At 43.1% G+C, this 282,582-nt stretch overlaps 1 protein-coding gene, 2 long non-coding RNA genes and 1 other non-coding gene across 6 annotated transcripts; 1 reads left to right on the top strand and 3 right to left on the bottom strand.

The window, feature by feature from the left end:
- Positions 1–30,252: 30,252 nt before the first annotated feature.
- LOC104652175 (uncharacterized) lies at positions 30,253–43,599 on the bottom strand. 2 transcript variants are annotated; one of them, XR_745524.3, is made up of 4 exons: positions 43,472–43,599; positions 40,865–40,985; positions 38,502–38,570; positions 30,253–38,196 (listed from the first exon to the last, which is right to left on the bottom strand). It is a non-coding gene; the product is annotated as an uncharacterized LOC104652175 (long non-coding RNA). The 2 variants fall into 2 exon arrangements; XR_012514167.1 differs by having other exon boundaries at positions 30,253–38,570.
- A 2,397-nt stretch (positions 43,600–45,996) lies between these two features.
- On the bottom strand, positions 45,997–52,607 carry LOC141581488 (uncharacterized). Its single transcript, XR_012514166.1, has 2 exons — positions 52,235–52,607; positions 45,997–52,145 (listed from the first exon to the last, which is right to left on the bottom strand). It is a non-coding gene; the product is annotated as an uncharacterized LOC141581488 (long non-coding RNA).
- Positions 52,608–65,753: 13,146 nt separating this feature from the next.
- DEPTOR (DEP domain containing MTOR interacting protein) lies at positions 65,754–258,838 on the bottom strand. Of its 2 annotated transcripts, none has more exons than XM_003933101.4 (9): positions 258,717–258,838; positions 208,414–208,592; positions 206,946–207,069; positions 170,366–170,544; positions 131,628–131,813; positions 127,351–127,485; positions 122,727–122,797; positions 119,830–119,934; positions 65,754–70,695 (listed from the first exon to the last, which is right to left on the bottom strand). In XM_003933101.4, the coding sequence occupies exons 1-9, from the start codon at positions 258,836–258,838 to the stop codon at positions 70,567–70,569; spliced, it is 1,230 nt and encodes a 409-aa protein (XP_003933150.1). In that variant the 3' UTR covers positions 65,754–70,566. The 2 variants fall into 2 exon arrangements, with proteins under 2 accessions (XP_003933150.1, XP_074243186.1); XM_074387085.1 differs by lacking the exon at positions 258,717–258,838 and adding an exon at positions 212,673–213,777.
- LOC120362445 (small nucleolar RNA U13) lies at positions 230,606–230,709 on the top strand. Its single transcript, XR_005578352.1, has one exon. It is a non-coding gene; the product is annotated as a small nucleolar RNA U13 (small nucleolar RNA).
- Positions 258,839–282,582: the final 23,744 nt, after the last annotated feature.

Here is a 282,582-nt window from a genome sequence, read left to right as displayed (position 1 = left end):
TTCTTTTTAAGAATTCTAACTCATCCTTTGTTCGTCTCCTTAACTTTTGACTTCTTGCATTTCATTTTAAACTTCAATAAGCCTCAGTTAATGATGAATCAGAATGGCCGGTTTCAATCAGTTTTTCTTTTAGTTGCAGTTGTGTGTGAAGTGTCAGCCCTTTCGAGAGCGGTTATTCAACACTGATCTTAAGGCCAGCCCTCAGAGTCTGGTGGAGTACCCGGAACAGAAGCACAGAAACGAGACCAGAAGACCCCACTGAAGTTTCCCTGCTTCGATCTAGGAAAAAACTGCATATGAATTATCTGGGGCCTTTTCAAAGATAACTAAAACTTCCAGCTTCCCACAGTAGTTGATTTCAGGATGAGACAACTGTGACATTAACTGTGATCCTATTTCTCTCTAAAGACTGCACACACACCTCTGCCCCTTTCTTGTCTCACATTAGTGAAGTTATTTTGCCTCCCTGAGCCTAACTCCTCGTATATGAAAAGAGGGTATGGCCAGCGCAGTGGCTCATGTCTGTGATTACACAAAATTGGGAATGGGAGGTTCCCTGATTATTTTAAAATGCGAAATCTGTGTGCAAAAACTCACAAATAAGCATATTTGTTTGATAAAAATCTTACATGATGATTCGTATTGATTTAGACATCATATAAAATGGGTTCCTTTTCAGGAATTCTACCTCATCCTTTCTTCCTCTCCTTAACTTTTGGCTTCTTGCATTTCACTTTAAATGCAGATAAACCTCAGTTAATGTTAAATCAGAATGGCTAGTTTTAATCAGCCATTCTGATTCAATCTGGGAGGCTGAGGCAGGTGGATCACTTGAGCTCAGGAGTTCAAGAGCAGCCTGGGCAACTTGGTGACGCCCTCTCTCTACAAAAAAATACCAAAAAAATTAACCAGGCATAATGGTGCACACCTGTAGTCACCACTACTTGAAGGGCTGAGGCAGGAGGATCACTTGAGTCCAGGAGTTCCAGGTTACAGTGAGCTGAGATGGTGCCACTGCACTCCAGCCTGAGTGACAAACTGAGACCTTATCTCAAAGAAAAAAAAAAGGGGGGGGTAATTAATTACATCTTAGGGGATTGTCATGTGAATTAAATAATAGGTGTGTTTATGGACCTAATCAATAACTAACAATTAACAAATGGCAGCTATGTTACCCAAACTGGTAACATCCCCCTTCTGCCTATTGCACAGGACTGTACTCTCTTCAGCTGCCCCTTCTGGAAGATTCTCTTTTCCATGTTTCTCAACAGAGGTACTATTGACATTCTGGGCAGGACAGCATAACTACCCCTGACTTTGTAGAACATTGATCATTCCTGACCCCATCGACCAAATTCCAATAGCACCTACCATCTCCTAGGCATTGTGATAACCAAAAAATACCACCACACGAGCTGTAGCAAACCCCAGTTTCGGCCGAACAAATTATTTGCAGTTCTACTCCAACCTCTCTGTAACATCCAGCTGTGATTTTTTTCCCCCAATCTGGTGCCCATTCTACCTTGATACTCGGCCAGTAAGTGATCACCAGCTGATAATAATATATGGCATACCTATGAGCAATAACATAACCCAATTCCCTACCCCTCTCCCATGATCCCCCATCCATGCTGACTACCCCATTCCTGCTTCTGGGACTCCCATATTTGTCCCTATCTTACAATAGCATAGCTGGTAACAGAAGGTTGATGGCCAGCACAGCAGGGTGTCTTCCAGACTCTGCCTCATAATCAAGGGCCCATGCCCCTTCTAACGGACTGATGTCTCTGTCATACCAGCTGTTAAGCACTTGGTATCTCGCCCATAATAGCAGAAGTCTAAATTCCTTTAGGAAATTACCTCCAAGGCTGGGCACGGTGGCTCATGCCTATAATCCCAGCACTTTGGGAGGCCAAGGTGGGTAGATCAGGAGGTCAGGAGTTCAAGACCAGCCTGGCCAAGATGGTGAAACCCCATCTCTTACCAAAATTACAAAAATTAGCTGGGCGTGGTGGCAGGCACCTGTAATTCCAGCTACTCGGGAGGCTAAGGCAGGGAACTGCTTGAACCCAGGAGGCAGAGGCTGCAGTGAGCCGAGATCTTGCCACTGCTCTCCAGTCTGGGAAACAGAGTGAGACTCCATCTCAAAAAAAAAAAAAAAAAAAAAAAGGAAATTACCTTCAATCCATTGTATGCATTTGCAGGGCGGTTGTCATTCAGCTTGCCCTTTTTCCCTCTATTCCCCAAGTTAGTGGGCATAGAGTCTAAGCCAAAGAGATACTCTCCCTTCGAATATGAGTATTAAGTCATGGGACATAAGGGCAGGAAAAATGTTTCCTGAACTTTTATCTCAGTTTATCCTAACAATGAGGTCTGAAGGAACACTATCTCCTAATACCCAGATAGTGCTCTCACCTACAGCAGGAGCGCACCATACCAGTTACACCAGTTGTTAAAAATCTTGAAATGCGACCAGGTGCAGTGGCTCATGCCTGTAATCCCAGTACTTTGGGAGGCCAAGGGGGGGCAGATCATTTGAGGTCAGGAGTTCAAGACCGCCTGGCCAATATGGTAAAACCCCATCTCTACTATATATATATACACACACACACACACACACACACACACACACACACACACACACATATATACACACACACACACATATATATATATATATATATATATGTGTGTGTGTGTGTGTGTGTGTGTGTGTGTGTGTGTTGGCCAGGCATGGCGGTGCAAACCTGTAATCCCAGCTACTAGGAAAGATGAGGCAAAAGAATAGCTTGAACCCAGAAGCGGGGGTTGCAGTGAGCCGAGATCACCCATTGCACTCCAGCCTGGGTGACAGAGCAAAACTCCATCTCAAAAAAATATATATTTTTTCATATTGGTTGGTAAATAGCTGCTTCTCCAGCACTTCGAATGTCCTGTTCCCTGCCCCTCCCCAGGATCTACCTCAGAGCTGCCTTTCTATCCCACAATTGAAGAGGTAGCCTTTAGATTTTCTGCAGGCCTCTAGCTCCCTGCTGAAATGTAGCTTCCAGCATTCATTCTGACTGGCCTGTCCCTGTGTCACCCTGGTTGCTCAATCTTTTGAATACCAGCCCTGCTCAGCACTCCAGAACATCTGACTTCTGTTCTTCCTGAACCTTTTGTCTCAATCCATGAACAACCCCATTAGCTCCAGATTTGATTTATTTCCCTGTTAATGGAAGAAACTCAACCAAATCAACCACTATTTCACCAATCCTGAAGCTGGAACAAAAGACACGAGAGAGCTTGTCCAAATGTACCCAGAGTATTAACAGCAAAGTGAACACTAGAATTCAAACGGTTTGACTCCCAGGCCAGAGCTTTCTCCACTGTAGTGTACAGACTTCTTTCCAAACAATACAGCGATACCTCCTATGCTCCTTTAGGGTTTTTGCTTTATGACTGCATTCAAGTCCCTCACCCTATTTAATACATTAGCTCTGCAAGGTTAAGACTTATTCAGAGGTGAAAATCATATTGTCTTCTGTCCTTTATGGTGCTGGAGCCCCCACTTTCTCACAATCGCCTTTCATGTTCTTGAACCAATGATTAAGACATTCCTCATCTTTTCAGTTCCGTGGCCCAGATCAAAGTCATGGCCCTAACAGCAGCCAAGTTTTTCATGTGTGACAGCGCCCTATCAGTGTATGCATGCTGCATCAAAAGTTCTATTCATAGCACAACATTGCTGGATCAGGTCTAAGAGATGATATACACAGTCACGAGTGGCATGACATTTCAGTCAACAAAGAACTGCAAATACAGTGGTTGGTTCCATAAGAATAAATTATAATATCACATTTTTACTGTACCTTTTCTATGTTTAAATGTGCGAATACTTATCATTGTGTTACAGTTGCCTGCAGTATTCAGTACAGTAACATGCTGTACAGGTTTGCAGCCTAAAAGCAATGGCTTATACCATACAGCCTAGGTGTGCGGTAGGCCACCCCATCTAGGTTTGTGTAAGTACATCCTAAGGTGTTCACACAATAGCAAAGTTGCCAAGCGATGCGTTTCTCGGACTGTATCCCTGTCATTGAGCAATGTATGACTATATCTGCCAACTTCCCTTCGCTTTACGAATGAAAAAACTGAGAGCCAATGGATTAAATGCCCCATTTAAATGCCCAAAAAGAGTCAATGTCAGATATTACTAGATTAAACATCATCTGTCAAAAAGCCAAGACTCTTTCCAATAATAACAATATCAAATAAGAAAAAGAACTTTTATCGAGAGGGTTTTGGATTCCAGACATGCTGGGAAAACTAATATGGACTATTACAATTTTTAAACTATTTTATTAAAATAATTTATACATGTAATTTTTAAAGTTATGTAATACTGAGAACTTGTAAAATACAAATAAGACTGTCTTGCTTTCTGGAAATAAGCAATTTTTACTCTTTTAGCAGGTTTTTTCTGAGACTTTCCAAATTTCCATATTTCTAAATAATACATGTATGTGCTGCTATATGTCTCTTAATCAGTTTTACTTTATTTATTTGAGATGGAATCTTGCTCTGTTGCCCAGGCTGGAGTGCAGTGTGGCATGATCTTGGCTCACTGCAACCTCTACCACCCAGGTTTAAGCGATTCTTCTGCCTCAGCCTTCCAAGTAGCTGGGATTACAGGTGCCCACCACAACACTCAGCTACTTGTTTGTATTTTTAGTAGAGACGGGGTTTCACCATGTTGACCAGGCTGGTCTCGAACTCCTGACCTCAGGGGATCCACCTGATTCGGCCTCCCAAAGTGCAGGGATTACAGGCATGAGAGCCATCATGTCCAGCCATATTAATCAATTTTAAACATCATTTATATATTTCCTATTATTGCAAAAAAAAATGGATAGGCTTGCTTATGCTGCCATCTCCCTTTCAATTGTACATGTCTTCCTAGTTCTAATGTTATCCCCTCATGTTGAATAAGGATATTCCCCAGTGGTATCCTAAGAAAGGTACATGGTCAAGGGGAACACATTTTTCAGATCTTATGTTGTACCCTCACATTTTATTACAAGTTTGATGGGCATAAAATTCTAGCTTAGAAATAATATTCCTTCACTGTGGTGAAGACGTTGCTCCCTTCCTTCTTGCCTCCTGTGTGGTTGCTGTGATGAAGAAGCCATTCTGACTTTTGATCCCCTCTGAGTGAACTATCTCCCCAGCAGCCTACTCTCCTACAAGCTTATAAAACCTTTTTGTCTTCTATGTTTTGAAATTTCACAATGGTATGCTTTGATGTGCGTCCAGTTTCATCCATGGTACTAGGTACTCCACAGATTCTTTCAATCTAGCAATTCATATGCTTTTTTTCTAGAAAAATCTCCTTAAGTATCTTATTAATGAAATCCTCACTTGTATTTTTTCATCCTTTTTGTCTGTATTTCCTTTTTCAGACAAGAGACCTCTGAGAATGATTCTGTAATGTTATTACTTTCTCTTTACTGCTTTTCTCTTTGTCCTTTTCTACTACTTCTGGATTTGGTCACTCTGCATTTTAATTTTATTTTGATTTCTTGAATTCCTGGACTTAAGAGATTCACCTGTATTGGCCTCCCAAAGTGCTGGGATTACAGGCATGAGCCAGTGTGCCTAGCCATATATTTTAGTTTCTAATTTCTGCTATTACATTTTTATTTCCAATAAATCTATTTTGTATTTTTAAAGGGTTTTATAATAGTATCCTATTCTTGTTTCATAGGCACAACCTCCCTGAAGATATTAACAAATTTTTAAGCTTTCTTCTCTCTGTATAATCTCTATGTTTTCCAAAAGGCTTCGTCTCTTTGTTTGGAATTCCTTCTCCACATTAGAAACTTTACTTAGACTTCTGCTATTCCTTGGTGATCTGAGTATGAGAAAGTGTCATGTGGTTCCAAAACAAAGTGTCTGTAGAGAAAGAGCAAGAGAAGGTATACAAAATGTTAACAGTTGCTGAATTTATGTAAAGACCATATGGGTACCCTTTGCACTAATCTTTCAACTTTTCTGTAGGCTTTGTTTTGTTTTGTTGAGATGGAGTCTCACTCTGTCTCCCAGGCTGGAGTACAGTGGCATGATCTTGGCTCACTGCAACCTCTGCTTCCCAGGTTCAAGCGATTCTTCTGCCTCAGCCTCCCGAGTAGCTGGGATTACAGGCGCCCACCACCACACTCAGCTAATTTTTGTATTTTGAGTAGAGACGGGGTTTCACCATGTTGGGCAGGCTGGTCTTGAACTCCTGACCTCAAGTAATCCACCCACCTCGGCCTCCCAAAGTGCTGGGATTACAAGCATAAGCCACCTCGCCCAGCCTTTTTTCTGGCTTTTAAGGAAAATTACTTGACTATTCTGAAGAAACCACAATAATAACACACCCCAAAAAACAATAGAAACTGATGACAAGGATAAAGCATTGTTATCTGTTACCTATTGCCTATTGGTCAAGCCAATATGCTGCTGAAGGAAAAGAAAGAAGTGGTGACTGCATTGTGCATTGAGCCTAAAGCTTGTCTCAGATTATTTCCTGCTCTTCCTGCTGTTGCTTCCATACACAGCATAATTCATGGAGTCACCAAGGCTAGTCTCAGGCCTCTGCTGAGCCTTCCTTCAAGAACCTACACCCCCAAAAAAAAATTTTGGATAATGTATAACCACCAAGATATATCCACTAAGACTACAGAGAAATTTAAAATATGAACAGGAGCAAAACTTTAAACCAAAGGAAAGACATCCTAAGGCAACATTTCAAGAATCAGCCTTGGGAATATTGAAGAGGGCCAGAAAGTCTTCATTGAGGACATTTTAGATTTTCCAGAGAAATGAAAAGCACACAAAGCTAGAGCTAAAGGGGGAGGTGGGGAAAAAATTCAAGGGAAAATCACAGAGATTTCTTGTCTCAGAGAATTGAGAGAGCAGAGAGACAGAGAAGGCATGAGATAGAAAGTCTCATATGGGGCTGGGCACGGTGGCTCACGCCTGCAATCCCAGCACTTTGGGAGGTCAAGGCAGGTGGATCATGAGGTCAAGAGATCAAGACCATCCTGGTCAACATGGCGAAACCCTGTCTCTACTAAAAATCAAAAAACTAGCTGTGCATGGTGGCACACGCCTGTAGTCCCAACTACTCAGGAGGCTGAAGAAGGAGAATTGCTTGAACCCAGGAGGTGGAGGTTGGGGTGAGCCGAGATCGTGCCATTTCACTCCAGCCTGGGTAACAAGAGCGAAACTCCATCTAAAAAAAAAAAAAAAAGAAAGTCTCATATGGGTCTTGGTTTTGGAAAATTCTGTTTGTTACACTGTAATGAAGTGTTACGTGAAATTTGTTATTTGCTTTGTTTTGTTTTCAGCTATTATTCATGTAAGTTTTGGTTCAAGTTGGTATCTCTTCTGATCTATACCCTTTGACATGATAATTAACTGATGAAAGTTTCATTCTCAAACTTTTCACTATTTCAAGCCAAAACCTTCAGATTCGTCTGAAAATTCACGATGGGCTACTAGACAAATAATTTCTCTACCCTACAGTAGCCTCAGTGCAGAAGCTCAGAAAAAACCAAGCTGAGTGCTGAAATCAGTTGGTAGTGCCCTGCTCCCTCTGTGACTGTATTCACTTAAAGTTGTCCAGATTATGTTCTCAGGATTAAAGATCATTTTATTTGTGTCCCTAGCACCTAGCACCTGGCTTAGCACATATTATCCATCCAAAACATGTTCTCTGAATGAATGATCAAAAGCAAGAATGAATGAGCAAGCCACCATACTCCAGCAGAGCCCCATGATGGTTTAGAGCTTGTGTTCATCTCCAGGCTTTGCCTTCATGAGTTGGGTAACATTAACTAAGTTATTTAAGATATGCCTTCTCATTAACTTATGCAACAGATATTACTGCTGGGCTCTGAGTATGCAGAGGTGAGAAAAACTGGCCTCAGGGAGTTTAGAGTCCAGCTACACAAACACGCATGAACAAAACATGAGGTGCTCTGATGGTAGAAGGCTGAGGGGTGAGACTGCAGGTATTCAACTTATTCAGGTAGAATGATCAAGAAGTACACAGGTCGCCGGGCGCGGTGGCTCAAGCCTGTAATCCCAGCACTTTGGGAGGCCGAGGCGGGTGGATCACGAGGTCGAGAGATCAAGACCATCCTGGTCAACATGGTGAAACCCCGTCTCTACTAAAAATACAAAAAATTAGCTGGGCATGGTGGCGCGTGCCTGTAATCCCAGCTACTCAGGAGGCTGAGGCAGGAGAATTGCCTGAACCCAGGAGGCGGAGGTTGCGGTGAGCGGAGATCGCGCCATTGCACTCCAGCCTGGGCAACAAGAGCGAAACTCCGTCTCAAAAAAAAAAAAAAAAAAAAAAAAAAAAGAAGTACACAGGTGAGGAGGTGACCTTCAGCCTGAAAAAGGAAAGAGAGCCAGCCTTGAGAAGATAGGAAACAAAAGCATTCTGAAAAGAAAGAAAAGCTTTTACAAAGTCCTTGGATTTTCAACCGAACAATTGAAAAAAAGAAAAAGAAAACAAAGTCATCGAGTGAGAGAGAGCTTGAATAGACCCAAATTATTTTGAATGACCAGAGTTTGGTAGAATCAGAGGAAAGACACTTAAGGCCAGATGGGGTGGATCAGAGCATTTGTATTCCCAAGGCTTTGGGAGGATCACTGGAGCCCAGAAGTTGGAAACCAGCCTGGGCAATAGAGTAAGACTTTATCTCTACCAAAAAAAAATTAAAAATAAAAATTAGCCAGGCATGATGACACGTAGTGCTATCTACTCTGGAGGCTGAGATGGGAGGATCGCTTGAGCCCAGGAGGCACAGGTTGCCGTGAGCCAAGATCATACCACCGCATTCCAGCCTGGGTGACAGAGGAAGGCCTTGTCTCAAAAGAAAGAAAGAGAGAAAGAGAGAGAAAAAGAGAAAGAGAGAGAAAGAAAGAGAGAGAGGAAAGAAAGAAAGAAAAGAAAGAAAAGAAAAGAAAGGAAAGAGAGAGAGAAAGAGAAAGAAGAAAGGAAAGAAAGAAAGAAAGAAAGAAAGAAAGAAAGAAAGAAAGAAAGATAGATAGATAGATAGATAGATAGATAGATAGATAGATAGATGGATGGGTGCTGTGAGACACAAGAGGTGAACCAGGATCAGATCTTGGACAATATTGTATGCCAAGGTAAGTATTTTGACTTTATCTTGGCAATGGAACGTTTTAAGTAAATGAGGGAAATGAGCAACCCAGAGATTCTTATTTAGCTGACCAGGAGCAGGAGCAGACATGGGTATTTTACTAGAAGCTTCCCAGTGATTCTAGCACAAAGCCATGGTTGAGATCAGTAGTCTCTATATTCCTGCAGGAGCAAACCTGCTTTACTCACATCCTTCACTTGCTCTGATCCTTCCAATGGCGGCTCCTTTGTACAGAATAAAGTGTAAATATGTCAAATTCCTTCATCAGTCTGCCTTAACCTAACTTTCCCATCTTATGCTCACTTAACTTCCTAGACAAACTTTATAATGTAGATTAAGGGTATGAGTTCTGAAGTCAGACGGAGCCACACATATTACTTTATCCACATTGTGCCATGGTAGTTATAGTTACCTCTTATCATGTTTAAGATATTTAATTTTATAATATCTGGAAAGCTCTTCGCCTAATACTTAGTAAGCACTTCCAAAAAGTTTGCTGTTAGTAGTATTCCCTGACCCCCAAATAGCATTTTCCTAATTCTGCCTTTTGTCTGATGTTAAACCATATGAACACGTTTCTATTCCCATCCAACTAAACAGAACCTACCCCTCCTTCAAGTTCCTGCTCAATACTACCCCAGGTAGAACTTATCTTTGTCTCCTTTGAGCTCTTAGAGTCATTATTGTCTATTTTGGATACATATATATATATATATATATATATATATATATATATATATATATATATAAATTTGAGAGAGCTGTGATCTCAACTCTGACATTTAGTGTGTTTCTTTCCTATCTGCCCAGATGGAATGCATGCTGCCTTGAAGCATGTTTATTCATAATGCAGTGATTAAAATCATGGATTCTTGTGCAGAATCCTGCCACCACTGCTAACCTTGGACAAGCCACTTGACCTCTTTGTGCCTGTTTCTTAATATGTTAAATGGGAATAGTAAAAGTACCATCATGGTACTCACGGGCATATGGTAACTATCAAATGAATTAATCCATCCAATTTAATTAATCCCTTCAAGTCTTCAGAAGTGTCAGGCACACAGTAAGTCCTTACTGTTAACTAATATGAGCTGTGGCAGATACTGCTCTGTATCTTCCACTATTTTTATTCCAGGCTTTTTGGGTAATGAGGTCCTAATGAGGGAAGGTGTTCTCTTTCCGAGTCTACAAGGGGGCACAGTTTTAAGGGCAAGAACTTCCTAGTGCCATGCCCACTCTCATCTCTCTCCATCCAGGAGCTTTAACGGTTTATGTTTAAATTTCACGGGCACGGGAAGAAACTAAGAGTCAATCACTCTAGCGGAAGTTCTAAGAAACTCCTTTCATTGGCCTGGGGGTCTTAGAGAAGGTGGGGGTTCTTCCCACGTTAAAAGTCCCCTTCTTCCACACCGCGTCAGACTCCATGTTTGGGTCCCCTTCCATAAACACTCTCGTGGAAGCCTGTCTTCCCTCCTAAACTCCATCTCTCTCTCTTCCCTTCAACTCAGTGTGGAAGCTGCTTTCCTCTCCTGGATTCCATCTTTCTGGATTCTCTCACTCAGTGTGAGAGTTGGCTGTTTCTCTCTCTCTCCTTCTCCTGTTTCTCTCTCTTTAAATAAATCACTTTCTACAAACACTTTTGAGTCCGGCATTTACTGCGCACTGTGCCATGGTCCCCTCTCTCATTCTTGAGAGGGCAGGAGACCAAGAACCTGGAGAAATGTCCTCTCAGGGAAGCTGAGGGCACCCTGAACCCCTGAACCCCAATATTACAATAATATATGTGTACATTTAAAATTTGGTCTTGTGAAATTATACAGGTAAATATATCAGAAATAAACTATATTAATATTTGCACAAAAATGAGTCCGAAGTGTTCAGCTAATAATGAGAAAAAGGCCCGGTGTGGCGGCTCATTCCTGTAATCACAACACTTTGGGAGGTTGAGGAGGGCTGATCACCTGAGGTCGGGAGTTCCAGACCAGCCTGGCCAATATGACGAAACCCTGTTTCTACTAAATATACAATATTAGCCGGGTGTGGTGGCAGACACCTGTAATCCTAGCCACTCAGGAGGCTGAGGTGGGAAAATCACTTGAAACAGGGAGGCAGAGGTTGCAGTGAGCCAAGATCATACCACTGCACTCCAGACTGGGCAACAGAGAGAGACTCTGTTGAAGAAGAAGGAGAAGGAGAAGGAGAAGAAGAAGGAAGAGAAAATATCGTTTTCTAATTTGTAATGGCACTTTTAGTCTCATCTCGATCAAAAGTTCACATCAATGAATGGTGTGGATGCATTATCAGAATTAACAGAATTCTAGCTTTGACATTTGTACTTTTAGAAGCACTCGGGTTACCATAGCTCTGCAAAAGCCTATATTCTTATGCTGTATTACTGTACAAATTCTTTTCCCTGAGTATTAGATTGCCATTATTTAAAGCTGAAAGAGTGATGTCCTTGCAAAATGTTTCAGTGGCGATAGTAAGCAGCACAGTGCCTTGCTCACAGTAGGGGTTTTTAAAAGGTTGCCAGCTTTTATTTCAGGAGAAATCAGAAGAAATGGTCTTAGCTGGCTGAGGAAGTCTTTCTGCTTTGATTTTTTCTATATGGAAACCGCCTATCATAAGCCTTTTTTAGAGACACAGATGTGTGAATATCAACTCCAACATAGGATCTTATTTATAATAGGGTCTTGGTAAATGTTTGTTACATTGAATTGAACAGAATTAATCAGTTACACCTCTTTAATCCTTCCCACGTGGCTGTCATCAGTTTTCAGGCATCTACCTATATCCGCATGTACCGCACATGCTGTCTAGCCAAGAGAGCAGGTGGCAGAAGACTCAGGTGCCATTCACTCACTTTCATGTTCATCCATCTCTTTTGACCTGTCAGGTGAAATTCTAGATATCAGGGATACACGGAAGAAAAGTTCCTGCCATCTGGAAATGTCACTGGTTAGTGCTGGAAAGAAGGGTAAGACCAGGGGGCGAAAATGGACACAAGCTGCTCTTTTAGATGAGTGGGTAGGGATGACTGAGGAGGGCATTTGAACAGGCAAGCAGCCATGGAATTAACTGGAGGGAGCCCCAAAAGCAGTCTCTGAGGATGTCAGAAAAGCAAGAAGGTGTGTAAGCAAAAGAGGAAAGAGTAAGAGTGAGATCAGAGTGGGAAGAGGGTCCAGATGCTGTAAGTATTGTAGCTGGGTCCAGATAGCATAGACAGACTTTGGATTTTGTTCTGTGTGAGTAAGGAAGTTTGAATAGGACAATGCTACGGTCAGATTTAATTATCAAGATGCTCACTCAAGGCCAGGGTGGCTCACGCATGTAATTCCAGCACTTTGGGAGGCCAAGGCAGGTGGATCACTTGAGGTCAAGAGTTCCAGACCAGCCTGGCTAACATGGTGAAACCCTGTCTCTACTATATATATATATATATATATATATATATATATATATATATATATATGAAAAATTACCTGGGCCCAGGCACAGTGGCTCACACCTGTAGTCCCAGCACTTTGGGAGGTTGGGGTGGGTGGATCATGAGGTCAAGAGTTTGAAACCAGTTGTGAAACCCTGTCTGTACTAAAAATACCAAAAAATTAGCCAGGCATGGTGGCGGGTGCCTGTAATCACAGCTACTCAGGACCCTGAGGTAGGAGAATCACTTGAACCCAGGAGGTGGAGGTTGCAGTGAGCCGAGATCATGCCACTGAACTCCAGCCTGGGCAACAGAGCAAGATTCGTCTAAAAAAAAAAAAAAAAAACAGGGTGTGGTGGCACTTATCTATAATCCCAGCTATTCAGGAGGCTAAGGCAGGAGAATCACTTGAACCCGGGAGGCAGAGGTTGCATTGAGCCGAGATCATGCCACTGCACTCCTGCCTGGGCAACAGAGCAAGACTAGGTCTCAAAAATCAAAATAAAGATGCTCACTCAAGCATCCAGATCTGACTTTCTCATGAGCTTCTCTTATGAAAATCTTGCTTCTAAAAGTGATACTAAGAATAATTTTATGAAACAACCATTTCACTTTCAAAGCTTCCTGAAATAAACTATCATGCATGATTTTTATCACAAAGCTGTAGGTATAGGAAGAGCATGTAGTATCATCCATTTAGAAAAAGAAATGGAGGCATAAAGAAATTAAATAAGTAAAAGGAGATTTGTGATGGTGTAGCCAGTTCCTAGGAGGCACTACCTCACCAGTATGGGGGCCAACTTGCAGCATAATTAATTGGCTTGATATCTCAAACAACACAAAACATTTCCATTCAGAAACCCAGAGGAGGATCCAGGACCATAAAGGTTTAGATATATCCTTTGCTTAGAGGTGTTCTGCACTGGGACTCAGCCTTAAATTATAGGAGAGATGATGGTGAACCCTCAGCTCATTCCAAACTTTCTATGAAGTGAACCTGCCAAGTCTGATCTGTCAGCACTTGTGGTAATGAAATAATTTATGAGGGTCTGTGATGATAGAATTGAACAAGATTTTAAAATCTTTCCTTACTACATAGAACAAAAATGTACTTTTAACTGAGAGATTTCAAATCAATGATCAAAATAATTCTATCTGACTGATCTTTGGAATGAGTACATGCAGGATAGTTAACTAACTACTGGGGACCAATTAGTATCCATTTGTAACACTGCAAGGACTTTCAGTTATTTTATTGAACACCTAAACACAACTACATGTTGGAGAAGAAAAGAATTCCGTTGATAAGGGTGTGGGATTCTACTAAAACTGAATCGTGTTTCAGAAAAAAGTTATCCTTAAAAATAGTAAGTATAGTGTATATATTGGTACACTTGAACTTCACAATGAAAATGACTGTTGGTCATCAGCAAGTCTGGGGACTAGCTGAATAAAAGAAATTGATTTGAACAATACACAGCCTTTCCTGTTTTAAAAATTCTATGATGTATGCAAGTGGAATTTTCCTAGAGTCTCAAGAGTATTCTTTTTGTTTTTCCAAACTTCTTTATTGTACAACAGCAACCACTTCTACACACAGTTGATCTTATTGATGTGGCATTTTCTTGCAAACTTGCCCAGAAAAGGGGCTGTGGTGATGTCTTCAGCGTTCATAATTTCTTGGCATTCACTAGAAATTTTGTATATATTTTTTACCTGATCAATTCTAGAAAGACCCATTAACAAGATCAACTCTAAAAGAATTGAAGCTGTAAGATTCTTCATCTGGAGTTAGTTAAGTTTTCTATAATGAGGTAGTGGAAAAAATAAGAGCTAATTCCAGCCAGGGGATACTCATACAAAATAATAGAATCATCCTCTGGAAAGCATTTGGGAGATCATCTCTATTTTCTATTTCTAGTCAAGACATCATCTAAGCCATTTCAACTCTTCAAACTACTTGCAAACTTTTGGAAGTCTCTAGTGAAAGAGAACCACATCCTCTGCTCCCTTTCCTTTGACAGCCTTATTACTGGGAAGAGCCTTTCATTTCTGGAAATCAGATGGCTCTACAGAAGACAGATGCCTACACCTGATTGATTTTGCCCAGAAGTTGAAAACAAAACAAAACAAAACAAAAAAACCTTATATATATATAAAATAAGACTTTAAGTCAAAGCTGATGACTTTAAAAAGATATTGAAATAGTACTAAGAAAAACTAACGCTATTCCTGCTTAGTATTGAAATGTTTCATTCAGATTTATATGATTTTTTAAAATAGGTTTTTATATTTTCAGCCAAATAATCCATGTTTTATGGAAAATTATAAAAGGGAAAACAAAAGGAAAAAAAGTTATTTATAATTCAACCTCCCAAGCAGCCACTGTTAAAAATCACTTTTGTATAAAACTATTTCTATATAAGAATCTCTCTGAGTGTTTTCTAATGATGGGCTCTTACTTTTTACAATTTTGTCACTGTTTTTTTACTCACTGGTCATTGCACCACCATCTTTCCGTATTTAAAAATCTACCAGCAACTGTGAAAAGAAGGGAAGAAAATTAAAAAATAATAGATAAAAATAGATATGTATATGATAACTTTAATTAATTTTAAATTAAATGTATTTGATATTTCAGAAATCACTTTAGACTTCCAAGTCTGGTGAAAGCAGGACAGCCTGCGTGCTCGTAGCAACTTCTCCACTAAAACAACCAAAAAGCTATATGACATATTTAAGCAGGCACTTTCTAAATGCATTGTTAACCTAGTGAAAACATTTTGTAAAATCCATAAAGGTCAAAAATTAATAAAAGGCTCCTGGAAATCCAGAGAGGTGTACAAATACTCAGGCATGCTTTTGTCCTGGGGCATCTGCCAAACCCTGGAGACTGAGCTTTGCTGCAACAGCCTCTCAAGCTCAAGGCTCGGACCCCCAAAAGAGAATTTTTCCAGGAGATCCCCACAGAAAGCTGGCAACCTAAATGGCCATACCTTCCATGAAAGTGAGATCCAGATATAAAACTGCTCTCAGAGAGAACAGTAAATAATGTATTTATTTATTTTTAATCTTGGACCTAGATAAATAAGTGAGGAGAGATTTCCCACTGAGATATACAGCCCTAAAACAACCTTCCTCCAGGTTTGTAGCCTGAATTCATATGATCTGTGTGAATTTCAATAGCTTATGTCTAAATATTATTTTAAATTGGTCCCAGGTTGATATTGCTCCTAAACACCCAGCAAAAACAAATTCAGTCCTTTCTAGAGAAGATCACTTTAAAAACAGGCCTTGAACAATTCCACAGATAGTGTTCCAAAGTATACGAATACATGATTTTTTAGAAATCACAAAACCACGTAAGGAAATAAGACACTATAAGCAATAGCCAGCAGAAATAAAACAAGTGGACAATAGACTCATGTCTACAAAGACTTTAAATAAGGATGTTAATAAGCATGCAATAAGTTATATTTAAAATATTTTGAAAAGAGAACTGAAAATATGAGTAAGAATCAAAGATTATAAAAATAACAGTGTATTTGGAAGAAAAAAAGGAGTTTCTAGAAAAGAAAAACCTAGTATTTAAAAAAATTAAAACTTCAGTGGATCTAGAGAATCGATAATAAAATATATGATTTTATAATTCATAAAGAAAGCAAGATATAAAATGAATATACAACAATCAATAGAGTATCCATCATATACACACAAATAATGGAAGAGTGAATCCCATTTGCAATAGCAATTACAATAGAAATAACCTTAAGAATTTTTTAAAATCTACATGATGGGAATGTTAAAACAGTTCCAAAAACTTAACTTGTGAACTTAAACAAATAGGCAGAGAATGACTTAACGTTATCAAAATGTCAGTTCTCCATAAGTTAATTTTCAGGATTTATAAAGCCTCCATAAAAATGCCAAAAAGCAGGCCAGGTGTGGTAGCTCATATCTGTAATCCCAGTACTTTAGGAGGCTGAGGCAGGCAGATCACAAGGTCAGTAGATCAAGACCATCCTGGCTAACATGGTGAAATCCTTCTCTATTAAAAATACAAAAAATTAAAAATTTTTTTTTTAAATACAAAAAAAAAAAAATACAAAAAATAAGCTGGGCATGGTGGTACGTGCCTGTAGTCCCAGCTACTCAGGAAGCTGAGGCAGGATAATTGCTTGAACCCAGGAGGCGGAGGTTGCAGTGAGCCAAGATTGTGCCACTGCACTTCCAGCACAGGCGACAGAGCAAGACTCTATCTCAGAAAAAAAAAAAAAAAAAAAAAAAAAAAAGCTTTTATTATCTTAAAATGAGATAATTTAATACCAAAATTTATATGAAAAAAATAAACATGCATGGATAGTCAGGAAAACGCTGAAAAAAAGAGCCATTGAAGGACAGGTGGAGGCAGAAATCTCTGTCATACTCAAATATACCAGAAAGCCATTATAATTACAAGATGATTGTAATAGTCCATGAATAGATAGATTACTTAGTGGAATAGAGTAGAAAGCACAAGTATATATGGAAATACAATGCATGATAAAGTTGGCGTCTCTAATTATTGGGACCAAGATAGACTTTTTAGTAAATTAGGTTAGGACAATTGAAAAGCCATATAGATGATAATATTGTAGCCTCACAGTCCACACAAGTAAGAAAACCCTAGTGGATAAGAAAGCTAATTATAAAACTGAAGCCATGCAAGTATTAGAGGAAAACATAGACAAATACCTTTGAAATCTGGTGACGAAAGACTTTCAAATTATGTCTAAAAATATAGATACGGCCGGGCGTGGTGGCTCAAGCCTGTAATCCCAGCACTTTGGGAGGCCGAGGCGGGTGGATCACGAGGTCAAGAAATCGAGACCATCCTGGTCAACGTGGTGAAACCCCGTCTCTACTAAAAATACAAAAAATTAGCTGGGCATGATTGCGCATGCCTGTAATCCTAGGTATTCAGGAGGCTGAGGTAGGAGAATTGCCTGAACCCAGGAGGTGGAGGTTGCGGTGAGCCGAGATCGTGCCATTGCACTCCAGCCTGGGTAACGAGTGAAACTCCGTCTTAAAAAAAAAAAAAAAAAAAAATCTAGATACAATAAAAGAAAAGATTCATTAACTCAACTCTACAACAAGTTAAAAATATTTTTAAAAACGTTTGAATGACACAAAACTCTAAACAAAAACAAATACAAATGAACTGGGAGAAAATATTTTCAACACATATTGCAGATAAAGAACTAATATCACTAATATGTAAAGAACTTCTAAACATCAAGATTAAAGAAGGATCAAGACGTTATAGATAAATGGAAAAAATGCATGATGCAAATGATAAGCTCCTAAAAAAACATACAAAGTGTTCCTCACAGTTATGAAAATGTCTTTTATCTCATTCATAATTAAATCCAAATGAAAAATAGAAAAACATTTTACACCTATCAAAGTGGTCAAAATTCTTTAAGTATGATTATATACTCTGTAGGGTAATAAGCACTCATATTCTGCTGATGAGTGTGCAAAATGATGCAATCTCTGTGAATTAAAATTTGGCAATATCTAACAAAACTTGATACACATTTTACACTTTGACCCAGCAACCCAACTTCCAGGAATTTGCCCTGAAGTTTACTTTCAACAATATAAAAATAAATACACGCAATGTTATTTATTAAGACATTATTTGTAATTGCCAAAATATTGGAAACAACTCAAATATTTATATATGGAAAATTGATTGCAAGAATTATAATAAATCCTTGCAATAGAATACTGTCCATCTTTTTTAAAAAAAATAAAGAAAACCTATATGAACCGACATAAAATGATTTACATGATTTATTTTATTTTATTTTATTTTAAGACAGAGTCTTGCTATGCCACCCAGGCTGGAGTACAGTGGCACAATCTCGGCTCACTGCAACCTCTGCCTCCCAGGTTCAAGCAATTCTCCTACCTCAGCCTCCTGAATAGCTGGGATTATAGGCAGGTGCCACCACAGCCTGATAATTTTTGTATTTTTAGTAGAGTTGGGTTTTTACTATGTTGGTCAGGCTGATCTCGAACTCCTGACCTTGTGATCCTCCCAAAGTGCTGGGACTACAGGCATGAGTCACCGTGCCACTGCACGGCCTATTTATTTACTTTGAGATGGAGTCTTCGCTCTGTCGTTCAGGCTGGAGTGTAATGGCGTGATCTCGGCTCACTGCAACATCCTCCTCCCGGGTTCAAGCAATTCTCTTGCCTCAGCCTCTCAAGCAGCTGGGACTACAGGCACCCGCCACCATGCTCAACTAATTTGTGCATTTGTAGTAGAGATGCGGTTTCACCATGTTAGTCAGGTCTCTATCTCCTAACCTCAAGTGATCTGCCCCGCTCAGCCTCCCAAAGCGCTGGAATTATAGGCGTAAGCCACTTGCACCCGGCCCCAACTTATTTTTAAAGAAAATCAGCAGGATACAAAATCCTGAATGGGAAAAAGTGTCATTCTTCAAGATCGAAAATGCCAAGAGTCTAGAATAAGAGGGAAATTAAAAATATTGTTTTGGTTCAGACGTGGTGGCTCATGTGCTGGGGCACTTTGGGAGGCCAAGGCCAGTGGATCACCTGTGGTTAGGAGTTCAAGACCAGCCTGGCCAACATGGTGAAAACACCATCTCTACTAAAAATAAAAAATTAGCCAGACCTGGTGGCACATGCCTGTAAACTCAGCCTCTTGGGAGGCTGAGGGAGGAGAATCGCTTGAACTCGGGAGGTGGAGGTTGCAGTGAACCAAGATCATGCCATTGCATTCCAGCCTGGGCAACAAGAGTGAAACTCTGTCTCAAAATAAAACACAATTGTTTTGAACTAATTAAGCTTCAAATGCCTTTTGAACTCTTAATTTTAATATGATTAAATTTATTGATATTTTACTTTATGGTTTACATTATTTGTATCTTGCACAAGAATTAAAATACACTTTCCCATAATGCCTTCCAAAATTATCATTTTTTGTTTGTCTTTAATCTAATCTGAAACCAATTTCAGTATGATGTGGTAGTTAAATTTTATAACTATTTCTCCAAATTTATTTACTTAATATGTGTACACTATTTTATGTGTGGGGGTACCTTTCTGCATTAAACAAATAGTAACATTTAATTTTCATAAATACATAACATGTTTATCCCTATTTTACAGATGAGGGAACAGAATTTTGAGAGGTTAAGTAACTTACCCAAGGTCACAAAGGAAGTAAGCAGCAGAGCCAAGGATTATTATCCCAGACAATTTGGCTCTGGAATCATTCATTTGGTCTCTAAAGAATAGCCAGTTGTTCCAGCCAGTTGTTCTCCTATTTCTCACTCACTTGCAAGTGTGCCAATATCACAATTTTTACTATGTAATATCTTGTTTCCCATAAAGTTCCACCACCTAATAACTTTAGCATCCAGTAATGATTCTTGCCTAAGTCCATTTTTACTATGTTTGGAATCCTTCTACATTTATTGCTTGGCATTCTACAGTAAGGAAGGCTACACTATTAATATCTATCTAACTTCCTCTAGATCCATGGATTTTTAATTTTTATTCAATGAACTATAATACATTACTATCGCAATTTATTTTGATTCTCAAATTATTTCCTATTTGGCTGGTGGAACTGCTTCAAACTGGCTGTGTGTCCTTTTTGACATGACCTCATCCATTTTTTAGCAGTTCTTTTACTTTCAGAAACGAGATGTCCCAGGCTTATCTTGTATTTTCCTTTACTCAGTCCTGGAATCAGTTATTTTTCCAAAGAACTTCCTGTCACTGGGGGAGGGTACCTAGAAACCAAGCTCTGAACACTGTTGGGACAGCCTTGCCTTCTAGGCTTTTTGTAGCAGGCAGTTCACTACTACAGGGCTTCTTCTATAACATAATTATCTCTCTTTTCTCCACAGTCAGAAATATAACTCCCCAAAACACCAATATATTTCCTCCTTTGCTCAATCGTACAACACACACTAGATAGTTTCAGAATCACCACACTCATACCATTATCAATAATGAACTCACTAAATGCAATTCAAGGTTTCTTAGTAGTTCTTTTCTCTTTAATGATATCTAACCAAAGGATGGGGTAGAGAAGTTATTTGTATTATTCTCATTTTCCTTTAGGGTATGGATAAATTATTCAATAGAAATATGGTAATGTTTGTTTCTGTTTATATTAAAATTTAAGTTCCATGCCCATCCATGTTGCTTTAATTTTGTGTTTTGATTATACAAACACTAGGTAGTTTATGGTAGTCAAAACTGTGTGCTGCCATGCAGACTTCCTCACACTGCCACCGCTGGCACATACATGTGTGCGGATCACGCTGTCACCACCCCAAAGAAGCACTTTTGCTGGCATGCTTCCCCACCCCATTGGAGTGTGGTTGCCAGCAAACAAGGAACACCCCTCGGCCCCTCCAATGCAGCAGGCACTTAATCTCGAGGGGCAAGAGAGCAAGCCTGTGGGGCAGGTCTTAGCCCCTTCAAAGTTAGAGCACACAGTCCAGGAGTGCTGAGCTGAGTCTTGGCCCCCTGAAATCATCCAGAAACAGAGCCAGTCAACTAAACCCAACTTCTATCAGTCAAACTCTCAAGGACATCAAAGAATATATATATATGTAAATCCAAAGCAAAGTAACTTCAAAGATTAAGGGAACATCAGCTCACAGAGATAAGAAAGAACCGGTACAAGAACTATGGCAACTCAAAAAGCCAGAGTATCTTCTTACCTTCAAATGACCATACTAGCCCCCCAGCAAAGGTTCTTAACCAGGCTGAAATGGCTAAAGTGACAGACATAGAATTCAGACACTAGGTATCAACGAAGATCACTGAGATTCAGGAAAAAATCAAAACGCCATCCAAGAAATTTAAGAAATCCGATAAAATGATATAAGAGCTGAAAGATCAAATAGTCATTTTAAGAAATAACCAAACTAGCTGGGTGTGTTCGTGCACGTTTATAATCCCAGCACTTTGGGAGGCCAAGGCAGGTCGATCACTTGAGGTCAGGAGTTTGAGACCAGCCTGGCCAACATGGTGAAACCTTGATTCTACTAAATATACAAAAAGTGGGGTGTGGTGGTACACACCTATAATCTCAGGTACTCAGGAGACTGAGGTAGGAGAATCACTTGAACCAGAAGGTGGAGGTTGCAGTGAGCCAAGATCACACCACTGCACTCCAGTCTGGGCAACAGAGTGAGACCTCATCAGAGAAGGAAGGAAGGAAGGAGAGAAAAGAGGGAAGAATGGAGGGAGGGAGGGAGGGAAGAGAGAAAGAGAAAGAGAGAAAGAAAGAGAGAAAAGGGGAAAAGAAATATCCAAACTGATCTGATAGAACTGAAAAATTTACTACAAGAGTTTAATAATAAAATCAGAAGTATTAACAACATCATGGAGCAAGCTAAGGAAAGAATCTCAGAGCTAGAAGACCAGTGCTTTGAATCAATTTAGAAGGCCAAAAATAAAGAGAAGAAAATTAAAAGAATGAATAAAACCTCTGAGAAATATGAGATTATGTAAAGACTAAACCTGTGACTCATTGGCATCCCTGAAACAGGGAGAATGAGCAAGCAACTTAGAAAACATACTTAAGGATATTGTCCACAAAAATGTCCCCAACATCACTAAAGAGGTTGACATTCAAATTCAGGAAATTCAGTGAGATACTATATAAGACACCCATTCCCAAGATACACAGTCATCAGATTGTCCAAAGTCAATGTAAAGGAAAAAAAAAATCTTAAAGGCAGCCAAAGAGAAAGGGCAGGCCACCTACAAGGAGAAACCCATCAGGCTAACAGCAGACCTTGCAGCAGAAACCCCACAAGGCAGAAGAAATTAGGGGCCTATATTCAGCAGTCTTAAAGAAAATAAATCCCAACCAAAAATTTAATACCCAGCCAAACTAGTTGATAAATAAAGGAGAAATAAAATCCTTTTTAGACAAATAAATGCTAAGGGAAATTGTTACCATCAGACCTGTCTTACAAGAGATCCTTAAGGAAGTACTAAACATGGAAATAAAAAACCATTTCCAGTCACCACAAAAACACACTTAAGTACATAGATCATAGACACTGTAAAGCAGCTACATAATCAAGTCTGCATAACAACCAGCTAACAACATGATGACAGGTTCAAATCCACACATATCAATATTAACCTTGAATGTAAACAGGCTAAACATCTCACTTAAAGGCACAGAGTGGCAAGCTGGATAAAGAAGAAAGACTCAACTCTATGCTATCTTCAAGAGACTCATCTCACATAAAATGACACCCACAGGCTCAAAGCAAAGGGATAAAGAAAAATCTACCAAGTAAATGGAACACAAAAAAGAACAGGGTTACTATTCTAATTTCAGACAAAACAGATTTCAAACCAAGAATAATAAAAAAAGACAAAGAAGCGCTTTATATAATGATAAAGCGTTCAATTCAACAAGAAGGCTTAATTTCCCTAAATATGTATGTACCCAACACTGGAGTTCCCAGTTCATAAAGCAAATTCTTAGAGTCCTACAAAAAGACTTAGAGACCTCTCTTCACAGATGACAGTAAGAGTGGGCCACTTCAACACCCCACTGGCAGTATTAGACCAATCACTGAGGCAGAAAACTAACAAAAAGATATTGAAGACCCAAACTTAACATCTACAGAACACCCCACCCAACAACAGAATATATATTCTTCTTATTCCTATATGGCAAATACCCTAAAACTGACCACATGCTCTCCACAAAACAGTTCTCAACAAATTCCAAAAAACTAAAATCATACAAATCCCACTCTCAGACCATAGCATAATGAAAATAAAAATCAATACTAAGAAAACTTCCCGAAGCCATGAAATTACATGGAAGTTAACCTGCTCCTGAATGACTTATGGGTAAAAAATAAAATCAAAGCAGAAATCAAGAAATACTTTGATAGTCAAAACTATCTTCTGCCATGCACACTCTAGAAGAAATCTAAAAGAAATTAATACATTCCTAGAAACACACAAGTTGCAGAGATTCAACCAGGAGGAAATTGAAACTTTGAACAGACCAATAATGAGTTCCAAAATTTTCAAACTAATGAAAACAAAGATACAACATGCCAGAATCTCTGGAACTCAGCGAAGACAGTGTTAAGAAGAAAGTTTATAGTGCTAAATGCCCACATTGAAAAGTTGAAAAGATCTCTAATTAATAAATTAACATCACACCTAGAGGAGCCAGAGAAACAAAAGCAAACCAACCCCCAAACTAGCAGAAAACAAGAAATGAACAAAATCAGAGCTGAACTGAATGAAATTGAGATGCAAAGAAAACATACAAAAGATAAATGAAACCAAAAATTGGTCCTTTGAAAGAATAGATAAGAGTGATAGACTTCTAGTGAGACTAATAAATAAAAAAGAGAGAAGATCCAAACAGAATCATAAATGATAAAGGGTTATTATCACTGATCCAACGGAAATACAAAAAACCCTCAAAGATTATTACAAACACCTCTATGTACATAGACTAGAAAATCTGGAAGAAATGGATAAATTCCTGGAAACACACGACTTCCCAAGATTGAACCAGGAAGAAATTTGAACTCGGAACAGACCAATAATGAGATCCAAAATTGATTCAGTAATAAAAAGCCTACCAACCAGTAAAAGCCCTGGTCCAGATGAATTCACAGCCAAATTCTACCAGACATATAAGGAAGAGCTGGTACCAATCCTACTGGAAGAATATAGACCAAGGAGTAAATCATAATTTCCTCCGGGTCACGAAGTGATAGATAACTTTTATTCTTTTTTGTGTCTCTTTATTGCTAATGTTCTCTACAATTATTGTGTCTTGCTTTGATCATTTTTAAAGGTAATTTCTATTTTTTAAAAAAAAAATTGTGTTGAGGTCTTTTCTGAGTTTGAAAGCATTTAAAAATGTTTTCTGTTCCAGGAATAGAAGTTAAAATTCCAGAGAGGAAGCAGCTAGTTGCAAAGGATAGAGATGAAGAAACACGGAGGAGAAGTAAGTTTTCCCCATCCCCCACCCCCCCACCATCCTCAGCCTATCTGTTCTGAAATTTAGCCAGGTCTTCTCCAGCCCACACTTTTCCTGCCATGAAATGACTCCCTCTGAGTCACACAGACACCTGCGAGAGGCAGATCGAATTGATGTTTAGGCAGCAAGCCTAGGAAAAAGTGGAGGGACCCTGCCAAAAATGAATTCAAATTTCTTCTGAGTTTAATTATTTTCCATTTCACCATGCCTAGATTTCCTCCTTGTCATCTCCTTCCCAAGAATCTTCCTGAAGCTTAGGTACTTAGTCAGGTCTCAGGTGTGAACAATCTGGAAAGAAATCCTTTTGAGAACAAACATTTTCTGTACCAAAAATGTGTCAGACTCTGAGTCAAGTGTTAGCTCTGAGTCCTCAACAACCTTAAGATTTCCCAGAATGTCAAGAGAATAAGAAAGCCACCATAATGGACGATACATTGAGAACCAGATGGGAAGGTCAATGGGATCCTTCATGGGTAGGAGCATGTTTGGAGCACAGCCTCCAAGAGATGCACTTCAGCAAACATTAAGAGGCATGGGCTTCCTTATGAAAAGAAAATATGGAACCGGGCTCACAGTGGCTCATGCCTGCAATCCCGGAACTTTGGGAGGCCAAGGCAGGCGGATCACTTGAGGCCAGGAGTTCAAGATCAGCCTGGCCAACATGGTGAAACCCATCTCTAATAAGAATACAAAAAAATTGGCCAGCTGTGGTTGGTGCTCCTGTAGTCCCAGGTACTTGGGAGGCAGAGGCGGGAGAATCACTTTAAACCACGAGGCAGAGGTTGCAGTGAGCCAAAATCAGCCCACTGCACTCCAGCCTGGGCAATGGTGCAAAACTCTAAAACTCCGTCTCAAAAAAAAGAAAGAAAGAAAGAAAGAAAAAGAAAAAAGAAAACATTATGGTTGGGTAGGTATTTCAACCTAGATGCTTGTGACTCTGAAATATGTTGTTGCTGTTTAAAAAAAAAAAAAAAAACTTGTGATATTGCCACCAACTATGTAAGTGTTTTTAAAACTCTTTTTTACCACAATAAATAGATTTACATCATAACCTAGCATACAGTAACATATACTCTAAAACACATTTACAAAGAAAATCTTCACCAAACAATACATACCCTTCCTACATGCAGATAGATCATTACTATTCTGTCCTATTTCTAATTTTTATCATGAGGGTTTTAACCCACTCTGGTTTTAGAGTAGGCTGCTTTCAACCTGTGAAATATATTTCACAACCCATTAATAGGTCCAAACCTGCCTACATTATTTATATAAGTTGCTTTAGGAAATTTTTTCTGAAATTAGCTTTTAAATTTATTAGCTTTTAAATAAACTTTAGGATTTATTTTTTTACATAAAATTATATTTTGGGCAGTACTCTCCAGTACTATTATTATCGATACAAATAGGCAAGAGAGGTTGTTCTTCATTTGACCATGTTATTAGTAAATTTCTTATTCAGACAAAACATTCTTAACCTTTTGTCATTAAATATTCTGTCTTTAACTGCTTGTATAGAATCCTTATTGCGTGTCTATTACAGGCATTTCATTTCTGAGTCATTAGTATTTGTGAATGACTCAGAATTTTCATTTCTGAGTCATTAGTAGTTGTCTAAAGAATGCTATATAAGCCGGGCGCGGTGGCTCAAGCCTGTAATCCCAGCACTTTGGGAGGAGGAGGCGGGTGGATCACGAGGTCAAGAGATCGAGACCATCATGGTCAACACGGTGAAACCCCGTCTCTACTAAAAGTACAAAAAATTAGCTGGGCGTGGTGGCGCGTGCCTGTAATCCCAGCTACTCAGGAGGCTGAGGCAGGAGAATTGCCTGAACCCAGGAGGTGGAGGTTGCAGTGAGCCGACATCGCGCCATTGCACTCCAGCCTGGGTAACAAAAGCAGAACTCCGTCTTAGGAAAAAAAAAAGAACGCTATATAACGTGAGTCTGAAAAACAGCATGTTCCTATTTTTTCAAGCATCCAGAAATTGTCATTCTCCCTTGAGTAATATGCATGTTACTAAAAATAAGGCATTTCAGTGATTGTATGATCCTTTTATTATTTTTATTTTTATTTTATTTTATTTTAGATTGAGTGTTGCCTTGTTGCCCAGGCTAGAGTTCAGTGGCACGATCTCAGCTCACTGCAACCTCCGGCTCCCAGGTTCACGCAATTCTCCTGCCTCAGCCTCCTGAGTAGCCAGGACTACAGGTGTATGTCACCACGCCCAACTAATTTCTTGTATTTTAGTAGAGATGGGGTTTCACCATGTTAGCCAGGGTAATCTCGATCTCCTGACATCGTGATCCACCCACCTCGACTCCCAAAGTGCTGGAATTACAGGTGTGAACCACCACACCCGGCCCAATTGTGTGATCTTAAGGACGACTTCTCCGAGTGACTGTTTGCTCATCTGCAAGATAATAGAATCTCATAGGGTTATTGGGAGGTTTATATGAAATAATCCAAGAAAGGGTGTGGCTCAGGATCAGGCACAACATAAGTTCATTTGGAAACATTTACGAAGTATTATTATTATCACTATTAATGAATCCCTTGTGTTAGACTAAGTCCTCTAGAAAACAGAGCTGAAACAAGAATTAAGAGTCTGTTTTGGGAAAGTGAGAGCCTAGAGCAGTGAGAGTGGAAGAAAAGGAGCTAAGGCAAGGAAAGACGTAAAACAACACAAGGAAATGTGTTCTGTGCTCTCTGCTGTTTATTTCACGACACACTGCAAAGAGACAAAGCAAGTTTGCCTTGCACACAAAACCTCTCTGGAAGGGTTCCGAGGAGGAACTGCATCTCTGAGCAGTCTATGGAAGAGAGAACGGTGGGGAAATTTACTCACTCTACTACTCTATCGCTCTCTTTTTTCTCCATTGATGATGTTTCGCTCTGTAAGAATCTGACTCCTCTGTACTTCTGTGTTGTCGTGTCTAACCCCTTGGCAGCTGCTGAGAAAGTCAGATCCCTGCTGGATTAGTCTGTTTGCATTATTATAAAGGAATATCTGAGACTGGATAATTTATAAAGAAAAAAAGGCTTATTTTGGCTTATGATTCTGCAGGCTGTACAGGAAGCATGGTGCTAGCATCTGCTTCTGGTGAGGGTCTCGGGAAGCTAACAATCATGGTGGGAGGTGAACGGGGAGCCGGCATGTCACATGGCAAGAGAGAGAGCAAGAGAGAGGGAAGAGCTGCCAGGCTCTCTCGAATAATCAGATCTCACATGAACTCCCAGAGTGAGCACTCACCTCGTTACTGCGAGGACAGCACCAAGACATGCATGAGGAATCCGCCCCCAAGACCCAAAACCTTCCACCAGGCTCCCCTCCAACACTGGACAGCACATTTCAACATGAGACTTGGAGGGGGCAAAACATCTAAACCACATCACCTGCCCTGACTTGTGGTGTTTCCTCCCAGTCTTAAAATGGAAGGCCAACCTGGCTGACGCGAGGTACGACTAGGAGAGAGAAAATTAGAGGTGACTGAGGATAGTATCTAAGGAAGTGTGAAAGGTCTGGGGCTCAGCACACCTCAAGTTCTCTCACTGGACTCCTCTCAACCCTTAGTTCATGACATACTACTATCATTTTTGTCCTACATGTTCATTTTTCTTTTCTTTTCTTTTTTTCTTTTTTTTTTTTTTCTGAGGCGGAGTCTCACTCTGTCACTTACGCTAAAGTGCCGTGGTGTATGATCTCAGCTCACTGCAACCTCCTCCTCCCGGGTTCAAGCATTCTCCCACCTCAGCCTCCAGAGTAGCTGAGATTACAGGTGTGTGCCACAACATCTGGCTAATTTTGTAGTTTTAGTAGAGATGGGGTTTCACCATGTTGGCCAGGCTGGCCTTGAACTCCTGACCTTAAGTGATCCACCCGCCTCAGCCTCCCAAAGTGTTGGGATTACAGGTCTGAGCCACCGAGGCTGGCCTCATTTTTTTCTTATTATGATATAATATTATAAAATGATATCTGTCAACCTATTACCAAGTTGAGAACTAGAATGATAATAAATTACAAATATGTATCTATACACACATGGATGTGTACATAAATAAATATATATACACATATACATAGATACATATACATGCTGTATATTTAGTTTTTGTTATTTGGAACTTGTTTTTTCATTCAATATTAAAGGATTTATTCCTACTGATACATGTAGTTATAATTGCTTTTCAATGGTACATAGCATTAATTGTAGGACTGAATTGCATCTGTGTTCTCATTGTCTAAGCAATGGGTTTTCAGATTGTTTCCCATTTTTTTCTCTTTTCAAGAGTAACGCCAGTACAGGAATGGGAATGCTGGCTCATAGGAGTTAGGAATAGTCAACCTCACGAGACATTGCCAAACTCCTTTCCAATGCGATTGTGCCAATTTACTCTTCCTCCAGTAAGAGATTTTGGTGATCACATCTTTCTAAAGCTTGGTTTTCCTGGGCTTCTTAATCATTGCCAATTATAATGAAATACTAAATGCAATTAAATAAATGTATTTGGGCTCACATTGGAATGCTACATATTATTAAAACCAAGCATATATGTAATCAAATATATATACACACATATATATATAGACACATATATATTTAATGAATAGTTGTAAAATGATCTCTCGTTAAGACATAGTAAAATGGCCTGATGTGGCCCAGCAGAGATAGAACTCTTGGACTGGGAGTGAATGGACAAGGAAATCCATTTCTTTGTGATAACAGCAACAACAGTAACTAACAGTTACTGGCTGCCTGATACAGCCAGGTATTATAATTTTATATATAAGGTTAAAGTAAGTATGTGAGAAGTAATTCTATTAGACTCATTTTACAAAAGAAAACCCGGAGTTCAGAGAGGTTAAACTGCTTGGGCAAGACCTTAAAGCTACTTCATGTTAGGAATTGGGATTCGAAACTAAGTCAGCCTAGCTCTACAGTCACAATGACAAGAGCAAGTAAGACAGCTTGAATCATGTAAAGGTTTCTTAAGGGCCAGGGAGCTAGATATCTGGGCAAGGCATCTAGAAATCTCCACCAGCCACACAGACACACCACGGGATACTATGCAGCCAGAAAAAACTATGAGTTCATGTCCTTGGTAGGGACATGGATGAATCTGGAAATCGTCATTCCCAGCAAACTGACACAAGAACAGAAAATCAAACACCACATGTTCTCACTCATAGGCGGGTGTTGAACAATGAGAACACATGGACACAGGGAGGGGAGCATCATACTGAGGTCTGTTGGGGACAACTAGTGGAGAGACAGCGGGGATAGGGAGGATGGGGAGGGATAACATGGGAAGAAATGCCAGATATAGGTGACGGCAGGGATGGGGGCAGCAAACCACATTGCCATGTGTGTACCTATGCAACAATCCTGAATGATCTGCACATGTACCCCAGAACCTAAAGTACAATAAAAATATATATATAAACAAAATAAAATAAATAAATCTTCACCAGCCCTATCGGATTTCACTATCGAAGGATAGAGTAAAGGAAAAGAACAAGATATACCACTAGGTCAGAAATATATTTTTTTAAAAAAATGTTTTTATGTTTACATTTTCTTTAACTTCTGTTATCTTCAATTTTAGGACAGTCTTTTTTAAAATTTCAGCCTCTCAATCCTCCAATTTTGGCCAGTAAATTCTGAGTGGAAGTAAACCTGAGTTATTTCTGAGTCAGGACAGAAATATCTGTCCTGAAATATCTGTTAGGACAGAAAATCTGTTCTCAGTGAGAGACCAGATTGGTCAAGTCCACGAAGTGCCTGTGATGACGGGAATGTTCCATAATCCACACGAGAAAATATAGTAGCCAGTGGCCACAAGTGGAAAAAAAAACAAGCACTTGAAATGCAGCTTGTGTGATGAAGAGGCTGAAATTTCCATTTTCTTTAATTACTTTTGAATTAAATCTAAGTAACTGCATGTGGCTACAGGCTGTGTAGAGCCCAGCCCCAGTTCCAGGGTTTCTTTTCGTTACTATGACACGTGTTGCTCCCTCTAGCGGTGGCTCCATCGGCCTGAGAAGGGGCGACCCAGAATAGCGCTTTCCAGGTGACGGTCGATTTGAATTATGTGTTAAAAAGAAATAAACTTCTGTTACACTGTTTTCCTGCGGTATAGTTTAGCCCATCCTTCGAGACAAGAGGAGTGACTAGATGGGAGCTTAACGGAAGGGTTGGAACCGCGTTTCCATTGCCCGCTATGGTGCAGGCATTGGCGACCATGTGTTAACGTGCACAGACACGGCCTTGTTTTTTGTTTTTTTGGTTTTTTTTTTGTATTTTTGTTTGTTTGTTTGTTTGTTTTTTGAGATGGAGTTTCACTCTTGTTGCCTAGGCTGGAGTGCAATGGCACGATCTCGGCTCACAACAATCTCTGCTTCCCAGGTTCAAGCAATTCTCCTGCCTCAGCCTCCCGAGCAGCTGGGATTACAGGCATGCACCACCACGCTCGGCTAATTTTTCACATTTTTAGTAGAGATGGAGTTTGTCCATGTTGGTCAGGCTGGTCTCGAACTCCCAACCTCGGGTGATCTGCCCACCTTGGCCTCCCAAAGTGCTGGGATTATAGGCGTGAGCCACCGCACACGGCAATTTTTTGCTTTTTTTAGTAGAGATGGGGTTTCACCATGTTGGCAGGATGATCTCGATCTGACCTCATGATCCACCCACCTCGGCCTCCCAAAGTGCTGGGATTACAGGTGTGAGCCACTGCACCCAGCCCACAGCCCTTCTAATGCCACCCTCCTGACACCAGCACTGTGGCCTCTCCAGGATGGGACACTACCCGAAAGAGTGAGAATAAAGCATGTAGTGTTGGCTATCACATAACCTAATTTGAATTTCTGCTCCACCACTTAATAACTGTGTATGCTTGGGAAAATTACACGAGCTTTTGGGCTCTAGTTTCAGGGCCTCTTAAAGAGCCATTATGGTAGCCCTTAATTTATAGGGTTGTTATGAAGACTGGTTAAGAGAATGTTTATAAATTGGGTGATGTATAGTAAGTGTTCATAGAAAGATCAGCCACCGCTTCCTATTCTTATATTTATTCTCATTACATTCGTGGAAGTGCAGAGATGCAAGAACACACACATAACGGAGAGTCTGCACACACGTCTTCAATCTCAGATTCTGACACTCATGAGCTGTCTGACCCTAAGCTATCTAGTTTCTCTCAGATTACTCATTTCCAAAATGGATAATAAAATACTAAACTGGAGGCTGGGCACGGTGGCTCACATCTGTAATCCCAGCACTTCGGGAGGTCGAGACAGGCAGATCACCTGAGCTTAGACATTTGAGACCACCCTAGGCAACGTGGTGAAACGTGGTCTCCACTAAAATATGAAAAATTAGCCAGGTGTGGTGGTGTGCTCCTGTAGTCCCAGCTACTCGGGAGGCTGGTACATGAAAATCTCTTAAGCCTGGAAGGTGGAGGTTGCAGTGAGCCAAGATCACACCATCGCACTCGGGCTTGGGTTACAGAGAGAGATTCCTTCTCAAAAGGAAAAAAAAAAAAGTAACTAACGTGGAGTTGCTATGACGGTTAAATGAGAGAGTGTCTTGAGGTGTCTGGCACGTAGTAGGTGTTCAGCATGGACTCCTTTTACATCCAAGTTGTTACCCTCCTCTCTGCATCATACTTATCATTCTCTCTTTCTCCCTTTATTTCTCTCTCTCTCTCTCTCTCACACACACACACACACACACACACACACACACCCCTCTGTATATCCTTCCCATCATCTTATTTAACCTGGCCATAAACAACTGGACAGTTTCTGGCTATAATAATGCTTAAACCATTCCAAATTCACCACATCCTATCATATATCAAAGGAATTGACCACGATAAGCAGTGGTACAGCTGGCAGTGCACCAGGCCACCATTTAGCCAGCCCTGAAGAGACAGTAAAGATGTCTCTTGAATTTTTAAGCTTATGAGATGGAAAAAATGTAACTGACTAATATTCCAGGAAGCAGGAAAGATGTGATACCTTTCCAGATCCATCATAAGGATCAAAGCTGAAACACCATAGCAAAAGACAGGCTAACAAGAGAAAAGCATAACAATTTAATCAAACTTTTCCATGACATAGGAGCTTTCAGGAATAATGATCCAAAGATCCAGAGAAAATGGTTCATTTTTATGCTTAGACTTAGTAAAGAGTAGACAGCCATGTGGAAATGTAATTGGAGAAAACCAGGATGATCTAATGGTAACAGACTTGGGGAGAGTTAACCCAGAAGGACCTGTCTGTTCAGATTCTTTTTGGCCTCTCTATGTAGCACTTCCTCCTCCTGGGCATGGGACAGAAACAGAGCCCCCCGCTCCCCACCAAAGGAGGCTCTTATGACCTACTATCAGACAAAGTAAGTCACAGAATTTCTTTGCGGCCAGCTCCTACACAGAAGGCAGGGGAAGGTTAGAGTAATATTGCTGGTTTCTATGACCAGCCTGGGGAAGAAGAATTCTAATTTCTCTTTTTGTTGATGTTGTTACTTTTTTGAGACAGAGTCTTGCTCTTGTCGCCCAGGCTGGAGTGCAGTGGCACGATCTCAGATCTCAGCTCACTGCAACCTCTGCCTCCTGGGTTCAAGCGATTCTCCTGCCTCAGCCTCCCAAGTAGCTGGGATTACAGGTGTGTACCACCACACCTGACTAATTTTTGTATTTTTAGTAAAGACAGCGTTTCGCCATGTTGGCCAGGCTGGTCTTGAACTCCTGACCTCAGGTGATCCTCCAGCCTCAGCCTCCCAAAGTGCTGGGATTACAGGCGTGAGCCACAGCACCTGGCCTAGAATCCTAATTTCTATGTCTTGCCATTGAGGAGAAAGGAGAGGAGACCTCAGGGCAGGGGAATGTTGGAGAGGGAGACTTTGCTTCTGAGGTCTTTCAATCTCCTTTAGTTCTAAGTATTCAATAAGCCAAAGCATTATATTTTGGGGTGTCATTTTCTGAGCCCCAACAGTGGCATCAGCCTGACCTAGCACCAGCCTGACCTGGCACAGCTACTCCCTGAGAGAAGCAATGAAATCTGGAGACGGGGTCACATTTCCATGATGACAGTGGATTATTATGTGGGGACAAAGTGGCGCTTGAAGAGAAAACCTAGAGAGATAATGAAATCCAGGGTTAATCTCCCAAGAAGCTGCTAAACATCATGAAATTCCAGGCGTGATTGGAGTTCTGTGTCTAAAGCAGACGCGGTGGGAAGATCTGCTCCCAGGTGAAACTGTTAGACTGAAGCAGACTAAAGAAAAAGGACAAGGCCAGGCGCGGTGGCTCACGCCTGTAATTCTAGCATTTTGGGAGGTCGAGGCAGGTGGATCACGAGGTCAAGAAATCGAGACCATTCTGGTCAATATGGTGAAACCCCGTCTCTACTAAAAATACAAAAATTAGCTGGGCATGGTGGCGCGTGCCTGTAATCCCAGCTACTCAGGAGGCTGAGGCAGGAGAATTGCTTGAACCCAGGAGGCGGAGGTTGCGGTGAGCCGAGATCGCGCCATTGCACTCCAGCCTGGGTAACAAGAGCGAAACTCCGTCTCAAAAAAAAAAAGAAAAGAAAAGAAAAAAAAAGGACAACTAATAGTCATATGGAATTCTGAATAGGATCCCAGAACTAAAAAAAGACGATAGTTGAAAAACTAATGAAATTGAAATAGAGTCTACATTTAGTTAGTATAACGCCAATTTTAATTTCCTGGTTTTGGTAATTGTATTATGGTTATATAAGATATTAGCCTAAGAGGAAGGTAATTTGGGACCAACCCTGACATTGAGAATAAATAAATTAAAAAGCTGGAATAAATGATTGAGGCGTAATTTACATGCAGCAAAATGTACAGATTTTACATTAAAATGTTTTGCATCAAAATATTTTTATGTAATACACCCATGTGGCCTCAAACTTACACATCCAACCCAGATCAAGATAAGCACTGCCTCCCTCATCTTGTGTCACAAGTCTATGGTGTTAAAAGTCAATGTCATGATTAACTTTGGGAGAAAACAATGGAGTCGTGATTAGGAAGGGGACTTACAGGGCCCTGGTAATGTGCTTTTTCCTGATCCCCGTATTGGTTATATGATTGAGTTTATCTTTTGATTATTAACTGAGTTGTATACTTATGTTTTGTACATTTTTCCATATTTATATTATACTTCTGTTAAAATACATATTTATCAAGCTGGCGGATCACTTGAGGTCAGGAGTTTGAGACCAGCCCAGCCAACATGGTGAAATGCCATCTCTACTAAAAATACACAAAGTAGCCAGGTATGGTGGTGCACTCCTGTAATCCCAGTTACTTGGGAGGCTGAGGCAGGAGAATTGCTTGAACCCGACAGGCAGATGCTGCAGTGAGTGAGCTGAAATCATGCCACCTGCACTCCAGCCTGGGTGACAGAGCGAGACCCTGACTCAAAAAAGAGGGGGTTGGTATTTAAAAAATATTTTGGTCTTTTTTTTTTTTTTTTTTTTTTTTTTAGGAAGGGATGGAGCATCACACTTAATGTGGCTCAGGAAACCAAGCAATAGAAATCATTTTAAAGTCTTTCAGATCCTAGGCACTAAAATTTGTGCCTGGGCCATGTTTTCCAAAATTCTCCAAGGGACAAGGTATCCCCAAGTGACATCTGGGCTATTACAGGGTAGTTCATCTGGCAACAGCATTCCAGATGAAAGAATGACCACTTTAAGGGAATGAGGTTGGCATTTAGAAGAAGACTTTGCTCTTCTTCAAATGAAACGTCAGGAATGCTTAGTCCAATAGGAGCTGAGCGGGACCAGCAAGTCCACGGTCCAGCTCCAGGAATGACTCTCTTAGGCATGAGAAACAGCAAGAATTGCCTTCCTTTATTATTCAAATGAAATTTATACTCCTCCAAGAATATTCTGAGAGTTTTTAACTTAACGAGGTGTAGTAGTAGCTACTTGTTTGATTTTAGCAGTTAGGAAGAGTGAGCCAAAAAAAGAAATGATCAAAACAAACAAACAAAAAGTTTTAACAGGTCAATACGTTTTAAAGGAAGAATTTGTTTTAAAATCAAAACAGAAACTAAACGAACCCTGCAAAAACACAAGGGGGCAGCATTTCATAACATTACAAATGAAGAATGCTGAGTCAGCTTTTTGGGGTAAAGATACATACAATTAAACAAAGAGGTTATCAAAGTGAGTCGCCCTATGTAACCTTAAGTCACAGAGATCAAGAGTGGCAAAACAAGGACCATCACTAACGTTTCCCACTGTCAACTGAGTATTTTTCTTTTTCTTTTGTTTGAGACAGGGTTTTTGCTCTGTTGCCAAGGCTAGAGAGCAGTGGTGCGATCTCTTCTTACTGCAACCTTCGCCTCGCGGATTCAAGTAATTATCCAGCCTCGGCCTCCCAAATAGCTGGGATTACAGGTGCACACCATCATGTCTGGCTAATTTTTGTGTTTTTAGTAGAGATGAAGTTTCACCGTATTGGCCAGGCTGATCTCGAACTCCTGACCTCAGATGATCCACCTGACTCGGCCTTCCAAGCCGCTAGAATTACAGGCATGAGCCACCATGTCTGGCCTAATTGAGTATCTTTCCACGTTGTCTCATATAGTGTTCCTGGATTAAAGATCCCTGCTTCATGCTGAAAATGACTGACTTCTCTCCAAAAGACCCAGGGATAAGGTTTCCATTTTCTGTGGACACTGATTGGGGCATAGGTGACTGATACCTTGTCACTAAAGATGAATAGTTCAACTGGAGTAAAGCATGAATCAACTTCCAGAACAGACCTATGCTGTCAGTGTAATTATGCGCTAATCTTCAACATCAAGGAGGCCATAAGGGAATGGGTAGGTTGGAGCAGTTTTAAACATGTGTTTTGCAAATGTTAAAAGGGTGCATTTTCATTTCTCTCTTGAATCATGTTTTATTGCATTCTCTTAACCTACTTGCCCGGTTTAGAAAGACAACGAAGTCAGGCTTTCTGAGGAGAGAAAAATGAGGATTTCCGACAGCACTTTGTAGAGCCTGTCTTTAAATCAAGGTCAGGCCTGAGGGATGAATTTGCAGTTTTTTATAACATGGGGAAGCTGCTTTTTCTACCCATGACAGTCAAGCCCTGAGGCTTGTGCTCCATGCGTAAAGGTGACTACCATGTCAGGGAATAGGAAAAAATCTCGCCTCTTCTAACTGAAGGGATTGCGGGAAGAAGGTATATGGAAAGAGGGAGGATGAAGTGGTCGTGTGTTTGTTTCGGTTTTTCCTCTTGGAAATAAAGCCTGAAGCCTGAAGAAAGCCAATGGGAAGAGAGATTTCTAACCTTCTTCCCAGTCAGGACTCTAGAAGTGATGGCCACTTCTTAGCTGCCCAACTTGGCAATGGCCATGCCAAAGTAAACCTGGCTGTCCTTTGTGGTCAGCAGAGGAAGGAAATGACTCTGAGCCTCCCCAGACAGTTTTCTGTAGAGGGTCCATGAGATCCTGAGGCTCCAAGAGAGACCGGAAGGCAGCAGTGTGGAGACCCTGAAGCTGTCCCATGTGCCCACTGCATCATAGGATGGGGCCACCCCAAAGCAGAACCTGGATGTGGGTGGCAGAGCCAGAGGGCCAGGAGGAAGACACAGCGGAACCAGGGTATCTGTAGGGCCAGAAAGAGCCAACGTGACACTGACACAGCCAAAGAGGAACGCAGGCCCTAGCCAGGCAGAGAGAAAACGGATCACAATTTACAACCGCTTCGGCCTTGCTAAAAGCTGAAGACACAGAACTGTCCTCCTACTTAGACCCGACTCCATTAAGTTGAAAGCAGGACAGCATTCCTCCCTCCCTTTCCTAAAGGTGCCTATTAGCCTACTTCTTCTTTTCTGTTTGATTCAGTAATAATCCCCTTATGTCCCTATTTCTCTAGGGACTTTATATCAAGCCCCTAGTACTGAAGCAGAAAACAGCTCGAATGGCATTGAACTGGAAACCTTCTCTCTTTGTTAATTCCCAGATGGTGTTCCAAACTCTTGGGTCCCAAGACGGCTTCGTCCTTCACCGGGAATGCTTTGTGACCTGGCACACTGCCTGGGAATTCAAAAAGAAGCCACTGATTTCCCCAACTCTTCTGGGAATCTTAGGCCTGGGGACCAGCGATCAGCCCAAACTCATCCACCCAGGGCATATCACGCTAATAGGATGCCTGTTAGCCTGACTTGCATAATCTGGGCATTCTCTCAAACGCCCCGTGAGATAAGTAGCCACAGGTATGCAGTGAGGCCTTTACTCTGAGACCCTGACTATTGTTCTGAGGAATGATAACCAGAGATGAATGATGATGTTCCCAGAAGAAACAGAGTCCAGGCAATCACCGAGGACAGAACTCCTGAAGCTCTTCCTGCAAGGCGGTGGGAGTTGGTATGCCTGCAGGTCTAAGGCTCTCAGATAACTCTCTCCACTGGCCTAGGCAAGAATTCAGGAGACTTGGTAAAGGAGTCCTGTGAGAGGATGAGAGATTTTGATATCAATTAGTTACTTAGTTAGTTAGTTAGACTTATGACTGGTAACCTGGCCACATCTCCTGAATTCAAACCCCATCCCTGCCACTTACTGGGTGACTTTGGGAAAGTTGCTTAACCTCTCTGTGCCTTGGCATTCTAATCTGTATAATGAGGATATAACACTACCTGCCTTAGAGGGTTATTGCAAGGATTAAATGAGACAGAACAAAGTATTCCATGTAAAGTATATGGTGTCTGACACAATAGAAAGGTCAATATATGTTATGTGTTCTTATTATTACCTTAATGGGATTAGCTTCCTTAAAGAGACAAAGCTTAAGCAAATTCTAGAAAGCAGCATATCTTCATACCTAGATAGAAGTAATCAACACAAAATTATACTTAATTAAAATTTATGGGCACATATTCTAAACCCTAGCCTACTAAATAGTCAATCCTGTATGTAAATAATATGATTCCCTCTACCTTTATTTCTAGGAAGAATTATTAATGTTCTGTGGTAAATTGTCTAATCAAGACTGTACTTATAACCAAGGTAGAACATTATTAGTAAAACAGCATTCAGGGCAGGCACTGTGGCTCATGCCTGTGATCCCAACACTTTGGGAGGCCGAGGCAGGCAGATCACATGAGGCCAGGAGTTCCAGACCAGCCTGGCCAACATGGCAAAACCTCGTCTCTACTAAAACTACGAAAATGAAGTGGGTGTGGTGGTACATGCCTGTAGTTTCAGCTACTTGGGAGGCTGAGGTAGGAGAATCCCTTGAACTTGGGAGGCAGAGACTGCAGTGAGCTGAGATCACACCACTGCACTCCAGCTCGGGTGACAGAGCAAGACTTTGTCTCAAAAAAGAGAAAAAAAAAAAAAATAGGCCGGGTGTGGTGGTTCATGCTTGTAATCCCAGCACTGTGGGAGGCCAAGGTAGGTGTATCACCTGAGGTTAGGAGTTTGAGACCAGCCTGGCCAACATGGTGAAACCCCGTCTCTACTAAAAATACAATAATTTGCTGGATTTGGTGGCACGCGCCTGTGATCCCAGCTACTCGGGAGGTGGAGTCAAGAGAATCACCTGAACCTGGAAGGCAGAGGTTACAGTAAGCCAAGATCATGCCATTGCACTCCAGCCTGGGTGACAAGAGTGAGACTTCATCACAAAAGAAAAAACAAACAGCACTTTATGGAAGAACTGGGGCCTTCAGAAGATGCAGAGGCACAGCTTTTGCCAGCTTCTGATCCTTTCAGTCTGGGATTACGAAGGCGTGAGCTAAGGGGATCGTTAGGCCTGCAGAAGTGTTTTGTTTCATCAGGGCAGTGATTTGGTTCTATTTCGTTTTAACACAAACACTGCTGTGCGTTTGAATGCTTTAGGAGGAGCGCACCGTCTACAGCTAACCACAGTCTCTTCACTCACGTCGCCTTAGTCCCTGCCTCTGCACACATTTCCATACCCACATGCCAACACAGCATTTGCGTTTAACACTTCTTGGGGGAAAAAAAAACCATCAAATAACAACAACAAAAAATTCCAAGACCACTGGAATTTTTGTAACCAGTCTTCTCATTGCAGAAGGACTATCGTTCATACACAGAATCCACACACAGCAGCAATCCACCAATTCCCAAAGGCCCCCTTCCTTCCCTCTTTCCCTTCTGCACACTTCCTTTCCAGCTCTCCAACCAGTCTGCAGCGTTGGATGCAGCAGAACGGGGGGCGTCCCTGTCCGTCTTTTCCATGTTTCTCCCCATTTAAATAGGCAAGACAAATTACTTGCTTTTTTTCATGGTTCTTGAAAGATGTGACTCTCGGCTCGGGCTTCTCCTGAGTAAACAACATGGCAACAGGGAGATCCAAGCCTTCGAGTATCTTCTGACTTACTAGGCAGCCGTGGGCACAAAAACAATCTCAAGAAGCAGGCTGGATGGCAGAAGCTTCCAGATTTTAGATCTCCTTTTTTTTTTTTTTTTTTTTTTTTTTTTTTGCTTCCATACTTTTCTCTCTCTCTTTTTTTTTAGATGGAGTCTCACTCTGTCACCCAGGCTGGAATGAGGGCAGTGGCGCCATTTCAGCTCATCACAACCTCTGCCTACTGGGTTCAAGAAATTCTCCTGCCTCAGCCTCCTGAGTAGCTGGGATTACAGGCACACACCACCAGGCCTAGCTTATTTTTGTATTTTTAGTAGAGACAGGCTTTCACCATGCTGGCCAGGCTGGTTTCAAACTACTGACCTCATTATCCGCCAGCCTCAGCCTCCCAAAGTGCTGGGATTAAAGGCGTGAGCCACCATGCCTGACCCCTATATTTTTCACATAGAGCCAAAACACTTGGTGACACGATTTTTCATTCTTGTATTCATGTGTCATAGGTCATGGCAAGTTCCCTGTAACTGAATTGTTACATTCGCTGAGAATTTTAACATTTCTTGTCTTTATATACCTATATTCAACTATGTATTCCCCATTTAATGATTGCATTGCCTCAAAGATGGTTGGGTTTTGGTTTGGTTTTGGTTTTGGTTTTTTACTCTTCAACCAGGAGTGAGGTAGGGGAGCAGGTGAAAGAGCACGGTCTAAGTTACAGCGATGTGACTTGGTTATCGTATCTAAGTTATCTTAATGTATACAGGTCAGTGGGGCCAACTTACCAGCTGTGACACTTCGGTGGTGTTCCCCACAACAATTTCACAGAGTGTCATTTCCCCCACATGGACATAGAGTCAACTAATATTTTTGAATCCATCATCTTGTGGTAAGAGCTTTTGTTACCTGGGATAATCAGAAAAAAATAATAAATAATAATAAATAAATAAATAACGCAGTGGCTCATGCCTGTAATCCCAGCACTTTGGGAGGCCGAGGTGGGCAGATCGCCTCAGGTTGGGAGTTGGAGACCAGCCTGACCAACATGGAGAAACCCCGTCTGTACTAAAAATACAAAATTAGCCGGGCGTGGTGGCGCATGCCTGTAATCTCAGCTACTCAGGAGGCTGAGACAGGATAATCCCTTGAACCCAGGAGGCAGAGGTTGCAGTGAGCTGAGATTGCACCATCGGACTCCAGCCCGGGCAACAAGAGCTAAACTCTGTCTAAATAAATAAATAAATAAATAAAAGCCCTGCAAGTCCTATAAGAGAGATTGCTTATCTGGCCAAGACCAACATGGGGCATGACTCCAGAAAGCATCGTTCATCACAGTTTGTGTCAATGTTGTCCCTTACAGCTGTGCAGAATGCAACCAGCATGGCCTGCAAGCACTGGCCATGTAAAATGTGGTATTACCTGCTCCGCATCTAAATGTGTTTTAAATAGGTATGTTGTGCCCATTACGTAAATCTACTTATACTAATTGCTAGGGAGGTTTTTTTTTTTAACACTTGGGGCTTTATGAAACAACAATGGAATGTGTTGAGATGAAGTGAATCTACACCCTAGAATACAAACTATTTATACTTTACTGTGCAATTAATAAAGTATTTATATTGCTCAAATTTCAGTTAATATGCAATGGTATTCTGCCAGAGAATGCCAATGACTTTCCTTAACCAGGAAATGCTGAATATCATTAGTTTATATTAGTAAGAATACTGGCCTTTCCTGCTGTGGTACAGATTCTCTTCTTGGTTTTTCATTTGGGTTTTTCTTTTCTTTTCTTTTCTTTTTTGAGACAGTCTCGCTCTCTGTCACCCAGGAGGCTGGAGTGCAGTGGCAGGATCTCAGCTTGCTGCAATCTCTGCCTCCTGGGTTCAAGCGATTCTCCTGCCTCAGCCTCCCAAGTAGCTGAGATCACAGGCGTGTACCACCATCCTTGACTAATTTTTGTATTTTTTTTTAGTAGAGACAGGGTTTCACCATGTTGGCCAGGCTGGTCTCAAACTCCTGACCTCAAGTGATCTGCTTGCCTCAGCTTCCCAAAGTGCTGGGATTACAGGCATGAGCCACCACACTGGGCCCAGATTCTCTTCTTTGAACTGCCCAGGGTTTGATGAAACTATTCTGTGTGTCCCACAGTGTTCTTGTCCAAGTTTGTCCTTGTTATGAGGATACTAGCCATTGGATCAGAGCCCACCCTAACGACATCACTTTAACTTGATTACCTCTGTAAAGATCCTTTCTCCAAATAATGGTATATTCTGAGGTACAGAGGGTAAGACTTCAACATCTCTTTTTTAGGAGAGACAATTCTACTTATAATATGCCTTATCCTGGAAATAGCGTTTCTCTTTTTTTTTTTTTTTTTTTTTTTTTTTTTTTTTTTTTTTTTTGAGACACAGAGTCCCACTCTATTGCCCAGGCTGGAGTGCAGTGGCACAATCTCAGCTCACTGCAACCTCCACTCCCGGGTTCAAGTGATTCTCTTGCCTCAGCCTCCGTGTAGCTGGAACTACAGGTACCTGCCACCACGCCTGGCTAATTCTTTTTTATTTTTAGTAGAAACAGCATTTCATCATGTTGGCCAGGTTAGTCTCGAACTCTTGACCTGAGGTGATCTGCCCGCCTCGGCCTCCCAAAATGCTGGGATTACAGGTGTGAGGCACTGTGCCCAGCTGGGAATAGCTTTTCTTTGTTTGCTAAATATTGCAGTCTGGCTGTACCCTGAACAGCCCACTTGGCTCAGTCACTTGGGTTTTCCTTCTTTCTGCCAGATCAATCATTTGCTGCTGTTGTATCAATGAGTGTGATTAGAATTACCTCCCTTTGTTGAGAATACAGCCCTGTTAATGGTATAGAGTTCTATTGCCTTTTTTTTCCCTTTAAGCAGAAACATGGGCAGTATGACATTTTCTGTGAAAATCCAGCATAATAATCTTCAACTGGCTAAAGTTAGGGTTTACTATTAACTGTTTCACTTCCACTTAGATTTTGAAGTTTATGACTGTGACCCATAGGAGAATTTTGAAATCAATATATAGGATTCTGAATAGGATTTTCTGGAAGGCAGTATAATTTTTTTAAAAAAATGTTTTAATGTTTTACAAAATTAGGCTCTAAACTTAAACTTGGTAACTTACTAGCTTAAGCTAGGTATTTAAACATTTGAGCTTTATTTCCCTCTAAAAACCTAAAACAGGAATTAATAATAATAATAATAATAGTAACACTGGCCAGGCACGGTAGCTCATATCTGTAATCCCAGCACTTTGGGAGGCCAAGAGGGGTCGATTACCTGAAATCAGAAGTTCAAGACCAGCCTGGCCAATGTGAAGAAACCCCATCTCTACTAAAAGTACAAAAATTAGCCAGGCAGCACATACCTCTATTCCCAACTACTCAGGAGGCTGAAGCAGGAGAATTGCTTAAACCTGGGAGATGGAGGTTGTGGTGAGCTGAGATTGTGCCACTGCACTCTAGCCTGAACAACAGAGTGAGACTATCTCAAAAAATAAAGAAAGGAAAGGAGAGGAGAGGGGAGGAGAGGGGAGGGGAGGGGAGGGGAGGGGAGGGGAGGGGAGGGGAGGAAAGAGGAGGAGAGGGGAGGGGAGGGGAGGGGAGGGGAGGGGAGGAGAGAAGACTAGAACCTAGTGGAATTAAAAAGAAAAGAAAATGGCCGGGTGCGGTGGCTCACGACTGTAATTTCAGCACTTTGGAAGGCCGAGGTGGGCAGATCACAAGGTCAGGAGATTGAGACCATCCTGGCCAATGGTGAAACCTTGTCTCTACCAAAATACAAAAAATTATCTGGGCGTGGTGGCGCACACCTGTAGTCCCAGCTACTCGGGAGGCTGAGGCAGGGGAATCGCTTGAACCCAGGAGGCAGAGGTTGCAGTGAGCCAAGATCGCGCCACTGCACTCCAGCCTGGGTGACAGAGCAAGACTCAGTCCAAAAAAAAAAAAAACAAAAAAAATGGAATGGAATGGAAAGGAAAGGAAAAAAGAAGAGGGAGGGGAGAGGAGAGGAGAGGGGAGGGGAGGGGAGGGGAGGGGGGAGGGGAGGGGAGGAGACAGACTCTATCTACATGGTAAGGATACATGCTTGTGGCAGCCATTCATGCTGTTCATCAGATGTTTTTAGTTTCTTTCCCAGGGTCATGATGAGATGGCGTTTCCCCACTCCTTGAAGTTAGGTGTTGCCAAATGACTGGGCCAATAACATGTGAGGAGAAGTGATGTGTATTGCTCCAGGTGAAGCTTTAGGAGCCACTACAGATTTGCTGTGCTCTTTCTCTCTACTGCGGATGCTGGTGACCTTTAGGATGGAGGCTTCCCCATCTTGAGTCCTGGGATTAAAAAAAAAAAAAAAAAAAAAAGGAGCAGGATCCCCAACCACCTCATGATGCCTAAGACACAAGCCAGAACAAAATTTTTATTGCTTTAAGCCCTTGAGATTTGGGGGTTGTTTATTACTGCAGCATAACTAAGTCGATCTGACTGTTTCAGTATGTTTTGGAAAACTTAAATTTCAATTATATATGTCATCAAACACATCATACAAAATGAATCACTCTCTCTCTCTCTCTCTCTTTTTTTTTTTTTTTTTTTTTTTTTTTTTTTTTTTTGATACAGAGTTTTGCTCTTGCTGCCCAGGCTAGAGGGCAGTGGTGCGATCTCAGCTCACTGCAACTTCCGCCTTCCGGGTTTAAGCAATTCTCCTGCCTTAGCCTCCTGAGTAGCTGGGATTACAGGCACCTTCCACCACACCCAGTTAATTTTTGTATTTTTAGTAGAGATGGGGTTTCACCATGTTGTCCAGGCTGTTTTCGAACTCCTGACCTAAGGTGATCTACCCACCTCGGCCTCCCAAAGTGCTGGGATTACAGGTGTGAGCCACTGAACTTGGCCCAAAATGAATCTCCCACTGTATGTTGTAAGCAAGAAGTTTGATAGCCATTAGTGTAAACTGCATTTTTATCTTATATCATTTATCATTTATCTTATATCATACTTACATCTTTTTAGTTATAAAAAAAGAGATTCATTTTGTATGATGACATATATAACTTAAATATAACTTTTATAGAGCATACTGAAACAGTCATATCGACTAGGTTATGCTTCAGTAATAACTCCCAAATCTGAAAGCGACCTGAGAAATCATTCTAGTTCAGTGCTCTGGTTTCAGAGATAAGACTACTGAGGCTAAAAGATGTCAAATAATTTATCTGAGTCCAGGCCTGATGGCTCACACCTGTAATCCCAGCACTTTGGGAGGCCGAGGCAGGAGGATCATTTGAGGTCAGGAGTTCAAGACCAGCCTGACTAACATGGCAAAACCCTGTCTCTACTAAACATACAAAAAATTAGCTGGGTGTGGTGGCACACACCTGTAGTCTCAGCTACTTGCAAGGCTGAGGCATAAGAATTGCTTGAACCCAGGAGGTGAAGGTTGCAGTAAGCTAAGACTGTGCCACTGCACTACAGCCTGGGTGACAGAGCAAGACTCCATCTGCAATAATAATATTGATGTATCTGAGGTCACAGTATAAAGGAGGACTATACTCAAACAGACATTTGATTTCCAAGCCAGTGCTTTATCATAACTCTGTGCTTTGGAGATAATCATATGAAAATGCCTTGAAAACTACAAAACCTCATAAGAATGCTAGGTAATGCCTGTATCACAAGAGGGGATAGAGAGTAAGGTGGTTAAGAACCTGGCTTTGTCAAACCTGGTTTCAAATCCTAAAGAACATTATTTAATCTCTCTGAACCTCTATTTTCTTATTTGTGAAATGAGGATGCTTTTCTTTATCTCTTACTTTCTCATGAATAAATGAGATGAGGAATGAAAAGTTCTTAGCACAATACCTGGCCCACAATGTGTTAATAAATTATTAGTAGTAAATATAATACCAAAGAATTTTTTTTTTTTTTTTTTTTTTTTTTTTTTTTTTTTCAGAATAAAAGGCAAAAAGCTACTCTGGGACGAGCGTGGTGGCTCACGCCTGTAATCCCAGCACTTTGGGTGGCTGATGTGGGCAGATCACTTGAGGTGAGGAGTTTGAGACCACCCTGACCAACCTGGTGAAACCCCATCTCTAATAAAAAATACAAAAATTAGCCAGGCATGGTGGCACACTGCTGTAATCCCAGGTACATGGGAGGCTGAAGCAGGAGAGTCTCTTGAACCCAGGAGGCGAAGATTGCAGTGAGTGCAGTGAGCCGAGATCACGCCACTGCACTCCAGTCTGGGCAACAGAGTAACAGAGTGAGACTGTCAAAAAAAAAAAAAAAAAAAAAAAAAAAAGCTACTTTGGGGCTTGGAAAGAACCAAGACTTACTGTAGAACCGAGTCTTAACTACAGAACCATTGATACTTGTAGTCGGTCAGATACCTCTTTTGTGGAAGGCTGTCCTATGCACTGTGGAATGTTTCTAAAAAGATTAAAGGGCCAGACACAGTGGCTCACACCTGTAATCCCAGCACTTTGAGAGGCCGAGGTGGATAGATCGAAAGGTCAGGAGTTCGAGACCAGCCTGGTCAACATGCTGAAACCGCATCTCTACAAAATTGAAAAAATTAGCCAGGTGTGGTGGCATGCACCTGTAATCCCAGCTACTCAGAAGGCTGAGCTACGAGAATCTTTTGAAACTGGAAGCTGGAGGTCGCAGTGAGCAAAGATTGTGCCACTGCACTCCAGCCTGGGTGACAGAGTGAGACTCCGCCTCAAAAAAAAAAAAAAAAAAAAGATATTAAAGTATTACCCGTATGATATAGACAGGAGTTGCTCACCCTTGTATTGCTGACATTTTGGGCTGAATTGCTGCTTGTTATAGGGGCTGTCCTATGCATTGTAAAAAGCTTAACTCAACAGATGCTAGCAGCACCCAGTTGTGATGACTGAATACCTTTGGAGACATTGCCAAATGCCCCCTGGGGACAAAATCAGGCCTGCCTGAGAAACTCTTGCACAGAATCTCTGCTTAGAGTTTTTCAATTACTTCTTTTTTTTTCTTTTTACCCAAGTTATTGGTAGAAAAGAGAATTACTGTTTCCTGTTAGACAACAAAAGCAAAAACACAGAACAAGTTTAACCCCTCTGAGAGGAAGGTGTCTGTGCTTCCCTATTGCTACATTTTATGGAAGCCACTTGATTAATGTCTATCTCACCCACTAGTATCAAAGCTTCACAAAGGTACTAAGTCTGCTTCTTTTCTGCTGTGTCTCCAGAGTGCAAATCACCAGACACAGCAGATGCTCAGATGGGCTGGGCGCAGTGGCTCACTCCTGTAATCCTAGCACTTTGGGAGGCTGAGGTGGGTGGATCACCTGAGGTCAGGAGTTCAAGACCAGCCTGGCCAACATGGTGAAATTTCATCTCTACTAAACATAAAAAAAAAAAAAAACCCTGGGTGTGGTGGCAGACACCTATAATTCCAACTACTCGGGAGGCTGAGGCAGGAGAATCACTTGAACCCAGGGGGCAGAGGTTGCAGTGAGCTGGGTTCGCACCACTTTGAAAAGAGTGAAACTCTGCCAAAAAAAAAAAAAAAAAATTACCCAATGAGTAAACGAGAGGGTAACCTTTCTTTGCAGTCCCTCCTAATAGAAAAACATTCCTGCAAGGTCAGTAGGTTAGACTAGGTTTGTGGGAAGTAGCTTCATTCTTGCTCCATCCCTAAAATAAAAAGTTTCTCTCAAGACAGTCTATTCTTGCAAAGCAATAAGGTCTTCCCCAGAGCACAAGGCCTCAGACGGGGATTTGGAAAGGTTAAAGAGAGTCCCAGCAGGGCACGGTGGCTCACGCCTACAATCCCAGCACTTTGGGAGGCTGAGGCAGGCGGACCACAAGGTCAGGGGTTTGAGACCAGCCTGACTAACATGGTGAAACCCCATCCCTACTTAAAAATACAAAAATTAGCTGGGCATGGTGGTGCGCACCTGTAATATCAGCTACTTGGGAGGCTGAGGCAGAAGGATCGCTTGAACCCAGGAGGCAGAGGTTGCAGTGAGCCGAGAGCACGCCATTGCACTCCAGCCTGGGCGACAGAGAGAGACTCTGTCTCAAAAAAAAAAAAAAAAAGAAAAAAGAAAAAAGAGAGAGAGAGAGAGTTTTTATGCTCAGCTATGGGGTCTCAATATGATGACCCTATATGGAACTCCCAATAGTATTCCAACATGAGAAACTCCTTTCAGGTCAAACTGACAGAAAAGCAAGATCCAGAGTATTTTCAAAATTCCCTGTGGCAATAAGGATAGGTCCCATACTGAAGATTCTCCCCTGGGTCAGTCTAAATCACTGGGTTATATCCAAGCGGAAGTGAAACAGTTAATAGTAAACCCTACCTTTAGCCAACTGAAGATTATTATGCTGCATTGTCACAGAAAAACGTCATAATGCCCATGTTTCTGCTCAAAGAAAAAACAAAATAGAACTCTACACCATTGGAGTCTGTCTTCTCAACAAAGGGAGATAATTCGAACTCCATTTGCTGATACAACAGGAGCAGAGGACTGATCTGGCAGAAAGAAGGGAACCCCAAGTGATTGACTGCGCGGATGTTCAAGGACAAGCCAGGCTAAGATACTTAGCAAACAAAGAAAAGCTATTTCCAGGATAAGGCCAGGTCCCATGCTGAAGATGCAGTGTGGGGAGGGCCAATTTTGTAGGAGGCACTGAAAGACTGCAAAGCCACTGTAGATGTGACTGCAGTCCCCTCCTGCTGGTCGTGGTTGTGGGCTACTCCCTGGGAGCAGAGCTGCATGAAAAATCATGGTTTTGTGCTCCAGGTCACTGTGCCCTTGTTATTTCTCCCATGCAGTGGTTGAGTGAGCCTGAAAAAAAACAGGCACCTTCCCTTCTGCGCTAAAGCCACGCTATCTGTTTACTCAGCTCATAACACGGCCTGGATTATATAAGATCTAATAACAGACATTCTGTTTTATTCTAACCTCTTTTTTGGATACCAGCTAGTAGACGCAGCCTTCTCTAACTATTCTTACAATCACAGAATCTCTAGCTGAGTGGATTTTCGTGATTCTTGCTGACACCCACCACTTTGTCTTTCCTGACCAACAGGACTTTTTTTTTTTTTTTTTAATGGAGTCTCACTCTTTTTTTCCAGGCTGAAGTACAGTGGTGCAATCTCAGCTCACTGAAACCTCCCTTTCCTGGGTGTAAGTGATTCTCCTGCCTCAGCCTCCCGAGTAGCTGGGATTACAGGCAGCTGCTATCATGCCCGGCATGTTGCCTATAGCAGTGAGTGCCTATGCCTATTTTTTAAAATGTTCATATTTTTGTAGAGACAGGGTTTCGCCATGTTGGTGAGGCTGGTCTTGAACTCCTGACCTCAGGTGATCTGCCTGCCTCAGCCTCCCAAAGTGCTGGGATTACAGGTGTGAGCCACCACGCTTTTCTGTGGCTTCCTTGACCCCACCTGGATTTACTTTTCCCCATTCGAGTCTATGGCTTTGCCTGTTGTAGATGAATCTCATTTCTTTCCTTATGAAGCAGCTTTGAAGCCCATATTTATTATTTCCTACATGCTTCCCCATACATTTTATTTATCTGTCCCTTACTTTTGTCCTTAAACAAAATATGGCTCCTCTTTTCCTCTCTACCAGAGATGGCCTCTCCCCACAGCCAACGGTAAAGAAAGGACTGTCTTGACAACCCAACAGAAAATGGCCAAAGACTTGTGAGAATGTCCAAACAACCAATAAACATAAAAATATGCTTAGTGTCACTGGCGTCCAGGGAAATGCAAATTAAAACTACCAGGTACTGCCACCACACACTCATCACAGTGGCTGGGATTAAAAGGGTAGAGAGCGCCAGGTATTTGTCTTAATGCTCATACACTGCAAGTGGCAGTTCAGTTGGTACAACCACGTTGGAAAACTGCTTGGCATTATCTACACAAACCAAATACGTGCAGTTCCGTACAGCAGTGAATGCTTATGCCCATCCAAAAACATGTCCTAGCATACTCATTGCAGTGCTCTGTCTGATTGCCTCAAACTGGAACTCCACAATATTCATCAACCTAAGAATAGAAAAATCAATGGTGTTACAGTCTCACATGGAATATTACGTAGAAACTGGAATGAATTACACATAGTCTCATACAACATGAATGAATCTCACCAACAAGATGTTGAGCAATGGAAGCCAGACACAAAAACAATGTACACTACATAATACCAATTAGATAAAGCACTAGAACAGGTAAATCATAGTGTTAGGAGTCATAACGGTGGTTACCCTCAGTTATCAGAAGAGAGCTCGGTGCTGGTTGTACAGGTGTGTTCATTTTGTAAAATTCATCAAGTTCCACCATAATAATCGAGGTACTTTCATTTTTTTTTCTTTTTTGACACAGGGTCTCACCAGAGCACAGTGGTCCTGTCATAGCTCACGGTCACCTCAAACTCCTGAGTTCAAGTGATCCCCCCGACTCAGCCTCCAAGTAGTTAGGGCTACAGTCGCATACCACCACATCTGGACAGGGTCTTGCTATGTTGTCCTGGCCGTTGGCAAACTCCTGGCCTCAAGGGATCTTCCTGCCTCAGCCTCCCAAAGCTCTGGGATTACAGGTGTGAGTCACCACTCCTGGCCACTTTTCAGTGTTTATGTTATATAGCATCATGGGTGAGATTATCTGGAGGCAGACTGAGATTAATATCTGTGGATGAAAATAATTGCCTCAAATATACTGGGGCAGATGCTCTCAGGAACAGCATCTGTGAAAGAAGAAAGGCAACAGTGAGCTCAGCAAGCAGGTTAACTGAGAGACAGTCTAAGGCCTCAGCCAAACTCACTGGGAACTCTGGAGTTGTGACGGCTTTTTCCACCACACACCCTGCCCTCTGGAAGTAGCCAGCAAGAGGCCCTTCAGCATTATCTTAAACTGGGCTTTAAGGGCTGCGCCTGTACATGTCCACATTGATTACATATCAATTTTTTAAGAGTTATCTTCAAATATTTGCAATTTAGTCAGTCCTTTCTTTTAAAATGTGGGCTACCATGGGGAGGGGCACATGACCTTGAAGCAGGCAGCTCTCTTTAGCAGAGGTCCTCTATGGAGAGAGGCTCAGATGAGAGTTACCGACCCCCAGCACTCCTAGCAGCCAGGTAAATGAGTGCCTCAGTCCAGAAGGAGGCCACAGCAACCAGTGCCTATGTGAACACAAAGTTTAAAATCAAAGATTGTGTCTTGGACAATGAATGACAGAAGAACGAATCAAAAAGACAAATGAACACACGGGACACGCAAGATGTACAGTGACCCTATCCCGGCACCACAGTGATGATATCAACCCAGCCATTTGTTTCATTATCCCAGACTCTGGGCCAAAGTGGGCTATTTCATTAGCCACTTGCCATGAACGGGTGCTAATATGTGTGTTTATTCCCATGTTGCTTAATTCCAAGAAGCATTTCCTGTGACTTGCCCAGATACAATCCAGCAAGAGAGACTTTACTAATTAGTAGCCCATTGTGGAATTTCCCATTTACAATGTGGCATTCCAAAGAATGATTGAGCACTTTCAGCCTTGCTGGCTACTTCCAAAAGGCAGGGCTTGTGAGCGACATTCCTGCTGTTCAGTGCTGTGGCAAGGACAGCCTTGTCCACTCCAACAGGGCTTGAGCTGGGCAGGTGGATTATTTATTTGAGTTAAGCCTGCAGTTTTCTGGAAGACACAGATGACTGAGGTTGAAGAGCTCTTTGCAGTAAACATTGTGTTCCCTGTCATGGCAAGGGGCCCATTGCGAAATCACGTTCCACTGGTTCTCGCTCTTCTCCCTGCCACTGGACTGAATCATCTCTTTGAGTAGGATCCCAGTCACTCAATCAACTTTCCATACATTTAGCCACTCCTTTTTCTCCCAGGGAAAGGCTGGGCTGGGGACAAGCAGATTGTTCGTGAGTTTTAGGCACCAAGAATTCTTCTGCAAGGTGGAGAGAATCATACCACAGTGGCAAAAAGTAGCGTCTCTCTTTGTTCCAAGTTTCATCATAAATGGTTGTTGTATTAGTCAGCGTTCTCTAGAGGGACGGAATTAATGGAATGTGTTACACACACACACATAGACACACACACACACATATCTATAAAGGGAAATTTATTAACTCACATGATCTCAAGGTCCCATATAGGCCATCTGCAGGCTGAGGAGCAAAAGAGCCAGTCCGAGTTAGAAAACCGAAGAACTTTGGAGTTTGATATTCGAGGGCAGGAAGCATCCAGCACGGGAGAAAAACGTAGGCTGGGAGGCTGGACCAGTCTAACCTTTTCACATTTTTCTGCCTGCTTTATGTTCGCTGGCAGCTGATTAGATGGTGTCCATCTAGATGAAGGGTGGGTCTGCCTTCCCCCGCCCACTGACTCAAGTGTTAATCTCCTTTGGCAACCCCCCCACAGACACATCTAGGATTAATACTTTACAGCCTTCAGTCCAATCAAGTTGACACTCAGTATTAACTATCAGGGTTGTGCTTTCCAACAACGGAACTGAAACAGGAGCCAGGGGCGGGAGAACTGGGAGCTGGGCCAATATTGGAAGGAAGAAAAGTCTGCCTCTAGCTGTCCTCCTTCTCAGACTCTTTCTCTGGAGTCTTAGCTTTTTTTTCTGTTCCCCATCTCCTCCGTGAAAGCCTAGGGTGCCCAGGGTGCCGTGGCTCTGCCAGTGGCTTTTCAGGGCAAATCCAAATGAGAAGAGCACCACAAAATCAGGTCTATTCCTCCCCCTACATCACTACATTTGAGAGGTGCTAGTGGCTTATAGGAAAACTGAGCCCTGAGGCCTCACATACCCTCTAACGGGCAATTACATACAAGGCTATAAAGGGATAGAGCAGCCTCGTGGCTCTTTGTTAAAGCAGATTGCAAAGGGCTTCCAACGTCACAGGGGTCATGGTTCAATCCTTTCCCGGTAGCTCCAGAGTGTTTTATGTAACACTTAGCAGTTCCCATACTGCAAGTAGACTTGGCAGCAGACACTCTATAAAAGGCTGCCTAAGTGGATATTTACGGTTCTGTCTTCCAGAAAAGCCTTTCTTTCAAGGAAGTGCTGCTCCAAATTATTGGGACTATTGAGTCATAGGACTGCTGCGTCTTCAACACAGTAAACACATACAACCCAGATGAAACCATGGTAGGTTAGGAATCCATCCCTTTATCCTCAGAAACTGGCCCAGGGATAGGATGTGATGTAGGCCAGGCTACTTGGAACACTTGGACAAGATTATTTTATGCTGGAACGAACAAAAAAAGTATCCCTTCCTTTCTGATTGGTAACCTGTAAGAATCTGAGCCCAGAGCTTCTGTCAGCTGCACAGACTCACACATACAGAGAGAGAGAGAGAGAGAGAGAGAGAGAGAGAGAGAGAGAGACAGAGACAGAGAGGAAGATACAGGGAGAGAGATCAATCCCTGGCAGCCTTTCAGCTTTATTCATCATAACTTGCTTACACTAGGATGAGAAGACATCTAAATGGGTATAGGGTCTATTAGTCCCAGTTCATACTTGCTGTCCCCTCTTAATCATTAACTTTCTTTCTCAGAAGTGTAGCTCTTTCATCCTCAGAAGTGCCCCAGGTGGATGATAAGTTATTTAATCATTGTTCCTGTTGCACTGTGGTTAAGTAAAGCAATGTAGCCTTTTTCTTTTCTCTTAAAACTGGTTCAAGCTGGTTTTCTGTCACTTGCAAGCAGGAAACATTATGACTGATCTACCACTCTTTTCTGAATTAATCAAGAAGTCTTTTCCACTGTAGACCTTCTGAATCTGACGGCTTGCATTCTTGCTTGAATTCTTTGGCAGATGCCTGATTCTGTGTCTGGTGCTTGGTCCCCGCTTCCGCTGTGGAATGGATACCGTGGGCTCTTCCAAGCCTATGCAACCACCTCGTCCTAATCATGAGTTTCTTTACTTCCTACCTCACCAAAGGCTACGATAGTCCACAGATTTCATTAGAAGGCTCTGGGACCGTGCTCAGGGAGGAAAGGAACGAAGACAGGCCTGGGAAACCACCTGGGTGAATAAACTTTAACTCTTTTCTATATCTTTATATTCTTCTGCTCAAAATTCAAAGTCCTGGAAGGGACTGTTAATTGGTATGACATGGGTATGGGACTCGTTGTTTTCATTAGGAGAGACTGGGACACCGTGATAGACACCTCACAATGACTACACGAAAATGAAGGAGAGGCGATTTACTCCCAAAATACAGGTGTTAGCAAAAGAATAGAAATACATGCTGGGGATGAAAAACATAATTCAACAGTGTGCATTTAATAATTCAGTAGCATAGCCAGCTATTTGTATGTCTATACCAATGAGATCTGAGTGAACAATTAAAATACATGTGATCAGTGCTCAGAAGAACTGGGGATGGGGTTGTTGATCTTTCTGGAATAACCAAGGATCCCAAAGATGATCACCCCAAGTGATAACTGAGCTAGCCTTTATCTATACATAGTACATTTCCACGTTTTGTAATGCTGGTAAAGACATTTTGGGCTAGTATTTGTAGGAAGTTTTGGTGGTTTGCCTGACATTGCCTCAAACCCACCCTGCTCTGTCCTCTCTATCCTGGCTGCCCTCTTAGCTCACATCACACAAAAGCTGGCTTCTAGCATCCTTCTGTGGTTCAGTGTGGGAAGCAGAAAGTTCCTTTTTAAAGCTTCCTTTCTTGTTAAAGAATAAGTGTGTTAATAACTTTGTTAAGTCCTATCCTATGTAGCTGTTAGACATGCCAGGCTTACAAGCATGTAGTACTTTCTATGTCCTTGTACTTTAACCAAAATATCTGTGCTGGACCTGCTCACAGGCATGTCCCAGCTCTCCATTGCTTTTCCCCGTTTAAAAAAGTTTTAAGTTGTTAGCCAGTCGGGTTTTAGTTTACATTGTGAGGTCTGGTTCCAGCCAACAGAGATCAGACACAGCAGAAGGACGACCCCAAATGCATAGGAAATAAATTTGTGTGTTTTTCATTGTTCTTCGCACTCTTGTGGCAAGATGGCTAGCAAGAGTACCCTTCCTGGAGTCCAGGAGGTTAAAAATTGAGTTGCTAAAAGATCCTTCGTCTCAGTGCTAATTTTTCTTTGTGGCACCAAGCATCTATTTTCAACATCTATTTCCAACATTCAGTCTCCAGCTTGAGTCTGTTTTCTAGCGTGAATCCTATGGCTCTATACTTCTGCCCCATTCTCTTCTTTTGGCTTCTGACCTCATGATTTGTCTTCTTAGTTACGGCACATTTCACCACTCTGATCCTCCAGCACTCCCTCTAGAGCTTCATATTATGGTTCTCTCATTTTTCAACATCCTTAATCTGTAAAAGCCAGAAGTGAATACATAATTCAATCTTGAGTCCTTGTACCTTAGCACTGACCCTTGCAGGAGGCACCTTCAGTGCTTCTCGGATGAAAAATGTAGTGAAGAAAAGTACTGGTCCCGGAATCAGAAACACCTGATTCACGTTCCAGATCTGCTCATCATCGTCACCGCGTAAATCTGGGACCTAGTCTTTCAGCAGAATCATGCCCCGTACCTTTTCAGAAACTCTGCACACAGTTTTGCAGATTTGTTTTATTCGTTGTTTTGTTTTCTTGGTTTTGTTTTTTGAGATGGATGGAGTCTCACTGTGTGGCCCAGGCTGGAGTGCAGTGGTACAATCTCAGCTCACTGCAACCTCTGCCTCCTGGATTCAGGTGTTTCTTCTGCCTCAGCCTCTGGAGTGGCTGGGATTACAAGCAAGCATTACCACACTCGGCTAATTGTTGTATTTTTAGTAGAGACATGGTTTCACCATATGGGCCAGGCTGGTTCAACCTCTAGCCTCAAAGGATCCGCTTGCCTCAGCCTCCCGAAGTGTTGGGATTACAGATGCGAGCCACCACGCCCGCCCCCCCACTCCCATTTTTCATTTTGTTTCCCAGTGCATTTCCTCCAAATGCGTTGCATAGATTACGCTTTTTGTCTCCGTCTCCAATTCAGGTCCAATACCAGCACCTGGACTTGCTTCTTGAGATATCTTTCTGCTGCCTGGGTGCTGACTTATGGCTGTCATCCCACATGAACCCACCAGCAGATACAGCCTCTCCAGATGGGCTCTGCCATGCTGCTTCCGTTGGAGAGTTTTGCATCCACACGCGTATTTCTGCTTGCCCCCACAGCAGCCAGTATCCCAGAGAGAGAGCTCAGCATTCAGTGAGTGCTGAAAGAGGCTGCCAGAAGCTGATAAGGAGACATAACAGATTGCAAGTAAAAATGGGGAAGGAAACAGTAAAACAGAGGCGAAGTCAGTTGGTGGTCACGGAGAACAAACGGCAAGGAGCTCAGAAGGAAATAGGTCTGCACTTTAACCCCTAGTCAGCATGAATTTTTAAACAGGGAAGCTTCACGTGAACTTAATCTCGCGTCTAGACGTTAACCATAAAGAAATGCTTCCACCAAGAAAGCAGAGTATTGAATGAGAACTTGTGTGAGCACTATTCTTATTTTTTGTGGTAGAGTTCTTTTTGGGGTGGCCAGGGTTAGGAGCGGGGGCAAATGACAGGCAGTATCTGTTCATGCAAGGGGTGGTATCAGCCCTTACAGACCCTCTGATTGTCTGAGCTCACCAGAGTTGCCAGAGGAACCAATGCATGCTTTGTTTCTGGACTTAATCTTTTTTCATATTAAGAGGTTTACATCATCCAAAGTCATCCATGATGTAGTTGATGTGAACAGAAGCCATTTCCAACGAATAAGAAGAGAGTACTTCAGCCCCTGGCTGAAATTGGCTAAAGGGTGGTGTGACAACTGGGAAGGGGCCGGAATCAGGAAGCCCCCTAACAATTACATGCATTATATTAAGCAGCCATAAATGTTCACAGCCATTGAGCTGTTCTTGCTCTGGGCACTAATAATCTTGAATTGTTCACAGCCACTTTCTCTCCTGATAAAAGTCTAGGGTAGCCAGTAACTTGTTAAACTGGCTGGATGATATATCACCTAAAGAAAAACTCCAACGCATTCTTCTGGACCTCTCATTGACATAAGGAAGGCCCAACACACCAGCTGGGCGCAGTGGCTCACAACTGTAATTCCAACACTTTGGGAGGCCGCGGTGGGTGAATCATAAGGTTGGGAGTTCAAGACCAGCCTGGCCAATATGGTGAAACCCTATTTCTACTAAAAATACAAAAATTAGCTGGGCATACCACGTGCACCTGTAGTCCCAGCTTCTTGGGAGGCCGAAGCAGGGGAATCACTTGAACCTGGGAAGCAGAGGTTGCAGTAAGCCGAGATCATGCCACTGCACTCCAGCCTGGCGAACAGAATGAGACTCCGTCTCAAAAAAAAAAAAAAAAGTGACTACATGGGACTATGTACACAAAGTAAACAATGTACTTAATAATGTGCTGTGAGCCCAGAACATCTGAGACAGGTCTCAGTTAATTTAGAAAGTTTATTTTGCTGAGGTTGAGGACACGTCCTTGACACAGCCTCAAGAGGTCCTGAGGACGTGTGATCAAGGTGTTCAGGGCACAGCTTAGTTTTATACATTTTAGGGAGACATGACACATCAATCGTCATATGTAAGAAGTCCATTGGTTCGTTCTGGAAAAGTGGGACTACTTGAAGCAAAGGCAGGAAGACTCACAGTGAGGAGGGAGCTTCCAGGTCACAGACAGGTGAGACACAAATGGTTGCAATCTTTTGAGTTTCTGATTAGCCTTTCCACAGGAGGCAAATCAGACATGCATCTATCTCAGTAAGCAGAGGGGTGACTTTGAATAGAAGGGGAGGCAGGTTTGCCCTAAACCGTTTCCAGCTTGAGTTTTCCTGAGTCATTTTGGGGGCCCAGAATATTTTCCTTTCACAGTACATAAAAGACTTAGCATGTGCACGGCACATCATAGACATTCAATAACTATTGCTATTGTCAGTGAGGAACTTGTTAGAGTCTGGAATCCTGAGGATTTGGCTCGATTCATTTTATGGTGGTTCAGTGACCTCAGATCTAAAAAAAAAAGGTCTCTGTCCTCCTCCATCCTTGAGGTCAACCCATACTTTCTTCTCTCTAAACTCTAAGAAAGACACCAAATTAAAGGTCTCCTGTCCTCCACCAGATGTCAGTCTGGCCCTGTTGGTGTCTTAAGAAGGACCTAAGGAAAGAGAAGACACAAGCTCGCTTCCAGGAATTGATGAAAAGGAGAGGAGAATGCCTCTTAGAGGCTATCTGAGGCAAGAAACAGACTTCAGCAAGACTTCAATGCTAGTCTCACTTAGTTTCAGGAAAGACAAGGGATATTTACAAATCTGGAGAAATGTTTACAAACACACACTTTCACTAACAAATGCTCATCAAGAGGCTTTGTGCTGACATTTTTAGGCCTAGGGATATAAGAATTCACTGATGCAGTTCCAATCCCTGCAGAGCTCCGAGACTTGCCAGTTACTTTTGGTTGCCCGCCTGTGGTGTTACAACTTAATATTTACCACAGCAAAGGTGTCCAGCAAATCAAGGCATCAATCATTGTGTTGAATGAAATGAAACAAAATGCATGGATAAAAAGAAAGGGTCTGGGTGTTGGCTTCCAGAATAAAACCTACAAAGGAATCTGAAAAATAAGCTACTACACCTGCAGTATGGGAGCAAGGAAAACTCAGCAATGAACCAAATGATAGGGAGTGATGTGGAGAAGAAAGAGGAAAGCAGGTGAGATCACCAATGCCTGCAGAAGAAAAGCAAGGATGGGACGGCAGCAACCGAGTCAGAGGAACGAGCCCTAGAACCCTTCTGCTCAGGAGGCAGCTGAGCGTGGTCCCCAACAGCAACACCAAGAAAGTGAGGTCCAGGCACAGTGGCTCATGCCTGTAATCCCAACACTTTAGGAGAGTGAGGCAGGGGGATCGCTTGAGGTCAGGAGTTCAAGACCAGCCTGACCAACATAGTGAAACCCCGTCTCCACTAAAAATACAAAAAGTAGCCAGGCATGGTGGCATGTGCCTGTAATCCCAGCTACTCAGGAGGCTGAGGCAGGAGAATCACTTGAACCCAGGAGGCAGAGGTTGCAGTGAGCTGAGATCACGCCACTGCATTCCAGCCTGGGCAACAGAGTGAGACTCCGTCTCCAAAAAAAAAAAAAAAAAAAAAGTCTATGATTTTATATTTTTGTTTCCATTTATGTAGTAAGTTGAGAAGTGACCACCTACTATGTGCAGGGAAATATATAGAAAACAAACAAAAATAAGTTGGGAGGTGTGAAGTACTGATGAGAAGAAGGAAAACAAAGAAGGTGGGTGGGTAAGCAGGGAATTGAATGAGTGGATTATCCTGTGCTTGCAATAAAAAAATAATACATATTTTAATGACACGATATGGGATCCTACCTCCTTTCATTCTACATCAAACATGAAAACACTAGAAAGTTGTTAACATTTTGTGTGGACCAGGATGGCCAAGAGAAAATCTGATAAAACAGGGGTCTTTCTCTAACACAGACAGGCTGGTCTGACATTTGGTGACTCCCATTTTCTTTAGCGCTTCTCATGGTTGTTTCCCTCATTTGCTGCTGCTACATACCAGACCTGGGAGTCCCTCTGCTTAATAATTAACTAGCCTTGATATTCCGTGTCACTTTATCCATGTGTTTTCGGGTCAAGAGCAGGGGCTAGTATTCTACCTCCTTACCTTTCACAGCTGCAGAAATAGTCAAATCTTTTAAAACCTGGGCTCACACTTACCCACACGTTTTCAGAACTGAGGTAACAGACCGGGTGTGGTGTCTGATGCCTGTAATTCCAGCACTTTGGGACGCCAAGGTGAGTAGATCGTTGCAGCCCAGGAGTTTGAGACCAGCCTGGCCAACATGGTGAAACCCTGTCTCTACTAAAAATACAAAAACTAGCTGGGCGTGGTGGCAGGTGCCTGTAATCCCAGCTACTCAGGAGGCTGAGGCAAGAGAATTGCTTGAACCTGGGAGGCGGGGGTGGAGATTTCAGTGAGCTGAGATCACACCACTGCACTCCAGCCTGGGCAACAGAGGGAGACTCGGTCTCAAAACACAAACAAACAAAATTAGTTCAACTATTGTGGAAGACAGTGTGGCGATTCCTCAAGGACCTAGAAGTAGAAATTCCATTTGACCCAGCAATCCCATTACTGGGTATATATCCAAAGGATTATAAATCGTTCTACTATAAGGACACATGCACATGAATGTTCCTTGCAGCACTGTTTACAATAGCAAAGACCTGGAACCAACCCAAATGCCCATCGATGATAGACTGGACAGGGAAAATGTGGTACATATATGCCATGGAATATTATGCAGCCATCAAAAACGATGAGTTCATGTCCTTTGTAGGGACTTGGATGAACCTGGAAACCATCATTCTCAGCAAACTGACACAAGAGCAGAAAATCAAACACCGCATGGTCTCACTCATAGGTGGGTGTTGAACAATGAGAATACATGGACACAGGGAGGGGAGCACTACACACTGGGGTCTTTTGTGGGGAAATAGGGGAGGGACAGCAGGGGGAGGGATAGCATGGGGAGAAATGCCAGATACAGGTGAGGGGAAGGAAGGCAGCAAATCACACTGCCACGTGTGTACCTATGCAACAATCTTGCATGTTCTTCACATGTACCCCAAAATCTAAAATGCCATAAAATAAATTTTTAAAAAATTGAGGTAACAGAGCATACATCTTCCCTTTCTCTTTCTTCCGTCCTCCGGGATTGCATCTCAAGAGGTATCAGTGACCACCTATACTAAGTTTCGATTACGAATTGGCCTCTATGGACCCAGTCATTTCAGGCTTCAAAAAATGTAGTATTTAATCCCAAGGGAGAAAAGCACATTTTAGAATAAGGTAGGGAGTCCCAAGAGGCGAAGAGGAAAAGTCACGTAAGCAGAATGACATGCAAAAGAAGAAGAGTTGTCAAGTCCTGAAGTAAGAAAATAGACACTTGAGCCAAGTTCTTTACAGAGCACGCTTTATTTTGCTCAGCGCCTTCGTCAGATGTACACGGCACGCAGCAGCCTGTGCTTCCTCTCTGACCGCAGAAAGCTTGTGCTGACAGAAGCGCAGAGGGGTGGTGTTGCTTACATAATTCTGGCATGAATCTCCAAAACCTGTAGGCTTAGGAGGTCGCCCTCAAAAGACAAATAAATAATGTCTTAATTAAGGTGTGTTCAGGACAAGAACCTCCTTTGTTATCAAAATGAAATCTCCAAAATACCCTGCAAAAGAGTGTTTGCTGTATAAAACACATAGCATATAAATGTTGATTACTCTGATTGCTTTTCTAACAGGCTATAAAACTGCCTGACAGGGAGTCTGATAGGGTGATAAGTAAATAATATTAAGCAGTGTTTTAAAATTATTCTGTGTGACATTTTAAGCTTTAAAAATTGTTTGGGAAGTTATTTACTTATAATTTTTAGTTTTAAAAGCTAGGTAGCTGAATAAGGATCCAAGGCAAAATCATTTTTGCCTTCTGCCAGTTTATAGCCAGAATTCCACAGCTGCCCAGATGCAGTGGCTCACGCCTATAATCCCAGCACTTTGGGAGGCCAAGGCAGGAGGATAGCCTGAGGTCAGGAGTTCGAGACCAGCCTGAACCACATGGTGACACCCCATCTTTACTAAAAATACAGAAATTAGCTGCGTGTGGTAGTGAGTGCCTGTAACCCCAGCTACATGGAAGGCTGAGGCAGGGGAATTGTTTGAACCAGGGAGGTGGAGGTTGCAGTTAGCCGAGACCGTGCCACTGTGACAGAGCAAGACTCCATCAAAAAAAAAAAAAAAAAAAAAAAAAAAAAAAAAAAAAGAAGAAGAAGAAGAAGAGAAAGAAAGAAAGAAAGAAATCCAGAGCTATATTTTCTACCAAGCCATGAATCCCTTTCTCAGTACCTGAGGAATACAAGGAAAGCAACAGAATGGGTGATTTCTGTTACTGTACTCAATTGAATATAGAGTTTATTATATGTATTTTTCTAATACTTGTAGTATTGTCTTATGACAACGATAACAACTAAAATGTATATTGCCAGTGTATTAGTCTGTTCTCACATGCTATAAAGATACTGCCCAAGACTGGGTAATTTATAATGGAAAGAGATTTAATTGACTCACAGTTCAGCATGACTGGGGAGGCCTCAGGAAACTTAGAATCATGGTGGAAGGGGATGTAATCACCTTCTTCTTAACGCACCAGGAGGGAGAAGAGGCAGCAAAGGGGGAAAAGCCCCTTATAAACCATCAGATCCCATGAGAACTCACTCACTATCCTGAGAACAGCATGGAGAAATCGCTCCCATGAGCCAATCACCTCCCTCTTTTGGATAAGTGGAAATTTCAAATTAAGATGAGATTTGGGTGGGGACAGAGAGACCAACAATATCACACTTGTATTATTGTCTTATGATAAAATGCATATTGCCAGTGAAGATATAAATGTATAGACAATGTAATGTTCTTGTGTATTCGTGTGAACCTGTCAAGATAATGTGTAATTAATATGGTATGGTATTTATAATGATAGCAATACAGTAGTTAATTTTGGAGCACCTACTGTGTGTCAGATACTGTACTAAAGCTTTACATGTATTAATTCATTGGCCTTAATAACAGACTACAATAATATTTCATATGAGATTATTATCCCACTTAAAAATGAGAAAACTAAAGTGCAGAACAATGTGCAGAAAAAAGCATTGGACTGAGAATTTCTGAGCACAAATTTCAGTCCCAGATACACATCAGTTCGTTTGAGTTTTGGGACAAATCACTTCTCCAGAGTACATTTTCTCTTTTGTTTAGTAGGTACAAAAATGAGAAAAACATTCAATTAATTATTGATTAGGTACTACGGGTCAGGCACAGGGATAAACATTTTACATGCGTCATCTAATCTAACCCTCACTGTCAATGGAGTAGGCACTGCTATCCCCCTTTTACAGATAAGGACAAGCTGATGCCTGGAAAGTTTGAGTAACTGGATGTGCTCCTGATTGTTACAGCAGGAATACGAACCTGGACTTTATTTATTCATTTTTGCTTTTAAGATGAAGTCTCTCTCTGTTGCGCAGGCTGGAGTGTAGTGGCATGATCTTAGCCCACTGCAATCTCCACTGGGTTCAAGTGATTCTTCTGCTTCAGTCTCCAGAGTAGCTAGGATTACAGAAGCCTGCCACCACTCCCAGCTAATTTTTCTATTTTTGTTATTTGTTTTTGTTTTTTTTGAGATGGAGTCTCACTCTGTTGCCCAGGCTGGAGAGCAGTGGCACGATCTTGGTTCACTGCAACCTCTGCCTCCCAGGTTCAAGAGATTCTCCTGCCTCAGCTTCCCAAGTAGCTGGGGTTACAGGTGCCCGCCACTACACCCAGCTAATCTTCTGTATTTTTAGTAGAAACAGGGTTTTACCATGTTGGCTAGACTGGTCTCAAACTCCCGACTTCATGATTCACCAGCCTCAGCCTTCCAAAGCACTGGGATTACTGAGTCACCACACCCAGACTAATTTTTGCATTTTTAGTAGAGATGGGGTTTCACCATGTTGGCCAGCTAGTCTCAAATTCCTGACCTCAGGTGATCTGCCCGCCTCAACATCCCAAAGTGCTGGGATTACAGATGTGAACCACCACACCCGGCCTGAACCTGGACTTTATGTCCCCAGAGCCCATGCTCTTAACCACTATGACCTTTACAGTCTTGGTTCCTTTAGACTTCCTGTTTTCTCTGCCTGCAATGCTTTCTTCCAGATTTCTCTAGTGCTGGCTCATTTCCATACTTCAGGCATTAACTCAAAACATCAGGTTTGCAGAGGCTTTTGCTCAGGGCTGCTGCACTTTATAACTCAGAAGCTGCTGTTTTTATAGATTGTAATGGGAATGGTGTCTGTTGGCCAGACATTAAGTGACAGGCCATGATAGACACTTAAGAAATCATTTGTTGCATGCTTCTGAATATGTCTTACCAATTCCCTGCAATCCAGGCCTCACTCAAGTCGCAGAGTTGTAAGATAAAAGTTTCAAGACATCCTGGATATTATAAAGACAATAATGTAGTAAGTTATTGACAAATGACAAAGTACTTCTTAGGGTTTCTGTGCTTTAAAGTTTACTAACTTTGCAGCAACGTAGAATCCTCATTATCACTGACAAAGTAAAGATCCATTTGATTAAAATTAAGAAGTTTCAAACATTGTGTTGGAGAAGATATTGATTACTATACATCACTTTATTTTTTTTAGACAGAGTCTTGCACTGTCTCCCAGGCCGGAGTGCAGTGGTGCAAACTTGGCTCCCTGCAACCTCTGCCTCCTGGGTTCAAGAGATTCTCCTGCCTCAGCCTCCCCAGTAGCTGGGACTACAGGCGCATGCCACCACGCCTGGCTACTTTTTGTATTGTTAGAAAAGATGGGGTTTCATCATGTTGTCCAGGCTTGTCTTGAACCCCTGACCTCAAGTGATCCACTTGCCTTGACCTCCCAAAATTCTGGGATTACAAGCATGAGCCCCTGCGCCCAGCCTAAACATCACTTTTATGGTTTACTTCAACCAATTTGGAGGCTGGTTAGATGTGACTTTGTAATGTTGAGCATTCACATTTCTTATGACTCAGCAATTTTTCTCCTAAGTGGATTCCTAAGGGAAACTCCTTCACTTGGACTCTCAAGAGATGTTATGAGAATGTTCGTAATAACCCCACTTATGACAACAACAGTGGAAACCACCCAAAAGCCCATAGACAAGAAAACAGATAAATAATTGGTGGTCTGGAAATTTATGAAGCTGTGATGAATGAATCACAACTATACACAAACATTTGAAAGAAACTTAATTCTATTAATACTAGATGAAAACAACCAAGTCCTAGAAGATTATATAAAAATTGGTGCTTTTTAAATGAAATTCATTTTTAAAAAACATAAACATCCAAGTCATGGCACCAAAAACAAAACTAAAAAAATTAAAAAACAAGAAAACAAAAATAAATAAAATAAACAACCCTGAAGAACAACAACAAAAAAAAGCAAGAAAATTATAAACTCAGTGTTCAACATTGTGTTTTCCTTGGATAAGGTAAAGTGGCTGGGGGAAAAAAAATACAGTTAAGTATAAAGAATTGTCTGTATTCTGGTGCTTGGGTTGGATGGTGGTTTCTAGCATTAACAGGTGTTAAACCACCTGTTTTAACACCATGATTTTTTATTTCCCCCCGTATGTGGAGACTTCTAGGAGATAGATTCAAAGGTGACTCTTGAAGGATTATTTGGTTCCAGGGGCAGGTATACTCATTTTTGTATTTATAGTACATGTATACAACATCCAGCAAAACCCAAGTCCTTAGTAAGGTTACCTGAATGAAAGAATGAATGAGTGAATAAATTATAGAAAATTCAAAAGTATTTTTGGGTAATTTTGAGTGTAGTCTGAATAACCTCTCACCCCAACACTTTACAGTAACCCATACAACACACATGAAATTATGTAACTGATTTCCTTCCTAATTCATTGGGGAAAAAATTCACATTGTCCCTCAGTAATAAACAAGCACACAGTATTTTTCCATATAGAATATTCTATGACACCCATCAGTACTGATCTAGGTAGGGAGAAAATGATTCTGAATCCAGCAGAGTACCAGAAAAAGCTTTTTAATGCACTATTTGTTTTCCAGGCAAAATAACTTCAGAAAATATCCATCATTAAGTAAACTTACAAATGGCACTTTTGGCTACATAGGAGAATCAGATATGAGACCCATGTGTTTTTTCTGATAAGCTAGTAATAGGTCAGCTTTATAACATAATCCTTTCTTAGGATAAAAAATGGCTAATTTGTTTTAAAAGACAGGAAAAGCTGAAACCCTAAAGTCATTGTTTTAAAAAAGTCACATTTATTTTCATGCTATACACCTGTGTTTTCATACAATAATTTTAAGTATTATGGCATAAATATTCATAAGAGAAGCGAGTAAATTTCAACCTAATTTTAAAATAAAGATATATGTTAAGTATCTTTATTGTTTATTAATGCATTTGACAATACCAGATGCTGTCTTTGATGACAAACTTCATTTTCGTACATGGCAGATTTGTCCTTTTGGTACTGAACCGAAGAAAAACACATCACATCTGAAATTCTGCCTTAATAAGTGAGTAAAACCATGGTCAATTACATCAATAGATTTCAGCCAACTAGCAAAATGGAAGTGTTTTAGTCATTCTTATTATTTATAAAAAATGAAACAAGATTAATAGTCAACAGGAGAGAATAGCTAATATCACCAGTTTAAAACAGGTCTTTGACTTTTTTTGAAACAGTGTCTTGCTCTATTTTCCAAGCTGGAGTGCAGTAGTGTAATCACAGCTCACTGCAGCTTTAACCTCCCAGGCTCAAGCTATCCTCCCTTCTCAGCCTTTAAGTAGCTAGGACTACAGGTGCGTGCCATCACGCCTGGCTAATTTTTTATTTTCTGTAAAGATGGGGGTCTCACTATGTTGCCTAGGCTGGTCTCAAATTCCTGGGCTTCAGTAATCCTACCATCTCAGCCTCCAAAAATGCTAGGATTACAGGTGTGAGCCACTGTGCCCAGACTAAAATAGGACTTAAGCAGATTACTTATACCACATTGAAAGAAAAGAATATTTGGAAATGTAAGATATCAATCTGAACTGAAATCTTTTTTTTTTTTTTTTTGAGACGGAGTTTCGCTCTTGTTACCCAGGCTGGAGTGCAATGGTGCGATCTCGGCTCACCACGACCTCCGTCTCCTGGGTTCAGGCAATTCTCCTGCCTCAGCCTCCTGAGTAGCTGGGATTACAGGCATGCGCCACCATGCCCAGCTAATTTTTTGTATCTTTAGTAGAGACGGGGTTTCACCATGTTGACCAGGATGGTCTCGATCTCTTGACCTCGTGATCCACCCGCCTCAGCCTCCCAAAGTGCTGGGATTACAGGCTTGAGCCACCGCGCCCGGCCTGAAATCATTTTTAATATTAATTCCTGTCTCTCCGATGCAGCCACCTTTTATATGATAGTGTGAAGTTGATCACATCTAATGTATGCCAAGATGGTATCTTCTTCATGTTATCCACCATTTCTCAACTAGTCTCTAGATTAATTTACACAATTATTTAACAGAGATTAATAAAACATCAGACAATAGAATCAACCCAAAAGGCAACAGCATTTTTCTTTCTACAAGGGAACATGGCTTTCAATTTGTGCACCCTATGCTAATATGTTAGAGAATAAACAAAAACTACTTTCATCTCTGTAGCAAAAACATAAACACAAAGGCCTGGAAAATCACCATGCTGGCCAGGCTAGTCTCAAACTCCTGACCTCAAGTGATCCACCTGCCTCGGCCTCCCAAAGTGCTGGAATTACAGGCATGAGCCACTGCACTTGACTGGGTTTTTTTTCTCTTTTAATGTATTTCCCTATTTATTTATTTATTTATTTATTTTGAGTCAGAGTCTCTCTCTGTTGCCCAGGCTGGAGTACTGTGGCTTGATCTCAGCTCACTGCAGCCTCCGTCTCGTTGGTTCAAGTGATTCTCCCACCTCAGCCTCCCAAGTAGCTGGGATTACAGGTGCATGCCACCACACCCAGCTAATTTTTCTGGTTTTTTTTTTATTAGAGATGGGGTTTCGCCATGTTGGACAGGCTGATCTTGAACTCCTGGCCTCAAGTGATCCACCTGCCTTGGCCTCCCAAAGTGCTAGGATTACAGGAGTCAGCCACTGTGCCCCACCCTTGAGGTGGGTTTTTAGACAACAATGGAGAGCTGACACACTGCTCCGTGGCAGGAATTGTGCTAGGTGAAGAGATTACCCTGGATAGTAAGACAGCCCCTGCTCTGAATATGCTTAGAGTCTACTAAGGCAAACAGACAGTAACGGGGAAATTTCAAAGTAAATGTCATCAGTGCTCTAACCGGGCATGGGGAGGACTTCAGGATCCACGGGAATTTAGAAAAGAGGCATCAATCCTAGCACTAGAACTGGGGAGTTGGTGAAGGCTTCCCAGAGGAGATAATTTCTAACGGGAATTTATATGAAGAAAGAATTTTCCAGGCAACAGTAAGACAGAACATTCTTCTTTCCACGAAAAAGAAAGTACATGTGCAAAGGCTGGAGGGAGTGAGATAGGGCCCCCGGGGAAGTAGGGGTAGTCATTTTAATTGCTGAGTAAAGATATCAGGGGTGGGCTGGAGGATTAGCTAAGGGAAATCTCTCATGGCCTTAAGAGATTCCCTGGGATTTGGCCTTTAAACCTAGGGTGATGGGAACCAAAGACGGAAATCCTCCCTTCCTTCTTTCCTTCCTTCCTCACAGGCAAGAGGAGGTTGTGTGCAATCGATACGGAGGGATGCTCCTCTGGTGCTTAGGTTGGCTAAAGGGAAGTTGTGTTATGCCAGGGTCCAAGATAACGGGTAAAGCAGGCAAGAAGAAGATGCCATTTCTGGAAAGGCGTTCCTTCTTCTTTTGTCACTTAATGAATACCTGAGGACAGAAAGCAGTTAAGACTCATCTTTTAAAGATGCTATACAAATTTTTTAAAGCCAGTGGTAAGGTTTCCCACTTTATTAGTTCTGTGGCCTTAGGCATATGACTAACCACTTTACGAGTCAGTTTCCTCATTTGTGGAGATAATGATTGTGTTGACTTCACAGGCCAATAAGGACAAATGGCAGAAAGTCTTAGCACAGAGCCTGGCTCAGAATAAACCCTCAATATAGGGTCCTTAAATGGGGAAAGGCTGAGGGGAGTAACATGGAATTTAGCATTAAACCTGTGTTTGCATTCAGCCTCCATCACTTAGTAGTGCTTGCAACTGTGTGAACTTAGAGACAATTTAAAACTTGCTCAGACTTAGTTTCCACATCTGAAAAAATGTGCATGTTAACACCTACCTTGCAAGGTGGTGATGAGGGTTAAAGAATATCACAGATATTAAATGCACAGAGCCTGCCATATAGTACAAATGCACACCCACACAGAGGTGATAGTGTTTCTCAAATGTATAACAACAATATTACTGTTAGAAATTCTCTGTCACTCCAAAATCCTATTCTCTGACTAAAGCTACAAATCAGAAAAGTTAGATTACCAGAAATATATATATCTATATCTATAACATATTTAGCACAGTAGATCCATTCCACCAGTACCTATACATTTATGATAACCTAATACAAATAAATGGCTATGATATGATATTCATATTTTATTTTGTTAATGCATGATAAAAAAAATTAACCTCTTCATTCAGATCCATTATTTGGAATGAAGAATTTAATATTCCCTAACTCCCTAATTTGGCACTTCGAGGAATTCCCTCTGCACACCAAGCCCCGAAATGTACTATTTTCTAGACCAAAAATGAAAACATGCATATATACAAGTGAGCTAAAAAGTTAAAACACAAGATGGTCATTTTGGTGAAAAATACTTCCCCCAAATAAGCAGCAGGTCATGTCCCTTAGAATATGTTACACTAGAAAGCTAGTAAAAATTCAGGCTAAGGAGGCAATTTAGAGTTCAAGTTTTATCACGTATCAGCAAAGTTTTAGACTTCCCTTAAAAACAGACACCTTCAAAGTGAAATCTTGCCAGAAGGGTTGATTTTTTAATTACCTGTATATACAAACTTCTCTGTTTTAACATTCAACATATTCAAGATTAAATCTAGAAAGCTGCTATACCTGATTTATAAAACAAAATGATTTTAGGCTCAGAGAGAAAATCGGGACAATTTTATGCAGTCTCTCCCTGTCTATACTCGCCCATAGCATCACCAAGTTTTTGCTTTTTTAGTTTTTTGTTTTTGTTTTAGCTAATGCCACAACTGAAACCTGCACTAACTTAAAAGTTGACACTAAAGGCAGGAATTAAGAAATCCCTTTTTATGGCTTTTAAGCACTCGAATGCTTTAGAACCCCCTTCAAAATGCCAATGAACAAGTTTTATTCCTTGGGATGTTGCTTCAATTTGAATCTTGGTGAAATCTAGATTCCCTATTAAATAGATCCATGCTAATTTTGGAGAAAGTACAATTAAAAACCCTTAACGACTAATCTATTGACTCTGAAGAAGGGGACTTCCGCGTGTTGCTGTTTGGACTAGAGAAGCATTTCAATACCTTTCTGCAAACTAAGATAAAAAACAACGAACGAGACCTACAAATAGAAATCTAGTAAGGCAGTTCTACCATGTAGGAAAACTCTGTTTCCCAAATGTTTTCTACACTGACATCTTATTAAAAAGATATGTTACCCGGTTTTTCCACATTCAGTGTATAAAACTCAACTTTAGATGTATATGTGCTGAGATGATCCATAGGACCACAACCATCCATTTGCATGGAAATCTCATCATTGCATTGCTTTGTGTCATTCTGGCTTCGATCACCCGCAGGCCGCTAGAGGGCTGGGAGGCCCAGGAACTCAGCACTCTAACTCCTCCATGACTTCCATGACAATTGTCCGTGGGCCCGTCAGGATCAGATTGCTCACGGTCCGGTAGTCTACGTGCAGGACATTGAGCCCATTGACAGAGACGACAAACTGACAGACCTAAAGGAAAAATGCAAAGAAAGAGCATCTGTTACAGCACCTGGTTTTTCACAGAGCTTTAATAAAGACACTGTGCAGCCCTAACAGGTAACTTCATTCTTAATATACCCAAATGTCCAGCTGATGACTCCGATTCCATAATTTCCAAGGAGCTTCACTTTTTCTGGAATGCAGTATAATTTTTTTTAAAATTGTTTTAGTGTTTTACAAAATTGAGCTTAAATCATAACTCAGAAACTTACTGTCTTAAGCTACGTATTTAAATTTCTGAGCTTTTGTTCCCTCAATCCTAAAATAGGAATTAATAGTAATAATAGTGATAACTATCTTATAAGAGTGTTGTAAGAATCAGTGACATATAGAGAGCTTCTAATTGCAGTAATTCACAGGCACACTTGCTCCCAATTATTAATTATTAGTGTTGAGCCCTCAACTGAAGAATGTAAAAAATACTAAAACACTTTGGAAACCATCATTTCCTTTTATTATTTCCTATGTGGGTAATATCAGTATAAACTTAAACACATTATTAAGTCCAAAAATAGCTATACTTATTACTTAGATGCAACAAAATTAGAGAGTATTGGAAAAAGTATTAGAAAACTGTCTCTGTGAAATCAAACATACAGATTTAAGTTATAGGTCCCTTTGGTGGAATACTTTAATTAAGTAATTTCTCCTCTTCTATGTCTCAATATAAATGTCTCCTTTGTAAAAGAGTTAGGTAAAAATGCCTACTCTCACAGGCTCAAACTAGATAAGGCATTTAAAACCTCTTTGCAAACACCAGGCACTACACCGATGCTGAGTTCTATTAATTGCTTTCCTTTGAAAAAATACTCACTTCCTTCATAGTCACAGGCAAAACAAAATGGAAAGTGGGCAGTGGTACACGGACTGGTTATTTACTCAATAAACACTCGCCGTTGTCGTAAACCTCAATACTCTCCACTCCCCAACCTACATAACTAGCATGTTTTCTCTACATAAGATCACACTATTACTGTTTCTCTTTTCTTGGTTCCACAGATTTGTCCTCATGGATTCAGGGCACATTTTATATAAAATCAGCAGTTTTCTCTTTTTTCAGATGGAGTCTCATTGTGTCACCTAGGCTGGAGTACAGTAGTACCATCTCAGCTCATTGCAACCTCCGCCTCCCTGGTTCAAGCAATTCTGCCTCAGCCTCCTGAGTAGTTGGGATTATAGGCACATGCCACCACGCCTGGCTAAATTTTGTATTTTTAGTACAGATGGGGTTTCACCATGTTGGTCAGGCTGGTCTCGAACTCCTGACCTCGTGATCCTCCCACCTCGGCCTCCCAAAGTGCTGGGATTATAAGAGTGTGCCACTACGCCCAGCCAAAATCAGCAGTTTTCAACTATGGTGGAGGTCATAGTCATAATCAAGGTCACACTAGCAGATCACAGTCTATCCTGAACTAGACCACAGTAATTTGCAAGCCAATTTGGCAGTAATGTGATGTAGGCATCAGCCCAGGCTTTGTTTTTTCTGCTGCAGCAGATTCATGAGCCAAAGAATGAGAGGAATTTCACCTCCTTCCTAAACCAGAGCTTTAGATTCTAGACTTGGGACTTCAAATCCCTTGTCTTTTCCACAGATACAGGGCTTTCCTTCTCCGAAAAGATGAATAGCATTTTTTTTTTAAGACAGAGTCTTGCTCTGCCGCCAGGCACCAGGCTGGAGTTCAGTGGTGTGATCTCAGCTCACTGTAACCTCTGCCTCTCAGTTTCAAGCAATTATCCTGCCTCAGCCTCCTGAGTAGCTGGGACCACAGGCGCATGCCACCACGCCCAGCTAAGTTTTGTATTTTTAGTAGAGACAGGGTTTCACCATGTTGGCCAGGATGGTCTCGATCTCTTGACCTTGTGATCCGCCCACCTCAGCCTCGATGAATAGCCTTTTTGCATTGCCAAATGAGATGGCAGGAGTTGCCAAGTGACTGTCCCTTCCAGCTGACCCTTCACAGGCTCCCTGAGATTAGCCATGTGTCTGCATCACTCAGGGATCATATTCAGCATTTAGCATTTTTTTTTTTTTTTTGAGATGGATTCTTGCTCTGTTGCCCAGGTTGCCTTAAGCAATCCTCCTACCTCAGCCTCCCTAGTAGCTGGGATTATAGATCATGAGTTTGAGACTAGCCTGGCCAACATGGTGAAACCCCATCTCTACTAAAAATACAAAAAAAAAAAAAAAAAAAATAGTTGGGCATGATGGCAGATGCCTGTAATCCCAGCTACTTGGGAGGCTGAGGCAGGAGAATTGCTTGAACCCGGGAGGTGGAGATTGCAGTGGGCCTAGATCATGCCACTGCACTCCAGCCTGGGCAATAGGGCAAGACTCCCACAAAAAAAAAAAAAAAAAAAAAAAAATTCTGGACTCTGGCTTCTCCAGTACAATCATAAGCTCTGATCATATCCAGTCTAGATGGCCATGTGGCCACAGCTGAGTAGAGCCTGCCCGTTCTACACTGGGCACAATCACTCATTTGCCACATCCTTATTACTTCCTGTCTTCCTAATACCTGGCTGACAGGCATGTGAGTTTGCGGTCCGTAATCTGGCGCCACAGAGGGAAAAGAGTTGAAGAGAGGGTGGCTTGAAGCTTCAAGAACTGAAGGACCCCAATGTTCATCAACAGAGGAAAGGAGGCTGGGTGTGGTGGCTCATGCCTGTAATCCTAACACTTTGGGAGGCTGAGGCAGGAGGATCACTTGAGCCCAGGAGTTTGAGACCAGCCTGGACAACATAGTGAGACCCTGTCTCTAAAAAAGAAATACATATATATATTTTTTTAATTTAAAAAGACAGATGAAAGAAGGAATATAATTCAATATATCCATATGGTAGAAGGTTATTCAGTCATAAAATGGAACATATAACATGCTACAACATAGGTGAGCCCTGAAAACATGATGCTAAGTGAAAGAAGCTAGCTAGAATAGACCATAGAATGTAAAAGCCCATTTATATGAAATGTCCAGAGTAGGAAAATCCACAGAGAAAACAAGCAGATTACTGATTACCTAGGGTTGGGAGCAGGGGTGGTGAGGTGGGGCATGGAAGTGATTGGTGATGGGCATGGGGTTTCTCTTAGGGGTGATGAAAATGCTCTAAAATTGTTGTAATAGTGACATAACTCTGTGAATAGACAAAAAAACGACTGAATTCTACAGTTTACATGGATAAATTGTATGGTATGTGAACTATATCTCCATAAAGCTCTTAAATAATGAAACAAAAGAAGAAAACATTAAAGGGAAGAAGGGCCTGATGTTAAAAGTGGGTAGATCCTTGTAGACGGAAGGGAGAGGCTGCGGGTTTGGTTCAGCATAGGGTCCTGTGTACCTCTTGATTGTGGAGCTCTTGGAGGCTACAGAAGCTAGGATGGCCACGGCTGTACGTGTGGGAGTGTGAGCACCCAGTGAACTCTGCTCAGGACCCATACCCAGGTGTTCAGGGGTAGGAACAGGGCAGTCAGCAGGGCTGTCTGGACAAGGGCCAGTGGCACCAGTCACTAATACTGGTCACAGTCCATTTTACTGGGCTGCCTATAAGCCCTGGGATGGGGGCGGTGGTGGGGGTATGGTGCACGGGCAAGGGACACCAAAATCATCTGACATTGAACTTGTCATCATCACCCTTGGTGATGGCCGCTTCAACTGAATTTAATTTTAGAAAAACAGGCCAGGTGTGGTGGCTCATGTCTGCAATCCTAGCACTTTGGGAGGCCAAGGCAGGCAGATCACTTGAGCTCAGGAGTTCGAGACCAGCCTGGGCAACATGGCGAAACTCCATTTCTGCAAAATAAAAAAAATAAATAAAATAAAATTAGCCAGGGTAGTGGCACGTGCCAGTAGTTCCAGCTACTTGGGGGGTGGGGGGAGCCTGAGGCAAGAGTATCACTTAAACCTAGGAGGTCGAAGCTACAGTGAGCCAAGATCATGCCACTGCACTCCAGCCTAAGTAAAAAAAAAAGAAAAAACAGAAAATGGTCATTTCTTGTTTTTGTTTTGTAAGTGAATGTACACACACATTTCTCAAATGCCACAGTTTGTGACTAATTCACTCTTTCTTAAAGAGGCTACCCTAGGCATGAAGACAGTCTCACTCCCTTGCATTCCCATATGCTGACCAGAGCAGCCAGTCAAGAGCGGGGTCACAGCAAGTATGCTGGGAACTGCTCATTTCCCACAAAACTTCTTACTTGTGCGTCCACCTGAGCATGTCCCTAGGGGCATAGATTATCAGGTGAAGACCCTCTATCACAGGTGTTCCAGAGAAAAAGGCCACGACATCTTATACCAAATAGTGCGTGGAGAACCTACAGAAAGATTTATTAGGTAGCTGCAAAAGCCGTTGTGGTTTTGCAATTTTTAATTGCAAAAACTGCAGTTACTTTTGCACCTACCTAATAAATACCAGCATCTTTGCCTTCATGAAGCTTACAATGTAGTTTAGGAGTCACAGTATCACAGGCAGGATCCTTTTCAAAACAGCAGGCAACCTCTCAATCAATTCTATCATATATTGAAAAACCTATTATTTCTCAAACACCAATCCACGTACTTTACACACTTGATAAAAATTGTCCTAAAAGTTATATGGTGACATCTGTTGGTTTTTCGTTATCCAGCTTCATTTCGCTACAATCAACTTGATTTCTTTTTCAGGTATCACCTTTCCTCTGCTGTGGGCAGTACGGATAGGAATGTCAATTACTATGCCCTGCCCTCCCTCTATTCATAGGGTCACCTGACCCCAAGCTTGGCCAATCAGACTGTGTCTCCTGGACCACTGATGTGGAGCTGAGTAACACAGGAAAGTTCATTTGCTCTGGTATTTGGGTTCCCAAATCGCCCTTGGTTCCTGTCCTTTATCGTTCGGTTCTCCAGGCTAGGCACGGTGGCTCACACCTGTGATCCCAGCACTTTGGGAGGCCGTAGTGGGTGAATCACCTGAGGTCAGGAGTTTGAGACCAGCCTGACCAACATGGTTAAACTCCGTCTCCATTAAATACAAAACATTAGCTGGGCGTGGTGGTACATGCCTGTAATCCCAGGTACTTAGGAGGCTGAGGCAGGAGACTTGCTTGAACCCGGGAGGTGGAGGTTGCAACAAGAGCAAAACTCCAACTCAAAAAAAAAAAAAAAAAGCTTTCTTTGGATCTGCCTCTGCCTTTGTTTCTTTTACATACCTGATGTCTTTTCAGTAAATTTCTTGTTTTGTTTTGTTTTTTTTTGATGATTTCTGTCATTGGCAATGCACCATCCCTAATGTAATTTTTTTTTTTTTTTTTTTTTTTTTTTTTTAAGACAGAGTCTCGCTCTGTCTCTCACACAGGAGTGCAGTAGCAGGATCTTGGCTTAGTGCCATCTCCCACACCCAGGTTCAAACAATTCTCTTGCCTCGGTCTTCCAAGTAGGTGGGACTACAAGCACGTGCCACCACACCTGGCTAATATTTTTGTATTTTTAGTAGAGACAGGATTTTACCTTGTTGATCAGGCTGGTCTCAAACTCCTGACCTCAAGTAATCTGCCCTCATTGGCCCCTAAAGTGCTGGGGTTACAGGCATGAGCTACCATGCTTGGCCCCCCATGCAATCTTAATAAACAAACTAAATGTCAGAGAGGTTAAATTGTTTTGCTCAAGGTCACACAACTAAGTGCTTCATCTGGAATCTGACCTCCACAGTACTCTGCAGCCCTACATAAAAACAGATTTATAAAGCACAGTATGTATATGCAAGTTCTCAGGCATGCATAGAATAGTGGACGACAAACGTTTCTTCTCTTTAACTGTTCAACAGTCCCTAGGTCCGCCTAAATATCTTACGGTGTTGCTGTTTAGCTTCTTTCAGCTTCTTAAGGAGGTTTTTATTCAATTAAGGTTGGGTTGTTTTTTGTGTCACTAAAAACTTTCAATATTATGTAAACTTAGATACTTATTTCAAACTTTTTCCTTAAGGCAAAAAACAATGCCTTCGAAACATTTATCATGTTAATATTCAAAGTAGTAATTTTAGATGGAGGCTGTTAGGGCCAGTTGTGGTGGCTTATGCCTGTAAACCCAGCACTTTGAAAGGCCGAGACAGGCGGATCACTTGAGGTAAAAAGTTCGAGGCCACGGGTGTTGGGTGCACCAAAATCTCACAAATCACCACTAAAGAACTTACTCACGTAACCAAACACCACCTGTTCCCCAATAACCTATGGGAAAAAAAAAAAAATTTAAAAAGGAGTTCAAGACCAGTCTGGCCAACATGGTGAAAACCCTGTCTCCACTAACAATACAAAAATTAGCAAGTCATCGTGGTGCACACCTGCAATCCTAACTACTCCGGAGGCTGAGGCAGGAGAATCACTTGGAACCTGGGAGGCAGAGGTTGCAATGAGCCGAGATTGCACCACTGGCACTCCAGCCTGGGCACAGTGAGACTCTGCCTCAATAAAATAAAATAATCAAAAATACACTGAGCCTAGTGGCTCACACCTGTAATCCCAGCACTTTGGGAAGCCGAGGCAGGTGGATCATCTGGGGTCAAGAGTTTAAGACCAGGCTGACCAACATGCTGAAACGCTGTCTTTACCAAAAATGCAAAAATTAGCTAAGTGTGGTGCTGCATGCCTGTAAAACCAGCTACTTGGGAGGCTGAGGTAGCTCGAAGCCAGGCGGCAGAGGCTGCAGTGAGCTGAGATAGCCCCATTGTACTTCAGCTTGGGCAACAAGAATGAAACTTGGTCTCAAAAATAAAATAGAAAATAGGTTTAGGCTGTTAGGAAAGACGTCATCTCTCCCTAAGTGGTCTGAACAACTGCCTTGGTTCCAGCAGTTCCAATGTCCTGTTAGTGAAAATGTACAAAATGTTCTAGCAATGTAGGTATTACTATGTAATATATATTCAGTTATAATGAATTTTCAGTTAACATCTATGGTACACTATGTTTTGCAAATCAACACATATTATGAGTAACCACAGGAAGCACTCAGCCTGGGGGAAATTATTTCCCCTCTGTATTAAAAAGTGCACAGGCATAAACACACAGAACACATGACTACCTCTGAATGGGCCACCTTAGGATCTTACTCCTTCCACTTGAGGTGGGGTGACTTAGATGCCACCCACTGGTGGTAACAAGAGTCCAAGTGAGGTGGCAATATTTTTTTTCCTTATAATTACCTTTATCAGATGTGTTTTCAAAGATGAGATCGCATTTCCCTAGTTCTTGGAAAAGGGATCAATCATGAGCTCATGTAACTGCTCTGTAACTGACCTCCCACAAGGACGTGGTACCTTCACCTTCAAATGAAAGGATAAGGAGCAAATCCTTGAATGAAAAAGAAAAACAAAACTTTCGCAAGTAATATGAAGCCTAGGTAAGTAATGTCTCCAAGCAAGTGGGCAGTGGAGGAAAGTTCTGAGAACCGCTGGGCATGGTGGCTCATGTCTGTAATCCCAGCACTTTGGGAGGCCAAGGCAGGCAGATCACATGAGATCGAGACCATCCTGGCCAACATGGTGAAATCCTGTCTCTACCAAAAATACAACAATCAGCTGGGCATGGTGGTGCATGCCTGTAATCCCAGCTACGCTGAGGCATGAGAATTGCTTGTACCCTAGAAGCAGAGGTTGTAGTGAGCCGACATTGCGCCACTGCACTCCAGCCTGGGCAAAAGAGTGAGACGCTGTCTGAAGAATTTAAAAAAAAAAAAAAAAAAAAAAAAATCTAAGAACCAAAGTTAGCCTTGTAAGAATAAACAGAAAGCAGGAGGCAGGACTCAGCACATTTCAGGGTGTGACCAGGTTAGGATAAATACCTAGGCTGAACTCCAGCCTTTCTCCTGCTAGGAAGCCAAACTCACTAAATAATCTTGCCTCCAATTGCTCTCCCTGCGCCAGTCCTGGCGGATGTACGATAATGCCCTGGACAGATGGAGTGCCTGTGGGATTGTTCAATTGCACATTTGTTCTTATAGGCTGGAGTCCCATCACAATGATTCAATTGTTTCATCCAAAGTGAGAGTTAAGGTGGGGAGAAACACTACACCTATGATTACATAATTGTCTTCTCACTGCTGAGAAGTCTGTATTCACCAACAAACTTGCATCCCAGAAATGGTTGCATTCATGTCAATGCCTTCTTGTTTTCTTTCTGATCCTGAAGGAAAGTGAAGGATTGAAGGGGAAGGCTGCTCTGACTATCCCTGAAAATAACATAAAACATTTAACAAGACAGAGAAAGTCAAACAGAAAAAAAAGATAAGTTACACACAAATAGATGTGGAAAATGACCAGGGAGAGCTGAGACCTGCTTAGTAGAATAGGAAAGTCTTCCCAGTTAAACTATACAGAAAGCAGAACAAGCTGTCGAGTAGCAAGCCATTACTAAAACCTTCACCCAGTGGAGCACTCATTTGTGTTCTAGAGATCATCCTGATCCAACTGCCATAAAAAGTGGAATTCTTTTCTACAAATCCCTACTAGGTATCCAGCCCATCTCTCTAGAATACTTACGTTAGGAAATAACACCACCCAATGAGGAAGACTTTTGGAGTCCAGTTACACATTAGAAGTCTTAGCTATGCATTCAGTTAACATTATTTGAGCCATTTTCACTGCTCAATTGCTCAAGTGAAAAAGCACACCCAAATACAGAAAGGTGACTCTCAAACCGTGTGTAAATATGAGTCACCTTAGGGATCTTGTTCTAAGTATGAAGTGTCAGATCTCACCCAAGACCTACCAAATCAGACCTTCTGGAGGTGTGTCCCAAGATTTACAATTTCATGGAACATGTCAGGTGATTTGGGTACAGAACTACCTTGAGAAACGGTGCTGTTAATTATCTCCTAGGATTTTTTCTACCAAAAGTCAGTTGAAATGCTTACCCCATACCTGTTAGTATTATAATAGAGTATTCTTTGACCATGAGCATTAACTGCCTCATGCAAGAAGAAGGCCGATGTTTTAGTTATTAAAATTATTACTTGCCTAAAGATTAGGGGTGGTGGCTCATGCCTGTAATCCCAAACTTTGGGAGGCTGAAGTAGGCAGATCACTTGGGGTCAGGAGTTTGAGACCAGCCTGACCAACATGGTGAAACCCCATCTCTACTAAAACTACCCAAATTAGCCAAGCAAGGTGGTGGGCGTCTGTAATCCTAGCTACTTGGGAGGCTAAGGCATAAGAATCGCTTAAACCTGGGAGTCAGAGACTCAATCAAGACTGAGCCAAGATTGTGCCACTGCACTCCAGCCTGGACAGCAGAGCAAGACTCCATCTCAAAACATAAACAAACAAACAAAACAATAAAATTAATGCTTGCCTAAAGTCTTACATTTTTAGAGCCAAATTTTGCTATATTTTAAGCTTCAAAACCAATAATAATAATAATAATGGACAAAAATGACTAAGTTTAGGCCGGGTGCAGTGGCTCAAGCCTGTAATCCCAGCACTTTGGAAGGCCGAGGCGGGTGGATCATGAGGTCAAGAGATCGAGACCATCCTGGTCAACATGGTGAAACCCCGTCTCTACTAAAAATACAAAAAATTAGCTGGGCATGGTGGTGCGTGCCTGTAATCCCAGCTACTCAGGAGGCTGAGGCAGGAGAATTGCCTGAACCCAGGAGGCGGAGGTTGTGGTGAGCCGAGATCGCACCATTGCACTCCAGCCTGGGTAACAAGAGCGAAACTCTGTCTCAAAAAAAATAATAATAATTAAATAAATAAAAATGACTAAGTTTAGAACCATTATCAGAGATAATAATCAGACCTCCTGAGAATAAAGACTCAGGCTTTTTGGCAGCTGAAAACCAAAAAGAAAAAGGCTGAGCGTGAAGCAGAGCAACAAAAGTCATGAGTAGCGTAAGAAATATTTGAAAGCTGTTGAAATTCAGATTTTAGAAAAAAACGTTATTCTTTTGATTGTTCCCATTTCCTTAACCTTTGCTCCAAATCATACGTCTGGTTTTTATAACATAATATCAGATTGTGAAAGCAATGTCACACACATTTAGATAAAGCACTATCTTCTTAGAATTTGTTATTTCTCCTCTCTGTTGCCTATACCTGAGAAAGCCTAGCCATTGGATTCATCCATGTCTTCATCTGTCTAGGCTGTTACAGCAAACATTAGATACCATAAACTGAGTGGCTTATAAACAATAAATATTTACTTCTGCCATTTCTGATCTTGGTTAAGTCCAATATCAAGCCGGTGGCAGGTGTCTGGTGAGGCCTGCTTCTTCACAGATGGCACCTTCTATGTCCTCACATGGTAGAAGGGGCAAAGAATCTCTTTCCTGCCACTTTCATAAGGGCACTAATCCCATTCATGGGGACTCTGACCCAATGACTGAATCATTTCCCACAGGCCTGGCTTTCAAATACCTGATCACTTTGAGAGGTAGGATTTTAACATACCAATGTGGAAGAGACGTAAACATTCAGACCATAGCACTTGATGTCCCCAGACTGCCTCTCAGGTCTCAACTTGCCAGTCAGCATGGGCAGGGATATAATAGTTAATAAGAACATCTAATAATTTTCCCAAACCCTTTGCATGTGTAATTTCATTAAAAATTCCCGCCAGGCGCGGTGGCTCAAGCCTGTAATCCCAGCACTTTGGGAGGCCGAGGCGGGTGGATCACGAGGTCGAGAGATCGAGACCATCCTGGTCAACATGGTGAAACCCCGTCTCTACTAAAAATACAAAAATTAGCTGGGCATTGTGGCACGTGCCTGTAATCCCAGCTACTCAGGAGGCTGAGGCGGGAGAATTGCCTGAACCCAGGAGGCGGAGGTTGCGGTGAGCCGAGATCGCGCCATTGCACTCCAGCCTGGGGAACAAGAGCGAAACTCCGTCTCAAAAAAAAAAAAAAAAAAAAAAAGAAATTCCCAATGCAGGTCCATTATTTTTATTTCCATCTCACGATGGAGAATGTAGATTCAGAAAAGTAAAGTAATTGGCCCAAGTTCATGGAGCTAGTAAGTGGTGAAACCAGGATCTGATTCCAAACTTGTACACTTAAGACCTAGGCTGCTCTGCCCCCCGAGCAATGAATAATCAGCTTCCCACAAACTGGCACAGACACCACGTAGATAAGCACCCTGGCCTGGTGTCCAAGCACCTCTCACATTTCCTTCCTTCCTTCCTTCTTTCCTTCCTTCCTTCCTCCATCCCTCCCTTTCTCCTTCCTTCCTTCCTCTCTCCTTTCTCCTTTCTCCTTTCTTCCTTCCTTCCTTTTTTTTCTTTGTCGCACAGGTTGGAGTGCAGAGCTGTGATCTGGGCTCACTGAAACTTCTGCCTTCCAGGTTTAAGCTATATCCTCCCACCTCAGCCTCCTGAGTATCTGGGGCCACAGGCACATGCCATCATGCCCAGATAATTTTTGTAGAGACAGGGTTTTGCCACGTTGCCCAGGCTGCTCTTGAACTCCTAAGCTCAGGCAATCCACCTGCCTTGGCTTCCCAAGTGCTGGGATTACAGGTGTGAGCCATTGTGCCAGTCTATAGTGAATTTCTTCTTTCTCTCTCTATTTCTTTCTTTCTTTCCCTCCTTCCTTCCTTCCTTTCTTTTTCTTTTCCTTCTTTCTTTCTTTCTTTCTTTTTTTTTTTTTTAGACGGAATTTCACTCTTGTTGCCCAGGCTGGAGTGCAATGGCGCGATCTCGGCTCACCTCAACCTCCGCCTCCTGGGTTCAAGCAATTCTCCTGCCTCAGCCTCCTGAGTAACTGGGATTACAGGCACGCGCCACCGTGCCCAGCTAATTTTTTGTATTTTTAGTAGAGACGGGGTTTCACCATGTTGACCAGGATGGTCTCGATCTCTTGACCTCGTGATCCACCCGCCTTGGCCTCCCAAAGTGCTGGGATTACAGGCGTGAGCCACCGTGCCCGGCCCCTTCTTTCTTTCTTTCTTCCCTTCCTTTCTTCCTTCCTTCTCTTTCTCTTTCTCTCTTTCTTTCTTTTAGACAGAGTCTCACTCTGTCACCCAGGCTGGAATGCAGTGGCAGGATCTCGGCTCACTGCAACCTCTGCCTTCTGGGTTCAAGCAATTCTCTTGCCTCAGCCTCCCTAGTAGCTGGGACTACAGGTGCACACCACCATGTCTGGCTAATTGTTTTTGTATTTTAGTAGAGACAGGGTTTCACCATGTTGCCCAGGCTGGTCTCAAATTTCTGGCCTCAAGTGATCCCCCCACTCAGCCTCCCAAAGTCCTAGGATTATAGACATGAGCCACCAGACCCAGCCAAATTTCTTAAGGATATTGTATTTGACTTTTCCTTCCACCATGCCTGAAAATAGAATAATGCTCACATGATCATCATCATCATCAACACCATTGCCAACACCATTGCCATCATCTTTATAGATGGAAGAAAATGATGGAGAATGTGACAGGGGCATTTTCACTCTTTGAACACTAACCTGGCCTAATCTTTACACCTGGGCCATATCTGGCAGGGGCATATAGGGTCTTACCTTCAATCAGAGTTCAAATAACAAATAACCATGTTTATTACAACCTGGAGGAGAAGGAGGAAGGTCCCTCTCCCTGTTGGCAGCCCCATTCTTCTGCTAGAGTGACACTAGGATGTAACAATGAGGTGAAGATTAGTGACTCCTGGATGAAGAATTTAAAGATTCTAGGGGGAAAGATATCACACAAATATCAAGTGTATAATTACCCCTGGTAATAGTGTTTCAGCCAGCAAAATCCCCCGACACACCATTTGTCACAGGGATCGATGGCATCACCTAATCTCTGCCTTTAACTGACATGACTGATTCCACTCACATTCCTTCTTTGTTGCTGTTACAATCTTTGCTTCATAATAGAAACAGGACAGCAGATGATGAAATAATTTACCATCTGTCTTCCGTAGGTGGGTGAGAAATTCAGAAGCAGGTGATCGACACAGCATGAATATTATCATGTTCAGTGTGGGGGGAGCACCCTTCCCTTGCCTAGAAAGTTTGGCATAACCACAGTAAAAATCAATTCCTTAAGAAGTTTGTCTTTAGGGATACTCTCATGGTCTTCCTTCTTCCCGCCCCAGTGATGGTTCCCCCAAGGCTAAAGTTAAGTGTAGGCGAATGAAGAAACCATTGGAGGGGTCTAGAGGTAAGTTCTCTCTGCCCTGGACTTCACTTCATGAGCTGAATTGCTGCGAACATGCAACTTCACTCTTCAGAATGCTCATTCTCCATCTGATAAATTGGGCCAAAAAAAAAAATTATACTTATTAGGAACTTTAAAGTATATTTCAGTTCATGGCTGGGTGCGGTGGCTCACACCTGTAATCCCAGTACTTTGGAAGGCTGAGGCAAGTGGATCACTTGAGGCCAGGAGTTTGAGACCAGTCTGGCCAACATGGTGAAACCCCATTTCTACTAAAAATAAAAAAGTTAGCCAGGCACGGTGGTACGCGCCTATAATCCCTGCTACTCACCAGCTACTCAGGAGGCTGAGACATGAGACTCGCTTAAATCTGGGAGGCGGAGGCTGCAGTGAGCCAGTATCATGCCACTGCACTTCAGCCTGGGCGACCCAGCCTGAGCAACACAGTGAGGCCCTGTCTCAAAAAAATAAAAATAAAAAGTATATTTCTGCTGGGCGCAGTGGCTCATGCCTGTAATCCCAGCACTTTGGGAGGCCGAGGCAGGTGGATCATCACGAGGTCAAGAGATCAAGACCATCCTAGTTAACATGGTGAAACCCCGTCTCTACTAAAAATACAAAAAAAAATTAGCTGGGTGTGGTTGTGCGTGCCAGCTACTCAGGAGGCTGAGACAGGAGAATTGCCTGAACCCAAGAGGCGGAGGTTGCAGTGAGCTGAGATCGCGCCATTGCACTCCAGCCTGGGTAACAAGAGCGAAACTCTGTCTCCAAAAAAAAAAAAAAAAAAAAGTATATTTTTGTCCTTAAATTTTATGTGAAAAAATAACTTCTACTTATTAGTGATTGAAAAATTCACTTACTACTAACAATAACCAACAACTTTGGTTTACTGTTTATAAGAACTAGACCAGCCATTTGCTTATATTTGTTTTTGTTTCTTTTTTTTTTTTTTTTTTTTCTTGTGATGCAGTCTCTCTCGTTGCCCAGGCTGGAGTGCAGTGGTGCAATCTGAGCTCACGACAACCTCCACCTCCCAGGTTCAAGTGATTCTCCTGCCTCAGCCTCCTGAGTAGCTGGGATTACAGGTGCGTGTCACCACACCCAGCTAATTTTTATTTTTTTAGTAGAGGCAGGGTTTCACCATGTTGGTCAGGCTGGTCTCGAACTCCTGATGTCGTGATCCACCCACCTTTGCCTCCCAAAGTGCTGGGATTACAGGTGTGAGCCACTGTGCCTGGCGCTTACATTAAATTTGTAAAGGAAACACTCTTCTTGGATATGTAAACTGAGGTTCAAAACAGTACAAATGAAAGAATACAAGATGGGAGTCTCTCTCATGCCCATATGAGTTTTAGGTATATGAACAAATGAAGAAAAAAGCTAAAAAACATATCATAAACCAATATTCTTTTAGGACAATGTAGCATTGGTATGGACAACTAGACAAATACAACAGAATTGAAAATACAGAAACTAAACACCATACACAGACACTTGACTTATGATAAAGGCAGCTGCAGAAAAGAAATGTTTCATAATGATAAAAGGTCCAATCCATGAGAAGGATATGAAAATTAAAAACATATATGCACCCAACAAAGCCTTAAATTACATGAAACAAAACTCACAGGATCTAAGAGATAAACAGTATTTTGACAATAATAGTTTGGTCCCACTTTCAATAAGGCATAGGACAGCTAAGCAGAAGATCACTCTAGGTATATAATACATATGCATAACATATGACTATAGCATGATTAATTTTTTTTTTTTTTTTTTTTTGAGAGGGAGTTTCGCTCTTGTTACCCAGGCTGGAGTGCAATGGCGCGATCTTGGCTCACCGCAACCTCCGCCCCCTGGGTTCAGGCAATTCTCCTGCCTCAGCCTCCGGAGTAGCTGGGGTTACAGGCACGCGCCACCATGCCCAGCTAATTTTTTGTATTTTTAGTAGAGACGGGGTTTCACCATGTTGACCAGGATGGTCTCGATCTCTTGACCTCGTGATCCACCCTCCTCGGCCTCCCAAAGTGCTGGGATTACAGGCGTGAGCCACTGCGCCCGGCCAGCATGATTAATTTATATAAAGTTCAAGAGTATACAAATAACTATGGCCTTAGAATTTCTTGGTTACAGGCCGGGCGCGGTGGCTCAAGCCTGTAATCCCAGCACTTTGGGAGGCCAAGGCGGGTGGATCACGAGGTCGAGAGATCGAGACCATCCTGGTCAACATGGTGAAACCCCGTCTCTACTAAAAAAAAATACAAAAAATTAGCTGGGCATGGCGGCACGTGCCTGTAATCCCAGCTACTCAGGAGGCTGAGGCAGGAGAATTGCCTGAACCCAGGAGGTGGAGGTTGCGGTGAGCCGAGATCGCGCCATTGCACTCCAGCCTGGGTAACAAGAGCGAAACTCCGTCTCAAAAAAAAAAAAAAAAAAAAAAAAAGAATTTCTTGGTTACAATAGCAGTTCACTTTGTAATAACTGGAGATGTATATAAATAATCTGTACATTTTCTATATAGTTCAATAAAAAATTGCTTTAATTCTTACCTTTACAATTTATTAGTTGTATGACTTTGGGCAAGTTAGACATTCTCTGAGTTATAATTTACTCATCCGTAAAATGGGAATCAAGTGTATTATGAGGATTAACTCTAATGAATTACTAAATTCAGTGTTTATTACCACTGAATGTTAAATAAACATTGGTTTCCTCTTCCATCTTTCCTCATGTACAATCCCTGTTCTCCCAAATGGCCAAAAGAATGTAGATTATTGAAAGGGAGACAAATCACTGCATGGGTCCATACTAAAAAAAGCCAGTTGGGATTCTGTCTTAGAAATGGCAATAGGTGTTAATATGATGTTATTCATTCAGATCAGAAAGGAAAAATTCAAATAAAAACAAAACAAAACAAAAGCCCACAGGTATGAGAGGGAATCTGCTCCAATCTAAGAGAACTCCCCATGGACAGACAATCCAGAAGCCACTATAAACAATCAGCATACTTTTAAGGGAAACAGAGCCATCAAATTCTGTTAAGGAGTCTCCGGTCCCGACCATAAGTCATCCACATTAACGAAGTTGCTTTAGAACTGAAACAGCTGTACGGTGTAACTAGACTCTTGGATGGTCTTTCACCAAAATATTAGACAGAGATATAAACTGAGTCAAGATTTGATGGTATCTAGGAATTCCTTACATGTTTAGAATGTTTCATATTCATAAAACCATTCACATTCAGCAAGGATACTACTTAGGAGTTTTGGATACTGCTGTGGTAAACAAATTATGTGTTTGCGTCTAGTGCACACAGCCCTGACAGCAGAACACCGTTCTTGGAAGAAAAAAAAGTAGAAGAAAAGAAAACTTGCAGCTGTATGTTCAGCCCCATAAATTTCTCCGCCAAGGATGCAACTGCCTGGACAGTGACTGTGTGGGAGGAGGCGGGGATCCAGTTCTTGGACAAACACAGCATCCTCTCCAGAGAACTAGTCTTCCTCTAAGCTTCACTCATTTTAAGCAGGCTAGAGGGCTACGCGGTGCCCCCAGAGGACAGACTGTGTAATTGGCCTTTAAAGAAAGCCAACCGTATGTAAGAATGACTATCTTTCACCATCAAACAACAAGGAAGCGTTAAAGCGTTTTTGTTTCAAATTGAGAAATTCGAAGTGCCTGCTGGTCTCACACAGAATCTGCCCTCGTTCGCCCTAAATCAATCAAAGCTCTGTTTAAGATCTAGGCTTCCTCTTGGTCCGCTCTGCTCAGCAGACTGGGTTAATCACAGGGTGACTATGGTGTATATAAAAGAAGGGAGGTATAGGGAACCCTGGTTCAGTTCATATATCCTGGATTCCCAAAGCTAGGGCAGAAACTTGCCTTCCTAGGAATTCTCTCTAGAGGCATAAGATCAGGCTGTGCAGAGAATTTGTGACTGACACTGACGGCTCATGTCACCTTCCCATCAGCAGCTTGTGACAGCTCTAGGAGGTGTCACAATTCCAAGGGCCGCTTGCATTAAGGCCAGACGGCATTCTATCTGGTGGTTTCTGAATGTTATAAGAAGTGTTCAGTTGCAGGACCAGGTGCGGTGGCTCACGCCCATAATCCCAGCACTTTGGGAAGCCGAGGTGGGCGGACCACCTGAGATCAGGAGTTCAAAACCAGCCAGGCCAACATGGCAAAACACCATCTCTACTAAAAACACAAAAAGTAGCCAGGCACGGTGGAGGGCACCTGTAATCTCAGCTACTTGGAAGCCTGAGGCATGAGAATCGCTTGAACCTGGGAGGCAGAGGTTGCAGTGAACGAAGATCGTGCCACTGCACTCCAGTTGCTGAAAACAAGCAACATTTACAAGCTATAACCACAAAATTCTGTGGACTTCCTCCTCTACTACTGAAGGAAAGGGATCTGACACCTAAGAACAAATTCTCATTCTTACGTTCCTACACCCCTATACAATATTTGCTTTTACTGTGGATACAGGAAGTTCTTTAGATTACCCTCTAATTTCAAATGGGATGGGAGGGAGGGGTTCCAACGGCAAGAGACACATTCTTTTCTTTGTTTGAGGCAGGGTCTCACTCTGTCACACAGGCTAGAGTGGAGTGCAGTAGTGCCATCTCAGCTCACTGTTATCTTCCACCTCCCAGGTTCAAGTGATCCTCCTACCTCAGCCTCGCGAAGAGCTGGGACTACAGGCATGCACTACCATGCCGGGCTAATTTTTTTGTGTATTTTGTAGAGACAGGGTTTTACAATGTTGCCCAGGCTTGTTCTTAAATTCCTGGATTCAAGTGATCTGCCCACCTCAGCCTCCCAAAGTGCTAGAATTCGAGGCATGAGCCACCGCTCCTGCCAAGAGACACAGTCTTAACACATATATCACTCCCACACAAGCTTATAGCAAAGAGGAAAGAGGTTCCGCAAGGAGGAACTTCCTCCCTGATCCCCAATTTTGTCCTCCATAAGAATCTTTTGACCAATTATCTGTTTGGCTTTAATAAATGTTTATTAATAACTACTTAACACCCAGAAATTATTTTTCTTTTTTCTAGATTATGCCAAAAATGCAAAATTAATATAACAACGATTTTAAAAGATCAAATACTAAACAAGATGCAGTATAAAGTTAATAATCATGGTCGGGCACGGTGGCTCACACCTGTATTCATAGCATTTTGGGAGGCTGAGGCGGGCGGATCACTTGAGGTCAGGAGTTCAAAACCAGCCTGGCCAACTTGGTGAAACCCCGTCTCCACTAAAAATACAAAACAATTAGCCAGGCATGTTGGCGAGCACCTGTAATCCCAGCTACTTTGGAGGCTGAGGCAGGAGAACAGCTTGAACCTGGGAATTGGAGGTGGCAATGAGCCAAGATTGTGCCACTGCACTCCAGCTTGGGTGACAGAGCAGACTCTGTCTCAAAACACAAATAAAGTTACTAATTATGCAACTAATCACATTACAGCTTTGTTTTTATAAATGCAATGGATTTTTCATATTTATATTTCATTTGTAGGGGATGATTTAAAATGTGCTGGTGACATTAACCTGTAAGGGTAAGTCAACATATCCCACTTGCCTTATTCTTCCTCCAAGGTGGCACTGCTCTGATCTCAGCTAAGAACACTGTGTGTGTGTATGTGTGTGTGTATACATGCTTTGCAGAAACATACAGTTATACCACCATCTTGTTTGTAGCATTTTGGTGGGAAAAGTAAAAGGATTATAAATAAGACTGAGCATGGAGCAACCTCTTTTTGGGTGTGATGAGATCGGGACTAAGCAACCTTCAACATCCTTTGCTGGATGCCCCCAGGGGAGAGAGCCAAGTAGCTGGTTTCTGCTCCAGAGCCCCTTCCTCTCCCTCTGTCTCAGCTGGAGTGCGACGGCACAATCTCTGCTCACTGCAGCCTCTGCCTCCCAGGTTCAAGCAATTCTGCCTCAGCCCCCCGAGGAACTGGGATTACAGACGTGAGCTACCAACCCCTTTCTTTTTCTGCCAGTACATGGTTATATTCGGGACCAAGCAAGCTGTGGGCCAGGGACTGGAGTTGCCAATCAAGCTACTCCCGACTGACGCGGTTCAAGAAGTCATGCTAAAGGCTCAAAAGAGTGCTCCATATTGACTTGGCTAAAGATTGGGAGTAAATCCTTGCCTAGCAATTAAAAAGTGGATGTGGGCCAGTGAGTCATCTGTGTCATGTCATCTTTAGGAGCCTAGCATACCAGTCAGAGAAATCTGTGGATCTGGAGATTGAGATCCCTCCAAATCTTCATTCCTAGGAAACATCTAACCTCTGGCAGAGTGAATACCATTTTGCCAACATTGGCTAGATGGAAAACTGAGGATCAGAAAAGTCAGATAATTTCAGGCAGTTGAAGGGCGCTGTGGCGTAATGGAAAGACCAAGGGCTCTGGAACCAGACAGACCAGGGCTAGCTTGGCTTCTGGCTCTGCCATGTAGTTACACAAGAAGAGGCTGTGACTCAAACTCTTTCAGCCTCAACTATAAAATAGGGCTCACAGCTTCTACTCCGGGAAAACACCAAATGGCGGATGATGCCGGTGCGAGGGCCTGGTGGGGGGCAGATGCCCTGGGGGCCCTGGGACGGGGGAACTGCGGTGGCTTCCTCAGAGATTTCTGTAGTGGCATCCAGAGCCAGGGTCACGGCCATGGACGCGGCTGGAGCTGAGGCCATGGAGCTCATAGAGGCAAGGCCAACGATAAGGAGTGGATGCCCGTCACTATGTTGGGCTGTCTGGTCAAAGACATGAAGATCAGGTCCCTGGAAAAGATCAATCTCTTCTCCTTGCGCACCAAGGAATCTGAGATCATTGACTTCTTCCTGGGGGCCTCTCTCAAGGACAAAGTTTTGAAGATTATGCCGGTGCAGAAGCTGACCCACGCTGGCCAGCACACCAGGTTCAAGGCGTTTGTTGTTATTGGGGACTACAATGGCAACAGTGGTGTAGGTGTTAAGTGCTTCAAGGACATGGCCACTGCTATCCACGGGGCCATCATCCTGGCTAAGCTCTTCATTGTCCCCATGCATAGAAGCTACCGGGGGAACAAGATCGGCAAGCCCCACACCATCCCTTGCAAGGTGGCAGGCCCTGCAGCCCTGTGCTGGTGTGCCTCTGTGCCGGACCCAAGGGCACTGGCATCATCTTGGTGCCTATGGCCAAGAAGCTGCTCCTGATGGCTGGTATCGATGACTGCTACACCTCAGCCAGAGGCTGCACTGCCACCCTGGGTAACTTCACCAAGGCCACCTTTGATGCCATCTCTAAGACCTATAGCTACCTTACCCCCAAATTCACTTACCACCTTGTCAGGACTCATACCAGAGTCTCTGTGCAGAGGACCCAGGCTCCAGCTATAACTACGACATGGGGTTTTTATACAAGAAAAAAAAGTGAATTAACCCTGAAAAAAAAAATATGTATATATATATATATATATATATATATATATATATATATATATATCGCTCACAGCCAGGCACAGTAGCACACACCTGTAATCCCAGGACTTTGAGAGGCCAAGGCAGGTAGATCACTTGAGGCCAGGAGTTTGAGGCCAGCCTAGGCAACATGGTGAAACCCCGTCTCTACTAAAAATGCAAAAATTAGTCAGGCATGTTGTCAGGCACAGGTAATCCCAGCTACTCAGGAGGCTGAGGCATGAGAATCGTTTGAACCTGGAAGGCAGGGGCTGCAGTGATCCGATCACACCATTGCACTCCAGCCTGGGCAACAGTGAGACTTCATCTCAAAAAGTAAAATAAAACACGAAAATATAGCTCATATCCAGCTTATAAAGCTGTGACAAACGTCAGAGGAGATCCCACATATTAATCAACTAGCACAGTGCGCAGCCTAATGCACAACAAAACTGGTTCCTTTCTCCCTCTACCCCTAGAGAATACACCAGACATTAAGTTGCATTAAGCAGTCTACCTTCTAGGTTAGGCTATACCCATGCCTGTGAACGTTTACTTTAAATGCTAAACCACTAGATTCTTCACCAGAACCAAACTCCTTTCAAAAGACGTTATGCCTGAAAAAGTGATTAATTTATAGGCTAACGCTGGAAAACAGACTTCCACTCTGAACATTCAAAAATGCTTCCAGGGGCCAGACACCGACTCACACGTGTAATCCCAGCACTTTGGGAGGCCAAGGCGGGTGGATCGCATGAGATCAGGAGTGCAAGACCAGCCTCACCAATATGGTGAAGCCCCATCTCTACTAAAAATACAAAAATTAGCTGGGCATGGTGTCACATATCTGTAATCCCAGCTACCAGGGAGGCTGAGGCACGAGAATCACTTGAACCCAAGAGGTGGAGGTTGTGGTGAGCCGAGACTACACCAGTGCTTTCCAGCCTGGGCAACGCAGTGAGACTGTCTCAAGAGAGGAAAAAAAAAAAGTTCTCCAGACAGCCAGATTCAGCTTGGTCATATCTCTTTTGTCTTTTTATAAAGTAGCTTAAATAAGCCATATTGTGTGCACAGCTAGGGTACGTCATAATCAGTTCTTTCTAGAGATTTAGAGAAAAAAAATCCTGAACAGAGGACTCTTATCTCAAATACTTCATGCATTTTGGGTATCTGCCCCAAGGAGCCAGAGGAAGCAAAATAGAGATGGTTTCTGCTTACAGAGAACAGTAGAAATAACCTTAACTCCAGATGTATATTATAAAATTCCAGGCCGGACACGGTGACTCAAGCCTGTAATCCCAGCACTTTGGGAGGCCGAGGCGGGTGGATCACGAGGTCAAGAGATCGAGACCATCCTGGTCAACATGGTGAAACCCCATCCCTACTAAAAATACAAAAAATTAGCTGGGCATGGTGGTGCGTGCCTGTAATTCCAGCTACTCAGGAGGCTGAGGCAGGAGAATTGCCTGAACCCAGGAGGCGGAGGTTGCGGTGAGCCGAGATGGTGCCATTGCACTCCAGCCTGGGTAACAAGAGCGAAACTCCGTCTCAAAAAAAATAATAATAAAATAAAAAATAAAATTCTATATCCAGGCCAGGCTGGTGGCTCCTGTAATTCCAGCGCTTTGGGAGGCCGAGGTGGGTAGATCACCTGAGGTCAAGAGTTTAAGGCCAGCCTGACCAACATGGTGAAACACTGTCTCCAGTAAAAATACAAAAATTAGCCAAGTGTGGTGGTGTGTGTCTGTAATCCCAGCTACTCAGGAGGCTGAGGCAAGAGAATTGCTTGAACCCGGGAGGTGGAGGCGGAGTTTTCGGAGGTAAAGACGGAAGTGCTGTTAGTTTCCAACTTGTTCTCAGTCTCCCACATTCTTTGTCCAGCTCTTCATCCCAACCACCAGCCCTGCTAACAGGGAGAAGCCTCAGCTCACAATCAGACCCTTTCCTTTTCCCAGACTGGTAAAAAAAGGACGCATTCCCCAAGCTTGAAACAGAGGATGAAAGAGCCAGAACTCAAGTCACAGCACTGGAAATTCAGAGGAGACGTAAAAATGGAAGCTCCCCAGGTTTGAGCAGGAAGGCTGAGGAGACAAGAGAGCTCCCGGTATCAAGGCTGTCTAATTTGAAGAAAAATGTTGGCAATGACAGAAATGGGGGAGGGGATTAACAGGAGAAGTAAGTTTAAGGCAAAGACGAGTAGAGACTTAGAGGCATCACTGTGTTGATGAGATGTGCTGGCACTGGTGTCCGGGATGGAATATGGGCAGGAGCTCTGAAGAGGCATGGGATACAGTCAGCTTTGGGAAGTAATGGATAAAATGGGAGACATGGGCCTAAAATCTTTATGGCAGGATGGTGCACGAAAGTAAATGCAAACATGCATTAAATTTTTTTTTTTTTTTTAATGAGACGGGGTTTCACCACGTTAGTCAGGCTAGTCTCGAACTCCCAACCTCAGGTGATTCACCCGGCTCAGCCTCCCAAAGTGCTGGGATTACAAGCATGAGCCACCACACCTGGCCAAAAAAAAAAATTTTTTTTTTTTTTGAGATGGAGTCTCGCTGTGTTGCCCAGGTTGGAGTACAGTGGTGTAATCTCTGCTCACTGCAACCTCTGCTTCCCAGGTTCAAGCGATTCTTCTGCCTCAGCTTCCTGAGTAGCTGTTACAGATTAACACCACCACACCTGGCTAATTTTTGTATTTTTAGTAGAGACGGGTTTTTACCATATTGCCTAGCCTGGCCTTGAACTCCTGGCCTCAGGTGATCTATCCGCCTTGGCTTCCCAAAGTGCTGGGATTACAGGCGTAAGCCACCATGTCCGACCTTTAAAAATAGTTTTCTGTAGAGATGGGGGTCTCACTATGTTGTCCAGGTTGGTCTCAAACTCCTGAGGCTCAAGTGATCCTCCCTTGTTGGCCCCCCCAAAGTCCTGGGATCATAGACATGAGTCACCATGCCTCACCAGTATTTTTTAAATAAACTTTATTTTTAAAGATAGTTTTAGGTTCATAGCAAAATTGAGAGGAAGCTATAGGACTTCCCATATGCCCCCTGCCCCACATGGGCATAGCGTCCCCCATTATCAACAACCCCCACCTGAGTGGTACATTTGTTACCATTGATGAACGGAGGTTGCAGCGAGCCTAGATCAAGCTACCGCACTCTAGCCTGTGTGACAGAGTGAGACCCTGACTCAACAACAAAAAAATCGCTGAGGTTGGGTATAGCGGCTTACCCCTGTAATCTCAGCACTTTTCGAGGCCAAGGTGGGCGCATCACTTGAGGTCAGGAGTTCGAGATCATCCTGGATTACATGGTAAAACCTCATCTCTACTAAAAATACAAAAATTAGCCGGGCGTGGTGGTGCACCTGTTATCCTAGCTATTGGGGAGGCTGAGACATGAGAATCGCTTGAAACCGGGAGGCAGAGTTTGCAGTGAGCTGAGATCATACCACTGCACTCCAGCCTGGGCAACAGAGTGAGATCCCACCCCCCCCAAAAAAATTGATGAACTTGCTCAATACATCATTATCACCCAAAGTCTACGGTTTACACTGGGGTCACTCTTGGTGTTGCACATACTATGGCTCTAGGCAAATGTATAATGATTTGCACCCTCCATTATAGTATCAGACAGAGTAGTGTCCCTGCCCTAAACATTCACACATGTACTTCTAGTAATTTCTTTCCATTCATATCCTATTTCCACAATATCAGAAACAATTGAAAAGAAAGGGTATTTGCTCCACAGATACATCACAGCCCAGCATTCCAGCTTAGGCAGACAAGGGTCCAAGATGGTGTTTGGCCTCCCCTGGCTTGGCCAAGGCAGGGGACACCCATGTACCTCCGGGCTTACGAGGATATGGTTTGTGCCTGGTCCTGATCACTCTGGTTCTAGAAAGTGAAACTTGATCTCATTAGCCCAGCGGTGGGTAGATGCAGGTGGTCACTCTGCCCAGAACACAGAGCAGTTAAGGCCCTAGTGATTAAACAGCTGGCCACATGTGGCCATGATAAAGACAGCCTTCTCCTTGGAGATGCAGAGGGGTCTCTGGGCCTCCCTATGCAGATGGCTGGCATTCTGCACTCTCTCCATCGCAATAGTAAAGCCCATTTAACATCCTGCTCTGTGAACTTTTCATCAGTCAGCACAAACTCCTGCCAAAACGGAGTGGATATGGGTCTAGGTATTATGAGGAGGGGCAGGGAGAAGTAAATGTTTTCTTTTCAGCAGAAAACAAATCCATATTTTAAAACTCCACTGGGCGCGGTGGCTCTCGCCTGTGAATCACCTGAGGTCAGAAGTCCGAGACCAATCTGACCAACATGATGAAAATCCATTTCTACTAAAAATACAAAAATTAGCCGGGTGTGGGGGTGTGCGCCTGTAATCCCAGCTACTGGAGAGGCTGAGACAGGAGAATCGCTTGAACCCAGGAGGTAGAGGTTGCAGTGAGCAGAGATCATGCCCTCTGCACTCCAGCCTGGGTAACAGAGTGAGACTCCATCTCAAACAATAAATAAATAAATAATAAAATAAAACTCAAAACTCAAAGCATATTTGAATTAATAAGATATTGCCCTCCTTGAACTTTCCTCGGGACAGGATGAAGGATATTTTCCTGTTCTTTAAAAAAGTCTCCATTGCTCAAAGAGAACAGTAGAGCCTTGCTAGGGCACAAGATCAAAGCTGTTCATGGGTACCCTCACTAGGTATGGTACATGCAACAAGAGCTGTGTTTCACATCGGCAGTTACGCCAGGTATCTGTGCGTCACATGGCACAGATATAATGATTCAAAATAACCAAGATGAGTTATTCTGCATGAGCAATATTTGATTTCTTTTTTTTTTTTTAAGACAGAGTTTCACTCTTGTTGCCCAGGCTGGAGTACAATGGCACAATCTCCGCTCGCTGCAACCTCCGCCTCCTGAGCGCAAGTGATTCTCCTGTCTCAACCTGCCAAGTAGCTGGATTACAGGCGCATGCTACCACTCCTGGCTCAAGTGATTGTCCTGTCTCAACCTGCCAAGTAGCTGGGATTGCAGGTGCATGCTACCACTCCTGGTTAATTTTTGTGTTTTTAGTAGAGACAGGGTTCCATCATATTGGTCAGGCTGGTCTTGAATTCCTGATCTCAGGTGATCCGCCTGCCTCAGCCTCTCAAAGTGCTGGGATTACCAGCATGAACCACCACACCTGGCTGCAATATATTATTTTTAAAAAATGTTTTTAAGATATGGGGGGGCTGGGTGAGGTGGCTCATGTCTGTAATCCCAGCATTTTGGGAGGCCAAGGTGGGTGGATCACTTAAGGTCAGGAGTTTGAAACCAGGCTGGCCAACATGATAAAACCCCATCTCTATTAAAAATACAAAAAGCAAAATGAGATGGGCATGATGGCGGGTACCTGTAATCCCAGCTACTTGGGAGGCAGAGGCAAGAAAATCTCTTGAACCTGGAAGGTGGAGGAGGTTGCAGTGAGCCAAGATCGTGCCATTGCACTCCAGCCTGGGTGACAGAGACTCTGTCCCCTCCCTCAAAAAAAAATTGGAGCTGTTTCTTTGTTTGGTTTGCTCCATTGGAATTGCAAATTTTCACATCAAGTGGAGCTCATAAATTCCCAAATGTGTGTGTAACTGATATTGTGCAAGGAAGTACTGGAATGTCAAAAGTACATCATTTAGGCCGGGCACATTGGTTCACGCCTGTAATCTCAGTACTTTGGGAGGCTGAGGTGGTCAGAAGTTCAAGACCAGCCTGGTCAACATGGCGAAACCTCGTCTCTACTAAAAGTACAAAAAAAAAAAAACGTAGCTGGCTGTGGTGGCACACGCCTGTGATTCCAGCTACTAGGGAAGCTGAGGCAGGAGAATTGCTTGAACTTGGGAGATGGAGGTTGCAGTGAGCCCAGATCATCCCATTGCACTCCAGCTTGGGTGACAGAGCAAGACTCCGTCTCCAGGAAAAAAAAGAAAAAAAAAAAAAGTACATCATCTAAATGCCTTCACAGTGTATTTCAAAAACCAACTGTGGAACACTGCCTTCCATTTGAATCTGAGGTAGGAAAATCAATGCAGCCCTTTATCCAACAACCTGACCGGATAATACAATATCATGTCCATCTTTAAGAGATCTGGGCCAGTAGTCCTCCCTCTAAGCTCCACATTAAAATCGCCTGGGAGTTTCCAAACAGTGCTGATGTCTGGGCCTCACCCAGGAACAACTGAGTCTGTATTTTTGTGTATTTCCTAGGAGTTTCCCAAGTGATTCTGATGCACAGTAAAAGTTGAGAAAATCTAGTCTGGGCATTCAGGCAAGGATCTCTGTGTTCTTGTTTATACTTGTTTTAAATAAGAGGATAATATTTCAACCCAGTACCTGAAAATGGAATTCATGGCATGAGAAAGCTAAAATTTAGTCTTAACTTGGTCCTTAACAATCTCTTTGGGTCTTCATCTTCTTACGTGTGAAACTGAGTTAGCAGTACTTACTTACCTCTATTTCAGAAAGTTTGAAAATACAAGGACACATGTGACATCCTCTGACAAATGTTTTACAGAGGAAAGGCATTATTATTATTAGAACAGTTGAATATAATGTAAACTTAAAACAGTCTAGATCATTTTAGTCTCTGAAAAAACTATGATAGTAAAAGTGGAAGACAGGATAACAGAGGGATGGAAATACTATAGATTGAGTGCCCAACGGGCCAGGCCCTGAAGTTGGTCTATTTCACACAACTCATTTAATAGCATGGTCAAGAGTGATTACATTCCACTTCTGGTTATCTCAGTTGACACTGGATAGTCATTTCCATTCTGGGCCTTACTTTTCTAAGCTATAAAATTAGGATGCTAGGCCAGGCACCGTGGCTCATGCCTGTAATTCCAGCACTTTGGGAGGCTGAGGTGGGTGGATCTCTTGAGGTCAGGAGTTTGAGGCCAGCCTGTCCAACATAGTGAAACCCCGTCTCTACTAAAAATACAAAAATTAGCGGGGTGTGTTGGCGGATGCCTGTAATTACAGCTACTTGGGAGGCTGAGGCAGGAGAATCACTTGAACCCAGGAGGTGAAGGTTGCAGTGAGCCAAGATCACGCCATTGCACTCCAGCCTGGGCAACAAGAGCAAAACTCCATCTCAAAAAATAATAATAATAATAATAATTAGGATGCTAGGTTTGGGGGATTTTTATCCTGGGATTCTGGGTAAGTTTCAGACAATCCATTAACAACATGAAATTGTGCAAATGCGGCTGGGTGCAGTGGCTCATGCTGTAATCCCAGCATTTGGGAGACCAAGGCACGTGGATCACCTGAGCTCAGTTGTTCAAGACCAGGCTGGTCAACATGGTGAAACCCCATCTTTACCAAAAATTAGCCAGGTACAGTGGTGGGCACCTGCAGTCCCAGCTACTTGGGAGGCTGAGGCAGGAGAATCGCTTGAACCTGGGAGGCAGAAGTTGCAGTGAGCTAAGATCACACCACTGTACTTCAGTCTGGGCAACAGAGCAAGACTCTGTCTCAAAAAAAAAAAAAAAAAAAAAAAAAAAAAAAAAAAAAGTGCTAATGTGGTACACACATGTGCACACCTTTTTCCTGAGAATAAAGTGTAGAGTCCTTAGCTGTTACTGGATTCCCAAGAAAGCATATGACTTCCAAATAATGTTAAGAGCCAGAAGAATCTTTCCAGTTCTAAGTTTCTGATTATTGGTACAGAACTGAAACAAACAACACTTTGGGAACTCAACAAATATTTATTTATGGGTGGATTTCAAACACATTTTTGACAAAACTATCTTTACCCCAATATATTTTCACGTGTAAAGCAACCCAATGTAAAAATCTTAGATAAGAGCCAAGAATAAAAGCTAACCCAATGCCACTAAGCAATGTCAATGGCTTCCTTCATTTCCTCAAAGTTAGTTTGAAGGTGATCTCAGAAGACCAGCAAATTCACATCACCCCAGACTGGGCCCACTGGATTCAAGACATCCTTGGTCCCTGCCAGTCTGGAGGCCTTTTGCAGATTCTGATCTCTCATTCCACAGTGGTACTGGTGGAAGAGAATATTTACGCATAGGGACTGGAGGACGGATGGGGAAGAAAATGAACTCTTAGGGCAAAGGGAGACAAGTCTAACTATGGAACTCGGTCACAGTAACAACTTGAACCAGTGTCAAACAAAACACAGAATAAAGAAAAACCAGATACTAAAGCCCAGAGTGGAACAAGGTGTCTGATGAGGCTCAGGACAGACTTGGCTGAAGGCTGACTCCAACTACATCATCAGGATCTGCACTTGGTAACACGAGACACTAGAGATCATGCTTTTGGACTTCATGCCAACAGGAAATACTCATTCAGGAGACAGGCTAAAATTCTGAATATCATATACATCCTAAAGGTCAACACATTTGGGCTGCTCAAATCCTTGAGATACAGAAATTTCGAGGACAGGGACAGATTCTTTCTAGTTTCTAGAGCTCAGTCCTTTAAGTTTTAAAAATGTTTTAAAAAAATGAACTCCAGGCACAGTGGCTCACGCCTGTAATCCCAGCACTTTGGGAGGCTGAGGCAGGCAGATTACCTGAGATCAGCCTGGCCAACATGGTGAAACCCCGTCTCTTTAAAATAAATAAATAAATAACAAAAACAAAAACAAACAAAAAAAATGCTATTGACTGGAATTTATCACTCCCTCAAAACACCATCTAGCAGCATCATGTTATCGAGGATATACCTATACAGCGAGAGCCAGTGCAGAATGAACCCAAATGTGATATGCTTGTCACCACAAGATCAACTAAAGATCAGCTAAATTTCTATAATAGGAAAGGTATTTTTGGCCAATACCTTCTCTCAAGAAAATCAGTTCCACATGTGTATCATAACAATTCCAAAGCATAAGATCAAGGTCTAGGCATATCTGAATTCATATATAATAGGAAGATTTCTGAACTTTGTTTATCTGTAAAAATGGAGCTAATACATACATCCCAGGATTGTTATAAACAATAAAACAGAGATAATCTACCATGGTACCTAGCACACGAGATCACTCAATAGATATTGCTTTAATATATCTTACAACTATTTTCACCAGTTATCCATAAAACCTACTAAAAGAGGAAGAAGGGCCCAAAAAGCATCCCACGAGAAAACTACCTTTTTTTTTTTTTTTTTTTTTGAGACGGAGTTTCACTCTTTTTACCCAGGCTGGAGTGCAATGGCGTGATCTCGGCTCACCGCAACCTCCGCCTTCCGGGTTCAGGCAATTCTCCTGCCTCAGCCTCCTGAGTAGCTGGGATTACAGGCACGTGACACCATGCCCAGCTAATTTTTTGTATTTTTAGTAGAGACGGGGTTTCACCATGTTGACCAGGATGGTCTCGATCTCTTGACCTTGTGATCCACCAGCCTCGGCCTCCCAAAGTGCTGGGATTACAGGCTTGAGCCACCGCGCCCGGCCTGAAAACTACCTTTTTAATAATACAAATAAGCTCAGTGCTGTCTGCTTCTGTATCTGACTGAAATAATATATTGCGTGGACATTCACTGACATGCTCAAATTCTTTTAGAACATAAAAATGAGTACCAACTTAGTACCAGGTAAAATGGTAGGAATTTTCATATAATTACCTTATTATTGCTCAGCTACAGTACATTTTATATTTGTCTTAGATTATAATGATAGTGCTTTGAGGATCAACTTTTAAGAATTTAATTCATATATTAGAAATAGTAAAACATGAATAACTCGACTCGATTAACTGATTTTTTAAAAAGTTTCAGCACCTCTTAAATGTCATGTAGTGTTATAGGTGCTTATAGTGTTGGAATGAAATTCCAACAGCTATCTGCTATCTTAACAGCCTTTTTATTCTAGTAACGCAGAGAGTGTCTACACTGTTCCTAGTCACAGAAGTATTAATTTAGTCACGCAACACACATTTATTGGACATATAGTGAAAAGCCAAGTAGATACTATTTCTACACATATACAGAATATACTCTAGAGAGGTTAAATGCTGGGCATGATAGCATGCACCTGTAATCCCAGTGACTTGGGAGGCTGAGATAGGAGAATCCCTTGAGCCCAGGAATTTAAGGCTGCAGTGAGCTGTGATTGTGCCACTGTAGTCCACCCTGGACGAGAGAGCAAGACCCTATCTCTTAAAAAAAAAAAAAAAAAAAAAAAAAAAAAAAAAAAAAAAAAAAAAAAGCGAGATGAGAAATATGTATTTGGGAAGAAAAATATCCAAGGATACTCTAGGTGGCATTCGCCTTACCCCATCTCAATCTCTGTTTCTTTTGTCATATAAAATGAAAATTGAAATACTCAAGTTCCCTGCCCGCCTTAAGGTGACCATGAAACGCAGTTCTAACCAATGAGAGCTGTGAGCAGAAATGCTGTGAAAGTTTTCCATCTGTCTCAGACTGCTGTAACAAAATACCATAGACTGGGGGGCTTATAAACAACAGAAATTTATTTCTCATAGTTCCAGAGGCTGCAAAGTCCAAGATCAAGTCACCAGCACATTTGGAGTCTAGTGAAGGCCCACTTTCTGTTTCATAGATGGCGCATTCTAGCTGTGATCTCACATAGAGGAGGGGGCCAGGGAGTTCTGTGGGGCTTCCATATAAGAACACAATCTCATTCATGAGGGCTCCACCCACCAAACCTAAGCACTTTCCAAAGACCCCATTCTAATACCTCACATTGGGGACTGGGTTGCAATATAAAAATTTGGGTGGTCGGGAGCGAACACAAACATTCAGACCATAGCACCATCTACCAAAAAAGGAGGAGACATTTAAGGTAAAAAATATAAACCCAGTGAAAAGCCGTGAAACGAGATTTCCAGGAGAAAGACACAGCAAGTAGAAAAGCCCTAAGAGAGGCCAGTCATGGTGGCTCACGCATATAATCCCAGCAGTTTGGGAGGCCGAGACAGGTGGATCACCTGAGCTCAGGAGTTCGAGACCAGCCTGACCAACACAGTAAAACCCATCTCTACTAAAAATACAAAAAATTAGCTGGGCATGGTTGTACATGCCTGTAATCCCAGCTACTTGGGAGGCTGAGGCAGGAAAATCACTTGAACCCAGGAGGCAGGGTTGCAGTGAGCCAAGATCGTGACATTGCACTCCAGCTTGGGCAACAAGAGCGAAACTCAGTCTCAAAAAAATAAAGCAAAGGCTGGGAGCAGTGGCTCACACCTATAATCCCAGCACTTTGGGAGACCAAGGCAGGCGGATCACGAGGTCAAGAGATCAAGACCATCCTGGCCAACATGGTGAAATCCCATCTCTATTAAATAAATAAATAAATAAATAAAAATTTAAAAATAAAACAAAATTCAAAGGCCCTAGGAGAGAAAGCTACCCCTAGTTTCAGGAGCTAAAAGGCTATAACAGAGGTGAGGAAGGAGGAGGGCAGGTCAGGCAGGACTGCTTGGGCCAAGGCAAGGAGGCAGTGGGAAACCAATGAAGGATCTCAAGCAGGAGTGTGGGCTCATTTCCTGATTTCTTTTGGTGGCTTGGTGGGAAATGGATAAGAAGGGTGCAAGAGTAGACGTAAGGGGACCAGTTAGAGCCACAGTCGTACTAGTAAGAGATGACTGTGGTTTGCATTGTGGGAAATGAAGAAAGATTCGGACAGATGAAGTGCCTCTTGTCTATAATCCCAGCACTTTGGGAGGCCAAGGCAGGTGGATCACCTGAGGTCAGGAGTTCAAGAGCAGCTGGCCAACATGGTGAAACCCTGTCTCTACTAAAAATAATAAAAAAAAAATAGACAGATATGGTGGCATATGCCTGTAATCCCAGCTACTCGGGAGGCTGAAGCAGGAGAATTGCTTGAACCTGGGGGTTGGAGGTTGCAGAGATCTGAGATTGTGCCATTGCACTCCAGCCTGGGCAACAAGAGCGAAACAAGGAAGGAAAGAAGGAAGGGAGGGAGGGAGGGAGGGAAGGGGAGGGAGGGAAGAAGAAGGAGAGGGAGGGAGGGAAAGAAGGGGAGGGAGGGAGGGACGGGAAGGAGAAAGGGGAGAGGGAGAGAGGAGAGACAGGGGAAAGGGGGGGAGGGGGGAGGAGGATGGAAGAAGGGAGGAGCATTTAAAAAGTATCTATAAAAAGAGAAAAGGAAGCATGACTTCTAGGTTTCTGGCCCCAGTAACTGGGTGGATGGTGATGATATTTACTGAGCTGGAAGAGACTGGAGGAGGAACAGGAATGTGCAAAACAAAGCATTCAATCAACTGAAGCTCCACCAGTCCCGTTCCAGTAATCTGACCCTCTGCCAAACAAATGTTTTCCCATTTTGGCTTTTCATCATTTCTCTCTCTCACACAGGCTCTCCTTAGAGAACTATAGCTGTAATTAGAATGCCAACAGTATTTGATTTCATCTGGCAGAAAAAAAAATGGTGGGTGGAATTAAGAGACTCCAAAGCTAAAGGCAAAATGACAGACCCAACACTTGCCTTTATACTCTTCATCACGAAATTCTGAAAATGACTGAAATGTCCAAATATACAAAAATACATATTTGAGAATCTGTCTTTTACACAGTAACATTCCTGCCAAATGCACATATCACAGTCTGTAATTAAACATTACATTTAATTAAAATCTGTGTGTATTAACATAGCTTGTAATTAAACATTTTCAAGTCATTAAAATCTGTTTTGTCAGGCTGGGTGCGGTGGCTCACGCCTGTAATCCCAGCACTTTGGGAAGCCAAGTCAGTCAGATCATAAGGTCAAGAGATTGAAGGAGACCATCCTGGCTAACATGATGAAACCCAGTCTCTACTACAAATACAAAAATTAGCTGGGCATGGTAGCAGACACCTATAATCCCAGCTACTCAGGAGGATGGGCCAGGAGAATCACTTAAACCAGGGAGGCAGAGGCTGCAGTGAGCCGAGATTACGCCACTGCACTCCAGCCTGGTGACAGAGTGAGACTCCATTAAAAAAAAAAAAAAAAAAATCTGTCTTGTCACTAGATCTGAAGCCCACTGAGGGAAGGGACCTCACTGGCTTTGCTCACCAACTGGGTCCTGAGTACCTGCCTCAGTGTACTATATGTGGTAGGTACTCAGTAAATACATGTTGAAGGATATCTGTACACTTTTTTCTGATCAATGACAGAAACTATTAATTTCTCTCCCATATCCAATGCCCTGCCCCTTTTCTAACAGAACCCCCATCATTCTTCTGGACACATGGCCACTGTGTCCATTTCCTAGGACTATAATAACGAAGTACCAAAAACTGGATGGTTTAAAAAACAGACGATTTCCTTTGTCTCACATTCGGGATGCTAGAAGTGTGAAATCAAAGGTTCAGCAGGGCCATGCCCGCCTGACGGCTCTAAGGGAGCATCCTTTCTTGGGTCTTCCAGCTTTTGGAGTTTGCCTGCAATCCTTGGCATCCCTTGGCTTCTGGACGCACCACTCCAGTCACACGGACAATTCCCCTTTGTGTCTTTACATGATCTTTCTTCTGTGTAGGTCTGTCCCTGTGTCCAATTTCCCCTTCTTAGGACATCAGTCATATTGGATTAGACCCTGCCCCCCATGACTTCATCTTAACCCAACTCCCTCTGTAAGGCCCCTCTTACCAAAGAGAGTCAGATTTTGAGGTACTGGAGGTTAGGACTTCAACATAACTTTTTGGAGGGACCCAATCCAACCCCTAACAGCCATCCAGAATAAATTCTACATTTCGCAGATTCTCTCACACCTAAGTGCAGCCACGTGTGGTTATGTCCTAGCTAATGGGATATAAAAGAAGTCAATCTGTGCCACTTCCAGGGATGTCTTTTATTTTTATTTATTTATTCATTTTTGAGTTGGAGTTTTGCTCTGTCGCCCAGGCAAGAGTGCTGTGGCGCAATCTCAGCTCACCACAACCTCTGCCTCCCAGGTTTAAGTGATTCTCCTGCTTCAGCCTCTCAAGTAGCTGGGAATGCAGGTGCATGCCACCATGCCTGGCTATTTTTTTGTATTTTTAGTACAGATGGGGTTTCACCATGTTGGTCAGGCTGGTCTCAAACTCCTGACCCCTGAGCTGCCCGCCTCCACCTCCCAAAGTGCTGGGATCACAGGTGTGAGCAACCACGCCCAGTGAGATGTGTCTTTTAAAAAAGGATAGTGTCCTCTGCTTCCCCTCTTCCCTCTTGGATGGCTAGAATGCAAACCTAATCACTACAGTTCCAGCAGCTGTCTTAGACCTTGAAGTAACCTTGGGAATGGAAGCCAAGCAAAGTGAAAACACAAAATAGGTGATTGAAACCATGGAGACCCATCTCAGCCCTGACTGGCTTCCTTCTGGCTTTGACATGAAAAAAAAAAAAAACAAACAAAAAACAAACAACAAACAAACAAACAAAACCCCAAAACCCAAATACTAATCTTAATCATTGTTTTGGAGGATTTTATGACTCTCATAAGTGAAGCTAACTGTAACTGTATCTATTGCCAAAATATATAGAATCTTCTCTAGGTGACATTCCAGCAGATATAGATAGTCAAGGCACTCTCATGTCTAATCTTTACTTCCAAAGATACTTGGATTGGTTACTGCTATGGACTGAATTGTACCCTCCCACCCCAAACACAGATGTTGAAGTCTTAATGCCCATTGTGACTCTATGTGGAATAAGAAAGTAATTTGGCTGGGTGCAGTGGCTCACGCCTATAATCCCAGTATTTTGGGGGGCTGAGGCAGGCAGATCACCTGAGGTGAAGAGTTAGAGAAACAGCCTGGCCAGGATGGCGAAATCCCATCTCTACTAAAAATGGCAAAAATTAGCTGGTGTGGTAGCAGGTGCCTATAATCCCAGCTACTTGGAAGGCTGAGGCAGGGGAATCACTTGAACCTGGGAAGCAGAGGTTGCAGTGAGCCAAGATTGTGCCACTGCATTCCAGCCTGGGCCACAGAGCGAGACTCTGTCTCCAAAAAAAAAAGGAAGTAATGAAAGTTAATCAGGTATAAAGGTGGGTCCCTATAGGATTAGTGGCCTAATGAGAAGCCACTCCAAAGAGCTCACTGTCTCTATCTTCCTGTGGGCACACAGTGAGAAATCGGCCCTCTGTGAGTCAGTAAAAAGCCCCTCACTCAGGCCCTTGCCTCACCATGCTGGCTCCTGACTTCAGATTTCCATTCTCCTGAACTGTGAGCAAATGAATCTTTTGATTAAGCCATCCAGCCTGCGGTTTATTACAGCATTCCTAACTGACTGATACTGTCATAGAGAAATTCAAGAGTACATCTTTGAAAAAAGATGTCTAGCTTGGGTTGGGTCAGCTTTGAATCTCTTCCAGGTACAGGTCAGTCAAGTAGGTGCAGTTTTGGGCTGAGTGCAGAGACTCTCGCCTGGAATCCCAGCACTTTGGAAGGTCAAGGCAGGAGGATTGCTTGACTCTAGAAGTTCAAGAGGAGCCTGGGCAACACAGGGAGACTCCATCTCCAGAAAAAAAAATAAAATAAAATAGATTAAATAAATTAAAAAACAACAAGTCAGGGCACTTTAAGGGTTTATCTGGCTTTGAGGAGTCCTCCAAAGGGGTGACAGACTTGGCCTCACACGAGTTATTTGGGTGTGTCACCTGGAAAAACACCATATAGCTGCCTAAGCTTCTGTTGAGGCTTTAGGGGCCTCAAGACTAACCCTTTCTTAGAAGTGGCCCTTCTTCCTGTCTCTAAGGATTCAGCACAAAGAGTTAAAAGCCAGAGTTAAAACCCACTGCAGATCAATTTAGGAGCAGCACAGGCTTGTACCAAGATGTTAAAAAAAAAAAAAACTTTCCATTTATTTGACTTGGAAAGAGAACTTTTCCTACTGGTGTGCATAAAAATGTTTAGTTCAAGAAAACATTGAACAAACTTTGCAATTAGCAAAATGAATCCACTGATATGAATGTAGTAGTCAGTGGGGCTTGAAATTGTAATACCAGCATTTGCCGATTTTGAGATGCACATTTTAGCAACTCTGAAATTAGGCCATATCTTACAATCCATGCATCTTTTTTTTTTTTTAGGCGTAGTCTCATTCTGTCATCCAGGCTGGAGTGTGGTGGCGCAATGTCTGCTCACTGCAAGCAACCTCCACCTCCTGGGTTCAAGCGATTCTTTTGTCTCAGCCTCCTGAGTAGCTGGGATTACAGATGCATGCCACCACACCCAGCTAATTTTTTGTATTTTTCCTAGAGACGGGGTTTCACTGTGTTAACCAGGATGGTCGCGATTTCCTGACCTCGTGATCCACCCACCTCGGCCTCCCAAAGTGCTGGGATTACAGGGGTGAGCCATCCCGCCCAGCTATCTTTTTTTAATTTGAGATGGAGTCTCATTCCGTCACCCAGGCAGGAATGCAGTAGCAGGATCACAGTTCACCGTAAGGTTGAACTCCTGTGCTCAAGTGATCCTCCCACTTCAGCCTCCCAAGTAGCTGGGACTACTACATGCCAGTAGTGGCTGACTTCGTGCCACTGAGCCTGTCTAACTGTTTTTGTAGAGATGATGTCTTGCTAGGTTGCCCAGGTTGGTGGTCAAACTCCTGGCTTCAGGTGATCCTCCCACCTGAGCCACCACATCAGGCCACAATCCATGCCTTGTATTTGATGAACTATAGTAAACGGTGTTCAGTGAATATCCACCGCATGATGGGCACGGGTTTGACAGCTCATACACACTTTTTTATTTATCCTCATGAGTATGTCATGAAGCAATTATTATTGCTATTTAAAAATGGGAAACCTTGGCCGGGCATGGTGGCTCATGCTGGTAATCCAAGCACTTTCGAGGCCAAGGCAGGCAGATCACCTGAGGTCGGGAGGTCAAGACCAGCCTGACCAACACGGTGAAACCCCGTCTTTAAAAAAAACAAAAAAGGGAAACCTAGACTCAGCTTTTCTAAGACTAGAAAGAATTGGAATAGTATACTGCAACATTTCGGAAACGTGATTACATAGACCCTCTCCCTCTGTTATACTCTTTCAGCAACTGTTTTGTTACTTTGTGTTTTGTTTGTAAATATAAACGTATTTAAGCAACAATCAGCCAGAAGACTCTGAGTAATGCAATTATAAGTAATATAATAAATAACACCCAGAAATACTTATTGTTGATTACAAACCAGCTAGCAGGCTAGGACACATATTCCATTTAATCATGACTATTATCAGCCTATTTATTTTATTTACAACAGAATCTTACTCTGTCACCCAGGCTGGATTGCAGTAGTGTGATCTCAGCTCACTGCAACCTCTGCCTCCCAGGTTCAAGTGATTCTCCTGCCTCAGCCTCCAGAGTAGCCGGGATTACAGGCACCTGCCACCACGCCCAGCTAATTTTTGTATTTTTAGTAGAGACGGGGTTTTGCTACGTTGGCGAGGCTGGTCTCAAACTCCTGACCTCCAGTAATCTGCCCACCTTGGCCTCCCAAAATGTGAGATTACAGGTGGGGAGCCACCATGCCCAGGGAGCACACTTTAAAGGTGAATAATGTGAGGCTTAGATTGGTTTAAGTAATTATTTTTGGTCCTATAGAAGTGGTGAAGCTAAGACTCAACCCCCCCATGTCTGACACTTAAAGCCAGGGCTCTTTGTCAGGGGCCCTCCTGCCAGTCACAAACTAGAAATTCAAGCCCTAGGTGAACATAAACATGGGCCATAAGACAAAGGGAATGTGATGGATCAGATGAAAAGAATGAGAAGGAGGCTGGGTGTGATGGCTCACACCTGTAGTCCCAGCTACCTGGGAGGCTGAGGTGCGAGGATTGCTTGAGCCCAGAAGGTGGAGGCTGCAATGAACCATGTTTGCACCGCTGCACTCCAGTCTGAGTGACAAAGTGAGACCCTGTCTCAAAAAACAAAACAAGCTGGGTGCGGTGACTCATGCCTGTAACCCAGCACTTTGGGAGGCTGAGGCGAGCGGATCATTTGAGGTCAGGAGTTCGAGAGCAGCCTGACCAATATGGTAAAACCCCATCTCTACTAAAAATGCAAAGATTAGTGGGGCATGGTGGCATGCACCTGTAGTCCCAGCTACTTGGGGGGCTGAGGAAGGAGGATCGCTTAAACCTGGGAGGTGGAGGTTGTAGTGAGCTAAGATCATGCCACTGCACTCCAGCCTGGGTGACAAAGTGAGATTCTGTTTCAAAAATAATAACAATAACAATAATAATAAAGTTAAAAAAATGAGGACTGGCAGGGGAGGTAAGAGATGCTTCTGGAGATTTCTGAAAGTGGGGGAACACGCAGGGCTGGTGATGGAGGATACCGGGGTGAAGGTGAAATCCAATGAAATCAGTCAGAAAGGACCTTGGTCCTCAGTAACGAGCAGCGTGGCAGTGACTGAGATGAGGTTAGGAACAGGAAAGGAACATGGAGGACATGGGAGGAGTGAGCAGGATTCTAGGGTGACAGGGTAGAGGGCAACTCGATCTGGGAAAGCTGAACCTCAGAGAACTCAAGACATATTTCCAAGTCTGAAGAATTATTCAGCTTACCTGCCTGCCTGCCTGCCTGCCTGCCTGCCTTTCTTCCTTCCTTCCTTCCTTCCTCTTACTCTCTTTCTCTTCTTTTTCCCTTTCTCTCTTTCTTTCTTTCTGATGGAGTCTCGCTCTGTCGCCCAGACTGGAGGTCAGTGGCATGATCTCAGCTCAGTGCAACCTCTGCCTCCTGGGTAAAGTGATTCTCCTGCCTCAGCCTCCTGAGTAGCTGTGATTATAAGCACGTGCCACCACTCAGCTAATTTTTGTATTTTTCGTAGAGAAGGGTTTTCACCATGTTGGTCAGGCTGGTCTTGAACGCCTGACTTTGTGATCTGAGGTCTGCCTCGGCCTCCCAAAGTGCTGGAATCACAGGTGTGAGCCACCGAGCCTGGCCAGATTTATTTCACAAGCTAGATGTGCCCATGTATCCAGACTGCGGCGAAGGCGGGAGGAACTCCTTATGGCTGAGCTGCCTGAGGGGCCCTGTATGCATTAGGTCCTTGAATCCCTCACAACCCCATGAGGAAGACACCACGCAGATCCCTAGTTAACAGATGAGAAGGAAACTCAGAGAAATAAGACAATTTGCCAAAAGTTACATGGGCATGAGGCGTGGAGCCAAGACTCTGTCTGACTCTAAGAGCCTAAACTAACTGCTAGTGACAGGATCACATCAGTGGTTGCCTCTGGTGAAAGAGGCTGACTTGAAAGAGGCACAAGGGGGTCTCTGGAGGGACAGATGTGTTCTGTGCTCTGATTGAGAGTGACAACAGTGTACACATCTGACAAACTTACCGATCCATACACTTAAAAGGTATGCATTTTATTTTATTTTATTATTTTATTTTTAGAGAAGGGGTTTCACCATGTTGGCCAGACTGGTGTCAAACTCCTGACCTCAGGTGATCCGCCCTCCTCGGTCTCCCAAAGTGCTGAAATTACAGGTGTGAGCCACCACAACTGGCCAAAAGCTGATTATTTTTAAAAAGTCTTTCTTCCTGTCTAGGCTATAAATCTCATTATGTTAATAATGCCTAGCTCATGGTAGTGGTCAGTGAACAGGGACCGAACAAGGAGCCGTGCACTGTTACCGCTGTATTACTGAGGCCGTCAGAACCCAGCACAGAAGAATCCCTGCAAAGGAAGGACACAGAGCTGAAAAGCGCTCTGTGCCAAGGCCCTGAGAATCGGCCCTCTCAGGCCACCGCTTCGCAGCAAAGTGGTCATCTTTCTCCTTCCAGTCACGCCCAATGGTGAGCAGTTGTACACTGACCCTTTCACTTTTTGTTAACTGAGAAGCTACACTCTGCAAAAGTGAGACATAGCACTGCATACAACACAATGCTCTCTATCCCATATGACTCTCCTGAACTCCACTGGAAAGGAGCTATGTATTTTTTTTTTTTTTTTTTTGAGACAGAGTTTCGGCTGTGTTGCCCAAGCTAGAGTGCAGTGGCACAATCTTGGCTTGCTTCAACCTCTGCCTCCCGGGTTCGGGCAATTCTCCTGCCTCAGCATCCTGAGTAGCTGGAACTACAGGTGCCTACCACCATGCCCAGCTAATCTTTTGTATTTTTAATACAGACGGGGTTTCACCTTCTTGGTCAGGCTGGTCTCGAACTCCTGACCTCAGGTGATCCAGCCGCCTCGGCCTCCCAAAGTGTTGGGATTACAGGCATGAACCACCATGTCTGGCTGTAACTACATATTTTTAAAACATCACCTCAAGATCTGTGTCCTAGGAAGAGAAAAAAAAAATCACAGAAGGCATTTTCTCAATTTTGTGGATAATAATTCCACAATTTGCTTCTTCAGAGCCCCAACTATCTTGGCCAAATTAATTAGGAACCTGGCGTCTCTTGGTTCAGGGGAAAATTCCATGAAATAGACAGTTACGTTGCCATCAGAAAGAAAGACCAACACAGGATTTTGACATTTTTTTCCTTGCTATGAAAAATAAGAATATTTGAAAGAGGAAAAAAAAGGACATCGTGACCACTAGTTCTTTATTCTGACTCAGATGGTTCTGTTTCTATGAAAATATGCAAAGAAACAGATAAACAGAGAGGAAAAAAAGGCCCCGTTAAGTCCACATCCATCAATTCATCACGGCAGGAAACAAGAAAAGAAGCCGGGAGGCTGGAAATCCCTCTGAGACTTGGCACAGGGAAGCATGAAAACTTGAACACTGTTTCTCACAGGATTTAATTATTCCCATAAGAAAGAATAAACTTTCCAGAAAACAGCCAGGTTATCTTTTGTTCCTGATTTGTAAGTAGGGCTCAAATTCCTTCAGAGCTTGAAGGCTGAATGCTTTGCTCTGACAAGTGGTTGATTAAACTACTGCAAGTGAGGATTCGGGATTTTTCACTTGATGACCCCGCAAGATCTAGTCCTGACCTCAGTGAGGCGCTGATGCCAAGAATGAAAATTATTTACTTGATCTTCTTCAAGCCAACCCGGTGAACACGTGACCACTCCAACAAGAATACAGATTCTCTCTGCAAAAGCCGTGAAAGGTCACGCATCCAAGAGCAGTTTGCCAGTGGTTTCCGGTTTTAATAGAATATGTCATCCACTGGGCTCCACCTCATACGTTTGCGTTTGTTGAAATAATACAATAGGAAATATGTGCGTGTTGGGGACAGAGAAATCGAACTCTGATATTTACAAGCTGGGTGACCTTGGGAAAAGGATAAACTGGGTTTCGGTTTTCTCATTAGTAAAGTTAAGGAGAACACTACCCACCCACCTTTGGCAGTTTTTAGAACAGTAAGAGATCCTGGGGATACAACGCTGGTGGTCACTAGGTGTATTCCCTTAGCCTTTCTTTGAAACTATTAGTTCATTGAATCATTTAATAATCTATTTCCAGCACTTACTAAATGCCAAGAATTGTGCTAGGTATTGAGAATATAGTAGTTAAGACAGACAAGGGCTCTACATTTAAACGGCTATTAAAAACAGATGGACAATTAACATATAAATACATATGATCAGATTCTAAAAAATATGATGGAGACAATAAGGTGTTACAGACTGAACATTTGTGTATGCCCAGAATTCATACATTGAGGCTGGGCATGATGGCTTAAGCCTGTAATCTCAACACTTTAGTATCCGAGGTGGGCGGATCACTTGAGCTCAGTTCGAGACCAACCTAGGCAACATGGCGACCCCATCTCTACAAAAAGTATAGAAATTAGCCAGGGATGGTGACATGATGTGCCTGTGGTCCCAGCTACTTGGAAGGCTAACAGGAGGATTGCTTGAGCCCAGGGGGTGGAGGCTACAGTGAGCCCTGTTCACATCACTGCACTCCAGCCTGGGTCACAAAGGGAAACTTTTTCTTTAAATAAAATAAAATAATTCCATAGCCCAGGTGTCGTGGCTCACACCTGTAATCCCAGCACTTAGGAGGCTGGGACAGGTGGATCACTTGAGGTCAGGAGTTGGAGACCAGCCTGACCAACACGGAAAAACCCCGTCTCCAATAAAAATACAAAAATGTAGCCAGGCGTGTTGGTGCACACCTGTAATTCCAGCTACTTTGAAGCTGAGGCAGGAGAATCGCTTGAACTCAGGAGGCAGAGGTTGCAGTGAGCCGAGATCAGGCCATTGCACTCCAGCCTGGGCAACAAGAGCGAAACTCCGTCTCAAAACAAACAATACAATGCATACATTGAAATTCTAACCCCCAATGTGATGGTATTAGAAGGTGGGCACTTGGGAGGTAATTAGGTTGAGCCCTGATGAATGGGATTAGTGCCTTTATTAAGCAGAGACTAGAGAGAACTTGCTCTTGCTCTCCGTTACTATATCATTGTTGTAGGGGTTATTATTTTAGGCAGATAGTGAGGAAAAGGGGTCCTTGGGAAGTTTTCATTTTTAATGAAACCTCTGATATGCAGATGCTGGCCATTAGAAATTGGGTCCATCCAAACATGGTGATTCCCCCCACTTCTTGCCCTTGCTCCACATGTTCCTGGCAACATGGCCGCCCCACATATCCCCACATGTGTAGAATGTCAAGACGCCCTGTATTTGCATATTGAAAGTCTTGGGTGGGAGGGCCAGCTTTTTCAGGTGGTGTGAATGGCATGCCCGGTTGAACCAATCCCCTGAGCCCTATGCATATCAGGCACCACCTCCTCCAGCCTACTCATAAAACTGGCTGGTATTCATGGCACCTGATGTTTCCTCTTTCGGCTTTGGAGCCTCCCTCCCTCTGTCTCTGCACGGGGGAGCTTCCATCTTTTGCCTTCTCCCGTCTTTCTTGCCTATTAAACTCTCCACTCCTTAAAATGACTCCACGTGTGTCCGTGTCGTTTTTTCCAATTCAATTCAAGATACAGAACCTGGTTTCCTCCACTCATTGGAGTCGTATCATCCTGCTGACACACAGTGAGAAGATGACCACCTGCAAACCGGAAAGCAGACCCTCACCAAACACCGGGTCTGCCAGCATCTCCATCTTGGACTTCCCAAACAAACGTGTGTCAGGTAAGCCATCAATTCTATATAGCAGCTTAAAATGACTAAAACCACGTGGTGATATGAGGAGACGTAATTGGAGGAAAACAGAAGGAATATCACAGGGTATTTAAGGAAGGTTTCTCTAAAAAATTAACATTTAATATGAGACTTGAAGGACAACAATGGAACCAGCCATTCAGCCCTAGGCAGGAACAAACCCAGTTTCTGAGACAGAGAGAAGGCCAGGGAAGGAGATAAAGGCATGATAAGTAGGGTCCAGATTACAGACTTTGTAGGCCACAGAAAACCTCTCAGTTTATTCTTATTGTAATGGAGAGCCATTAGAATATTTTCAGTGTCTGAGTCACTTAATTAGATTTTCTGGAGAGGCAGACATAGGTATAATCATGATGTATTCCTGAAATGTAAATATTCTCCCGGACTAGAGCAGAGAATACCTTCTAGAGGATCATGTAAAATAAGGTTATCATGGATAGTGTGGTCCAGAAATGGGTTTAGACTTGATGTGATTAAAAAAAAAAAAAAGATTATATCATTCAGGGTTGTGACAGGAAGCCAAGGTTTCACAATATTCATTAGACTGTAACATACAGAATAGCTTGGGGGTTGGGTGTGGTGGCTTTGGCAGATCACTTAAGGTCAGGAGTTTGAGAAAGCCTGGCCGACATAGTGAAACCCTGTCTCTCCTAAACATACAAAATCGGGCGTGGTGGCACATGCCTGTAGTCCCAGCTACTCAGGAGGTTCAAGCAGAAGAATCACTTGAACCCGGGAAGTAAAGGTTGCAGTGAGCCAAGATCGCACTACTGCACTCCAGCCTGGGCGACAGAGTGAGACTCGGTCTAAAAAAAAGAAAAAAAAAATCGCTTGAGGAAGGAACTGGCTTTCCTTTCAAAGTAGCGGCAAAGAGATAAGAGACAGAATTTTTCCTCCGGGAATGATCTCTCTGTCCGGGATATGAGTATTTGGATGCTGACAGTACATGAGCTCCTGTAGAGAAAGGGGCTTGCATGGTACAGGGTCAAGTACATAGAAGAGATAGTTCCTTCTCTTGTTTGCTCCTTTCCCCTTTGCACTGAAAGGAAACCAGAAGCCCTGGATACAAAATTCTTCAAGGATGAATAAAAAGTCATCAAAGGAAAAATGCAGGAAACAACTTCTGGATGTAAATGCATTGCATGAGTTGACCAAACTTCTGATGATTTTCATATTTCATGCTCCCCTCTAGAATTGTAGTGCCAAACAAAAGTCCTCCTAGCACGAGGTTTGCAGATTTTATTTTTTAAGTAAAAGAACTTTCGAAATAAGAATAACTCTAAATTCAAAGATGCTGGGTCGAGCCTGGCCAACGTGGTGAAATCCCGTCTCTACTAAAAATACACAAAATTAGCCGGGCATAGTGGCACATGCCTGTAATCCCAGCTACTAGGGAGGCTGAGGCAGGAGAATCACTTGAACCTGGGAGGTGGAGGTTGCAGTGAGCTGAGATCACGCCATGGCACTCTAGACTAGGCAACCAAGAGCAAAACCCCATCTCAAAAAAAAAAAAAAAAAGTAGCTATAGCAAAAGTATAACAATCTCACTGGATGAAGTAGCCACAAACACTGAGATACAGGGCCCTGTCCCCATTCAAAACCCAGAGAAAATGAGAACCGTGACTCAGGGAGAGCCTGACATTCAGTGCAGGAAGGGACATCGAGGTACTTTACACCATCCTAGGTCAGCTCTGGACAGTCAGAGATGCCAAAAGGAGGCATCTATCGGACAATTTCCACCACTCGGACCTAGCAGGTGAATCAGTGCCCAAGTGGGTAGATCCTTCCCACAGGATACCCCAGGACCCTCTTGAGGACTACACACCCCAAACTCTGCAATTTTCCAAGTTGAAGAAAGCAGTGATGACAGGTTGGTGGGAGCAAGCCTTTACGATTAGATCATACAAATGGCTTGTTTTAAGTGAAATTATGACAAATGGTATAATAGGAAATAATTTATTCAGTATTTTAGGTAAGAAAATAATGTACAAAATGATTTCAAATAAATATAAACAGCCAAACTCTATGGCAGGACCTGCTATTTGCTATTGTTTTAATTTAACCAACAAACTGTAATACTAAAATATATATCTCTCTGTATAGTCATGCACTGCATAATGACGTTCCATTCAACTACAAACTGCATATATGATGGTGGTCCCACCATCTTTTCTTTTCTTTTTTTTTTTTTTTCTGAGATGGGGTTTCCCTCTTGATACCCAGGCTGGAATGCAATGGCACGATCTTGGCTCACTGCAACCTCCGCCTCCCAGGTTCAAGCAATTCTCCTGCCCCAGCCTCTCAAGTAGCTGGGACTACAGGCACCCACCAGCATGTCCGACTAATTTTTCTATATTTAATAAAGACTAGGTTTTAGCATGTTGGCCAGGTAGGTCTGGACCTCCTGACCTCAGGTGATCTGTCCACGTCGGCCTCCCAAAGTGCTGGAATTACAGGCATGAGCCACTGCGTCCAGCCCCTCATCATCTTATACGATTGTAATGGAGCTAAAAAATTCCCATTGCCCAGTGACATCATAATTGTCATAACATTATATCTCAATTCATTACTTTTCCTATGTTTAGATACATGGCTGGGCATGGCAGCTCACACCTGTAATCCTAGCACTTTGGGAGGCCGAGGTATGCAGATCACAGGTCAGGAGATTAAGACCATCCTGGCCAACACATTGAAACCCTATCTCTATAAAAAATTAAATAAATACATAAATAAGATATGCAAATACCATTGTGTTACAATGGCCTGCAGTATTTAGTACAGTAACATGCTGTACAGGCAGGCTATAAGACCCAGGTTTGTGTAAGTACACTCCATGATGGTCACACAATGACAAAATTGCCTTAAAACCCATTTCACAGAACATAACCTTGTTGTTAAGTGGTGCATGACGTTATATTAATTCTCATGCAGTTTGGCCAAAAGCATCTTCTTAGAAGACTTTTAGGGTTATATCTTACCAACAACACCGATAAAAGATTCCTTTGCGTGTTTCTCTTAAATGATAAAATGTTATGCTAAACAATTTAAACCAGCTTTTTTCCTCCTGCCGGATTTGTCAGAATTTTTAATATGCTAATGTGCTCTGTGAATTTCTAAGACGGGGGTGAAGTATGTGGCAGTTTAAAACTGCTTTGATCACAGAACCTCAGAACAGATGTTTTGCTGGACCAGAGAGCTGTGTAATAATACGTTGATGGAAAGAGTGCTCTAATGAACTCTGTGAAGCTCTGTAACATATGAAAACCACTGTATACCTCTGAAGAAACTAAACATATAAACCACATGAAGTATTAGCTTATGAAATTGAAAAAATATATCAGGTAAAACATCGATTAGTGTATATACATTAAAGAGTTAATCAGTTAATGATACCCAGAATAGTTACGTATGTACATCAACAAAGATAAACTAAAATCAATTAATTTCACTAAGCAAAACAAAGTCTTTAGTTGTGATGTAAATACCTTCATTGCTTTCCTCAAAAGAAATGCACTTTAAGCCAAAGCATCATGCGAGTGAGAGCACACTCAGAACTGAAGCCTTGTGCCAAAAAAAATTTATACGAGGTACTTTTTATGGTGGAAATAAATATAAAACCCTTTCCCAGCCAAGAGTTCTGTTAGAAAATGAAAAAGTCAGCCTCAGCATGGATGCAAGTGCTTGCTTTTTTATGATCCTGGCCAACATTCCTACTCCAAGTTGCTTTGGTGCTGTGCCCACTGCAGTCCTGGGAAGGTAGAAGGGCTCTGCCAGGTACCACCTTAGCCAGTAGGGTTTCCATGGCTGCCCCAGAGCACAAGACCCCGGGGCCTGTGCCTCCCTGATAGGAGGGAGGCCTTCAAATCAAAAGGCAGAGGCAGCCTCTAATCCTCCCAGCGCTGATTATCTGGGCAGGCAGTAAAGGTGCTCTTTGCTTCCTTGAGCCATTTTCTGTCGCCCACTTATTTTCTCCAGCATGCAAACCAATGCCAGAGCGCTCATGCTGGAAATCAGAGCAGCGGAGATCCCAATCACACTTATTGCTGCTCTAGGAAAAGGCTGATGGAAGAGGATGAAAGTATTGAATAAATGAACAGGGAAATGATCTTTAGCTTTTAAGCCTTCTGCATCCTCTTACGGTTTCAGAAAATCAAGACAAATATCCTCTTGTGAAACATTTCAGACGATATAACAAAGCTGTGCTATATAAATGTATTTCAAAGCAGAAAACCTCAACATCCTCGTATAGTGTATTTTTGTATAAATAAAAACAATGTACATAACATCTATATACACACAAGAAGTCTAGAAGAATATAAATCAAAATGTTAATGGCTACACTTTATAGGATGCCAATTACACACTTCAATAAAGCTGCTTTACAAATGTTAACAGTAGTCTGAGTTAGGAAAGATTAGAAGTAATTTTGATTTTTTTCCTTATTGTATATATTTTCCAAATTTTTTTGATGGTATATGTGTCTTTTTTCTTTTTCTTGAGACAGTCTTTCTTGCTCTGATGCCCAGGTTGGGGTACAGTGGTGCAACAATCTCAGCCCACTGCAACCTCTGCCTCCCGGGTTCAAGCAATTCTCCTGCCTCATCCTCCCAAGTAGCTGGGATTACAGGAGTGAGCCACCATGCCTGGCTAAGTTTTCATATCTTTAGTAAAGACTGGGTTTTACCATGTGATGACACAAAGATTGAAGGAAAATGAGATATATAATTTTTCAAACTCAGTATTAGTTAAGGGGGAACACGTGAAGCACCAGGGGAGGTTTGGAGAAAACCTCCAAACACCAGGGAGGCAGGAAAGTTGCTCTCCTGGTTGCTGTATCGTATGTGCTTGGCTTCATTTTAACCCCATTCAGAAAGGGTAAAGGAAATTGGACAAAAATGAAACCAAAACACTTAGGGAAACAGTACACATGGCACCAAATAATGAAATTAAGCTAGTGGTATTTAGACACAGCTAAACGTTGTTGTTGCTGTTGCTGCTGTTGTTGTTTTTGAGACAGAGTCTTTCTTCGTCACCCAGCCTGGAGCGCAATGTCGCGACCTTGGCTCACTGCAACTTCTGCCTCCCGGGTTCAAGCCATTCTCCTGCCTCAGCCTCCTGAGTAGCTGGGATTACAGGTGTGCGCCACCACACCCGGCTAATTGTTATATTTCTAGTAGAGACAGGGTTTTGCTATGTTGGCCACGCTGGACTTGAACTCCTGACCTCAAGTGATTTGCCTGCCTTGGCCTCTGAAAATGCTGGGATTATAGGTGTGAGCCACCGTGCCCGGCTAGACACTTCCAAATGTTCATTGGAAGAGAGGGAAGACCCAGGGAAAGGTTAAAGACTTTGGAGAACCAGAAAGAGAGGGCAGAAACAGAAAAGGACACAAAATAAGACGAGTTTAGGTCTCTAGTGAGAATCATGGCCAACTTGGCATGAAGAACCCAGGACAGATATAAAAGAGGGTGAAAAAGAACTAGTAGTACCTTCATTCCTGCTGCGGCTGCAGGGCCACTGGGGTCGACAGCCTGGATGTGGCATGGCTTACTTCCTCGCACCACAAAACCCCAGCCAACCGCGTCACCAACAATCTAGAGAGGAAAACCACAATTAGCAAGCAGCCGACTGTCTCCGGCAATTTGCCTATTCTTCTGAGAGAGAGAAAACCCGCCCAAGATTAAGTGTGCACTGTGACATATCTTCTTCCGTTTCTTCCCTGCCAGGGGATTGGAATACTGCTTCTATCACAAACGCAGGCATCTCCCTGTAGAAAGTGTGGTAAAAAATATCTGTATGTATATAACCTGTTTGGCAGAAAGAAGATGCTCCCGTGAAGGCATGATTCAGCAAACAACTGGAAGATTTTCTCTTTCTTAGGCTGTTACACAATTTAATGTCAGACTCCAACAGAAGGTTTATGAAAAGTCTTAACATGGTTGAAATGTCCCTCCTGATAACAATTTCTACTCTAAGTTTGTTCTTTTCCCCAATATCCAAATGATACACTCTTGACTCTGCAATGTCATTGAAGTCTAGCATAATTATTTAAATTACTAATGGTGGGAAATAAAGAGATCTGGCTTTCTTTTTTTTTTTTTTTTTTGAGACAAAGTCTCGTTCTGTCACTCAGGCTGGAGTGCGGTGGTGCAATCTCAGCTGACTGCAACCTCCACCTCATGGGGTTCAAGTGATTCTCCTGCCTCAGCCTCCCAAATAACTGGATTACAGGCACACAACACCATGCCTGGCTAATTTTGTGTGTTTTTAGTAGACACAGGGTTTTACCATGATGGTCAGGCTGGTCTCGAACTCCTGAAGTCAAGTGATCCTCCCGCCTCAGCCTCCCAAAGTACTGGGTTTACAGGCGTGAGCCACCACTCCCAGCCTAGACTTGGCTTTCTTAAAACACAATATTCTCCACCAAGGAGGATAAATGAAGAAGTACGTAAAGTTCACAATGAACTTAGACTCTAACCCAAAAGTTGTTTGGAATCAGAGCAGGACTTTTCTATAGAAATCATTATTAGAGCTGGCAGTTTCATTCCCTGGACAGCTCCTAGCCATGTCTTTCACACACAGCCCAACCAAAACACAGCTGAAACATCCTCACAACCAATTACTAACAATGTTGGCATTTAACTTAAAAATCAGAAATTAGGGGTCGGGTGTGATGGCTCACGCCTATAATCCCAGCACTTTGGGAGGCTGAGGTGGGTGGATCACCTGAGGTTGGGAGTTCAAGAGCAGCCTGACCAACATGGTGAAACCCCATCTCTACTAAAAATACAAAATTAGCTGGTCGTGGCGGTGCACACCTGTAATCCCAGCTACTCGGGAGGCTGAGGCAGGAGAATCACTTGAACCCAGGAGATGGAGGTTATGGTGAACCAAGATTGCACCACTGCATTCCAGCCCAGGCAACAAGAGTAAAACTCTATCTCAATAATAATAATAATAATAATAATAATAATAATAATAAATCAAAAATAAATACTTGCAAAATACAATCTACTGTCTCTTGAATGCTGGAGACTGAGGAAAAACAGGGAGGCAAATGAAAATTTTTGTGGAAATGCTCCAGATTTTCAGGCACTTCCATGACTTTACAGTTTGCTGTTATTTGTATATTATACTCAATTTCACTTCCAAAGGTACAGTTTATCTTTTGCCCTGGCACAGACATGTTATCAGTGCATTTCTCCTATTAACTCCTCAGCAGTCAGAATGTGAAGTAGACCTCAGCAAATGTTTGCAGCATGACTGAGTGTGGATAGAATTCCACCCTCCAGGCTCGCAATGCCTCTAAAGTTAGAAGATGAAGGACGTGATAACCTTTGAAGAGGTGATAACGTGGATTTGAGGAGATTGACAGAGACACGGGAAGGGGAGTGGGTGCCCTGATGCTGATACGAGCACTTTCATTCTGTTTGAAGAAATCTAACGCAGGCAGAAGGAACCTAAAGGACTTCCAAGAAGGGGCAGGCGGTCGGAGCTGCTCACAAGTCAGAGGCTTGGGTACCTCAAGGCATGCTCACATTGTCAGAGCACCATGCCTACAGTAGAACGACGTATCCCAGTTTCCTTTCTCTACCTTAACATTCCCTTAATGTTTTAAATAATTTCTAGAATTACGATGCAGAAGAGATTACTGGTATCATTTTCACTTCATTTCCCTTAAAATCGAATGACTTAAATTACTAATGGTGGGAAATAAAATCGGAAATTATTAGATTCTAAGGCAAATGATGCCAATCTTAAAATTTGCAGTTAAATTAGAATAAGTGCATAATGGAAATCTTTTCTTTTCTCTTCTCTTCTCTTCCCTTCTCTTCCCTTCTCTTTTCTTTCCTTTCTTCAATGAAGTTTCGCTCTTGTTGCCCAGGCAGAAGTGCAATGGTGCTATCTCTGCTCACTGCAACCTCTGCCTACAAGGTTCTAGTCATTCTCCTGTCTCAGCCTCCCAAGTAGCGGGGATTACAGGCACATGCCACCACCAGGCCTGGCTAATTTTTTTTGCATTTTTTTGTAGAGATGGTGTTTCATCACATTTGTCAGGCTGGTCTTGAACTCCTGACCTCAGGTGATCCGCCTGCCTCAGCTTCCCAAAGTGTTGGGATTACAGGCATGAGCCACTGCGCCCAGCCTAAAATCTTTTCTTTAAAAAAGAACACATCAAAAACATTTTAAATGCTATATTAATAATAAGGCATGTGAAGTCCTAATGTATTTTAGTGCCTTAAGGTCAAGAAAGCCTATTATCATAATTACGCTAAAATCAAAAAGAAAATTAGAAAAGTTATTTTCATTTCAGTCTATAAGCTACCCAATGACACATGGACACGGTGCAGAAAAATGGGAGAAAAAAGCCAGAGCATCAGCCTACCGTGAATGTCTTCCTTGCATACGGAGCCCCGGGAGTAAGGAGTTCCTCAGACGTGACGGGTCTCTTCAGCACTGTGAAATAAACACAATGTCAAGAAATAAGCACTTCCAAGTTCTCCATTCATGTATTCAGCAGGTATTCATTGATATCTCGTAGGTGACCATCAGTGAGGAAACGTGGCAAAGATCCCTGCTTCACAGTTTGTATTTTAGCTGAGTGGAGATAGAAAATAGTGGTGAACATAAATAACCCTAAACCTACGTTACAACGCTAAGAAAAAAAAAGAAAGGGAAGAAAAGCAAGCTTGCCAGGGATGGGGGATAAAGGGGAAGGTCAGTTTTTTTTGTTTTTTTTTGTTTTTTTGAGACAGAGTTTTGCTCTTGTTGTTGCCCAGGCTGGAGTGCAATGACGCAATCTCAGCTCACTGCAACCTCTGCCTCCTGTGTTCAAGCAATTCTCCTGCCTCACACTCCTGAGTAGCTGGGATTACAGGCACACACACACCACCACACTTAGCTAATTTTTGTATTTTTAGTAGAGACAAGGTTTCACCATGTTGGTCAGGCTGGTCTTGAACTCGTGACCTCAGGAGATCTGCCTGCCTCAGCCTCCCAAAGTGCTGGGATCACAGGCATGAGTCACAGTGCCCAGCCTGAATTGTTTCAAAGAGGAAAAATGGTATGTCTTCTGATTCTAACATTTCTTTCTTTTAACTCCTGATACGGACTTATATATGTTAAAGTTAAGACCCTCTTCGTCCAATGTCCTGCACCCGTCCCACAAACTAAAGCTTCATTCATTTCCTTCTTAACACCTAGGACCGTACACACTGCTTTCTGCCCTGTGTAATAATGCTAGTGACCTTTTCTGAGTACTCAACATGTGCTAGAGAGGTACCATGCAAAGTGCTGTGATTATATTAACTCACTTAATCATTACAAGAATGAATGAGTTAGGATCATTGTTACCCCATTTTATAACTGCAAAAACCACCTCAGAAAAGTTAAACTGATTGTGTCCAAGGTACTGGAGCTAATGGGTGTGGCAGAAGAGGAATGAAACTCAGGCGTTAGACGCCAGTGCCCACACTCTCAGCTACTGGGCCACACTCACTCCTGTGCCACGCTGTCCTGCAAGCAAAAGAAAGGATCTAGAAGCTCAGGAAGATAGTGGCATGCAGTCCTCCTAAGACCTCTCTTCACATCAGCTCACTGCTGTGCCTACCAAGATGGCAGACAGCAGCCAATTCCTGACTTACGGCTGCCTAAAATCCACTGACAATGAACCTCCCCATCCATCCTGTTCTCACTAAGAATTGGAGAGGCGCTGCCGTATCTTCCTCAAGTAGCCAGGGGATCGGGGAACAGGGACCATTTTAATCCAGCTCTGTAGACGTCATGAACTTGAAGTGCCACAAAGAAACAGAAAAGGCCTCAGCCAAGGGACCTAATCTGCTGAAGTGTCATCCTCTGATCCCCTTTGCTAGTGGCAGTCAGAGGTCAGGTGCAGTCCTGGAACCAGGGTGTGGCAGACAAGGAAAGACAGCGTGGGGCGAGGCCTGATGACCCACCAGGCAGCTGGGCCTTGCCCGCTGGTTACCTGCTCGGCCTTCTGGCCTGACAAGCACCTTCTCAGTGAAAGGCAATCCAGTGCTTCTTGCTGAGGTGACAGGTTGCTGATCTTATCACCTTTGCTTTCGGAAATCTCATAAAAGGGAAAACATGTTCACCAAACAAGGGCGAGTAGGTCAAATATCAAAATGGAAATAGACTCTCTCAGTAGAATGGTTGGGAGGTAAGAAAACTGGTCAATATTTGAGGACCAAAATCTTATTCCTGTCAAATAACTCTCTTCCCACTCCCCATAAACCCCCAGGGGGCTTATGAATTTGGATACAGGAATCACACTGTACTATTTGGCAGAAGTGCTAACCATTACTTTTAATGCACTTCTCCTCTTTATTTTATTAAAAAAAGAAACATTGAGACCCGGGGAAAACATTCTCTTTTCTTTTTTTGAGACGGAGTCTCACTCTGGAGTGCAGTGGCATGATCTCAGTTGGCTGCAACCTCTGCTTCCTGGATTCAAGTGATTCTCCTGCCTCAGCCTCCAGAGTAGCTCAGAGTACAGGTGCGCGCCATCATGCCCAGCTAATTTTTGTATTTTTAGTAGAGACGGAGTTTCACCATGTTGGCCAGGATGGTCTCTTTTCATATCCTTGGAAGCTTACTTGCTTATCACGATGATACTGATTACATCAATATCTTTAGAACTGTTTTTGTATGTGTGTGTCTGGCCTAGGGCATTTATATATAGTACTAAAAAAAAAATCCTGATATATTTAGGATAATTAATTTTTTAAAAAATTTTTTTCTTTTCCAACCTCCTGAGAGATTATTAATTTTTAAATGCCTCACTGTGAAGTCCTGATCATCTGGCTTGAGAATAAAAAAATCACAGATGAGCTCATGGGTCTTGGGAACCCTCTCGAGAGAGAAGCTTGTCAAACTATGGGTAAGAAGTGGGATTTACAAACCACAGCTCAGTCCTGACAGCTCTTATTCTTAGAAACCCAAGAAAGGAAACAAGACCTTTCTCTTCTGCTTGCGTAACAGTAAACTCTCCCCTTTGACCCAGAAGCAAGGAGAAAGAGGAAACAGTACTAACCTACCTCAGGGAGCATGGATTTCGTTGCTAATTTCAGTAATTAACACTTTTTTTCACATTCTATCATACGCAATCAAAAACATGTAAAATGGTGATGGCACCACTGATCCTTTTTTGAAACTGAGATCTTTTACTTTGAACTTTGAGGATGCCTGCCAGATTTCAATGAGGGCTTCAAATATCTCATTTCTTTCTTTCTTTCTTTCTTTTTTTCCCCAGACGGAGTTTCGCTCTTGTTACCCAGGCTGGAGTGCAATGGCGCGATCTCGGCTCACCGCAACCACCGCCTCCTGGGTTCAGGCAATTCTCCTGCCTCAGCCTCCTGAGTGGCTGGGATCACAGGCACGCACCACCACGCCCAGCTAATTTTTTGTATTTTTAGTAGAGGCGGGGTTTCACCATGTTGACCAGGATGGTCTCGATCTCTTGACCTCGTAATCCACCTGCCTCGGCCTCCCAAAGTGCTGGGATTACAGGCGTGAGCCACCGCACCCGGCCCAAACATCTCATTTCTAAGAATTCAGTTCTCCTTTTTCATTCTACTTAATCAGCAAAGTCCAGTGATTGAAAAATCCAATACTCAACCACTGTTCAGCCAGGACAGTGTAGAAGCAAGTTTCTTTTTTTTTAAAGATGGGTTTTCACCATGATGGCCAGGCTGGTCTTGAACTCCTGACCTCAGGTGATCCACCCACCTCGACCTCCCAAAGTGCTAGGATTATAGGCATGAGCCACCGCGCCCTGCCAGAAGCAAGTTTCTGCATTCACTTACAGGTTACAACTTTATTCCTGATGCTAACTCTCCAGAAGGCAGCAAAAAAAGAAAAAAGTTGGATCAGGAAAAATAACCATCTTCCTAGATAACAGCATTAGATGACAGAATTTTCTCTCAAAGCCTTTGGAACAGCATCAATTAGTACTTAGTCTTACTAACATGAATTTTTTTTTTTCTCCAAAGAGGTAGTATATTCATTGAGTTGGGGGTGATGACCTGTCATCTTTGTACCCCGAAGATCTGATGGTGAGGAAACCATCTGCACAAAAGGAACAGAGCCTCTTCCTCGAAGGTGACAAACTGAACTGAAGGGTGGGCAATGCACTAAACAAATAGGTTTGAGAGTGTTTTCTGGTGGTTGCTGGAGGGATGGACCACACATCCTCATCCTGGCAAGGAGACCAGTGAGGACACGAGGTTGGTAAGGGATGGTGAGAAAGGGCAGTTTTAATGATTACCAGTTCCTGGGGGGTTGATGAACTGACTGGGTGGAGGAAGGATTGTTTCTAAGTACATGTTCACCAACAAATCTTTGTGCCTAGATATTTTTCCTGGAATATAAAGGCCGCGGAGGTTGATGAGCAGATTCTGAAACTACAGGGCACCCAGGGTCAATTCCAGGGATGGTTGGGTTGGCACAGATCCAGGCGTCTTCCTTAAGAGTGTTGGGCCACAACAGATCTTTGCATCTGCTGCATTCCGGGGTGAACACTGTCACACACTGCCCAAAACTGCCTTCAGGGCTCAGGGACTCCTCCCAGCTCTGGGAGTGCTAATGGAGACAGCCCTCAGCTGTCTTGGGGACCATCTCTCTGAAGACAGCTGCTTTGCCCAAGGTCATGGCCTCCTCCCAGGGGCCACCAATACCTAATAACTGGTCAACATGTGGATCCAAAGGCCCAGCCCCCTCAACACAACTCCAGGCAACTTGGAAGGGCCATCCCAGCTCTAGAGGTCCCACTGGGTCAATGATAGTCTTCATGGAGACTGGGCTACGACCCAATTTCTCCTTCAGCCCAATGCTTCCTTCCCTTCCGTTCAACCTGTGTGGACCCCAAGAGCATGCTCTAACTTCTTAGAGTCCACACACTAGTCTCCCTCTATAGTAAAGTCTGCTTCCCAGGGACTTGCCCAATTCCCCACAGTCCTAGTCAGGAGCGGGGCCACCTTTTGGGCACTCACCGGACTTGGGGTTGCAGAGCACAGGGGGGCTGCTGCTGAGGGTGGGGCTGCTGCTGAAGTACCCGCTGCTGCCACAGCTGCTCATGCTGCTCCTCCTCACTGCAGACACAATCTTGATCTCCTTGCTGGGGCTCACTGTGTACCAGAGAACACACACAGTCACCATGGGGGTGGTCTCCGCTCACTAGAGCACATAGGCTTTCAACTACAGGGTCCAAGGAGGCCAGGAGAAAGCATGCTGGTCTTAGTGGCAGAAAAGCAAGCACTTGAGTTGCACCTCTGCCACTTACTTTATATTATATTATTTTAGTTTTTTTTTGAGATGGAGTCTCACCCTGTTGCACAGACTGGAGTGCAGTGACACGATCTGGGCTCACTGCAACCTCTGCCTCTCGGGTTCCTGAGATTCTCCTGTCTCAGCCTCTGGAGTAGCTGGGACCATAGGCACCTGCCACCACGCCTGGCTAATTTTTGTACTTTTAATAGATTGTGTTTCACCATGTTGGCCAGACTGGTCTCGAATTCCTGGCCTCAAGTGATCCACCTGCCTCAGCCTCTCAAGAACTAGGATTATAAGTATGAGCCACTGTGCCTGGCCAGCTCTGTCATTTACAGCACAACTTGAGTAACCTCAAGGAAGCTCTCTGAGCCTCTGTCTCCCTGATTGTAAAGAGAGAACAATGCTGTCTTACAGGATTGGTGCAAGGTGTGGGTTATATCATGTTTGAGAAAGGATGATACTATTTCAAGGACTACCACATCCATGTTGAGCAGTCCCTGCTGGGATGTCAATGATGTGTTAGCTATATGGGATGAATCAAGAGTATAATCCATGCCTTCTGATTTCAAATAAAACCATTAATCGGGCTGGGCCCAGTGGCTTATGCCTGTAATCCCAGCGCTTTGGGAGGCAGAGGTGGGCAGATTATGAGATCAGGAGTTCGAGACCAGCCTGGCCAACATGGTGAAACCCTGACTCTACTAAAAATACAAAAATTAGCCAGGCATGGTGGCAAGTGCCTATAATGCCAGCTACTTGGGAGGCTGAGGCAGGAGAATTGCTTAAATCCAGGAAGCAGAGATTGCAGTGAGCCAAGACTGAGCCACTGCACTCCAGCCTGGGTGACAGAGCAAGACTCTGTCTTGGGGGTAAGAAAACCACAGTAATGCACACATTCAGGCTTTGAGCATGTATGTGAGGCAGTGTCTTTAATTTTCTGATTTGGTTCTCTGTCATGGAGTAGGCTGGCTCTCAGCAAGGGGAAGGTATCTGACTGAATGAAACCATGGGAAGCACAAAATAAATGCTGGTGTTCATGGTCACGATATGGTGTGAATATACGTCCTCACCTAAATCTCATGTGGGAAGGTCATCCCCAGTGTTGGAAGTGGAGCCTGGTGGAAGGTGATTGGATCATGGGGGTGGATTCTCATGAATGGTTTAGTGTCATCCCCATTACACTCTCCTCACGATAGTGAGTTCTTCTGAGATCTGATTATTTCAAAGTATGTGGCACCTCCACCCCCCAACCCCTGCCACCCCTGCTCCCCTTCACCTTCCACCATGATTGGAAGCTTCCTGAGGTCTCCCTAAAAGCAGATGCCACCATCCTTCCCATATTGCCTACAGAACCGTGAACCAATTAAACTAATTTTTTTTATATTAGGTTGGTACAAAAATCATCACGGTTTTCGCCATTAAAATTGATTTCTGGCCAGGCCTGGTGGCTCACGCTTGTATTCCCAGCACTTTGGGGGCTAAAGCGGGTGGATCATTTGAGGTTAGGAGTTTGAGACCAGCCTGGCCAACATGGAGAAGCCCCGTCTCTAGTAATAATATAAAAACAAGCCGGGCGTGGTGGCATATGCCTGTAATCCCACCTACTCGGGAGGCTGAGACACCTCCTGGGATCACTTGAACCCAGGAGGCGGAGGTTGTGGTGAGCCAAGATCGCACCATTGCACTCTAGCCTTCACAAGAGTGAAATTCCATCTAAAGAAAAATAATAAAATAAAATAAAATAAAATAATTCCTGTGCCCCAGGTACTGAGCAAAGCTTGGGTGCATAGCTTCACGGGAGCTAAACTGAAGTTAGCTAAAGCTGGTGGAAGGAATAGTAGGTGATAAGGAGACCACTTACAACGATATGACATTTCTGTGCCCCATTACTTTTTGCCATTTTGCCATTACTTTTCATGGCAAAAACCACGATTACTTTTGTACCAACCTAATAAATTACTCAATCTCAGGTATTCCTTTATAGCATTTAGAGAAGGGACTAATACAGGTTACCATGGTTACGAGATCCTTCTACTCATCCTTATCCCTTGTTCAGGTCTATTGGGCCCACTCAAGAAACAAGCAAACCCTTCCTTGTGAGAAAGTAAAATTACTTTGCAGAAGTTTGCAAAGTTAAGGAGACATACATCCGGGGTGTCCTCTTGGCCTGACCAGGTTGGCCTAGGAGCACAGGATTAGGCTCCTGACCCTCAGCCAGCCTTTCTTTTTCCAGAGAAGCTCATGCTTCTTTCTCTCCTCCAGCTGGCTGTGTCTGAGGAACCTGGGGTGTGTGGGGTTGGGGAGGCGGCAGCGTATTAGAGGCATTGGAGTAAAACAAAACTGCTAGGAACTAAACTGGTGTTAGCTACAGCTGGTAGACCGAGCCCTGCCCACCACTTCCTAACCTTGCGTAAACCACTCAGTTGCTCTGTGCCTTAGTCTCTTCACCTGTAAATAGAAGAAAGGTCCTTTTGTTTAGGGTTACAGTAAGAATTAAATGAGAAAATTCATATAACCAAGTTTGGCTCAGGGTCTGTGGCACAGAAATGTCTCAATACATGTAGTCGTTGTGTTTTATTTTGTTTTGTTTTGAGACAGAGTCTCGCTCTGTCACCCAGGGTGGAGTGCAGTGGCGAGATCTTGGCTTGCTGTAACCTCTGCCTCCCGGGTTCAACTGATTCTCCTGCCTCCGCCTCCTGAGTAGCTGAGATTACAGGCACCTGCCACCACATCTGGCTAATTTTTATATTTTTAGTAGAGACAAGGTTTCACCTTGTTGGGCAGGCTGTTCTCAAACTCTTGACCTCAGGTGATCCTCCTGCCTTGGCCTTGCAAAGTGCTGGGATTATAGGCATGAGCCACCACACTCAGCCTCAATATAGTTGTGGCCAGGTGTGGTGGATCACGCCTATAATCTCGGTGCTTTGGGAGGCTGAGGCAGGCAGATCACCTGAGGTCGGGAGCTCAAGACCAACCTGACTAACATGAAGAAACCCCATCTCTACTAAAAATATAAGATTAGCTGGGCGTGGTGGCAGATGCCTGTAATCCCAGCTAACTGGGTGGCTGAGGCAGGAGAATCACTTGGACCCGGGAAGTGGAGGTTGCTGAGAGCCAAGATCACACCATTGCACTCCAGCCTGGGCAACAAGAGGGAAATTCCATCTCAATAAATAAATAAATTAATTAATTACATTTTTCTTTTCCTTTTACACCTCCCAGCCAGCCAGATCAGCTGAATCAGTCCTGACGATCAATGAAGTGACAGTTGTCACAGCCAGATCACCCTTACATCCGATCGCCATCATTTCCCTCAGGGCTAACCACACAGCAGAGACTATCGGCTTAAAGTGTAACACCACTGGCTGCTATGCTCTGTGAGACTTGTATCAGCTTTTCATTGCTCTTCTTCATTCTCTGTCACCATGATAACGGGTGGATAACCAGGCACTTTTTTGTTGTTACTGGTGTCAATGCCCACAGAAATAATCTTCTCATTCATCTTTAAAATAGATAGCTTTTCAAAGTTGTGATTTACAAAACTGAATAATCAAATGATACGTAAAAACCACTTGTATTATATTTATTTATTTTTAAATTTTTTGGACCGATGAAGTCTCGCTATATGGCCCAGCCTAGTCTCAAACTCCTGGCTTCAAGTGATCCTCCTGCCTCAGCCTCCCAAGTAGCTGAGATTACAGGTGTATGCCACCATGCCAGGCAAGAATGGTTTGTAAATGAATAGTAAATAAGGTGTGAGTGAGAGCCTGAGAGGTCTTCAATAATTCAACTACATAGTTTTACAAAACAGAATTCTGGCATCTAAGTTGGTGGCCCAAGAAAAACTTAGGGTTTTGGAATTTTTATCAAACTTCTTGGTTATGAGTAAGTAAAAATTCTACTCTGTGATAGAGAGAATTTCACAAAGGTGAGTCATGGCTCTATTATTTCTCAAAAGACAAACACACGAGCTCCAATAAATCCTGGGATGGCATACCTGACATAAAGCTGGTAGATTTCCGATTGTCATGGCTCTGCTTCCTCAGGCAGAAGGGACTGTCATGAGTTTCCTGGGAGGAGGGGGACTTTTCACTGAGCAGCTCCATCAGTCTTCGCCTCCGCCGGAAGTTCATTCTGAACTGGTAGAGAAGATTGCTGTCCACAAATGGGTGCTTGTTGGACACTGAGGAGAAAAAAGACAGCCAATGAGTACTACCTGGCATCCTGGCCACTGAGTGCTACAGCCAAAGGACTCCAGGCAACAGGGATAACACTCTCAAGAAAGACTTCTGCTCCAATAGATGCCACATGAGCTGCCGTCTATCCACTCACAGTCTCGAGTTCTTTCCACGTGGCATGCACTTTAAAAATCTGCTAACCGCCGGGCGCGGTGGCTCAAGCCTGTAATCCCAGCACTTTGGGAGGCCGAGGCGGGTGGATCACGAGATCAAGAGATCGAGACCATCCTGGTCAACATGGTGAAACCCCGTTTCTACTAAAAATACTAAAAATTAGCTGGGCATGGTGGCGTGTGCCTGTAATCCCAGCTACTCAGGAGGCTGAGGCAGGAGAATTGCCTGAACCCAGGAGGCGGAGGTTGCGGTGAGCCGAGATCGCGCCATTGCACTCCAGCCTGGGTAACAAGAACGAAACTCCGTCTCAAAAAAAAAAAAAAAAAAAAAAATCTGCTAACCAATTCCTCTGGGGAGCTTTGCCTGACCTTGCTCCCAATCTGAGTTCTATTCTTCCTAGTGTTCTCCTGACTCCTGTGTTGCTTCCAGCAAAGCACCAATAACACTGTATCCTCATTGCCTGCTCCCTTCTCTGTCTTTCCCTCTAAACTCTAAGCTCTTTGGGGCAGTGATCATGGCTTCACTTATTCCTGTGTCCCCAGAGCCCAGCAGAGAGCTTGTCCCATAGCAACACATCTCAATTTGTTTGCTTGCTTGTTTGTGTTTTGAGACGGAGCCTCACTCTGTCACCCAGGCTGGAGTGCAGTGGTGCAATCTTGGCTCACTGTAACCTCCGCCTCCCAGGTCCAAATGATTCTCCTGCCTCAGCATCGTGAGTAGCTTGGACAAGTTTTTGTGTAGACCTACATTTTCATTTCTCTTCAGCATACAGCTAGGAGTACAATGGCAGGATCATATGGTCACTCTAGTATCTGGGCATCTGAGAACCTGACAGACTGTTCCCCAAAGTGGTTGCTCCAGTTTACAATCCTACCACCAGGAAAGAGGTTCCAAGTTCTCCAGATCCCAACCAATACTTGCCACTGTTGGTCTTTTTATTATTATTACTACACCTTACCCTAGAGGGTGTGAAGTGGTATCTTATTGTGGTTTTGATGTGCATTTCTCAGATGGCTAATGATGTTGACCATGCTTTCATATGCTTATTATCCAATTATATTCATTCTTTGGAGAAAGATCCTATCTAGATCCTTGGCTATTTTTCATTTGGGTTGTCATACTCCTTGTGCCCCCACTCTCACAACCCCCCTTACCATCAGACATTAAGAGTGACATCTATGGCCGGGCGCGGTGGCTCAAGCCTGTAATCCCAGCACTTTGGGAGGCCGAGGCGGGTGGATCACGAGGTCAATAGATCGAGACCATCCTGGTCAACATGGTGAAACCCCATCTCTACTAAAAATACAAAAAATTAGCTGGGCATGGTGGCACGTGCCTGTAATCCCAGCTACTCAGGAGGCTGAGGCAGGAGAATTGCCTGAACCCAGGAGATGGAGGTTGCGGTGAGCTGAGATCGTGCCATTGCACTCCAGCCTGGATAACAAGAGTGAAACTCTGCCTCAAAAAAAAAAAAAAAAAAAAAAAAAAAAAAGAGTGACATCTTTAAGGCCAGGCTCCGTGGCTCACACCTGCAATCCCAGCACTTTAGGAGGCCAAGGCAGGTGGGTCACTTGAGGTCAGAAGTTTGAGATCAGCCTGGCCAACATGGTGAAACCCAGTCTCTACTAAAAACACTAAAATTAGCCAGATGTGGTTGCACATGCCTGTAATCTCAGCTACTCGAGAGGCTGAGGCACAAGAACTGCTTGAAACCAGGAGGCAAAGTTTGCAGTGCGCCCGAGATCGCACCACTGAACTCCAGCCTATGCGACAGAGTGAGATTCTGTCTCAAAAAAAAAAACCAAACAACAACAACTCAAAACAAAAAAAGAGTTCCACCTCTATCCCATTCTGCTCAAGTTTAGCCATAATAATGATAATAGTAATTCACTTACTATATACCACTGTATTAAGCCTTCACAAGTGTTATTATAATACTGTCCCCACAATCACTGTGTAAGGGAGATACTGCTATCAGCTTCATTTTATTTTTCCACCTTTCTTATAGATTTACATGTATGCTGCCAAAGAATAACTCCATGTTTTCTTTTCTTTTTTGGTATGGAGTCTCACTCTGTCACCCAAGCTGGAGTGCAGTGGCATGATCTTGGCTCACTGCAACTTCCGCCTCCCAGGCTCAAGCGATCCTCCTATCTCAGTCTCCCACATAGCTGGGATTACAGATGTACACCATCACGCCCAGCTAATTTTTGTATTTTTAATAGAGATGGAGTTTTGCCACATTAGCCAGGCTGGTCTTGAACTCCTCGCCTCAAGTGATCCGCCCACCTCAGCCTCCCAAAGTGCTGGGGTTACAGGCGTGAGCCACTGAGCCCAGCCAATTCCGTTTTCTAAAAGGCCTAGAGAATATATATCAGGTGCCCCTCCTCTTTCTCTTTGTGTTCATAATTTTGGCAAATGACTGGCAGATGGTTCTAGCCAAAAGAAATCTTCTTTTTTTTTTTGAGACAGAGTCTCACTCTGTCACCAGTGCCAGGCTGGAGTTTAGTGGCACAATCTCGGCTCACTGCAACCTCTGCCTCCTGGGTTCAAGCAATTCTCCTGCCTCAGCCTCCCAAGTAGCTGGGACTATAGGTGCATGCCACTACACCCGGCTATTTTTTTTTTTTTTTTTTTTTTGTATTTTTAGTAGAGACGTGGTTTCACCATGTTGGCCAGGATGGTTTCAATCTCTTGACCTCGTGATCCACCCGCCTCAGCCTCCCAAAGTGCTGGGATTACAGGCGTGAGCCACTGTGCCCGGCCAAGAAATCTTCATTTTATAATGGAAGAATGAGACTCAAGTTGGTTGAGTAACTTGCTCAAGGTCACATAGCTACAGTTTCTGAGGCCAAAGTAATATGGGCTGCATGCTTACAAAGCCATACAAATCATAGGTTGCAGTGGGTTAGAAAATAAAGTTATAGTGAAATGTCATCCTCTCCAACCCTCACTCCCGTCATAGAGTTTACTTTCCTTCTGTCACCCACATGCCTGGTGATAGGTAACTTTTCTTGATACTTACTGTATTGTAGCATAATGTTTTTATAGGGGGAGGAGGGAGCATATCTCTCCCCAAACTAAATCATTCTGCTTGAGGGCACAGATTGTGTCTTAATTCTGTCATTCTTGAATCCTAGATTGCTATTTGTTTTTCTTATTTTTTATTTTTATTTATTTATTTATTGTTTTATTTTTGAGATGGAGTCTTGCTCTGTCACCCAGGCTGGAGTGCTGTGGTGCAATCTCAGCTTACCGCAACCACCACCTCCTGGGTTCAAGCGATTCTCCTGTCTCAGCCTCCTGAGTAGCTGGAATCACAGGCGTGCGCTACCACGCCTGGCTAATTTTGCATTTTTAGTAGAGATGGGGTTTCACCATGTTGGTGAAGCTGTTTGCTTGGCTCAGAGTGGGTGCTCAGGAAATAGTTGGAAGTGAATCATCCAGAGAGAACAGCCAGAGGGATGAGGCGTGTGTGCAGAGGAGAGCTACCTTTGAACCAGTTAGCCGCCAGTCTGTGCAGCAGTTCCCACAAAACCAATCTGTGAGCTCATGGCAGGTCACAAAGGGTTTGCTGGGGCATGGGGAAATCGAAACATTAAAGACAATGGATTTAGTTTTTCCTAAAACTAAATATGTTCCACTTAAAGGCTTTCCTTTATCCTGAAATTATACCTTCACTACGTTTTTGTTGTTTGATTATCCATCCATGTATTCAACTACCATGTATTGAGTTAGGTTGACTACATCCCAGGTACTTTCCTTGTGCAATGTTTTAAGAAAACATGGTAAAAACAGAAGTTAAGCAAAAAATTAAGTCTTGGCAACTTTTTTGTGGACTGTAAAATTCAAAATGTTATAAACCACCAGAAAAATAATCTAGATAATAATCACCCATTAAGAATCATATTAATGGTCGGGTGCAGTGGCTCAAGCCTGTAATCCCAGCACTTTGGGAGGCCGAGGTGGGTGGATCATGAGGTCAAGAGATCGAGACCATCCTGGTCAACATGGTGAAACCCCGTCTCTACTAAAAATACAAAAAATTAGCTGGGCATGGTGGCGCGTGCCTATAATCCCAGCTACTCAGGAGGCTGAGGCAGGAGAATTGCCTGAACCCAGGAGGCGGAGGTTGTGGTGAGCCAAGATCGCGCCATTGCACTCCAGCCTGGGTAACAAGAGCGAAACTCCGTCTCAAAAAAAAAAGAATCATATTAATGCCTTTATCAATCATGCTAACTGGTCCAACAGTCTCTTTTGCTATTTTAAACAGCATCACATACCTCTAGGTCAACATCAACAAATGCAATCTAGGGTCCTAACTACATTTATTTTCCACATATGTTAATGAACAATCCTTCTGGTCACATAAATATCAAGTCTCACAATGCGGGTCCCTACTATAAGAGCACCAGTGCCAACATTTAATCTAATAATTCATATGAGGCTAGGCGCGGTGTCTCACGCCTGTAATCCCAGCACTTTGGGAGGTCGAGGCGGGCGGATCATGAGGTCAGGAGATCGAGACCATCCTGGTCAACATGGTGAAACCCCGTCTCTACTAAAAATACAAAACATTAGCTGGGCATGATGGCGCGTGCCTGTAATCCCAGCTACTCAGGAGGTTGAGGCAGGAGAATTGCCTGAACCCAGGAGGCGGAGGTTGCGGTGAGCCGAGATTGTGCCATTGCACTCCAGCCTGGGTAACAAGTGTGAAACTCCATCTCAAAAAAAAAAAAAAAAACCAAAAATACAAAAATTAGCTGGGTGTGGTGGCATGCAACTGCAGTCCCAGCTACTCAGGAGGCTGAGGCAGGAGAATTGCTTGAACTTCAGAGGTGGAGGTTGCAGTGAGCTGAGATAGTGCCATTTTACTCCAGCCTGGGCAACAAGAGCAAAACTCTGTCTCAAACAATAATAATAATAATTCATATGAGTATTCCACATTCATATTCATATGAGTATTGGCCAAATGAATAATGTTGGCCTCAAAGACAAATACAGTTAATTCAGTGGTATTTCTACATGCTCTTAATAAATAATCTGAACAGGTGTGGTGGCTCACACCTGTAATGCCAGCACATTGGGAGGTCAAAGTAGAAGAATAGCATGAGGCCAGGAGTTCAAGACCAGCCTGGGCAACATATTCTGTCTCTAAAGATAAAATGAAATTAAAATATTAACCAGGTATGGTGGTACATGACTATAGTCCCAGCTACTCAGGAGTCTGAGGTAGGAGGATCTCTTGATCCCAGAAGATTGAGGCCACAGTGAGCCGTGATCACACCACTGCACTCCAGCCTGGGCAAAAGAGTGAGATCCTGTCTCAATCAACCAATCAGTCATCAATGAATGCTCATGTATGTAATCCCCACACTTTGGGAGTCTGAGATGGAAGGATTGCTTGAGGCCAGACATTCAAGACCAGCTTGAGCAACATGGGGAGACTGCCTCAAAAAATAAAATATAAAATAAATCATAAATAAACAAACCATTCTTGGATTCAGAAGAGGCTCATCTAATGCAACCTGGACCAAAAACTAAGCCAATCACACTTTAATATGCTAGCTACACATGCGGCTCTCTTGTGGAGGGTCAAACTTTTACATAAATTTACTATATTGCTATACTCAATAATGCCATAATAAAATTTTGTAGGTAAGTTATTTACTTCTGGCAACCTTCTGAGTTTATTGTGATATTTTTAAAATCCTCAAGTTGGCTTTGGCAACAGTATTTTAAAATTATGACCTGCAAATATATAGCTCTGTATACATTTGTTAACACCTACTGTTTTCTCTTGGTACAGTGAATTACATAAAATATTGGCTCTGTATAAATAATTCCAGAAAAGCATTCTAAATCCAAAAAAAAAAAAAAAATCTATAACAGACTTCAAAGTACTTTAAGAGTATTATTAAATCAAGTAGAAATTTGACCGCTGACCTAATTATGTATCTCCTCCAGCTTTAATTACTCACCCAGTGTTAATTTACAGCCAGTCTCCATCTTATACCTCCCCACCTCTACACCACCTATAACCTACAGGGCAAACATACTATCTAAGATCAAAGACAAAGGTTAACTTTAAATAGTCCTTCCTCATCACATTCTCACCCTAGTAGAATAGGTGACCTCGAACATGATGAAATCGGGTAACATGAGGACCAGATGAGACAGTCCACTATGAGTGTTCAGCATGATGCCAAATACATTGTAAGCACTCAATAAATTATACCTTTACTGTTTCACAACCACTGTTGTTTTTTACTATTATCATCATCTGTTGATGATATGCTGCCATTTGCCCTAGGAGAATTCAATTTTACAGGATATTATATTTAATATCCCACTTCCGTTTTCAAGGATGGATTTGGCTCTGAGTGTCTCAGGAGCAGCCACCCTCCCTGAAACAAAGGCTGCCGTGCATGTTTATCCGCCCAGCTGTGTGGCTGGCACAGGTGGAGTCGAGTTCTCCTCTCAGCATACAAAAGTGACAACTGTATGCATCACTTGCATTGCTGCCAATAAGTTAATATTTTGCCTTTGTCTGTCTCTCATTAAAAGTTTAATGATATAAACATCGAGTTTCATACATTTTCTTGGTGTTGAGTCAAGCTTTAGTTTTAACATATATAATCACAGCTTCAAAAGCTAAAGGAGTACATACAGGTAGACAGCCATATTACGGCATCAATAAACCACACATGACATCCATTTATTTGTTTGACAAACTGAGCACCTACTATCAGATTCCATCCCAGCTACTGATTGTAATATTGTGATTAAAATATGACACCTTCATCTGCTCATCTTTTCATGCTCACCAATACCAAAGCCTGCTAAAAGAGGCATCATTTCACGCAAGAACAAAACAATTAAGTTGGAACTTTATTGACAGTCCTTATGCTGAGTAACGTTTAGAAATTTCTTTTTTTTTTCCTTTCTTTTTCTTTTTTTTGAGAAGAAGGAGCCTCACTCCGTTGTCCAGGCTGGAGTGCAGTCGCTCCACCTTGGCTCACTGCAACCTCCACCTCCTGCGTTCAAGCGATTCTCCTGCCTCAGTCCCCTGAGTAGCCGGAATTACAGACATGCACCTCCATGCCTGGTTAATTTTTGTATTTTTGGTACAGACAGGGATTCACAATATTGGGCAAGCTGGTCTCAACCTCCTGACCTCAGGTGATCCACTCGCCTCAGCCGCCCAAAGTGCTGGAATTACAGGTGTGGTGTGAGCCACCAAGCCTGGCCTACTTTTAGAAAATCTATTAGGCAATGAAAAGCACAAGTCAGATATTTTCAGTTTCAAGCCTAGCTCTGCCACACTTACTATCTGAGTATTTGAACAACTCATTCAATTTTTTTACAACATCTTATGCAAAGAAAAAAATGAGATAATTTATGTAAGAGATGTGGCATGGCATCTGATATGTAGTATTGTAAAAATTCTTCATCTTAGATTTCTAAAGATTGACTTCAGGCTTTGCTCATTTAAGTTCCTATGCAGAACTCATTTCTTCTCTTTTCTGCCTTTTTTTTTCTTTTTAAAAATTTACCACTTATTCTCAAATTATAATTCTTCTTTCTTTCTTTTTTTCTTTTTTAACACAGGGTCTCACTCTGTCACCCAGGCTTGAGTGCAGTGGCATGATCTTGGCTCACTGCAGCCTCTGCCAGCTGAGTTCAAACAATTCTCCTGCCTCAGCCTCCAAAGTAGCTGAGACTAAAGGTGCACGTCACCATGCCTGGCTAATTTTTTTGTACTTTTAGTAGAGATGGGGTATCACCATGCTGGCCAGGCTGGTCTCGAACTCCTGACCTCGTGATCTGCCCACCTCAGCCTCTCAAAGTGCTGGGATTATAGGCATAAGCCACCACACCCAGCCTAACTTTCTTTAAGGAACACATTGCCCTTCTCTAAGCAGCTGCATTACCTTTTCACCTATGAAAAACATATGAAATCATCACCAGATATCCAACGAAAGTTTAGTGAGTGCATCACTGGAAAATATTCAAACTTGAGAAGTTGACTGAAAGCAAGAAAGAAAGCAGTGCCTTGAGACACAAGGTTTGGGAAGTAACTAGATTATGAAAGTCAAAGACTATTTTTCTAGTGTTAAAATTATATAAGTAGAGGCTCAAGAATTAACAACTAAATGACATAGAGTTCATATTCCAGAGAAAAGTAGATAGTTTTGTACACTTTTTTTTTTTCCTTTTTTGAGACAGAGTCCTGCTCTGTCACCCAGAGTGATGTGATCTTGGCTCACTGCAACTTTCGCCTCCCAGGTTCAAGCGATTGTCCTGTCTCTGCCTCCCAAGTAGCCAGGATTACAGGCACGAGCCACTGTGCCCAGACTGATTTTTTCTCTTCCTCCTCCCTCCTCCCTCCTCCCTCTTCCCTTCTCTCTCCTCCCTCCTCCCTTCTCCCTCCTCCTCCTCCTCCTCCTTCTTTTTTTTTGAGATAAAGTTTTTGCTCTGTTGCCCAGGCTGGAGTGCAATGGTGTAATCTTGGCTCACTGCAATCTGCACCTCTTAGGTTCAAGCAACTCTCCTGCCTCAGCCTCTCTAGTAGCTGGGATTACAGGCATCCACCACCACGCCCCACTACTTTTTGTATTTTTAGTAGAGGTGGGGTTTTATCATGTTGGCCAGGCTGGTCTCAAACTCCTGACCTCAGGTGATCCACCTGCCTCGGCCTCCCAAAGTGCTAGGTTTACAGGTATGAGTCACCACGCCTGGCCTCAGCCTGATTTTTTTCTACACATTAACATGTAATTCTCCATATTGAATATAAAAATCCTTGCTACGTAAACAATTTACTTTCTGTTAAACACAGAAAAAAAAAAATCCATGATTTGAAAAAAAAATAATGAGAAGGAAGGAAAAAGCATGGGGAAGAGTTTGTGCCTGTAAGTCTTAAATTTGTTCCAATTCTACATTTCTCAGATCCCTGGAATATACAGGACCTTCGTATTATAGTAAATGTAATATATACCATTTGATAAATTTCATTCTTTGCTCTTTGGGACTATTTATCTGTAAACAGGACAAATATTCAAAGAAGCAGTGTTCGATATCTACATTCAATATCTGATATTCCAGTCGTGATCTGAACCAGCAGTTGTAATTGAAAACTGACAATTTGGTACTCATTCAATTTATAATTTCTAGGACTTTTCAAGCCTTCTCTTTTGCTTTTCTTTTTTTTTTTTCCTTCCCTTTTGCTTTGGTGGAATTCTCTAGGGGCGTGGTTTGGCTTCATATTAAATGGGATTTAAACGATGAAGAAAAGCAGATGTAGCCAGAAAGCTACAGCCATATATTTACAAGAGGATCTCATCGTTTAGGAAAGCTGGGACTCTAGAGGCACTCAATTCACTATTTGGGGAAAGAAAAACAGAGCCCTACACACTGTTCTGCTTAACTGCAGAAATCATGAGGGAAATGTCATGTAGTTTACCAAAATAATAAAGTGACACAGTACAGGTGCATTCTAGTTTTTGTGGATAACATGACTACATTTTCCTCCCTTATATATTATTGGAATGATTTTAGCAGACAAAGAAATAACAGAAGCTGATTACTTGAAAGGGAGGAAATTGGCTTCCATTCCACTCATGCACATAGTCCAATAATAAACGTAAAAACATATCATCTTGAATTCTACGAGTTCTACTGAATATAAAAATATTTCAGCCAGGTGTAGTAGCTCATGCCTGTAATCTTAGCACTTTGGGAGGCCGAAGTGAGTGGATCACCTGAGGTCAGGAATTCGAGACCAGCCTGGCCATGATGGTGAGATTCCATCTCTACTAAAAATACAAAAATTATCCAGGTGTGGTGGCGTGTACCTGTAATTTCAGCTACTTGGAAGGCTGAGGCATGAGAATTGCCTGAACCCAGGAAGCAGAGGTTGTGGTGAGCCAAGATCATGCCACTACACTCCAGCCTGGTCATAGAGTGAGACTATCTCATTAAAAAAAAAAAAAAAAAAAAAAATTTAGTCTGCTTATCTAGTTGGAGGGAGGAAGGTCACATACTTCCATTCATCCTTGAAATGTTTGTTCATAAATGAGATAACACAACAAGCACCATGAACCATGTGAACTGGTGAACTGAATCCAGCACTACGATAATAGCACATAGAGAATCTGCAGACATCAACGGTTCCCTGGAAGGCCCATCATCAAAAATTTTTAAAAGGTGGCCTTGGATTTAGGGTCACATAAACAACTTAATAGACTGAAAACAGACTTAAACAGAGAGAGGAATCAGGATGATGATTATCGTACACAAGGAAGAAGGTCAGTAAGATGAGGTTAACTGCAAACCAGTGTCAAAGTTAAAAAGGTCATCAAGATCGCCTTAAACACCTAAGATCCTCGATAGATGCCTGACTCTCTACTTCACCAAGTGCATAAGGGTGGGTGGGGCTTCTGTGAAGGATCAGTTTTTTTGGTCACCAAGGATTGCACTCTATCCAATCATTCACTCCTTTTCCTCTTACTTTTTTTTTTTTCCTTTCAATGCTATCCAATTCCTCTTACTTTCTATCTACTACTAATCTCTGTATCTTTTCCTAAAAGCGTCACGTAGCCCTGATAGACCTTGCTCAAGATCGCTGATAACCTGGTAAGGATAAAGAGATGGTAGAACTATTACTCAGACTTGGTGTTTCTAGAAGGTGAGTAAATTATGCATTCAAAAGTGCTGTGATTTCCCTGCCAGCAAGACATAAGCTTTACCCTTTCACACATCTAGGGGTAGATTTGCAGTGTTTTGTCTCCTGATCCTGCTAGTTCATAGAGTCTAAGCATCTGATGTCATTTAGTATGTTGCATAATTTAAAAATGGTCAAGACTGAAGAAATATTCATAACACGCTTTTTAATCACGCATTCGTAGGAAAACCTTATTAAGAACAAGTTATAATAGAAAAGTTAAAGCTTTTTTTTTTTTTTTTTTTTTTTTTTTTAAGAAAATCTGACTGGAGGTTATTAACCTTAGTAAACTTACGCAGGAACAGAAAACCAAATACTGCATGTTCTCACTTAGAAGTGGGAGCTAAACAATAAGAACTGATGAATGCAAAGAAGGAAACAACAGCCGGGTGTGGTGGCTCCTACCTGTAATCTCACCGCTTTGGGAGGCTGAGGCAGGCAGATCACTTGAGGCCAGGAGTTTGAGACCAGCCTGGCAAACACAGCAAAATCCCACCTCTATTAAAAACACAAAATATAGCCAGGCGCGGTGGCTCACGCCTGTAATCCCAGCACTTTGGGAGGCCGAGGCGGGTGGATCACGAGGTCAAGAGATCGAGACCATCCTGGCCAAAATGGTGAAACCCTGTCTCTACTAAAAATACAAAAAATTAGCTGGGCATGGTGGCACGTGCCTGTAATCCCAGCTACTCAGGAGGCTGAGGCAGGAGAATTGCCTGAACCCAGGAGGTGGAGGTTGCGGTGAGCCGAGACCGTGCCATTGCACTCCAGCCTGGATAACAAGAGCGAAACTCCGTCTCAAAAAAATAAAAAAACCACAAAATATTATCTGGAGTTGGCAGTGCATCCCTGTAATCCCAGCTACTCGGGAGGCTGAGGCACAAGAATAACTTGAACCCGAGAGATGGAGGTTGCAGTGAGCTGAGATCACCCCATTGCACTCTAGCTGGGCAACAGAGCAAGACTCTGTTTCAAAAAAAATTTAAAAAAAAAAAAAAAAAAAAAAAGACCAGATGCCAGAGTCTACATGATGGGAGAAGTTGGGAGGAGGAAAGGAGAAAAAAAGATAACTGTTGGATACTGGGCATCACCTGAGTGATGAAATAATACGTACAGTAACTCCCTGTGACACATGTTTACTTATGTAACAAACCTTTGCATATACACCCAAACCAAGAGTAAAAGTTTTTGGTTTTTCGTTTTTTCTGAAGAAAAAAAAAAAAGGAAATAAAATCCAAGTTGTACTTAAGGCCATCTCTACCGTTCCAAGCCATCCTAAATGGAAGCAGGAATTGAAGGAGCCCTATTTCCTAAAGCAGCAAAAGTTCTTGAATCAAAAACATTAAGCAATTGTTTTTAAGTGCCTACTCCATAAGGACAGTGCTAGCTGCTTGGGATACAAAACTCTCCAAAAGGCAATAACAACAGTGAGTCAGAGGACTAAAATAATTACTTCCTTAGCTCTGACAACACTAAGAAGAGGAGATAAAAGCAGGAAATTGATTGTAGGGCATAAAGTGTTATTAACTGATACTACTAAAACAAAACACTTTACATTCACAAAGTTATAACCCACTTACACTTATTTAATTGATGGAAGGGAGGTGGGAGGATGGAAAAGAGGTAAAAGGATTCAAAGTAACTTTCCCAAAGATAGAAGAAAACCAAACATGACCCTGTGATTTTATGAGTGCTGTAGCTTCTGTGCCTTACTGACAGAAACGTAAAAGGGTGAATGGCAAACTATGTTTTATTCTTCTGTTGGTATCATTAAATAATAGCTGGGTACATTCCAAAGATTAGAGAGAACATCTACTGTGATAACAAGCAGAACAAAAGGTAGAATTTTCAGAGACGATCTTGTTTATCAGGGACTATATGGTAATGTAAGTGCAGAGAAGCCTAAAAACAAATTATTGTCTGTCAAATGGAATATCCACATAATCATGTCAATAGATGCAGAAAAGGTCTTCGACAAAATTCAACACCCCTTCATACTAAAAACTCTCAATAAACTAGGTATTGATGGAAGTATCTCAAAATAATAAGAGCTATTTATGACAAAAATAGTCAATATCATACTGAATAGGCAAAAGCTGGAAGCATTCCCTTTGAAAGACAGCACCAGACAAGGATGCCTCTCTCACTACTCCTATTCAACATAGTATTAGAAGTTCTGGCCAGGGTAATCAGGCAAGCGAAAGAAATAAAGGGTATTCAAATAGAAAATAAGGAATCAAATTGTCTCTGTTTGCAGATGACATGGTTGTATATTTAGAAAACCCCATCATCTCAGCCCCAAATCTCCTCAGGCTAATAAGCCCCAAATCTCCTCAACTTTCAGCAAAGTCTCAGTATACAAAATCAATGTGCAAAAATCACAAGCATTTCTATACACAGATAATAGATAGACAGAGAGCCAAATCATGAGTGAACTCCCATTCATAATTGTTCCAAAAACATAAATTACCTAGGAATACAACTTACAAGGGATGTGAATGACCTCTTCAAGGAGAACTACAAACCACTACTCAAGGAATTAAGAGAGGACACAAACAAATGGAAAAACATTCCATGCTCATGGATAGGAAGAATCAATATCATGAAAATGGCCATACAGTCCAAAGTAATTTATTTTATTTATTTATTTTTTTTTTTTGAGACGGAGTTCGCTCCTGTTGCCCAGGCTGGAGTGCAATGGTGCGATCTCGGCTCACTGCAACCTCCGCCTCCTGGGTTCAGGCAATTCTCCTGCCTCAGCTTCCTGAGTAGCTGGGATTACAGGTACGCACCACCATGCCCAGCTAATTTTTTGTATTTTTAGTAGAGACGGGGTTTCACCATGTTGACCAGGATGGTCTCCATCTCTTGACCTCGTGATCCACCTGCCTCGGCCTCCCAAAGTGCTGGGATTACAGGCTTGAGCCACCACGCCCGGCCCTGTAATTTATAGATTTAATGCTATCCCTATCAAGCTACCATTGACTTTCTTCATGAATTAGAAAAAACTACTTTAAATTTCACATGGAACCAATAAAGAGCCCATATAGCCAAGACAATCCTAAGCAAAAAGAACAAAGCTGAAGGTATCATGCTACCTGACTTCAAACTATGCTACAAGGCTACAGTAGCCAAAACAGCATGGCACTGGTACCAAAACAGACATATAGACCAATGGAATAGAACAGGGGCCTCAGAAATAATGCCTCACATTTACAACCATCTGATCTTTGACAAACCTGACAAAAACAAGCAATGGGAAAAGGACTTCCCATTTAATAAATGGTGTTGGGCTGGGTGTGGTGGTGTGTGCCTATAGTCTCAGCTACTCAGGAGGCTGAGGCTGGAGGATCACTTGAGTCCAGGAGTTCTGGGCTGTAGTGCGCTATGCCGATCCGGTGTCCACACTAAGTTCAGCATCAATATGGTGACCTCCTGGGAGCGGGGGACCACCAGGTTGCCTAAGGAGGGGTGAACCAGCCCAGGTCGGAAATGGATTAGGTCAAAATTCCCATGCTGATCAGTAGTGGGATCATGCCTGTGAATAGCCACTGCACTCCAGCCTGATCCCATTTCTTAAAAAAATTAAATAAATAAAAAATAAATGGTATTGGGAAAACTGGCTAGCCATATGCAGAAAACTGAAACTGGACCCCTTCCTTACACCTTATACAAAAATTAGCCCAAGATTGATTAAAGACTTAAATGTAAGACCTAAAACCATAAAAACCCTAGAAGAAAACCTGAACAATACCATTCAGGACATAGGCATGGGCAAAGACTTCATGACTAAAACACCAAAAGCATTGGCAACAAAAGCCAAAATCGACAAATGGGATCTAATTAAACTAAAGCGCTTCTGCACAGCAAAAGAAACTATCATCAGAGTGAACAGGCAGCCTACAGAATGGGAGAAAATTTTTGCAGTCTATTCATCTGACAAAGGTCTAATATCCAGAATCTACAAGGAACTTAAATTTACAAGAAAAAAACAAACAACCCCATCAAAACATGGGTGAAGAATATGAACAGATACTTTCCAGAAGAGGACATTTATGCGGCCAACAAACGTGAAAAAAATGCTCATCATCACCGGTCATTGGAGAAATGCAAATCAAAACCATAATAAGGTATCATCTCACACCAGTTAGAATGGAGATCATTAAAAAGTCAGAAAACAACAGACACTGGAGAGGATGTGGAGAAATAGGAACGCTTTTACACTGTTGGTTGAAGCATAAATTAGTTTAACCATTGTGAAAGACACAGTGGCAATTCCTCAAGGGTCCAGAACCAGAAATATCATTTGCCATTACTGGGTATATACCCAAAGAATTATAAATCATTCTACTCTAAAGACACATGTACACATATGTTTTCTGTAGCACTATTCACAATAGCAAAGAATTGGAACCAACCCAAATGCCCACCAAATATAGACTGGATAAAGAAAATGTGGCACATATACACCATGGAATACTATGCAGCCACAGAAAAGGATGAGTTCATGTCCTTTGCAGGGACATGGATGAAGCTGGAAACCATCATTCTCAGCAAACTGACACAGAAACAAAACAAAACAAACACCACATGTTCCCACTCATAAGCGGTAGTTGAACAATGAGAACACATGGATACAGGAAGGGGAACATCACACACTGGGGCCTGTCGGGGGGTGGGGAGCTAAGGGGAGAGATAGCATTAGGAGAAATACCTACTGTAGATGGCAGGTTGATGGGTGCAACAAACCACCATGGCACGTGTTTACCTATGTAAAAAACCTGCACGTTCTGCACATGTACCCCAGAACATAAAGTATAATAAAAATAATTTTTTTTAAATAAAATAAAATTTAAAAATAAAATAAAAGACCTAGTAGAGTCCCTGGCCTATAGGAGCATTCCATAAATATTAGCCATGTGTGCTTCCAAGCAAGGGCCCAGGGTGTCAGGACAGAAAGGATATCTTTCCAAGGTAGAAGACTTTTCAGACCTTATTTATATAGAAGAGTCTAGAAGTAACTCTAAGTGGTCTCGGGGGAAAAGGAAGCATCCTACCTGAATCAGATAAATTCAGCAGAGCTAACAACACAGAGAACACCCAGTGTGATACTGGGAATACTGAAATAAAATCCTTCCCAGGAACCCCAAGGTGTGAAAGTTCCTTCCCAAAGCCTCATTCCTGCTCCGCATTTACTTAGTATTCCCAGGAAGTTTACAATATTCACCTGTCGGTGCTTTACTGCACGGTAATTTATCAGGTACTGCTTTTGAGACTGAAGAGATAGTATGCCCACAGATCCTCAAGGGAGGAAGATGCTGAAGTTCAGAAAAAGAAGATAGCAGTGGCAATACATAGTCTTTTTTTAAAAACTGTCTTTAGGCCGGGCATGGTGGCTCAAGCCTGTAATCCCAGCACTTTGGGAGGCCGAGGCGAGTGGATCGCGAGGTCAAGAGATGGAGACCATCCTGGTCAACATGGTGAAACCCTGTCTCTACTAAAAATACAAAAAAATTAGCTGGGCATGGTGGTGTGCGCCTGTAATCCCAGCTACTCGGGAGGCTGAGGCAGGAAAATTGCCTGAACCCAGGAGGCGGAGGTTGCGGTGAGCCCAGATTGTGCCATTGCACTCCAGCCTGGGTAACAAGAGTGAAACTCCGTCTCAAAAACAAAAAAACAAAAAAAACTGTCTTTATATATTTTCTATATGGTTCATAGCTTTAAAATTGATAGAAGATGCAGAGAAAAAAACTCACCTACTTTAAAAAAAAAAAAACAACTTTATATTTTAGAATAAGTAGATTTATAGAAAAGCTGCAAAGAAGGCTAGACCCGGTGGCTCACGCCTCTAATCCCAGAACTTTGGAAGGCCGAGGCAAGCAACCTTCTCACTTGAGGTCAGGAGTTTGAGATCAGCCTGGCCAACAGGCTCAAATCCGTCTCCACTGAAAATACAAAAAAGTAGCTGAGTGTGGTGGCGGGTGCCTGTAATCCCAGCTACTTGAGTGGCTAAGGCAGGAGAATTGCTTGAACCTGGAAGGTAGAGGTTGCAGTGAGTCAAGACGGCACCACTGCATTCCAGCCTGGGAGACAGTGTGAGACTCTGTCTCAAAAAAATAAGTAAATAAATATAAAAATTACCTGCGCATGATGCTGCGCACCTATAGTCTCAGCTACTAGGCTGCAGTAAACTGAGATTGCACCACTGCACTCCAGGCTAGGAGACAGAGCAAGAGTCCATCTCAACAACAAAAAAAAAAAAAAAAGAAAGAAAGAAAGAAAGAAAGAAAGAAAAAGCTGTAAAGATAGCACAGATAGCTCCCTTTTATCCTTCATCCAGCACCGCCAAATGTTAACATAACCATGGTACATTTGTTGAAGCTGAGACATTAACATTGCTATACCCATCTGCTTTTGTATCTAGCTTAGAGCTATAAGGAACTCTTTGTGCAGACACAGGAAGAAAGCTGCTCCTTAAAAGTGTATGTCTCATAAGGAAGTTTGCTTAGTTTTTTAATGAAAAAGACATTTGTCCTTGTGGCTGACAGTGCTAGCTGCTTATTCAAACCCAATCTCCCTTTCTTGCTCCTTAAGAATTTTGCTCAGGGCAGTAGATGTGCCCAGCCAAACAAAACCATGAGAGTCACCAACTGCCTTCCAGCATGGGGTGACCATGTGACACAGTGCTGGCCTATGAGATGTAGGATGAAATCCCTGGGACAGACGACTCTTCCCAGAGAAAAAGCAAAGTCTTGCCGGGTGACATCTCTGTGCTCTTAACTCTGTCGTTCCCTGTTCTTTCTGCCCAGAGTGCAGACATGAGGCCTGGCGCACACTCAGAACAACAGAGAGAGATGCACAGTGCCCGTGTCGGACTCTCAGTGGCAGCCTGGGATTCTAGACCTGGGGGCATCTCACTTCAGGAGGCAAAGAAACTTCACTGCTTAAACTGTCTTTACTGTACTTTCTGTTATTTGCTGCTAAATATAATCCAGATAGCATCCCAAATTCAAGTCTGAAGACATAAGATCAAAAGCTTAGGAAACAAACATTTTCTTTTCTTTCTTTCTTTCTTTTTTTTTTTTTTTTGAGACGGAGTTTCGCTCTTGTTACCCAGGTTGGAGTGCAATGGCGCGATCTCGGCTCACTGCAACCTCTGCCTCCCGGGTTCAGGCAATTCTCCTAAGCAGCTGGGATTACAGGCACGCGCCACCACACCCAGCTAATTTTTTGTATTTTTAGTAGAGACGGGGTTTCACCATGTTGACCAGGATGGTCTCGATCTGTTGACCTCGTGATCCACCCGCCTCGGCCTCCCAAAGTGCTGGGATTACAGGCTTGAGCCACCGCGCCCGGCCGATGGAAACAAACATTTTCTATCTACGTGAAGCCCGTATCATGTAACCAACTATGCTTGACTCAGAAGCCATGAAGCTGCTTAGACAGGAAGTCAAGCTATTGGAAGACATGCCTTCTAGCAATGTGGCTCAGACTCCCCGGAACAGAACAGAGGAATCTTCAGTTACGTTATATTCTGTCCTTAGACCTCCATTTTTCCATTTGTGGAAAAGAAACTATGATACATATTCTTTTATCCAAAGCAAGTGAAATTAATAAGTAGAAACCAATAGCTCCCTGAAAGACAGGGTCTCCATAATGCTAATATACCGTTCATAATATTGTTCCGCTGCCAGTAAAACTCCAAAGGACTCCACAATAAAGACAAGGAATTTTTTTTTTTTTTTTTGAGAGAGAGCCTTGCACTGTCACCCTGGCTAGAGTGCAGTGTCGTGATCTCAGCTCACTGCAACTTCCGCCTCTCCCTCCCGGGTTCAAGTGATTGTCCTGCCTCAGCCTCCTGAGTAGCTGGAATCACAGGCGCCCGCCATCATGCCTAGCTAATTTTTTGTATTTTTAGTAGAGATGGGGTTTCACCATTTTGGCCAGGCTGGTCTTGAACTCCTGATCTTGTGATTCACCTGCCTTGGTTTCCCAAAGTGAGTCACCGAGCCCAGCCTCAAGATTAGGAATTTAAGAGAATTGCCAAAATCAAGTCCAGTCTAAACAATGATAGCCAACTATATTTTTTATTTTTTTTTGAGACAGGGTCTTGCTGTGTTGCCCAGGCTGGAGCACAGTGACACAATCACTGCTCACTGTAGCTTCGACCTTTCCAGACTCAGGCCATCCTCTTATCTCAGCCTCCTGGGTAATTGGGACTACAGGCGTGCACCACCACACCTGGCTAATTATTCTGATATTTTGTAGAGGTGGTGTTTCACCATGTTGCCCAGGCTTATCTTGATTTCCTGGGCTCAAACGATTGCCTGCCTTGGCCTCCCAAAGTGCTGGGAATACAGGCATGAGCCACCGTGCCCATCCTACATTTTTGACTTCTGGAAATATTAAAAAATCAAAGGTAAAAACAGTGGAAAGAAGGCATAGAAAATTGAAGCTGTAACTAGACCTGAATAGGCTCCTCCTGCAATATAATTGGCAGTGTAGAAACGTGTAAATTCAGTTTGGAAGCCATGCATTAGCAGTTTGGTGGACATTGTTTTGATTCTTTAGGAGAACCTAAAACAGCAGAGGAATTGTTTCTCATGTAGGCTGTAGCGCAGTTGTTTGGAACTTGAACTCTGGAGTCAAACACTATAGTTCTATTTTAACTCATGCCATTTACTGTGCTTTCTTTGGATGACGTCCTAATACCTTTGGGCTTTAGCTTCGTCATCAGAAACTGAGAGAAAGAAAATAGGATTGTGAAATCATGGTGCTGGGGAAGGGAGAATATTTGTTGTTAGGTATGTGGCTGGTACCCACTTTATTTAGATGTCCAAATTGGCGCTGTAAAAATACAGCTATCAGAAATCTGAGACAGAGGAACAAAGATCACAGAGATAAGGGGCTGAAAAATGACATATGGCCGGGCCAGGTTGCTCAGGCCTGTGATCCCAGCACTTTGGGAGGCCGAGGCGGATGGATCACCTAAGGTCAGGAGTTCGAGAGCAGGCTGGCCAACCTCTCTACTAAAAATAGAAAAATTAGCCGGCTGTCATGGTGCGTGCCTGTAATCCCAGCGGTTTAGGAGTCTGAGGCAGTAGAATCGCTGAACCCAGGAGGCGGAGGTTGCAGTGAGCCGAGATTGTGCCATTGCACTCCAGCCTGGGCAACAAGAACAAAACTCCATCTCGGAAAAAAAAGAAAGAGAGATACAGAGAGAGAGAGAGAGAGAGAGAGAGAGAGAGAGAGAAAGAAAGAAAAGAAAAGAAAAAGAAAAATGAACCGCACACTGGCCAGGACACCATGCTGCCCTCTGCTGGTTTCAAAACGGTCTAGAGCTGTGTTCTCCAAGATGGCGGCCACTAGCCACGTGGGCCTTGAAATGTGAGTCTGATTAAGTGTAAAATACATATTGGATTTTGAAGACTTAGTATAAAGTAATGTAAAGTAGCTAATTTATATTTTTCATATAAATTGTATTTTAAAATGATAATATTTTGGAGACAGCGAGTTAAAGTATATTATGAAGGCTAATTTAACCTATTCCTCCTTTTTTTTTTTGCTATTCCTACTAGAAAATTTAAGATCATCTATGTAGATTGTCTGGTGGCTCCTAGCACATTTTCACTGGGTAGCAGTAGTCTAGTGGCTGACTTCCCACAAGAACAGAACAGCCAACCAGCAAACAAGTTCACCCTTTCCTCGCGTCTGCCTTGAAAGCCATTTGCCATAGAAGATGACTCCTGTCTTGAATAAAGCAAATGATCAAGAGTTGTTGCAGTTTTTCTCATACTATCTCCCCCATCCCAGTTCCCTTATTTTGATGAGGAAGCACATTATGTTCCCATTTAATGGGAATGCCCCATTGAGGTTATGTTTTCAGCACCAAGAAGGATTTCACAGTCAAAGGAGTGAGCCAGTAAGGCAAAACCAACACCCTCCCCTTCCCTGGTGATCTGGAGGCTTTGCCAACTGCCAATATGACCAAAACCTGGGACAGCCAGGGGAGTGGCTAAATGAAATTTAAAGATATGAATCCTGATACTCAGGCCTTTCTTGGTTGGAAGTGGGTGGAGTAAGCTGTTGTTGAGTCAAATGTCATCACTTTGAGGAGAAAGAAAGTAATGAGAAGCTTTCTAGAAAAAGAGTTGGGCTGGGCATGGTGGCTCACACCTGTCCCAGCATTTTGGGAGGTAGAGGTGGGCGCATCACTTGAGGTTAGGAGTTAAAGGCCAGCCTGGGCAACATTGTGAAATCCTGTATCTATGAAAAATACAAACATTAGCCACACCTGTAGTCCCAGCTACTCAGGAGGCTGAGGTGGGAGAATCGCTTGTGCTTGGGAGGCAGAGGTCACAGTGAGCCAAGATTGTGCCACTGCATCCAGCCTGGGCAACAGAGCAAGACTCCATCTCAAAAGAAAAGAAAAAAAGCTAGATGAGGGGTTCTAGCCTTCAGGGCCAGGGGCCGTGGCTCATGCCTGTAATCCCAACAATTTGGGAGGCCAAGGTGATTGGATCGCAAGGCCAGGAATTTGAAATGCTTGTAATCCCAGCTACTCTGGTGGCTGAGGCAGGAGAATTGCTTGAACCCAGAAGGTGGAGGTTGTAGTGAAGTGAGATCACGTTATTGCACACCAGCCTGGGTGACAGAGCCAGACTCCATCTCAAAAAAAAAAAAGAAAGAAAAAGAAAAAGAAAGGTTCTAGCCTTTAAAATGTTAATTTAAAAATAACCTACAGGCTGGGCATGGTGGCTCACGCCTGTAATTCAAACACTTTGGAGGCCAAGGCGTGCAGATCACCTGAGATCGGGAGTTCAAGACCAGCCTGACCAACATGGTAAAACCCCGTCTTTAAAAAATAAAATATAAAAATAACCTACAAATAATTTTTTGAAACATTACTCTTTTTTTTTTTTTTTGAGATGGAGTTTCGCTCTTGTTACCCAGGCTGGAGTGCAATGGCACGACCTCGGCTCACCGCAACCTCCGCCTCCTGGGTTCAGGCCATTCTCCTGCCTCAGCCTCCTGAGTAGCTGGGATTACAGGCACGTGCCACCATGCCCAGCTAATTTTTTGTATTTTTAGTAGAGACGGGGTTTCACTATGTTGACCAGGATGGTCTCGATCTCTTGACCTTGTGATCCACCCGCCTCAGCCTCCCAAAGTGTTGGGATTACAGGCGTGAGCCACCGCGCCCGGCCACATTACTCTCTAAATCAAAACCGATTATGAACATTAATCAACACACATATTTTTCCAGTTGTAATCAGGATAGATGTATATGAGTGTGAGTGAAACTCCTCCTTAAATTTCATCCTTATACTGTTCCGTGGTCACACTGATGAGTTTATTTATGCTCAGTTTTATTCCTGGTAGTTACTCCATGGTATTAGCATACTTGGCCTTGTTTATCCATTCCTGGCCAGAGTGGAGCTGAGTCAGGATCAGGGAGAGGGAAGATAGAAAGAAGGAGTTTTTCCAAAGAACCAGAGAGCCAAACACAAAAAATTACTGAGATGTATTATCTGAGATGAGAGTATCAGCTAAGAGAAACTGAGTTAAAGTGAGCAGCTCAGAATCAAAAGCCAGAAGAGGCTAGTGGAAAAATTCTAGAGGAAGAATTATGAGAGACAGCAGTGCAGCAAGGCTGAAATGACTGAGAATAATCGTTATTTATACCTGCATAACGAGAGCCTGGGTCCCCGACAGAAATCCCAGCCCAAACCCCCTAGCCGCCCGACTGGGAGGAGGCTGACACTAGAAGCTCACCCAAGGTTGACCCAAGGATCAGGGCTAGGAAAAAAAAAATGGTCTGTGGCCAGGCCTGGTGGCTCACGCCTGTAATCCGAGCACTTTGGGAGGCTGAACCAGGCAGATCACCTGAGGTCGGGAGTTCGAAACCATCCTGACCAACATGGAGGAACCCCATCTGTACTAAAAATACGAAACTAGCCGGGTGTGGTGGTGGGTGCCTGTAATTCCAGCTATTCAGAGGCGAGGCAGGAGAATCCCTTGAATTCAGGAGGCAGAGGTTGCAGTGAGCCGAGATCGCACCATAGCAGTCCAGCCTGGGTGACAAGAGCGAAAGTCGTCTCAAAAAAAGAAAAAAGATCTGCGATGGAAAGAGAATATAAACAATTCATTGCATAAAGGAGAGCGTCTCAATTTTGGTCCCCTTATCCCTCAGCCCCTGCCTCCCATTGACTACTGTGATCTAGCTCATATTCATCAGAAACTGGAACTTAAGATCACAGCACTCCTTGTCGAGGAGGAGAATGGAGCATAGCAGAATTCCAGTTAGAACTCTGTTCCACCCAGGAGATAGAGAATCCTGATATGTTCTTCTAGTGAGCCTAAGACCTCAGCCTGCAGGCACCACTGAAAACCCAGATGAGGATTTAAGTGACCAGATAAGGCCACACGGAGCACTCAGTAGGAGACTGCACACTTTGAATATACCTCAACTGCACAGATAACTTGTGCTTGTGTTTTAAGATTTCTGTGTGCTCTTATAAAAGTGCATCCTTGGGCAAAGTGAGGACCACATACTGCAGGGGACACTGGGTGACAAGCTGTCAGGACTGAGGCAAGAGTGGGTAGGAACACAGGCTTCAAAGGCAAGCATAGATTGTACCTCGAGAAGTAGTTTATATGCAATGGACAAAGACTGCACTAACATCAAGAAGGAAAGAGATATTCATAGATATGACATTGTTTACAAAAGAAATCCTCAAATGGACACAGTGGTTCATTCCCGTAATTCCAGAACTTTGGGAGGCTGAGGTGGGAGGATCACTTGACCCCAGGAGTTCAAGATCAGCCTGGCAATATAGCAAGAGCCCCCTCCCTTTTTCTTTTTGAGACAGAGTCTCATTCTGTTGCCCAGGCTGAAGTGTAGTGGCCTGGTCTTGGCTTACTGCAACCTCTGCCTCCTGTGTTCAAGTGATTCTCCTGCCTCAGTCTCCCAAGTAGATGGGATTACAGGCACCCGCCACCATACAGGCTAATTTTTGTATTTTTAGTAGAGACAGGGTTTTACCGTATTGGCCAGGCTGGTTTCAAACTCCCAACCTCGTGACCCACTCACCTCGACCTCCCAAAGTGCTGGAATTACATGTGTGAGCCACTGTGCCCAGCAAAGACCCCATCTTTTTTTTTTTTTTTTAATTTTTTTTTTTTAAAGGTGGGGTTTCACCATGTTGGTCAGGCTGGTCTTGAACTCCCAACCTCAGGTGATCCGCCCACCTTGGCTTCCAAAGTGCTTGGATTACAGGCGTGAGCCACCGCGCCTGGCCCCCAAGACCCCATCTTTTAAAAAAAAAAAAAAGAAAAGAAAAAAAGAGAGAGAGATTAAAAAAAAAAAACAACCCTCTGGTCTGTGTGCATAACACTCTTCTTTCAGAAGATTACATAAGATAAGGCATCCCGTATTCCTTTCATACTTCCTGAAAAGTTAAGACTTTGTGCTGTTATAGGTACACTTTCCTTTAACCTGAAACAACACTATATGGTGTGCCAGCATCTTAGCCTTCTATCAAGCAACGTGTTCCTTTCTATTTACATTACAGCAGTATTCTGGCTGTGTCTATTTTTCCTCCTGCATTGGATTCAGCTATAATAAAAAGTAACACAGGGCCAAAGCCTATGAGTGAGCACAGTGAGAAAATGCCCAGAAAGTCTAAATTGGGAAAGTAAAAAATTAGATTAGATTATGGCTGCTGCTAAGATTACACTTGAAATGTTAAATATTGAAAGTAGATTGAGAAAATACTCTACCCAGCTTTTTTTTTTTTTTTCTGTTCAGAGTTTAACATTTAGGAGCTAAGAATGATTATGCTGGTTGCAAATGCCTCAGTATCGTCTTCTAAAAAAGGAGAGAGATGGTCGGGTCCAGTGGCTCATACCTATAATTCCAATACTTGGGAGGCCAACACGGGCAAATCACTTGAGGTCAGGAGTTCCAGACAAGCCTGGCCAATATGGCGAAACCCCATCTCTACCAAAAATACAAAAAATTAGCTGGGCGTGGTGGCATGCCCCTGTAATCCCAGCTACTTAGGAAGTTGAGGCAGGAGAATAGCTTGAACCTGGGAGGTAGAGGTTGCAGTGAGCCAAGATCCTGCACCTGCATTCCAGCCTGGGTGACAGAGTGAGACTCCATCTAATGAAAAATGAGGCTGAGGTGCAGTAGCTCATGCCTGTAATCCCAGCACTTTGGGAGGCCCAGGTGGGTAGATCACCTGAGGTCAGGAGATTGAGACCAGTCTGGCCAACGTTGGTAATACCCTGTCTCTACTAAAAATACAAAATTATCGGGGCATGGTGGTGAGCGCCTGTAATCACAGCTACTCAGGAGGCTGAGGCAGAATACCTTGAACCCAGGAGGTGGAGGTTGCAGTAAGCTGAGATCACACCATTGCACTCCAGCCCTCCAGCCTGGGTAACAGAGTAAGACTGTCTCAAAAAAAAAAAAAAAAAAAAAAAGAGGCCGGGCGAGGTGGCTCACGCCTGTAATCCTAGCACTTTGGGAGGCTGAGGTGGGTGGATCACCTGAGGTCAGGAGTTCAAGACCAGCCTGGCCATCATGGTGAAACCCCATCTTTAAAAAAAAGAAAAAAAAAATTTTTAAAAAGAGAGAGAAAATTTGAAAAGAGAGATAAAAGTATCAAGGGCATTGATTGCTGGGCTTGCTTTTTCTTTTCTTTTCTTTTTTTGCAGGGTGTGAGTGGGGAGAGAGGAATGACTACCCACCTTCTCCCACTTGGTGAATCTGTCAGTCAAAGGATTCCCACCCGGGGTCAAGAGGTGAGCCTGCGATGGGACTCAGCCATTAAGGGTCCCTCTCTAGAACATCAGCATCTGGAGAAAGTAACTGCATATGCAGAAAACAGCTGGTTCACGTGTCCATGGGTGGCTGGAAGGGATTACCCTTTAGTCACAGGTTCCCGGTTCCTGGATCCCCGGAGTTGCTTCAGTTCCTCTTCTTCAGGTTCCCTTGTTTTCAACATTTCCTTTAACTGTCAGTGAGCTCTGCCATGTATTGAAAGGAAGTGATGATTGGAGCTGCTTATATTCAAAGATAGCCTGCTGGAGCCAGGCGCGGTGGCTCACACCTGTAATCCCAGCACTTTGGGAGGCCGAGGCGGGTGAATCACGAGGTCAAGAGATCGAGACCATCCTGGTCAACATGGTGAAACCCCGTCTCTACTAAAAATACAAAAAAATCAGCTGGGCATAGTGTCACGTGCCTGTAATCCCAGCTACTTGGGAGGCTGAGGCAGGAGAATTGCCGGAACCCAGGAGGAGGAGGTTGCGGTGAGCTGAGATTGCGCCATTGCACTCCAGCCTGGGTAACAAGAGCGAAACTCTGTCTCAAAAAAAAAAAAAAAAAAAAAGAGATAGCCTGCTGGTATAAACAGCAGTGTTGAGCCCAGCAAAGGCCAAGTCCTCAGTAGGTGGTCACTTTTGTCATTTCTTCATTCAACACATTTTTGCTGAGTAGGTTATATGTGTGTGTGTGTTTGTGTGTGTACACACACATACATACATGCGCCAAACCAATAGGAATACAGAGATGAACAAAATTTCTCTACCCTTGAAGCATTTACACTCTAGTTAAGGGTAAAGACAGGCTAAGATACAGGGTACCATCTGTACAGAGAAGTCTCCTCCATTTCTTCTTCTTGACTTGAAAGTCTTCTTCTCGGCAAGAACTTAGCAAATGCATATCCAAGAGAGCATGAGCAGGGTGCTGGGAGCGGTGGCTCATACCTGCAATCCCACTACTTTGGGAGGGCCAGGCAGGCGGATTTCCTAAGGTCAGGAGTTCAAGACCAGCCTGGCCAAACAGTGAAACCCCGTCTCTATTAAAAATACAAAAATTAGCCAGGTGTGGTGGCATGTGCCTATAATCCCAGCTACTCTGGAGGCTGAGGCAGGAGAATCGCTTGAACCCAGTGCAATCTTGGCTCACTATACCCCAGCCTGGGCAACAAAGTGAGACTCCATCTTGGAAAAAAAAAAAAAAAAAAAAGAGCATGAGTAGCAGAGTAGGAGAGCTGCGCTAGAGAGTCAGGGTGGGTGGGCAAGCAAGGCGAGGTTGGCTCTGACAGACGCTCTCCCAGACCAAGCTTCGGTCAGGATCCTTTGAGGCCCCTTTTCTACCAGGCCTTCACCTCGCTGCTTCCTTCCCCTCCCCTCCACCCGCCATCTTGTTGTCTTGGCTTATCCAGCCCAGTTTTAGCAAAGAACTCTGATAAGTCAGTGTACTGACAATCCCTCACCTTTGATATCCAATCAAGTTTGTTATCTCCACCTTTGATTTCTAAGTCCTTGGCCTGCCTTGAGCAGGAATCTCCCCACCCTACGTCTCCTTTCTAGTAATTTTCCATCCACTGACTCCTCGCTGTGCTCGTTGACTCTAAATCCCCGTTTGTCCCTATATTTTCAGTTGGGTCCAATCTGTCTTCCCTATTGCAATACCCCTATTGTAATCATCTTAAACAAAGTTTTCCCTACCTTTCTAAAATGTGTCAATAATTTTTTTCTTATTGCCATATAGTCTTGAGAAAGTTGCACATGGTGGAGCTCAGGACATGCCACCCCAAAATACGGCCACCTGGCATAAGGACTGTTCGGTACTGGCTATTTTGAGAAGCTGCAGACACAACAGTAGCTCCAAAAAGTTGTCCCTTTAGAAATGTACGTCTGTAAAGGAAATGTCCCTTTGTCCTTATTTTAAGTTTTTGTTTGTTTGTTTCTTTGTTTGTTTTTAAAGAGATGGGATTTTGCTACGTTGCCCAGGCTGCTCTCAAACTCCTAGGCTCCGGCAATCCTGCCTTGGCCTCTGAAAGCGTTAGGATTACAAGTGTGAGCCACCATGCCCAGCTGAGAAATGCCCTCTGTTAAGCTCTCTCCCTGTCTGCACCAGGAACAGAAAGAAAGCTAAGTCACTAGAGACTTGTAATAAATGGAGAAGGGGTTGACCTAAATCTGCATAACAAACTTTACATTTGTAAAAGGTGCTTTTCCTGGTCCTCTGGTCTTAAGTGGGTTACATCTTTTTTTCTTTGTTTCAGAGAATAATAATATTTAAGCCTGAAGTCTGAACTACACTCCCATTTTTTTTTTTTTTTTTTTTTTTTTTTTGAGACAGAGTCTCGCTCCATCATCTAGGCTAAACTGCAACAGTGAGATCTCGGCTCACTGCAACCTATGTCTCCTGAGCTCAAGCGATTCTCTTGCCTCGAACTCTCAAGTAGCTGGGATTACCGGCACACATCACGACACCTGGCTAATTTTTGTATTTTTAGTAGATCTGTCCTTTGTTACAACAGATCCCAGGTACGAACTCATGAAAGGTAAAGAAAAAAAGTTATTTTTCCTCCTCTACATAATCTTGCCTTTAGCCTCAATCACCAGTATCTTCTTTTTCATTTCTTTTTTGTTAAGAGACAGAATCTCACTATGTTGCCCAGGCTGGTCTTGAACCCTTGTACTCAGGCAATCGTCCCCCCTCTGCCTCTCAAAGTGCTGGGATTACAGGCAGGAGCCACCACACCCAGTTAGTACCTTCTTTTCTTCCTTCCATTTCCTCTTCCCTTGTTTCCCCGTTCCTTCCCAGCTGGGCTATTCCAGGCTTAGGCTCTACCAATTACCTTAATTACTGGAGAGATCTAGTTAATTCCTGCCTAGATGTGGCCTCTAGCCTCCTTTGCTGCAGATCCCAAATTCCCTCTTCATGGCCAGCAGAGCAATGTCTCTGCTACTGCCTTCTACTGAAGGATGAGATAATCATAGCTACTCTCAAGCAACTGGAAGGATTCACAAGATAATGTATGTAAAACTGCTTTGTATATGGCACCGTGTTATAGAAACACATTTTTAAAACAAAAGAAAAAGAAAGAGGGCTTTAGTGTTGAAATTGTTGGAGAGCTCTGACTAAAGTTCTAAAAGGGGAAATTATCCACCCAGACACAGCAGCAGTAGCCCAGCAGGCCAGGGTCAGCTGCTGCAGCTGTGAGCAATTTACCCACGTGATTCTCTGGTTTCCATCTCCCTCCATTTAAGGCTGCTAAAAGAGCTGGATGGCAACTAAGGCAGTTGAGAAAGACAGCCTGTGTGAGTGAGGAAGTGTGTTCAGGCCCTGTGCAGCGGCTCACGCCTGTAATCCCGGCAGCTTGGGAGGCAAAAGCTGGAGGATCGCTTGAGCCCAGGAGTTCAAGACCAAGCTGGAAAATTGGCAACACCACCCCACAACAAAAACTACAAAAATGCCAGGCATAGTGGCTCATGCCTGTAATCCTAGCACTTTGGGAGGCCAAGGTGTGCAGATCATGAGGTCAGGAGATCGAGACCATACTATGAAACCCGTCTCAACTAAAAAAGATACAAAACATGAGCCAGGCATGGTGACACGTGCCTGTAATCCCAGCTACTCAGGAGGCTGAGGCAGGAGAATCACTTGAACCTGGGAAGCAGAGATTACAGTGAGCAGAGATTGCGCCCGTCCACTCCAGCCTGGGTGATAAGAGTGAGACTCTGTCTCAAAAAAAGAAAGAAAAATACAAAAATTAGCCAGTGTGGTAGTGAGCACCTGTAGCCCCAGCCACTCAGGAGCTGAGGTGGGAGGACTGCCTTCGCCTGGGAGGTCCAGGCTGCAGTGAGCCATGATCATGCCACTGCACTCCAGCCTGGTCAATGGAGTAAGACCCTGTTTCAAGAAAAAGAAACGTGTTCATCCCATTTGCAAAGTTTACCCAAAACTCTCCGAGTCCCTGCTCATTGTTTCGGGAAAGAATTTGTAGATATCACAGGTTAATAATTTTTATAGTTTAAATATCTGCCAGCCTTTGTCAGCTGATGCAATAGAAGTTGAGGATTTTTTTTCTAATAGGGCCTGCAGTCAGCATCTCATCTTCTTTAGGGGTTAAGAGCACAGGCTCTGAAGCTAGACTGCCTTGATTTCAATCTCGAATCTACCACTCATTAGCTCTTATCTTCAGCATGTTACTTTTTTTTTTTTTTTTTTTTTTGAGACGGAGTTTCGCTCTGTCACCCAGGCTGGAGTGCAGTGGCACAATCTCAGCTGACTGCAACCTCTGCCTCCTGGATTCAAGCAAGTCTTCTGCCTCAGCCTCCTGAGTAACTGGGACTACAGGCGCATGCCACCATGCCTGGCTAATTTTTGTATTTTCAGTAGAGACAGGGTTTCACTATGTTGCTTAAGCTGGTCTTAAACCCGTGACCTCAAGTGATCTGCCTGCCTCAGCCTCCCAAAGTGCTAGGATTACAGGCATGAGCCACCATGTTCAGCCTTCAGCATGTTATTTAACCTCATCTCAAAAATGAGAATGATTATAATACCTAACTCAGCGTTATTAAGGGAAATACATAACTCTTAGAACAGTGGCTGGGATATAGTAAGAGCTCTATACATTTCACCTATTATATAGAGTATATCAGATCATGTACAAAAGCTAGCATTTGAGGGCCATAAGAGGTAGATGCTGTGTTAAAAACTTCTGCCAAGTGCAATTATTTAATTCTTCCAACAATTGTGGGCAGGAAAGAGTTACCATAGCAGCACCAACACAGAAGGGCCGGCTTATGGGGCTGGCCCATAGCTAGCATCTGGGAACTTGGCTTTTGGAAGGTTCCCAAGTCACTAACTGATAAGGACCTTGCCCACCTGGCGCACTGAATTGCGTTGTATCAGCCTGCCTGGACTGTTTGCACAAACAGTGTGATTTGTGGAGATTACTTGCTTTCCTTCTGAGAGTCTGGAACGCTGGCAGTTGCGGCTGGCTGAGCAAGCAGAGTGTACTTATGAGAAAAGCCCCCAGTAAAAATCTTTGGCTCTGCAGCTCATCATGGTATTAGGGCTCAGAAATGGATACCCCAAAATACGGCACTTTGATATGCTATCTGACCTCCCTAGCTTCTGTCCCTCAATCCTGTGTCCCCCAAAGCACTGGATAAAGTTCTCTGAACTTCTTTATCTGCCTGAGTCTGGACCCGCCAAAGAAGAAAACAATTTGCTCCTGGTTCCTTCCCTGAGTTTTCATTAACCGAACTCAGATGGCAGGAAGAAAGACTGAAGTCTGTCAACAAACCTGGACGGACTTTAGTCACAAACCGTGGTCTGCTCTGCTGACCCAACGGACTTTGTAGGAGGTTGTTGTATATTCTTCAAGCCCATTGACTTCTCCTAAAAATCATTCACACTTCCCCATCTCCCTTTCTTCTAAGAAGCAGGATAGATAGCATCTGTACCCCATTTAGATATTGCATAATCACTCTGGTTCTCCCTGTGTACACACTAATAAATTGATTTGCCTTTTCTCCATTTAATCTGCCTTTTACGAGTTGATTTTTCAGCCAACCTTCAGACGGCAAGGGGGATGTTTTCCCCTGGCCCTGAAAGTGTTCCCCGGGGGGAGCTATTGCACACATGTTACTGCATTTCATGGCTAGAGGGAGTCTCTTCAGGAAGGAAGAACAGGCTAGGCGTCATGGCTCATGCCTGTAATCCCAGCACTTTTGGAGGCTGAGGCAGGTGGATCATGAGGTCAGGGGATCAAGACCATCCTGGCCAACATGATGAAACCCCATTTCTACTAAGAACAAAAAAATTAGCTGGGTGTGGTGGTGCATACCTGTAATCTTAGCTACTAGGGAGGCTGACGCAGGAGAATTGCTTGAACCAGGGAGCTGGAGGTTGCAGTGGGCCCAGATTGAGCCATTGTACACCAGCCTGGTGGCAGAGCAAGACTTCTCAAACAAAAAAAAAAAAAAAAAGAAAGAAAAAGAAGGAAGAACACAGTAACCCATGCTTGGATCTCTCCACTCTACCCAATGTGCCCTTTTCTCTTGCTGACCCTGCTGTGTATCCTTTCACTGTAATAAATCTTAGCCGCAAAAAAACTACACATTGAACCCTTCTTTCTAGTACAGCACTGAACGTGTAGATGTTCACAGGTCTCTGAAAAAACAAACTCTCAAAGGTGTATCATGTAACTCTAATTTTATAGTTTCAAAATATGAGGAATGGGAAAGTTACAAGATGCAGATGTGGCCACTTGGTGGGTGAAAAAGCTGCATCTAAATGCAATCTGTCTCCATCTAGACTGTGTTCATTCCATTGTGCCAGGCAGCCATATCTGGTCACACACATCCCAGGCCAAGGCAAGCTTCTTTCCAAGACACAACACCTAGTAGCTATGCGATAGCTATGCAACTTGAGAAAATCTCTCTCTCTCTTTTTTTTTCTTTTTTTTTTTTTTTGAGACGGAGTTTCGCTCTTGTTACCCAGGCTGGAGTGCAATGGCGCGATCTCGGCTCACCGCAACCTCTGCCTCCTGGGTTCAGGCAATTCTCCTGCCTCAGCCTCCTGAGTAGCTGGGATTACAGGCATGCGCCACCATGCCCAGCTAATTTTTTGTATTTTTAGTAGAGACGGGGTTTCACCATGTTGACCAGGATGGTCTCGATCTCTTGACCTCGTGATCCACCCGCCTCAGTCTCCCAAAGTGCTGGGATTACAGGCGTGAGCCACCGCGCCCAGCCTGAGAAAATCTCTTAAAGGATTTGAAGCCCAGATTTCTTCACTGTAAAACTGCTATACTACTACTAATGCCACAAAATTGCTATGAGGATTTAGTAAGTACAACACACAAAGCGTATGTGTGAAGCACATACATATTACCTATACACTATATTAAGATCTATAAAGTATTTAGCCTAATGCCTTTATAGACGGTACACATCTATAAATTAAAAAGCTAGATAAACAGGTAAAGATGTGGTCAACATATAGACATGTGTATAAATATGTATATATACATGCACATATATATCCACATAAATACACATGCATGTTTATTACTCATCTAACAGTTTCTGCCCGGAGTAAAGTGCACCCGTCACCATTCATAAATGAAGCTAGTTAGGATTTCATATGCCTGATTTTTACACCTACTGGTTTCAAAATAGGGAACCACTTTTATCCAGAAACCTTCTGCTCAAAGCCTAAAGGCTGACTTTCCTTAATGTTTAACCTATGAAATTAATTATTAGCCAGAAAATTCAAAGCTTTGCTCAAGACACTAACTGTTGCTTACCATGAGCTCTAACACACACAGGTATGGTGGCCATATTTTCATAACTCCAAGTTACAACCAGTGACCTAGCAATGAATTCCTGTGCTGGTGAACTGAAGCTCCCTCAGAAACTCTAGCTTCTATGTAGAATATTCAGTCCTCCTACAACCATGGAAGCATGGTTCTGTGGTTAAGATTTATTATCAAAAATGCCTTTATTTTATCCTTTGCGTTGCACCTTTATGGTGTTTCTGTTTACAGCATTACGAAGTGACACTGTAATTGAAGCATAATTATTCATCCCTTGGAATTCGTTTGGAAACCATTCACAGCATCCTCTCTCTTCTCTCTAAAGCCAAGGATACGCACTGTGAGTCAGTACATCATAGTGTAAGAGGCTGGTTTTCTGCTAGAAGTTGGTATCATCTGACTTTTTTTTTTTTTAGATGGAGTCTCGCTCTGTCGCCTAGGCTGGAGTGTAGTGGCGTGATCTTGGCTCACTGCAACCTCTGCTTCCAGGGTTCGAGCGATTCTCCCTGCTTCAGCCTCCAGGGTAGTTGGGATTACAGGCATCTGCCACCATGCCCAGATATTTTTTGATTTTTTAGTAGAGATGGGATTTTGCCACATTGGCCAGCTTGCTGAGCCACTGTGCCCAGCCTCATCTAACTTTTTCTCTGTAGAACAAAGATATGAAAGAACCAACCTTAAGCCAAACCTATCATTTTTCACTGGGGGTAACCCCAGTCATCCCACCCAACTTCACGGTCATACTTACTAGCGGTAATGTTCATTTGGACATTATTACCTGAGTGGCCTCAGACAAATGATTTATCCTACCGGTGCCTTCACCTCCCGATTTGTAAGATGGAGATAATAAAAATGCTGTCCCTATAGTATTGTTCATCTAAACATTTGTTAAGAAGGTAGCTCACAGACCAAGCATGGTGCCTCACTCCTGTAATCTCAGCACTCTGGGAGGCCGACACAGGTGGATCACTTGAGGTCAGGAGTTCAAGACCAGCCTGGCTAGCATGAGAAAACCCCATCTCTACTAAAAATACTAAAATTAGCTGGGCGTGGTGGTGTACGCCTGTAGTCCCAGCTACTTAGGAGGCTAAGAAAGGAGAATCCCTTGAACCTGGGAGATGGAGGTTGCAGTGAGCCAAGATCGAGCCATGGGACTCTAGCCTGACTGACAGAGCAAGATTCTGCCTCAAAATAAATAAATAAATAAAAGAAGGTAGCTTTCATATTAATGTTTTTATCACAATACTTTTTTTAAAAAAGAATATCAGCTGAGCTCAGTGGCTTACGCCTGTAATCCCAGCACTTTAGGAGGCCAAAATGGGTGGATCAAGAGGTTGAGATTGAGACCATCCTGGCTAACACTTGAAACCCCATCTCTACTAAAAATACCAAAAAATTAGCCAGGGGTGGTGGCATGCACCTGAAGTCCCAGATCCTAGGGAGGCTGAGGCAGGAGGATCACTTGAACCCAGGAGGCAGAGGTTGCAGTGAGCCAAAATCATGCCACTGTACTCCAGCCTGAGTGATAGAGCAAGTCTCTGTCTCAAAAAATTTAAAAAAGGATATCTACCTCATAGTTTATTAGTAAGTTAATAAGGGTAAAAGGATTAGCACAGTGCCTGGCACATAGTATAAAATAAATAAATGAAATAGACAGCACATCTTCTACTGTTCTCTAATTGCTTCTATAATCTCATAGTCCTGACAATACTATGAGCTGTTTAAGGTCAGGGACCACACCAGCACTGTGCATTCCTGTCTGTCTTCCTTTCCTCAGTGAACTTAAACTAGAGCTAGACATGTTAGGTCACCAGCAGACAGCTGTGCAGAAATGCACAGGAGAAAGCAGCCTGCAATAGAGTTGTCACTCATGCTAAGCAATGCCTTTAGATCCATGGCTGCCAAAATATTTGACCCCAATGCATAGTAACAAATAATTTTTAGGTTGTAACCAAATACACACCTGCATATGCCCCTACGTTTTATGATATATCTCTAAATGAAATAAAAGTTTTATAAAAAACAATACTTACTCTGTTCTTTTTTTTTGAGATGGAGTCTCGCTCTGTCACCCAGGCTGGAGCGCAGCAGCACGATCTTGGCTCCCTGCAACCTCTGCCTCCCAGTTTCAAGCAATTCTCTTGCCTCAGCCTCCTGAGTAGCTGGGACTACAGGCACATGCCACTATGCCTGGCTAATTTTTTGTATTTTTAATACAGATGGCGTTTCACCATTTTGACCAGGCTGGTCTCAAACTCCTGACCTCAGGTGATCTGCCTGCCTCAGCCTCCCAAAGTGATGGGATTACAGGCGTGAGATACTGCACCCAACCAACTTAATCTATTCTTACTACATAAAATATGCTCTGATCTTTCCTAATCTAGTTAAATCTAGTCCGGTGATTCTCAAACTTAATTGTGCATTTAAATCACTTGGGGATCTTAGCACTTGGAATCAGCAGGGTTTAGGTATGGTCAGAGATTCTGCATGTCTGTTATGCTCCCAGGGGACACTGCTGGTCTCATGGACCATACTTTGAGTAGTAAGAGCCTCGTCTAATCTATTTAAAGTTCTGAACCCTTAGGCTAAAAGTCTTAGGCTGGGTGGGAATGGCTAGGGGAGCGTGCCCTCAGCATGAATGACTCATACTGACTAAGACTGAAATGCCTGCTGGGTTCCCAGCCCTTTCCTCATGTCTCAAGCCTACACCTTGCAACCATATTCATTAAATTGATGAAGCACTTACTATGGGCAGGATACTCAACTGAGTACTTTATACCTACCCCAGTGACTCCTATAGCTACCCTATGAGGTTATCCCCATTTTACAGATGAGAGAAGGTAAGTGTCTAATAACTAGTGAAGCTGGGTTCCAGAGGCTCTGATCTCAGGAGGGCGAGCCTCCCAGATGGCTTCAGCGATCCCTGCCTCATGGTATTCACGTCTTGCGTAGCCTCTTCCACACTGAATAGGACCGACCTTGTCACCAACAGATTATCGAGGAAATGAGAGTGTGTGGCTTCCAAGGCTCAGTTAGAAAATAACATTGTGGCAACTGTTTCTTACTCTCTTGGGCTGCTGTCTCTGGAAGAAGCCAGGTCGCCATGTCATAAGAATTCTCAAGCAGTCTTATGAAGAAGTCCCTAGAGCAATGGATTGAAGACTCCTGCCAACAGCCAGTACCAACTTGTTAGGCAACAGATGAGCCCTGTGGAAGTGAGTACTCCAGCCTATCAGGTCTTCAGATGACTGTAGTTCTGACCAACATCTTGACTGCAACCTCATGAGCGACGCCAAGCCAGAGCAACCCAGCTAGGCTTCTCTCAAATTCTTGACCCACAGAAACTGCATGAAATAACAAGTATGGATTGTTCTGCAACATTGTTTTGGGGTCATTTGTTATGCAGGGAAAGATAACCGTACTTGTCCCTCAGTATCCATGGGGGATTGGTTCTAGGGCCTCCTTCGGATACCAAAATCCAAGGATGCTCAAGTCCCTAATATAAAATTGTGTAGTATTTGCATGTGATGGGACTCAGAAAACAATACCCAGAATGAAGTTCTCAGAAGCAGCCTCAAAAACGAATGTTTCTCTGACCTTGTCCTGCCCTCCTGTCTCTCGGTCCCATTTTCCCACAAGGCTAGCCATAAAAACTGGGATCTCTCTTCCCTAATGTGTGTCAGAAACCAGAACCCCATTTCCTCAAAGCCAGTCATGAAATCTTAAACTACTCTAACTTTCCCTCTGCTGTTCTGTGTCAAAACAGGTCATAAAGAAATTGTCTTACCTACATTGTTTAACTGTAGGTCGTGGGACTCCCATTCCAAGCTGACTGAGGTGGCTTATACCTGTAATCCCAGCACTTTGGGGGGCTGAGGCAGGTGGATCACTTGAGGTCAGGAGTTCGAGACCAGCCTGGCCAATATGGTGAAACCCCGTCTCTTCTAAAAAATACAAAAATTATCTGGGTGTTGTGGTGCATGTCCGTAATCCCAGCTACTCAGTAGGCTGAGGCAGGAGGATCACTTGAACCTGGGACGTGGAGGTTGTAGTGAGCAGATCATACCACTGCACTCCAGCCTGGGTGACAGAGAGAGACGCCATCCCCACACCCAGAAGGAATGAATGCTGCATAGAGGCCAAAAAGAATCTATAAATATCAGCCTTGTTGGGCTTCTCTACTCAGTCTACTTACTTTAGATCATACACTTTTTGTCCAATCATATTTCTACACAACTGTCCATACTCTGTTGAACCTAAGCATAACAATGGGCAATTTTCCCTGTATCTTTGGGTTTTCATTCTGAAGGCTCCCATACATGATAATGAATTTGTATGCCTTTTTGCCTATTACTCTGCCTCTTGGGCCAGGCATGGTGGTTCACGCTTGTAATGGCAGCTCTCTGGGAGGCCGAGGTGGGTGGATCACTTGAGGCCAAGAGTTAGAGGCCAGTCTGGCCAACATGGTGAATCTCTCCCCTAAAAATGCAAAAATTAGCAGGGCATGGTAGCTGATGGTGTGCGCCTGTAATCCCATTGTAATTCCAGCTGCTCAGGAGGCTGAGGCATGAGAATTGCTTGAACCCGGGAGGTGAAGGTTGCAGTGAGCTCAGATTGTGTCTCTGCAGTCCAGCCTGGGCAACGGAGGGAGACTCTCTCTTAAACAAAACAAAACAAATCTGCCTCTTATCAGGGATTTTCAGCAGATCTTCAGAGGGCAAAGCAGAAAGTGTTCTCTTGGTCCTTACACGTGAAACCTATGTACATCCTTTTATACTTCAGATCATCTCTAGATTACTTGTAATACCCAATACAATGTAAATGCTATGTAAGTTGTTGTTATATTGTACTGTTTAGGGAATCATGATGAGAAAAAAATTTGTCTATATGTGTGCAGTTTGGACACAATTTTTTCCTCAAGACTTTAAATTTGTGGTTGGTTAAATATACAGATGCAGAACCCACAGATACAGAGGGCTGACTGTAAAACACTTCTTAACCAGTAACTCACATTGCATCATCATGATTCAGCCCTAAAACGAAAGTGACACTTGTATGAAGGCTCTTTGGATTAACTCTTCATTGTGGCAACTTACATCAAGGTTCAGGAGATGTTCATTTTCCTCTAACAACCAACCTTCTGGGAGACACCTACTTCCCAAGTCCGTATTATATGTGATTTCATGACTTGCTTTAATCAGTCAGATACAGAGCTGTGGTGTTACGTTACAGCCAAGCAGCAGCTTTTGGAAGTGCTATAAGAATCTGCCTGCCCTCTTTAGCATCTGCAGTCATCTGTGAAAACAAAGCATCACAGACAGTGGATGTTCCTTTAGTCTGTGTCCCAGAATGAGAAGTCATGGAGCGTAGACCTGAATTTGACCCCCAGCTTGGAGACAAGCTGAGCATGTGCAGGGGTACAGCTGACTTACAGATTCATGAGTGAGAAATAAGTACTTGCTGTTGTAAGACACAAGATTTGGGGCTGTTTGTTACGGCAGCAAAAGCTGCCCAATACACTCACCATGCTGGATGATGCCATGCTCCATAAGCCGGTGGCAAAGCTGCTCTGCCTCTTTCCTCGTAGTGGCCTCACCTTCCTGGACCAGCCAGTCCAGGAATTCAGATGCCATGAAGGTACGCTCATACTTGACCCCTTCTTCCTCCCTGGGCTGGAGAAGTGTGTTTTCAGGGCTCATCAGCCTAGAAATTTACAAAAAATAAAGGAAAAGAAAAATAAACAAACCTACACAAAAGGAAACCAGCTCATTTGAAATCACAGACTTCTGTTAAGTGCCACAGCGAAGCTGTCAGACAGACGGATGCAGCTGTCAGGTGCTACCACACGTGTAATTTCTAAGAGGAAGATCTGCTTCAGAAGTGAACAAGATGCATTTTCTCCTAGTAATTAGAACAAAAAAAAAAAAAACAACTGGAAATACAATCCAAAACTCTACGATTAGCAGACTGCGTTCAAGCTGGCAATCTTGAAAAGCAGTTATAACTGACTGACCGTGTTCTACTCTACCTTTCTGAAAAGGCTAGTGTTTCTTTCCTAATGGCATTATTCCACTTCTGTGCTAAGAAGAAGACTAGTGCTGTGAACTGAGTGTTTGTGTCCCCCCTAATTTTTTTTTTTTTTTTGGGGGGGTGGGGACAGAGTTTCGCTCTTGTTGACCAGACTGGAGTGCAATGGTGCGATCTCAGCTCACTGCAACCTCCTCCACCTCCTCCCCGGTTTAAGTGATTCTCCTGCCTCGGCCTCCATGCCTGTAGCTAAGATTACAGGCATTCACCACCACGCTTAGCTAATTTTTGTATTTTTGGTAGAGATGGGGTTTCACCATGTTGGTCAGGCTGGTCTCAAACTGCTGACCTCAGATGACCCACTCGCCTTGGCCTCCCAAAGTGCTGGGATTCCAGCCGGGCACGGTGGCTCACGCCTGTAATCCTAGCACTTTGGGAGGCTGAGGTGGGTGGATCACCTGAGGTCAGGAGTTCAAGACCAGCCTGACCATCATGGTGAAACCCCATCTTTAAATAAATAAATAAATAAATAAAAGCAAAATGCTGGGATTCCAGGCATGAGCCACCGTGCCCGGTCATCCCCGTTAATTACCTTTCATGAATCTCTAGTCTCTAATGTGATGACATTGCAGGTGGGGCATTTGGGAGGTAATTAGGTTATGAGGGTAGAGCCCTCATGATGGCATTATGTCTCTATAAGAAGCGACAAAAAGGAGCTTACTCCCTTTCTCTGTCTCTGATCTTGCCCTGTGAGGTCATAGGAGAAGACAGCCATCTGCAAACCAAAAAGCGGGATCCACCCAAGAAGGAGCCACTTGCAAACCAAGAAGCAGGTGCCACTGGATCTGCTGGCACCTTGATCTTGGACCTCCCAGACAAGTATCTGTCATTTAGGCTACTCGGTCTATGGTAATTTTTTATAACGGTGGCCTGAGCTGAGTAAAATAACTACGTAAGTCACTCTTTTGTAATCCTCCCATACCCACGTGGCTTGCTTCTCTTCTCACACCTGTCTTCCCAGGCTTGACAACTCTGGACTCCATTTCACATCTCCAAAATAGCTCCAACTGGGTCTGTAAGTTTTCTCCTATGCATCCATACATGATGCAATGTAAATTTCAGTCCTTATTCTGGTTGACATTAATACCAGTATTTGGGGCTAGGCATGGTGGCTCACGCCTGTAATCCCGGCACCTTGGGAAGCTGAGGTGGGTGGATCACTTGGGATCAGGAGTTTGAGATTAACTTGGCCAACCTGGCAAAACCCCATATCTACTAAAAATATGAAAAAATTAGCCAGACGCAGTGGCACATGCTTGTAGTCCCAGCTACTCAGGAGCCTGAGGAAGGAGAATCACTTGAACCCAGGAGGCAGAGGTGGCAATGAGCCAAGATCATGCCACTGCACTCCAGCCTGAGTGACAGAGCAAGACTGGCTCTCAAAGAAAAAAGAAAGAAAGAAAGAAAAACACACAAAACAATGAAAGGACTGACCACTGCCCTCAGCTAGGGGGACATCAGTCACACTCTACTGGTTTCCCTCTGGCCCTCTGCTCCTCCCTCTTACTCAGGTACCCTTGTGTTGGCTTCTCTGCCCCTCCCTGGACTTTAAAGGCTGGAATTCCTTGAGATTCAGTCTCTACATACCTCTCTGCTCATTCCAGTCTCTCCGGTGAGCTCCTTCATCTCCCTGGCTTCAGTTACCATCCACATTCCAAACATTTCCAAATTTCTATTTCCAGACCAGGCCTATGCTCCCAACCCCACGGCTTTGCCTCCGCGTACACTTCTCAAAGCCACCTCAAAATCCGCAAGCCCAAAAATGAACTCAAGCTCTTCCCTCCAAACCTGGCCCTGTGCCAGTCAGTGCATATGCTGTCCAGCCAGAAAATGAGGCATTGTCCTTGGCCCTTCCCTCTTTCTCACCCCTTGTCTGGTCATCAGTGTGAACGTGAACTTGAACTCCTACATCTCTCTCATGTACGTCTAAGCCTTCCAATCTCAGGCATTGCTACTACCTTAGTCTAAAATACCAATACCTTTAACCTAGACAACGACAGTGTTTTCTTAATTGACTGTACAATGCATCCACTCTGATTCTCAACCCAACCTTGGACATCTAAGTCTAGATATAGCTATGAAATTATCTTCTAAAAATTCAAACCTGATAATGTCCTTCCTCTGTTGAAAATACACTTCAAGCCGGGCGCGGTGGCTCAAACCTGTAATCCCAGCACTTTGGGAGGCCGAGGCGGGTGGATCACGAGGTCGAGAGATCGAGACCATCCTGGTCAACATGGTGAAACCCCGTCTCAACTAAAAATACAAAAAAAAACTAGCTGGGCGTGGTGGTGCGTGCCTGTAATCCCAGCTACTTAGGAGGCTAAGGCAGGAGAATTGCCTGAACCCAGGAGGCGGAGGTTGCGGTGAGCCGAGATCACGCCATTGCACTCCAGCCTGGGTAACAAGAGCGAAACTCCATCTCAAAAAAAAAAAAAAAGAAAAGAAAATACACTTCAGGCCAGGCACGGTGGCTCATGCTTACAATTCTAGCACTCTGAGAGGCTGAGGGGGGCGGATCACCTGAGTTTGGGGGTTTGAGATCAGCCTGACCAACATGGAGAAACCCCATTTCTACTAAAAATACAAAAAATTAGCCAGGCGTGGTGACATGAGCCTATAATCCCAGCTACTCCGGAGGCTGAGGCAGGAGAATCGCTTAAATCTGTGAGGCAGAGGTTGTGGTGAGCCAAGACTGTGCCATTGCACAAAAGTGAAACTCTGTGAAAGAAAGAAAGAAAAGAAAGAAAGGAGAGAGAGAGGAGAGAAAGAGTGAAAGAAAGAAAGAGAGTGAAAGAGAAATAAAGGAAGGAAGGAAGGAAGGACCATGTCGCACGTGAGATAAGAAAATAAAAAACGGGCCGGGCGCGGTGGCTCAAGCCTGTAATCCCAGCACTTTGGGAGGCCGAGGCGGGTGGATCACGAGGTCAAGAGATCGAGACCATCCTGGTCAACATAGTGAAACCCCGTCTCTACTAAAAATACAAAAAATCAGCTGGGCATGGTGGCACGTGCCTGTAATCCCAGCTACTCAGGAGGCCGAGGCAGGAGAATTGCCTGAACCCAGGAGGCGGAGGTTGCGGTGAGCCGAGATTGCGCCATTGCACTCCAGCCTGGGTAACAAGAGCGAAACTCCGTCTCAAAAATAATAATAATAATAATAATAATAATAATAATAATAAAGAAAATAAAAAACAAAGAAAGGAAGGAAGGAAGAAAGAGAGTAAGAAAGAAAGAGAAAGGAAGGAAGGAAGGAAGGAAGAACCATGTCACATGTGAGACAAGAAAAGAAAAAAAAAGAAAAAAGAAGGAAGAAAGGAAGGAAGAGAGAAAGAAAGAAAGAAAAAGAAAATATACTTAAATACTACTCATTGCTTTTAAGATAAAGACCAAAAAACTTCTTCACATAGCCTATAAAGTATGCATGCTCCTAGCCTCTTTCAGTTCTTCAAACACACCACGCCCCGTCTATCACTGGCCTCTGGACACGCCGTGCCCATGGCTGGAATGCTCTCTCCCTTCTCTCCCCACCAGCCCCCTCCCGTGCCTACTTGACTTCCTGTTTTGCATCTCAGTGATGGTGAGGTCTCAACTAGACCATCTCGTTGCTCCTTGTATAGTTTGTGTGATTAAAGACAGCTCGATTACAGGCTCCAGGAAGGTTGAGTCCATGTTTGTCCACAAAACTGTCGGGTTTTTTTGTTTTTGTTTTATTTTGTTTGAGACAGAGGCTCTGTCATCCAGGCTGGAGTGCAGTGGCACAATCTCAGCTCACTGCAACCTCGATCTCCGAGGTTTCAGGTGATTCTCCTTCCTCTGCTTCCCAAGTAGTTGGAACTACAGGCATGCACCACCACGCCCAGCTAATTTTTTTTTTTGTATTTTTAGTAGAGACGGGTTTTCACCATATTGTCCAGGCTGGTCTCAAACTCCTGACCTCAAGTGATCTGCTGGCCTCAGCCTCTCAAAGTGCTGGGATTACAGGTGTGAGCCACTGCACCCAACCCATAAAAATGGAACCTTATGAAATGCCACAGTCATTGTGTCACCTTCCTCTATAAAATTATTCCTGATGAGTTCCTGTCTTCCATATGAAAGTCTGGCTGTCTCTTAAAAACCTTCATTGCCTTTGAAACTAACAAAAATCTACAATACAAAGTGAATGATTTCATTCTAGAGTAGGAAGAAACCTTGGAGATCATTGTAGCCCAAATCCTCTTCATCCACATGAGAATGTAGTTTTTATTCAAATGAGAAAAACTGAAAGGCAGCCTGCAGTGTAGTGGGAAGGAAACTTGCTTGAGGTCATGCAAACACTCACTCTATACCTATCAATCACTGCATTTGGAGGTAATTAAGCCTCTGTACCTGAATGCCATACGATGTTTATTTTCAATGTGTTTAGACTCGGAGCCTAACCATGCTGTAGAAAGAACACTGGACCAGGAATTCAAAGATTTAGGTTTATCCCAGTGAGTCACTTAGTAGCTTTGAGATGTAAGGCAAGCCACTTTTCTTTTATTCAGCCTTGTTTTTCTCGAGAGTATAATGGTATCGTTACCCAGCTGTTGTGAAAATCCTGAGTGTGAATAAAATAACCTTGTAATACAAAAGAATGTAAAGTCTTTACAAGTGTTATACTACATAAGTAATCATTGTACCTACATTGAGGCAAGATGAATTTCTGCCTTAATAGCTATAAACTGATGAAAACAGAGATTCTTTTAAGGTCCCTTTTCTCTTCCTAGAAGAATGATTAGAGTTCTAGTTGAAATCCATGGAAGGGGCTCAGGATTAGAAATTAGATGACGGGGACGCAAACAGAGCTCTGCTACAAACTAGTCATGTAACTTCTCACTGTCTCCCAAACTCGTATTAAATGGTGACAATAACACCTGTTCCACTTCCTTCACTAAGCTGTTGTTAGCTTCAAAAACCTTTGGGGCAAGTGAAGTTCTAAGTATATGTATGAATGTATAGTACTCTTTTTTTGGGAAGGAGTCTTGCCCTGTCACCCAGTCTGGAGTGCAATGGTGCTATCTCAGCTCACTGCAATCTCTGCCTTCCAGGTTCAGGCAATTGTCCTGCCTCAGCCTCCTGAGTAGCTGGGATTACAGGCACGGACAACCACGCCTGGCTAATATTTGTATCCTTAGTATAGACGGGGTTTCACCATGTTGGCCAGGCTGGTCTTGAACTCCTGACCTCAGGTGATCTGCCTGCCTTGGCCTCTCAAAGTGCTGGGATTACAGGTGTGAGCCACCGCACCCAGCCCACTCTTATATTAAGAGTGTAAGAGTATAAAAGGTATGAGCATCTAAGAGAACTCATTAAAGACATTCTCATTCAGCATGTAACAGAAATCACTTAAAAATCTTATTTAAAGGCCAAGCGCAGAGGCTCACACCTATAATCCCAGCACTTTGGGAGGCCAAGGAGGGCGGATCTTGAGGTTACGAGTTTAAGACCAGCCTGGTAAAACCTCAGCTCTACTAAAAAAAAAAAAAAAAAAAAAATGTCTGGGTATGATGGTGCATGCCTGTAATCCCAGCTACTATAGTGGGAGGCTGAGGCAGGAGAATCACTTGAACCTGGGAAGCAGAGGCTTCAGTGAACCAACACCGTGCCACTGCACTCCAGCCTGGCTGACAGAGCAAGACTTCATCTCAACTCTTTCCCAGAGTTAGTAACAGCTGAGGTGGTATGAGGAGGCTCAGGCTGTCCAAGCAACAGCAAGCACCAGCTCTCAGACACGTGAATGAGGCCATCCTGGACCTTCCAGCCCAGCCGACTCTCCGGCAAGTGTATGAATGCGCCCAGATGAAACCAATAGAGGAACCCCCATGAAAACCACGGAATCAGAAGAAGCAATACATCATTGTTGTTTTAGACTACTAAATCTTAGTATGATTTGTTTTGTAGGAATAGATAGCTGGAACACATTGGTATAAATAAACAGTGGCAAAAATATGTGAAACTACACATACTGAGACATGTTACATAGCTCAGAAAGTTGCAACAGAATGATGGATGAACGCTGGAAACTCCAGGGACTAAACTGCATAGAATAAATCTTGGAGCTCTATGTAGGAGACTGCACTGGTGACGGGAATCTAGAAAAGAAAACAGAGGCTGGGCGCAGTGGCTCACACCTGTAATCCCAACGCTTTGGGAAGCTAAGGCGGGTGAATCGCTTGAGATCAAGAGTTCAAGACCACCCTGGCCAACATGGTGAAACCCCATCTGTACTAAAAATACAAAAATTAGCCAGGTATGGTGACATGTGCCTGTAATCCCAACTACATGGGAGACTAAGGCAGAGGTATTGCTAGAAACCAGGAGGCAGAGGTTGCAGTGAGCCAAGATTATACCATTTCACTCCAGTCTGGGTGACAAAGCAAGACTCTGTCTCAAAAAAAAAAAAAAAGAAAGAAAGAAAATAGAAGGACCCATGTGCATGCCCAGGAAAGAAATACCACCATTCCTTAACTTCTTGTGACCCTCAAATAAGGTGCCTTGGAGGACACAATAAAGGAAAAACTAGTGTTCTTGGCTTTCTGATTTTAGATATTACTTTTGCTAAGAAATCTCCCAATTCCTACAAATCTGGACCATGTACCATTTCTAAGGTCCCTCTCAGAGCCCTAGGGGAATCACCTGTTCACATAACCAGAAGCTTTTTGAGACAAGAGTCCCTGTCTATGTGGTTCACAGTTTTTTCTTAGCACAATAGGTTGTCAAAAACCTGAATGAGTAAATTAAACTTAATTTTATGCATTCTCCTGCTATACATTATTATCCAAGTATATATGAAAAATGACCCCAAGCTGGGTGCAGTTGCTCACTCCCAGTAATACCTGTAATCCCAGCACTTTGGGAGGCCGAGGCAGGAAGATCCCTTGAGCCCAGGAGTTTGAAGTTGCAGTGAGCTATGATCATGCCACTGCGCTCCAGCCTGGGTGACACAGCAGACCCTGTCTCTGGGCAGGTGTGGTGGCTCACGCCTGTAATCCCAGCACTTTGGGAGGTCGAGGCAGGTAGATCACCTGAGGTCAGGAGTTTAAGACCAGCCTGACCAACATGGTGAAACCCCATGTCTACTAAAAATACAAAAAAATTAGCTGAGTGTGGTGGCAGGTGCCTATAATCCCAGCTACTCAGGAGGCTGAATGAGGAGACCTGCTTGAACCCAGGAGGTGGAGGTTACAGTGAGTCAAGACTGCGCCACTGCACTCCAGCCTGGGCGACAGAGTGAGACTCCATCTCAAAAAAAAAAAAAAAAAAAAAAAGACCTGTCTCAGAAAATAAAAATAACAAAAGGAGACCTATATGCAGATCATCAAGAGAGTTGAGCACTACTGATAGTCTCCATTTAAAACAGAGGACACAAATTCCCAGCCTTTATCCTTGTTTCTGACCACTCACTCCGTCCCTTCCAGTTCAGTGATTTTTCCTTTCAGGGAATGGGGAGGGCTAGTGGATGGGGTTAATTGTGTCATTTCGTGTAACTTGAAACATAACCTGCAAGCACTCTAGAGCTCCTGCTAAGTATCTGGTGGCCTTTGGACAAGTGACTGGTTAGCTGCTTCTGCCAGTGTGAGCTTTAGGACTCAGACCAGCTGGCATGCCTGCCTGGATTGGGTCAGCTTGCCATTTACAAGCCTTGGGGCTTCCTTATTTCATTTCCCCTTTTAATCAACTAATGTCCCCATCCAGGTTCTTATCTTGAAGACCAAGCTTTCCGTGAAATTTTATTTTAGGATTAACATGTAATCAATCACAACGTTAAAGCAAGAATTTGACTTACTACTTGTTGCATGACAAGCTACTCCCAAACTCGGTGGCTTAAAATAACCATCATTGAAATCTATCTTAGTATGGTATGCATTGCCTGGGGTTCACCTGGGCAGTTCCTCTATCATTCTAGCTTGAGGTCACTCACAATTGCATGCAGATGATGACCAGAACTGGATGGTTGGCTCTGTGGTGCCCCTCAAAATGGCCTCTCTCCAATAAGGAAGTCTGGACGTGGTGGTGCAGGGCTCAAGAAAGAGGAAGCAGATACTGTCAGGATGACTTCTTCTTCCTCTCCTCCTCTTCTCCTGCCCTCTCCCTTCCTTCCTTGTTTTTCCAGCTTTATTCAGAGATAATTCACATACCATACAATTAACCTACTTAACATGTACCATTCAGTGAATTCAGTGTTTTTTTTTTTTTTTTCTTTCTTTCTTTCTCAAGACAGAGTTTCACTCTTGTTGCCAGGCTAGAGTGCAACGGCGCGATCTCGGCTCACTTCAATCTCTGCCTCCCAGGTTCAAGCAATTTTCCTGCCTCAGCCTACCAAGTAGCTGGGATTACAGGCATGCACCACCAAGTCCGGCTAAATTTTTGTGTTTTTAGTAGAAATGGGGTTTTTCCATGTTGACCCAGGCTGGTCTCGAACTCCCAGCCTCAGGTGATTTACCTGCCTCAGTTTCCCAAAGTGCTAGGATTATAGACATGAGCCACAGCACCTGGCCAATTTAGTGGTTTTTAATATATACCTCATGCCTTATATAAAAATTATGTCAAAATGGATTATGAAACTAAACATAAGAGCTAAAATCATAAAACGATGTTTGAAAGAAAACATACAGAGCTGGGCGCGGTGGCTCACGCCTGTAATCCTAGCACTTTGGGAGGCAAAGGTGAGTGGATCACCTGAGGTCAGGAGTTCAAGACCAGCCTGGCCATCATGGTGAAACCCCATCTTAAAAAATAAAAATAAAAAAATAAAAGAAAAAGAAAAAGAAAAAGAAAAAGAAAGAAAACATACAGAACAAAATTCCATAGGCTTGGGTTAAGCATGGTTTCTTAGATAGGATGCCAAAAGCACAGGCAACATAAGAGAGAAACAGACAAATTGAACTATTTCAAAATTAAAAACTTTTGTGCTACAAACAATACCATCAAGAACAGAATGGGAGAAAATGTTTGCAAATTATATGTCTAACAAGACTTGCATCCAGAACATATAAAAAACTCTTAAGATTCAATCATAGAAGCCAGGCACAGTGGGTCATGCCTGTAATCCCGGCACTTTGGGAGGCCAAGGTAGGTGGATCACCTGAGGTTGGGAGTTCAAGACCATCCTGGTCAACATGACGAAACCTCATCTCTACTAAAAATACAAAAATTCAGCCGGGCGCGGTGGCTCAAGCCTGTAATCCCAGCACTTTGGGAGGCTGAGGCGGGTGGATCACGAGGTCGAGAGATCGAGACCATCCTGGTCAACATGGTGAAACCCCGTCTCTACCAAAGATACAAAAAATTAGCTGGGCATGGTGGCGTGTGCCTGTAATCCCAGCCACTCAGGAGGCTGAGGCAGGAGAATTGCCTGAACCCAGGAGGCGGAGGTTGCGGTGAGCCGAGATCGCGCCATTGCACTCCAGCCTGGGTAACAAGAGTGAAACTCCGCCTCAAAAAAAAAAAAAAAAAAAATACAAAAATTAGCCAGGTGTGGTGGTGGGCAACCACTCAGGAGGCTGAGGCAGGAGAATCGCTTGAACCCAGGAAACAGAGGTTGCAGTGAGCAGAGATTGCACCACTGCACTCCAGCCTGGGCAACAGGGCAAGACTGTCTGAAAAAAAAAAGCGCAAAACAATGTTTGCCTCCTGCAAGCACTCACCAGGTCTTGGTTGTACATGTGAGCTGATTTCAACCTTTCCTGGATCTATATCTGACTCAGATTTCCCAGACACGTATTAACCTAGAGGGAAGGCAGTACTACAATAGAAGGAACTACTACATTTAGGGGCCAGCACAAGAATAGAAGTAAGCTGATAGCGATCTCCTTGTACGTTGGAAAAAAAAAAAACTCAAAAGAGCTAAAGAGGCCCTATGTAACCTGGGAATAGATGTGAATGCTGTACAGGAGTAAAGCCAGGGAGGGAGATGAAATGGTCTGTGGGGCTTAAGTCAAAAAGATGCTTCAGAATTTAGAAAGAGAGCTTTAAAAAACAAGTCACGGCCGGGCACAGTGGCTCAAGCCTGTAATCCCAGCACTTTGGGAGGCCGAGGTGGGTGGATCACGAGGTCAAGAGATCGAGACCATCCCGGTCAACATGGTGAAACCCCGTCTCTACTAAAAATACAAAAAATGAGCTGGGCATGGTGGCACGTGCCTGTAATCCCAGCTACTCAGGAGGCTGAGGCAGGAGAATTGCCTGAACCCAGGAGGCGGAGGTTGCGGTGAGCTGAGATCACGCCATTGCACTCCAGCCTGGGTAACGAGAGAAACTCCGTCTCAAAAAAAAAAAAAAAAAAGCAAGTCATGTGTTAATATGATCAATTATTTATTTATTTATTTATTTAGATGGAGTCTCTCTCTGTCTCCAGGCTGGAGTGCAGTGGCACAATCTCGGCTCACTGCAACCTCTGACTCCCTGGTTCAAGTGGTTCTCCTGCCTCAGCCTCCCGAGTAATTGGGATTACAGGCAAATGCCACCATGCCCAGCTAATTTTTTGTATTTTTAGGAGAGACGAGGTTTCACCATGTTGGCCAGGATGGTCTCAATCTCCTGACCTCATGATCCACCTGCCCTGGCCTCCCAAAGGGCTGGGATTATAGGTGTGAGCCACCTCGCCCAGCCAATATGATCCATTATTTTATTTCGTTTTTTTTTTTGTTTTGTTTTTTTGTTTTTTTTTTTTTGTTTTTTTTTTTTTGAGACGGAGTTTCACTCTTGTTACCCAGGCTGGAGTGCAATGGCGCGATCTCGGCTCACCGCAACCTCCGCCTCCTGGGTTCAGGCAATTCTCCTGCCTCAGCCTCCTGAGTAGCTGGGATTACAGGCACGCGCCACCATGCCCAGCTAATTTTTTGTATTTTTAGTAGAGACGGGGTTTCACCAGGTTGACCAGGATGGTCTCGATTTCTTGACCTTGTGATCCACCCGCCTCGGCCTCCCAAAGTGCTGGGATTACAGGTTTGAGCCACCGCGCCCGGCCCGGTCTCGATCTCTTGACCTCGTGATCCACCCGCCTTGGCCTCCCAAAGTGCTGGGATTATAGGCTTGAGCCACCGCGCCTGGCCCGATGATCCATTATTTTAAGAAGCAAAACAGACTGGGCATGGTAGCTCACAACTTTAATCCCAGCAGTTTGGGAGGCCAACATGGGAGGATCACTTGAGCCCAGGAATTTGAGACCAACCTGGGCAATATGGTAAAACTCCATCTCTACAATAAATTCCAAAAATTAGTTGAGTGTAGTGGCACATGCCTGTAGTCTTAGCTACTCAGGAGGCTGAGGTGGGAGGATCACTTGAGCCCAGGAGTTTGAGGCTGCAGTGAGCTGTGATTGCACCACTGTGCTCCAGTCTGGGTGACAGAGTGAGACCCTGTCTCAAAAAAAAAAAAAAAAAAGTTAATAATTCATTCACCCAAATATTAAAACTGTTACCTTGGCCGAGCATGGTGGCTCATGCCTGTAGTCCCAATACTTTGGGAGGTTGAGGTGGGTGCATTATTTGAGGTCAGGAGTTTTAGACCAGCCTGGCCAACATGGTGAAACCCCATCTCTACTAAAAACACAAAAATTAGCCAGGTGATAGCGAGGTACGCCTGTAATCCCAGCTACTCGGGAGGCTGAGGCAGGAGAATCACTTGAACCCAGGAGGGGGAGGTTGCGATGAGTCAAGATTGCACCACTGCACTCCAGTCTTGGCGACAGAGTCTTGGCGACAAAGACCCTGCCTCAAAAGAAAAAAAAAACCTATTACCTCTGAGAGTAGATCATGAATGGGCTTTCTTTTCTTCTTGATAGAGTTCTCCTGGCTGGGTGTGGTGGCTCACGCCTGTAATCCAAGCTCTTTGGGAGGCCAACACAGGTGGATCACCTGAGGTCAAGAGTTTTCACCTGAGGTCAAGAGTTTAAGACTAGCCTGACCAACATGGAGAAATTCCATCTCTACTAAAAATACAAAATTAGCCAGGTACGATGGCGCATGCCTGTGATCCCAGCTACTCAGGAGGCCAAGGTTTCGGTGAGCCAAGATTGGCAGCATTGCACTCCAGCTTGTGCAACAAGAGAAAAACTCCGTCTTGGAAAAAAAAAAAGAGTTCTCTATCACTCAATTCTCCCCCAAATAAAATGCACTATGTTTGTAACTGGAAAAAAATGTTATCAGTCAAGAAATTAAATTAGGCTTCAGTTTAGGTTTAGACAGATGCCTCATTCCTGACAAAGTTCTTAATACTCAATATAATAAATTTGTTCTCAATGTCTAATTATATATTTAGATGTATGCTTCCAACAGTTTTGAAGGTACATTGGTTTGTGTCATAAGCAACGTTGGGACTCAGAAAACAATACCCCCAACTGATGGCCTCAGAGGCAGCTTCAGAAACTAAAGTGTTTCTCTGACCTTCTCCGGCCCTCCTGTGTCTCAGTCCCATTTTCCCCCAGGGCTAGCCAAGAAACTAGAATCTCTCTTCCCCAAGGCACATGACAGAAACCAGAACCCCTTTTCCCAATGCCAGCCGTAAAATGCAAAAATATCACTCTAACTTTTCCTCTGCCTCTCTGTGTAAAAACCAGACATAAAGAAGCTATCTGGGCCGGGCGCGGTGGCTCAAGCCTGTAATCCCAGCACTTTGGGAGGCCGAGGCGGGTGGATCACGAGGTCAAGAGATCGAGACCATCCTGGTCAACATGGTGAAACCCCGTCTCTACTAAAAATACAAAAAATCAGCTGGGCATGGTGGCTCGTGCCTGTAATCCCAGCTACTCAGGAGGCTGAGGCAGGAGAATTGCCTGAACCCAGGAGGCGGAGATTGCGGTGAGCCGAGATCGCGCCATTGCACTCCAGCCTGGGTAACAAGAGCGAAACTCCGCCTCAAAAAAAAAAAAAAAAAAAAAGAAGAAGCTATCTGGCCAGGTGTGGTGGCTCACGCCTGTAATCCCAGCACTTTGGAGGCCAAGGAAGGTGGATCACCTGAGGTCAGGAGATCAAGACCAGCTTAGCCAACATGGTGAAACCTTGTCTCTACTAAAAATACAAAAAATTAGGTGGGTGTGGTGGCACATGCTTGTAATCTCAGCTATTCGGGAGGCTGAGGCAGGAGAATTGCTTGAACCTGGGAGGCAGAGATTGCAGTGAGCCAAGATCACACCATGGCACTCCAGCCTGGGTGACAGTGAGACTTTGTCTAAAAAAAAAAAAAAAAAAGAAACTATCTGACCTATTTTGTTTGACTGTAGCCCATAAGACTCCCATCCCAGAGAGGGTCTTATCCTACACTCAGAAGGAATACATGCTCAGAGAGGCCAGAAAAACCTAGGCAGACAGGCTTTACTGGATTTCCCCACTCAGAGTATTCACCATAGATTGTACTGTTCTTGTCCAATCATGGTTTTTTGGTTTTTTTTTGTTTTTTTTTTTTAGACAGAGTCTTGCTCTGTCACCCAGACTGGAGTGCAATGACACAATCTTGGCTCACTGCAACCTCCACCTCCTGGTTCAAGTGATTCTTGTGCCTCAGCCTCCCAAGTAGCTAGGATTACAGGTATGTGCCACCATGCCCAGCTAATTTTTGTATTTTTAGTAGAGACAAGGTTTCACCATGTTGGCCAGGATGGTCTCAAACTCCTGACTGCAAGTGATCTGCCTGTCTTGGCCTCCCAAAGTGCTGGGATTATAGGCGTGAGCCACCACATCTGGCCTCAATCATATTTCTACACAACTATTCATAATTTCTTGAACCTAAGCATGAAAATGGACAATTTCCCCTGTATGTTTGGGTCTTCATTTTAAAGGTTCCCATATCACATAAAGCCATGAATAAATGTATATGCCTTTTCTCCCTTGGCCCCAACAACAAGGGAAAGTTTTCCCTTGGCCCTGACAGCAAGAAATTATTAATTAGGGAGAAATGCTCACATGAGCGGTGATACTTTTAAGTACTATGCTATTGTCTATAGAGCACATGTTATATAGCTAAATCAAAGCAACTCTCTTTCCTTTTTTTTTTTTTTTTAAAGATGGGGTTTCACCATATTGGTCAGGCTGGTCTCGAACTCCTGACCTCAAGGGATCCGCCCACCTCAGCCTCCCAAAGTGTTGGGATTACAGGCGTGAGCCATGGCGCCCGGCTCGACTTTCATAATAATTTGGTTTGGAACTAGTAAACAGAAAGCTCTGTTCAGTTCATATTTATGTAAAAATACTGCGTGCTGGAAAGGAGAGGAACAGGGAGGAAACAGCACTTTGCAGTCTGGCAACAAGGATCTTCTACCCTCCTTCACCGGCCTTCATATCAGACACTGAATAGAACATACTCAATCTCGCCTTGGTTCCTTACTCACGTTGTTCCCTCACTTCTTCCCATTTTTCTTTGCCTGAAGAAATTGAAACTACATGCCCTTTGCAGGAACACAGATGAAGCTGAAAGCCATCATCCTCAGCAAACTAACACAGGAACGGAAAACCAAACAACACATGTTCTCACTCATAAGTGGGAGCTGAACAATGAGAACGCATGGACATGGGGTGCGTGGGGGAGCCACACACACTGGGGCCTGGCGGGGGGTGGAGAGTGGGGGCCGGGAAGGGAGAGCATCAGCACAAGGACAAATAGCTACTGCATATAGGACTTAATACCTAGGTGTCAGCAAACCACCATGGCACACATTTACCTAAGTAACAAACCTGCACGTTCCACACATGTATCCTGGAACTTAAACTAAAATAAATAGGGGGTCCTTATACAGTGATACGGTTGTTCACTGTACAAGGGAACCTAGCCTCAGGGGCTGAAATCCAACTCCAGGCTCTCGTGACCAGTCTTGTGTCCTGTGTAAGGTGGGAGGGTGGTACCAGCCTGAAGGAAGGAGAAGGGGCCCAGCTGTCAAGCCCATAAAGTGTCCATGGAGATAGTGGGGCTGTTTTAAATGGACAGATTAAGTCCTAAGGTCTCTGTGAACGTACCCCAACTAAGAAGCAATCCCATACATGTCTCACCCTCTCTTTGAATTTCCTCTCTCTGTTTTTTTAATTTCTTTTTAAAGAAATTCTTTGACTTCCTCTTTTTTTTTTTTTGAGACAGAGTTTCACTCTCACCCAGGCTGGTGTGCAGTGTTGTGGATTTCGGTTCATTGCAACCTCTGCCTCCCGGGTTCAAATAATTCTCTTGCCTCGGCCTCCTGAGTAGCTGGGATTACAGGCAGGCGCCTCCATGCCCAGCTAATGTTTGTATTTTTAATAGAAACAGGGTTTTGCCATGTTGCCCAGGTTTGTCTCAAACTCCTGACCTCAGGTGATCCACCCACCTCAACCTCTCAAAGTGCTGGGATTACAGGCGTGAGCCACCACTCCAGGCCTGAATTTCCTCTCAATTTTTAGGTACTATTTTTAGTTCTCCAGTGAAACTGAAAGTTTCTGAAGGACAGGCACCATGTCTTAAATATTTTTGTTTCTTAGAAAACTGAGCCCAGGGAGAAGGTACACATCAGGTGCTCAACAAATGTCTTCTAATCAACTGAGTAAAAACTAAGTGAATACCATAAGCAACAGTAATGGAGGGTGTTATTTGTTTCTGGAAGATAAAATCCCATCCTCTTTGCTTTCTACTTCAAATTAGCTGAAGCCAGGCATAATCCCAGCACTTAGGGAGGCCAAGGCAGGTGGATCACAAGGTCAGGAGTTTGAGACCAGCCTGGCTAATATGGCAAAACCCCAACTCTACTAAAAGTACAAAAATTAGCTGGGTGTGGTGGTGTGTGCCTGTAGTCCCAGCTACTTGGGAGGCTGAGGCAGGAGAATCGTTTGAACCCAGGAGCAGGAGGTTGCAATGAGCCGAGATCATGCCACTGCACTCCATCCAGGACAACAGAGTGAGACTCCATCTCAAAAAAAAAAAAAGTAGCTGAAAGAAAAATGAGAACATTTTAGTGTTGGTTTTATGCTCCAAAGAGACGGATATTCTGGAAAGTTGTAATTTTCACATTCCCCATGGGTTTTAGTGTTGCATTCAACAATCATTTTTCAGAATCTGAATCAACTTTAGACAGAAGCCAACTGTGGTTCTCAGGCCGTGGCCATCCTAAAACGCTACATTCAACTATGGTTTTATCACCACAAAATTATATAAGAAGGAGAGAAGCCAAGTGTTTGTACCTGAAATTCAAAACAACTCAAACCTCTGTGACCCTTTTCAAACAAATGTCAAGGGAAGCTGGGTTCTAAAACCTATTATGAAGGCTTATTTGACAGGAATCATTATTTATTTTGAATGCTTTCGTAATTATTAGAAAATGGAAGAATTTGCTATCAAAACACAGAAAGAAAGGAAGAGTAAAGAAAGATATTTAGGAGAGGTAAGATGAAGTGATGAAGAAAAACTGAGGACAATCTGGGAAAATTGATGAATATACATATATATAATATATATTTAGACAGTGTCTAACCCTGTCACCCAAGCTGAAGTGTAGTGGTGCGACCACACCTCCCTGCAGCCTCGACCTCCCAGGCTCAAGCAATCCTCTCACCTCGGCCTCCCAAAGTTCTGGAGTTACAGTGGGAGCCACTTCACCCAGCCAAATATATTTAAAAGATATAAGGGCCGGGTGTAGTGGCTCACGCCTGTAATCCCAGCACTTTGGGAGGCTGAGGCAGGTGGATCACAAGGTCAGGAGATTGAGACCATCCTGGCTAACACTGTGAAACCCTGCCTCTATTAAAAAAAAAAAAAAAAAAGGGGCCGGGCGCGGTGGCTCAAGCCTGTAATCCCAGCACTTTGGGAGGCCGAGGCGGGTGGATCACGAGGTCAACAGATCGAGACCATCCTGGTCAACATGGTGAAACCCCGTCTCTACTAAAAATACAAAAAATTATCTGGGCATGGTGGCGCGTGCCTGTAGTCCCAGCTACTCAGGAGGCTGAGGCAGGAGAATTGCCTGAACCCAGGAGGCGGAGGTTGCGGTGAGCCGAGAATGCGCCATTGCACTCCAGCCTGGGTAACAAGAGTGAAACTCCGTCTCAAAAAAAAAAAAAGAAAAGAAAAAGAAGAAAAAAGATATAAGAAACATGGCCAGGTATGGTTGCTCACGCCTGCCTGTAACCACAGCACCTTGGAGGCTGAGGCAGGCCAATTTATTGAGGCCAGGAGTTGAAGACCAGCCTGGCAAACATGGCAAAACCCTGTACCTACTAAAAATACAAAAACAATTAGCTGGATATAGTGGTGCATGCCTGTAATCCCAGCTACTCAGGAGGCTGAGGCAGGAGAATCACTTGAACCCAGGAGGTGGAGGTTGTGGTGAGCTGAGATCACACCAATGTACTCCAGTCTGGGCAACAGAGCAAGACTCCATCTCAAAAGAAAAAATAGCCAGACATGGTGACACAAACCTGTAATCCCAGTTACTCAGGAGGCTGAGGCAGGAGAATTGCTTGAACCTGGGAGGTGGAAGCTGCAGTGATCTGAGATCACACCACTGTACTCCAGCCTGGGAGACACAGCAAGACTTCATTTCAAAAAAATAAATAATTAAAAATTTTTTTAAAAGAAACAATAATAAAACATTGAACGCAATGATAAGTAGGCGCTGGCTTTCTACATATTAACAGGTTAGGTGACAGCAGGCCTACCTATCCCTCCTATTTGTGGAAGCGGTGTGAAAAGACAAGAGACCCAGTCTCTGATTTCATTATTCAACCAAAGTGTTTTGTATTATTCTCTATCTTAACACAAGTTTTAAATCACTACTTTGCTATATCTACGGTCAACTGATTTCAACAAGGGTCTGAAGGTCATGCAATGGGGAAAGGGTTGTCTTTCCAACAAATGGTGCAGGGACAGTTAGATAGCCACATGCAAAATACTGAAGTTGGGATATGTACCGCCAATACCTAGTTTATTGAGAGTTTTTAGCACAAGAGAGTGTTGAATTTTATCAAAGGCTTTTTCTGCATCTATTGAGATAATCATGTGGTTTTTGTCATTGGTTCTGTTTATGTAATGGATTACGTTTATTGATTTCCGTATGTTGAACCAACCTTGCAACCCAGGGATGAAGCTGACTTGGGCAAGGAGGGGATGGGGGAGGGCAGCAGAGCAAAGCACAGGGAGCTAAGCACGGGCAGAAGGCAAAGATCAGGTCCGAAAGGCTTCATTGCCTACACGTGATAGCCACAGAAGAATTCTGAGCTCAGGAGTGTCAGTCAGAATAAAGATGACAGCCTAACAATCCTTTTGTACTGTGATTATCCATCACCTTTTCGCTTATATTACGGCAACGTTGCTTTCAGTTCAGCAAATGTCTCAGGCACTTACTAAATCCACTGCCCTGTATTGGTCACTGGGAATATAAAGATAAGGTAAAGTTTCCACTTTGGAACGATCAGGAGGAAGCAAAGTAAATAAACTTCTTGAAAGCTGGGAACTGCTCTTATACAAAATGATTTCACCCACAGACTAGAAATGAGAAGGGGATCCTCAGAGCCAAAGCACCCGTGACTAACTTCAGCCTAGGATAGGTGGGAAAAAGAAACACTCAGCAAGCGGGAGTCACTGGTGTGCAGGCAGATGCTTGGTGACTCTCAACCATGTCAGCGTGGACTAGGAGAAAGGACTGGTCTGCAAAAGAAGAATATGATCGAATGGACAGACTTCACTGTTCTTTCTGAATATCTCTGTCCTAGCACGGGAAGGAAATATAATGAGTACAAAACAGTACTCCAGAGCCACACAAAAGGAGTTGGGATGATCTCATCGATTACCTTGTCCTCATTTCTTGCCTATGAGCACCCGTGGCTCCAGAGAGGCAGTGGGACTAAATCTCTGAACTGTGACTTCCAAGCTGCAATTGGGTGCTAAGATCCTGAGCTGCTTCTCGTATGTGATGAGGACAATAATACTTATCATGGTGAAAATCAGAGCTGATCTGTTTAAAGCATCTAGCATGGTGCCTAGCATAAAGTAGCATGAACAAGTGATATACAAGGTTCATATACACACATGCCCCTGAGAACTGACCCTTGCAGAGGCTGGATGGCAATGACAGTCTGAACTGGCCAGAATAAACAATTCCAGGCATCTGGAGAGGTTGAAAGATGAAAGGGCGGCATCAGGTGGCAGGTGAAACAGAGAAAAGTCAAGGAAAATTACTTAAAAGAATGTCTTATATTCTAGAAGATACTAACACCGATGCAAAAGTTAATTTTGTTTAGCATACTAAATCTTGGTAGAATACAAAGAACATTTTTTTAAACTTTATTTATTTTTTTGAGATGGAGTTTCACTCTTGATGCCCAGGCTGAAGTGCAATGGCATGATCTCGGCTCACTGCAACCTCCACCCCCTGGGTTCAAGTGATTCTCCTGCCTCAGCTTTCCGAGTAGCTGGGATTACAGGCACGCACTACCACACCTGGCTAGTTTTGTATTTTTAGTAGAGATGGGGTTTCACCATGTTGGTCAGGCTGGTCTTGAACTCCTGACCTCAACTGATCCACCTGTCTCGGCCTCTCAAAGTGCTGGGATTACAGGTGTGAGCCACTGTGCCCAGCCTCAGAGAACATTAAAAAAATAATAATAATAATAAAATATTTGGGAGGTAGTTCCACAGGTACGTTCAGTTTATGAAAATGCATTGAGCTGTACACTTACGATATGTTGACTTTGCTCTGCGGAGATTCCATTTCAATAAATTTAACTTTATTGTTAAAATTTAGCTACAAATTTAACTTTAGTAAAGTCAAAAATGTTATCTGGATTTTCTTTTCTTTCTGGCCTGAAACACTCTTCTGTTAGGGGGCCTGAAATTATTAAATGCTTTCTGTCAATTTGGTGCTTTTTCCTTTTGGTGGAACAGTGCCTTTGTTTTCCGTCCAAAGCTCTGCCTGAAAGGATTGCAATTAAGCGGGGATGTTTTCATTTAGCAAACAAAGCAAGAAAAACAACACAGCAACTATACCTCTTGGAATCACCTCTGTACTTAACAACAAAGTGACCACCAAGGGAGCCTTGGTTTGCATGGACAAAGCCTCTAATGATGGAAGAATATCCTCCTTCTTTAAAAACTCCCAGCCTTGCCTTCCACCGGTCTCACTCTTCAAATACCCACTTTTACTTCAATATGTGCCTCTTCTCTCAGAAGGCCCTAACCCCATTGCTGCTCTGTCTGTGCCTAGAATGTTTAGCACAGCCTAAACCTGTCCCATCTGCCTTCATCCATTCCCCCTAGAATGTCCACACTTAAACAAGAGGGATTTCCCTCTAGACTCTGAGTTTTTGTCTCTCTTCCAGATGGAACCAACTGACCCTCTGTGGCAGCTAGGGGTCTTCTATTCAAAACATGCTGAAGATGGCATTCAATTTCTACAGGTTTCACTGCAAGGAATTTTTAATGCATAATCCTGCTATGAGCAACTTTTGGGCAGAATCACTCTGTAGCAAATGGAGTATTATCGAAAGCATCTCCTTAGCCCATCTCAAATTCACATTCCTTTTTTGTAAGTTGGTGATGAAAATGTTTCCTTCTTAGAAGCGTAGGAAGGATTAAATGAACTAATATGTAAAAATACTTAGGAAGGTGCCTAGAACATAGAAATCCTCAGCAAATAATGGCTATGATTATTATTATCTTCTGAATTTTTAAGATCAGAACCCACAACCAATAAACACAAATAGAGTGACTTTAGAATAATCAATGCCTACTACTAGTTTTACTCAAAAGGAGAAAGGGACTGCCTATTGACCTCTTTCCTAATTAAGAATCGCCATCCACTCATTTATCTATTCATCTCTTCAACAAACATTTATGGGGCATATACTATGTGTGTACACCAAAGTTGTGTGAGCCCTCAAGGTACATGAGCTCAGAGAGCGTATAGTTAGTTTGGAGAGACTGAAACATCAAGACTCCATCACCCTGTTGAGATGGCTGCTGCGCTGGAACCCTAGGTAATACAGAAGCAGAGAGGAAAGAGGTCAAAATAATTCATTATAATCCAGCCATATTCCATGCTTGTACAACAGTGGCCACTAAGTGTATCATGTGCCAACTTCAACCATCACATCATGCATAGTACACAATCAGAAAAAAGCAAAACAAAACAAAGAGCAAGTGGCTTTTCTCATTTATAGAGTGTGGACAATTCTGCCTGCCTGTCCACTCAAGGAAATGGGAGATGAACTCATCTCACTTCCCGGGTAGATCTCACAGGCTCCCAGCCAGAAATCACAAGGACATGCAAATGAGTTAATTAAAAAGACAGTTTATAATAAAGGAACTATCGAAGCTATGGGTAGGGTTAAGGGAAATTATAAAGGATGGTGAAGCTCCTGGGCTGACAGAGAGGGATGGATGGTCATTAACAACGCTAGGTCTCAGGGTTGTAGAGGCAGACCAGTTTCCAGAGCCAAAAGGGGACAGACGTAAGGGGAGAGCTGCATGACAGAACTGTGGCTGATGTGGTTTGGCTGTGTGTCCCCACCGAGACTCATCTTGAATTGTAATCCTCATAATCCCCACGTGTCGAGGGAGGACTTGGGTCGGAGGTGATTGGATCATGGGGGGCAGTTTCCCCCATGCTATTCTCGTGACAGTGAGTTAGTTCTCATGAATCCTCACAAGATCTGATGGTTATTTAAGTGTTTGACAGTTCTTCCTTCACACACCCGCTGTCACCTGACGCCATGTAAGATGTGCATGCTTCCCCTTCTGCCATGAGTATAAGTTTTCTGAGGCCTCCCCAGTCATGCAGAACTGTGAGTCAATTAAACCTCTTTTCTTTATAAATTATCCAGTCTCGGCCGGGCGCGGTTAGGCTCAAGCCTGTAATCCCAGCACTTTGGGAGGCCGAGGCGGGTGGATCACAAGGTCAAGAGATCGAGACCATCCTGGTCAACATGGTGAAACCCCGTCTCTACTAAAAATACAAAACATTAGCTGGGCATGGTGGTGCGTGCCTGTAATCCCAGCTACTCAGGAGGCTGAGGCAGGAGAATTGCCTGAACCCAGGAGGCGGAGGTTGCAGTGAGCCGAGATTGTGCCATTGCACTCCAGCCTGGGTACCAAGAGCGAAACTCCGTCTCAAAAAAAATAAATAAATAAATAAAAATAAATTATCCAGTCTCTGGCAGTTTGCTGTAGCAGTGTGAGAATGGATTAATATAGTGGCCTTCAACAGCAGAGAGGAAGCAGGGGAATAAATACCCTGACCTCAATCTTTTTCCTCCCACCTCCTTCCTACTAGTGCCTCCCACTGACTGAGTGGAACCGGAAGCCAAAGGGCAATGAACTCTGGTGAAACCGTCCATATAAGTCAGCAGGTTGGAAAGGGATAGAGAAAGTATCTAGAAGGACAAACAGAAATGTTCCACAGACAAGCTGAATATCTCACCATGCCGAATACAATTCTAATGTAGGAAGACGTGTTTTTTTATGCGGTTTGCATAGCACAAAGATACTTTAGACTATATGCATTACATTTTCCCTTGTTTATTAGAAACCTAGCATGTCCTGCATTAGATGAGATTCCACTGGACTTTATCGTATCCTCACAATATGCCTGGGAAGTATGCATTTTCTTCCATTTTCAGATAAAAAAAAGATTCAGAAAAGCTGAACGTCTTCCTAATAAGGGGCAGAATAAGAACTATGACACATACTTCTTCAACTCCAGGACACTTAAATGATTTCTCCATTCTAACAAGCTGAAAAATTACTATAGAGATGGATTGGCAAAATCAATATTACAGAAACCTGGTTCATAGCCCTGACATTACATAAGATTAGGAAAACTTAAGCTGGGCACGGTGGCTCACACCTGTAATCCCGGCACTTTGGGAGGCTGAGGCGGGTGGATCACAAGTTCGAGAGATCGAGACGATCCTGGTCAACATGGTGAAACCCCGTCTCTACTAAAAATACAAAAAATCAGCTGGGCATGGTGGCACATGCCCGTAATCCCAGCTGCTCAGGAGGCTGAGGCAGGAGAATTGCCTGAACCCAGGAGGCGGAGGTTGCGGTGAGCCGAGATCGCGCCATTGCACTCCAGCCTGGGTAACAAGAGCAAAACTCCGTCTCAAAAAAAAAAAAAGATTAGGAAAACTTGGCAGAAGTAGCCAGCAAAGTCAATTTCCACCATCAATGAGTCCAGTCCACCATTCAAATACCAATGTTATTTACTTTTAAATCAAGTCATGGCCAGGCACAGTGGCTCACATCTGCAATCCCAGTACTTCGGAAGGCCAAGGCGGGTGGATCACCTGAGGTCAGGAGTTCATGACCAGACTAGCCAACATGGCGAAACCCCATCTCTACTAAAAATACAAAAATTAGCCAGGCATGGTGGTGCATGCCTATAGTCTCAGCTACTCAGGAGGCTGAGGCTGGAGAACTGCTTGAACTCATCAGGAGGCAGAGATTGCAGTGAGACAAGATCATGCCACTGCACCCCAACCTAGGTGACAGAGTAAGACTCCAAATCAAAAATTAAATAAATAAATAATCAAGTCGCTTCTACATAATCAACCAGAGCTAGAAATCTGCAGATGACAATCTAGGGCTGATGGCTTCTGACAAGCACAGCTGGCCAGCTGCCTGTTTTGCATGCTAACAACACTCTAATATCATTGCCATATATGTTACAGCAGGGGGAGGGTGGCATTACAAGCAACAGTAAGGACAATGTGATTTCTAAAACTGGACCCAAGAAGTTGGCATGAGCCAAGTAACAGACACTTTTTTCCCCACTCATTTAAAAATTGATTGAGCTGGCCAGGTATGGTGGCACACACCTATAATCCAAGCACTTTGGGAGGTTGAGGTGGGCAGATCCCCTGGGGTCGGGAGTTCGAGACCAGCCTGAGCAACATAGAGAAACTCCATCCCTACTAAAAATACAAAAATTAGCTGAGTGCGGTGGTGCATGCCTGTAATCCCAGCTAATCGGGAGACTGAGGCAGGAGAATCACTTGAACCTGGGATGCAGAGGTTGTGATGAACTGAGATCATGCCACTGCATTCCAGCCTGAGCAGCAAGAGCAAAACTCTGTCTCAAAAAAAATTGATTAATCTGCAGATCATTTACCTCTATTTGGGGGTTCATTACTATTGTTGCCTGAGACTAAAGGAAAAAGAGTTAAGATCATGGGTCTCTAGCTGGGCATGGTGGCGCGTGCCTGTAATCCCAGCTACTCAGGAGGCTGAGGCAGGAGAATTGCCTGAACCCAGGAGGCGGAGGTTGCGGTGAGCCGAGATCGCGCCATTGCACTCCAGCCTGGGTAACAAGAGCGAAACTCCGTCTCAAAAAAAAAAAAAAAAAAGATCATGGGTCTCAGAGCTGGAACCAGGATTTGAAGATGCTCTCTGACACTTTCCAGCTGTGTGAATTTAGGCAAGTTGGCTAACTTCTCTAGACTCAATTTCCCTATTTTCCAAAGGGAGAATAATCATATTTATCTTCTTGGTTTAGAACGAAGTTTCCATAAGATACTTGAAAAGTCCTTGGCATACAGTAAGTATCACTAAGGGCTACTCACATGGGATTTGCTGCCTTCATTGTTATCAACAACTCCAGGCTGACTCTGCCATCTCTTCAATTTCTCTGATCAAAAACATCTGGCCCCAACTGTCTAGCGATCATTTTGGCTTTCTCTTGCTTGCCAGTACATTGATAAGATAAGCCTGTCTGTTCCCCACTCCCTGCCTTTTGGTGTGTTTTAAAATATTTATTTTTTATTGTGGTAAAATATACACAACATAAAATTTACCATTTTAACCATTTTTAAGTTCAGTAGCACTAAGTACATTCATCGCAATCCCTCCCCATAACTTTTTCATCTTCCTGAACTGAACCTCTATACACGCATTAAACAATGACTTCCTATGCCCCCCTTTCCCCTGCTCCTAGCAACCACTCCTTGATAGGTATACCTGAATGTCATGTTTCCATCTTTATGAATTAACTGTTCTAGGTTCCTCACAAAACTGAGATCATATAATATTTGTCTCTTTTGTGATGGGCTCATTCCACCTAGCATAATGTCTTCAAGGTCCATGTCTGTTGTGAAGCATGTGTCAGAAATATATATATATATGATATATGCCTCCCAAAGTGCTGGGATTACAGGCACAATATTTCCCAACATGCTGGTATTACAGGTGTAATCTGGCTATATCTTTCCTTTTTTTTTTTTTTTTTTTTTTTGAGACAAGAGTTTTGCTCTTGTTACCCAGGCTGGAGTGCAATGGTGCGATCTCGGCTCACCGCAACCTCCGCCTCCTGGGTTCAGGCAATTCTCCTGCCTCAGCCTCCTGAGTAGCTGGGATTACAGGCACGCGCCACCATGCCCAGCTAATGTTTTGTATTTTTAGTAGAGACGGGGTTTCACCATGTTGACCAGGATGGTCTCGATTTCTTGACTTCGTGATCCACCCGCCTCGACCTCCCAAAGTGCTGGGATTACAGTATATCTTTCCTTTTTAAGGCTGAATAATATTCCATTATATGTGGATATCACATTTTATTTATTCATTCATTAGTGAACGCTTGGGTTACTTCTACTTTTTGGCTATTCTGAATAATATCAAGAGATACTGGCACACCCATATTTATAAGCAGCATTATACTTTTCCACTTTTGGGTATGTACCCAAAAGTAGGATTGCTGGATCATATGAAAATTACATGTTTACTTTTTTTGAGGAACTGCTGTACCATTTGTCACAACTGCTGCCCCATCTTACACTCCCACCAGCAACGCACAGGAGTTAATTTCTCCACTTGCTCACCAACACGTGTTTGTTTTTTGTTTGTTTAAAATAATAGCCATACTGGCTGGGCGTGTGGCTCACACCTGTAATTCTTCAAGGACATTAACTCCTTGGAAGGCAGAGTCAGGTGGATCACTTGAGGTCAGGATTTCAATATCAACCTGGTCAATACAGCAAAACCCTGTCTCTACTAAAAATACAAAAATTAGCCGGGCATGATGGCACACACTTATACTCCCAGCTACTTGGGAGGCTGAGGCAGAAGGATTACTTCAACCCGAGAGGTAGAGTTTGCAGTGAGATGAGATCACACCACTGCACTCCAGCCTGGGTAACAGAATGAGACTCTGGCCAAAGAAATAATAAAATAAATAGTTGTAAAGAGGTTGCCTCCCACCGCTTGTTTTCCAATAGCTCTATGCTCACATACGCATTTTACCACCAGTCCCTGGGTATAACCAAATGTGTAGACACTGACTAGTTGTTCTGTTCCCAGGAAACAGGACTGAGCTTAGCTACCTGGATGAAACCAGCCACGAGGCTGCCTCCTGAGATGGCCCTTCCCTGGCAGACCAAGCTTGCCACTATAAAAGATGAGTGAGCCAACAAAGTTAGGTGACCCAGGGCTGGTTATTTCCAACATGCAAGCACACTCTTTGACGTACTTTAAATGATACTTATAACTTATAAGGCAATGTTGATATAGAAGAACTATTTGAAAATAACTACAGTACAAAACTTTTGTTGAGATTTAGAATTATAAAATACTGAGTTTGCTTTATGCAGTCTCTTCAGTCCTCAAGACCCCTGATGGGCAAATTCCAAAGCATCTGAATAACCTAAAGTCCTGGCCAACATGGCAAAACCCTGTCTCTACTAAAAATAAAAAAAGTTAGCCAGGTGTGGTAATGCACGCCTGTAATCCCAGCTACTCAGGTAGCTGAGACACGACAATCACTTGAACCTAGAAGGCAGAGCCAGATTGTCTCAATTAAAAAAAATTTAAATTTCATTTAAATTTAAATTTAAAAATATTAAGAAAGATAAAGATTTTAGAAGTATCCAACAAAGATGTATTTCTAGGTGAAAAATTTCCCATGGCTCTAAGCTGCACATGAACAGCAAAACCACTTAAACTTTGTTCTAAAGTTATTGAATAACCTATGAGAAGAGATGATGGCCCTTTAAAAATAGCATAGGTTTAAAACTTTTAAAACTAAGTTCTTTTCTGAACTATTTCACAGAATCCATTTTCAAATTTTATGTTTATGACATTTACTTATAAAAGTTAAACAGAGAAACCTATAAGGTAGTCTTTTTTTTTTGAGACGGAGTTTCGCTCTTGTTACCCAGGCTGGAGTGCAATGGCGCGATCTCGGCTCACCGCAACCTCCGCCTCCTGGGTTCAGGCAATTCTCCTGCCTCAGCCTCCTGAGTAGCTGGGATTACAGGCACGTGCCACCATGCCCAGCTAATTTTTTTGTATTTTTAGTAGAGACGGGGTTTCACCATGTTGATCAGGATGGTCTCGATCTCTCGACCTCATGATCCACCCGCCTCGGCCTCCCAAAGTGCTGGGATTACAGGCTTGAGCCACCGCGCCTGGCCAAGGTAGTCTTGATTCATACCAAAAATATTGAAATAAGGGGATTGGTGAGGATAATTATGGCTACCCCAGTGATCGGCTACAGAATCCAATTTACTTGTACATTTTGTCGAAGTTGTTGGGAAATGATTCTTTGTGGGTCTCTCTCAGGTTTTTTCATTCTTCCAGACTAGCTTTTCAAGAATGCTTGTACAGTGAACAGACTTAAAAGATAAAGTAGTATTTCTTTCTGGAGCAAAAGGGCAGATTTGTTTTCTGCCAGTATAATGAAGATAACATCTTTCTTATCTGGGATAGAGGGCAAGTTTGCCTGAAGACCATTATAAAATACTCAGGTTCCTCAAGCTTAGGTTTCCCTGGTGTCACACAGCCCACTGCATGTGCAGGTATCACTTGCCCCTCACTGTGCTGTTCTACGAGAACTCTGGCTTGGGAACTGATTCATTAAAATCCATGATACTCTAGCTGCTGCTATTGGAGTAATGAGCTGTCTTTGTCCAGGATCTTCTATCTCTGCCAGTATCCACGATATGGTGGCAGCAAACTTGTGAGCTTGCAAGTAAGGTAAAAATCTCACACTCCTAATAGTTCTTGACATTAATTACATAGTATACACATACGTGGTCACCCAAATAGACAGTTACAAAAGGTGACTCTTAACCCACTCACACTGCAATCTTAGGACATTCTTCCAATAAACCAAGAAGGCTGGAAACATTTATTCTAAAATTGTACCAAACCACTAAATGATTGGGCAACACAGTAAACTGTGAAAGTACATATATATGCATATATTAGAATGTTTTAATATATATTATATATATAATGCATATATTAGAATTTTCACAGTAAACTGTGAAAGTACATATATATGCATATATTGGAATTTTTTTTTTTTTTTTTTGCTGCAGTCTCCCTCTGTCACCCAGGCTAGAGTGCAGTGACATGATCTCTGCTCACTGCTACCTCTACCTACCAGGTTCAAGTGATTCTCCTGCCTCAGCCTCCTGAGTAGCTGGGACTACAGGTGCATGCCACCATGCCTGGCTAATTTTTGTATTTTTAGTAGATATGGGGTTTCACCATATTGGTCAGGCTGGTCTTGAACTCCTGACCTCATGATCTGCCTTCTTTGGCCTCCCAAAGTGCTGGGATTATAGGCATGAGCCACTGCACCTGGCTAGAAAATTTTTTTTTTTTTTTTTTTTTTTTTGAGACAGAGTTTCACTCTTGTTACCCAGGCTGGAGTGCAATGGCGCGATCTCGGCTCACCGCAACCTCCGCCTCCTGGGTTCAGGCAATTCTCCTGCCTCAGCCTCCTGAGTAGCTGGGATTACAGGCACGTGCCACCATGCCCAGCTAATTTTTTGTATTTTTAGTAGAGACGGGGTTTCACCATGTTGACCAGGATGGTCTCGATCTCTTGACCTCGTGATCCGCCCGCCTCAGCCTCCCAAAGTGCTGGGATTACAGGCTTGAGCCACCGCGCCCGGCCCAGAAAATATTTTTATTACAGTTTGCAATTTGTAAAACTCAGGAGCTCAGTTTGAAAAACACTCTCTTTTAAAAATTATTTTTGTTTTATTTTATTTATTTATTATTATTTTTTAGACAGAGTCTCACTTTGTCACCCAGGCTGGAGTACGGTGGTGTGATCTCAGTCCACTGCAACCTTCACCTCCCAGGTTCAAGTGATTCTCCCACCTCAGCCTCCCAAGTAGCTGGGACTACAGGCGCCTACCACCATGACCAGCTAATTTTTGTATTTTTAGTAGAGATGGGGGTTTCACCGTGTTGGCCAGGCTGGTCTCAAACTACTGACCTCAAGTGATCTGCCCTCCTTGGCCTCCCAAAATGCTGGGATAACAGGCATGACCCGCTATACCCAGCCTTATTTTAAAATTATTAGTTTCACCCTGTTGGCCAGGGTGCTGACACACAAAACACCTCTGCACTGGAAATAGAACAAGGTGGAGACAAAAGCTTGAAGACTTTTTTTTTTTTTCCACTCCAGTTCCACACCTAGGGTCCATCTCAAGTCATTAAACCTCTCCATATAGCTCATGTCCTCCATTTTTATAATGGGATTAATTATGGCTGCTGGGTATAAATCGGAGTTGTATAGAGAATCAAGCAAATTAATGTATATGATGTTTTGTGGCCTCTAAAGAGGCCAGACAAGGTGAATCTCTGGCTATTGTTGCTTGTCATTAAAAGCAAGCTCTGTGTAGCCCTTTCATGGTTCAGGCTCAGCCGCTGGTAGCAATCACAACATGTAGAGCCCTTTGTTTGTTCAACAAATATTTATTGTCCCAGGGCACTGGGAGAGAACAGGAGAAAGATCCTAAGGCACAGGGTAGAGAAACTTCTGATAAGATAAAGCACACAGACGGGCTTTGCCTCTTTGCATATACTTTCTCTCTTTTATTTCTCTTTGGTCTTGTGGAAGACAGATTGAAGGAAGCAGTGGGAATTCAGTAGATATCTAATGGCATACAGACATGTTAAGCCAATTCTTCAATCAGGCCTAAACTCCTAAGCAGAATAAAGCGACTAATAGTAGCTGGAGAGAGAAACTCCTGCTGCTGAGAAAATCAAGGCCCTTTGGATAAAAAACTAGACTAATGTGTCTACGAACCAGATTCAGAGGGGATTTAGTTCCATATCAAGACTGAGGTTTAATTAAATTTCAGAAGTCTCTTCTAAGTTTGAAGATGAAATCAAGGTTAGTTTAAAATGTACATTTCAACTACTAGGTTTAGTAAGAAAAGACCAAATTATACCTCAAGTGTACACTCTCTTTCGTAGCTGATTCTATTTGTTAGTAGATAGAGCACTTGATAATGCTGAATTCAACTTTTTTGTTTGTTGGTTGGTTGGTTTGAGATGGAATCTTGCTCTGTTGCCCAGGCTGGAGGGCAGTGACATGATCTCGGCTCACTGCAACCTCCACCTCCTGGGTTCAAGTGATTCTCCTGTCTCAGCCTCCCAAGCAGATGGGATTACAGGTGTACACCACCACACCCAGCTAAGTTTTGTGGTTTCAGTAGAGGCAGGGTTTCACCATGTTGGCCAGGCTGGCCTTGGACTCCTGACCTGAAGTGAGTGGTTTGCCCATCTCGGCCTCCCAAAGTGTTAAGTATACAGGTGCCAAGCCATCATGCCTGGCCAGCCTTTTTCTTAAAGAAATCTATTTTGCCAGTCAAGTTTTGCAGTGGGGAACATGAACTCAAAATCCTTCTACCACCTTAAGACAGCGTATACACATTCGACATTGTTCTTTTAAGTTCTGGGTACTATCCTGCTTACAAAGGTTTCCTTCAAGAAGTAAAAATTGGACTGTTTGGGAAAATCTGACATGTTCTTGTGTTGAGTGTCTTGGGTACTTGTGCCCATGCAAAATTAAGTGGAAAACGGTAAGCCCCTCCTGAAGGGACAAAATGCTATGCCTTATTCTTTACACCCTCAGTCCATTGGCTGGCCGTAATGAAGGCTCAACAGAGCTTAGAGCTTGTTGATGAGAGTGTATTGTGCCCTGAATGCACTGAGGTGAATTCCTCAAAATGACAACATCAGGATGTCAATCCGTAAGCACATGCCCTCTTTCTCATACTCTCCCAAAGTTGGCAGCAGGAGGTGAGCAATAGCGTACACTCACTCTGACATGGGTCCTGCCGTGTGTCAATACCCATTAGTCCCTTTTACCCCCACAAGAAGTCTATGAGGTCAGCACAGTCAGTACCTCCATTTACAATACAGGCAAACGGAGATAGAGAGAGATGAAGCCACTTGCCTTAAGGCATAGAGCCAAGATTCATAACCAGGTAGCTGGGCTCCTGGGCTCTTACCCGCTGTGCTAGGCTCCATCATAAAGTAATAAGAGAAAACAAGAAGAATTGGTGCCATGTATTTATATTATTTTTACTACTCTAATAAGAGCAGCTGACATTTCCTGGGCTCTCAGTCCATATCAAGCAGTGCATTCAGCACTATACAGACGGAGCTCAGCCAATCCTCCCAATAGCGTTTTCCAGCAGTGCGTCCCAGCCTTATCTCCACGGTAGACTACAGATCAGAGAGACTTAAGCAGCGTGCTGAGGGTCACAAAGCAAGCAAGTTGTGAAGCTGGGATGGAAAACCTGGGCTGTGTGACTCAGCCATTGTCACTCACTATGCAGGAGGATCCATGCCTCCAGTTCCCCTAAAGCTTTCCTCACTCACACTGGGACAACTTGAAAGGCCAACTTCTGGTTTCTTCGTTAGCATTTGTTCCAGCTCAAGTAAGATACTAGAGTGACATACATACTAAGAGCTAGCAGTTACTGAAATTGTAGTTGAGACCTGGGTTTATCCCACCAATGAACAGATTGAGAAACCCATTAGTCCCTTTTACCCCCACAAGAAGTCTATGAGGTCAGCACAGTCAGTACCTCCATTTACTAACCAGTACCTCCAGATTTCTAACCATTATGGGTTAGAAAGCCAGGCTACCCAGGCCGGGCAGGGTGGCTCATGCCTGTAATCCTAGCACTTTGCAAGGCCAAAGTGGACTGATCGCTTGAGGTCAGGAGTTTGACACCAGCCTGGCCAGCAGGTTGAAACCCCATCTCTACTAAAAATACAAGAAATTAGCCAGGTGTGGTGGTGCAAGCCTGTGGTCCTGTCTACTTAGGAGACTGAGGCACAAGAATTGCTTGAACCCAGGAGGCAGAAGCAGCAGCGAGCTGAGATCGTGCCACTGCACTTCAGGCTGGGCGACAGAGTGAGACTCTTCAAAATAAAAACAAAAAAAGAAAGCCAGTGTTCCCCAAAATCAACACGGTTCAGCAAAACCTCAGTCAGAAACCACAAAGTTTCACAAAGTCCTATTTATAACACAGAACAAAGAAGAAAGAAGAGAGGCAAAAAGAAATACTGACAATTCGCCCATCCCCTCAGAGCTGATGAGACAGCAGTGGCCCCAACACCTGCCACCCCAGGGTCATGTCTCACCCCGTCCATCAAAATCCGTGTCAACGGCATATGTAAATTACTTAACTGCACTGGATCCCAGAGGCTCCCTCTGAAAATGGGCCAGTAAAGTAATGCTCCATCTATTTTAGAAAGAAGCTTAGGTAAAATAATCTAAAGGAAGTGCTTTGAGAGGCTTAACTTACAAATAACAAACATCGTTTTGTTTTTTGTGGGTTATTTTAAATCTTCAGACAGAGTCTTGCTCTGTTGCCCAGGCTGGAGTGCAGTGGTGCAATCTCGGCTCACTGCAATCTCCGCCTCCCGGGTTCGAGTGATTCTCCTGCCTCAGCCTCCCAAGTAGCTGGGACTACAGGCGTGCACCACCACATCAAGCTAATTTTTGTATTTTTAGTAGAGACAGGGTTTCGCCTTGTTGGCCAGGCTGATCTCAAACTCCAGACCTCAGATGATCTGCCCCCCTCAACTTCCCAATGTGCTTGGATTACAGGCGAGAGCCACCATGCCCAGCCCAGACATTTTCAATTATAGCTGATCCCTGCCCCACAGTGTGGTTTTGTGGATCCCAAGAGATAAGCTACAGCTAGAGAAGAGTGTTACATGTGCAGCAGTTCACACCTGTAGTCCCAATGCTTTGAGAGGCCAAGGCAAGAGGATCACTTGAGGACAGGAGTTTGATACCAGCCTGAACAACAACATGAGATTCACCTCTACAAAAAAAGTTTTTAAAAAAATAGCTGGACATGGTAGCATAAGTCTGTACACCTAGCTACTTGGGAAGTTGAGGCAGGAGGCTCACTTGAGCCCAAAAATTGAAGGTTACAGTGAGCTATGATAATGCCACTGCACTCCAGCCTGGGAGACAGAGTGAGATCCTGTCTTAATAAAAAATAATAATAATCTTAATTTTTTTTAATTAAAAAAAAGGAAGAGTGTTATATAATCAACTGGTCTTCTTCCATGGAGATGACACACATGTTTTGGACAACATAGAATCATCGTTTGAAAGGACCATTGTGGTAAGAGAAATACCTAACACCTGTTAGAATTTTACAAAAGCATCTAAGAAATTAAAAGCAGCAACAACACAAATGCACATACTCAAGTATACAAATGGAGGTGCTCACTGCCACGTGTGTACCTATGCAACAGTCTTGCATGTTCTTCACATGTACCCCAAAACCTAAAATGCAATAAAAAAAAAAGAAAGAAAGAAAAGAAAAGAAAAGAAAAACAAACAAACGGAGGTGCTGATGGATCCCTTCCATTCAAATTCATTTGAGTCAGAAAGATAAGAGAGTTTCTCCATTTCAATATAGAAAGCAAGTGACAAGAGAATGAGTACAAATTAGTACATCAAATGGTGACCATATCACCTCAAGACACAGAGACAAGAACTGGGACAGAATGCGTAACACAGGAAGGACACAGTCCAAGGTGGCCATCAGTACTGTGCTCATATCTGGAATGGCTATCATATATGTGGACTTACTACAGCCCAGAGATACTGAGCTAAATACTTAAGTACTTCACACAGTTATCCTTTTAATTCCCACAACAGCACAAGGAGGTAGGTTCTATCGCTGCTGTAATGTCACTAATGCAGACACTGAGCTTTACAATGATAAGGTGACAGGGCTACACTTCAAACTCTGTCTGACTCTTAATCATCATGCCACTTAATCTGACCACTCAGACACCCGACCAGACCCTTACCCCTATCCATTGTAGAGCAGGCCCTTTTATGTGACAAATATGTTCTGTTTTTGGTTTTGTTTTGAGACAGAGTCTCACTCTGTCACCCAGGCTGGAGTGCACTGGTGTAATCTCGACTCAGTGCAGCCTCTGGGTCATGGGTTCGAGTGATTCTTGTACTTCAGCCAACTGAGTAGCTGAGATTACAGGCAGGCATGCACCATCACAAACACTTGGATAATTTTTTTTTTTTTTTGAGACGGAGTCTAGCTCTGTCACCAGGCTGGAGGGCAGTGGCATGATTGGCTTACTGCAACCTCTGCCTCCCAGGTTCAAGCAATTCTCCTGCCTCAGCCTCCCTAGTAGCTGGGATTACAGGTACCCGCCACCATGCCCAGCTTATTTTTGTATTTTTAGTAGAAACAGAGTTTCACTGTGTTGGTCAGGCTGGTCTCGAACTCCTGACTTTGTGATCTGCCCACCTCAGCCTCCCAAAGTGCTGGGATTACAGGCGTGAGCCACTGCGCCCGACCCCTGGGTAATTTTTGTATTTTTAGTAGAGACAGGGTTTCACCATGTTGGTCAGGCTGGTCTTGAACTCTTGATCTCAAGTGATCCGCCCACCTCAGCCTCCCAAAGTGCTAGGATTATGGGCATAAGCTACCACACCTGACCAATAAATATGTATTTTTCAATTCCCTCAAGTCTTGTAAGGCAGACAGGGTTACAAAGGAGGTGCCATTGCTTCTGTACCCCTTTTTCTAATGGTTGCCCCAGAAAACTAAATGAGGAAGGCAGGGTGGAAAAAAGGCCACAGAAGTAGCAGATCAACCCAGAGACGGCCACTCAGATGACTCAAGACCCACCAACTGAATAGTCCTGTGCTACACTATACTTATCTCTTCAAATGAGCTGAAAGCTTACTCTTCATAGACATCCTGCTATCTGAAGTTCCCTCACTACTCATCTCCTAGCCTGACCAATTCCCCTTCTCTTGATGCTGCTTCTCCAGTCACTTACAAGCCTGAACCTCCAAGTTACACAACAGTATTTAAAAGAAAAAAGGGGGCCAGGTGCAGTGGCTCACACCTGCAATCCCAGCACTTTGGGAGGCTGAGGCAGGTAGATCACCTGAGGTCAGGAGTTCGAGACCAGCCTGGCCAACATGGTGAAACCCTGTCTCTACTACAAATCCAAAAATTTGCCAGGCATGGTGGCTAATGCCTGTAGTCCCAGCCACTCAGGAGGCTGACGCATGAGAATTGTTTGAACCCAGAAGGCAGAGGTTACAGTGAGCTGAGATCATGCCACTGCACTCTAGCCTGGGCAACAGAGTTAAGACTCAGTCCCCCAAAAAAATAAAAAATAAAAATAAGAGAGGAAAGGGGCATCCGCATGATTTGATGGCAAACAAATTACTTCTGGAGCTTTGTAGAATCGACTTAAATATAGAAAATAAGATTTAAGTAAATTCTTTATTAAGAATCTCGGCCGGGCGCGGTGGTTCAAGCCTGTAATCCCAGCACTTTGGGAGGCCAAGGCGGGTGGATCACGAGGTCAAGAGATCGAGACCATCCTGGTCAACATGGTGAAACCCCGTCTCTACCAAAAATACAAAAAAATTAGCTGGGCATGGTGGTGCGTGCCTGTAGTCCCAGCTACTCAGGAGGCTGAGGCAGGAGAATTGCCTGAACCCGGCAGGCGGAGGTTGCGGAGAGCCGAGATCGCGCCATTGCACTCCAGCCTGGGTAACAAGAGTGAAACTCCATCTCAAAAAAAAAAAAAAAAAAGAATCTCATGAAATTGACTTATTTTCTGGCAAAGAGAAAGCACATGGGTGATAGTTTTCTCATATGGAAAAGAACAGTTATGTAAGCAGCCCACATGGAAGAGCCACGCTGAAATCAGCATAATGAGACTGGCACAGTCCTGTTTCTCTCTACAAGTCAAGATTACAGTTGGGGATTGCATGCAGAACATACTTTTCATACAGCCTCTGTCCTCTCATAAAGGCCTTCACTTCGTTATCCAATGGGAAGGTGCCGTCATCCTTTCTAAAGCGGTAGAAGAGTTTGACATCCTTGAATTCCTTATGCTCATCACACACTGAAACACAATATGCACAGAGAGGCAAATGAGAAAAAAAAAAATCACTCATTACTCAAGTGAAGTATGATGCTGATTGAGAATGATTTCACTACCAAATTCTTCATGCGTGCAAGTATCTGCCATATGAGTTAATACACGTGAAATAGTGACATGATACTTGGTACAGAGTAAGTGCTCAGTATTAGTTATTATTATCACCATCACCATCATCTTCATCATGTACTAGAAAGTTCACAAAATTCAATTCATCATGCAATCTACAAACTCTCCTAAAGCATACTGGGGCATGCATCAGCCTCAAAGAATGTGGAATCTGGGGCAGTAAGGAGAAGTGCCAGCTGCCACTGAAATATGGTGTGATAAGGCTACAGAGGGAAGGCGAGAGTGCAATGGGATCCCAAAGGAAGAGTACCCAGTGCCCCAGGAACACAACTTTGGGAAAAAAAAGCTTCCCCAAAGAGTGTGCCTGTCAGTAGAGACCCGAAGAATGAGTAGAAATTGGTCCAAAAATGAGGGGAAAGAGTATTCCAGGAAAACAATGGCATGGGCAAAGGTTGAGGCCAGGATGAGAGATTCCAAGAAGACATTTGGGAGTCTTCATCAAACCCACGGAGTTGAACCCAGGATGAGAGATTCTAAGAATACACATTTGTGAGTCTTCATCAAACCCATTGAGTTGAACCCAGGATGAGAGACTCCAGTAAGACACATTTGTGAGTCTTCGTCAAACCCACTGAGTTGAACTCAGGATGAGAGATTCCAAGAAGACACATTCATGAGTCTTCATTGGACCCCCCCTGCAATCCCAGAACTCTGGGAGACCAAGGTGGGTGGATCAAGTGAGGTCAGGAGTTCAAGACCAGCCTGGCCTGAGAATAACAGCAAAAACTTGGAAACCACGTAAATGCCCAATGAAAAATTTACAGTGGCTTTACAGATGGAGCAGGATAATAATTTTGAAAAAGAAAAGAAAAGAAAAGAAAAATGTACAGTGGCATAATTATACGTATGTTTTATACAATAGCAAAAATAAATAAGATCTATACTACCAACATGAATGAATCTCACATTTGCAAAAGAATAAATATGCACTTCTATAATGATTTAAAACTTTTAAAACAATATGACATATTCCTTAAAGATGCATATACAGAGAGGCATAAAGCCATACCTAGAAATAACCCAAATGCCTCTTAGAGGGAGGAAGAAAATGCAATCAGGGAGAGGTACCCTGGAGATAAAATAAAGCAAAATGTTTTCTTTCTTAAGTGGGTATGTTCATGAAAAGATTTAGTCCTTCCTTTTCTCTCAAGTCACTTTGACTGTCGCCACGTCACTCACCATGGTGAATAATGCCCCGGTCTGCTAATTTCTGCATGAGTTTGATTGCCGTCTCTCTGTCGGAAGCCTCTTTGTGTTCAATTAGCCAGTCAATCAGTTCTTTTGCGACAAAACAGTTTGGGTAGGTCTTGAGATGATGACGTCTATCTTTAATAACCTTTTCTTCATGCAGCCTCAGCCTGGAAGAAAAATTAGCAATTACTTTGGAAATTTTGATGACAGCACAAATTATTAAACCAATCCCAGACAGTAATAGCATCAGAGTGTCATTAAATATCTTTAGCTCACTGTAATCCAGCACTTTGAGAGGCTGAAGCAGGAGGATCACTTGAGGTCAGGAGTTTGAGACCAGCCTGGCCAACATGGTGAAAACCTGTCTTTACTAAAAATACAAAAGTTAGCTGGGCGTGGTGGCAGGTGCCTGTAATCCCAGCTACTCAAGAGGAGGATAAGGCAGGAGACTCGCTTGAACCCAGGAGGCGGAGGCTGCAATAAGCCGAGATCACGCCACTGCACTCCAGACTAGGCAACAAAAGTGAAACTTCGTCTAAAATATGCCCTGAGCTACTACTAACCAATCTTGCCATCATAAAGGAAGAACCTGCCTAGGAAGAAATCCAACACAGAGCAAATAGGACCAGATAGAGATAAAGAGATAGAGATGAAAGACAGAGAGAGAGAGAGAAATTACAAACAACCCTATTTGAACACCTGAATCCAACAGTTCATGAAGCTGCCTAACCTGGGTTTAAATTACATGAGCGATACATTCCCAGTTCTTTAGTGAGTATATTAAGGAATCTGTTACTCATACAAATTTTGTCCCAATACACCCTCCAGCTGAATGCCAGCTTGTGGCTCCATGGCATGGAATGTTTCCACAGTGGTGTCTTCAGAGACCACATAAATGGCCAGAGCTATGTGCTCTGCACCCAGTGGTTCCAGAATTTTGGGTGGTCTGTTTGTCACTCTCCTATCTCCTTCCCTTGTCCTGCTGTGATAGGCACCTGAACTCAAGCAGTTCCCCTAACCCACTCTTTCTGTTCTGCTGTGCTCTGCTAAGTAGTTGGTCAGTATTTAAGAGTTAAAATATTTTCAGCAAAAGCCTGATATGAACATCTATGAAGAAAGAAACATGAGCATTTTGGGTATGGAATGTATGACATCTATTTTGGTCGCTCAAAACTATCTTAAGTGCTTCACGACTGCTCTTTATCTGAATGCGAAATAATTGGGAATAAATGTTAACGATGCTTGCTATACAATGTTTGATCATCTGTAAATATTTATTGTTTGTTTGTTTGTTTGTTTGTTTTTGAGGCAGAGCCTTGCTCTGTCACCCCAGATGGAGTTCAGTGGCACGATCTTGGCTCACTGCAACCTTCACCTCCTGGATTCAAGCAATTCTCTGCCTCAGCCTCCCAACTAGCTGAAATTACAGGTGCCTGCCACCATGCCTGGCTAATTTTTTTTTTTGGTATTTCTAGTACAGACAGGGTTTCACCATTTTGGCCAGGCTGGTCTTGAACTCCTGACCTTGTGATCCACCGATCTTGGCCTCCCAAAGTGCTGGGATTACAGGCATGAGCCATCATGCTCGGCCCAAATATTTATTATGTAAAACTTAAGAGTCAAATTATATTATAGGATTGGCTAAGGAAAGGGCATAGCAATGAATTTACTAGTAACAGAGATGAGGATGTCAGTGACATCAGGAAAATACTAAAGAACAGGTATCCAACAGACCCAGAAAACATTCTCATAAGATGGTGGTGATAGATAGGGCTGCCAAGTTTAGGAAGGAAAAACTAGACAGGAAACCCAGTGAAATCTGAATTTCAGATAAACAGCAATTGTGTAGTAAAAGCATGACCCAAATATTGCAAGGGACCTACTTATTCTTTAAAAATAATTCATTGTTCTATATCTATAATTCACATTTTAGTGGGTACCCTGCATTTTCTGACAACTTTATGGGAGATATATTTTATTAAACTTGAAGGTTAGTACATTAGGATTAATATTTTATGTTAAAAAAAAAAAAAAAAAAAGGAAACTACATTGATGCCAGATGACACTGTGAGTCCTTAGGGCTTCCTCTTCTAGGGAAATCTAGTTGTGTAATTTTTTTAGTGCACCTGAATCACCATGTTTATCTAAGTATTCCAGAAGATACTTTTTCATCCATGTGCTCGGAGCCAGACTAGCCCTCATCTGCCAGCGACCAGGTAGGAAATGTGAACTGTAAAGATTATAAACTGGTAACGCTGGTGGAGTGAAACCAAAGCACAGAATCTCCCTTTTTTTCATATTAAGAAAAATAATTAAAAAAAAAAAAAAGTGGCTAGCCACGGTGGCTCATGCCTGCAATCCCAGAACCCGGGGAGGCCAAGGTGGGTGAATCGAGTGAGGTCAGGAGTTCAAGACCAGCCTGGCCAACATGGTAAAACCCCCTTTCTACTAAAAATACAAAAATTAGCTGGGCGTGGTAGTGCACAACTGTAATTCCAGCTACTCAGGAGGCTGAGGCAGGAGAATTGCTCCAACCCAGGAGGTTTCAGAGAGCCGAGGAAGCAGAGGTTTCAGAGAACCAAGATTGCACCACCAGCAAAAATTTAGCTAGAAGTAGCCAGACAAGGAAAAAAAACCCCTAACTTCATAAATGTTTTTAAATGGCACCCTAAGCAAATTAATGCAGGAACAGAAAACCAATACCACATGTTCTCACTTCTAAGAGGGAGTTCAGCATTGTGTATACATGGACATAAAGAAGGGAACAATAGGCAGGGCACTGTGGCTCATACCTGTAATCCCAGCACTTTGAGAGGCCACACTGTGGCTCATACCTGTAATCCCAGCACTGTGGCTCATACCTGTAATCCCAGATCACATGAGGTCAGGAGTTCGAGACCAGCCTGGCCAATATGGTGAAACCCTGTCTCTACTAAAAATACAAAAATTCACCAGGCGTGGTGGGGCATGCCTGTAATCCCAGCTACTCAGGAGGCTGAGGCAGGAGAATCGCTTTTACCTGGGAGGCGGAGGTGGCAGTGAGCTGAGATCACACCACTGCACTCCAGCCTGGGCAACAGAGCAAAGCTCTATCTCAAAAACAAACAAACAAAAAGAAATCAGGCAACAATAGACATTGGGACTGACGTGGTTTGACTCCGTCTCCACCTAAATCTCACCTTGAATTGTAATAATCTCCACGTGTCAAGGGTGGGACCAGGTTGACTCGTGGTTGAATCATGGAGTGGCTTCCCCCATACTGTTCTCGTGGTAGTGAATAAATCTCAAGAGACCTGATGGGTTTTTTGTTGTTGTTGTTCTTGTTGTTGTTTTTATTATTTTGGTTTGCTTGTTTTTGAGATGGAGTCTCACTCTGTTGCCCAGGCTGGAGTGCAGTGGTGCAATCTCGGCTCACTGCAATCTCTGCCTCCTGGGTTCAAGTGATTCTCCTGCCTCAGTTTCCTGAGTAGCGGGGATTACAGGTGTGCATCACCATATCCAGCTAATTTTTTGTATTTTCAGTAGAGATGGGGTTTTGCTATGTTTGTGTTGGCCAGGCTGGTCTCCAACCCCTGACCTCAAGTTAATCCACCTGCCTTGGCCTCCCAAAGTGCTGGGATTACAGGTGTGAGCCAGCCACCAAGCCCAGCCTTGAAGGTTTTATAAATGGGAGTTTCGCTGGACAAGCTTTCTTGCCCGCTGCCAGGTAAGAAGTCCTTTTGTTCTTTCTTTATCTTCTGCCATGAGTATGAGGCTTCCCCAGCCATGTGGAACTGAGAGTTCATTAAACCTCTTTCTTTTATAAATTACCTAGTGTCAGGCATGCCTTTATTAGCAGCAAGAGAATGGACTCATATAGGGGCCTACTTGAGTGTGGAGGGTGGGAGGAGGGTGAGGATCTAAAAATTACCTATTGCCTACTCTGCTCATTACCTGGGTGGCAAAATAATCTGTACACCAAACTCCTGCAACGTGTACTTTATTCATGTAACAAACCTGTGCGTGTATTCCCTGAACCTAAAGTAAAGGTTGGAAAGAAAAGAATAAAATAAAAATCAATAAACAAATAAAAAAAGGAATCATGATATAAGAAAATGATTTAGGCCTGTATTACAGATAGAGTGGATTAGCCATAAAATACTCTCTACCCATGGAAATGACCAAAAAAAAAAAAAAGCTTTGTGGCCAGGGGCAGTGGCCCACGCCTATAATCCCAGCACCTTGAGAGGCTGAGGCAGGCAGATTACCTGAGGTCAGGAGTTTGAGACCAGCCTGACCAATGTGGCGAAACTCTTTCTCTACTAAAAATGAAAAGACTTCGGCAGGCGCAGTGGTGGGTGCCTGTAATCCCAGGCATTCGGGAGGCTGAGGCAGGAGAATGGCTTGAATCCAGGAGGCAGAGGTTGCAGTGAGCCAAGATCCTGCCACTGCACTACAGCCTGGGCGACAGAGCCAGACTACATCTAAAAGCAAAAAAACAAACAACAACAACAACACTGTGTAACTTTTTGAATAAAGGGAAAAGACAAAAATATAAATAAACAAAATAGCAGCCAAAAAAAAAAAAAAAAACCAGAAGATTTTGGAGTGGCCAGGTAAGGCAGGTAGACTCTGACCACCCAGAAGCCTTGTAGCGAAGTCAATGAATCCTCAGAATTTTCATTAATAAACCCAAAGCTTGAAGAATTAAACAAAAAAAATACAAATAACTGAATGTTCTATCTTCTGACTAGGAGACAGTTGACATGGCTGCTGGGGAAAGATAGCTGCAATGAAGGAAATGAAGAACGAGATCTTTTTCTAACAGCAAAGCCGCCCAAGCTCAATAATACATTTGGGGACCATTGCAGGGGTGGAAAACATCCCTCCATGGCAGCGGGCTCTACCTCTGACTTTGTGAAATGAACCCTGGGGCAGGAAGTTGAACAAAACCTCATAAGCAAGGCTCTCTGACTCCTTTTCATCACCACAAGCCCTTAAGTTGTAAGACAGTGGAACAAATAATTAGCTATCAAATTTAGCTCAGGGGGGAAAATGACATTCTGAGATAACTTAGGAAGGCACTAAGGAGATGTCACCTGTCTTTATTTCCAAGCACAGATAAGTACGGACAGATTGAAAGTATGGACAGAACCATCTGCATTAAGCATAAACATTACGGGAAAAAGCAAACAGCTATGTGACACTATGAAGCAAAAATAAATAATACAAAAAAAAAGAAAAAAAAAGGAAAGAAGGGAAAAACAGAAGGGAAGGGAAAAAGAGAGCATTCAGTAGGTAAGAAGAGCCCTGAAGGAAAGAAAAAGACAGTTTCTTTAAAGTGTTCCGAACTATAAAAAATTTAAAAACAATTTAAAAAGACTAAAAAGTCAGGAAAATAAGGACTCAAAGATAAAATGATTATGAAGAGGGAAACGTAGATGTTGGAAAATAAATGGATATCAGACAGTTTGTCAACAAATAATAAACTGTCAAAATGAAATTCTTATTGAAAAAAAATACTTTAATAAAACAAAGGAGAAAAAAAGCAATTAAAGCAGATAGGTCAGGCATGGTGGCCCACATGCGTAATCCCAGGACTTTGGGAGGCCAAGGTGAGAGGATCACTTGACCTCAGGAGTTCAAACCAGCCTGGGCAACATGGAAAAACCCTGTCTCTACAAAAATTAGCTGGGTTTTGTGGTACACACCTATAATCCCAGCTACTTGGGAGACTGAAGTGGGGGGATCACGTGAGCCTAGGAGGTGGAAGTTGCAGTGAGCCAAGATCATACCGCTGCACTCCAGCCTGGGCAACAGAGAGAGACCCCATCTCAAAAATAAATAAATAATAAATAAATAAATAAATAAATAAATGAAGCAGATAGAAGTTAATAGATATGGAGATATTTTTAAAGCCACTAAATTAATTTATAGTATTACTTTAATGTATATAAGTCTAAACAAAACCAACTAAAATAGCCTCCAGCATACAGCTCCAGGGAAGGCACCGGTGATCTTTAGAATAAAAGAGGTGGCTTGAGTATTTCCCAGCAAGCAAATGAGGTTCAGTTCTTCCCTCTGACAACCAGGCCACGATCTGGGATGATGTTTCCGGAAGTGCAGACCCACCAACTCTTCCTGGGTCTGAAGTACTTCCTGGGGAGAAGCACCATATACTATCCCTACCATCCCACCAGGGCCTGGTACATTTCCGCTCCACAGATTTGTTCATTTCTGACTATCACAGATTTTACCCAAAATGTCAGTTCTGAGGATAACGAGAAAAAACAGGATTTGGAATATAAAAAGTTGGTTCCCACTCTGGCACTGCCAGTAACTCTACAACCTCTGAGCATCAGAGCTTTCACTGGTAAAATGAAGACAATCTATGCATCTCATATGTGCTAGGCACAGTTTGAACTGCTAAATGGTCATGAAACCTCACGACCACTTCCTGAGAAAGTGAGTTCTAAAACCACAAATGACAAATGACCTATGTAGAGTTGTAATTATTAATGAAAAAAAAAAAAAAAAAGCCCTAGTTTAAAAAAAAATAGGATGTTTTAAAGTCATCACATGAATCCTTCTAATTAATTCAGTGACAACAACACTGAGTAATTTGTTTAACATGCTCAGAGTGGCAGAATGCAAAATATTAATTCTTAGATGTGATGTCTGTCAGGAATCCAAGAATAATGAAGACCAATTTACTTAGAAATTAAAATGTGGAACAAGCTACTATGTAATTTGGTATATATAGTAAGAGGAGGAATATATTATGAGCCAAGAGAAAAGTTTTAGCTCCTGTAAACTTTCTAACCTAAAAGAATTATTAGGTAGTATTTATCTTTTTTTTTTTTTTTTTTTCTGAGACAGAGTTTCGCTCTTGTTGCCTGGGCTGGAGTGCAATGGCGCGATCTTGGCTCACTGCAACCTCAACCTCCTGGGTCCAAGCGATTCTCCAGCTTCAGCCTCCCAGGTAGCTAGGATTACAGGAGCCCCCCACCATGCCCAGCTCATCTTTTGTATTTTTAGTAGAGACGGGGTTCATCATGTTGGACAGGCTGGTCTCGAACTCCTGACCTCAGGTGATCCATCGACCTCAGGTGATCCATCCACCTCAGCCTCCCAAAGTGCCAGGATTCCAGGCATGAGCCACTACACCTGGCCTATTTATCTTTAACTACTACAGAATAATTAGCCAGGCATGATGGCATGCACCTGTAGTCCCAGCTTCTCTGGAGGCTAAGGCAAGAGAATCGCCTGAACCCGAGAGGCAGAGGTTGCAGGGAGTGGATACCATGCCACTGCATTCCAGCCTGGGTGACAAAGCGAGACCCTGTTTCAAAAGAAAAAAACAAAAACACTACAGAATAGAACCTTTTAGTTACTATCCTTCCATTTTCCATAACGCTTGAGCTTAGTGCTAATTCTTGAACATTCCTGATTTCCACCAATTCCCTCCAAAAGTAGAAGAGGAGAAGCACTACACAATATCCTTACTGTCCCACCGGGGCCTGGGGCATTTTCATGTTTAAGAAAACTGAAAAAAAGTTAAAAAAGGCCGGGCGCGGTGGCTCAAGCCTGTAATCCCAGCACTTTGGGAGGCCGAGGCGGGTGGATCACGAGGTCAAGAGATCCAGACCATCCTGGTCAACATGGTGAAACCCCGTCTCTACTAAAAATACAAAAAATTATCTGGGCATGGTGGCACGTGCCTGTAATCCCAGCTACTTGGGAAGCTGAGGCAGGAGAATTGCCTGAATCCAGGAGGCAGAGGTTGCGGTGAGCCGAGATCGCGCCATTGCACTCCAGCCTGGGTAACTAGAGTGAAACTCCGTCTCAAAAAAAACAAAAAAAAAAGAAAAAGAAAACTGAGTATGATGGAGGGGAATAATTTTGGATCCAGGACATGGCCTAGAACTCAGTATTTTTAGACATGCCACCAGGGGTTAAAGTCTATAAGAACTGTGATACTATCTTTTTTTCTTTTATAGTCAGAAACACAGACTTCTAAAATCGAGCTTTGAAAATTGTATATTCCAGAAAAACTATCCCAATAAAAAGATTAAAAAATTTCACACTGTATACACATAAGTGTTTTGCCTGGCACAGCAAGTACTTAATATTTGGTGAACAAATGAATGTATAAAGGCACTGATAAAAATGATATTATTTTTGGCTGGGCACAGTGGCTCAAACCTGTAATCCCAGCACATTGGGAGGCCAAGACAGGCAGATCACCTGAGGTCAGGAGTTCGAGATCAGCCTGGTCAATATGGTGAAACTCTGTCTCTACTACAAATTCAAAAATTGGCCGGGTGTTTTGGCACACTGCCTGTATTCTTAGCTACTAGGCAGGCTGACCCCTTGAGCCTAGGAGGCAGAGGTTGCAGTGAACTGAAATTGCACCACTGCCCCCAGCCTGGGAGACAGAGCGAGACCCTGCCTCAAAAAAGAAACAAACAAAAAACAGAGGCCGAGGTGGGTGGATCAGGAGGTCAGGAGATCGAGACCATCCTGACCAATGTGGTGGAATTCTGTCCCTACTAAAAATACAAAAATTAGCCAGGCATGGTGGTACACGCCTGTAGTCCCAGCTACTTGGAGGCTGAGGCAGGAGAAACACTTTAACCCCGGGGGCAGAGGTTGCAGGGAGTCGAGATTGTACCACTGCCCCACAACCTGGTGACAGAGCAAGGTTCCATCTCAAAAAATAAATAAATAAATAAATAAATAAATAAAAAAGGAATTACTGGAACAAAGGTAAAACAAACAAACAACTCAAGGCTAGAAGTAATCGAGGAAATGGGACCATCAGGAAGGAGAGGGGAGTGGGGGGCACCAGCACAGAGAAGCCAAGAAAGCAACAGGAAGCCCCTGATGCTATACATGAGGGATGCAAGAGGCACAAGTTGCAGGCGTTCCTCAGTTCCTTTTCTCCAGTGCCGCTTCCAAGCCATGTGCACTAGTGCAATAACCAAGACACTACCAATCCCCTCCGGGACTGAGTGGGCCTCGGCTCCCCGGATCCGACAGAACCCCACTTACCCAGGGGCTAAAGTGGCCGTCAGCCTGACCCTAGGCCCCCTCTTGAGCTCCTTTGCCTCTCTCCCCTCCCAGTCACAGGCATTCCTGCTCTGTACCCTGAACATTCTGAACTCTTCTTCAGCCTCTGAACATGCTAATCACCCTCTATGCCTCTACTGAGAATGCTCCTTCTTCCTGCCTTCAATAATTCAAAAAAAAAAAAAAAGAAGACTTCTCTTTAAGGGTCAGCTTTTCAAGGGCACCTCCTCTGTGAACATTTTCCCAGCCTTTCCAAGCCAGAAAACAGCCTTCTCTCTCCTCTATTCTCCCACAATATTATAGCACCAACAGTAAAGGATCCATCCCACTGGATTATAACTAGATGAGATCAGGGATGCTAAAGGAGAGTTGCTTATTTATCGTTGCAATTTTAGCGCATAGCAAATAGTAGGGGCTGGAATCTCATCGCTGTGAAAGTTAATTAGTACACGCTATGCATTCAGCATGGTGGGAAGCATAGACAGAATAGTTTTCTGAGTAGCAGAGTCCTAATCCATCTGCATTAAACCATTGGGAAGAGTGACCATCTGTATATTAGCTGCATTTTCAATCCCACTGGTACGGAATATAAATTAAAGTGGGGGGGAAAAAAACCTTCCTATTATTCATCTCAGACAGCTGGTTCACAGGCTTTAGATTCAAGGTGATTCTGTAATGTTCTATTCCTGTCCGGTTAACCAGCTGCTGAAATTACATCAGACCATTTCCTCTTCCAGCCCTAAGAGAACAAACATTACTGAGTGCAGGGTGTTAATAATACCTGCGAAAATCACTGTCCATCTGATAAGAAGCGTAGAAATTGTTTTTCAAAAATAGCTCACAGAGAACTGCGGCAGATTGTGGGACTCAGGGAACAAAGGGGAGACTGAAACCACATATTCTCATTTTGAAACAGCGTCATAAATCTCAGCCAAAGTAAACAGTTTAACAAACACAGCAAGCCAAATAGTGGGGCTGACAGTGTGAGCCTGAGATTTGGGCAACAGCGCTGACATAGATGTGCTTTAAACCACAGCGATTCTCCTTTCCAGATGTTCTGCGACCGCCAGTATCTGTCCTTGGGGAGCCGAGAACCCGAGGAAAGTCACTCTTTATCACTCACCCTTGAAAGACTCTCAGAGAAAAAAACAAAAACAATAAAAATGAAATCTAACATACTGCATTTCCTTTTAACATTTGGACTTATTTTCTAATTCAGATTTTTAATTATCAAAAAAATATATGCTCACAGTAGGAAAAATTCAAATAGGTATAAAAATGAAAATTAAAAGTCTCTTTCCTTGGTTCAGATGAACTGACAATTATTAAGCTGGGTTAGCTGGCAATGCTAAAGATCATTGCTGAAGCTGGGAGATGGGGGCATTGAAGGTCACTATATGTTTCTATCTACTGTGCCATACATATGCTTGAGGATTTCCTCAACCTCCAAGGAACCTAACAGCTGCTTATGCATTCTTACAGAAATCTTCTATGTATATGCATACATATGGCTTATATGTGTATTTTTTTTTACATGAAATAGGATCATAATACACATTTCATGTAGTTTTCCTTCAAGAAAATGCTTGAATTCTCCCAACCTGATCAGAGCAAAAGAATAAATACCGACAGAAATAGGAAGGAAAGAGTATAGAACTGGTTGGTGTAAAAAAACACTGGTAATTCTGTAGAGCCAGAAGCAATTGGTCTTGGACAACACACATACACACACACACAATACAAATAGCTGTAGTAACCACTTTATAAGGTGGTCCATGCCAAATGTTTCACTAGCAATGGCTCTGTGAATAAAGAACAAGTCACAGTCCTGTGTTCTATACAGAGCCCTTCCAGGGCTCATGTCAAGTTAGTACAAAGCAAAGTTCCACGCAAGTTCTGTGTCTTGTCACTGCAATGGATTGAGATGATAAACACATCTGGGAAGGAAGAATGTTTCATTGTGAATCTCATATATCACATAAGGTCTTTGAAATCAACATGGAGGATTAGCAGTGTAAGACAATGTAACACATGTAAGAGGCCATGTTTGCACATTTCTGTTTGCCAACATAATTTCACAAAGCCCCTTGACTTTGTAACAATGTGTAGCTCTCTAGAAAGATACTTTGAAGACAAAACAGGATAGAGCACATAGCTCCCTATGTCTCTTGCCTGAGTCACTGTACTCCTTAAAAGATAAACGAGGCCTCACACCTTGGCTCATGCCTATAATCCTAGCACTTTGGAGGCTGAGGCCGTCAGATTGCTTAAGTCTAGGTGTATGAGACCAGCCTGGGCAACACGGTGAATCCTCATCTCTGTCAACAAAAACATAAAAATTAGCCAGCTGTGGTGGCGCACGTCTCAGCCTGGGTGACAAATCCAGACCCTATCTCAAACGAACAAATGAAAAACCAAATAAACAAATAAATAATAAAGGACTCTAGTCCTTGCCTTTTCCTACCCATAAGATAACGTCTGAAGGGGTTAGTAATTATGCCTCTGTAATCTATAACCAGATGTACTCTTACAACCAAACCTTGATGCGATTCAGCTTCAATGTAATTTCTGTACAAGGCTGATGTGATTTTGCTTGTACTGAACCTCCACCACCTGTATATAAGCAATGGGCTGAAATTCTGTGCCGGGGCAGTCAGATAGAACCTCCCTAAAGGGCTGCTCCTGAGCTACTGCCCTGTCTATAGTCCTCAGTAAGACTTCCAAATAAAACTAACTTTAATTCTTTAAAAGTTTAATTTTTTCTTTGGTCAACAGCAGACTTAATAACAATAATACCTTACATCTGAATGGGGCCATAATACACAATCGGAGCTGAGCCTTATAATATTCCTGTTAGCTGGGTGCCGTGGCTCATGCCTGTAATCACAACACTTGCACTTTGGGAGGCCGAGGCGGGTGAATCGCTTGAGGTCTGGAGTTTGAGATCACCCTGGCCAACATGGTGAAAACTCCATCTCTAAATTAAAACAACAATAAAAATAAAAAATAAAAAATAAGAAAAAAAAACAGGCCAAGTGCGGTGGCTCATGTCTGTAATCCCAACAAATTGGTAGGCCAAGGCGGGCATATCACCTGAGATTGGGAGTTCGAGACCAGCCTGACCAACATGGAGAAACCCCATCTCTACTGAAAATACAAAATTAGCTGGTCATGGTAGCTCAAGTTTGTAATCCAAGCTACTCGGGAGGCTAAGGCAGGAGAACCACTTGAACCTGGGAGGCGGAGGATGCCATAAGCCGAGATCATGCCATTGTCCTCCAGCCTGGGCAACAAGAGCAAAACTCCGTCTCAAAACAAAAACAAAAACAAACAAACAAAAAAATTAGCCAAGCATGGTGACATGTGCCTGTAATCCCAGCTACTTGAGAGGCTGAGGCAGGAGAATCGCTTGAACCCGGAAGGCAGAGGTTGCAGTGAGCTAAGATCACACCACTGCACTCCAGCCTGGGTGACAGAGACAGACTTCATCTCAATAATAATAATATATCCATATCAGGAAAGCAATGTCATTATTAATAATTTGATAAGGAAGGAAGCTCGAAAAATTAAAGTGACTTGATCAAGTCACATTTTTAATAAAGAGTTAGGACTTGAACACAGATCTTCTGATTTCTATGTTTAGAGAGATTTCTGTGCTACCAAATGTTACATGGCAGAAGTATCTGTCTTCTGCCTATTTTATGCTCATATAGGCTAAGAAGAAGAAAACATTCTAGTTATGTTAAAGTGCCATGACAAACGTGAGAATATATGCAATTTATACATCACACAGATACTGCTACCAACATAAATACAGATGGGGCTCAGAGAAGTGACTACAAAAGAAGTCATCATATTGTCCTCATGTTTGCATTGAGCCAATGTTGTATGATTAAGATGACACTCATCCGGGAAATGGGGTTGGTGAGTTGCAGCATTCCAAAGAGTTGGTGCCAACGCATGTGGGACATATAATGAACACTTTTTAATGATGTGTGCATAAATATTCAGGAGGCCCTTTCAATCTCTCTTATCTCAGCTTTGAGATAGGAGGTAAATACAAGGTCAAAATGGGAAGGTCCCTAAGTCAGCCTTCATTGTCTTTGACTTGAGATTTTCACTTAATTCTTCCTCCACATGAGCTCTTTCCCAAGAGGTCTCCAGTCATGAAGGAAACGAGTGATTGCATTAACATCTCCCTCTGATCTATCCCTCTGATAACTCAGAAAAATGGTGCTCTTTCCACTTACAAAGTACCTTTCCAATAAGCACCAAGACTTTTTTTCCCCCCTCAAACAGATTATTATTTGTTTACACAGCAGCCCCAGGAGTATTAGGCCTCTAATTGCCGTTTTACAGCTGAAGAAACATGCCCAGAATGGTTCAGGGAACTCGCTGAGGATACAGTGACTCAGCAGATCAGTACTGGTTACAGTATCACGAGTCCTTGCTGTCTTGGTAGAAGATAGGGGCAGCACACTTCCTGTCCTGTGGCATCTGCTCCCTTCCAATCTGGGTCCCTGTCCCTGCTGTGCCCTCTGTAATGAGAGGATGCTGTGTCCTGACTCCTGCCCTTCCGCAAACACAGGTGTTTGCTCTTCACCTGCAACACTAGTTCTCAAACCGGGCACACATTGTGTCACACCTTTCACCCCTGGTCTCCAAGATCAAGCACATGGCCAGTGATCATTGTTATTTAGGTGGCAGCAAGTAGGAGAGAAGAAAAGAAAGCATAGCTTCCAGTTGGGATAGGGGGCTCAGTTTTATTCATTAGCAAATTAACTTCCTGCCATCCTCATTCACTATTCACCATTCACTTAGAGTAAACCTGTAGAGCTAGACAGCTGGGGTTCAAATCCAGAGACCACCCATTCATTATTCACTGTGCAATTTTGCACAAAGCATTCAACTTCTCAGTGCCTTCACTTTCTTATCTGTAAAATGGGAATAATACAGTATGTCTCATAGGGTTACTATAAGGATTAAATGAGAGTCACATTTTGCCAGAAGTACTGTCAAAAGGCCACTAAGTAGCATTTCAGCTTTTTTTTTTTTTTTTTTTAAACAAATTAAGTTCTCAATCAAGGAAAAATTGATTGGTAACTGCTAGAGAGACTTGGCTGTTCTTTTCTGTTAAAGGATTAGAAAAGAACCCTTTTGGTGGATTGGTAAGTCAAAGCAAAGAAGAGTCCGAAAGAGAGAGAGAGAGAGAGAGAGAGAGAGAGAGAGAGAGAGCGCTTGGCCACTCCTCACTGAGAGGTTTGCTGGAATCAACCTCATCTCTTCTGTGGTATCAACCTACCTGATAACCAGATCACCGAATTGTCTTAACTGGAAAGGAACGTCAGGCAATCTAGTCCAAGTCCTTGCCAATATCACTGTTTTACAGCTGGAAAAATGGAGACTTACAGAAGTTAGATAACTTGCCTCTTTTCCCAAGTAAGACTTAAACCTTGACCAGCTGACTGCTACCAGAACTTTGGTTGAGCGCTACTATGGGAAACGTAAGTTGCTCATGACCAGGCTGGCCAACATGGTGAAACCCCATCTCTACTAAATACAAAAAATTCGCCAGGCATGGTGGTGGGCACCTGTGATGCCAGCTACTCGAGACGCTGAGTCAGGAAAATCACTTGAACCTGGGAGGCAGAGGTTGCAGTGAGCCAAGATGGTGCCCCTGCACTCCAGCATGAGCTACTGAGCCAGACTTAATCTCAAAAAAAAAAAAAAAAAAAGAAAAGAAAAAAAGGCTTGGGTGATGCTGATGATGCTCATTAGGCACCACACGTTGCAAACCCAGTGGGGTTGGAATGAAACAGAGCCAACATTGTGTTATGAAAGAAATAAAAAAGAAGGTGGATGCAGTGGCTCACACCTGTAATCCCAGCACTTTGGGAGGCCGAGGTGGGCAGATCACCTGAGGTCAGGAGTTCGAGACCAGCCTGGGCAATATGGCAAAACCCGGTCTCTACTAGAAATACAAAAATTAGCCAAGTGTGGTGGTGTGTGCCTGTAGTCGCAGCTACTTGGGAGGCTGAGGCAGAAGAATCACTTGAACCAGGAGGTGGAGGTTGCAGGGAGCCAAGATCAAGCCACTGCACTTCAGTCTGGGTGACTGAGCAAGACTTCGTCTCCAAAAAAAAAAAAGAAAAAAAAAAAAACAGAAAAAAAAGGAAAAAAAAGTAAAAGAGGGCTGGATAGATATTAAGGCTGTTTCCATTTTGATGGGGAAGAAAAAGGATGCACAGGTGAAGCTAGGGCATGGTAAGCCAACTTGACCATTGTCCAAGCGTCGATGGAACAATGGAAGCCAGGTCCTGTGTTGTCTCTGGGAGGAGTCAGATACCTAACTGAAGAGTGTGCATTGCCAGTTTAGGAAACATGGCTTGGGGAGATCTCTCACCCAACTAGACCTCAGCTTCCTGATCTGGAAAATGAGAAAACTGACTGGATTTATTTCTAAAATCTCCCAACTCAAATTTCTTAGGTTTTTATGGACACCCTGATGAACCTTAAGAAATAAGAACATTTTATCTGAGGAATGTGAGCCCCTGTAAATGATCAGCTTAGAAAGGCATTTAAAACGTTAACAGCAGTCACAGCCCACTCTTGTTTGAGCTAAATAATTACCTCTTGAAGCCACTTGCTTTGTGGGCTATCGACTGATGCTAAGTAGCCAGAAAATGCCATACACCCTGTAGTTCAACAGTGTCCAGCCAATCACTAATCAGTGTTATTTCTGCAAACCAGTGAAAATTCCTGACGAATTTGTCATTGCCCCCTTTCCTGGTTCATCCTTTCTTTTTTCTTTAAACATGTGAACTTCTCTTTTGTTTTGCAGACCAATCCGCAAGGTAACTTGGAAGTGCCAAGTGCTGTAGTCTTCACGCTTTGAGCTCGAATAGACACTCTTTATTTTTGTGTGTGTTTTTTGTTTTTCTTTTTAGAATAAACACTCTTTAAACTAGATTCTGGCCAGGTGCAGTGGCTCACACCTATAATCCCCGCACTTTCGGAGGTCAGGGCATTTGGATCACGTGAGATCAGGAATTCAAGACCAGCCTGGCCAACATGGTGAAACCCCATCTCTATTAAAACTACAAAAATTAGTTGGGTGTGGTAGCAAGTGCCTATAATCCCAGCTACTCAGGTGGCTGAGGAGGGAGAATCTCTTGAACCCAGGAGGTGGAGATTGCAGTGGGCCAAGATGGAGCCACTACACTTCCTCCTGAGCAACAGAGCAAGACTCAATCTCAAAAACAAACAAACAAACAAACAAACAAAACAAAAAACCCCTAGATTCTGATTCCTTTAATTATTTTAGGTTGACAGCCTCTAGGATAAATCCTCACTCACAAGATCAAAATGGAATCAACTGTTTGGGCACATTTTGTACTGAAAAGATCTACCGCAAACCACAAGGCCAGGGAGCACAAAACAGCAAATTTCATTTCCTTTGGGCTTCCAAACAAGGATGAACACATTAAAGTGAATCTTGTGCTAAGCATGCTGTACAAACACTGTCTGGAGTTAACGATCATTTATTTTCAGTTCACAGGACAGAGGCTGAGGCTGCTGAAGTGCCACAGGCTTTGAGTGTTGCATGTCTCTAACACGAGAATAGACAAGGTCTTTCTGGCTTTAAACATATTTCAAGTCTTCAGCAGTGTTCTCGGGAACATCCGCAGCTATCGCGGAGGCTGCTTTCAGTTAAGGGGCTTGCAAAAATTTCTCAACGGAAACACATTTATCGATTCCCAACTGCATACCTGGCATAGCTTACAACTGCTCATGCTGGCCCAGTTTCTGGAGTTCAAGGATTATGTAACTGAAACAGGTGCTGTTTCTTCCAAATGGAAACGTTATATTCTATATGTTCGGGAATTGTGTGTATACCAGTCAAAGTCTCCTTAATATGTTAAAACTCAACCTATCCAACATTATTTTCCTCTTTCAATTTTAGCCCAATCCTTCCTTTCTGCCTCTTCCCTATATGTAGGCTACTCCCTTTTCAGAAAATGCTCTCCCTCTTTTTCGATTTATCCACCAAACTCAAATGCCTCAGCCTTCTTCCAGGATGTGTTCTAGAAAGTAGACAGATATAGCCGGGCGTGGTGGCTCACGCCTGTAATCCCAGCACTTTGGGAGGCCGAGGCGGGTGGATCACGAGGTCAAGAGATCGAGACCATCTTGGTCAACATGGTGAAACCCCGTCTCTACTAAAAATACAAAAAATTAGCTGAGCATGGTGGCACGTGCCTGTAATCCCAGCAACTCAGGAGGCTGAGGCAGGAGAATTGCCTGAACCCAGGAGGCGGAGGTTGCGGTGAGCCGAGATCGTGCCATTGCACACTCCAGCCTGGGTAACAAGAGCGAAACTCCGTCTCAAAAAAAAAAAGAAAAAGAAAAAGAAAAAGAAAGTAGACAGATATGGTCTACTTTCTAAAATGCTGATGTTTACCTATATAGCATTTTGTATTACTTTACTCTTATTTGCATTAATTCTCTTCAACTATACTACAAATTAGATGAGTAAAAAACTATCTCATTCTTTCAAATTTCCCAAGTATGTGGGACGGGGCTTACGGTAAATGACACTCAGTGAGTATAAATGTTTGGATTTCATCTTTGTTTCAGGCTGGACAGAAAGAAATCATAATGCAGTATGGAATGCAAACCTTCAACCTCTAATGTTGGGTCCTTTGACAGCTGTATACTCATCTCTGTAGAACAGAAGGACTTCAGAATATTTCTGCCATCACCTTTCTATTAATATGAAGTATCTGGACTACCCGTCTGTGTGTTTAGTTCCACTGGATAAGAAATGTTACATAACCCTTCCTTCAGGAAGAGACATGTTACTCTTCACAGAATGTGTACACAGCAGGGTGCTGGGCTGTGGCCTAAGCTCTGTCTGCTGTCAGGATCCAGCCAGCTCTCAATAGGTTTAGCTCAGGCTGGTGCACAGGGCGCTCCAGGAGACAATGGACAGCTGAGCAAAGAAGTCAGGGCATTAGCTAGCAGGAAAATTGATAGAAGGCCACTGTATCTGCTCAGTCCCAAAGATAAGGAGCCAGCACTGAAGGTACTCATGTTCACGAAACTCCTATGAGGCAATGGACAGAGGCAGCTCTGCTGTGTTGAAAAGATAAAACGGCACACACCAAAAATGCTGAATACTGAGAATCTCAGATGCAGTGACGGAAACACACGCACATGCACACACCACACACACACACACACACACCCCACTAGCAAACAAAAAAGTCACAAATGATCCCAAACCACACCACATTAACCATTTTGGGGGTTAACTATCCCTTAACCATCATTAACTCATGTAGCCAACTGTTTAGATCATCTGTGGTACTCAGTGCAGACATCAAATACACTTGGTTCTGTGATTTCTTTCTTTTCTTTTGAGATGCAGTTTTGCTCTTGTTGACCAGGCTGGAGTGCAATGGTGGGAACTTGGCTCACTGCAACCTCCACCTCCTGGGTTCAAGCAATTCTCCTGCCTTAGCCTCCCAAGTAGCTGAGATTACAGGTGCCCACCACCATGCCTGACTAAGTTTTATATTTTTCCTAGAGACGGGATTTCACCGTGATGGCCAGGCTGGTCTCCAGCTCCTAGCCTCAAGTGATCTGTCTGCCTTGGCCTCCCAAAGTGCTGAGATTACAGGCGTGAACCACCACACCCGGCCTCCAGGCTTCACTTTAACGCACATTCTGTTAGACATAAAAAGAAATCACAGCGGGGTGCAGTGGCTCATGCCTGTAATCTCAGTGCCATTGCACTCCAGCCTGGGTGACAGAGCAAGGCTCTGTCTTAAAAAAAAAAAAAAAAAAAAAATGAAGCCTGGAAAAAGATTCAAAAAACCTAAAAATTTATATTTCACTAATGACTATGTAGAAAACAAAAATGTTTCTCAGGTCTGCATAATAAAATGCTATTTCACATATCTGATACCACCCTCAGGAAAATCTTATTTTCTATGTCTGGTGGAAGATACAGCCAGTGAAAAGCACCTTCTGGTAATCTGTATATTGGCTTAGGCCAGGTTTGCATTTTCCCTTTCTTAACATAGTTGCTCTGATTCTTGCAGGTGTTCTGTACACTCAGAGTCAAATTTTCAGACCACTTGTTTCCCAGTGTAGCCCCTGAATATTCTTGGTATATGCCTGTATTTGACAAGGCTTTGGTAGATACAATTTCATATATCTAGATACACCTTTATTTGGATCCACAGGTCAGTTTGAGGATAGGAAAAGAATACAAGAGGCATCAATGCCATTATCAACAGCCAAGTGGACATTTATGCCAGGTGTGAGACTTTAGGCGGTAACTCCAGATTATCCAGTGTTCTATATATCTGATACCTAATGAGGCTCTACATAATAATAAATCCACATTTTTGAGGCCAGATGTAGTGGCTCATGCCTGTAATCCCAGCACTTTGAGAGGCCAAGGCAGGCGAGAATCACCTGAGGTCGGGAGTTCGAGACTAGCCTAAGCAACATGGTGAAACCCCATCTCTACTAAAAATTACAAAAACTAGCCAGGCATGGTGCTGCACACCTGTAATCTCAGCTACTCAGGAGGCTGAGGCAGGAGAATTGCTTGAACCCGGGAGGCGGAGGTTGCAGTGAGCCAAGATTGCTCCACTGCACTCCGGCCTGGGTGACAGAGCGATAATCGATCTCAAAAATACATAAATAAATAATAAATAAATCCACATTTCATGTGCTTAGCACATTATGGCTTATAAGTCACTTCCAGATACTGCATCTCACTTGCAAAAACTTGATTTGGCAAACAAGCATGTGATGTAGTTAAGAGATGATTAACCTCTGTCTATAGATGAGAAGAAAGTTCACATCTGGTGATTGGAATTGGTTATTAATAGCGTGTAAGTGGCAAGGCCACATATAGAGCCTAGAACCTAAGATTTTTCACTCATCAAGACTCACACCTGTAAGAGTATATTCAGCCTTATGAATATTTCTGCATGGTTTGCAATTGGTTACATTAAAGGTTTTGTCTGCAGTGTTATTTTTCATGTTTACATCCTTCATGCCACCCTGGAGGCTCTGTTTTCTCTCTGTAACTTTCTACTTTGCTCTGATATTGGGCAGATATTCAAACCCTGCTGATGCCTATATAAAGGCTGAAAACTTTACCAAACACTATTTAGAGCCCCAAGAGTGCTGACAGGGTTCCAAACACCTGTGGCTACTTATAAAATACAGCACTCATTAAGCCAAAGACAGTGTCTTCTAAAGATAGCTAGGTAACTAAAGGTTTCTTCAGTTATCTGCCACATTCTCCTGACAGTTGTCATTTGAGCTGGGTTGGCACTTGGCAAGAACTACAAAGTCACACTCTATTAATTAGGCTACCAGAGGCAACGTAGGGAAGCTGAAAGAGGACCCTCTGGAAATCATTAAGACTGTAGAGAGCCTTTGAAAGTCTTTTCTCAATTTAACATAATCATGCTATTGCACCTGTGTCCGATATCTTTCCATCCCAGCATTTGTTATTATGTGAGATGCCAGGAAGCAAAGCCAATACCGACAAACTCTCACTCCAGGCCCCAAGAAGTAAATGATACTTGTGTTCTGAGAATAGGTGGGATGTCTGTCATGGTTTTTAAATGAGACCCTGGCATCTATTTTAGCCCAGGGCTCTGTTCCTTGGTGACTCTGATTTATATCACAGTTACATTTGCTCTGGAGGAATCTGATAACTCTGATTTATTTTTCCAATGAAATGTAAAATGTCCAGAAAATCAGTCCCCACTTATCAGACTTGTAATTTTCCCACTGATTACACAAGGGAAGTTCAGGGAAAAGCAGCTTGATTCAATAGCAACTCAAGTCTTCAGTTTCTTTGTTTTAAGAAAAGAACTGCAACCAGCCTGGACAACATAGCAAAACCCCATCGCCACTAAAAATACAAAAATTAGACAGGTGTGGGGGCACATACCTGTAGTCCCAGCTACACTTGTACCACAAGACTGTCCCCACTCCAGATACCAATTGCAAGTAGAGGGCAGTCACCTATACTTCTAACTAAGTGGCTTTAAATCAAAGTTCCCATCATCTCCTCCACAAGGTCAATTAATTTGTTAGGAAGGCTCACAGAAGTCATGGAAACACTTACTTACATTTATTGGGTTAAAAAAAATGGTTTTTTTCATTTATTTTGTGCTACCAGGGTCTTGCTATGTTGCCCAAACTGGTCTCGAAGTCCTGGCCTCAAGCCATCCTTCTGCCTGGGTCTCCTGAAGCACTGGGGTTACAGTGAGCCACGGTGCCCCACCCATTTACTGTTTTTTAATCCAGTGTATTAGAGGGGATAGGGATGAATGCCAGACGGAGATGATAGGGCAAGGTACAGAAGGGGGGACACAGAGCTTCCATGCCCTCTCTTGGCCAGCCACCCTCCCAGCACCACCCTCCCATGTCAGCAAACCAGAAACTCTTCAAATCTCATTGTTCAAGAGTCTTTGCTAGAGCTTGATATCGAGCCTCCTTTGGCCTCCACTTTCCTGGTGGTTGGTGGGTGGGGTTGAAAGTTCCAGCCGTCTAATCTTCTAACCACTTGGTCTTTCAAGACCAGTCCTATCCTGAGACTAGCTAGGGGTCCCACCCTAAGTCACTTTATTAACATAAAGTCAGTTGTGCTAATAAGGGCTTATCATAACAATAGATACTCATTGCTTGGGATATTCTGAGAATTTAAGCTTTGTGAGGAACCAGGGACTAAATACATTTTATACTATAGCACAGTATCTCAATTGCCCTCCATTGATTCATGGACTATTTTCCTTTTCTCTCCTTTTTTTTTGAGGCAGAGTCTTGCTCTGTTGCCCAGGCTGGAGGGCAGTGGCATGATCTTGGTTCACTGCAACCTTCAAGTGATTCTCCTGCCTCAGCCTCCCACATAGCTGGGATTACAGGTGTGTGCCACCATGCCCAGCTAATTTTTAGTAGAGATGGGGTTTCACCATGTTGGCCAGGCTGGTCTTGAACTCCCAACCCTCAAGTGATCTACCTTTGTGTATCTCCCAAAGTCCACCACACCAGCCCTTATTTTCTTTATCTACTTAAAAAGTAATCTCCCTAGGTCTTTTTGTAGTTCATGAGCATGATGATCGGGTGTTCACACTCTTGTGTGAGATGTGCCAAACTTGAACCTTGTTATGACACTGGCACATTACCCATCTGAGCTGAGAAAAAAAGAAAAAGAAAAAGAAAATTAAAATTAAAAAAAAAAGTCATCTCCTTAAGGGTAGGAATCATGTTGTCTATTTCTTGATATTTTGTTTAGTACAAGCAAAAGCTGGTCCCACAGACCCTCGATAAATATTTATAGGCTGATTAACTAAACATAAATTTTTTTTTTTTTTTTTTTTTTTTTTTGAGACGGAGTTTCGCTCTTGTTACCCAGGCTGGAGTGCAATGGCGCGATCTCAGCTCACCGCAACCTCCGCCTCCTGGGTTCAGGCCATTCTCCTGCCTCAGCCTCCTGAGTAGCTAGGATTACAGGCACGTGCCACCATGCCCAGCTAATTTTTTGTATTTTTAGTAGAGATGGGGTTTCACTATGTTGACCAGGATGGTCTCGATCTCTTGACCTTGTGATCCACCCGCCTCGGCCTCCCAAAGTGCTGGGATTACAGGCTTGAGCCACCGCGCCTGGCCTAAACATAAAATATTATCAGTAGGCATCTGTCTCTAAAAAATCATTCTAGGGGCCGGGCACGGTGGCTCACGCCTATAATCCCAGCACTCTGGGAGGCTGAGATGGGTGGATCACAAGGTCAGGAGTTCAAGACCAGCCTGGCCAAGATGGTGAAACCCCATCTCTATAAAAAAATAAATAAATAATAAAATAAATAAATCAATTAATTAAAAATCATTCTGGGAAGAAAATATATTTTTTAAGGCTATATCTAGGTTTCTTTGAAATTTGGTGAAGAAATCTGTGCCCTATATATTTCTTTAAAACCTCAAACTAGTCCATAATAAAATGTTAATTGCACTTCACACAAAACATGACCCTTCAACCTTGTTCCAACCCATCCATTAGTAGGAAGGTAGTGTAATGGGCCAGATCTTAAGTTTTGTTGCCAGGTGAAAAAAACGGTTTTGTTGCTGCCACATCATAGACCTCTGGATTCAAAAGTCAAACAGAAAAATATGCTTTTGGTGTTGTTATCATCACCAGTGAGAGCCACGGTGGGAGGAAGAATAGCCTCATTCTCTTCGCCTGCTTATACAAGGGCTATTTACCATGTTGATAGCCCTTTCATCCCTGCCAAGAAAGTCACAATATCCCTTTTATTAATCACTCGGCACAGGCACCATGTAATGCACAGGAATACGATTGGCCCTGATGAACAACGTGAATGTCCTCAGAAGACACAGGGAAATTATGTGAGGGTCTTGACTACCCTAAGATAAACAGTGAGAGCTAGAGTTCCAAAATCAAAGCTCTGGTGTCCTGTGCAGAACTCTGGGAAATGCTATGAAGGCCTTCCTTCAGTAAAGTCTATAAACATTTTTCACCAGCCATCACTTTAGGCTTATGGTCCAGCAATAGGGAAAATCAAACTCAGTCCAACAATCCATATTTATTGGGTGCCTAGTAATGCTAGACACTGTCTAGACAAGGTGTGTACAGCAGTGAAATTGACAGACTGGCCCCTCTCACAGGGCTTTGAGTCTTAAGAGTGGCCTGTTGAGGCCGGGTGTGGTGGCTCACGCCTGTAATCCCAGCACTTTGGGAGGCCGAGGCGGGCAGATCACAAGGTCAGGAAATCTAGACCATCTTGGCCAACATGGTGAAACCCTGTCTCTATTAAAAAAAAAAAAAAAAAAAAAAATTAGCTGGGCGTGGTGACAAGTGCCTGTAGTGCCATCTACTCAGGAGGTTGAGACATACGGAGAATGGCTTGAACCTGGGAGGCAGAGGTTGCAGTGAGCCGAGATTATACCACTGCACTTCATTCTGGGCAACAAAGCAAGACTGTCTCAAAAAGAAAAAAAAAAAAAAAAAAGCCCATATTGGGGGAAAATCTACGCTTAAAATATTTTTACAGATAGGAACAGGCAAGCAGAAACATCGAAAACCACTGGACGGCAGGCAGGACTATTTGAATTTTCCTAAACATGCCAGGCTATTTCACACCTTCAAGTCTTTCTACCTCCTCCTGTCTCTGCTTGGTGTTCCTCCCCTCCTGCACTGCACTCCTAGTAAACACACCTCCAAACTTCAAACCCGGCTCAGCTGTCACCTGCTGGAGGAAGTCTTGGCCATCTCACTCTCCCAGGCAGTCTGTCATTCTATCCGAGCTTCCACTGCCCTTTGCACCATCCCTCTACTGCAGAAATTCTCATGCTGGGTTGTAATTGTCCACATTTCTATCTCTGGCTGTAGCTGTCTGGAATCTCATGCTGTGAGCTTCTTGTGGACAAGATTCCAATGGTTTTCATACTGCCATCAAGGGCTAGCATAGGGTCTGGCACATAAGAGACTCTCACAGTTTAAGTAAAAAGTGTATTCACTGGCTGGTCACGGTGGCTGACACCTGTAATCTCAGCACTTTGGGAGGCCAAGGCAGGAGGATTGCTTTAGGACAAAAGTTCGAAACCAGCCAGGGCAACATAGTGAGACTCTCTATATATAAAAAAAGAAAAAAAAAATACAAAAATTAGCCAAGCATGGTGGCATGTGCCGGTAGTCCTAGCTACTTGGGTGGCTGAGGTGAAAGGATCACTTGAATCTAGGAGTTTTAGGCTAGAGTGAGGTACAATCATTCTACTGCACTCCAATCTGGGCAACAGAGCAAGACTCTGGTCTCTTAAAAATAAAAATAAAGGCCAGGCATGGTGGCTCATGCCTGTAATCCCAGCACTTTGGGAAGCCAAGGCAGGTGGATCACCTGAAGTCAGGAGTTCAAGATCAGCCTGGCCAACACGGCAAAACTCCGTCTCTACTGAAAATATAAAAATTAGCCGGGTGTGGTGGCCAGTGCCTATAATCTCAGCTACTCATGAGGCTGAGGCAGGAGAATCACTTGAACCCAGGAGGTGGAGGTTGCAGTGAGCCGAGATCACTCCATCATACTCCAGCCTGAGCGCCAGAGCAAGGCTCTGTCTCAAAAAACAAACAAACAAACAAAAAACCCTAGTTTTTTTTTTACCTCACCCAGCCAACAAATATTACTTGAACTCCTACTTCACTGTCCATTGGGCACTGTGCCAGGCACTGGGCATGGAGTAGTAAACAGATACACATAGGCCCTGCCCTCATGGAGCATACCATTTTAGTTAATTTCACCTGCCTTGTCTCCAAATGTTCAGGTTCTTTTATTTCTAAAAACCCTGAAATTTAATGATTTACTCTAAATTCCAAAATGGCATGACCCTCAAGATATCCTCTCCAATTTTGCATATTTTTAAAAAAATTTCCCTTGAACACATAAAAACTATACAACTCAATTTTAGCTGAAAATAATTCCTCATCCAACTTAAGAAATCTGCTTGTTAAGATTTCAAACGTATTGGCTGGGCGCGGTGGCTCAAGCCTGTAATCCCAGCACTTTGGGAGGCCGAGGCGGGTGGATCACGAGGTTGAGAGATCGAGACCATCCTGGTCAACGTGGTGAAACCCCGTCTCTACTAAAAAAATACAAAAAACTAGCTGGGCATGGTGGCGCATGCCTGTAATCCCAGCTACTCAGGAGGCTGAGGCAGGAGAATTGCCTGAGCCCAGGAGGCGGAGGTTGCGGTGAGCCAAGATCGCGCCATTGCACTCCAGCCTGGGTAACAAGAGCGAAACTCCGTCTCAAAAAAAAAAAAAAAAAAAAAAAAAAAAAAAAAAAAGATTTCAAACGTATTTCTTTAACTCTTAGCATCACTATAAACTACTTCAGTTGTCTTCTTTGCAGCATAAGCATTAGAAAGCTGTGTGGGACTTGGAGTCAAAAAATCCCAAATCTGCCAGGCATGGTGGCTCACAGGCCTGTAATTCCAGCACTTGGGAGGCCCAGGCAGGTGGATCACCTGAGGTCAGGAGTTTGAGACCAGCCTGGCCAACATAGTGAAACCCCATCTCTACTAAAAATACAAAATTAACCAGGTGTGGTGGCACACACCTGTAGTCCCAGCTACTCAGGAGGCAGAGACAGGAGAATCGCTTGAACTATGGAGGAAGAGGCTGCAGGGAGCTGAGATCATGCAATTGCACTCCAGCCTAAGTAAGACAAAGTGAGACTCCACCTCAAAAAAAAAAAAAAAAAAAAATCCTAAATCCTAAATCTGAGCACTGTCTCCATCAATTAGTCATGTGTGCCCATGGCCAAGTCACATAGTTTCTCTGTGAGCTGCATTTATTTTGCCACTTAGCAAATTTTTATTCTACATCTGCTATGTACCCATCTTTGTGCCAAATCCTGGGGACACACACTGAGCAAGGAGTATTACAAACTTCATGTAAAGCTTTTCATCTCTAAATTGGGAGTCCATATAATCACTTAGGCTCCTCTCTGCTCATAGGACTAAGGGTCAGTAGAATGCTGGGTGGGGATCAATAGAATGATGTACATAAAATCTCTTTCTAAAATATAAAATGCTGCTTAAATGTTAGTGGATGTTCATAATATGTATCACTGACACTTAGCACAAAACTAAAATCAGGCTGAGAGCGGTGGCTCACGCCTGTAATCCCAGGACTTCGCGAGGCCGAGGTGGGTGGATCACAAGGTCAGCAGTTTGAGATCAGACTGGCCAATATGGCGAAACCCCATCTCTATTAAAAATACAAAAAATTAGCTGGACATGGTGGTGCATGCCTGTAATCACAGCTGCTCGGGAGGCTGAGGCAGGAGAATTGCCTGAACATGGAAGGCGGAGGTTGCAGTGAGCTGAGATTGTGCCACTGCACTCCAGCCTGGGCCACAGAGCAAGACTCACTCTGTCTCAGAAAAAGAAAAAAAAAAAAAAACCTAAAATCAAGAAAAGGAAAACTGAAAATAAGTTCAAAAAGAATAAAAAAGAAATAAAAGGAAAGGAAAACTGTTACAGAAATAGTGGAATTTCCTCATATTTTCATGCCACCCAGCAAGTGTTCTTTGTGATTCTGCAGACCAACAGTATGACCTGCATTCATGGCTTCAGAAAGCCCTCGAGCCATCAACTAATCACTGCTGTGAATCCATGAGAGTGAAATTATCATGTATTTCTAACAGCATCAGAGAGAACCAAAAGTATTAATACGTTTGTGTATCTTCTCACCTGCCATTACATAATCAGCTGATTCTGAAGTGGGAGTTTGTGTTTGTACCTAAATAGTTAGCAGTTTCAATAGCACACTGCAGCGACAGACTAAAACATAAAAAGACCAATAGAAAGTTAATTGGCTCATGAGAGAATTGCATAAATATCCTTGTCCATGAATAGATCTGAAACTGCAAACAACCAAATTAAATTAATTAAGTACAAACACACTGCTTCTTACTCCCAATCTGAATTCCAAAGCACAGAGAGGGTCAATTCTTAAAATCTCTGAGTTTTCCTACTTTCAAAAGAGGAAAGGGGAGAGTGAAATTTCAATGCTTCAAAACTAAAAGCAATTTCACTTTCCACTAGGGATCAATCAACATGCATTTCACATTTATATATATTCTACTCTACCTCTAGAAGAGTGAAGATGCTGTGAGAGTTGCAAAAATAGAATAACATTCAGCCATTTAAACAACAAATGTAGTTTGAGTCAAACATTTTTGAGTATTAGAGTTCATACAACCATGAGGGATAAGATGACTATTCTATACCAAGCAGAATTAGCCTTTGCTTATGCCTTGTAGCAGGCAATAATTTTATACGAATAGCTCTGTCTTTGTACTTTAGGGGGAAAAAAAGGTGCAAGGTCCAGGTGAAATTCACACCTGTAATCCTAGCACTTTGGGAGGCTGAGGTGGGAGGATCACTTGAGCCCAGGAGATCCAGATCAACTTGGGCAACATAGTGAGACCTTGTCATTGAAAATAAAAAATAAAAAATGAGCCAGAGGCTGGATGCAGTGGTTCACACCTATAATCCCAGCAATTTGGGAAGCCAAGGCGGGAGGATCACCTGAGGTCGAGAGTTCGAGACCAGCCTGACCAACATGGAGAAACCCCCATCTCTACTAAAAATACAAAATTAGCCAGGCATGGTGGTGCATACCCGCAATCCCAGCTACTCGGGAGGCTGAGGCAGAAGAATGGCTTGAACCCGGGAGGTGAAGGTTGCGGTGAGCCAAGATTGCACCATTGCACTCAAGCCTGGGCAATAAGAGCGAAACTCTGTTTCAAAAAAAAAAAAAAAAAAAAAAGCCAGGTATGGTGGCACATGCCTGTAGTCCTAGCTACTCAGGAGCCTTAGGTGGTAGAATCACTTGAGCCCAGGGGGTCAAGTTTGCAGTGAGCTATGATCATGCCACTGCACTCCAGCCTAGGCAACAGTATGAGACCCTGTCTCAAAAAACAAAAAAAGTGGGAAGGGGTGTAATAGACATCTATAATTTTTGTCAGAGAGTTTTTATTTACCCCATTCTTGGTACTAATTTATGTGTTAATTATGCTTTTTGGACTACAAGAAACAGGAACCAATTCTGGCTAATTTAAGCAAAGAGGGATTTTACTGAAAGGATACAGAGGATCTTACAAAGTCAAGGGACGGCTAAAAAACCAAGCTCAGAAAAACGTGACTGTATAAACGTTACTATGCTCAGGAGTCTCATTAGGGAAGCACAGGAACTGCTAGAAGGATTTAAAATTGAATAGGTAAGAGATTTCCAGAGACATTTAAGAACTTCTAGATGATGAAGACTGCATGATCTTGAAATAGGTTTGCAAGTTTCTCTGAGCTATGTAGTGATTCATAGAGTACACATTTTGGTTGTCTCGTAACAGATTGTGATTTTTAAAAAAAGTTTTACAAAACAAAAACCATTCCAATTGCCAATGCCAGAAAACTCATCTCAGAAAGCAGATACTTTATTTAACCGAAAATTTTGACTACCAATGTAAATACACATAGATGCTTGCACAGTAATTTAAGGCATTAACCTGTAGAAGTCTATATTTAGCATCTGAATGAATGTATGCATGCTTTTTGAGTCCAACTGATAAACATTTCCTGCTTAAAGATATGAAAAGGAATGAAAAGAGTAGGTAATTCCTTCTTCCTGCTTCATTCAGTTCCTAGATAAAATCTTGAGACAACAAGAATTAAAAGACATGGAAAGAGACTCCAGTGTCAGTAAAGTGCGATCCAGATAAATAACAACAGGTTTCTAAAGTAATTTCTTGTCTAATAACATGAGGAAGTCTGATACCATCAACAAAAACAAGCAGCTGATAAATATATGACAAAATGAAGAAATCATTCTATTACATGATAGGGAAAAGCTGAAGAATAGTATGACTTTATACTTACAATACTACTTTTAAATTTATAGTGGCTGACAGAGGGTTGGCCAAAAGAGATGGGAGAAAATTAAGTCAATATTTCACATTTGGCTAAAATAACAATACATGTGGTCTCATATGAATTTTACCAAAAGGAATATGGACTTTTGGCACAGAGTGAACCCATTAGTCCCTAGCAGCATAAACATTATTAATGACATTTTCTGTATCAATGAAATAAGTGTTGGCCGCATGTGCTGGCTCGCGCCTGTAACCCCAGCACTTTGGGAAGCCGAGGAGGGTGGATTGATCACCTGAGGTCAGGAGTTCAAGACCAGCCTGGGCAACATGGTGAGATCCTGTCTCTACTAAAAATAAAAAAAAAATAAAAATAAAAAATAAAAAATAGCCGGGCGCGGTGGCTCAAGCCTGTAATCCCAGCACTTTGGGAGGCCGAGGCGGGTGGATCACGAGGTCAAGAGATCGAAACCATCCTGGTCAACATGGTGAAACCCCGTCTCTACTAAAAATACTAAAAATTAGCTGGGCATGGTGGCGTGTGCCTGTAATCCCAGCTACTCAGGAGGCTAAGGCAGGAGAATTGCCTGAACCCAGGAGGCGGAGGTTACGGTGAGCCGAGATTGCGCCATTGCACTCCAGCCTGGGCAACAAGAGCGAAACTCCGTCTCAAATAAAAAAATAAAATAAAATAAAATAAAAATAAAAATAAAAATAAAAAAAAATAAAAAATAAAAAATTAGCCAGGTGTGGTGGCTTATGCCTTGATCCCAGCTACTTAGGAGGCTGAGGCAGGAGAATCGCTTGAACTTCGGAGGCAGAGGTTGTAGTGAGCAGAGATCACACCACTGCACTCCAGCCTGGGCAACAAAGCTAGACTCTATCTCAAAAAACAAAAACAAAAAAATAAAGAAATAATGGTTAGGCATTTATGCTGAGGGGAAAAACATTAGAAAGCAAATGGTTTAGGGTTCTATATGGCTAATTATTTAAGTAATTATTTGTTTTCTAGCCTCATTTCATAATTGAAAAAAAGGTACTTCCTGAATGTTAACTGAGTCATGTTGACCTATTTACTACTATTAATAGCAGAAGCAACTAACAATGAATGTTTCCCATTGATAGGCCTCATTCTAAGAGCTTTAAATGCATGTACCTCAAGCACCCCTTTTATTCTTCTTCTTTTATAGAACAGGAAACAGGCCAGGCAGGGTGGCTCGCACCCATAATCCCAGCACTTTGGGATGCCAAGGCAGGCAGATCAAACAGGTCCTATTTTCTACCAAATCTCAAGGTCTCGTGTGAAAAAATTCAGTTTTAGTCACAAAATTACCGCCTTATCCATTTCTGCAAAGGAAGTAGGAGGCTCTTGAATTAATTGTCCAGGGCTTACAGAAATTGAGAAATATCTTGAAAAGCTCTTAAACTACAATATACCAAATACTTTTTGGAATATGTTTTAATGTTCCTTGAATAAGATTCTGTTGGATAATCTAACCCTTATGTATAAAACACATCCATGCTGAGGACATGCATTTTCCTAGAATTTCATATCATAGAAAGCAGCCATAAGTTTCCTTCAAGAACCTAAAATATAGGCCAGCTATATTCATATTCTAGAACTTCAAATAATCCATAGTGGTATCTTCTTATATGTGTACACACACACACATACACTGTGGGAAACATTCCCGTGTGAGACCCCCAAAAGGCGTGGGTCTCACTATACGGTGAGTTTGACCCCAAACACAGTTTCCTACTGGAGGCAGTCGAGCTATCGGGAAGAAGGAACTGAAAGATCGATGATCAGTTTCTAATATCAACCACGATATCGTTTGGGCCTAAACTATGCAGTGCTGCTAGACTAAGTGACTCCCTACCAGCAACCAGTTTCTGCTATTAAGTTTTAATAGCTTTAAACTTTTCTTTACTTGCATGACTGCCTTGTACCCTAGATAATGGTTTAACTGTGGGGATATTTGCAAAGCAAATGCCACCATACGGATGGCTTTGAGCCCAGACTCAGAGACTCCTGAATAGGGGAAGTTGAGATAAGTTGAGTCAGGAGCAGACAAAGGAGAATCTGGTTAAAAGATGTTCTGATGAGCAAAACCAGAAAACATTTTCACATGTGAGTCCTAAAACAGGATCAAACCAGAAATACCTGCAGCCATGAGGAATAATGTCTGGTTGTAAATAAGCTTTGTGATCACAGGAAATTCTATTACTTTTTACAACCACTGATTGTGTATCTGACTTCTCTATTGTATAGGCCATGTAAGGTATAGAATTGCATTTCCTTTTGCAATGACGTAAACCAGAGCAAAGAAAGTGTATTTATTCCTGGCCTTTGAAAAATAAAATTCGCTGTTTAGGCACTGCCTTCTCAGCCCTCCAGACCCCCGCTTTCTCTGTCTCTCTTTATTTCTTCAAGCGCACGCTCTCTTCCATGTATTGGGACCCTCTTGCAGGTCGAGAGACCCCCGGCAGATGTGCCGTTCCAGAAAGGTCCCCGACAATACACGATCAGTATGTTGTCAAGTAATTAGGTACACATAATAGTATTAATAATTATTCATACAACCAACCCAAGTTTTAATAGCTTGTATTAATAAATATTTCATTTGTGATGTATTAATGTTATTAATCATTTTCATACATGTAGTTGACACAATTATTATCATCTATGTAAGTTTAATTTTGCCCAACACAGACACAAATATTCAAAGATAAGTCAAGGCCAGGCACGGTGGCTCACACCTGTAATCCCCACACTTTGGTAGGCCAAGGTGGGGGTGTGGATCACTTGAGGTCAGGAGTTCGAGACCACCCTGGCCAATGATGAAACCCCGTTTCTACTAAAAACACAAAAATTAGCCAGACATAGTGGCATGTGGCTGTAATCCCAGCTACTTGCAAGGCAAATGTGGGAGAATTGCTTGAACCCAGGAGGCGGAGGTTGCGGTGAGCTGAGATGGTGCCACAGCACTCCAGCCTGGGCAACAGAGCAAGACTCCGTCTCAAACAAACAAACAAACAAAAACAAAGAAACAAAGATAAGTGCAAGTTCCAAGGTCCAGGCTCCATGTGCACAATAGCTGGGACATCTCTGCCTCTGACCACCAGGCTCCAACAGCTTAGAGCTGTTGACCTTTGTAGGGAAACTGTGGATCTGCAATCCCAGTTCCCATCTGCTCACCTTGGCACCCTGGGCAAGTTTCTTAATCTCTATAAGCCTTTGCATTCTCATCTCTAAAATGGGGCTAATGATACGTACTCAAAGTTTAAATGATACAGTTCAAGTAAACTGCATGCCACTACCAGGCACATAGTATGGTTCAATAAATACTGGTTTCTATTTTTATATTGTTATTGCTATTTATTGAGAAGGTTGAAAGAAAATCAACACAAAATTGATAAATATTGCAAAAAATAACATCATAACAAAATTTACAACCTACTCCCAAGGAACAAATTAGCCGTGTATCTCCGCAGACATGAAATAGAGTGTTAAAAAGTGTTTAAAAAAAAAAAACCCTAATTTAACATTTGATCTAAACTTCCTTATCTAATAAGATAAGGTAAAGTTTAAAGTCCTCATTTCAAAGCATTGGTGCAGGTCAAAATGCACTTGTATCATGGAAATCGTTGTATGCCTCCTCCTGGATTTTAAGCAGGGAATCTCTGGATATATAAATGAATAGGACATCATACCTCACCTTGGAAAGTGCACAGACTTGCCAGCTGTGGAGGGTCACAGGGAATTTGTGGAAGTGACCTCAGAGGCTCAGCTTGATCTGCCGGGCAGTGAGTGGGCTGGGACCAGTAGCCTGGCCTTTCCACAGCAGGAGAGGTTGCAGCTTCAGCCAAGCCCCCAAGAATTCCAGGCACAGAGCAGCTACTCTTTCCCAGCTCAGTCTCCTCTTTGCCTGAGTTCAAAATATCTGTCCTCCAGAAATAAAGCCATTCAGCCGTTCTCATGCTTACACTATAGGAAGGTTGAGCAGCAGAGGGATACAGTACCCCGTGAGGAACAGAAACGTGCAGCTTGGCCAGACCACTTGGTGTACATCCTAACTCACTGCAGGATATTAAGAGGACGGAGGACCACGCATTCCTTCCTGCTGACCCTTTGCATTTATGGGTGCCCAGTTAGGCTGCTCCTTAATCTGCGCCATAAAATGTTGTGGCATTCACATTTATCTACCTCACCACACAAAGGGGACAAAAATGTACAAGGTGTAGACCCTTTGATGCTATACCAGGTACCAAAAGCTCAATGCAGGAGGGGGATCCCTTCCTTTAAGTCACAGAACGATGAGTTCAGCAATGACAGCTGTACTTCTCTTCCGGGTTTCAACTTTGGCTTACATTTTCCATTCCTAGGAGTCTGAAGGAGAGGGGAAGACAGGCCTGCAATCACCTTGATCCTCATCCAGAGAAATTATCTCTTCAGATAGAAATCACCTGCCCTGTGAGAAAAACATACCTCACTTTGACAACTTCCTACCATGGAAAGCATTTCAGGTCACACAGGTAAGATTCTCAAAGCCACATGGCCTCATGTGGTACAAATGTCTGCCTTCTAATGTATGCAAATTTTAGGTGACAAACTGCATTTTTCAGATGTAACCTTTGAACAAGATTCTGAAAAGAACCCAGGGTAGTTATAAACAGGCATCGTCTTTGTTACATACGATACTGAACTCTCCATGAAAGTCCAATTCCCAGGACTCTCCAGGCATATTAAGTAACTGATGCTAGGTTCTATTAATAATAGTGAATTCAATTATGAACTTTTACGAACTATTAGAGGCCCGGTGCTGTGGCTTATACCCAAGGCATAATCCCAACACTCTGGGAGACTGAGACGGGACGATCAGTTGAGCCCAGGAGTTTGAGACCAGCCTAGACATAGTGAGACCCTATCTCTACAAAAAAAAATTTTTTTTTAATTAGCTGGATGTGCTGGTGTGCACCTATAGTCCCAGCTACTCAAGGGGGAGCGAAGGTGGGAGAATCGCTTGAGCCCAGGAGGTTAGGACTGCAGTGAGCCATCATCGCACCACTGCGTTTCAGCCTGGCAACAAAGGAAGAGCTTGTATCAAAAAAGAAAACAACTGTTAGGATAAATGTCATAATAAAATTTCCTTTCACATAAAACTGTTAATAAAGATTGCAGGCTGACAGCAGTGGCTCACACCTGTAATCCCAGCACTTTGGGAGGCTGAGACTGGTAGATCACCTGAAGTCAGGAGTTCAAGACCAGCCTGGCCAACACGGTGAAACCCCATCTCTACTAAAAATACAAAAATTAGCTGGGTGTGGTGGCAGGCGCCTATAATCCCAGCTACCCAGGAGGCTGAGGCAGGAGAATTGCTGGAACCGGGAGGCAGAGGCTGCAGTGAGCCAAGATTGCAAGACTCCATCTTAAAAAAAAAAAAAAAAAAAAAAAAAAAAGATTGCAATGATTTCCCCGAACGTATACAGTCATAATTAGTATGACTACAATGGTGGTGGTGACCTTCCCCTCAACATCGGTCTATTTAGAAGCTTACAAAGAAAAAAAATAAAAATAATAAAAATAAAAAAAAACATTAAAAAAAATTTTAAAAAGAGGGGGTGGGGAGGTGGGAAGAGATAGCATGGGGAGAAATGACAGATACAGGTGAGGGGACGGAAGGCAGCAAACCACACTGCCATGTGTGTACCTATGCAACAATCTTGCATGTTCTTCACATGTACTCCAAAACCTAAAATGCAATAAAAAAAAAAAAAAAAGAAATGCTAGATACAAAAAAGCATGCATAGTACAACCTCATTAAAAAATAATGATGAAATCCTAAAAAAAAAAAAAAAAAAAAGAAGCTTACAAAGAAGGGATAGAGTTCTGGCCACTGTAAGTTTCCTCTGGCAGAGACTGGAGAAATCAATGGAAGAACACTGGTAGGGCAGGGGAGTTACAGGTAGCAGAGAGGTGTTCTGAATCTCAAGAACCTGTGAAGAGGAGATTCTTTTTTTTTTTTTTTTTTTTTTTTTTGAGTCAGAGTCTCTCTGTCACCTGGGCTAGAATGCACTCAGATCTCAGCACACTGCAACCCCTACCTCCTGGATTCAAGCAATTTTCCTGCTTTAGCCTCTCGAGTAGCTGTGGTTACAGGCACCCACCACCACATCCACTAATTTTTGTATCTTTGGTAGAGACAGGGTTTCCCCATGTTGGCCAAGTTGGTCTCAAACTCCTCACCTCAAGTGATCTGCCCACCTCGGTCTTCCAAGGAACTGGGATTACAGGCGTGAGCCACCACGACTGGCCTGGGAGATTCATCCACCAGTTCCATGCACTCTCAGTAAGTCTGGCTTCAAGGAGGAAATCATAGAATACAGATAGATAGGAACAACATGGGAAACAAAAACGTCCGGATCATCCCCAAATTCTCACACATTTCAAACTCCCCCTAAATAAAAATTTTCCAGAACTACTGACAAGTAGCCAAACCAAATTCCTCTCCTTCTCTGTGTTTCCCTTTAGGGAAAGAAATGATCTAGCAGCCAAATAACCACCGAAAGCAGAGGAAGACATTTGAAGAGATTCCCTCTGGTTAATTGAGCACGTAAATAATGAAATAACTTTTTGTCCCGTGATAAATAAAATGGCTCAATAAATCCTGGTGCATTGGGATAGTGGTTTCTAAAAAATTCCCGGCCCTAACCACTATACCTTCACTTGACAGATGTAATTATAAATTATAATAAAGTCCTTAGTAATCAGACTCTGCTATTCTTGGCTTAAAGCTCTCATTAGCACAGACTCGGCAAATGGTGAACATGTATGTGTTGGCTCCAAGCCCAGCTTCTCGTATTCCATGGATGCTTCTCAATGGGTTTAACTGGAGCTTCTCTCTTTTGTAGTCAACACAGGCATAAGAAAATCATGCTTTTCATACCACAGTTCCTTGTCAGTACTTGAGTACAAAAGGTTTGCTGCATGTGGACACGTGCTACCCATTTCATACAACAAAAGGCTAAATTCATACGCATTATCTGAGCACAAAACCACTTTTATTTGGATTCATTCCTATTATTTATGTTTATAATAGGATGTACAAAATCAGTGTCAAAGTTACTGTTGTAATGTCAATGCAATGATATACTGAGGTATCAGCTTAAATCTTATTAATAGTGGAGAAAAAAATTGCCACCTTGATAATCAAAGGTAGCTCCAGGTCTGGTATAGTAGCTCATGCCTGTAATCCCAGCACTTTGGGAGACCAAGGTGGGCAGATCACCTGAGGTCAGGAGTTTGAGACTAGCCTGGCCAACATGGCAAAACCCTGTCTCCACTAAAAATATAAAAATGAGCCCGGTATGGTGGTGCACACCTGTAGTCCCAGCTACTTGGAGGCTGAAGTGGGAGAATCTCTTGCACCCGGAAGGCAGGGGTTGCAGTGAGCCGAGATTGCACCCTGCACTCCAGCCTGGGTGGCACAGATGGACTCTGCATCAAAAAAAAGAAAAAAAAAAAAAAGTAGCTCCAGTTTGCAGTTTGTAGAAAACGGAGGCTGGGGGAATGATAAAATATATTGAAACATATGACCTAAAAGACCTTTTCTCAGTTGAGTATGCAAGTAAAGAATATTTTGCAGTTTTTCCAAAAGTCTGCATCTTAGTTATTCCTTAAGTAGCTTTGCTTATACAAAGAGATGACTTTTATACAGCTTTGGCTGGGACTCTCTCTGGGTGGAGGTGTTTCTTGGAAAGACATCAAAACTCAAGTAATACAAAAATAATTCCATGAAATTTGAACGTAAGCCAATTGCCACTTCAGTCATATGTTGAGAGCTCTATTTTACTTTATTACTAGGCAAATATTTGCGGGGCGGCAGGTGGGGGGCATGTCTTCCAAGTCAGGGAATGGTTTGGGGTGAAGGATTGAGCATGATGAACAGGCCATCCTCATGGTGAGGAGGTTTACAGGGACAATTACATTGTAAATAGTGAGGAACAAAATACATGCTACTGTTTCCTAATTTTCTCCAGCCTGTATGAAGTCCTCATGAAGACATCATGAATGCTTAGACTGGAATCATGGAAATTTAAGAGAAATGGACTTGAAATTTTGATCAAACCTCACCTGAAATGTGTGTGTGTGTGTGTGTGTGTGTGTTTTGAGACAGAGTCTCATTCTTGCTGACCAGGCTGGAGTACAATGGTGCAATCTTGGCTCACCGCAACCTCAGCCTCCTGGGTTCAAGCTAGTCTCCTGCCTCAGCCTCCTGAGTAGCTGGGATTACAGACACGTGCCACCACGCCTGGCTAATTTTGTATTTTTAGTAGAGACAGGGTTTCTCCTTGTTGGTGAGGCTGGTCTTAAACTCCCGACATCAGGTGATCTGCCCATCTCATCCTCCCAAAGTGTTGGGATTACAGGCGTGAGCCACCGCACCCGGCCCCTCACCTGAAATTTAATGTTACATAAGCTTAAGAAATCCCCCTTACTGTTTAAACCACTGTATATATTGCCCTTTTGAATTAGTACCTAAATGCATATTACTGTTTTCCCCTTCCCATGCTGCTTAGACAGTGACCTGAAGGCAAGGAGAATAAGCCTTAATTCTTGATATTTTACAGGGCTACTTCCACAGCTGTGTGTATGTATTCTGAGAGGCCTGGATTCAAAACCAATAAACCAAGCTCCCATACTTACTGCGTATGTGACTGTGGCAGGTTGCTCATGCCTTGGTTTCTTCCATTTTAAAATGGAGATAATAAACTTACTGTAAGAATTCAAGGAAATAATATACATATAAAAACATACAACAGGACATGACACTTTGCTATCACTGTGATTTAACAAATGACTGGGGCCGGGCGCGGTGGCTCACGCCTGTAATCCCAGCACTTTGGGAGGCTGAGGCAGGTGGATCACGAGGTCAAGAGATCGAGACCATCCTGGTCAACATGGTGAAACCCCGTCTCTACTAAAAATACAAAAAATCAGCTGGGCATGGTGGTGCGTGCCTGTAATCCCAGCTACTCAGGAGGCTGAGGCAGGAGAATTGCCTGAACCCAGGAGGCGGAGGTTGCGGTGAGCCGAGATCGCGCTATTGCACTCCAGCCTGGATAACAAGAGCGAAACTCCATCTCAAAAAACAAACAAACAAAAAAAACAAAACAAATGACTGAATTGTTATAGTTTTTCAAAACTCACATATAGGCCAGGTGCAATGGCTCAGGCCTATAATCTGAGCACTTTGGGAGGCCAAGGTGGGTGGATTACCTGAGGTCAGGAGGTCAAGACCAGCCTGGCCAACACGGTGAAACCCCAGCTCTACTAAAAATACAAAAATCAGCCGAGCGTGGTAGCAGGCAAGTGTAATCCCAGCTACTCAGGAGGCTGAGCCGGGAGAATTGCTTGAACCTGCGAGGTGGAGGTTGTAGTGAGCTGAGATCACATCATGGCACTCTAGCCTGGGTGACAGAGTGAGACTCTGTTTAAAAAAAAAAAAAAATTCACACATATAAATAGAACTATAGAGAAATTGTTATGTGTCTGTTTCTTGCATCAAAAGCATTAAAAAATATCTGGATAGAGGTTTGGGTTGCATAGAAATGCAATTGCAGGGCCGGGCGTGGTGGCTCATGCCTGTAATCCAAGCACTTTGGAGGCCAAGGTGGGCGGATCACCTGAGGTTGGGAGTTCAAGATCAGCCTGACAAACATGGTGAAACCCCGTCTTAAAAAAAAAAAAAAGAAATGCAATTGACTTAGTCAATACTCATGAAATGGCATATTTTATTCTATATACAGTTTATCTCTGGGGGGAAAAAAAAGAACCAAAAGCCAATAGTGAACACTAGTTAGTACACTGATGGCTGAAGGTTTTAGGAAAAGTGTATTATTGTCTACAACTTACTCTGAAATACTTTCCAAAAAAGATGAACTAACTGATGAGTGGATAAAGGGAGAGCTAGATGGGTAGTTATATGATAAAGCAATACAGTAAAATGTTAATTGTGGAATCTTAAGTGGTAGACATGAGTGTTCATTGTAAAATTCCTTAAACTTTTCTCTACATTTGAAATTTTTCATGGTAAAATGTTAGAGGAAAAAGCTCTAGTTCACTCTTATTGCTTATACTTGGATGTCCTTAAATATTCTGTGACGACTTCTGGATCTTCAAGTATGGCAAGAGAAAAGATGTTCCTTATCATGGCGTCAAGGCCCGCCAATCCTCTCTCATGATAATTTAGGCTATGCTCACTGTGTATAAAAGTAGAATTTGTTTCTACCGTTGGAATTTATTTTATCGATGACTGGTTTGTAGAATGTGATCGGCAATGTGAAGGAAAATGAATCAGAGTCATACGTTAGGTCATTCCCTCAAAATCAGATTCCTAAACAGCTTTGTTATTGTCAGTTCCTCAGAACAAAATAGGAAGAGCTTTGGTAAAGTCTTATTCTATCAACCACACTATAACTTAAGATAATTAAGGGGTGCTTCACACTTCAGTGTAAAACACAGTCATATCCCAGTACGGGGAATATACCCTGCTTTTGGCAGTGAATATATTCCGTGTACGTCATTTTCATTTACAGAAAAGTTAAAGAGGGCCAGGCACAGTGGCTCACGCCTGTAATCCCAGAACTTTGGAAGGCTGAGGTGGGCAGATCGCGAGGTCTAGAAATCAAGATCAACTGGCTAACCCCATCTCTACCAAAAATACCAAAATAAGCTGGGCATGGTGGTCCATCTCCGTAGTCTCAGCTACTTGGGAGCATCACTTGAACCTGGGAGGCAGAGGCTGCAGTGAGCCAAGATCGCGCCACTACACTCCAGAATGGGCGACAGAGTGAGACTCCATCTCAAAAAGAAAAGAAGAGTTCAAGAGTGAAAAACAAGTAGAGCTTTAAAAAAATTCAGTGAAAAGAGGGTCCAAGTTTATTCCATTTTCCTTTCCCCCTGGGAAAGGAGAAAGAAACTAAGAAGCAAAACAGTAGTTCTTCAAGCCAAGAAATTCAGGCCAGGAATGGTAGCTCACATCTGTAATCCAAGGTGGGTGGATTGCCTGACTTCAGAAGTTCGAGACCAGCCTGGACAACGTGGTGAAACACTGTCTCTACTAAAATACAAAAAATTAGCTGGGCATGGTGGTGAGTGCTTGTGGGCCTAACCACTCAGGAAACTGAAGCATGAGAATTGCTTGCACCCTGGGGGCAGAGGTTGCAGTGAGCTGAGATCACGCCACCACACTCCAGCCTGGGTGACAGAGAGAGACTCTGTCTCCAAAAAAGAAAAACACAAAAAGAAATTTCCTCTTTACTACACTCATTATGTGTTTAGAAATAGGGCACGAACCTTATCTGTATAAGAAACTTGTATTTTAAGTAGCAAACTAAGTTAAGATTCTCAATAGAAACATGTGCTCAATCCTTTAACTTGAAAAAAAAAAAAAAGTCAATCCTTTAAAAGTAATTTTTTTCTTTGCAAATTTGCCTCTTCACATATTGGTTGTTCTTAAACCAGCTCATATTCTTTATATCGACACTGACCTCCTTCTACACTATCTTCTTTGCTTTTGCACACCACTCACCACTCACACCATATTCCTCCAGAATTTCAATATTTGTTAGATATTGGCCAAACTTCATACATAATAAAATGCTACTGGCCAGGTGCAGTGGCTCATGCCTGTAATCCCAGCACTATGGGAGGCTGAGGCAGGCAGGTCATTTGAGGTCAAGAAGTTCGTGACCAGCCTGGCCAACATGGTGAACGCCCGTCTCTACTAAAAATACAAAAATTAGCGAGGTGTAGTCCCAGGTACTGGGGAGGCTGAGGCAGGAGAATCGCTTGGACCCGGGAAGCAAGAGGGTGCAATGGGCCAAGATCATGCCACTGCATTCCAGCCTGGGCAACAGAGTGAAACTCTATCTCGTTCTAACTCTAACCTAACTCTAGTGAAACTAGGATGACATGTAATGAGAGAATGGCCATGAGAATGTTCATTTGTTTCTTACAACTGAAGTCAAGGTCAGAGTTGCTACCGAGCATACAGTGCTAGGACTAGTCCTGAATCCTGCCTGCTCTGCACAGAAAGAACAGGGTTCAGTCCTCCGTAGCTGTAATGGTTTTACCACCCAAAGGAGAACCTCATGGAGCTGGATGATCTAAACAAGGCCAAGACTTAGACACGTACTAGGCCAAGCCTTGCTCAAAACAGAGAGCTTCTGGGTAAATATCCGAACCTGAGATCTACAGGTAAAAGTATTGCAGGGAGATAGGAGGGCATAAGGATGGAAACAGATACACACAAACAGATCTGTAAGTAGCAGCCTGAGAGTAAGACTTGCGCCTTGAGCCTTCCTCGGCTGCTACCTACCTCTTCCTCTGCAGCTGCCGCAGGCGCCCCCAAGCTAGAGGCCATGCCATGTGTTCCCTTTTCGCCACACCCTAGCAACAGCTGTTATCTGGGAGCTGGAAATACTGAAGGGTATCTTGTTTCATACTGCAGGGTGTTTGTTCCTCTTCTCATCTCCCCATCCAACCTTACAAAGATTTTTAAAGCTACCCAAAAAGTGATTCTCTGCAGCCAGTCCTGATCAAAATAGCTCAATTTGATCCTGAAGGTACCACCTTGCAAGCATCCTGTCTGTCCCACTAAATCCTCTTCCCAACTCCATCTTCACTATGTCCCCCGTGTATCTCATGATCCATAAAAACAATCACTGACATAAACTTTTAAGTTTAGTTAAGGCCGCTAATACTCAGATTTGGTACCACCTCTTCTCAGTAGATAATGTAACACGGAGAAGTGTAATCACCATGTAAAAAGCGGGACCGATTGTCCTTTCCTTTGTCATTTCCTAATCACTGAACTCATGGAAACCAACCACTTCAGAGCCACCAATGAAGGGGAAATGAACTGACTCAAATCAAAGCTAGAAAGAACAGGACAGGAAGCTGGTGGCGGTGGCCTCTAATATCAGCACTTTGGGAGGCTAAGGTGGGAGGATGGCTGGAGTCCAGGAGTATGAGATCAGCCTGGGCAACATGGCGAGACCCTGTCTCTACAAAAAATACAAAAATTAGCTACGTGTCCTGTTGCGGTGGTGTGTTCCTGAGTCTCAGACACTTGGGAGGTCGAGGTGGGGGGATTGCTAGAGCCTGGGACCCAGAGGTTCCAGTGAGCCAAGATCATGCCACTGTATCTGGGTGACAGAGTGAGACCCTGTCTTAAAAAAAAAAAGAAAGATAACACAATGTATTTTTTTCTAAAATTTAAAAAATTTTTTAAAATGGCCAGGCGCGGTGGCTCAAGCCTGTAATCCCAGCACTTTGGGAGGCCGAGGCGGGTGGATCACGAGGTCGAGAGATCGAGACCATCCTGGTCAACATGGTGAAACCCCGTCTCTACTAAAAGTGCAAAAAATTAGCTGGGCATGGTGGCGCGTGCCTGTAATCCCAGCTACTCAGGAGGCTGAGGCAGGAGAATTGCCTGAACCCAGGAGGCGGAGGTTGCGGTGAGCCGAGATCGCGCCATTGCACTCCAGCCTGGGTAACAAGAGCGAAACTCCGTCTCAAAAAACAAAAAAAAAAAAAAAAAAAAGAAAAAAAAAAGTTTAAATGAAAGGAAGAACAGCAACAGGACAGGAGAATGACCTCCCTTCACCTTGCATTCTCTTCTTTTGAGGTTTATTTAACTTATTTTCAGGTTTATTGATTCCAAAGCTAATGGAAGCCATATCTTAAATATCAGCAATGGCCATTTAGAAAAGTAATTACAAGGCCAGGCACAGGGGCTCACACCTGTAATCCCAGCATTTTGGGAGTATGAAGTGTGAGGAATACTTGAGGTCAGGAGTTTGAGACCAGCCTGGCCAACATGGAGAAACCCCATCTCTACTAAAAATACAAAAATTAGCCGGGCATGGTGGCGCACACCTGTAATCCCAGCTACTCAGGAGGCTAGGGCAGGAGAATCACTTGAACCCGGGAGGCAGAGGTTGCAGTGAGCCAAGATTACACCACTGTAGTCTACGTGGGCGACAGAGTGACATCCTATCTCAAAAAAAAAAAAAAAAAAAAAAAAAAAAAAAAATCAAAGAAACACTCTGCATGCATTAGGCTGTTAACCACTGACTCCAAATATAGGGATTCTTCAGTGCCTAAAGCTTTTCTTCTTTAAAAAATCTGTACTGGCAGTAATTTCCTGACTACAGGACATCTTCTCTGCTGTTTGAGGAATAAAATTGCAGTACTGGCTTCTGAGGGGACACCCCCTAAGACAACCAACCATAAAGTTCCTTAGGTTTCTACTTGTATAAGATGGATTATTTCTCCTTTTCCTGTTGTTGATGCTCTAAATTCCTTATCTCATATTTGATTTATTATAGCGTGGTCTTTGGTTGAATGGCTGATTTTTACCTTTTTTTTTGAGACAGAGTCTTGCTCTGTCTCCTAGGCTGGAGTGCAGTGGTGCCATCTTGGGCTCACTGCAACCTCTGCCTCCCTGGATCAAGCGATTCTTCTGCCTCAGCCTCCCGAGTAGCTGAGACTACAAGCACGTGCCATCACACCTGGCTAATTTTTTTGTATTTTTAGTAGAGACGGGGTTTCACTATGTTGACCAGGCTGGTCTGGAACTCCCGTCCTCAAGTGATCTGCCTGCCTCAGCCTCCCAGAGTGCTAGGATTACAGGCCTAACCCACCATGTCCAGCCTGATTTTTACCTTTTTTCTGAACACCACATTAACATTTGCAAAGTAAATTCAGGAAAGCAATTCAATGTTTATTAAAGGCATTTTATTAAAAAGGCAATAGCAAGCCTATAAGAACCTGAAAGGCAGCCTGTTATAGAAAAAAAGGCAAAGGTGACAAACAATTAGAAAGAACTGCATTTCCTCCAACTTAGCTAACTAAACTCCTAGCCTAGTAAGTTGCTTTTAGGAAGAGAGCCTTAGTGATTGGATAAGATTGTTGTTTAGCACATTTCATCTTGGTAGAAGAGCAAAAGTGAAATGATTAATGCATTTTCTCTTTTTAAGCATTCCCTTTATGATACATTCTTAATTCTCCTCCCTACCCCGCTCCCATTCTCACAGATGGCAAAATAGAACTGCAATTTATCTTCCCATTAAAATGGTTACAAATTCCGAATCAGTGGAGTACAAATTCACTTTCAAAACCACATGTCAAGAAAGATTGAGTTTAATAGTGAGTAGAGAAAGTGACAATCCTACTTTGTCAAAATATAAATATTCACAGGAATAAATTAGATTTTCCCCAACAGAGTGGAAAAACTACTTGTCTACTTTTTTTTTTTTTTTTTTTTTTTTTTGATACAGAGTTTCACTCTTGTTACCCAGGCTGGAGTGCAATGGCGCGATCTTGGCTCACCACAACATCCGCCTCCTGATTCAGGCAATTCTCCTGCCTCAGCGTCCTGATTAGCTGGGATTACAGGCATGCACCACCATGCCCAGCTAATTTTTTGTATTTTTAGTAGAGACGGGGTTTCAGCATGTTGACCAGGATGGTCTCGATCTCTTGACCTCGTGATCCACCTGCCTCGGCCTCCCAAAGTGCTGGGATTACAGGCGTGAGCCACCGCGCCCGGCCCTACTTGTCTACTTCTTTGCTTACCAAAGTCGCCACACTAGAATATAATATTCTCATAGACATGATTCTGTTTTAAAGTTGTTTTAGTGTTTCATTTTTTTTTAAACCCTCTAAGTTACTAGCTGGGAACACTATTATAGTTGAGCATACTGCTTAAGAGCAGAAACTCTCAGCTCGACAATTTTCTGGCTGAATAATCTATGGCCTGTTGGTTTAAATAATCTTTTCCTCAGTTTTTTAATCTACAAAATAAAAGTAATAAAGGTATCTACTACACAGAGTTGCTATGAAGATTAAAGGCATTACTGTATGTAAAGTGCTTAGAAGAGTCCTTAGCAAAAAAAAAAAAAAAAAAAAAAAAAAAAGGAAGAGTCTTTAGCAGGTAATAGGTGCCATATAAGTGTTATTATAATTGCTACCATTGCTAAAAGAGAATAGTAATATTGTTGGACTTCTTTATTTTTATTTATTTATTTATTTTGAGGCAGAGTCTCACTCTGTTGCCCAGGCTGGAGTGCAGTGGTGTGATCTCGGCTCACTGCAACTTCCACCTCCTGGGTTCAAGCAATTCTCCTGCCTCAGCCTCCTGAGTAGCTGGGGACTACAGGTACGTGCCACCACGCCCAGCTAATTGTTGTATTTTTAGTAAAGATGGGGTTTCACCATGTTGGACAGGCTGGTCTCAAACTCCTGACCTGTGATCCACCAGCCTCAGCCTCCTAAAGTGCTGGGATTACAGGCATGAGCCACTGTGCCTACCCCTTTATTCCATTTTAGTGCTGAATAATATTCCATTATATGGAGATGCCACATTTTGTTTATTCATTTATCAGTTAATACATATTTGAGCTGTTTCCATTTTTATTTATTTATTTATTTTTTGAGACAGAGTCTTGCTCTGTCACCCAGGCTGGAGTGTCATAGTGTGATCTCAGCCCACTGCACCTTCTGCCTTCCAGGTTCAAGCGATTCTCGTGCCTCAGCCTCCCGCATAGCTGGGGCTACAAGCGTGCAACACCACACCCAGCTAATTTTTGTATTTTTAGTAGAGACAGGGTTTCTCCCTGTTGTCCAGGCTGGCCTTGAACTCCTGACCTTAGGCGATCCACTCATCTCGGCCTCCCAAAGTGCTGGGATTAACAGGCGTGAGCCACTGCATCCAGCCCTATTTTTGATTATCACAAATAACACTGCTATGAACATTTGTGTGCAAGTTTTTATGTAGACATGTTTTCTCATTTCTCCTGTTATCTACCTAGAAGCAGAATTTCTAGGTCATATGATGACTCTGTTTAAAATTTGAGGAGCTGCCAATTATTTTTTCCAAAGTGGCTATGCCATTTTACATTCCCACGAAGCAGTGTAGAGGGGTTTTAATTCCTCCACATCCTCCCAAACACTTGTTATAACCATCCTGGGGGCTGTGACATGGTATCCAAATGCATCTTTAAGACGCAAAAACAGAAATACATTGGGCAAGGAAGTAAAATCTTTTATGACAAGGAAAAGACATGAAGGGAATTAAACGAAGGGTCCTGCAGTTAAGCTGTAAAAGGAACAAAGTGATATTTTTAGGTCTGTTAGTTCCTTGTTCTCATACAACCAATTGCCTTTTAGAAAGTGTCAGGATTGTGGAGGCAGCCTCCAATTTCACATCTGGAGGTTACTGTGGTCATAACAACACTCTTCTTGCTTTATTGATTTATTTTACAAAGTTTCTTCCTATATTGTACTCTATTTGATCCAGTACCACAAATCTTATGTGGGGAGATATTATTATTCCCATTCTGTAGGAAAGGGTGCTAAGAACTAGCAAGGTTAAGTGACTTGCTTAAGCAGGCATAGCTACCATTAAAGAAAAAAAAAAAAAGAAAAAAGAAATTGATAGAACTGGGGCTTGAGGCCAAATTTTTTATTTCCAATCCCAGTCCTTGGTTTCCTCTTATCTCCTCCACCTCATCTTTGATGACCCAGAATGTAATGTAAAGGAAGAAAAAGCAGAGGGGAACTGGGAGTGTGTGAAGCACTTAGAGGCAGGAGGCTTGCACATGACAAAGCAGTTACAATCCTGCAGAGAGAGGGCAGCTGCAGACAGAAGAACGCTTCGTGAAAGTGACAGTAATGACTGAACTCCCAACCCTCCAATAAATAGGAAACCAGGCATACGACCACTTTAATTCCTAAATTCTGACTACTATATTACTCTGTACTAATAGAAGTATATCGAATACTTACAATATTCACTGAACTTCTTACTAAGCAGTTACTATGTGCTAGTTACGGTTCCAAAACAGTTGAGACAAAAAAAAAAAAAAAAAAAAAAGCAATGATTAAAATTTTCTAAAGTAGAATTAAATGGCTAATATTTACCAAGCCTTTTCTTGAAAGAGGAGTGTCATCAGAATAACATTTCATAGGAAAGGAAACTGAGGCACAGAGAGGCTAGACGTATTGTCCTAAAGTTACAGAATAAGTGGTGGAGGCAGAATAAGAACCCAGGCAGCCTAGTTCTCTATCCCGTGCTCTTCACCACCACACAAGCTTTTCTGCCAGATCTTGCTTGGCTGGAAGTCACATAGGGTGATGCAGAGAGACCAATAATCTTAATTAATTCCAGGAAGTATTTGTTGAATGCTCATTAATTCATGAAGCCCAGGGGCAAATTCTCACAACAACTATATGAAATACATTCATCTTCATTGTCTTTTTCAAATGTGGAAACAGAGACTCAGAGGAGTGAATTTACTTATTCCAGGTTACAGAACTCTACCTTAGCTAATGTTGACCTGGTGCTTAATATATATCTATCAGATACTGTTCTAAGCACTAACTCACCTAATCCTCATTGTAACACTCTGAGGTAAGTTCCATTATTATCCACCATTCTTCTTCTTCTTTTTTTTTTTTTTTTTTTTTGAGGCAGAGTCTCGCTCTGTCACCAGGCTGGAGTAGTGGCATGATCTGGGCTCACTGCAACCTCCACCTCCCAGGTTCAAGAGAGGCTCCTGCCTCAGCCTCCTGAGTAACTCGGACTACAGGCCTGTGCCACCACACCCACTAATTTCTGTATTTTTTGTAGAGACGTGGTTTCACCATGTTGGCCAGGATGGTCTTGAACTCCAGGCCTCAAGGGATCCACCCACCTTGTCCTCCCAATGTGCTGATTACAGGTGCGATAACTTGTTCAAGGTCCCACACTAGTAAGTAGCAAAGCCAAGATTCAGTCTAGCTTAAAGTCCTCCTTGAAACAACTTAACACTGATACTTGCCTACATCAAGGTGAAGCAGTCATTCAAACCCAGGTCTGAGTCCTGAGTGAAAGGATGGCGCTCAAAACTGCTGCAGTGAAGAGAGGTGCTAGAAAAGAGGGGAGTAACAGGTGCTCTGGGGACTGTGAAGAAGAGGCATTTCAAAACTGCATTTTGAAGGAAAAAGTGCTTGCTGGACAAAAAGAGCCATCACAAAATTTAGTATTTGTAAAAGAAACGAAAAACAAGTAACGCTATCCAACTTTTAAAAAGATGGCCCAATAATGAAGAGCAAAGAAATTGAACTTAGAAAATGTTTCAGATTAAATCAGAAAAGTCTTATTTTAATGTTTTCACTAGAAAGTACTCTTGAAGGAAAACAAGTTTGTATTCCTTTTAATTTTGACCATATATTTTAAAAAATCGACAAAGAATGGATACGTGCAATCTGCCCTTTGGAACATTAAAAATCAGTTAATTCTGACATCCTATATTGGTCTCCTTCCGAGATCTTTGCAAGATACTCTTTCAGGTCCCGAAGCACAGCCATTTAGAAACCAAAATGAGTAGGGGAACTCGAGCTAAGAACTAGAAGGAACAGGGGCCCTCACAAGTTGTGGCTCAGACGCTGCAGAGCTGGGTTTTCTTTTTCCCTGGCAAACTGATTTATGACCACACGAAGGGCAGCCGCAGAACGAGTTAGACCGTAAGTCCCATTGCCAAACAGCCCTAAAGGAAGGACCAGACAGGGATGGGAATGGCAAGGGAGGGTCTGGAGGTCATCGCTTGTTCTCAAGTTCCGTGAGACACGGCAAATCCTAATTCCTGCAGCAACTAGGGTCCTCGTGAATCCCGCTGCCCCAAACGTGCGAGCCCGGGGAGTTGGCACAGCCTCAAGGCAGCCCGACAAGGTGCCTCCACGCCCCCTTGCGGACCCAAATGATTGAGGACGATGTGCCGGTTAACTGATAGGTGCAGGGTTTCAGAAATGCTCTCTCTGGCCGGGCTCGGTGGCTCAAGCCTGTAATCCCAGCACTTTGGGAGGCCGAGGCGGGTGGATCACGAGGTCAAGAGATCGAGACCATCCTGGTCAATATGGTGAAACCCTGTCTCTACTAAAAATACAAAAAATTAGCTGGGCATGGTGGTGCATGCCTGTAATCCCAGCTACTCAGGAGGCTGAGGCAGGAGAATTGCCTGAGCCCAGGAGGCGGAGGTTGCGGTGAGCCGAGATCGCGCCATTGCACTCCAGCCTGGGTAGCAAGAGCGAAACTCCGTCTCAAAAAAAAAAAAAAGAAAAGAAAAGAAAAAGAAATGCTCTCTCCGTTTAGCCCCACAAAAGCCCTTCAAATGAGGCGCGGTGATCAGCCCTGTTTTACAGATGGAAAACACCGAAGCTCAGGGGAGTGAAGGAAGACTTGTCAGCAAAAAGAAAACCTAGTGAAGGCGATCGTTGGTTTTGCTCCTCTCACCAAGAAAGTAGAGGGGCTGGGATCGCCTCGGGACCACACATCAACCCCTCTTGCTCTATTGGCGGACGAGGAGCAGGCTGTCAGCCTGGCGGCGTACAGGTACCGGGGAAGAGGGAGAGCGCGGTGGGTGGCAGGGACTCTGCCCCGCGCAGGGCTGCAGCAGCCAGGCTAGGGCGCAGCGCGCACCACCCGCTCGTTGGCTTCTGCCCAGCAGCCCCGCGTGGCGAGTCTCCAGGGAGCGGGGCTGCAGCCGCTGAGCGCGGGCGCACAGACGACCATCCACGTGGGGCGCCCGCAGCTGTCCGGGCGCCCCACGCGAGTCGCAAGCCACGAGCCAGGGCGCGCGTGCGCGCAAGACTGCAGCGGGCACGGGTTGGCAGTGCCACCGTGAGCCCACCCGCTGTGTCTCTTGCCTTACCGTAGCTGTTCCCCGGTGACCAAGACCTCAGCCATGCGCTCCAGCTCCCTTTGCTGCGCCCCGCCACTCCCGCTGGTGCTGCTGTCACTGCCAGCGCTGCCAACGCTGCTGCTCTCTTCCATGGTTGGAGCCCCGCCGCTACCACTGGCTCCGCTGTCCGCCGAGGGTTTGGGTGTTCGGATCAGTCTGCCCTCACTGACGCCTCCCCCGCCATCTTTGTTCGGGGCAGCTCCACTGCTCTGACCGGATTGGCTGGAGAGGGAATCCCTGTAGGTAGGCAGAAGCGCTGGGCTAGTCCGGCCTCAGAAACCTGAGCCTGGGGGCGTGGCTAGAGCCCCTCGTGGTCGGGGGGCGGAGCCGATGAGGAAAATATAAACATCTGGGCGGGGCGCTGCATCCTAGCTGTGTGTGCGGCTGGAGGCTGAATGTGGTGAGCTCTCTTTACCCACAAAGCTAATGCTGTGGAATCCTGGGGACAGGGCTGGAGGTTACTAGGGAAGTGTGAAGGCGTTTTTATTGTACGTTCCATACCCCAAGTTGCCAGAGAGCAAAGCGTAATAACAATATAGCCAAATGGTTAACTGTGAAGGTTATACACTGTCACTACAGAGCCTGAAGAAATTAAGCCTTCTTCTGGCTCCAGCCGCTCTCACCGAAGGCAACTTGTTTGTCTTATGACGTAATCAATAAGGAATGCCGGCCTGGGAATCTGGCTGACCTGGGATCCAGCTCCGCTCTTGTATTGTCCTATTTAAATGTGTTCAGTTGTCCCTTACAAAATAAAAACAATTCGGGGCCGGGAGCTGTGGCTCACGCCTGTAATCCCAGAACTTTGGGAGGCCGAGGCGGATGGATCACCTGAGGTCAGGAGTTCGAGACCAGCCTGGCTAACATGGTGAAACCCCGTTTCTACTAAAAATCCGAAAAATTAGCTGGGCATGGTGGCCTGTAATACCAGCTACTCAGAAGGCTGAGGCAGGAGAATCGCTTGAATACAGGAGGTGGAGGTTGCAGTGAGCCAAGATTCCACCATTGCACTCCAGCTTGGGGCAACAAGAGCAAAACTCCGTCTCAAAATAAATAATTAATTAAAAAATAATAGTTGTGGCTACCACTTTTTGACATTAAAGGTACTTCAGATATATTATTACCTCATTTAATTATTACAATAAATCATAAAATGGGTGTTGTGTTTGTTTTGCATCAGGATGCAGGCTTGGAGAGGTGAAGTTATGTATCTAAGGCAAGCAGGTAATAAGTATTAAGAAGAAATCAGGCCGGGCGCGGTGGCTCACGCCTGTACCCAAGCACTTTGGAGGCCAAGGCAGGCGGATCACCTGAGGTCGGGAGTTCAAGACCAGCCTGAACAACATGGTGAAATCCCGTCTTAATAAAAAAAGAAAAGAAAAAAGAAGAAATCAAACCCAGACCATTCTGGTTTCAAAGTTAGGTTTTGAAAAGACTGAAAGACTGCCTCTTAAAATGGGGATACAATGATATTGTCTACCTGTAAGAGATTATGAAAGGAACTTGATTAGTACCAAATAAATATTCTGTTTTTCTGTTTCATGCAGTCAGAGTTGCTCTGCAGGAAGGCCAAGTAATGCTTATGGCAGTATTCATGTATGTTGAGTATTTATTATGCTTTATACGGTGCTAAACACCTTGTTTTTTGTTGTTCTTTTTGAGATGGAGTCTTACTCTGTCACCCACGCTGGAATGCAATGGTGCGATCTGGGCTCACTGCAATCTTCACCACCTGGATTCAAGCGATTCTCCTGCCTCAGCCTCTTGAGTAGCTGGGACTCCAGAAGCATGCCACCATGCCCGACTAATTTTTTGTATTTTTAGTAGAGATGGGGTTTCAGCATGTTGTCCAGGATAGTCTCGATTTCCTGACCTCGTGATTCACCTGCCTCAGCCTCCCAAAGTGCTGGGATTACAGGTGTGAGCCACCACACCTGGCCAACACCTTCTTTATGTTATTTCATTTATCCTCACAAAAACTCTGGAGTTTGATATTATATTCAACTTACAAATGAGAAAGCTTAAGTGTGGAAAGATGAAGTAATTTGCCTAGAAAGTTAGGTGGCCCTGATGCCCTGGTTCTGCAGATTCCCAAGGCCATGCTCAGCCCCACTCCAGAAAGAGAATAGTTGTCCAGCTCTCCCTTGAGCATCCGTGAGCAGACCAGCTCTTAATCTGCATGAGACAGATGTTAGGTGACTCTTTTGCCAAAAGAAATTATTTAAGTTACTTAACTTTTAAAATAGGCCACAATAGACGTGTAAACCAATGAAAACCTGGTTCTAGGTGACTGTGATTCTAAGAGCCTATTCTGCATAAAATACATAAATCAATGAATAGAAGTCCCAGAGTTAATGAGATTAAAAGGTGTCTGCTGCTGCTCATGTTTTAATCTTACAACTACTACATAGAATATCAAGAGTTTGTACGAGCTGCTCAGTCAAACATACAATTTCTATCCCGATTCTGTCATTTGCTAATTTTGCAACCTTATGCTAGTTACTTCTCTTGGCCTCCCTTTCCTATCAATAAAACAGGAATAATCATTCCTATTTCATAGAGATGTTGTGTGGCTTACATGAAAAAACGTGTAATCTCAGTTCTTTGGGAAGCTAGAGAGTGAGGATTGCTTGAGGCCAGAAGTTCAATACCAGCCTGGGCAACATAGCAAGAACCTGTCTCTAAAAACAAACAAACAAACAAAAACTTGTAAATTACCCAGGCATGGTGGTGCACACCTGTAGTCCCAGCTACTTGAAAGGCTGAGGTGGAAGGATCACTTGAGCCCAGGAGTTCAAGGTTACAGTGAGCTGTGATCACACCACTGTACTCTGGTGTGGGTAACAAAGCAAGACCCTGACATGAAAGAAACAGAGAGAGAAAGTGAGAGAAAGAAAGAGAAGAAGCAAGGAAGGAAGGAAGGAAAGAAAGGGAAATTTCTATTACATAAAGTTTCTAAGATCCATGTCAGTAACACAAATTTTAAGATTAAAAAAGCACCTTAACATAAAGAAAATTCAACTCAGGAAAATAACTGATGCTATTGTTCCAGCGACACTGAGAGAGCGTGATTTATTTTTCTTGCCTGACAAGAAGTATGTATGTGTGGTGGGGTGGGGGGTTGTGTATATAGGTAGGTATATGTGAACAGGAAATAGGAATTGGTTTGGTTATTGTTTTAACCTTCTTTTATTAGTAGTAGTATTATTATTCCTGAGACAGAGTTTCACTCCTGTTGCCCAGGCTAGAGTGCAATTGGTGTGATCTCAGCTCTCTGCAAACTCCTCCTCCTGGGTTCCAGTGATTCTCCTACCTCAGCCTCCCGAGTAGCTGGGATTACAGGTGTGTGCCACCATGCCCAGCTAATTTGTATTTTCAGTAGAGACGCAGTTTCTCCATGTTGGTCAGGCTGGTCTTGAACTCCCAATCTCAAGTGATCCGCCCACCTTGGCCTCCCAAAGTGTTGGGATTACAGGTGTGAGTCATTGCGCCCAGCCTTAACCTTTCTTTTGACATATGACACATACCTGGCTCCGCTGGGTAAGAATACAAACCCTTTTTCCTAACTTAGGGAAAAATTGTTGAGCCAAATCCTGAGGACACATCCATAACTGTGAGCCCAGAAGCAACTGGTTCCTGATAAACTGTGATTTTTTTTTTTTTAATTTTAGATATTGATCAAAGAGAAAAGGGCACTGATATGGCAATTAATTCAACATAAATATTTTAGAAAAACAGAATTCTGACAAACCTTGGTTTGATTCTTGCCATGTTTGGGCAAGTTCATTATCTGAATTTGCTGTCCTCTTTTGTAAAGTTAAGATCATAACACCAATCCTATTGGGTTCTTGGGAGGATTAAATAGAATTTAATGAAAGCATTTATTCCAGGTGGGAACTATTAAGTGTGAGCTTTCTCTTCTAGCTCTCCACATTTACCACGTTCATGCCTTCTGTCTGTTTTGGTGCTTTGGGGCCATGTTTCTCAAAGGTTTGGCAGGGAAAAAACCTGGGGTGTGTGTGTGTGTGTGTGTGTGTGTGTGTGTGTGTGTGGTGTGTGTGTGTGTGGTGTGTGTGTGTGTGTGTGTGGTGCGCGCTCGCTCGTGCTTTCAACCCATTGAAGCCTGAAACATTGATGAAGTACAATAATAAAAATGAAGCCAGCACAGTGGCTTACACCTGTCGTCCCAGCACTTTAGGAGGACAAGGCAGGGTCATCCCAGCATTTTGGGAAGGCAAGCGGGGCAGATCACAGGAGTTCAAGACCAGTCTGGCCAACGTAGTGAAACCCTGTCTCTACTAAAAATACAAAAATTAGCCAGGCGTGTTGGCAGGTGCCAGTAATCCCAGCTATTTGGGAGGCTAGGTAGGAGAATTGCTTGAACCTGGGGGGCAGAGGTTGCAGTGAGCTGAGATCCTGCCCAGTTAGCAAACCACGCTTGAAGTAGCACTGGTGTGAGAAACTCTTCCTACGGGTCAGCAGAAATGTGAGAAGGAGATGAACTTGAATTCATAAAATGCGTGAAAATGCTGTCAGCTATGAAGAATTTTTTTTTTTTAAGATGGAGTCTCGCTCTGTAGCCCAGGCTGGAGTGCAGTGGCACAATCTCGGCTCATTGCAACCTCCGCCTCCCGGGTCCCTGTTCAAGCAATTCTCCTACTTCAGCCTCCCAAGTAGCTGGGATTACCGGCACGAGCCTCCATGCCCAACTAATTTTTGTGATTTTTAGTAGAGATGGGATTTCACCATGTTGGCCAGTCTGGTCTTGAACTCCTGACCTTGTGATCCACCCACCTCAGCCTCCCAAAGTGCTGGGATTACAGGCGTGAGCCACTATCCCCGGCCAGTTATAAAGTTTAATATGTTAGCTGTCATGGTTATTTTTGTCTTTTAATATGCATTAGTATAATTCCTGCCTGATTTTGTTTATTTATTTGAGACAGAATCTCTGTCACCCAGGCTGGAGTGCAGTGGTGCGATATTAGCTCACTGCAGCCTCTGCCTCCTGGGTTCCAGTGATTCTTCTGCCTCAGCCTCCTGGAGGGCTGGGATTACAGGCACGTGCTAAGAGATGAAGATCTCACCATGTTGGCCAGGCTGGTCTCAAACCCCTGACCTCAGGTGATCTTCCCATCATCTTCCCAAAGTGCTGGCATTACAGGCATGAGCCACCGTGCCCAGCCATCCTGCCTGATTTTAAAGACTAACTGAAATACCACCTTCTCTGTGCTATTGTCCTGCACTTCTCCAAGCAGTTTATTGCTCTTTATTGCCCAAGGGGTTCACCTTGCCCACTGCCTAGAAACAGCCGATTCATTAAGACAGGGGAATTGCAATAGAGAAAGAGTAATTCATGCAGAGCCAACTGTCCAGAAGACCAGAGTTTATTTTTGCTTTTATGTTTTGTAAACTTTCAGTTCTGATATACATGTGCAGAATGTGCAGGTTTGTTACATAGGTAAACACGTGCTATGGTGGTTTGCTGCACCCATTGACCCATCATCTACATTAGGTATTTCTCCTAATGCTACTCCATCCCTAGTCTCCCACCCCCCAAACACCCTGGTGTGTGATGTTCCCCTACCTGTGTCCATGTGTTCTCATTGTTCAACACCCACTTATGAGTGAGAACATACCGTGTTTGGTGTTCTGTTCCTGTGTTTGTTTGCTGAGAATGATGGTTTCCAGCTTCATCCATGTCCCTGCAAAGGACATGAACTCATCCTTTTTTATGTCTGCATAGTATTCCATGGTGTATATGTGCCACATTTTCTTTATCTAGTCTATCATTGATGAGCATTTGGGTTGGTTCCAAGTCTTTGCTATTGTGAATAGTGCTGCAATAAACATATGCGTGTGTGTGTGTGTGTGTGTGTGTGTGTGTGTGTGTGTCTTTATAGTAGAATGATTTATAATCCTTTGGGTATATACCCAGTAATGGCATTGCTGGGTCAAATGGTATTATGCGAAAAAAAGCTCATCACCACTGATCATTAGAGAAATGCAAATCAAAACCACAATGAGATACCATATCATACCAGTTAGAATGGCAATTATTAAAAAGTCAGGAAACAACAGATGCTGGAGAGGATGTGGAGAAATAGGAATGCTTTTAAACTATTGGTGGGAGTGTAAATTAGTTCAACTATTGTGGAAGACAGTGTGGGGATTCCTCATGGATCTAGAACCAGAAGACCAGAGTTTTATTATTACTCAAATCAGTCTCCCTGAGCATTTAGGGAGCAGAGTTTTTAAGAACAACTTTGTGGGTGAGGGAAGCCAGTGAGCCAGGAGCACTGATTAATCAGGGGTGAAATTGTAGGGAGTCGAAGCTGTCTCCTTGCACTGAGTCAGTTCCTGGGTGGGGGGGTGGGGGGCAAGATCAGATGAGCCAGTTAATCGATCTGGGCAGTGCCCGCTGATCTATCAAGTGTAGGGTCTGCAAGATATCTCAAGCACTGATCTTAGGAGCACTTTAGGGAGGGTCAGAATCTTATAGCCTCCAGCTGCATGACTCCTAAACCGTAATTTCTAATCTTGTGGCTAATGTTAGTCCTACAAAGCAATCTAGTCCCCAGGCAAGAAGGAGGTCTGCTTTCGGAAAGGGCTGTTACCGTCTTTGTTTAAACTATAAACTAAGTTTCTCCCAAAGCTAGTTCAGCCAATGCCCAGGAATGAACAAGGACAGCTTGGATGTTAGAAACAAGTTAAAGTTGGTTGTTAGATCTCTTTCACTGTCTCAGTCATACATTTTGCAAAGGCAGTTTTACTCTTTCCTACAAATGTACATCTTTTTTTTTTTTTTTTTTTTTTTTTTTTTTTTTTCTGAAATGCAGTTTTGCTCTTGTCACCCAGGCTGGATGGAGTGCAATGGCGCAATCTCAGCTCACTGCAACCTCTGCCTGCTGGGTTCAAGCGATTCTCCTGCCTCAGCCTCCCAAGAAGCTGGGATTACAGGCATGTGTCACCATGTCCACTAATTTTTGTATTTTTACTAGAGATGGGGTTTCACCATTTTGGCCAGGCTGGTCTTAAACTCCTGACCTCAGGTGATCCACCTGCCTCTGCCTCCCAAAGTGCTGGGATTACAGGCATGAGCCACGGAGCCTGGCCCAAATGTACATCTCCTTACAGAAGATTTAAATTGTTCTTAACCATTAATGGAAGTCCCAATTCTTTAGCTACTACAATTTTTATTCTCTTTGTGAATGGAAGATTGATTGTTTAGCAATATTCTGTGCAGATCTTTCTGTTTGTAGTTTTTTTTTTTTTTTTTTTTTTTTTTTTTTTTTTTTTTTTTTTTTTCCGAGACGGAGTTTCGCTCTTGTTACGCAGGCTGGAGTGCAATGGCGCTATCTCGGCTCACCGCAACCTCCGCCTCCTGGATTCAGGCAATTCTCCTGCCTCAGCCTCCTGAGTAGCTGGGATTACAGGCGTGCGCCATGTCCAGCTAATTTTTGTATTTTTAGTAGAGATGGGGTTTCACCATGTTGACCAGAATGGTCTCGATCTCTTGACCTCATGATCCACCCGCCTCGGCCTCCCAAAGTGCTGGGATTATAGGCGTGAGCCACGGAGCCCGGCCTTGTTTGTGGATCTTTTAAGAAGGGGCTTATTTTTAAAAATAAATGTAAAAGGCTAGGCAAAGTGACTCATGTAATCCCAGCACTTTGGGAGGCCAAGGTGGATGGATCACCTGAGGTCAGGAGTTCAAGACCAGACTGGCCAACCTGGTGTAAACCCACGTCTCTAATAAAAATACAAAAATCAGCAGGGTGTGGTGGCACACACCTGTAATCCCAGCTACTAGGGAGGCTGAGGCAGGAGAATCGCTTGAACCCAGGAGGTGGAGGTTGCAGTGAGCTGAGATCGCACCACTACACTCCAGCCTGGGCGACAAAGCAAGACTCCTTCTTAAAATACATGCATACATACATACATACATAAATGTAAAAATTGAGAAAAGTACAATTTCCGTGGCTTTTGTCATTCACACCTGTTTTGAATATTTTGTCATATGAGTCATCTTTTTGTCGTAATAGAAATAAAACATTACAAATAAAGTTGACATCTTCCTGTCCTTCATTCCCAATCCTGCTCCCTTCCCATAGTCTTAACCTTGGTTCCCTCATGGGCTTGAATGTTTAATACCTTGATGTATGCTGCCACCTAGTGGTTGCACTGACAGTGACACTAAATGCTTGTAGGTCCATAGAAAAAGGGTTACCCCCAAGAGGGTTTGATGGGAAATTCGGGGTGGAGGCTATGGTGTGTCATATTATCGGGAATGCTACTCGGTTTAGTGACCGAAAACTAGGAATGCTATATAGTCTCACTTGTTTGGGACAGCAACTCACAAAAAAATTGGGTTGTTCCTAATCCTGGATATTTTTCCTATGAGGTATTGTGGTTGCAATTTTAATATACAGCCTGGGCTCGGTGACTCACACCTGTAATCCTAGCACTTTCGGAGGCCAAGGCGGGTGGATTGCCTGAGCTCAGGAGTTTGAGACCAGGATGGCCAACATGGTGAAACCTCAACAAAACATACAAAAAAAAAAAAAATTAGCCAGGCATGGTGGTGCATGCCTGTGGCCGCAGCTACTTGGGAGGCTGAGTGGGAGGATCACTTGAGCCTGGGAGGTGGAGGTTGCAGTGAGTTGAGATTGCACCACTGTACTCTAACTTGGGTGATAGAGTGAGACTGCGTTTAAAAAAATTAGCATATAATCCCGAATGGTTAGGAATGTAATTATTCTGTACATTGAAAAAAGATTGTTCTATTCAGAATAGTACTAAGAAAGGTTTATCACTGAATAAAATTACTGCTCTTTTGTGCTATTTGTGTGGCATACACACCTCCAGTTTAAAACAACTTCAGTCTGCATTTGGTAGCAGTCACATGTGGGGTGATTCTATGTGTGTGTTGAACAGGAATATATTATTCAGCCAAAGTTTAAAATGCCAAGTATAAAAAAGAAGTGATGGCAATATTCAGCTAAATATTGTCTTAAATTTTCTCACTCTGAAGTTATTCATTATGAGTAGTTTTTTCTTTTGTTTCACCATGATGGCCAGGCTGGTCTTGAACTCCTGATCTCAGGTGATCCACCCACCTCAGCCTCCCAAAGTGCTAGGATTATAGGCATGAGCCACTGTGCCTGGCCTCATTATGAGTAGTTGTAAACAACTGACTACAACTATCTCATTAGGCCTTCTACGGTAATCACTTAAATACTGAAATATACATTATTACTGTTATTATGAGACAGAGTTTTGCTCTTGCTGCCCAGGCTGGAGTACAATGGTGCAATCTTGACTCACTGCAACCTTCACCTCGCAGGTTCAAGTGATTCTCCTGCCTCAGTCTCCCAAGTAGCTGGGATTACAGGCATGCACCACCACATCCAGCTAATTTTGTATTTTTAGTGGAGATGGGGTTTCTCCATGTTGGTCAGGCTGGTCTCGAACTCCCAACCTCAGGTGATCCACCCGTCTTGGCCTCCCAAAGTGCTGAGTTTACAGGAGTGAGCCACCACGCCAGGCCTACATTATTGAATTATACATAATTTCCCTTTTTTTTTTTACACTCTATTAAGGACATTGTATTGATTTTTCAAATTATATACACAGCAAGGTTATATAATTTATGAATTTAATGACAACAAAATAAAATGAGAGCTACATATTATTTATTTATTTATTGAGACATAATCTTACTCTGTCACCCAGGCTGGAGTGCAGTCACGTAATCCCAACTAACTGCAACCTCTGCCTCCTGGGTTCACGCGATGCTCGTGTCTCAGCCTCCCAAGGAGCTGGGATTACAGGTGCCCACCACCACACCCAGGTGATTTTTGTATTTTTAGTAGAGACCGGGTTTCACCATATTGGCCAGTCTCGCACTCCTGACCTCAGGTGATCCACCTGCCTCAGCCTCCCAAAGTTCTGAGGTTACAGGTGTGAGCCACTGCACCTGGCTACGTATCTGTTATTTTTTTTTAATTTTTAATTTTTATTTTTTTTGAGACGGAGTTTCGCTCTTGTTACCCAGGCTGGAGTGCAATGGCGCGATCTCGGCTCACCGCAACCTCCGCCTCCTGGGTTCAGGCAATTCTCCTGCCTCAGCCTCCTGAGTAGCTGGGATTACAGGCACGCGCCACCATGCCCAGCTAATTTTTTGTATTTTTAGTAGAGACGGGGTTTCACCATGTTGACCAGGATGGTCTCGATCTCTTGACCTCGTGATCCACCCGCCTCAGCCTCCCAAAGTGCTGGAATTACAGGCTTGAGCCACCACGCCCGGCCATCGTATCTGTTATTTTTAAAGGAGACATTGAATTACAAGGGGTTGAGAATTTTTTAGGTGGAATAACAATAGATTATCTTTATTGTGCTCTTGCTATGTGCCATGTTCAAAAAGTATTACATTTATATCTCAAAATAACCCCGTGAGTGGGTTATTTTCTGTCCCATTTTCAGAGGAGGAAACTGAGGCCCTGAGAGGACTAGGCAAGTTTACTGTAGTAGAGTAAATGATAGCGGTTGGGTTTGAAGCCAGCCAGTCTGGCTTTAGCAGCCCCTCTGGAAGTTCCTCCATTCTACTGCCTCTCCATAGAGACAGATCACTGAGCCCCAAGCTCTCCCCACGGGCCAGTCACTCTGTTGTTTGTTTGTTTTGGAGACGGAGTTTCTCTCTTGTTGCCCAGGCTGGAGTGCAATAGCATGATCTTGGCTCACCGCAACCTCCTGGGTTTAAGCAATTCTCCTCCTCAGCCTCCCAAGTAGCTGGGATTATAGCTGCGTGCCACCATGCCCGGCTAATTTTTGTATTTTTAGTAGAGATGGGGTTTGGCTACGTTGGTCAGGCTGGTCGGTCTCAAATTCCCAACCTCGGGTGATCCACCCGCCTCAGTCTCCCAAAGTGCTGGGATTACAGGTGTGAGCCACCGCGGCGGGCCCAGTAGCTCTGTTTTATATGCTTTGCTGGCCCTAGCACTACCCGGTGATGTAGGTGTTATTACCTCCAGGCTGCCTAGCCACTGAGAGTCCCGACTATCTCCACTATTGGCTGTTTCAGACTAAGGATGCGGTGGTAACATCAACTTCACAGAATTGAATGAGAAATTCGAAGCAGCTTTGCAAGTACATCGTATTAGTTCTATCCCCTACAGGCTTTGATAATCAGCCAGTGCTTTCTAACGACATTAAATAAAGGGGAGCCAGGGACAGTGGTAAGCTACTTGGGAGGCTGAGGTGAGAGGATCACTTGAGCCAGGAGTTCTAGGCCATCCCGGGCAACATAGTGGGACTCCATTTCTCAAAAAAAAAAAAAAAAAAAAAGGAGGGGAAACAATGACAGTTCTCTGAGATCTCCCTGCTCTGGCTCCTACATTGTCGTACTCCTCCATTAGCATCATGATATATAGCCCAGCATACTCCAACACAGCATGGAATAGAAGTAGACTTTCTTTCTTTCTTTTTTGAGGTGGAGTCTCGCTCTCTCACCAGGCTAGAGTGCCGTGGCGTGATCTAGGCTCACTGCAACCTCCGCCTCCCGGGTTCAAATGACTCTCCTGCCTCAGCCTCCCAAGTAGCTGGTACTACAGGGGCACGCCACCACGCCCAGCTAATTTTTGTATTTTTAGTAGGGACGGGGTTTCACGATGTTGGCCAGAATGGTCTCGACCTCCTGACCTTACGATTGGCCTGCCTTGGCCTCCCAAAGTGCTGTGTTTACAGGCATAAGCCACCATGCCCACCCAGATTTTCTTTCTTTCTTGAGAGTATGTCTTCTCTCTCCACCTAAACTATAAATAAGCATGGCACCTCTGCCATCCCTCTTTCTTCCTCTGTGGGGTCCAGCCCAGTTCTAGGCACAGAAAATGTACTTGTTCATGCCTGGGGACATTAAAACATTATTTTGTTCTCAAATGAAAAATTCCATGATGAAGAAGTTATCAAATATCCTTACCTTTATCCACCACAACAGATGACCTGGAAAATCATTGAGTCTGAATAAACAGGTGTGCTTGCTGGGAAGTTTTGCTTGATAAAGGGCCAGAAGTGTTCCCCTCTCAACGGAAGCACTAAAAACAAAAGGAAGGTCAAAACTTTGCAGGCTGTCATAATAAAAAGTCTTAATACTCCAAAACAAACACCAAAACAGTATTACGAGTACAATAGTTGGTAGTAACACTGTCTTCATTTTATTTAACAAACCCCCCATAGAGCACTTACTTTGTGCTGGATACAATTCGTGTGTGTGTGTGTGTGTGTGTGTGTGTGTGTGTGAAGGAGTCACACTCTATTGCCCAGGCTGGAGTGCAGTGGCATGATCTCCGCTCACTGCAACCTTCACCTTTCGAGTTCAAGCAATTCTCTCTGCCTCAGCCACCTGAGTAGCTGGGATTGTAGGCACCCACCACCACACTCAGCTAATTTTTGTATTTTTAGTAGAGATGGGGTTTCACCATCTTGGCCAGGCTGGTGGCGATCTCCTGACCTGCCTTGGCCTCCCAAAGGTTGAGGATTACAGGTGTGAGCCACAGTGTCCAGCCGTGCTAGATACAATTTTAAGTGTTTCCCTTTTTTTTTTTTTTTTTTTTTTTTTGTAATGGAGGTTTGTTCTTGTTGCTGGAGTGCAATGGTGTGATCTTGGCTCACTGCAACCTCTGCCTCATGGTCTCAAGTGATTCTCCTGCTTTAGCCTCCCAAAGTGCTGGGATTACAGGCATGAGCCATTACGTCCAGCGTGTTTCCCAAATGTTAAATCATTTAATCACAATGTTTCTATGAGACAGAGTGCTGATCTTTTAGGACCTGTTTGCTCTCCAATTCCTAGATCCTTTCCCAGCTCTACTCTGCCCTGCAGGCTGCATTTCTCAGGTGCATGTGAAATGTGGCTTCCAGTTAGATTAGTTTTCCAGGGAGACTGGAAAGCAGGCCAAAAGGAGAAGCCCATTTCTCCTGCACATTCTTTGATTCTGTGGCTTTAGGTCTTCCTAAATAGGTCCATTACATTTCCCAGGGGGACCACAGCCCCTAGGGCCCAGAAGCCCTGCCTCTTTCCCTTATCTCTCTGACTTGGGGATGGTAGAGGTTTCCTGCTGTCACTATGCTTTCAGTTGATTCTCCATTTGTCCTCTTGGCTTCTCAGATCTTCTGTTACCCATAACATCCATTTCCTATATTAAATTCTTCCCTCCTTTAAATGCTTAGTGGGTGTTCTGTTTTTCTGTTATGATCCTAACTAGTATCATCATCTCTATTTTACGTAAAAGGAAACAAAAGCAAAGTTAAGGAAATTTATACCAAGGTCATACAACCAGTAAGTGGCAGAGTGATTCCAACAGGCAGCAGAGTCCATGGCATCACTATTAAATGTAAGTTAGAGATGATCCCCGCTCTACCTCCGGGAGTTGCTATGTAAGTCCACAGTTCTCAATTTTTTTTTTTTTTTTTTGAGTCTCACTCTGTCACCCAGGTTGGAGTGTACTGATGTGTGATCTCTGCTCACTGCAGCCTCTACCTCCAGAATTCAAGTGATTCTCCTGCCTAAGACTCCCAAGTAGCTGGGACTACAGGCACACACCATCATGCCCGGGGAATTTTAAAATTTTTAGTACAGTCGGGGTTTTGCCATGTTGGCCAGGCTGGTCTCGAACTCTTGACCTCAAATGATCCTCCTGCCTTGACCTCTCAAAGTGCTGGGATAGCAGGCATAAGCCACCACGCCTGGCCTCAAGCTTTTTAGTCTCAGGACTTATTTACACTCTAAAAAATGTTTCAGGGTCCCAATGTGTTTTTGTGAGCCTTATGTGGGATTAAGAGAAAAATCGTTAACATAGAGAAAAACAACCCATCACATTTAGAGAAACAATTATTCAAAAGAACACGGATTGCTGAGAAAGTATGGAAGTCAAAGACAGTGCAGTAATCTCTTTAGAGTGCTGAAAGAAAGCTGTAAAAACAGAATTCTAGACCATCAAGATTTTTTTTCTTTGAGATGGAGTCTCACTCTGTCACACTCTGAGGCCAGAGTACAGTGGTGTGATCGAGGTTCACTGCAACCTCTGCCTCCTGGTTTCAAGCGATTGTCCCGCCTCAGCCTCCTGAGTAGCTGGAATTACAGGTGTGTGCCACCATGTCCGGCTAATTTTTGTATTTTTTAGTAGAGACAAAGTTTCACCATATTGCCAGGCTAGTCTTAAACTCCTGACCTCAGGTGATCTGCGTGCCTCGGCCTCCCAAAGTGCTGGGATTACAGGCATGAGCCACCGTGCCTCGCCAAGTATTTAAATAAAATAAAAATATTTCTTAAATTTAAAAAAATTTTAAAACTTTTTTCTTTTTCACAGAAAAAATAAACCTGCAAATATATATAATTATGTGTGAAATACAGATATATAATTTATATATATATATGTGTGTGTGTGTATATATATATATATATATATATATATATATATATATATATTTGAGATGGAGTCTCACTCTGTTGCCCAGGCTGTAGTGCAATGGCACGATCTCGGCTCACCTCAACCTGCGCCTCCCTGGTTCAAGTGATTCTCCTGCCTCAGCCTCCCGAGTGGCTGGGACTGCAGGCATGCACCACCATGTCCAGCTAGTTTTTGTATTTTTAGTAGAGACGGGGTTTCACTATGTTGGCCAGGCTGGTCTTGAACTCCTGACCTCGTGATCCACCTGCCTTGGCCTCCCAAAGTGCTGGGATTATAGGTGTGAGCCACCGCACCCGGCCACAAAAATATTTTAAGATAAAATAACACTAGTAAAATGTGTTTCCAGAAAACCTGCACTAGGAGAAATGCAAAGGAAGTCCTTCATGCTGATGAAAATGGTACCAGATTAGAAACTCAGGATTTAGGGAGAAATGAAGAGCATACAAATGGTATATGTATATCTCTTGGGAAATATAGATTATTTTTTGTCTCAATTTCTGAATTTCTTTATTTTTATTTCCTATTTATTTCTTTATTTTTGAGATGGAGTCTTGCTCTGTCACCCAAGTTGGAGTGCAGTGGTGTGATCTCAGCTCACTGCAACCTCCACTTCCCTGGTTCAAGCGAGTCTCCTGCCTCAGTCTCCAGAGTAGCTAGGATTACAAACACATGCCACCATACTTGGCTAAGTTTTGTATTTTTAGTAGAGATGGGGTTTCACCATATTGGCCAGGCTAGGCTCGAACTCCTGACCTCAAGTGACCCTACCGCCTCGGCCTTCCAAAGTGGTGGGATTACAGGCATGAGCCACTGCGCCCAGCCTTAATTTCTTTAAAATATATGTGATTGTTTAAAGCAAAATTATAACATTGTTGGGTTTATAATCAGCAGAATACTAAAGCTGACGGGTACTAGCTCATGAGAATCAATTGTTAAACTTTCAGGAAATTTAAGAACCAGCTGAAGATACACTGGTTAATTTCAAGTTGTTTGAAATTGACCATGGTGGAAATATTTACTCTACGGAAATAAGCAAACACTGTAGGACCTTTCTCTTTAGATCCGGTTGTCCAGTATTAACCAGCACACTGCTGTTTATAATATATAGAGATATGATACATACAACAACTATAGCACAAAGGATAGAAAGATGGTCTTCAGGGATTATGTGACTGCAAGTTCTCTACATTATACGTGAACTGGTCAGTGTTAACTCTAAGTGTGCAGTGAAAAGTTGAGGATGCGTATTTTAACCTGTCAATCATGACTAAACAAAATGCAAAGAGAAAGGGCTAAAATGACAATAGATAAATTATAATGAAATTGTTTACAAAATTCAAATAGTCCACAAGTGGGAAAAAAAGGAAGCAAAGGAAAAAAAAGGAGGGGATAACACAAGTAAGAAAATGGTATTTTCAGGCCTCCGTGGCGGCTCACGCCTATAATCCTAGCATTTTGGGAGGTCAAGGTGGGTGGGTCACGACGTCAGGAGTTTGAGACCAGCCTGACCAACATGGTGAAACTGTCTTTACTAAAAATACAGAAATTAGCAGGGAGGGTGTGGTGGTGCACACCTGTAATCCCAGCTACTCAGGAGGCTGAGGCAGGAGAACTGCTTGAGCCCAGGAGTCAAGAGGTTGCATAGACAATATACATGTTCTCCAGATCTAGGCAATACCATAATGGCATAAATTAAATTAAACCATGATAGTATTAAATTAAAAATTAGTAAAATATCTAGGAAATCACAAATACTTGGAAATACAATCCACTTCTAAATAATCCATGGATCAAGAAGTAATCACAAGAATTAGAAAACATTTCAAACTGTGTAATAATGAAAGATAAGTTTCCAGCAGGGCACAGTGGCTCACATCTGTATTCCCAGCACTTTGGGAGGTCAAGGCGGGTAAATCACCTGAGTTCAGGAGTTCAAGACCAGTCTGGCCAACATAGCAAAACCCCTCTCTACTAAAAATACAAAAATTAGCTGAGCATGCTGGCAGGCACCTGTAATCCCAGCTATTTGGGAGGCTGAGGCAAAAGAATCGCTTGATCCCAGGAGGTAGAAGTTGCAGTGAGCCAAGATCACGCCACTGCACTCCAGCACAGGTGACAGAGTGAGACTTTGTCTCCAAAAGAATAAATAAATAAAATAAAGTTAACTCTCCAATACTAGTTACATCTCCACATTTATGGGATGTAAGTAGAGCAGAGCTCAGAGGAAAATTAATAGTTTTAAATATTTATATTAGAAAAGAAAAAGGTCTAACACAATGATAAGAACCTAGAAAAAGAGGAGTAAAGCACACAAAAGTAAATAGAAGTTAGTATTTCATAAATATTCCTTCTCTTTCTTTTCCTTTAGGCAATATGCAAAATATTAAAAACCAAATATGCAGAATATTCTCATCACCCCCAGAAGTTTTCTCCTGCCTCTAAGAAAGAGAAGGTACCAATGTGTGGGAGTGCCAAAAGATTAAATTGTATACTTTAAACAGATGCAGTTTCTGTAATCCAAGCACTTTGGAGGCCAAGGTGGGCGGATCACCTGAGGTCGGGAGTTCAAGACCAGCCTGACCAACATGGTGAAACCCTCTTTTAAAAAAAATAAAATAAAATAAATTTAAAAAATTCAAAAACAGGAGCAGTTTATTTTACTTAATTTATACCTCAAAAAGTTTGACTGAAAAACAAAGAACCCCTGAGGTAAAAAACAAACTCCTTTGTTCCGTAAAAGTGTGTTCTGTAAATTTAGAGAGTGGCAAGGTATGGATTATGGGGTGTGGGGGTAATGGAGATTGTGTAAGGTTTTATGGGCCTTGCTAAGGACTCTGGTTTTTAATTTTAAAGGAGATCAGAGCTGGGCGTGGTGGCTCACGCTTGTAATCTCTGCAGTTTGGGAGGCCAAGGCGGGTGTATCACCTGAGGTCAGGAGCTCGAGACCAGCCTGACCAACATGGCGAAACCCTGTTTCTGCTAAAAATACAAAATTAGCTGGGCATGGTAGTATGCCTGTAATCCCAGCTATTCGGGAGGCTGAGGCAGGAGAATTGCTTGAACCTGGGAGGTGGAGATTGCAGTGAGCCGAGATCGCCCCATTGCATTCCAGACTGGGCAACAGGAGTGAAACTCGGTCTCAAAAAAATAAATAAATAAAGATCAGAATCTACTGAAGCATTTTGAACAGAGAAATGCCGTGATTCTGACTCACATTATTGCAAGGACTGCAGGAGATAGCATATAGAGGGTAATCAGTTAAGTGCTTAATTCAGTAAATATTTAATACATATTCCTTCATTTTCCTTTTCTAAAGCAGTGGAGGAAAAAAACGGCAAAGCAGGCTGCTCTAGAAAACATTAAATAATACCGCCATCTAGTGGGGAAATGCCTGATTGTTTTATAAACAAAACCTTGGAAGTTTAACAAAAGATGTGACGTTTTAAAATTTAGGCTACTATATTTTTCTTTTCTTTTCTTTCTTTCTTTCTTTTCTTCTTTTCTTTTTGAGATGGAGTCACTCTCTGCTGCCCAGCTGGAGTGCAGTGGCGTGATCTCGGCTCACTGCAACATCCTCCACCTGGGTTCAACTGATTCCCCTGCCTCAGTCTCCCGAGCAGCTGGGACTACAGGCACGCATTACCACGCCTGGCTAATTGTTTTGTATTTTAGTAGAGACAGAGTTTCACCATGTTGGCCAGGACGGTCTTGAAATCCTGACCTCGTGATCCGCCCGCCTCAGCCTCCCAAAGTGCTGGGATTACAGGCGTGAGCTATCGCGCCCGGCCTAAACTACTATATTTTTCACAGAATGAAATGAATCTCGCTGTAAACCAGAACTTGCTTATTTGAAACAAAGTACTGCAGTTTCCAAGACACTGCTTTATTCTAATTCTCCCACTGCCTGCAATTCTTTTCTCTGGGGAGATCGTTCTTTCAAGGCTTCCACCTCCAATGTTAGTGAAGTTCCATCTTTAGCCCTTTTTCAGTTGCACATCCCATTGTCCCTAATGATCTCAGGCACAGGCACTCTCATAACTACAATTCATGTACATGTTAAAGCTTAATAGTTTAGCTTCTGGCAAGACCTTACTTCAAACTCCAAGTTCTCTGTTGTCCATTTTATCTCCACATTATTATTTTTTTGAAACAGGGGCCAGGCCTGGTGTGGTTCATGCCTGTAATCCCAGCACTTTGGGAGGCCAAGGTGGGTGGATCACCTGAGGTCAGGAGTTCAAGACCAGCATGGCCAAAATGGTGAAACCCCATCTCTACATCTCTACTAAACATACAAAAAGAATTAGATGGGCATGGTGGCAGACGGGTGTAGTCCCGGCTACGTGGGAGGCTGAGGCAAGGGAATCACTTGAACCTGGGAGGCAGAGGTTGCAGTGAGCTGAGATGGAGCCGCTGCACCCCAGTGTGGGTGACAGAGCAAGACTGTCTCAATAAATAAATAAATAAATAAATAAATAAACAAAAAATAAATAAGGTGTCACTCGGTCGCCCAAGGTGGAGTGCAGTGGTGGGATCATAGCTCATTGCAATCTCAAGCATGTGGGATCAAGTGATCCTCCTGCTTTAGCCTCCTGAGTCGCCAGGACTACAGGCATGAGCCACCACCACAACAAATTTTTATTTTATTTTTAAAAATTTTTTATAGAGATGGGGATCTCACTATGTTGCTCCGGTTGGTCTCAAACTCCTGGTCTCCTGCAGTCTTCCTGCCTGGCCCTCCTAAAATGCTGGGAATACAGGCAAGAACCACCATGGCCAGCCCAAATTACTTCTAAATCCAGACACCTTCATCACGCATTTGGCGTCTTAGCAGGTCTCCTTGCTTCTATTCTTGTCTCTCTTCAATCTGTGTTACAAAATAGAATGATCAACTCTCTCCTCCTGTTTCCTCCCTTCTTCTCTTTCTGTTTTTCCTTTCTCTTTATTCACGTATGATTTATCACCTGCTAATTTGAAGTTATTTGTCTGTATATTGGGTTTTGTAAAGCTGAGAAAAAATGTTTAATGTATTTAGCTGCACATATTTAATGCATTCATATGTTCTCTGTGCTGAGTATAAAGATAAATCAGAAATCCTCCCCCCCCCCACACACACCTTTTTTTTTGAGATGGAGTCTTGCTATGTCACCCAGGCTGGAGTGCAGTGGTGTGATCTCAGCTCACCACAATCTCCGCCTCCTGGGTTCAAGCAGTTCTCCTGCCTGAGGCTCCTGAGTAGCTGGGATTACAGGCATGCACCACCATGCCCGGCTAATTTTTTTTTGTATTTTTAGTAGAGACGGGGTTTCACCATGTTGGTCAGGCTGGTCTCGAACTTCTGTCCTCGTGATCTGTCTGCCTCGGCCTCCCAAAGTGCTGGGATTACAGGAGTGAGCCACCACGCCCAGCCAGAAATCCCTTTTTATTTACCCTTCTACTCCTCTCCTCAAAGGTAAGCACTGTTTTAATTCATTCATTCAGCAAATTGTTCAACAAATATATATCATGCTCTACTACATGCTGGGCACTCGCTTAATGACAACCAAAATCTTATCTTATTGAAGTCCACAATCTGATAAAAAAGACATTAAGTAATCACACAAATAAATATAAAATTGCAATTTATTTAAAACCAAAAATAAGACTTTCTACCATGAGAACCTATATTAGAAAGAATTGACCTGATCAGGGAGATCAGTAAAAGATTTCTGAGAAGCGACTATTGATTCAGAGTTGAGTGTTCCAATACAGTAGCCACTAGCCACAGGTGGATGTTTAAATTTAGACTACCTACAAGTAAATACAATTTAAAATTCAGTTTCCCCTTCTCACTGTTCACATTTCAAGCACTCAAAAGTCACATGGGGCTAGTTGTTACCACTCGAACTGTGCAGTTATAGAACATTTCCAACATCTCAGTAAGTTCTATCAGACGGTGTTATCAGCTAGAGGATGAATAGGTGTTACCCAGGTAAAGAAGACAGGGAAGAGAATGCCAGACAGAGCCGTGTATTGCAGGAGGCAATTCGATTTAAACAAACCCCCACCCCCCAACAACAACAACAAAAAAAACCGAGTGTGCTCAATGCGACAAAGACACACTGAAGAGGCAAAGGGGAAGCAGTAGCTGAGTCAGGCTAGGGTACGTATGTTCCAAACTGCTGGACGAAAAATCAAACACAGGCAATCCAGTGAAAGATACTGAAGAATATAAGCAACAAAACAAATAAGCCTCTAAAGAGAGTAAGAAAAAAAGGTGGCAGAGATGAGGTCAAACGTAACAGATACGAAGCTGTAGACTGTGCTAACCTGTCTTAGGAAGGATACTACATTCAGTACAGTAGTTGCAGGGGCCAGACAGGTGAATTAAATGCAGGTATACAGGGAACCAAGGCCGGACACGGTGGCTCACACCTCTAATCCCAAAACTTTGGGAGGCTAAGGCAGGTGGATTGCCTGAGGTCAGGAGTTCGAGACCAGTCTGGCCAACATGGTAAAACCCCGTCTCTACTAAAAATACAAAAATTAGTTGGGTGTGGAGTCGTGCGCCTGTAATCACAGCTTACTCGGGAGGCTGAGGCTGGGGAATCGCTTGAACCAGGGAAGTCGAGGTTGCAGTGAGCCGATACCATGCCTCGGCTCTAGCCTGGGCAACAGAGCAAGACTCCATCTCAAAAAAAAAAAAAAAAAAAAAGAGGAACCACTATCTCTGCATTCTTTAAGTCTTTAAGGGTAGTGTTAATTTTCGCCATTACCACTATTATGTGATGCTGTTTTAAATTTCTGCATAGAGTCAAATTTCAGTGCTGCTACTTGGCCTTTTCTACTATAATAATTCTTTTTTATTTTTATATAGATGGAGTCTCCCTGTTTACCCAGGCTGGTCTTGAACTCCTGGGCTCAGACAATTCTCCAACTTGGCTTCCCAAAATGTTGGGATTGCAGGCATGGACTATCATGCCTGGCCTAGTTCTTACTCTATGAGTGAAGGACCTAATGTGAGGGGCTGCCAAATAATATGTCATTCCAAATGGGACCAGCATTTGGGAAGCAGGGAAGATCTCTGATTGAGTCTTATCTATGAATGATCTCCCGTTACCGTGAAGATAGTGTATGTACCATAAGATCACGTGGTTTTTGTTCTGTTCCACCTCCTTGGGTGCTAACTCTTCTATCTGATGATTTTAGATGTCTCTATTTTGTGCTACCGGATGTACACAAATGACGATTCTCTCTTCAGCTTTGTATTTGAGAAGCCCTGTGCACCAGCTCTTCTGTGTTCTCTCCCTAACTCCAGAGAGTATGGGGAGAGAGTAAGGCCATACTTGAATAGGGAGGTTTGCTGGTAGTTTGTCTTCTGGGTGCTGATGCTCCCCATCAGCATGATTCATTAGCTGCCAGGTGGGGAGGGGGTGCATTTCTCTACCTATCCAAGACCATTTCTCACGCTGCTTTAGCTTACAAAGTTACTGCTAGCTTATGACAGCTGGACAAGAGGAACTACCTGTTTAGCTGCTCAGTCAACCTGATACATGCCCCAGAGCCATCACTCACTTTATGTACCTAGCCTTGGAGTTTCCCTGAAACTTTACTCGCTTTACCAGGATGTACCGATTGTGAACATTTTGCTCCACTTTTTCTACCATTTTCCTTATCTTTCTAAAACCAAGTAGCTGATCTTGAAACTTACATGTCTGTATAAGAAAATATAAAAAGTAGATTTCCAAAATATAGAACAGGCCAGGCACTGTAGCTCATCCCTGTAATTCCTGCACTTGGGGGAGGCTGAGACGGGCAGATCACTTGAGTCCCAGAGTTCAAGACCAGCCTGGCCAACATGGTGAAACTCTGTCTCTAGAAAAAATACAAAAATTAGCCAGGCATGGTGGTGCCCTCGCCTGTAGTCCCAGCTACTTGGAAGGCTGAGGTGAAAAGATAGTTTGAGCCTGGAAGGCAGAAGTTACAGTGAGCTGAGATGGAGCCACTGCACTCAAGCCTGGACAAAAGAGTGAGACCCTGAATCAAAAGAAAGAAAACAACAAGGGAAGAAATAAAAGAAGAGAAGAAAAAAAAAAAAATCTGGGGTAGGGGCAGGGGTGAGAGGATCTTATCAAGGAAATCATATAATAAAGCTTCCCAGAACTAAAGAATAATGTAAGTTTCCAGATTGAGGGAGTCTGGCACAGCCCTGAAGAGAACTATGAAGAAACCATTAGCAGCTCCAGCCCCCAGCTGCTAGGCAGAAATATGAATCCCATGTTGAGAGATATCCTGATTTTTTCAAAAAGAAGAAAAATCAAAACGTTAATGAAAACTCTTCTAATGTATAAATGGGCCAGGCGCGGTGGCTCACACCTGTAATCCCAGCACTTTGGGAGGCCAAGGTGGGCGGATCACCATCACCTGAGGTCAGGAGTTTGAGACCAGTCTGGCCAACATGGCCAAAACAGGTCTTTATTAAAAATACAAAAATTAGCTGGGCATGGGGGCGCAACCTGTAATCCCAGCTACTTGGGAGGCTGAGGCACGAAAATCACTTGAACTCAGGAGGTGGAAGTTGCAGTGAGGTGAGATTGCGCCACTGCACTCCAACTTGGGTGACAGAGCAAGACTCCATCTCAAATAATAATAATAATAATGTGTAAATGACGGCTGAAATAAAACACACCTGGCCACACAAGCATAAAAGTAGAGAAGGATGGGGCCATATGTAGGTTAGACTATGATGTGTACGAAGACTACTTGGGGCCATGTGGTCTGGAAAGGCACAACGGACGCAGAGCACAGAAAACCAGAAGCCAGGGGAGGTTTGAGTATGAGCTTTGACAGGAGAGGGAGGGGTTGATGACCTGAGAGCAGAGTGTAATGTCACCGCAGACCTTAATGTTGGGAAAATTCATCTGACCGTGGTATAGAGATGGATGGGCAGAGGGGAGGGAGATGCAAAGCAAGAAAATCTGTTAGAAAGTCACAGTAATAAAGAGGAGGATCCAAACCAAGGCTGAATTTTCAGTTTTTGGAATGCCTGGAAGTCACTGTGCTCTGTATTGAATAAAAAAGAAGGGAAGGAAGACGGGAGGAAAAGAAAAGGAAAAAAGTTCGTATGTGATGCTGTAATATAAACTATGATTTAGTAAACAAAATTCCTTTTTCGTGCCATGACATACAATATGAACAATATAATCAAGAGTACAGTGTCCATGAGATCAGAATCAATTTTAGCTGATTCTGTTCTCATGAACAGACCTTTTGAAATTTATGGTAACTGTTCATTTTTTAACTTGATAAAAGAATTTTTTTCCTGCTACCAGGTAAGTGATTAAGCCAACTTCAAATGTTTTTTGAAAAGGTATAGAAAATTTCTTTAGAAAAACATATTA

Source organism: Saimiri boliviensis, chromosome 15, assembly GCF_048565385.1.
Source record: "Saimiri boliviensis isolate mSaiBol1 chromosome 15, mSaiBol1.pri, whole genome shotgun sequence".
Taxonomy (NCBI): domain Eukaryota; kingdom Metazoa; phylum Chordata; class Mammalia; order Primates; family Cebidae; genus Saimiri; species Saimiri boliviensis.
The sequence above is the reverse complement of the archived record's forward strand: the minus strand, read 5'-3'. Positions and strand labels throughout refer to the sequence as shown.

Coding starts and splice junctions, on each gene's coding strand:
- DEPTOR (XM_003933101.4), bottom strand. CDS start 258,838: ATGGAAGAGAGCAGCAGCGTTGGCAGCGCTGGCAGTGACAGCAGCACC. Junction 207,070..208,413: donor CCGGGGCATTATTCACCATG/GTGAGTGACGTG, acceptor ATTGTGTTTCAG/TGTGTGATGAGCATAAGGAA. Junction 119,935..122,726: donor ATGCAAGGAAGACATTCACG/GTAGGCTGATGC, acceptor TTTCCTCTCTAG/ATTGTTGGTGACGCGGTTGG.